The sequence below is a fragment of the Odontesthes bonariensis genome, chromosome 19, assembly GCF_027942865.1.
Source record: "Odontesthes bonariensis isolate fOdoBon6 chromosome 19, fOdoBon6.hap1, whole genome shotgun sequence".
NCBI lineage: Eukaryota > Metazoa > Chordata > Actinopteri > Atheriniformes > Atherinopsidae > Odontesthes > Odontesthes bonariensis.
The window spans coordinates 8,638,624-8,926,981 of NC_134524.1; the positions used below are offsets into that span (position 1 = coordinate 8,638,624).

The 288,358-nt window shown below is 42.5% G+C and overlaps 4 protein-coding genes across 8 annotated transcripts; 3 read left to right on the forward strand and 1 right to left on the reverse strand.

The window, feature by feature from the left end:
- Positions 1-18,870: 18,870 nt before the first annotated feature.
- rbpjb (recombination signal binding protein for immunoglobulin kappa J region b) lies at positions 18,871-67,308 on the forward strand. The gene is made up of 11 exons (XM_075451900.1): positions 18,871-19,079; positions 42,440-42,478; positions 51,447-51,542; positions 56,589-56,754; positions 57,534-57,708; positions 59,910-60,047; positions 60,172-60,284; positions 60,488-60,628; positions 60,734-60,889; positions 60,980-61,083; positions 64,213-67,308. The coding sequence occupies exons 1-11, from the start codon at positions 19,060-19,062 to the stop codon at positions 64,541-64,543; spliced, it is 1,479 nt and encodes a 492-aa protein (XP_075308015.1). The 5' UTR covers positions 18,871-19,059; the 3' UTR covers positions 64,544-67,308.
- A 1,232-nt stretch (positions 67,309-68,540) lies between these two features.
- On the reverse strand, positions 68,541-85,002 carry cckar (cholecystokinin A receptor). The gene is made up of 5 exons (XM_075451901.1): positions 84,399-85,002; positions 83,575-83,826; positions 73,755-74,016; positions 73,352-73,479; positions 68,541-71,437 (listed from the first exon to the last, which is right to left on the reverse strand). The coding sequence occupies exons 1-5, from the start codon at positions 84,523-84,525 to the stop codon at positions 70,830-70,832; spliced, it is 1,377 nt and encodes a 458-aa protein (XP_075308016.1). The 5' UTR covers positions 84,526-85,002; the 3' UTR covers positions 68,541-70,829.
- Positions 85,003-86,115: 1,113 nt separating this feature from the next.
- On the forward strand, positions 86,116-112,167 carry tbc1d19 (TBC1 domain family, member 19). Of its 2 annotated transcripts, none has more exons than XM_075451131.1 (21): positions 86,116-86,302; positions 86,408-86,480; positions 86,581-86,626; positions 91,331-91,406; positions 91,560-91,634; positions 91,924-91,987; positions 94,381-94,427; positions 94,519-94,629; positions 96,294-96,365; positions 96,692-96,743; positions 100,717-100,829; positions 103,463-103,537; positions 103,710-103,772; positions 106,171-106,255; positions 106,383-106,427; positions 106,512-106,544; positions 106,628-106,737; positions 106,821-106,912; positions 109,008-109,123; positions 109,249-109,319; positions 110,070-112,167. In XM_075451131.1, exons 1-21 carry the CDS (start codon positions 86,207-86,209, stop codon positions 110,142-110,144), a joined length of 1,590 nt encoding a protein of 529 aa, XP_075307246.1. In that variant the 5' UTR covers positions 86,116-86,206; the 3' UTR covers positions 110,145-112,167. The 2 variants fall into 2 exon arrangements, with proteins under 2 accessions (XP_075307246.1, XP_075307247.1); XM_075451132.1 differs by having other exon boundaries at positions 96,294-96,366; positions 96,705-96,743; positions 110,070-112,166.
- Positions 112,168-113,421: 1,254 nt separating this feature from the next.
- Positions 113,422-165,006, forward strand: stim2b (stromal interaction molecule 2b). 4 transcript variants are annotated; one of them, XM_075451019.1, is made up of 13 exons: positions 113,422-114,559; positions 114,734-114,889; positions 136,754-136,884; positions 151,886-151,997; positions 153,456-153,567; positions 154,332-154,447; positions 154,534-154,711; positions 154,803-154,980; positions 155,871-156,032; positions 158,142-158,242; positions 159,159-159,397; positions 159,484-159,673; positions 162,840-165,006. In XM_075451019.1, exons 2-13 carry the CDS (start codon positions 114,763-114,765, stop codon positions 163,426-163,428), a joined length of 2,235 nt encoding a protein of 744 aa, XP_075307134.1. In that variant the 5' UTR covers positions 113,422-114,559; positions 114,734-114,762; the 3' UTR covers positions 163,429-165,006. The 4 variants fall into 4 exon arrangements, with proteins under 4 accessions (XP_075307134.1, XP_075307135.1, XP_075307133.1 ...); XM_075451020.1 differs by having other exon boundaries at positions 113,422-114,091; XM_075451018.1 differs by having other exon boundaries at positions 113,422-114,889.
- The last annotated feature ends 123,352 nt before the right edge of the window (positions 165,007-288,358 follow it).

Below are 288,358 nucleotides of genomic sequence, written 5' to 3' on the forward strand. Positions count from 1 at the left end.
CTTGTTGAAGAAAACCTTCTTTCACCAAACCTCTCCAGAACTAAATTTGAAGTATAGTCACTTGACATCTTTTGAAGTGATGTTTTCAGAGTAAAACAGGATTTTCAGGGCACCGTACCATGTAAATTTACCGTACAAATCGTTTTAATGGCTTTAAAATGAAGCTCTTTTCCCCTCACAGCTAACGAACAGCAATGTGTTCAAGCTGGAGTGGCGGTTTGTGTTTTTATCAGTCCTCTGGCACATCTTGCACAGCCGTGTCACTCTTTCCATGTCATGGTCAGCTAGCGTGAGGCCGCTGGCCTCCACTCTGCCATATCTGCTGAGCTCCTCGAGCCAGACTCTGAAATGCACAAAGGAGTGTTTTTAATTCTTCACGTCAGATGCGATTACGATGTTGCCTTTTGGTCTTTGTTTGACTTTTTCCTTATGTCTCAGTCTTTCACTTGCTTTCTCCTATTAACTGCCAGTTCATATCCTTGAGTTCACGTGTGGAATGATGGACGAACTAACACAACTTTTCCCCAGATATTTTCCCCAGATGCACGGCGACCGTTGGGCCGCCGGCATCCACTCGAGCCCTGACACTTGGATGTGAGCTTCTCTGTGGTTTCAGCAAAATGAGCTCACTCCTTTTTGAAAATGACAACAGTGACATCACCATTTTGGCCCATCGCATCTCCCACCCAGTGAGGAGACGGAGGTAGCCCGCTGAAAATGAGCGGAAAGAATAGGGAAAAGACGGGATAATGTTTTTTATTTGAAGGTAATAAGGTCTGTTTAAAGGCGGAGGAAGGAAAAGGAGTTCAGACACTTAAATAGCCACACATTTTTATTCTGGCCTAAAAGGATTTTTTGGCACACTTTTTGAGCGGTTTTGCATCTACATGAGGCTTTATATCGCCCTTCTTCTTTTTTTTTCTCCAGAGGTCGTCAGCTGACGTAGCAGCTGTTCTTGTTGCCAGCGGCTGAAGTTGATCTTTTGACCTCTGCTGCACCAAACCTCATCTGCACCACCTGACACGCAATCTCAAGGACGTAGAACGCTTGTGCACCAAAAAAAAGGGGGTTGAACAAGCCTCATTTCTCTTCTGCATGGGTACCCTGTGCATAGTTACAGTAGATAATACAAACATTTCAAAGATCAGGATAAAATGGGGGAAAAAGAAGCTTTGAAATATCCAGAAACACGATTGGCCAGTATGATAAAGTCAAATGGGGGGGGTTCATTTTATTCCATTTAAATGTAGCAAAACAAAATCTCTGATCTGAATTTGCCACCATTTACAGCCCTGTTTCCAAACAGATCAGAATACTGTGTAAATATGTGTAAAAATAACTGCATGCAGTGATTTTTCTTATCATCCCAACCCTTTACTAAATTGGAAATGGTGCAAACACAACATATCAGATGTGAAAGCCACAACATTTTGATTGTATTTTGGAAAATATGTTCTCATTTTGACTTTTATGCCTTATCTTTCCTTTCCCCACATTTATAATGTGATATAACACTAGTAACAAACTAGTAATAAGAATCTCTGGGTGTAAATTGTGAAATGTGTCCGTATGCTGTTGTTTTCTGTTCTGAATCGTGACCTAGTTGAGTAACACATATGGTCGAATGCACATTCATCCTGTTAGAACAGGTATGGAGATGTAGAACATCTAGAACATGTAGAACATAGACGTGTTGGCAAATCCAAACTTAAGCTGCGTCTGTGTTGGGAACAGAGTGAAGAAAACATTAAAACTTGTTCTATATTTTGAGTCTGCAGCATTTTGCACCCCTAGGAGTCGTGGGCGTCGTACATTTTATTGATTTATTAGCAACTGAATCACGCACAGAAATCCTTTTTACATCAATTTACATTGTTTCTTTGTGTAAAAGACGTCTGTCGTGTATGCGGTGGGTTTTGAGATTTACCGAGCTTGTTATTGGTCTGTAAAAGTTTGCACCAGCTTCCCAGACCGATCAGTGGTGAGAGTATTCTGCACATGGGGTATTAGTTTATATGAAACATGATTATAAGCAGATACAGCAAGAGGGGACATTTATATTACAGACTCCTAAGGGTTAATGCAGCTATTTCACTTTCTGTCATGAGTTGCAATGCTACAAACCAAAAACTCCTTCCAGCTGCCAGTTTATCCGTCTTAACTAGTGTTTTAGTTGGTAAACGTGTAAAAATGTTTTACATATTGATGTAGATAAGTGGTAAGAAAAGGCTCTGCTGTCAGGATGTTCAGGAGAAAGAGACATAATGCTTCCTGTTTAGGGTTGGGCGAGTTAACTCGTTATTATCACGTTAACTCATTAATTATTTAACGCGCATTAACGCATGTTTGTTTTTTTAAAATTTAAAAAAAAAAGATTTAAAAAAAATTGGGGGGGCTTTTGTGCCTTTAATGGATAGGACAGTTCAGAGACACAGGAAGCAGGGGGCAGAGAGAGGGGGAACAACACGCAGCACAGGGCCATCTGATGTGGGACTCAAACCGGGGCCAGCTTCAGCGAGGACTATAGCCTCTTGTTCATGGGGCGCCTGCTCAACCCACTACGCCACGGACCACCCCTGTTTTATTATTTATTTTATTATGTAAAAGTCTGTTGCTCACAGGCTTTTATTTTGTAAAGGTCTGTTGCTCACAGGCTTTTATTTTGTAAAAGTCTGTTGCTGTCTGCTGCGGAACCGGAAAAGAAAGTAATCGGCGGATCCCCCAAACATGGAGAAGGGTACGGAACTTTTACTCGGCCATTTTCATTTTAAAGTTCTTCCAGACGGCAGAGTCGACAGAACCAAAGTCATCTGTAAACACAGCCAAGTTGAATTGTCTTCTCAGCGTAGTAGTTCCAGTCTAAAATATCACTTAAAGGCAAAACACACAACTGATAGCAGCAAGTCATTCAAGGAAACAGACAGTGGAGCGAGGCTTCTACATAAAAACTACAGAAAGATGCTGATGTTAAAAGTGTGTTTGCACAACAAATGTTATGGCACTTTCATTCATATGGCAGCACATTTAAAATAAAACTAAATGCTAAAAGCTATACACTACTTTTGGATTCATTTTTGGATTTTGCGTACAAATGCGATTAAGCGCGATTAATCAGGGAAATCATGTGATTAATTAGATTAAACATTTTAATCGTTGCCCAGCCCTAGTCCTGTTTAACTAACCTGAACTACAAAAAAATGCAAAAGAAAGAGGGTAAAGGCGAATATCACTGCATCAGATTAAAAAAAAAAAAATCCTTGTATCCTTTCTCGTTTGGCACCTGAACTACAGCCGCTGCTGGGTAGAAACTAAAACCAAACCAAATTACAATATTTCAACGTGTTTGGCAAAGCTTTGCAGAACTGTTTGATCGTGTTGAGGAGACGATGAAGGAGAGACAGAAGGAGCGTGTTCGATCTCTGTAAAACCTTGAGCATTTCTCCAAGATGTCAGGCATGGTGATTTGAATCGGCAGCTCCACTGTCACGACCACACCTCATTAACCTTGAGAGGGTTAACGTCACCCTCTCCTCCCTGGGATGTCATGTTTGGTGATGTGGCCTTGAGATGGGGGGGGGATCTGTGTGTGTGTGTGTGTGTTAGAAAAGGGGAGTAGGAGGGGGATCCTATTTGTTTGTTTTGCCCTCCAGACGTGTCCTAGAGCAGATTAAAGGATTTAGCTCAGCGGGAGGGGGGGGGGGGGTCGGCCAGGAGGGACTTCTTCACCCATCTACATGCATATCTGATCAACACACACACTGAGGAGGTCAAAGCAATCAAGAAGTTTTCTTTTAAGGTGAGCGCTGCAGATGGGGATACATGGACGGTTCGGTTTGAAGGAAGAAAAAAGGAGACAGGAAGTCATACGTTGACGAGGGGATACCTCTCCTGAGCTGTCTGATCTCTTATCTCGGTGTTAATCCCAACAGAGTTAAGAGCCCAGAGGCTCGTGGCTGTGCCAGATCTCACCAGCAATAGCTCGGATAGAGATCAGAACATTTTCTGATGGCAAGTGAAAAAGCCTTGACTCGTCTCGTGAATAATATGTGAAGAAATGACTCTCCTCCTCCCAAAAGTGACCCCAGGGGTTTTTATTTAAAGAATAGGTGACCTCTATTGGTCATGAGACCAACTGCATCCGAAGTCAGAACATGGCGTCCATTAACAAGATGATTGGAAAGTAAAAAGAATGTATTTTAGTCCAAACTCTGATGTTTTCTAACCCTAACCAATTCATTTCGTTGATGTTATTACCTAAACTAACAGGAAGTGATGCAGTTTGGTCCCAATGTCTTGTTGTGTTTACTTGTAGCCGAGGCAACCAGCAAAATAGCATCCATGAGGTTAACGATGATTGATTTCTAACTCATGATAATACCTAAATCCAAATCCTAGATTTAACAACTGACTGTGTGAAATGGAAAAAATCATCTGTATGGATAATGAAGAGGAAAAGTTTTCCTCATGAGGATGAGGAAAAGTTTCTTTCCCCAGGCCATCCGTCTGCTGAACAGTGAGCGTTAAACTGGACTCCACTTCTATCCGTTAATACTGTTAATTCTGTACATTTCAGATACCTTATACATTTTCTTTTATTCTTATTTAATTTTTTTTGTTCATTTTTATTCATATTTCATATTTAATTTTAATTATCTTTTTATTGGTAGCAGGACAAGGAAGAATTTCACTGCACATTGTACTGTGTATGATTGTGTATGTGACAAATAAAACTATCTTGTATGACAGAAAACACTTCAGAATTACTGGGTTCTTCATGTAAAGTGCCTTCAGAATGCTTTTACTGAGAAGTGATGCTATTAAGATTAAATGGACTGAAATGATCTATTTCACATCATTTGCATCAAGTACTTTTAGTTCTGATTTAAGTACATTTTTGTCTTTATATAAATCCTTATCACCCTCATGTATTCTCACTGTTCTTTGTATAGTTTTACCTGAATTAAAGCTCAAAGTACTTTTTCAAGCTCAAAGTACTTTTTCAAATGTAGTGTGTATGTTTTTGATGTAGCATTTCAGAGAATGGACCAAGTATTAAAACTATTCTAATCACATTTTCCCAAAGCTCCGTCCGTGTCAGGCCGTGGTTTTCAGTGTTTTTGCTTGAAATGTGATGAGCGGACACCACTAACTCTGTCATTTGTGCTGCAGCTGTGTCGTCTTTACTGTATTTGACGATGGATGCAGCGGCAGCAGCAGCCTGCCGTGTGTAATTTTGTTGGGGTTAAGAGGAAGGAGGTGGATTTGGGAGAGGCGTGGGTGAGGGTGATGCACAAACTGCAAAACCGACCAATCAACGCCAAGCTCAAATCCAACCGCAGGTCGGCGAGAATGAGCCGTGGTGTGGCTCTTTTGTAATGTATATCAAGTTCACCCGGGGCCTTTTCTTCTGACAGGCCATTGTTAAGGAAAGCTCGCCGGCGTTCCACTCCCCTCTTAACCCCACCCAGCCGACACGGGAGCAGGTTGGCTCGCAATTGTTTTATGGAAATGCACGCGGGCCTGGCCGGGTGTCTGTCAGGCGAGGACGGAAGGGAGGTGGGGAGGTGGGGTGGGGGGTGGGGGGGGTACTCTGTGTTTGTGTGTGTGTGTGCGTAGGTGGGTGAGTTGGTGGGGGTGGATGTGACGCCGACCCCAGCAAACGCCCCTGACCCTGAGCAGATGGCGAGGCAGGGTCTCTCCACTGAGCCAGAATTAATAGCGTGTGCCATGTCACATTGTCTGAAACAGGCCTGACTTAAAACCCCCCCACAACACCCCGAACCCTCCACTCTTATCCTGATTTTTGCACCCACCTTCCCTCCATTTCTGCTTCACAACTTCTTTCCGCTCGCCCCCATTTTTTTAAGCTTCTCCTTCTCTTCTTCTGGGTCTTTCTTTCTTTAATTCATCACATCACGCGCTGCCCCCCCCCCCCCCCCCCCCCCCCTATATATATCCAGCTTCCCCACAGAGTGCTCACTCTTCCACGCACTCGTTTGCTCATTCATTCACTCATTCATGTATTCACGTGCACCTCATTCATCCCTCCTTTTAACAGCCACTCATTCACAGGTTTGCCCACTCGCCGAGGCTTTATCGGAGGACAATTAAGGCACCTGCGTTTCTAAACCTCCCCCACTGAATGCCTGCCACCCCGTTTCCTCACCCGTCATTTCACACCCCTGCTACTGTTCACCCGCTCACTTGTCCGAACATCCGGCCCTCGCTCGCCGCGCATGTACGGCGGCGCTGGCTCAGTCCAATCACTCGCTGTCATTCAGTCACGCCACATTAACGCACTGAAAGATGTTCCCCCGAAGTGAATGTGTGGGGAATTTTTCCTAAGCAGTATTTCATGACTGAATGAATGCAAAATACATTAAAAACTCTTTTTTTTTTTTTAAAGATCCAGGAGCTGGCTCAAGTGGCCAAAAAGTGGATTTACAGGAAAACAAGCTTAAATCACAGCTTCTGACATGTAAAACCAAACAGTCTGTTATACCAACTCAAAAGCTTATTTTCAAATCTCATGTTCTCAAGATGATTTTTATGGTGATACGCTGCAAACATGCATAACAAAACCCCCCAAATCCTTCCTTGTTGGACAAAAATAAATAAAAACTACTGACACTCATTAACATTGCGATGGCTGCATCAGAGTTTCCTGCATAAATGGACTCTGCAGTAATAGTTGGTATTTATTGGATCCGATTCCCAGTTGTTAGTAATGTGAGCTGCGACCCAGGGTGGAGTATGCTTAAAGGGCTGCAAGGATGGAAACAGCTCACTTATTCATTTATAAACACACTTTTACAAATCGTAATGTCTCACATGGAGGCCCCAAAGCTGTCAGCTCCACACTGCAGGTTAAAAGAGAAGCAATGGATCAAAGCTGCCTGTCTGCCTGGTGGCTGTCGGCTGTCAGCCGTCCACCAAGAAACATTGATAACAACAAATAACCCATCCTTAAAGAGTAATTCTAGGGAGTATAAAACAGACCAAATGGACCACATTGATCACAATTCTGACAAAAACCCTCAAGCACCACCACGTGTCAAAGATCTGTAATGTTACATGTGTTAGATTACCCATTTTTGGTAAATTTTAGGGCTGGGCAACGATTCAAATTTTTAATCTAATTAATCACATGATTTCCCTGATTAATCACGATTAATCGCATTTGTACGCAAAATCCAAAAATGAATCCAAAAGTAGTGTATAGCTTTTAGCATTTAGCTTTATTTTAAATGTGCTGCCATATGAATGAAAGTGCCATAACATTTGTTGTGCAAACACACTTTTAACATCAGCATCTTTCTGTAGTTTTTATGTAGAAGCCCCGCTCCACTGTCTGTTTCCTTGAATGACTTGCTGCTATCAGTTGTGTGTTTTGCCTTTAAGTGATATTTTAGACTGGAACTACTACGCTGAGAAGACAATTCAACTTGGCAGTGTTTACAGATGACTTTGGTTCTGTCGACTCCGCCGCCTGGAAGAACTTTAAAATGAAAATGGCCGAGTAAAAGTTCCGTACCCTTCTCCGTGTTTGGTGGATCCGCCGATTACTTTCTTTTCCGGTTCCACAGCAGACAGCAACAGACTTTTACAATAATAAAATAAATAATAAAAAAGGGGTGGTATGTGGCGTAGTGGGTTGAGTAGGAACCTCATGTACAGAGGCTACAGTCCTCGCTGCAGCTGGCCCCGGTTCAAGTCCCACATCAGACAGACCTGTGCTGCGTGTCGTTCCCCCTCTCTCTACTTCCTGTCTCTCTGAACTTTCCTAGCCATTAAAGGCACAAAAGCCCCCCCCCATTTAAAAAAAAATTTAAATAAATAAAAGCTGTGATAATGCGCGATAAAATATTTAGCGACGTTAAATAGTTAACGAGTTAACGCGATAATAACGAGTTAACTCACCCAGCCCTAGGAAATTTATCTTAGTTTCAGTCATTTGTTACATTTGTGGTACCGTGGGTCCTTTTTTTTCCCCAGAAAGTTAGACTTATTAGAAGTGGAAGTGGAACTAAATGCAAACTCGCAGGTAGGAGACAGATGGATAAGAACCAAACAGACCTTTATTTCATACCAACAGACCAAAACTTAAAGGAAAACCAAAACGGAAATAAAAAAAACATGACCCACGGAGAGAATAAGACGGAAGGAAATGATAGGAATGTAACCAAAGAAAACCTGGTGGTAGATATACTGAGGGAAGTGAAGACTAACACAATGCAGGCGAGCAACAACTGAACTCGAGTGTGAAACTAGAACAGGAAGCAAAGCTGAACAGGCCCAATAACAGCAGGTTCTCATTGCCCAGTGGTTGTCTGGGGTGGCCGGTATGATTTCAAACTGTGGGCAGCAGAAAGTTCAACGGGAACTTTTTACTGTATATGGAAGGCTCCAGCCCCCCCACGGACCTAAATTGGATTAAGCGGGAATAAAAAATGGATGGATGGATCTTTCAGCCTTCGCGCCTTGAGTCCACAGTCCCAAAATGAGCCACTTCACATTCATTTCTCTCTCTTTTTTTACGAGCTCCTCTGAGTTATCCTCTTCACACGGTGTCAGTGCTATGAAGCACTGAGCAGATACGTGAACACTTCTGTATTTATCTGTTTTATTAATAACCATCAAGGCACTCAGAATCAAATGAGGATTATTTTTAAAAAGAAAATAAAACCCACTGATTTGAGCCAACTTTATTTGATCATTTTTGATGAAGGCAAACTTCAAAACTTCAAAAAACAACCAGCTAAATGTCATACACCTAAAATAAATTAAGAAAACAGACCAGCAGCTGTGTGACAAAACCTGGTGTGGTGAGTACAACAGCGGATAAAATCATACTCACTGACAATGCATGACACAGCAGAGCCATCTGCTCCAAGGCCAAAACAGCAGTTAAACTTACATTACAGGTGCTCTCCTCTGACATTTTTCAGATTCAGCTGGCAGGCCTCACTCTTCTTTCACTCCATTGCAGCTAAACAATAGCTGCGCTCGCTTGGTCAGGTCAAAATTCAAAATATGAACGCTCATTTTGGAGGCTTTCACGCACAACACTGCTCTTGTCACATTAGTTATCATCATTGATGTGATTTAAGATGCTTAGAGGTTACTTCAACATGAAAACATTCTCACATATCTCAAGAAATTTAACTATTGTTGACATTTTAGCTAGCCTTTTAGCAAGCTAAGTCAATGCTACGCCTAAAATGTAACATTTTGCTAACGTTTTGCTGCAGCAGCAGTTAGTATCTCAGATGATTGGGTGAACAGTGTGACGTATTCTGAATAGCGGAATTGTGTTAATGGGAAAGATTTCAGCGCTCTGTATTAGCAGTTTCTAAAAAAACTCACGTTTACAAGCTAATTTGGTGTTAAAATGGTAGCAAAGATCCCAGGAGCTTTGACAAAAGGGATCATTTGAGAATTTTCCCTTTTATTTTGCACTTTGGACGTGCCTACAGTTGTGGGATTTGACACCACTGTCATAAGAACAAAACTTTGTGTGAACCCTGCACATGCACAGCCATACAGCCGAGGCAAAAAGGCCACAAAGAGGGCGAATTCTTCTGGAAACATTGAAGTCAATTTACTTCAAATGAATCAGAAGCATGTAGTTTTAAGATTCACAGACGTCTCTAGTTGGTTTAATGTTCTGTGAATAAGCATGAGCTGTGTAAGTATTGTAAAAACATGCCGCTTTCTGACCTGGTGGTTGGCTTAGGCCTCTCTCGCTGTGCCTTTTCTCCAGCTGTTCTGCCTTTTTTTCCTACAGTGCAAAAACATGTGTGTTGACTTAATTGATGGTTGTCTCTTTGTGTGGACTGGGGATCGGAGGTAATAACTAGGAGCTTTGAGTTAAACACTAATGTCAGCAGGCTCACAGAGAAAATGCAAACAGCCACTTTGGTTGAACATGCTAGCATCCTAAAATTTGCCAAGCAGCACTTGACCACAAAGGACAAGTGTTTAGTAAGTTTGTAAGATTTTGTTTCAAAAGCAAACCTTCGTTTATCCGTCTTTTCTTTTATTTCAGAGCAGAACTACAACCCAAATCACAGGTCATCTGGCTGACATCCACACAGCCGAACCTTTGCTAAAAATCCCATCATGCCGTGCAGTGAGTCTGAGTGCGGATGTCCACTATCTGGTCTGTGGGTGTGGAAACATCACAAACACATGCAGGGCCTCCTTTACTTCTCTCTTGAAGCAGCAGGGCGGCTGCCAGGAATGGGACAGAGGGTCAGGGGTATGTTCACCCCTCCTGTCATGCCCCCACCTCCCAAATCCTAATCACCAGTGCTTTCCTGCCCCTGGCTAAACCCCCCCCCCCGCCTCCCTTGTCTCTATCAGCCCACAGACAGATAGCCGGTGAGGAGGAGTGGGGAGTAGGGTGCAGAGGGTCACGGCCTCAGCGGTGCAGCCACTTGGTCAGAGAGCGTTTGAATTAGTGTTTGCGTGCTCCATGTGTGGGCGTGTGTGAGCGTATCTCGCACTATCAGCTCTTCTCTTTTTGTGTGTCAAGAGAAACTTTTCTTAGATTTTGGAGAACAAGGCAGGCGCTGCAAAAAACGCAGTTTGGTGTGTTTGGATACGTTCGTGTGCGTGTGTGCGTTCTTTGTTGAGACACAGAGAGAAAGAGTGTGTGGGCGTCAAAGAGGCAAAGGTCAAGGTTTGAGAGGTTCACTTGGCTGAGGCTTCTTCCCTCCAAACCCCCAGCAGTCAAATATGCTGTGGTTACCAAAGTAAGGCCGTCTATCTAAACACCATCCTCTAAACAACTGCAACAGCAGCCTAAATTTTTTAAAAAGTCATAAATATACAATGCATAGTGTTTTACGAGTTCAGGAGTGCAGGAGGAAGATGAAAACTTTAGAGCAAAGCACGAATATTAGTTTAATAATCACTGGAACAGTTTTCATATTTCATTTTACCAAAGCGATTTATCAGAGAAACAAAAATGCCTTTCTTTGAGGTTTGGCTTGCGTGTGCCCACAAACATCTGTCCATCAATCTTTTTGTCATGATATAATACAGCCTGTCGCTCACTCTTTAAAAAAAAAAAAAACAGACTCTCTGCATTGTAATCTTATCATGCCGCTTGTGTTATGAGCCTTCACCACGCTTTGGGTTTAGAAATCTTAACTGACAAGGAAGGCAGGCCAAGCTAAACGAGTTATGCTCTTAGTTTACTGAATGTGAATATCCCATGAGCGTTTGTACAAAGTGTACAAAGAGCTTTACTTTTGTTGGACGGTCCGATTGTTATGACATTTTTGACCCTGTTCCTGATTAGTCTCTTAAGGATTTGAATTTTGGAAATGCTGCTGCTCTTTTTCTTGTACAAAAAACGTCTCTGAAAACACTGGTTTTCATCCCGGCAGACCGCTATGCCGAATCGTTAAGGCTCCGAAGATGATGTTTCAGCCACATCATAACAACAAACAATGTAAATTGTGTTGAGGTTGGAGGATTCTTGCAGGGTGCAATCCGTATAGCCTCCATAAATCCTGCACTGGACTTATTACACATGCAAAACGGGTCAAGAGGGGACTGGTTTTGGTGCTGCACCCATTGACTCATATTTTCTAAGTTTGAACATATACGGAAGTGTTACTAAAGTACAAGTGATGCATCACAGCTGAGTCACAAATAAAGTGCAGATGAGGATAAAAATATAACTATCTGCAACATCTTACTGACAAATGACATGAATTTTGATCATGTGAGAAATGTGACTGTCATTATTGGAAGTGATTAATCCAGGGAGGGTCTCATAATTACAAAACACACCAAAAAAAAGAACACTTGAGATACTATTCAGCAGTGTCTGTGGTAGTTATGAAAGACACTGGAAGGGCATAGCAACATCCTCCAAACCTCAAAGAAGCCTGATCAGCTGCTCTCATGGTTTCCCTGTTCTGAAGTTTGATAAGGACTGAATTATCAGACTTTACTACACATTTGGTAATAACTTACCTCTTGTTTTCTTTTCAAGAGTGAGATGATAAGAGGACTGATCTCGTGTCAGTGTGTTCAGTAGCTGGAAATGAGATGTGGTTATCACAGACTTTTTGGCATTTTTTGACAGATTGTTTAGTTTGTCAAGATTTTCTAGCTAGTGAATGATGCCGGGAAAAGAAAATATAAGGATTTATACCTTCTTTGTATGTTTTGCATGGAAAAATCTTGATTTGTGAAATAACTAGTAACTAAAGCTAAATGTAGTAAACTAATGAATAGAAAATATTTCCCCAGAGTTCAAGCAGAAAATGACGTATGAAAGTGCCTCAAACTAAGTGTAAAACCAAGTATAAGAGCCTGAAACTAAGTGTAAAACCAAGTATAAGAGCCTCAAACTAAGTGTAAAACCAAATATAAGAGCCTCAAACTAAGTGTAAACCAAGTATAAGTACCTCAAACTAAGTATGAAACCAAGTATGTGCCTCAAACTAAGTGTAAAACCAAATATAAAAGCCTCAAACTAAGTGTAAAACCAAGTATAAGTGCCTCAAACTAAGTGTAAAACCAAGTATAAGTGCCTCAAACTAAGTGTAAACCAAGTATAAGAGCCTCAAACTAAGTGTAAAACCAAGTATAAGAGCCTTAAACTCAGTGTAAAACCAAGTATAAGAGCCTCAAACTAAGTGTAAAACCAAGTATAAGAACCTCAAAATAAGTGTAAAAGCAAGTATAAGAGCCTCAAACTAAGTGTAAACCAAGTATAAGAGCCTCAAACTAAGTGTAAAACCAAGTATAAGAGCCTTAAACTCAGTGTAAAACCAAGTATAAGAGCCTCAAACTAAGTGTAAAACCAAGTATAAGAACCTCAAAATAAGTGTAAAAGCAAGTATAAGAGCCTCAAACTAAGTGTAAACCAAGTATAAGAGCCTCAAACTAAGTGTAAAACCAAGTATAAGAGCCTCAACCTAAGTGTAAAACCAAGTATAAGAAACTCAAAATAAGTGTAAAACCAAGTATAAGAGCCTCAACATAAGTGTAAAACCAAGTATAAGAACCTCAAAATAAGTGTAAAAGCAAGTATAAGAGCCTCAAACTAAGTGTAAACCAAGTATAAGTGCCTCATATATATAAACTGTTTGTAGAAGATGCTCGTAGCCTATGTTGAGCCACAATGAATGAGATGGATCTACAGGATGCTGTGAACACCTGTACAGTAAAGACTGGTCAAGCATGAGGTATCCACAACCTAAAGCATGTCCTACATTAATGCCTGTTTTACTCTAAATGAGACCTAAAAGAACATTACACTGTATTGAAGAAAACATGAAACTGTAGTGAATGGGACCATAAATTCAAGAAGAAAATGTTGCTATGGTCACATATAAAGTGGATAATGTTTTTTTAAGGCATTCTTCCATTGGATGGATGGTACAGTAGCCTACGACTAGTTTTGCTTAATTGTAGAAAATGCCCCATCTTGGTGCTACCACAGTGGTGTTTCCAAATAAACCCCTCATGCGTCTGAACTAATAAATGGCATCAATTTTTAAAACAAAAGCAAAGCTGCAAGCATCAGCTATTTCTATGTTCTATGGAGGCATCTTTCAAGACCAACGGAAGCTCGTTTATCCGCTCTGTTGGCAGTCCAAGAGGTAAATACTTTTCTCAGATTGGTTGCGGAGAAAGGCAATCGAATTCGACAAAATATCCTGCTTACTTGATACAAAATACGCCAATAGAGGTCTATCTTTTTGCAACCAGAAGACGCGCCCCCTGGTGTCCGTTATTAATAATGCAGGCTTAGGGCTCAATGGCTTCACTGTTCAGACCCGAAGGCAAAGTCCATTTGTTCTCACTGCCTCTTATGTCAGCCATGATATAGAATGGTGTAACTCCTTGTAAGATCACAGAATATTGTCTCTTACCCCAAAGGTTTTATTTGCTCTGACGAATTGCGATTTAATAAGTGTTAACAAGTGAAATTTACAAGTTCTGATGAGTGGATTTGTTACCGCTGGACAGAGTCAGGATAGCTGTTTCCTCTTGCTTGCTGGGCTAAGTTAATCAGCTGATACATATTTCACCTAATCCAAGAGTGGTTACAATTTTATCTTCTTACTTTTGGCAGGAAATGGAATAAGTGTATTTCTCAAAGTTGTTTAAATTGTTCCTATAATGAGGTCTTTGGTCCTTTAGTCTTGCTTCCAGGAAAGAAACAAAGAAGTCTTTCTTCCCCCCAAATGCACAACTCTATTTAATTCATACTCAGAACATCTTCAGATCTTGTTATGCCCGAGGTGAGTACAAGAGTAAACTAATGTCTTTGCCTTGTAAATATGACAATAATAAGAGTACTACAGTACAGAGTCAACTTCCAAAGTCTCCATTATGTCTTTTCCAGGCTGCCATAGGGCTCCATCGATGTATTTTTAGTCGCAGTAACATGTTATTATAAAATGTGTTTCACATAAAGAAACGCTAAATATGTGGTTGATGCCCACAACTATGGGATTCTACTTGTCACGTCACATGTTTTCCAGAGGAAAGGCATCCATTTGCTTTTTTTGTTCTCCATAAAATAATGCATTCAACATATTTTCAGAGCTATGCTTTTTGAATCAAAGCACAATACTCCGAAGCAAAGGCTGATTTATAAAGATGGCGACAAGAAACAAAGCCAAGTCGGCCCAGACCGGCACTCGTATAACTTTTTATGAAAACGCTTCCCTCTAGTGAAAACAAGAATGTAATCTCCTGAGCTCAATCCCCACCAGGGTGATTTAAAAAAAAAAAAAGTGTGATTGCTGCAGAGGAGACGGTCTGTCTTTTGCTTATTAAATTCATCTGTGCTTGTTTTTATCTGCTGATAACCATCACGCTAATGGATTTATGGGTCCCTGTGATTGTGTCACGCTTGTGAAAGCAAATAATTCAGCTCCATTTCATCGATATGAAAGAGGCCGTAAAAGAAAAAAAAACACACAAACTGAGGATTGATTGCGCTTCAATACAACTTCGATCAGTAATCAGACAAAAACAGCAGATTTTTTCAGGCTTTTATTAAAACCACAAGCTATCGATTGTGTTTCTAAATGCAGATGCTTCAGAGCCACCGCGGCACAAGTCTGTCATTGCGATGCTTTCACCCTCTAATGTCATATACAGGATATGTCAAAGCTGCCAAACAGCGTGCATGTGCATTTCTCACCCCGCATGCGTTTGGCAGCTTGAACTCGCCGTGAACCGTTAAAGTGCAGGAAGGGGGAAACGTCTCTTTCCTCATGCCTCTGATTCGCGTCTCTTTCAAAAGAGCACGCTTGCAAAACAGGCGGCTTTAGCTCCCCTGACGGTCTGCAAACTTATCACCCTGTCGTTTTTCCCTTTTTCTTTTTCTTTTTTTTTTGAAGAGAAAGCAGTCAAGCTCTGTGATTTCTTTGGGACCTAATTGTAATGACAGTCATGTGATGAAAGCAGGAGGCTTTGGATGCTGGAGGGAAAAGGGGAGGGAGGGCGTGTCCCCCTCAGACTCATCGTCCTTTCCATTTGTCAAACCGTCTGCTCTTGTCCACCCCTGGGTTTTCCCTTGTGGCCGGGGAGCAAGACAGATGCCGGGCGGGTGGACAGACAGGGACGCCCTTCTCTGCTGTGCACTCAGACTCACGCCAGCCATTGATTTGTTTTAGGTTTTTACTTTTCTTACACTGAGGGAATAGGATATTATATCAAGCGCTCGACTTGAAAGGATGAGTTTTACTTCCGTAGACGGATGACAGGCCAAAATTCTGACTTCCTTTTACTGGCCCATGCAGTCATTTGCATGTCTGTCCTCTCACAAGTGTCACACTTTGACCCAGTGTCTTTAGACCCACCTGTCTGTCACGGCTTCTCGCTTTGACTGTGCGTCTGCGTGTCTGCTCATTTCAGGAAGTTTCACCATCCCTCTGGCTGCGTCAAATGACTTCTGAGTCAAGAGAGCTGCTAATCACGAAACTCGAGCTGCACTTCCTTAATTGGTTCGCCCGCTCCCTCGTTTTTGTTTTCGCTCATCAGATCTACAGATGGGGAGTTACTTTGCATCTGTTCCATCTCCTGCATTTATAAGACGTTCTAGCGGTGCCTCGGCTTAGCGGATAAGTTGGATGTGAAAACTGCCTGGACCGCAAACGATAAAGCTTTAACAGTTTCATTTTAAAAGAAAAGGAACTGTGAGACTTTTCTGCTAATTGGTTAACCAAATAGGCCAAATCCATACCGAGACAATACAGAAGGGATGATGTACTCGTGAATAGCGTTTCCACATGGGGATGAGGATTTTTCTTTCTGTCTGTCTCAATCTTTCTTTCATTTTGAGCCACGAGCTTAAGCAGTCAAGTGAGTGGATTTATAGACCTGAGGCTTATGGCTTAGCCATGATTGCTTGCATTGGCTCTGCCTCTGTGAAAATAAATGGTTTTTACTCCTAATGAGAGAACAAGACATGGGGGAAGATTGAGATGATGAAGAAAAATCAGAGGCGAGGCAAAGAAAAGAGACAAAAAAAAGCCTTGAGGATGATTTAAATCAGGCCTTTTAAATGTGTTGTAGTTGTTGAATTAGCAGTATATGTTTTCTCTAATGTAAAAGTGAACCAGAGAGTTCTGCTTTTCTATTTTCCCCTCGCAGTTTCTCTGAAAAGAAGTTGCATTTGATGAGGACCTGCTCCTTTTTTTTTTTCTCTCTACTGTGTTCAGCTGTAAAACATTTGAGGAAATTTTATGCTTCCCTATTCAACTCTGAGAGTAACTGGAGGTTCTCCGGCGGGCTATAAAAAAAAAAAAAAGAGGGGAAAGGAAAAATGGTTGAGGGCAGGATGAGGTCCTCGTCTCTGCATCTTCGTATCGTGGGCTGCAGGCCAGGCACGCTCTCTGTGGCTCTTTTGCTTTCTCCCCCTTTCCTCTCGTCTTCTGGCAGGACAGTGGAGCTCGGTAAAAATGAGTTATGCATCTGAAAAATATAAAATGTGCAGATTTATACGGCGAACACCAGGGGATATCGCATCTGCTACTTTGTAGGAAGAAACCAGCGGTGTGGTTGCACACTGACAGTGACCATCCGTCACAGAGGTGGGGCAAAGGTGTTATTTCGTGCACTTGAATCTTATGATTTGCTCTTGATGCTCCTGTTAGCTGGAAGGAAACCACTTTTAAATGCTTCTTTTAGCGAAACATGTAGCACAAACACTGGAAAGAGCAAATCAAAGGTGGCTTTTATAGGGCAAAAAAGAGCCAAATTGCCTGTTTCTCTATATGTTCTTTGAGAATTTGTTTATCCTGCTGAAAAACCCCAAGTTTAAGGAACCTTTACGAGAACATATGTCCCAAAATGTTGAGCTGTTTCTCAAATCTCAAGCCCACATAACCAACTGAGCTTGTATTTCAAAAAAATATTCAGCGAATTTAAACATGGCAGCAATTGCAAATCTGCCAGCTATTCCATTTGTTTTTTATTCTGAGTCTTGTTTTTTTTTTCAGTCAACCAAAAGCCACTCTTTCCCATACAAAACAGCCACAGGCAGAGCACACACGCAACATCTAACAAGCCCGAGCACTTACTTTGCCGTCAGTGTGGTCTCTGAGGCCTTCGCTTTGTCTTTGAAGTCAGAAAAACTCCCACCAGAAGTCACTTGTTAGGTGAACAAAGATGCCAAACACATTTAAATGAAGGCCGTGGACCTACATGACAGTTTACGGCTCTCTGGCCCCTCCCAGATAAACAAGAATGGTCTGACTTGTTTGTTGTGGGGATGATATAACGCACACACACTTTAGGAATGCACTCAGGCTGGGGGAGAAACCCAGACACGCACACACAGAAAGACTAATAACGCTTATGCCAAATTTTCTGGTGTGATCTTTCTAAATAATAGGCTCCCTTGTACTTTAGACAGAGGTTCGGTTTGGAGGGTGGTCATGGGACTCCCCAATGTGATGGCAAATGCACTAATCTGCCCTGTATGGCCCATTCACATGTGTTCACACCATTGTTTCCACATTCTAAATGGGGAGTGCAATGTTACCCAAGGGAATTGTAAATTTGGTGTGTAGACTCCCTCCATTAATTCCTGTACTTTATTTAAAGTCAGCGTGTCCTTGTAGGCTCATCACCTCTCATGCTTGTTGTGTGTGTGTGTGTTTTACTTTATCTTGTTTTTTTGTACTGATGTGCAAAACGCAGAAACATCGAACAAAAGAGAAGCACAAAGCCAACAAAGCGACAAAATTGAGAAAAATAAAACAGCATTTCAGCCTTAAAGAACATAAAAATGGCCTGTGACGAAACCAAACACATGACATTTCTTCTTCTTAAAACATAACAACAGAGAGAAGGCAACAAGGTCACAGGAAAAAGTCAAAAACAACATTTCAGAAACATGTATCTTGTGAAATGGTGCTCTGTTTTTTGTTTTTGTGAGACACGTTTCCTGTTTTGGTCTCGTCCTTTCTGAAATGTTGTTGGTTTTTTTTTTTCGGTTTTGCTGTGGTGTTTTGCACCTCGGGGGCACTACAGTGTATAAGAATATTATTTTGCCTTTAATTGCGTGCAGCTGTTCGTGCTGAAAACCCGCATGAGAAGAGAGGATACATGCAACATGATGTGTGCGAGCCTGGGAAAACCGAGGGTTCCCTCGCCACCAGCGGTTTTCCCCCTTAAACCAATCGGTGCTGTAATTTATTACCCGGTAAACACGTGGGAATAGTATTTCAGCGCTACAAGATAAACAACTGCTCTACTTCACGCACATCTCGCGATAAGGGACGCTCCCTCTGTGCTCGCCTATTGTGAGAGTTTTCCAACTCTCGCGTTATCTTCGAAGTTTCCCACGCCTGTTGTTGTGGCGTCTGCCCTTTTCGCTCACTTTCCGTGTGTTGCTGCTGCGTGCCGCCTCCCCCTTTCTCTCTTGTCTTCCTCAACCACCCCCTTTCTCTCCGTCTCCCTCGTCCCTGCACCTCCAGTCTGCTTTCTGTTGTCTCGGCGGATTGTTGGGCTTGTGGGAGAGGAAAAGGATATCGCGAGTATTGGAGTTTTGGTGAGAGTTTGTGGAAGATGGCGCCTGTTGTGACAGGGTGAGTCTGAGATTCGGGGCTTTGCGGTGGGGGAACGGAGTTGAAGAGAAAATAAGTTATTGACATGAAATGTCTCAATTTTACTCCACGTAACCCCGCCTGTGTACAGTTAAGACTTTTGTCCACCGGTTTAGCGGTCAGAAGTCGTTTCTTTGTGTCAATGTGTTTGTATTTTTCCCCTCTTTGACCAGTTCTCGTTACTTGCCCGAGCTGACTGTTGCTGCAGTGTTTGGTGAGCTAGCCCCAGCTAAAGCGTTACTTCACCCCCGGTGGTCTTTTCCTCCGAACTGTTAGCTTGGCTGGCTAACATGTGAGCTAAACACAGCCACTGAGGCAGTTTTTTTTTAAAAGAATAACTTGACAGCGGTGTGCCTAACTCACATGGAGGGCAGGAGCTGGATTCCGTGCTCACCAGCTAGCCGGGCAGCACGTTTACGAGTCGGATTCGGGACTGCGTTAGCTGTCCGATAATGGACGCAAGCTAGCGATGTTGCACTGAAACACGTTGCTGCTGCTTTGTGACCCAGTGGCAATGTTTGTAAAAAAAACCTTGCCCGTACATTCTCCACTCCTCAACGTGGTCTCATTTTACGTGGCGTGCTTAGCTGTAAATATTTAACCTCGGAGCCACAACACACGTTGAGTAACGTGTACTTTTATTATTACTTCGGCTCTCTGCAAGTTCTTGCTCGGAAGTGGTATTTACGACACGAATAGCGATCCAGATCTCACGAAAAACTCTTTATTTTGATGCTGGTTTCATCGATGTCGGGAGCATCAAAGGATAAAATTCGCATATAAACACGTACAGCCTTGTGTTCTTAACCGTGTCGCCGCCAAAGGGTTAATTTGTGACTAAAGTCACGAACCCCTTTTTGTGTGCGAGTCAAGGTTATCAGCGCATATTTACAGTTTGAAAGCGATTATCATGAGAGGCATTTGCCACTAGAGTCTTCATTTTCTACACACTGAACCAGTGTTTACTTTTAATGTAATTTCTGGTGTTACATTTTAAAATAACACAATGATTTGGGATAGCCTGATGATAGTATTTTTCAACATATTTAGGTCATTTTCTGAACCTGGTGCCAAGTTTAAATTGACTTTTTTTCCTTGCCTTGTAAACCATGCTAAAATTCATTTGTCCTGACATTAGCTAGACACAACCCAGTTTTTTTTTTTTTTTTGCACTGTGAAGGCAGTAATCCCCACAGACAGCTCAGTGGGTGACAGACATTTGCAGGGCTTGTTGAAGGTGTGTGTGTGTGGTAGATGAGAAGGGGGGGGGGGTTGCTGTGTATGTTCATTTGAGGCTTTCCAGCAGACCTGAACTGATTGCAGTAGCAGGCGTGTGTAGAGGGCGGAGGCAGAGAGGGGCCGTGGGGGCAAGCAAAAGGGCACGAGGGTCAGGTCTGGGTGGCTGGCCACCTGTCCAGATGATATCTCCAGATTCATGTGTGTTTTCCTGTGAGTGGGGGGGTCAGTGTGGTAGTACGAGGGCGGTTTAACAGAACACAGGGTGCCATAAGGGTCTTATTTAACTAGCGACGGGCCTTGTTCACAGTAACGGTTGAAGGCATCAGAGAGGGCCGGCCAGTTTGCCCCCACATACTGTGCGAGTGTTTCTGGCCTTACACGAGGAGGGGCTGCGTAACCACAGGGTGGTTAATGGTATTATGACTCTGCTGTGCTATTGCAGGAAGCCTGCCGATGAATCTTTGTCTTTCAGCTTAAAGTTGTTGCTCGCCCAGGGTTGTATATCATATTGGCACTTATATGTTACATTCCAGCCTAATTTTCTTTACTGCTTTGACTAATAACACTTCGAGGTGGAGTTTGGTTTCTACTGGTGGCGGGTGCTGTTTGATTTGGCAGTGCTGTGGAAACACGTCACGTCAGCTGGGATATACTGTACGCTGCTTATGTTTTTGTGTGTCGAACACTCGCTCGCTGTGGGCTTGATAGATGGTTAACGAGGGTTTGTAGTTCCTCTACAAAGAAAACGAGCTGCACTTTAGCTGGATAAGCTGTGAGTTATAGCCGCGCCACCGACCGTAACACGCACTGCAGAGTAGATCTTTGGTGTGTTGAGAACCGTCTTAGATGCTTTATTTGGGGTTAAAATGAGCTAATTTCTTAAAACGATAAAGAAGATGACACCATGGTTACAACTACTTTAATTGTTGACCGATTAAGAAGCTGCAGATATTTGGAATAATTACTGAATCATCCAAATAGGGGCTTTTTTTTTTAAGTCTGTTGCATGACTGACAGTTTTAGTTCCAGCTTTGCGTGTGTGCTCTTTGATTCAGTCATAACATGAAAGCGAAATCCCCCGTCATCTGCCAAAGTGCACAGATCTCCTCCCCGAGTTCGCCGCCGTCTCATTCTGAGCATTTAGGTGGCTACAAAGGAGAGAAAAAAACAAAAAAAAAACCTCCCGGATTTCCATCATCTGTCTTTATGAGGGGCAGAAGATGGAAATAAACTATTTTGACTCAGTATTTTTTCCTCCCGATAGAGAAGGTGATTGTGTAGCTGAAAGAGCATCAATGTTTACCTGAGATGATAAAAGCATGAATCACTTATTTCAACACTGCTCTGCCTTTGCTGTGCCCCTGGGAGATGCGATTCCATTTAGCTCAACCCCCCATCTCTCTTTCCCCCCCTGCCTTTTCAGGCCAAAAGCCAAGCATTTCAGTGCTGGTGTAGTGATACTACTGAGCCTTTCTTTGAGTCCCAACTTGTGATCAAATCAAATTTATTTGTACAGCACATTTCATGTACAAAACAATTCAAAGTGCTTTAAATAAAATAAAAGCATTGCAGCAGGGAGTGGTAGAAGCATTAAAAATACATAAAAGAATATAAAGAGAAACAAATAAAATCATTTAAATGAATTTAAAAACAAGTAACAGTCCAGATAAGTTCAAAGATATCGTGCAGATTTCATGCATAGACACATGAGAACAGAAATGTCTTTAACCTGGATTTAAAAATGTCTCCATTTGGTGAAAGTTTAATCTCCACTGGTAGTTTGTTCCACTTGTTTGCAGCATAACAGCTAAATGCTGCTTCTCCATGTTTAGTCTGGACTCTGGACTGGACCAGCTGACCTGAGTCCTTGGATCTAAGAGCTCTGCTGGCTTTATATTCTCTGAACAGATCACAGATGTATTTTGGGCCTAAACCGTTCTGGGATTTGTAAACCATCATTTGTGTTCTTGTATCTGTTAGCATGTTAGCCGTGTAGTTCAGGCTCTGGGGCTGTGTTGATCTGACCAGATTAGTTTGTATGTGTTGTGTGTGAAACATAAAAGTCGTGCGCTCGTATCTGTGTGTGTGTGTGTGTGCACGTGCAACCATTCCCCAGGGTCCTCTCCTCTTCCCTGCTTCCTTTTATAAAAGGAGAGATTCAGAGAGAGCAGCAGATGTCGAAGCGCTGACCTTTATGGTGGCAAAGGCTCAGACGGGAGTTAAAAGACATGCAGAGTCACCCTCCCTCTCCTCACCCCTCAAAGCAAGCAGCCCCACCAGTCTCCACCCGTGCACACACACACCCTCAGCTGATGGTGGGTTAGGTTAGGCTTAGGTTAACCACGGAGACGACACCAGCTACCTGATCTGTGTCACCTCAGGATCCCGCCGCCTCCAAAAGCTGCATTTAACCAACCAAGCTTGTAACTTTGGGGGCTGTTAAAGCAAATACGTTGTTATTCCTATGCGTACAGTAGCCTTTTGTTTTGGAAGTTCGTACATATCCTTTACTTCACATGATTGAAGTCCCCCCGAAGCGTCTAGTTTCGCTCAGATTTCAGACACGACTTGTTTGGTCAGGTGAGGATGGTTCCTGTTAAAGCACCTCACGCCCAGGTTTACTCAGCGTCTTGGTTCTCTTGTTTCCAGTTGAAGGCTGTTTGTGTCCGTCTGTCGCAGGGGAAACCACTGCAGGAGGCACCCCGGGGGGATAGAAACGCACATTTTTTTGCGTAATTTGGCTTGGATCACCGCCAGCTCTTGGCACTCCTCATTCTTGGTCCTCGGCCACCTGTGCACACACCAGATATATACGCAGTACAGCATGTACCTGCACTTTTACTTCCCCTCTTGTTTACTCATAGCACTGCGAAAATCGTCTCATAATGTTTTAATAACAATAAGACACAGACAAACATGCCAAAATATTGCCATTGCGACACGGAAAAATATGGGCTCAACTTGAATTTGATTGCAGCAACACTTCCCATAAAAAGTTGGGACAAAGGCCATGTTTACCCCTCTTTTAAAAACACTTTTGGAGAGGAACATTGTACCATTGTTGCCTGATTTAGCTTTCCAGTTATGGAGTTTCCAGATCATGGGCCTCCATTTTTGTTGTTAAAGTCTTTGAAGATGCTGAAGCCTTGCTTCTGAGAGACTCTGCCTCTCTAAAGTGCTCCTTTTCACCACCGAGCTGTTGCCAGTTTTACCTAATGAGTTGCAACCTGCTGTAGCTAATATTTCAGCGTCTGAGCAGCTCTCTTTTTAACTGAAAACATTGGTTTATAGGACTGTCGGATCACTGCGTTTTTATTTTGTTGTTTTTATTGGGGTTGTATTGGTAAAATGCATCGTTTCTGAGCTTTATAGATTTTTTTGACTCCAGAAAGTCTCGCTGATCTCCAGTGAGGATGGGGCGAAGCATTCGAAAGGACACACATCTGAGCCGACCCTTTGTCTTTCTCACATTCGGTCTCCTCTTCCAAGATGATTTCCTCACAGTTGCCCCAGAGTTTGTTGTGTCCCTGTCCCTTTTCCTCTGCCGCTTGTTGCAGGGAGCGAAGGTTTCTGCGCTGTCAGCAGTTTTGTGTCCCCGCTGTCAGGATGTTTCATTCAGAAAACACGAGTCTGACTCCAGTTTGCTTTCATTCCGCTTCGGCGAGCAAACTCTTCTTTAACTTACTTCCTCTGTCGGCGGCGGCGGCGGCTGACATTTGTTTGTCACTCGATGAGGAGGATGTAAATGTAAATGTGTTTTATTTATACAGCCCTTTACAAACAATCCTTACGATGTACCAAAGGGCTTTACAGCAGGTAATAAATAAAGAGAAGAATAAGTAAAAACAAATACAAACGATAAAAGAACAGTGAAAGCAATAAAATACAACAAAATCGAATAAGATAAAAGTGTCATCGTCCTACTGGGTATTAGGATAAAAGGATGTGCATTTAAAAGTCACGATGAGTGCTGATTATTCTGCTTAAACGGAGCCACAGTCGGGGTAAAAAAGACTTTATTATCAGAGCTGATAATTACCATTTGATCCTACGAGCTCAAACGTATGGTTCAAAAGCCTCGTTTGTTGTGATAAAGTCCTGCCTGCTCTCATCCAGCCGCTCAGAGGAAGGTTCAGAATATACACAGGATCTCCCGTGATGGGAAAACCCCTCATGACACCACCTCCTAGAGCTGTAAGCAACTGCCACTATTACTGTATTAGATAAGAGAGGAGTGGCGAGCAGGCAGACAGCCCTTAATAAAACCATCCACAAACAAATGTTTCAGCTTTGGGGCTTTTTGTGGCATCATATAAGGCCTGCTGATGACCTCAGAGCCCCAAAGAGATCATTGTTAGGGGTGGGCGAAAAAAATCGGTTCGATTTATTTTAATTTTTTTTTTAATGGGATGATTCTAAAAATCGTTTTTTTTTCTCTCCTGAAACGATTATATTACATCATATCCAGAAAAACTTCATCAATTCATCACATTAAGTTATGCTAAAACTAGCCCACATTTGTGCTGTGTGGACATTTCAATTCATTTTGTAACTGTATATGGGAACGACGTTCATTCTAGAAGTGTACGATTCAACTCGTTTGTTTTTTAAGGAGGAAGAAAATTGCAATTACTGATTATATCGAATCGTGATACAAATCGAATCGTAATATGCAGAATTGACAGTAAACTTGAATTGAATTGAATCGTGACCAAAGCTTATGGTCCCACCCCTAATAATTGTATTGTTTAGAAAAAAATAATTGACTTCCTTTTTAGTTTTTGGTCAATTCTTGCTTATTTTGGGGGTACTGTTCAGCCTCTTTTTCATAGCCGTACGCACAAATACTGCAGTGTGTCATCCTTTGAACACATACGCTGTGTTTCTGCGAGCCGGCCTCCGGGGAGAGAGCGCTGCGTTAGCCCCAGACGAGTGATGGCAGCGCCGGGGAGACCAGCCACCAGTCTGCCAGAGGGGAAAAAGAAAGGCGTTATCAAGTGTCCGGAACAGAGGGAGAGGGGTTGAGATTCCAGGAAAGGCGAACTGTTATCTCCGAATGTTTCTTTGCATTGTCTGGTTGTTTAACTAAGACTGGTGGAGGCCGTTTTTTTACTCAGAAGAATCCGCCTGGTGGCATTCCTGTGGCTGTTGACGTCAAGAGGTTTTGGCCTTTGCTTGGAATCACAATGAAGTAATGGACGTGTGTGTCGTTTTCTAGACATGTCTGTTGACTGTGGTTTAGGAAACAATGCTTTTCCCTTTTGCTTTTTCTCCCTCTCGATGAGGGGGCTTGTTTGTGTTGTGGTTGATCATCTCGCGCTTGTGGCCGGAGTTTGATGTCCTCTAAGGTTTTCCATCATTTTGGAAAGCGCTGCTGCGAGAATGTGAGGGTTTTCACATGAGCTCATGGAAGGAAACTCGACTGTTTTATTCGAGTAAGTCACCAGCAAAGTTTGAAGAGTTTTCTGCTGACTTTGACCCCCCCGACTCCTGCAGCATCTTATCAACTTTCCCCTCGTTTCTCGATAAGAATCTGTGTGTGCGCACGCCTCAAATCTTCTTGGTGACAGCTGCCGTATTCTTTTTGAAAGCTCGGATGCTTTGAAGAGGAACAGGTTGCAGGAACAACGCCCCCCCCCGCTGCTTCCCCATCATGACAACACTGAAACCAGACGGCCGTCCTGAGCTGACAGACTCATTGCTGAACTGCACGTACATACAAAAGTGTGCTGCGGTCTCCACATTTGGTTTGGCTTGCTGGGGATCATCTCTCAGCTTGTGGGCTAAAGGTCATGTCTTACTCTCCGTCTCTCCGTTTCTGCCAGGAATTCAGTTTTTTTTTTATTGTTCTCTCTGCTTTGGGTGGTTTTGAGGCACGATCGTGGGCAAGGCGGTGGTTAGTTTGCCTCTGCTGATGAATCCCAAGAGACCGGGCTTAATTTTGGACCCTGGAATAATGCGTTCAGTGCTAAAATGGTCACATCTGTTATAGTTAAATCCATCTGGGTTGCAATCTGTTTTGATTAAAAACTCACATTTTATTACCAATTGTCATGTATCCTCTCCAGTGTAACCATTTTCCACTTTTATCTGTTTTTCTTGTTATAAATGCTAATCTTTGGATCAAACAAACCCCTCTTGGATCTATAAAAGAGAGACCAGATGATTTTCAGCTGATTTGTTGCCTTAATACTTTGTGATTAGCGTCGTTAAAATGTGACATCCTGAGAGCTGTTGCTGTGCAAGTGCACCACGGTTCAGGTCGAGTTTGTGGGATACAATCACTTCCATTTAATTGTAAATGTTTTTTTAATTTCCTCGTCACCTTTTAGGAGTATCAAAGAAAGGCTTTAGCACTTTACAAAGGATTATTTAACAAAAAGGGGGGCATCTTTTGTCTGATTTAAAGGGTCAAAACCCAGACAGAAATCTTCTATTTACTGTCACAAACTGGAAATGTTATCAACCTATGAATTATAAGCAGGAAAGAGTTTAAGGTTGAAGCTGTTTAACTCATTTTTAGCATCTTTTAAACACGAGATAAGGAGCAGTGGTGGGTTTTGCTAGCGTGGTTGACGTCTCCTTTAGCCGAACCGCTACCTGCTCCCTCGCCGAAGACCGTTTAGCACCAGAGCGCGAGCTGCTGCGGCGCTGCTGCGGTCGACGTGGACTCCACACAACGTTTCCCCCCTGGGTTCTCTCTGCTTCCAACACTGAGTCATCAGCTCGGCGGAGTGAGAAGGGGGAGTGGGGAACGGGAAAGGACGGTTCACTCAGGGTTCAAATCTTTCTTTGCATCCTCCTCTCTCTCTCGTCCCTTTTCCTCACGGCCTCTGGAAGTACGTGAGCTCTCTCTCTCGGGTCATAACGGTGCTTTGCTCTCTTTGCAGAGCAGCTCACCTGCGTCTAAAAGGAAAAACAATTCGCATAAAATAAAAGCATTGCAGCAGGGAGTGTAAGAAGCATTAAAAATATATAAAGTAATATAAAGAGAAACAAATGAAATAATTTAAATGCATTTAAAAACGGGCAACAGTCCTGATAAATTAAAAGATATCGTGCAGATTTCATGCATAGACACATGAGAAAAGAACTATCATCACTATCACAAAGGTTCTCCTGATACCGGCGAAACATCTGCTTTTGTTGGTGCTTTACAGTCATCCCATCTGAAACTTGAGAAAGTCTCATGTTTAAAAGGCAAATTTGATTACAAAAGACCAAAAAATCAATGCTGTTTTGACTGCTGTAATTGAATAGGTTGGTTTGTTGTTGCATATGCAGGCAAAGATGGTCACATTTAAGTGGCAGATGTCGCCCACACGTTAATCACACGCTTCCCGTGTGTAAGCTACCTGCACAGACACGATGCACGTGCCTCTTCGCTCGATCTGACCTTTGTCAGCTGCACAGTTTCCATCAGGACCCAGATTTAGCTTTGTTTTACGCTGTTGAATTCGGTTTAAATGGGGGGCAGATTAGTCTGGATCCTCTCAGGCTGGACAGGGGTGTTGGTCTCAGTTTAGTTCACGTGTTGTTTGAGGACAGGTGGTACACAGCAGAGATGGGACCAAGTCACACATGTGCAAGTCTCAAATAAGTCCCAAGTAATTTTTTCTTGGGCAAGTCCAGTCACCTTATTATTTCACTTTTACCTGCAAAATCTGATCTTAATAAAGTGAAAAGACAAGTTATAAGTAACCGTCAGTAAACATCATTGGCCAATGTGTCCAACCTGTCCACCCCGTATCATATCAAGCTAACGTTAGCTAACTACCGTCTAGGCTAACAGGATAATATTAGCTAATTTGACAAGCACTTACTGGTCAGAATAGATCTTCAAATGACGAACAAAGTTGGAAGTTGTCGTCTGGCTGTCCGAGATGTTGATGCCGCATGTCTTGCACTGTGCTTTTCGTCTTTTGCCGTCAAAATGGTGATTATGAAAGCCGAAGGCAATGGCTGTATTCGAAACCTATACTACATACTTCCATACTGCATACTCATCGATCAGACAGTATGCAGAGTGTTTACCCACAATGCATTTCGCTCCTGCCCGAGCGAAAATCAGCCGGCCTGAAGCTGGTTTTGCTTAAGCTCTAAACTCTGTAAACTTTAGCAACATTAGAAACATTTTCAGGCGAGAAAGTAGTCGTTTAGATCCACAACGTGTTGAAAACCTGACAAAATACCGGCTATTTACCATTTTGTTCCCACGAATTAGGCGCTACTAAAGCTAGCCGCAGTGAGCAACGCGCCTTATTTTCACAGAATAAAACACCCGTTGCCTTTTATCATAGGGAAAGCCATTACGATACAATTGGTGCTTTTTTTTTGAAAACAGGAAGTGAACCTACCCTCGTTTTAGCTAGCTTGAAACTGCCGTTTTGACAGGAAATGACGATTGGCGACGTTACGTTACATCTTGGGTAGTTTGAGTATGAGTAGTAACCTCATGATGCATACCCAACATTTCAGAGAATCTAGTATGCATCTGGGAAAAAAAGTCAGTAGGAGAAGTATGCGGTTTCGAACACAGCCAATGAGTCTCGGTCCCCCTCCCGCTGACATGTTGATGCATATCTGATATGAGTTTATTCTCTCCAATAAACCCGTAAGGTATGTAGAGAGGGCATGGCTGATTGACAGGGTAGTGATCCAATCATGACGCCATTCTCAGCTTGCGATATGTTTTTTAAAATTAATTTATTAATTTTATATTCAAACTGAAAACATGAGCTGAATAACACTCAAGTCATTCAAGTCATCGTGTCTCAAGTCAAGTGCCGAGTCTTTAACTTCCAAGTCCGAGTCGAGTCTCAAGTCTTTTATTTTTTTGTCAAGTCACAAGTCATCAAAACAAACTTAAACTTACAAACTTTCTAATGCCTTGTTTTGTGAGTTAAGAGCCCATGTGTACTACGGCAGAAGTTTGGAAACACTCAATGCATTATTAGTGGGATAATTTACGAGATAAAATCTATTTAGCATTAGCGGCTGTAATAAGCCATTCGGCGGAAATGACGTCACAATGACGTCATTTCCGCTTGCAGGCCTGGCGGGGAAATCGTGATTCGAAGTGCTTTATGTCCCTCTTGGCACTTCGTCGTTTTTCATAGACCGGAAGGACATGGCAGCCTCCATAGAGCTTACCCGCTCTATGTAGATACAGACAAGTTATTCTTCACTCAGGAGGATAAGTGAGATTTTTGACAGAGATCGTTTTACACCAATGAGGACTAACTTATGAATGAATATGTTGATTTGAGCTAATAAATGACTTAATATATTACATAGTGTACCTTTAAAGATAAAACGAGTGTCAGGAGACTGCCCGTGTGTGTGCGTGCACGTGCTGGCTACTACACAGCACGCACTGGAAATTTGATTACTTTGTTTTCAGGACATATTATATGTGCACAAGTAATGGAGTATGTTCTTGCTCAGTATGTTCCAGCCTCTGCGCCAGATTACACTCATTAAAGTGTACAGTTGGTGTGCGAGTAAGAATGCGTCTAGAGGTCTTATTGATTGTGTGCCAGGCCGAGAAGAGTTTTTAAAAAAAGTCTGTCCTGAGTGCTCCATATGGAGGAGCATTGATGTTGGAGAAGTGCGGTCAAGAGAGGGAGAGAGGTGGAGGAAGAGGAAAATGAATGAAGGGAGGGAGACGGGACGGGACGGGGACGAGGACTCTTTTTTTTCTTCTTCTTTTGGCTTCTCTGCCTCTGTCATTAAGCTCTCCCATGTCAAAGACAGATGGAGCTGGTGCCGTTTGTGTATATGTGCATGCCATATTCTGCAAGTGCAAGGCTGATGTGACCCGCCCAAACACACACACACACACACACACACCCTGCTCTGCAGTCTGCCCCCAGCAGGGTGTCTCAGGGCAGCTACCAGACCTCTGCCATCTGCAGCCACTCAGCCTCCAGGGACGGACGGCCCATCAGCAGCTACTTTCGGCTCGCATCTGCACACGCAACTTGAGCAACCGGGGCCACTCCGATTCTGATTAAACACCCATTTTCTCTCATCACATCCTGACACGAGGGGGGTCACTTATGGCTAATTTCTTTGTCGGTAGTTTGCCGCTCCATCTCCGATTGAAGTAATTTGAATCTCATTTTGGGGCTAAATATGGTCATTTACTGTTGATATTTTCCTACTTACAGATGCATTAGTGTCAGCTTAGCTTAAAAAATGTCAAGTTTGACACTTTTTACAGGGTGTTTATGGGGGTGTTTTGGAGTTAAATTTCAACTATTTATATATAATTATATTGAAATTACAATCATATGTGATCTGGTGAAATGTCTCGTTAAACCAGACGACAACCCGATAAAAGACACAAATATTGGAGAGTTTTCCACCACAACTTGGCAGAATTATTGGTAACGACTTGAGGTGCGATTGAGTGGGACTGCCGTACGTATATTAGAGGTGTGGTAAACGTCTTTTAAAGTGGAAAAGAGCCATTACATACATTTTTATTCCGTGACATGAAGGAGCAAACGTGCTGTGATTCCCAGGTCTTTGATTAAATATCAAATTATCTGATTATTTGCTACATATATAGAAAATGACCTCTTGTTTACGGAAATGTTAAGCACGGTACCAGACTGAATGGACTTTAGTTTAGTAAATTAATCGTCTTGTATGGGAGAGATCCCGTATGTTCAGCCAGTGGCACAGTTGGGATTCCTTATTGACAAAATGCATTTCCTGGCTCCTTACCCAGACTTTAACCATCACAGCTACCTAAATTTAACCATAATAACCCTACGACTCTAACCCTAACCGTAGAGGCAAGTCTACACCCTCAAAAATCTCTTTGTACCTCTGGAGACCGCAATTTGGTCCCCACGCCTACAGAAAATCTTAAAAATGGCGTGCTGTCTGGCTTAGTTTCCCCATCACGATATAAAACACACACACACACAGACTTTGGTCCCCACAAGTGTATCGGGATCCTCGTTTTCTGACCATACACAAGTAGACATCAACAAAAAGCACGTCAGCAGTAAAGCGTCTTCGCTGCGGAGGACGACAAGAATCTGGAGACGGATGTTCGAAGTAAACCGGTTAATTTCCCGCTGTGAATATATTTAAATCGCTGACTAGATGTGCACAACTCTTACTTTCCTCCCATAAATAGAACGACTACAAAAACAGGCCTGGCTCCTACTCCGAATTGTAAATTAGCAAGTAGTGTTGGATTGTAAGTCGGAGGCTTATCATAGAGATGGAGACTGTTGGAAAGGTGAGCAAAACCCTTCCTTTTTACAGCATAACTTTAACACGTACAGGTGACTTTGTAGTGGTTGTGCATCCTCTGTGGCAGGCGGGCGATGTGGGTATGTTTGTGGTGGCTCTGCGCTCGCCACTCCCAGCTGGCTGCCGCAGGCTGCCGGCGTGCGTGGCAGCACATGCCGGGCCGAGCCTCCAACCCGAGCAGCGTCTCAGTTTCTGTCTGGGGAACTCTCTCCGTCCACTCCTCCCCTCGTCTTTAGGCGTATCTCTTTGTCCTCGCCTCCACCCCCCTCTTTCAAACACTCATTCAGGGTCGACTTGGACTACACTTTTAGTGCCCAGACTTGGCAGCCTTCCGTGTGTCCTCGTTTCTTCTTAATGATTAAATATGTGCTTGAGAGATGTGTGTTTAATGCGCACGCTGCTGGCCACACACAAGAAACCCACAGTGCTGCTGAGGAAGTGAGTGTGTATTAAAGGAAAGGCCTTGTGTTTATGCTCGCTGCGTGTTGGGGCTGTGACATCAGTATGCAGGTATTTTTCACTCCGCTGCCAGGACTAATGCAGCCGGTGGGCTTGGATTTCCAAATTTCTTTCACTGACACGCACATTCACTTGCTTGGTGAGACTTGTTATTTCCACCCATCTCTCTCTGTCGGGTCTTGACGTTTAAAACGCGTAACTGCAACAAGGAGCACAGTGTCTGAACCTCAGCCCGTTCTTGTCTTTCAGACGGTGTGCGTTTTTTGGGCCTCGGGGCATGTTTGAACTCCTGAGAGGTTTCTCGTAAGCCGCAGAGAAAGCTCGTAATTGTGGGATCATGCCTGGCGATGTCGATACGTTTCTTGGCAGGTGTCCTCTGTCCTCTCACCTGAGGATGAGGCCCTCTTTTACTCCCTGGACTCTTTAGGAGCAGTGACCAAGTCACACATGTGCAAGTCCCAAGTAACTTTTTCTTAGGCAAGCCAAGTCAAAGTCAAGTCACCTTAGTATTGCACTTTTACCTGCAGAATCTGATCTTAATAAAGTGAAAAGACAAGATATAAGTCACTGTCCCCACCCCGTATTATATCAAGCTAACGTTAGCTAACTACCGACTAGGCTAACAGGATAATATTAGCTAATTTGACGAGCACTTACTGGTCAGAATGGATCTTCAAATGATGAACAAAGTTCAAAATTGTCGTCTGGCTGTCTGAGATGTTGATGCCGCACGTCATGCACTGTGCTGTTCGTCTTTTGCCGTCAAAATGGTAATTACGAAAGCCGAGGACAATGGCTGTGTTCGAAACCGCATACTTCTCCTACTACTCGTACTGACTTTTTTCCCAGATGCATACTAGATTCTCTGAAATGTTGAGTATGCATCATGAGGTTACTACTCATACTCAAACTACCCAAGATGCAACGTAACATGACGTCACAGATCATCATTTCCTGTCAAGACGGCAGTTTCAAGCTAGCTACAACCCTAACCCTAACCCTTCACTTCCTGTTTTCAAAACAAAAGCACCAATTGTATCCTAATGGCTTTCCCTGTGATAAAAGGCAACGGGTATTTTATTTTGTGAAAATAACCGGAAGTGCGTTGATCACTGCGGCTAGCTTTAGTAGCGCCGAATTCGTGGGAACAGAATGGTAAACAGCCGGTATTTTGTCAGATTTTCAACACGTTGGGGATCTAAACGACTACTTTCTCGCCTGAAAATGTTTCAAATGTTGCTAAAGTTTACAGAGTTTAGAGCTTAAGGGAAATCAGCTTCAGGCCGGCTGATTTCGGCTCGGCTAGGAGCAAAATGCATTGTGGGTAAACACTCTGCATACTGTCTGATCGATCAGTATGCAGTATGGAAGTATGTAGTATGCAGTATGTAGAATGCGGTTGTTGATCCTGCGCTCCTACTCGTTAATCGATATTATTTTTTTAATTATTAATTTTATATTCAAACTGAAACATGAACTGAATAACTCTCAAGTCATTCAAGTCATCGTGTCTCAAGTCAAGTGCCAAGTCTTCAACTTCCAGGTCCGAATCGAGTCTCAAGTCTTTTATTTTTTTGTCAAGTCACAAGTCATCAAAACAGCGACTCGAGTCCCCATCTCTGTTTAGGAGTGGCGCTCCGGTGATGTTTTTAAAGCAGCTACAGACACATCTGTCAGAAGTTAATTAGCTCCGTTCACCTTTCTTTGTTCTGATTTTTTTTTTTTTTTTTTTTTTTTTTTACACAACTGATTATGAGTGGAGGTTGCCTTTGGAAATGGGTTATCCTTGCTTATTCTGTCCAAGTACCCTTATTTTCAGCTACGATTAGAGCAGAGTTCATATATGTGGTGTCACGGAGATGGCTCCCGGGCTGTGGAGTCCAGTGGAGGCTGCGAGGAAGGCTGGTGTTGATAATGAGGTGTACCGTCACTCCGAGGAGTTGTGATATCTGCTATCGGCCCTCAGGCAGGGAAACCAGACACCTTAATCCCACACCCCATCCCTCATCTATCCCTCTGTGTGTGTGTGTGTGTGAATGCAAATTCATACACACAGTTAGATATGTGGTTTCATATTCACGAATGGCCTGTATCGGAGTCAACTCGATCCACCCTGGTGTGCAGGACTGACACTTGTGTGAAAACATCTGAATTATGCGGAGCCTGAAACTGTAGCCGCTGGCCGAAAAATGTAAAAGTACATTTAGAAAACTGGCTTATTGGTGGTGTAACAATTAAGAATCGTCCGTGTAACGTTTCGCAGACACATTTAAGGGTCGAATTATTTATTTAGAATTATTTATGTCTAAGTCTAGTATTAGAAATCAAATGTTTCCTGTTGATAAACGGGGTGGTGTGGATCTGCTTATGGGGATAAGTTGGGGTAGAGGGAGGTTAAAGGTCAGACTGGACAAAGCCACATCAGCGGTTGCACCCCCAACCCCTGACCTGCCTCGAGGAATGATGGCGTCTGGCCTCGCCGTGTGTTGTGTTTTGGTCCTCTGGGAAGCGCAAACATCTACAAAAAAAACCCAGATGTGTTTGTGGGTTTGTTTGTGCTCGTCTTTTCCCAAATCTAGCAAACTGCAAAGTTTCTGGGCGCTCATCAGAGCGAGATTGATTTATGATGGAAGTTATTCAGCAGACTTCTATGAGCTCTGTGGAGTCGGGTTTTTCTTGTGCAAAGATTATCGTTGGATCTCAGAGTTTTGTGTTACTGGTGGTCAGTAGAAGTTGCATAATAATAACAAATGACTTGATCGATGATCTGTTTGTCTCTGTTCATGTTTCTGCTGCTATTAGCTGTACCACAGCCTGCTAGTATTTAAATATCAGCTCACCTTTATAGAGAATAATAAGGATTAATGGACATTAATACAGATTTACAGCGGGGTGACATCATTAAAAGGGAGGCAACTCTATAGATGGAGTAAAACTACTTATTTACTTATTTTTCTTTGATAGTTTATGCCTGAAACAAAAGGATCTCCTTTTGTTTTTACTAGAATATCGTTAAAAAAATGCTGGAAATTACCTTTTTTTTTTTTTTTTTTCAAACCGAATCTCGAATAGTTGCACTTATGTGATGGATCGTTTCATGTGATTATTGTTCAGGCGCCTGGGTTACAGCAGATTGTCTCCGTCTGAATGTGGCACAGTCTCATCTTTAGTCATTTTGACCCACTTCACACGTCTCGCACTCGCACAGCTTTACGCAAGAGCGCCCAACAACATGTCCTCTGACACGCAAACTTATGCGGAGTGTCGGCTTTACTCAGAACACGCCAACAATTTGCCTGCGTTTCAATGAAGTTGGCGGCGTTACGGTGTCTTGGTTCCTGTTAGGGGAGAAATGGTTTCATTTTGCGGTGCTTTGAAGTGTTTGGTGACGGTATCTGAGCTCTTTGATCTGCGTGTGACACCACCAGTGACGAGGCGGCCCTGCAGCTTTGTTATAGATGCACACTTACGTATATATGATGCGCACCCTCTCAAAAAGTGTTTGGTGTAGCGGGTGGATGTTGTTTTGGACACATGCTCCTCACGGTTTACCCCCCATATTTATTTGCAAACCCTCCATTTATTTTCTGGGAAGTTGCACGCAGATAAAACAAAGTGGCCTTTCGTCGCCGTGCGTGTGCATTGGAGACGTTTGCGGGGGACAAACACTCGATTTCGCTCCCATCGGACTTATTAAAGCTGCATCACATGCCAGCAGAAGAGATAATGCGTCTTTTCAGTGTAGCGAACACACTGAGAACATGTCACGGTGGGTATTTTGGTCCCTGCTGAGCCTTCGGGTGTTGATGTGCGTTTGCCCCTCAGTGCCGTTTGCATGTGCACGTGGTGACGTGCGCTCATACACGTTTGTGTGTTATCATAAGGAAGTGGGTGGTCGGGCATTTATTCATAGCAACTGCCACCTCTCTCTGTCACCAATACCTCGTATGTCATGCTACCTGTCAGAGAACGATGACAGAACCGTCCCTGTTTACCCCGCTGAGCTCCATCCCAGAGGGTCATTTTACTCCATTACCAGTGTGTCACAGACACACTTCTGTAGTGTGTGAAACTCGGGAAGATATCTGAGAAGTGACCAGTGAAAGCTGCAGTTAGAAACCACGTTTTAAAGCTACTTTTTCTTTTAACGACTTAAAGGGATAGTTCGCCTCTTTTGACATGAAGCTGTATGACATCCCATGGTAGCAATATTATTTATGAACATTTTCTTACCCCCTGCTGCGTCCTGTGAGCCGAGTTCCAGCTGAGTTTTGGTGTTCAAGCTTCATGTCAAAAGAGGCGAACTATCCCTTTAAACCGTTAAAGACATGTTTCATGATTTCTGACTCATTAAGATGGCGCACAAGTCTCCATTTTTTTTTTTTTTGTGTTTTCGCTCACGTTGTTGATATCTTGGAACGTCCAGCGCAGTTTTATGTTATGATCATGCAAAGAAATACTTGAAAACTGAACATTTATGAGCCGCAAACGCCAACAATCAGTCAGTCATCGTCACAGATGAGACTTTAAAATGAATAAAACAGTATTTTTCCTGTCAGTTGGTGATTTCTTCTCTCGTTTGGTAACGTGAACGCGTTTCATTTTGCTTTTCATGGTTAACAAAACCTGGAAAAAATGTACCAAAAATGATTGTTTCTGTTTCTTGATTTACATTCGTTTAGCGGTCGACGCAGTAACTGGATATCTTTTCCACTAAAACATGCCAAGACGAATGTAATCAAAGCATTTTTAAAGAGGAAGACGTTTGTTAACCCTGATAAATAGCAGTTAAACTCTGTAACAGTAAAAACTCCCTTCTTATTTCTGTAGATGTGTCATACTGTCGGCCAACTCGGGCCTAATCTGGACAAATGTGTTCTTCTCTGTTGTAGAAGGTGCTCGCAGTGACTTGTGGTTTCATTTGTAAGGTCTGTAGGGTGATTATCATCTTCTCTGGTTATGATTCATCAATTTAGTGGTTAAAAACAACGAGGGAAATCCCGATTAATCAGCTCAGATCAACCTGACACACATTTACGAGTGAGACGACATACTTGGCTGTCACAGGAGTGTCTTAAGTTACAAATCTGCATTAATCAGATTGTTCAGAGTAGTTTTTCTGCATGAAAAAAATCCGACACCTAAAAGCATGACTCGCCCTTTAAATGCCTGCCTTCAGGCTGTGTAAGTGCAGAATGACACACAGCGGGATCGACTCAAACCAAACGTGTTTGCTGCCGTCCTGGAAGACAAACGCCACAGTTTGTGCACCTCAGGACGCCATCTTTTCAAGGTTTACCTGTTCACTGCCCTGCCAGGTCGCTGCCCCCACCTACTGTAACCTCACAGCAACCATGCCGGGGTGAACTAACCCGGCAGATGGTCTCAGTAGCCTATTGGGCTCCTTTTATTGCAAAAAAAAAAGGCCCAATATGCAGTGTTGATTTAGACTGAAGATGGTTCCACCTGTTTTGGGTTTATTTTAGGCACGTACTGGACTCTCGACAGAAGAAGTAGGCCACCGAACGCTGGGATGAAACATCGCTGTTACAAGAACCGTCATCAAACTACTTTAAAAATATATATATATATATATATATATGTATTGGTTTTTCATGTTAATATAACAACCAACAGTTTAAACATCCAAAAAATATGGCAGAAAAGAAAATAATAGTTAAATGATTAAAAAAGATACAATAAACCACAGCAAATTACTGAGCAATGAATATGAAATAATGAAAATAATAAAAACTAAATAAGTAAATAAACACAAATAAATAATAATAATAAATAAAAAATAAGTTAAAAAAAGGATTCAAAATGTAGGTTATTGCTTGCACTCCCAACAACCAATCAATTAAATTAAAAATCATTTTCATTTTCTCATTCTCCCTCCCTCAACAGTTCCAGAAATATCCTCCAAAAGTCATACAATTCAGAAGCCCTCTTTCTAACAATATACGTCAGTTTCTCAAGAGCCAAACTTGATGTTAAGTTATTTAACCAGTGGGTAAAAGAGGGGCAACCAACATTCTTCCAGCATAGTGCAATACAGCGTTTGTCATCAAACTGCTTTTAATCAGCACCTCCATGCGTTTTTGAGTCTTTTTCTCCTTCAGCCCAACTATTTGATTACTGTATCAAGGAGAGGAAAGGAGGATCAAACACAGTGTCTCTTCTCGTTATAGGACATCATGTGCAAAAAGAAGCAGATCAGAAAACATTTTGTGCCGGCTTGATGATTAAGATGCATCACAAAGTTGCAAAGCATTTCATAAGAAAAGTTTATTTATTTATTTATTTTTTTTATTGAGGCTTTGGGTGATTATGAAACCGAGTGATCGCTGGTAGATTCATCCTGATGAAATCCACCACATTCGTTTTGGCTGAATTCCGAGCAAAGCCCCGAAGGTTTTTTCCGAGCCTGAATTTCGACGAACTCTGCAGCGAACTTGCGGCTCGTCGCCGGCATCGAACCGACCCGAGAAGCTGCAGTTGCAACAGTCTTGCAGGCTTTTTCCTCTGCAGCTCTCTTACCTTTTTGTGGTTTCCTGTGCTTGGTTTTCTTCTCTTCTTGGTGTTTGTGTCACGAGCGCGTTTTGCTGAAGTGAGTCTGTGTAGGTGAGCAGAAATATGGACAGTGGTTTTTCACAGAACCGGTAAAACCCAAACTATGTAACATGTGACCGACTTCTTTGTGCTGCAGCACGCTATCCACGACATTCTCATATTCTCAGTCTGTTAATTGTGATGAATGCATTCTGTGTCCATCTTAAAGGATATTACCATCATTTGATATAATAAATTGGCATTTTTAAGAAGTTCTTTCTTGGTTGAAAAGGCGTCTCCTCCTCCGTGCATCCGCCTTTAACCCAGCCCTACACCTTCCCTGCAGTGTCGCCTCCTCCCTGTGTGCAGTTGTTGGGGTGAAGTTTAAAAAAAAACAAAAAAAACGAGCGGAACAGAGAACTGAGAGCCATCTGGAATCCATTAGCCAGTGAAGGCATCAGTGTTTCACTGTGGGAACCTTATTGATTGCCCTCCTTTATAATTATTCCACCTCCATTCCCTTCTTCTGGTTCTGGCACCGATCATCCTTTCGGTTTTTCTCTTCCCTCCTGCCCTGTATCTCTCCCCTTTTTTACTTCTTTCCCCTACATATATATTTAGTTATTTGCTATTTACGTCCCTCTTTGCGGTTTTAGTTCAAACCGCGCGCCGCACATCTTAACCAGCTGAATATCAACTATCTCTGCGTTTGAGGGGCATGCAAGACGTAAGGAGGACATCTAAATTGACACAAAATTCACTTTTATTTGTGATTTTTATCAATATGTTATAAAACTCTCTTGGAGGAGTATGTTCCAATTGAAATATGTGTTTTTAAGGAACCTTTTTGTCCTCTCGGACGTGGAAATACATAAAAAAAATACATATTAAAGAAAATACTTTGGTGGATTAGGCAGCGTTGGTCCGTTTTAAGGAAACATTCGGGAGGTTTAGGGTTGCTCTGTGGGAATAAGTCACGGCCTCGGGTCTGGATATTATTGTTTTTGCATCCTGATTGAGGCAGGAATGAAATTCTGATTCAATAAATAGACATCTGACTCATGTTTTCTAGCTCTTTCAGTCCAACGTCTTTGTACTAAACATGGATGTTGCCAAAACCACAGAATTACAATATCTAACATGACTGACAGTGAGGCTAACTGGTCTCGATGATGCAGCTTAGTAAATGGAAAAATAGGTTTTTGTGCAGCTCTTGTCATAAGAAAGCGTGGCTCACTCAGACCTGATGCAACACACGCACGCTTTTACCTTTCAAGCCTGATGTGACGTCAGCGTTGCATCATTATTTATGATTTTTGGGGGGGAATTATGACGTTTAAACCTCTCGAAGGCTGAGAAATAAAAATCTTAAGCAGATAAACGTCAAGATAAACTTAAACAGCTGCGACTGCACGGCTTGTTTTAATGTCTTATTGAACCGTCTTATGTACGTCTTAATGGACGTTTATCTTATTTTGTCTTGACAACCAAATTACGTCCAGCGATGCACCGTGAACACGATAAGTGTCGTTTTATTTTCTCTGTTGAGCCTCCAAGAACTGATCTGTGGCCCAAAAAGCTCGTAAAAAGTCACTTTAACACCCTCTACGTCTTGATTTTGTCGCACAGTTTCCGTCCGATCCTTATCTGGGACTCGGTAACGCTCTCAGACTGGGAATCTAAAACTTTTAAGAGTGCTCGCTTCTCTTTGTCGTCCCTGTGAGGATAAGATCTCTCGAGTGCGACGCTTACCGTAGTCCGAAATGACGCAACGCACATTTTTTGAGAGTGACCTCCTCGAGTGGCGTGACACCGGCTCTTAATTTAACAGAGAGAGACGAATAACACTTGTTTTTTCAGTTCATAGGCCAAGAGCTGCGTGATTGATGCCAAACACATGAACTCTTGCTCAGCCTGGGGAGACGAAAAGGCAAAAAATTCTGCTTCTGATTCCCACCATTTTCTTTTTTTATTTCGCATCAGATGTCGAGCTTTTTGGGATCCTCTGGTTTTCCACTGTGGATTTGATTAAAGATTATATAATCCACCGGTTTAGGTTTTTAGTTTTTGGGCATGTTCTGCTGCAAATACTCACCTGATGGGGAAATGAATCATTTGCAGTTCGCAGAGGTATTTCTTTGCTCATTTGTCGGCTTGACTTTGCAGAAACTCCTCAGGCAACATTTCGTGAAAGCAGAGCAACACGCTTTTATCACAGGAAGATGCTAAAATAGCTCTGGCCAGATGGTGTTGCTTACGACACCCTGAACCCATCGGCGCTGCCTTCACCAACAAATGACCTAAAGATAAGAATGAATTTGCTGTGAAATGTCGGAAGACTTACTGTCCGTTCCTGTGATTCACGCAAACTTTTAATTCAGTTTGGTCATTTATCAGATGGCCAGCAGGTAGTTAGCTTTCCACTTTTCAAGTTAGAGGTGTATGATGGTGCCAAAAGTGCTGCATAAATGATGAATTGAAGGCAGTAAATGTCACGAAGACACAGCTGAAAATGCCACAACGTTAGGCTGAAGAGAGGAGACAGAATGGAGAGTCTTTAAAGTGAAATGAGCCTCGACGCATGTGTCACCCCTCCAGCTTTGAGTTGGAGCTCTGCAGTTTCCTGTGCGTTGATTTCGAAAGCATACGGATCAGTAGTCTCTTCAAATGTCGTCAAAAGTTTGTATTTCTGACTTGATGTGGTTTTATACTGACTGGAGTTATTAAGTTATGTTGGTGTGATGTGACTCTTACAGGATACTAACCTCTTTTCCTCTTAAAGGGACAGTCTTGTTGGTATATTCTCATGTGGGAGCCAAGCTAACGGCTACTTGCCCTCGCTTGCGTTGTCACCGCGGCCGCCTGGCGTATCCTACCGCTGATCAGCTGGGTCCACCGGAACAGTGTATCAGTCTTGTTGGGTATCTTCCTCCTTGGCTCCGTCTCTGTTCCGCATCTCTTATCAGCAGCTCTTCCTCTGGCTCATGCAGATATCCTCTTATCGGCCCCGAGAAGTTGCATGTCATCGTCTTTGGCTTTCGCAATCGCTCATTTTTCACTGTTTCTGATCAAACCGGCGGAAATGCGAGTCGCAGCAGATCTGCTGCAGGATACGACACGGAAAAGTGGAGCGATGCTTTTTTTAAGGATTGATGGTGAAAATTCACCGTAGGTGTTCGCTGTAAGAACTCCTCCCTGCTTCTCCCAACAGCTAAGGCACACAAGCCCACTTTAAAAAGCCCAAACTGTCCCTTTAAGTGAAAGTTACACCACTTACACCCATCCTGCTTTATTAAGTGAGAGTGCAGTGGTGAAATACTCTTGCATCCCGTGGCATCTCACCCAAATGTTGCATTTTTGCCTCCGTTTTTGTGAAATTGACCCCCCGTTTGATGCAACCTCCCACTGGAAGCTCCGTCGGATGCACTTTGCAGACGTGAGGCTTCGAAAACAGTCGAGTGTTTGATTCTAGGGGCTCTGCTTTTCATGCTGTTGGTGTCATATAGTCAAACAATAAGTCTAACAGAGATAAGAAACTTGGAAGTTGGGTCTAATCTCAAATCGTCCACACGTCACGGCTGACTTTTTGTGTACGTGTTGGTGCTTTTGGGTTGGTTTGGGCGAAGTTCAGCCGGTGTTTCTGCTGACATGAAAACAAACACGCAGGCACATTTTGCCTCTGTGCGCACACTCTGTCAAGGCCACAGTGTGTGTGTGTGTTTACGCGCACAGTTTTGTAATGCAGTGTTTACCCTGCGTGTGTTTGTGGTCGATAACCGGCCCACTCATGCTTTCTTCTCGCTTTTGTGTCTCTGCAGGAAGTTCGGGGAGCGCCCTCAGCCACAGCGCCTAACAAGGTGAGTGCGCGCACACGTGTTCCATGAAAGCCGTGCGTTGGGATCGGAGAAGACGATATATCACTTCTATATTAATTTAACATCCTCGTCTTATTTATTGGTATTAAGTTGATACCGATTAAGTTTAAAAAAAAAAAAGCATCTTCTTTTTTTTTTTCTGCTGTTACTGATCATGAGTCTGATCTGAGGCCCTTTTGGATGCCTTTTTTAAAATCGCTTGTTTAAAAAAAGCCTCGCAGAGCTGCTACTGGCTGCAGACTCTGAAGGCGAATTCTGGTTTCCGCAAAGGTGTTTGTGACTTTTTCATGTCAGTCAGCAAAACTCCATAAAATCAAATCAAATTTATTTGTACAGCACATTTCATGTACAAAACAAATAAAATAAAAGCATTGCAGCAGGGAGTGGAAGAAGCATTAAAAATACATAAAAGAATATAAAGAGAAACAAATAAAATAATTTAAATGAATTTAAAAACAAGCAACTGTCCAGATAAGTTCAAAGATATCATGCAGATTTCATGCATAGACACATTAACCTGGATTTAAAAATGTCTCCATTTGGTGAAAGTTTAATCTCCACTGGCAGTTTGTTCCACTTGTTTGCAGCATAACAGCTAAATGCTGCTTCTCCATGTTTAGTCTGGACTCTGGATTCAGTTAAAAATGCATCTTCTTCCTTTTTTTTCTGCTGTTATTGATCATCAGTCTGATCTGAGGCCCTTTTTTTAAAAAAAAAAAAAGCTTGTGTTGAGTCGAGCCTGAGAAATAATTCATCTTATCCAAGGACTTGTGACGCGAACGTGAACTCCGTGCGCCGCATTCGGCACGGCTTTGACTAGCCGCGCTGCAAAGTTTTTGATTACTGTGTACCTCTAAAGTTTATTCCAAGTCATGTGAGTGAGCGCAGAGCGGTGATGGATGTTGTGGCTTGTTGAGGGAGGTTTTTGTGTTTTGGAGGCCAGATGGGTGTGTGTGCACTTGTTCGCTGACTGGTTCTTGCCTTTGTTATTAGGACGGCCATGGGTTTGCCTGTGTGTGTGTGTGCGTGCTCGGGCCTTTGCACGTGGCGCTCGGTAGGGAAATTGAGGGGTTGCATATTGCCTGGAACAGCCGAGCAATGGTTTTGGAAAAAAGGGGCCCCAGCCCTTTTTGATGTGTCCCCCTCTTCATTCATGTGCTGCCAGTTCACTGGCTCTTGGACTCATTGGATGGTTTTTTTGAAGGCCAGATATATGGTGGACGTGGAGTTCTGTTTCTCCAGGCAGCTAAGAGGCATAAAAACAAGACTCCTTTGGTGTGCATATGTGTGGTTGCACCGCTGTGTATCAGGATTTGCTGCTCTTTCTGTTTTCCCTGACAAACTGCCTCAGTCTCCTCGTGTCTGCTGGTTTATTCGCACCCATTTGCCACCCTTTGAGTCGATCGTGCTGCACGGCTCTGTGTCGGGCAGCAGCACAGACCACAAAGATGCTGCAGCATTTCTGCAGGAGCCTTTTTAGGGCAACTAAAGTCAGGGCACCTCTTAGCCAGCAGCGGAGATGGATGCTGATTGTATTTAGAGCAGGGCGGCGGATGCCAATGAGCGAGACAAAAAAAAAAAACCTGATTAACTTGGATGAACATTCAGACAACAGCATTGTCTTCATTGCACTCTGTCCCCGTTTGTAATAAGAAGCATTGCTTCACAGAAGCCACACCGACGAGCTGCCTGCATACAGATGTTTCTGCATTTGTTTTTGTGTTCATTGGCCTCATGGGACGGAGGCGATTATGTGTCCTATCTGATAATTGGTCCATTACCAGTGTGAGCAAACACAATCGAGCGGTGACACAATAACACGGGGGTCCGTTTAGTCCATTTATGGTGCAATCTTAGTGTAAAAAGTCTCTCACCACCCCTTCAGTTTGAACCTTCCAGACCCCTCAGCTCATCTGGATCCGGTCTTCTATCAGTTCCCAGAGTCAGAACCAGACATGGAGGAGCTGCATTCAGCTTCTATGCTCCACATGTCTGGAGCAAACTCCCAGAAAGCCTCAGATCAGCTGAAACACTCAGTGTGTTTAAGTCCAGGCTGAAGACACACCTATTTTCAGCTGAATAAAGCTCCAAATCTGAAGCTTGAGTTTCAAAACTTAATCACATTCTAACTTCTGATTTTATCTGATTTATCTTATTTCTTTCTTTTTTGTTTAAAATTGAAATCGTGCTTTTTATTTCTACTGTTTTAATGTATCTCTAAAGCACTTTGAATCACCTTGTAGTTGAATTGTGCTGTACAGATAAACTCTGGAGCCGCATGCATCTGATTGGTTACCGACTGCATTTGCTGGCTGTAGCAGCCCGCAGCTGTATTTCCAGGACTACGGTTTTATAAAAAGTTGTAATAAACTGTGGTTGTTGTTTTTTTTTATTTATTTGCCACAAATGTAGTTATCGGTTTCATTAGTGTCATATGTCTTTTAAAGCCTGGACGGATGCGCCTTTGTTTTGTGTCCTGTCGTATGAAAATAGAGGCGGATCGGCTGGTTGTAGCACATCCCATACACCTCTGAGGCAGTGAGGGTGGCGGTCAGGGCTGGGTGACATGGACCACAAATCAAAGCTCGATGTTTTTTGGCTAAGTTTCGATATATGACAAATATCTTGATTTAGTTTTTTCTGGAAAGGACAAATCGGCAATACTTGTCTTCCAAAGTAATTCAGATTCTGTAGCTCTGTATATCTTGGGTGACGGGTTTTTAGCATGAATAAATCCGTGACCGTGTCCTTAGCGATTATGGTCGGCATCACTCTGCTGCTCATCTGAAGCGATGGGTTGTGGTGCGAAGTTGTGGGATAGGCTGGGAGAGGAGAAATGGGCGACATCGAGACCCTCTTAGTACAATTCTAACGCAACATGAACTCTATCTGTATAAACAAAATTGTCTAATCCTATATCTCGTATGAAATTATATTGTTATTAGGGCTGGGCGAGTTAACTCGAGTTATTATCGCGTTAACTTGTTAATTATTCAACGCCGATAAATATTTTATCGCGCATTAACGCAGGTTTTATTATTGTAAAAGTCTGTTGAATGCATCACATTCACACAGTTACAGCAAACACCCCAAAGCATGGAGTAATAAAATAAAAACAAACTAGCAGGTAACATGTTACAGGTGCTCCTCGGTCTCTGTGTGAAGCTCACGGAGCTAACCGGCGCCACTTCCTGTTTTACTTGTTTCAACATAAAAGCACGTATTTCAAAGTAAATTTAAAAAAAAAACTCCTGCATTTACAGTTGAATTGTCTTCTCAGCGTAGTAGTTCCAGTCTAAAATATCACTTAAAGGCAAAACACACAACTGATAGCAGCAAGTCATTCAAGGAAACAGACAGTGGAGCGAGGCTTCTACATAAAAACTACAGAAAGATGCTGATGTTAAAAGTGTGTTTGCACAACAAATGTTATGGCACTTTCATTCATATGGCAGCACATTTAAAATAAAGCTAAATGCTAAAAGCTGTACACTATTTTTGAATTAATTTTTGGATTTCGTGTACAAATGCGATTAATCGTGATTAATCAGGGAAATCATGTGATTAATTAGATTAAAAATTGTAATCGTTGCCCAGCCCTACTTGTTATCAATTAAAAAAAATCAAGATATCACCAGCTCCACAGGTCTGAGATTGCAGATCTCGCCATTCAAACCAACGGCGCCGTGGTCACTCGGCTTATTCCACGATGCCGCCTTGATGTATGTAAGCACACATTTGACGTGTGAATTACAGGAAGGAACAGCGGCAGCTTAACGAAGAGATAAACTGATATAATTGACCGGTCTTTGCACAGATTTCTCAGTGACGTGCACGTGCTTACCTACACGTGCTGGTCAGAAACTGGGAACTTGATTTCATCACTTGTGCAACGTTACTGGCGCCGACTCACGCATATTCACAGCCGCATTTCTGTTGTCGTTTTTGATTTCTGCTTAGACGTGAATGAGAAAAGGCAAATGGAAACCATTTTTGAACAATGCCTGCTTCGGATAACACTTGATGAGCAGAAGGGGGGGCGTTGAAACATTTTTGGGAATCACACATCTGACCTGGCAAAGAGTTAAAATGACATGACTCACCAGCTGTTTCCGGCCTTCGCCAGCACACAATAAATGTTTTATAATTTCCCCGAGATGAAAGTATTTCCTGAAGGAGAGCTGACTTGATTTTCCTCTGATTTATGTTGTTGTTGTTGTTTCTTTTTTACGACAACGACTACTTTTACTCGCTTACAACCACTGAGGATGTAGCGTGCACCTCCACCCTCTGCCGGCTCCACACAGCCTCGTTTACCCATGTTTTATTCAGTTTACGCCACATGGAAAAATGCTTTTAACCACCACTTTCTTTGTTGACGCTAACGCCTGTCGATGACTAGATTAACCCGTCACAAGCTGTTGGTGTTCAGAGGCTCGCACGAGTCCCCCGGAGGTCAGGCTCATCAAACGCTGAGGCATTTGTTTGAAGGTCACTTCTCCTCGATCTTCAAATAGAGTGAATGTTTGACAGGAAGCTCCACAGCCCAGAGTGGCTGATTGCTAATGTTTTAACCCAAGCATGGCCTATAGATGTGTCTGTTTTTGATGCATAAGGGCGCACGTAATTGCATGATTGAGCTATTTCGCGGCTCGCGCATGTATTAGCATGCCGCTTCAGTCTTTTTATGCGCGTGTTCGAGCATGTGTGTTCACATGGGGGTCTTGTGACATTCCCACTCTGCTGTAGACGCTGTGACAGATGTACGGGCAGATGCTCTGCTGTGCGGCATCTGCAGCCTGCCTGAACCAAGCCCCTCTTTGTACACTCATGCACACACACGTGCACACAAACGGTGCCTGCTGTTGAGTATTTCTTTTCTTTCTGAATGCGTTTGACACATTTTTGTCTCGCTTCTCAAGTATTTCCTTTTTATTTTATCTGTGTCCCTCATTGACCTTTGGCGCCTCTCTCTGCTTCCACTCATACATGCAGAGGGGGCCCTTTAGCACCTCTTAACCAAAGCGAAGCCCGACTAAAATTAAACCGACTGCTTTGATGAAGTTCCTCTGTCATGTTGTTCTTGCTCATGAGTTTCACACTTCCTGCGGTGGTTTTGTTTCTCTGCATTCTCATTGCTTATCGCTGATAACTGGTTGTTCCACATGTGCTTTTGATCGACCCTCTATTTAATTGTTGATGAGCATGTTTCTACTCTTGAATGCATGATTTATTGCACAACAAAATGCGTGTCTTTTGTGCTACTTTTTGCACAGAAACTTGAGCTGTGCACCGGTCACCGTCTCACTTCTCCTTCTGTCGTCGGAGATCACGAAGGGAGTGAATCTGCATCCTGAGTTTATATTTATACGTAATATCTCCTCAGGTTTAGCTCAACACGTTCCTCTTTATTCGTGTGACTTTTACAGTCTTGTCTTTACACCAATTTGTGAAACATAATCTTTCATAAAGACTTTTTTTTCCCCTGAAGTGACGTGAGAAGATTTTGGATGTCGTTGCATGCTGCAACGACGATCTGAATTCTTGTTTTGCATCAGTACATGCGTATTAATTCAGACGTTTGGGTAAGATATGGTTCAGGCGCAATACATGTTCAGACTAAGTCATATTTTGGGTGTTTTCTCCTCTTTTGTTGCGAGATCTGAGCGGGAATTCACTGCCCAGCTGGCTGATGAGTTGTTTAAATTGTGTGCAGACTCTGCTCACTCAACGTGCCGCTGGCGTGCACAGATGTTGAGATGGTTTGGACCAACTCTGACATTTAGGCAGAACTCTCACATCAACACTGGCAGAAAGACCTTGAGCCAGGTTCAGGACCAAAAGTTGTCTGGCGTTGATGGATTGTTGGAGTGTGTTCACACTGCACTGCTGATCTGTGACGGCGGGGTCACACGCTACGTCAGGTTTAGTAGCTCCCGACTCGTATGACTGATCTCCATCGGGCAGATTTAGACGTTGGTTAGAAAGCTAAATATCTCTTTGGTCTGTCGAATGTTCATTTTCCTTTTACAGGATTCACGCCGATGAGTCACCTGACTCTCACTGGCTGTGGCTCCTCCCAGATATTCTGTCTGGGACTGAGATGTGTCGGAGCCTCTTAAAATGCGTCTTTGTGGCGTTGACACTATCGATAACTGCTGATTGGACTGTAGAAATACCTCAGATCTGCTCCGTTTTGTCTATAAAGTCAAACTGTAGCTTTAAGTGTAGAATCAGGCCATTTATCAGTTTATGGTAGACTTAATTTGATTGCAATTGAATCCTAAAATGGGTTCATGTTTGTATCTGTTCATCTTTAAGCCTCTAATTCAAACCCCAGAAGCCAGACTTTCCATAGTTGCAGATTTACATAAGATATCTCATTTAGTTTACCTAAATTCAACCGGACATATTTGGTGTCTATTTAAGCCTTAGATTCCCCTCGAAAATTGGGGATAGTTTTGTAGGTTTGAACGATGCTTTGCTACATAACACAAGTTTATTTTTTGTTATTCATTTGATAAGAGGCTCTACATGTTATCCATCCTTATCTACTGAGGTTATTCTCCTGACTGCAGTAGTTCTCAAACTTTTTACATCACAAATGGCCTCAGAAAACTGGCCCATCCTTCAGTCCTGCATGTTTGGTTGAAAGATGGCATCATGCATTTGTTGCTCAGAACTTTAACGCACACTGTGGCCTTGGCTCTTCCTCTTGTAACATAAAAAGCTGAATCAAAATTTGAGTTAACTTGAATCATAGTTCCTCACTTACGTGCCATTTCACTCTTGTTCTCTTCAGTTTGGCTGCTTGAAACGCACCTTTAGAGTGGAAATAAGGTTGCCGTAACTACATGTTTATCACGGCTGCCTCGCGTATCCTGCGTCTGTTTGGTAGTTTATAAGCTGCAGTATATAAGTGACCGGTAGGGGACGTATAAGCCTACTGTTGATGTTTTTTGTCGTCAATTTCTTGCACTGTGCTTGGTTTAGGTGACCAGGTGTTCCCCCTTGTAGAATCCCATGCTAACAAGCTTAGTACACAGTTCTGTGAGCAGTTACGCTGAGAATGGAGACGGTTGCTTATTATCAGCCTTTTTCCAAGTGATTCCCATTTGGAGCCAAGATCATAGAGCGTGTTTGAGCCACTCCTCTTTTTTTTAGCAACCTCAGCTTAAGAGCTTTCCATTGCGGTTTAACTTATGATAGACAGTTAGCTTGTTTAACTTTGAAATTGGTTGATATAGAAATGTCTTCCTTGTACCTCTAGGGTATATGAATAGCTTAGATGAGCGAAAGCTTCTTCTTGAGCCAAAACATTTCTTGATTGGGAATGGTGTCTTGTGGGTAGTCTGAAATGGTCTGATGAGCAGTGAAAGAGCAAACCAGCGAACTCTAGTGTCATGAAACAGCTACGTGATCAGATGATTGGTCTATTATTGGTTTGTTAGAGAATTATTAGAGTTGGTAGTCAGTCAGTGGGGTTACATGGCACTGAAAGGATCAGATAATTGGCTAAATTACAATAAGACTGAATTATTAAATTCATGTAGACACCTTAATCGGACAAGAAATTGAATAGAATCAAGTTACTCGCAATCGGATTAAGACAGACTTCAACAGGAAGTGGCTCTATTAGCAATAGTTGAAATGGGTACAGCGCCACCTATCATATCGGAGTATGACACGCTTTGTGCCTCTGATCCGATACATTTACCGCCATTTATCCAAGGAGAATTACCTTTGCTCAACTCATTCTTACTGTAATTTAGCCAATAATCTGATCCTTTCAGTGCCATGTAACCCCACTGAATGATGAGTTGGCAGCAAGATTTTGTAAAACCAGGTGAAAGATGCTTCTGAGCTGGAGATCATATTTCACCTCATTTCACCTCATTTCACTTCATGGGAAAAAAAAACAAGAGTGATAGAGGGATGATGGAAAATCTGATGTGACTGATACTGATACAGTCTCTGAATAAGAAGGTGCAGAAGTGTGGATCCGCTGTGTGTGTCGCTGTGTGATGTTTTTCCTTCCTGAAAGAGCAGCATGTCAGTGGCACCATCAGAGGTGTGACATGCGCCCTGCAGGCCAGACTTCTGCAGGTCTGGGCGGCCGTGTTGTCGATGTAATCAATCAGCGCAGGAGGGCGCCTGAGTCTCCCTGGAAAGTGTGTGTTGCATGACGTGGGTGAGAGTATTGTCAGCTTCCCAGGAAAGGATTACATCCTTCAACGTGATCACATCTAGAGGAACGTCGGGAGTAAAACTGTTGAACGTTTCTTCTTTTGAAGCAACAAGCGTGATGCAGCTTTGCTCTCCAGTTCGCGGTGTCACTCACATCTGTGCGATTGTGTCCTCATTGTGCATATAAACACGACCTGTCCTCTCAGTCCAGTTTAGGTCCTCGTGGTCTCGTAAAAAATTAAAATAATAAGCTTATGCGTGTGAAGAAGGTGGGGAGGTGGAAGGTTTTGGCAGGAGTAGTCGGAGCTTGGATCTTGCAACATTTCAACACGAAACGAGGAGTCTTTGCTGGTGAGCTCAGCTCTGTCGTTTTTATTTTTTTAGCTCTGGTGTTTCCTTTTTTTCTTCTCCGTGTTCCCGGGTCTTGCTCCTCAATGTCCCTCTGAGCCGGTCGTTAACGGTTCAGCCTACCCTCAGCTGGAGCAGAACATAGCTTTTTGGGAAGCAGATTGTGCAGGCGCTGAGGCGTTCCAGAGGTCGTTCAGAGTACACTACGCGTCCATATGTATGTTTTCATTCCATATTTCACACTCGCACATTCATCTACACTTGGCACGATGATCCTCAGTGGCCCCAACACTAATCCAGGAGTCGTCCCCCGTTTCAGATTTAACCGATCCAGTAGCGCCTCATCTGCTCGATTTGACACGGTGGCCCGTTAACGAGTCTCTGAAACATGTTTTTGCGGCTTTTCTTCTTGCAGAGAAGCGATGAGGAATTACCTGAAGGAGCGAGGTGACCAAACCGTCATGATCCTGCACGCAAAAGTTGCACAGAAATCCTACGGCAATGAGAAAAGGTGAGTTGAGCAGCTTATTCCTCAGCTTTATTCCTCAGCCTTAAGCCTGAAAGCTGGATGTTACGGCAAAAAGGTCCAGAGAATGTCCACATATGGGAAAAGAGCTATTTTTAAGATTCAGGAAACTCGATTTGACGGCTGCTTTTGATACTCAGTTACAATTCTTTTATCGCGTCTTGAGCAATGTGTTGGTTTAAATCATATTTATCTGACAGGGGTATTTAACTGTACAGCTGTACAACTGTATTTTCTTATGGGAGTGCCTCAAGGGTCCATTTTGGGCCCAATTTTGCTTGTTTTGGCTACTAAATTAGCTCTGTTAAGATGAGCTTTTTCCAGCTACGACTGGTGGCCAAAGTGAAGCCACACTTGTCTTATAACCACACAACTGGATTTATTGTAATTCTCTTCGTCGGCTTTAGTTGGTACAAAATGCAGCCGCTCGTCTCTTAACGAGGCCCATAAAACATGAGCATACTTCCCCAGTTTTGGCATCTCTCCGCTGGCTTTCCTGTTGTTTTAAGAATTGATTCTAAGATTTTGTTGCTTGTTTTTAAGGTTTTAAATGGGCTGGCACCATCATATTTGCGTGACGGTCCTTGCAGTCCCCAGATCTCGACTCAGAAATAGAGGTGACCGGACTTGTTTGATGGCCGGCCCTGCTCTATGGAACGACCGTATGTTCAGATAGGAACAACTCAGACTGTTGCTGCTGTAAAACTATTTACAAGACTCCGGATGGGCTTTAGACATCTTGTCATCTTGGCACTTTGGTTCAGCTTCTATTGTTTTTAATTGAGCTATATGAGTAAATTTGACCTTGACATCACAGGCGTTTGTCCACCCGTTTGTTGATATCTCAGATATGCAACCGTTGAATTCAGGACAGAAGCAGATGATAAAGATAATTTCACAGCATCCTCCACCATCCTGGACATGCTGTAAACAAACCAGTGCAGTTTCTACATGTTTTCTACATCCTGCCCTGCCTGTTGGCCCCATTCTTCGGACATTCAGTGGGATTACATGGCACTGTAAAGAATCGGATTAATGGCTAAATTACAATAAGAGTTATTAAGTTCATGTATACATCTTAGTTTGACTAAAAATTGGATCGGATCGGGTTACTCGGAGTTGGATTAAGACCCCGAGATAACTGGGTTGAAAGTCAAATTAAACCTGCTTGTAGACGGTGAAGCACGTGGTGAATCAGACTTTGCGTTCTGCGCATGCTCGAGATTTTTTCCCGGGGTCGTGACCCGGAAGTCAAAGGAGACGATATTCCTGTTGCTGTCGCCGTCAGAAAGAAACAAGCAACGCGATGGAGAATGCTCCGTTGGGCATCGAGTTTGTGCAACAAGCAGCTCATCACAAACCAAATGTAGGGGGACGTAGCTTCATCTTGCTGTTCGTTCGCCATCTTCCTCGAATCCCTGAGTTTGTTGTTGTTGTTGGTGGTGAAGAGGTCAACAGGAAGTGGCTCTATTAGCAACAGCTGGAATGGGTACAGCACCACCTATCATATCGGAGTATGACATGCTTTGTGCCTCTGATCCGATTCATTCACTGCCATATATCCAAGGATAATTACCCTTGCTTAAATAAGGAGCATAATCCAACTATAGCTATAATCTAATTAATCTCATCATGTAGACCCATTCAGTGAGGTTACATGGCACTGAAAGGATCGGATTATTGGCTAAATTACAATAAGAATTAGTTGAGCAAGGGTAATTATCCTTGGATATATGGCAGTGAATGAATCGAATCAGAGGCACAAAGCGTGTCATACCCCGATGCGATGAATGGCGCTGTACCCATTTCAACTATTGCTAATAGAGCCACTTCCTGTTAACCTCTTCACCACCAAACTCAGGCATTGGAGAAAGACGGAGAACGCAGAGCCAGATGAAGCTACGTCCGTCTACATTTGGTCTGTGATGAGCTGCTTGTTGCACAAACTCGATGCCCAACGGAGCATTCTCCATGGCGTTGTTTGTTTCTTTCTGACGGCGACAACAACAGGAATATCGTCTCTTCCAACTTCCGGGTCACGACCCCGGGAAAAATCTCGAGCATGCGCAGAACGCAAAGTCTAATTCACCACGTCCTTCAGCGTCTACAAACAGGTTTAATTTGACTTTCAACCGCGTTATCTCGGGGTCTTAATCCAACTCCGAGTAACCCGATCCGGTCCAATTTTTTGTCAAACTAAGGTGTATACATGAACTTAATAACTCATTGTCATGTTGTAATTTGGCCATTAATCCGATCCTTTCAGTGCCATGTAACCCCACTGACTGTCTGGTCCTAATAAGTGAAAACGACATTAAGTTAGCTTAGCATGAAGACTGCTTGATGTTGTGGTCAAACTATTCCTTTAAAGTAAAATGATGAAACAGGAGGCTGTCCTGGCCTGTTGAACACCGTCATATATCACCTGTTGTGTAACACACTTGTTGTAGCCCTGAGAGGGAGTTATTAGCATTGAGTATAAACACAGAAACGTGGCCTCTAATCATTGTCTGTCTTTGAGAAGTGGAGCTCTCTTTGTTGAGGATTTATGGACAGGTAGTGTACATCACTCAGGGGGCTCCGGCTGAGGAGTGGGTGGAAAACACATTCCTGCCCCAGCCTCTGCGCAGAGCGGGCAGCTTTAACCGCCGGAGGAAGCCAGTTGTAACCCTTTTCGCACGAGGTCTCATTCAGGTGAAGGCTAAAGAGTTCTGCGAGGAAAAGGGAGCATGAAGAGGGGAGTTTGGAGATGAACGTCTCCAGGGGGAATGTTCTGTTGAAACCTCGAAGAATGCAAGAGCAGACAGGTCTCGGAGGTCGGCAGGGTAACTCAACCTGCTGTTGTAATCTTTATGCAACACGCCAGATTCTGCAGTTTGAGATCGCTGCGTGTTGCAACGCTCAGGCTTTCCTTTTTTTAACCTTTTTCTTCCTCAAACCCTTTCCTGAAACTCTGCTCTCACCTTTCCACCCCTCTCTCTGCTACTTTTTATAGCTTTTTTTTTTTAATCCTCCCCCACCCCCCCAGCTCTTGCTCATTTTGCAACTCGCCGTCCTCTCCGCCCCCCCGCCTGTTCTTTTGGCTGAGCCGCAGCGCGGCTTGCGATCTCATCAGGCGGCCCTATCTTTTGGTAAATCGGGACACCTCAGAGAGTTTAGGAAAAAGACGAATTCTTCAGATAGCATTTAGGAGTCCCGTCCAGTTAAAGTGACAGCGGTGAGGACGCCGCTCAGACGGGATCAGCTGTCAGTTCAGATCCTCAAAGCTTCAAACTCTATACTCGGCCGTTACTTTGTGCCTCCGTCTCTGCAACAAGCGAGCCTATGAAACCCCAGAAAGTGGGCGCATGGAGAATGTTAATGCGCCGTCTCCCTCTTTCTCGCTGTCTAGCGCTTTTTATAGGAGGTGAAAGTAGACAAACACCCACAGAGACAGACACTGGTGTTGCGAAACAGGTCGCTCTCCAGTTCCACACTGACGCACACGAATTCATTTGAAGCCGGTTCATTAATGAGCCGATTTCACCTCTCACAAAGCCAGAGCGGCCTCTTATCTTCACAGCTCTTCTCTTGACATCAGATGTGATGTTTCAGAGCAGGAAATGTGGATGTTTGAAACGGAAAAGAGATGAGTTTTACTGTCATTTGCTGGTTTGTCTCTCTCTCTGCGTATCATTCCTGTGCTGGACTGGTTGTGATAACATCTGCTAGACTTAGTTTGACAGCCTTAAGGTAAAGTTTAGAGCACTTGCACAATGATACAGGTTTTTCTACTGTGGGGGGGGGGGAAGTTGGAACAAGTCTGCCCTCTGCTGGTATAACCTGAGATGTGCAATATTTGGTTTTACTTCACCAGGAGTTGTTGTTTTTGTTTTTATTTGCTCTAATTAAGAGTTGTGATTCCATTACAGCAAATTAAATCAAGCAATCAGGCTAGATGATTTAAAAAAAATGAAATAATTGTAAATGTACTTTATTTATACAGCCCTTCACAGACAATCCTTACGATGTACCAAAGTGCTTTACAGCAGGTAATAAATAAAGAGAAGAATAAGTAAAAACAAGTAAAAACAATAAAAAAAACAGTGAAAGCAATAAAATACAACAAAATCGAGTAAGATAAAATAAGATAAAAGTGTCATCATACTCCTTGGTATTAAAGCAATCCTAAATAAGTAGGTTTTTCGCCTATATCTGAAGAGGCCCAGGTCAGAAATAAGACGCAGCTGGACGGGGGGCTTATTCCAGAGCCTGGGGGCAGCTTTGGGAAAAGGCTCGCTCACCCCAGGGTTTGTATTCTGACCTGGGCACTTCCAGCAGAAACTGATCTGTTGACCTCAGAGCTCTACCAGGACTGTTAAAAGCTCAGATAAATATGATGGGGCGAGGCCGTTAAGAGCTTTAAAAACAAACATTAAAAGTTTAAAATCAGTTCTATAAAGGACAGGAAGCCAATGCAGGGAGTTATGAACAGGAGTGATGTGCACACGTCTCTTGGTGTCGGTTAAAAGACGGGCAGCAGCGTTCTGCACCAGCTGAAGGCGGCTGAGAGAAGACTGGGAGACGCCCACATAAAGCGCATCGCAATAGTCTAACCTTGAACTTATTAGGGCATGGATGGCTTTCTCAAGGTCATGACGACTTAAAAATTTTGTCCAGGAGACGCAACTGGGAAAAAACTAGTCCTGACAACATTGTTAATTTGTTTGTCCAACCTCAGATCAAAGGTCAAAGGTCACGCCCAGATTTCTGACAGTTGAACTAAGCTTTGAAGACGAGGTGCCAAAGCCAGCCGTCACAGTATCCCCAAACACAATGCATTCAGTTCTGTCATCATTTAAAGGAAGAAAATTTTGGGCCAACCATTGCTTAATATCAGCAATACAATTAAACAAAGACCATTGTGCACTGTTACTGTTTGGCTTCAATGGTAGATAAATAGTTTTTTTTTTATTCTTCTAAATAGTCCGGATCACCTCTCAACAGCCTCACTGAAGCACCTGAAACACCTGAAACTCTGCTTGTGTCCAGGTTCTTCTGCCCCCCTCCCTGCGTGTACCTGATGGGCAGCGGCTGGAAGAAAAAGAAGGAACAGATGGAGCGAGACGGCTGCTCCGACCAGGAGTCGCAGCCTTGTGCCTTCATCGGCATCGGCAACAGCGACCAAGAAATGCAACAGCTCAACTTAGAGGGAAAGGTGAGTAAATAACGCACGCGCATGCACTATTTCAGACCCTTTTCGGATGCATTCGGCACCCTTTAAGGGTTCATTTGTTCCCCAGAGGGGTGTTGTGGCCATTTATGTTTCGTAAATCATAAGTTCTATCAATTTGGTTTTCTTTGGGTAGTTAGAATATACTTTAGTTCATTTGGAATCAAAATCTGAAATTCATTTTTTTTATATTTGAAATTGTTTAGATTATTTTGATAACTTTTAGACCCTCCCTTTAATTAGACTGATTAAGAAGATTAAGCTCTTTTTGTTTGTCAAATGTCCGGTGTGAAGACGGGAGGTGGTGGTTAAATGATTTTTTTTTTTACCACTTTTTAGAGCTTGTTAAATCAGATTAAGTTCATTTTTAGTTCATATTTTTAGTTGTTTTGTTCATATTTTTTTGTTAGAAATAAACTACATGTATTTTTTTAAACAATCAATTCTGAACTGCGTGCAAGAACAAAACTGTTGCCACCCACGGCCTTTGTTAGAAAATATACTTTGGAAGCTCAAAAGGCCGCAACAAGGGGATAAATGGAGGTGTGAATGTTTTTAACCAGCTGATAATCACTCTCACGTATATATATATCTGATATCTTTGCACTTCATGGTAGATTTTCTCATGTTAAGATGATACAAATCTGCCATTTTTACCAGTTTACACCTCCGAACTTTGAATGCAACCTTTGTCTTCACTCTGGAGCCGCTTGTTATCGCAGAAATACTGAATTATTTTGTCTCTTCTTCTGCCTCGCCGCCAGAATTATTGCACAGCCAAAACCTTGTACATATCCGACTCAGACAAGAGAAAGCACTTCATGTTATCTGTCAAGATGTTCTACGGCAACAGCGCAGACATCGGCGTCTTCCTCAGCAAGAGGATCAAAGTCATCTCCAAGCCATCCAAAAAGAAGCAGTCCCTGAAAAACGCTGACTGTGAGTTGTGCTCGCATGTGTGTGAGTGTGTCTTCATGTCAAATCTCGCCCACTGTTGCAGTTAAATGTGTTGTTGTTGCGTTGAACACTTCATACGGTGCAGAAACATCCGTCCTTTTGACTGTCTGAGCCTCACAGCAGCCGTTACAGCCACGATGCTGTGAGGACAGGCCAGAAACCGCCTCCTCTCAGACTGCAAATGAATCCATTTCCGAGGTGTCTGCGAGGTTCTCCGTACTTGTGGATCTCATTTTGCTCGCTTCTGATAGTTTTTGGTTGTGTGAGGACTGACTTGAACTGAAACTTTCTTGCAGTTTCTGTTCTGCTTTACGTTAAAGTTTACAAGAGGAACCATCTATCTCTTATTTTCAATTTAATATTTTACACCAAAGCGTTCGCATTCATTGTTGTGTCGCTTCCTCTGTGTTTGATATGTTTCTAAATCAGCTAATTTCCATTGATTTTTGTCTCATTTGTGGATATTTGTAGGTTCTCTTTGGGCGTTTTAGAGAGATTTTGAAGAAGAAATCCTTCTTCTTCTGCTTCCAAAAAGCTTTTTTTCAGCAGAGCTGAGCTCATGTTGCATTTCATCTTAGAAAAACCAACCAGAACCTTTTTCAGGTGGTAAATTTTATTGTTTGGTAATGATGGAATGGAAATTTCAAACAAATCCAGGCTCAAATGAGCCAAACTTTGAGTGGAGTAAAACCTTCTCTGAGGTATTAAGAGCTTCATGGACGTTTTCATCAGGGTTGTTTTATCGTTTTAAGTTAAAACTAGGGCTGGGCAACGATTAAAATTTTAAATCTAATTAATCACATGATTTCCCTGATTAATCACGATTAATCGCATTTGTACGTAAAATCCAAAAATGAATCCAAAAGTAGTGTATAGCTTTTAGCATTTAGCTTTATTTTAAATGTGCTGCCATATGAATGAAAGTGCCATAACATTTGTTGTGCAAACTAGAGATGCGCGGATGACGTATTTTCCCATCCGCAACCGCTGCAAAAAATATATATCCGCCCGCTATCCATTTGCACAAACATTTTTTCACCGATTTTCAAAACCGAACCCGCCCGCCATCCGCCGATAGGTGTCTGTTGAAGGTGCCTTGGCTATTTGTATCGGCTTTTTCAAACAGCGTAGTTCATTATATCTTGCCAATAAGTCCGCCTACTACTATGTAGTGGATAACATATACGCATTCACAAGTTTTGCAAATCACATACTGGTGTCATCCGAATTGATCATCTCGTGGAATTTTTCCCAAACGGCACTTATAGCACCTTCTTTAGGTTTCGTTTTAAGATCACCCGTTTTAAGCCTCTCTCGCACTAACTTTGCTGCCGCTGCCATCTTTGATCTTTGTCATACTGTTTGTAATGTATGTTTTCGTTCGTTACCTTTGGAAAATTATGTGTTTTTTTTGTTTGTTTTTTTTCAGTGCTTCAACCGCAACCTGACTTGCTGCTATCAGTTGTGTGTTTTGCCTTTAAGTGATATTTTAGACTGGAACTACTACGCTGAGAAGACAATTCAACTTGGCAGTGTTTACAGATGACTTTGGTTCTGTCGACTCCGCCGTCTGGAAGAACTTTAAAATGAAAATGGCCGAGTAAAAGTTCCATACCCTTCTCCATGTTTGGTGGATCCGCCGATTACTTTCTTTTCCGGTTCCGCAGCAGACAGCAACAGACTTTTACAAAATAAAAGCCTGTGAGCAACAGACTTTTACAATAATAAAATAAATAGTAAAACAGGGGTGGTCCGTGGCGTAGTGGGTTGAGCAGGCGCCCCATGAGGCTATAGTCCTCGCTGCAGCTGGCCCCGGTTCGAGTCCCGCATTGGACAGACCTGTGCTGCGTGTTGTTCCCCCTCTCTCTGCCCCCTGCTTCCTGTCTCTCTGTACTTTCATATCCATTACAGGCACAAAATCCCAAATTAATTTAAAAAAAACCTACGTTAAGGCGCGATAAAATATTTATCGGCGTTAAATAATTAAAGAGTTAACGCGATAATAAGGAGTTAACTCGCCCAGCCCTAATTAAAAATGAGCTCTGTGAAGCTGTAACTACGACATAACTGTCCAGTGACCCAGTTATATCACATGTAGCGGGCCCCCTCTGTCTCAGACCGGCTGTTTTTATCACATGGTGTCCTACATCTCTGGATCTGTCTGTTCTCGCCTCTGTCCACAGTGTGCATTGCATCGGGGACCAAGGTGGCGCTGTTCAACCGGCTGCGCTCCCAAACGGTCAGCACGCGCTACCTACACGTGGAGGGCGGCAACTTCCACGCCAGCTCCCAGCAGTGGGGCGCTTTTTACATCCACCTGCGTGAGTCTCTAAGTGTTCAGAAAAGCTTCCGATCATGCAGGGTTTGACGGCTGGTTCGGTGTTTATTGGCTGAAGAGAATGACCAACTTTTTTTTTTTTTTTTTTTTTTTTTTGTCCCACCCAGTGGATGACGAGGAGTCGGAAGGAGAAGAGTTCACTGTGAGAGACGGTTACATCCACTACGGCCAGACGGTCAAGCTGGTTTGCTCCGTCACCGGCATGGCCCTGCCCAGACTGGTAACAAGTCAAACTGATCACAGCTAAACACAAAGAACACAAATCTGCTCGAAATTTAAGAATTTAAAGCAACAAATCGAACGAAAATGTGATGTTTTGTTCCTTTTCCAGCCAGAAACATTAAACCTTTCCTTTCATGTTCGTGTCTTTTTTTTTCCCCCCAACATTTCCAACTCTAACGTGTCCCCTCTTCTCTCTGCCAGATCATCCGAAAGGTTGACAAGCAGACGGCGCTGCTGGACGCCGACGACCCCGTCTCCCAGCTCCACAAGTGTGCCTTCTACCTGAAGGACACGGAGCGCATGTACCTGTGCCTTTCCCAAGAAAGGATCATCCAGTTTCAAGTCAGTGTGGTTTATACATCTACAAACCGTGTCAGCCGGGTCAGCGGCGCCCGGTGCTTATAGGTCAGGAGGCCTCACGTCTGCCCTTTCTGTCCCCTCTGCCAGGCCACTCCATGCCCAAAGGAACCAAACAAGGAGATGATCAACGACGGCGCCTCCTGGACAATCATCAGCACAGACAAGGCCGAATACACTTTCTACGAGGGCATGGGCCCCGTCCACTCGCCTGTCACCCCCGTGCCTGTGGTAGAAAGCTTACAGGTATGTTAAAGCCGCCGCAGCGTTGGCTCGGTGCATCCGTTTTTTTACCGAGGTTTCTCAATTATTTCTTATTATGTACTTATCTTGCAGCTAAACGGTGGAGGTGACGTCGCCATGCTGGAGCTGACGGGGCAGAACTTCACTCCAAATCTGCGAGTTTGGTTCGGGGATGTTGAGGCTGAGACCATGTACAGGTTTGTCTAAAGCTTCATTTTGAGTCTATCAAAGGGATAGTTCGCCTCTTTTGACATGATTGTTGGCGTTTTCTGCTCATAAATGTTCAGTTTTCAAGTATTTCTTTGCATGATCATAACGTAAAACTGCGCTGGACGTTCCAAGATATCAACGACATGAGCGAAAACACAAAAAATGGAGACTTGTGCGCCATCTTAATGAGTCAGAAATCATGAAACATGTCTTTAACAGTTTAAAGGGATAGTTCGCCTCTTTTGACATGAAGCTATATGACATCCCATATTAGCAACATCATTTATGAACGTTTTCTTACCCCCTGTTGGGTCCTGTGAGCCGAGTTCCAGCCGAGTTTTGGCGTTGATGAAAGTAGTCCGGCTAGTTGGCTGGGGCCACAAAAATAAAGTGTTTTGCTTCTCAAAACAATATGTGTTCAAGAGAGTAAAACATTTGCATCACAAAATTGTTCTCCAGGAAAAAGTCAGACCTCACAATCGCTTGGTGCTATTTTCTCTCCCTTCGTATCACTGCATGCTGTGCAGACCGAAGTGCAGACCGAGCAGTAAACACCGTAACAGGCGCGGCTGTCGGCAGGCGGCAGCAGGCAGTGATACGAAGGGAGAGAAAATAGGGCCAAGCGATTGTGAGGTCTGACTTTTTCCTGGAGAATGATTTTGTGATGCAAATGTATTACTCTGTTGAACGCATATTGTTTTGAGAAGCAAAACGATTTATTTTTCAAACCCCAGCCAACTAGCCGGACTACCTTCATCAACACCAAAACGAGGCTGGAACTCTGCTCACAGGACGCAGCAGGGGGTAAGAAGATGTTCAGAAATGATATTGCTAAAATGGGATGTCATACAGCTTCATGTCAAAAGAGGCGAACTGTCCCTTTAAGTAGAATGTGTTTGATTAATATGATAAAGACGTCAATAAATTGGTGAATAAAAGTGTGAATGCATGTTTTTATATGTCGAGTGACCTTTTATCTACTTTTATAATATATTAATAATGTGGTTTGAATGGATTTAAATGTGACCACTGTTACCTGTGGTGTCGGCTGCTCGGAGACTGGAAACACAATCACTGAAACAAACTGAAGGCAGATGTTTCAAAGGTTTAATGCTCATGATGGAGCTGTAGCTGCGGCATCAAATCCCTTTTCAGACTGAGGATGAACTGAAAGTCGACTCTGGAAGAACCTGTTTTTAAGTACCGTTACACAAAAAGGCCACAAGGGGGCAGTGATGAGTCACATTAAGCTGCTTGGATCCCAGCTCAGAATGATGACCCGAACTCTTCTTCACTTCACTTGAATCATGTCGAGGACTTTAGAAAACTTCTAAAAGATTTACAGGAAAAGAGTGCGTCACATCTCTGTGGACAGCATTCAGACGGCTTTAGAGAAAAGCTGATAATGAACGTGGAAGGAGGGCCGAAGCTGTCATCAAAACTTTAGGATGATCAAAATGAAGGTCATGAAGAACACAGAAGGCTTCGGTGAGCTCTGTAGTCACAAAGGGACTGATAGGCCCAAGAAGAATAGCCGCATTCCCACTGTAGGAACCTTCTGCAGTTCCTTTAACCTTTTCAGGAACGTTTTTTCCCACATTCGCACATACAGGAACTCAGGACCACGGCCCTCAGTTCCTGTAACATTTCAGCTCCTTCTCCTCAGCTGGGTCTGTTCTGGTTTCCATAGGAACACATCTGACAGAGGTGTTTGGTGGTCGGTAGCTCCGCCCCTTGTCATGTTGTCAGGCTGAAATGTTTCCTCATACGACACGCGTGTTTAATAAGTTAAACCTCCCCGTGGTCTCCTTTGTCTGCAGCGCTCTGCTCTCCTTCCTTCATGAAACCAAGAAGTATGGCCTGCGCTCCATCCTTCGTCTCCTGATTCTCTCTCTCCCCGCTCTCCATGTTAGCTTCTTTGTGGTGTTTTTTTCTTCTCCTTACTTTTCGCGGGTTTTGTTTTGTTCTGTTTTGTTGTTGAATATGGCACTAAGGTAACACGTCGCTGTCGCAGACGGCTGCGTCGCATCAGTCCCTATCAGGTCCCGACTCATGTGCGAATGCAAACTGAAACAGTTCCCCTGAGGAAGGGCAGCTATCATAACGACATTCGAGATGGACCTTTCTTAGAACGGCTCTGTCCGAATGCGGCTAATGTGGAAATAACTGCTAAGTTCCAGTAAAAGCCTCCAAACTCATCCTGCAACAAGATGCTGATCCCAAACAACACCAGAGTTTCTCAGAGCTAAGACATGGAAAATCCCTGAATGTCCGAGCCAGTCGGCTGATTTAAATCCAGCTGAGGGTGTCTCAACTTAAAGGGACAGTTCGCCTCTTTTGACATGAAGCTGTATGACATCTCATATTAGCAATATCATTTATGAACATCTTCTTACCCCCTGCTGCGTCCTGTGAGCCGAGTTCCAGCCTCGTTTTGGTGTTGAAGGTAGTCCGGCTAGTTGGCTGGGGTTTAAAAAATAAAGCGTCTTCCTTCTTAAAACAATACGCGTTCAAAAGAGTAATACATTTGCATCACAAAATCGTTCTCCAGGAAAAAGTCAGACCTCACAATCGCTTGGCGCTATTTTCTCTACCTTCGTATCACTGCGTGCTGCCGCCTGCCGACAGCCGCGCCTGTTACGGTGTTTACTGCTCGGTTTACACAGCACACAGTGATACGAAGGGAGAGAAAATAGGACCAAGCGATTGTGAGGTCTGACTTTTTCCTGGAGAACGATTTTGTGATGCAAATGTATTACTCTTTTGAACGCGTATTGTTTTAAGAAGGAAGACGCTTTATTTTTTAAACCCCAGCCAACTAGCCGGACTACCTTCATCAACGCCAAAACGAGGCTGGAACTCTGCTCACAGGACGCAGCAGGGGGTAAGAAAATGTTCATAAATGATGTTGCTAATATTGGATGTCATACAGCTTCATGTCAAAAGAGGCGAACTATCCCTTTAAAGAGACGATCAGCTGGAACATGCAGCAGCTGAAGGCGGCGTCTCTCACCTGCTAAGTGATTGAAAGCGTCTAATAGCAGCAGTAATGAGGTTTCTTCTTCTGCTCGGGTGTAAATGTTGGCTGCCAGCTTAACGCTTTCCCTCTCACGCAGGTGTGCGGAGAGCATGCTGTGCGTGGTGCCCGACATCTCCGCCTTCCGCGAGGGCTGGCGCTGGGTGCGGCAGCCGGTCCAGGTGCCCGTCACGCTGGTGAGGAACGACGGCATCATCTACTCCACCACACTGACCTTCACCTACACGCCGGAGCCCGGGCCGCGGCCGCACTGCAGCGCCGCCGGCGCCATCCTGCGCGCCGGAAACTCCAGCCTGCTGAGCGGCGGCGGCCAGGAGGCCGGCGGCCCCGGCGGCGTCTACGGCCCCAACAGCACCTCCAGCGCGGGAGTCACGTCCTCGTCCTCCACCGCCGCCGCCGTGGTGTCCTAACGCACGCAGGGTCGCCCCCCTCGTTACAGAATGCCTTCAGAGCAAATATACGCCGCCAGGTGTATAAAGACTATAGGAAATAAACCGAAAAACTGACTCCACTCTAAAGTGCTGCGTATTACTTTTGGATACAAAGAAGCTGAGAAGAAAAGAAGCGGCAGGACAAAAAGGAGCAGGGGACACCTGAAGGGGGTGACCCCCCCACACACCTTCTGTCCTGTGGTTACTTTAAGAGGACCTGCCTTTCTGGTCCTGGTGTTTGGAGTGAGTGAAGTTCCTGCAGGCTCAGAGCACCAGCACCTTCCTTCAGCTGTGAGGAACCACAACAACAATACATCCGCCGTGTACAAAACAAAAAAAAAAGGAATATATATTTTTTTTGCCCTTCATCCTCTTGTTTTTTTTTTGTTTTTTTTATAATGATTCCTCTTCTTTTCTTTGTTCCTGCGTTCATCGGCGGATTCCTAAAAGGGGGGCCGGATGTATTGTTGTTGAAGGGAGCGTCCGGACGCAGAGGGACACACATAAAACGGGACGATAACATAGTTTTTATGGACCAAGGATCTTGTATAAGCTTTAGTAAAGGTACATTTTTCTCCATACCTTTTTTGTATTAAACATATAGTACACTTTTGTTACCAAATAGTTTCTATTCTTCCTCTGAGCTTGGGCTTTGTTTTCCCCCCCCCCCCCTGTTTTGAGGTCCAAAATCCCCCCCCGACCTGTATGTTGTGACCTTACAAAACGCCTGCTTTTCAGTCTCTGGATTGATTTGTTTGTTTTGATACTTCTGCATCTTCTTTTTGGGGATAATCTGAAGTCTGGGGTTTGTTTGTTTGGGTGGGTGGGTGGTTTTAGGGTTAACAACCTCAGAGGGCCTATTTTTTATCATTGGTTTTTATGAAGTCTTTAAAAAGAAAAGCTTTAAGCAACGCCTCTGCCTTGCCTGCAATACTCTTACGTGCGCTATGTCTCCTGGAAAGTATACACATCAGTACCATCTCACACGGAGCTGTAGCAACATTTTGCAGAAAAAAAAAAAACGTGACCGAAACAAAAAGAAAATAAGACTTTCGTGGTCACAAAAACAAGCTGGTTTTGCCATTTTCAAACTTGTAATAAGCGTAGTCATGACTTTAAAGGATAGCCTTAGTACTGTATATTCTTACTGTGTACACAGTTAGACCAGTCACATATCTAATATCCTCTATCTGTTGCTCACTGCTAGCGTATCAAAACAATGTCGTGAAACTTGTCTCGAATACCGCACCCGGCGAGGTGTCTTCCAGTGTTTTGCTCTAGTTCTGGTGGCATTAATATCCGGTGGGTTTTTTTGTTTTTTGTTTAAAGGAAAAACAAACAAAAAAAATTTAGAAAAAAAAAAAAAAAAAAGATGTGGCCTTATTGAAAACTTCAATTCCATCAAAAAAAAACAAAAAAAACACTTTTTCTTATCTGCTGTTTACTCACGTTGGAAGAACCTGTGCATAGCACAAAAAGCAAAGCTGATGCCTGGCTTCTTATCACAGGAGCTCCGCCGTCTCTAGAAACGCATTTTCATGCAAAGCAGCCTTCGGAAGGGACCTCTCGAGCCTTCGTTCTTGGTGTACAAGTACAAAAAAAAGAAGAAAAAACCCGTTTATTTTGATTCTCACTGGTTGGTACAATGTGTCCCGAGCGCTTGTTGAGCTCCTCTCGGCCTTCTTTTCTTTCCTGGGATGTCTCGTCTCTGCAGAATCGTCTCCTCGCTCGTCCGACTCGTTGCACTCACGCATATTCACGGCGACTGCATCTCCCGCGGGGAGCATAAAAGGCCTTCTAAGTGTGTGTTATTGATTGAAAATGTGCGTTTTTTTCTTCTTCCAAACAATAACAGCAATATTGTACAGGTCATTAAGTCGTTTTTTTTTTTATTTTAATTTTTCTTTTCTATACTTGTCCGCCTGAGCACTAGTTCACCAGCCAGCAGAATGCGTATGTGCGTGAGTGTTTTGTCTTTCATATGTTGTCGCTGTTATGGATATTTGAGTCAGACTCTTTCCATTTCTTTTTTTAAAAAAAAAAAAGTGTTCCAACTCCTCCAAGAAGAAGAAAGTTTTGGGTTTTTTCTGTCTTCCACCAGGATCCAAATGTCAGCAAACATTCATTCAAAGGCAATACTTGTGATCTCACAGTTCAACTGTAGACGCTTTGGGGGAAAAAAGAACAACTATACTGTAACTTGAATGTCTGCTTAATGAAGTATTTCACAGTTTTGTTACACCTTGAAATAGGAACAGAAAAGGATTCGCTTGCACCCCCCTTCGATGTATGAAAAAAAAAAAGAGAAAAAAAGAGGAAAGAATTAACTTATGCCCCCGTTTCGCCCTTCTTTTGCCCACCTGTTTGTCATTAATGTTAAATGTTTTATATTGTAATATTGATATTTTTAAATTATTGGTACAGAGTCTCCCCTTGTCTTATGTCGGAAAACGGAAAAAGAAAAAAAAAAAAAAGAAGAAGAAGTGCATTATTGCCCGTGCTGCCTCGGTTTGGTTTGGGACGCCACTTCCTGTTCTGTCCTGGAGCGGCGGAGGACTTAAAGGACCCCGAGCGGTGGCGCTTCTTCACATCGAGCTCCTGTGACGAGCCAAGGTCAGCCTGAACCCTTTACTCTGCAGGACGAAGGTCACACAAAACTCAACTGTGGATTTTTAACATGAACCTATTTCTACGCGTCTTCTTAAAAATTGTTTTTAACAGAGCCTCTGCATTACCCCCCCCCCCCCCCCCCCCCCCCCCCCTTTCACCTCACCTCACCTGCCAGTCAAGCTTGGATACTTTTGGGGGTTTTGTTTACATGTCGCCTCTTTAAGCTCCTCGTCATCTCTTCTTGCGAGTCTAAAACGGAGCAGCTTTTTTGTCACATTCGCTCAAACTAATAAAAAGCGGTGATGCATGCGTCCCACAAATATGTCGCCTTGACAATCGGAGCCGGTTTACAGTTTGGTTTTTGTTTTTGTTTTTTTACCCCCTCTTTGGACGCGCAGACTTTTAAGGGATCGCTGCGCGACGACGTGGAGGGGACGAACTGTCAAAAGGGGTCAAAAAAATGTTACAAACCTTCTCACAGTCCACGTTGTATTGATGTTAACCCGGCGACGAAGCTGTCGGAGAGAGAACGGCGTCTCATCAGCGTATCTTAACAGTTTTTTTCCTCTCTTACTCGTCCGGTCATGTTTGTTTTTACACCTCCAAAAAGCAGCTGTTCTTGTGTATGTGTTTTTATGAGCTCTGAACAATGTATGTATCCTCTAATATGCCAAATGTCTTTTATAATGTAGTTTTCATGCACTGCTATACAAAACGGGGCAGAGTGAGAGGCAGCTTTAAACGATTACATTAAAAAAAAAAAAAAAAAAAGGAGTGTGGAGCTCTTCTCTGTCGCACTCAGCCTTACTTCTACTTAAGACTATTTGGCTGTTTGCACTACAGAGCGCTAACCTTTCTATTTCTCTCACACATTTCATCCTCACTCTTTACGGCTCATGTTTTTCGTATGAACATTTAGAGAGTGCTCACCTTTTTTTTTTGTTTTAACAGCCTGTTTATGCTTAGCTTTGCTACAGTTTGATCACTTTTTTTGGTTGTCGGCTCCTCCCTCTTCGTCTTCTTCCCATCCTTCCACTATCTTTAACTTCTCTCACTCTTATCTGTGTATTATTCTCGTAAATGGTAAGCAGAGGTGTCATTGTGGTAGAAAACTCAGTGCTCAAAGGGTTGCTGATGGTAGAAACCTGTGCCGTTTGTAACATTTAGCAATAACGTCAAAACAAAGGGGACGTTTTTTTTTTTGTTTTTGTTTTTTTTGTTTTTTTTTATAACATGTTAGTTTGTTTTTGTACATATTGCAGCTCCAGATCATGCTCAAATCTGTATGTCATTAAAAGAAGAAAAAAAAACAAGAAAAAACTTGCAATATTGGCATAAAAACGAGAATTAAAAAAGTGATATAAAATCTTGTTTTGTGTGTTTTTAATTGAAGCTTTAAGCAAGTACATTTATTTTGTTTACTCTTAATTACGGTTGATGGACCCAGACATGTCCTTTTTGGTATTCAAATTATATTCCTTTATGCTCCGGTGGCTGCCTTCGAGTTGGGCCGTGCATCAACAAAGAAGCCCCACGACAATCCCTCAGTCCTTTTAACACTTTCATTAAAGCTGTTAAAAGCATTGAATTATTCTTCTCTCTGCACACCCAGCCAGTCAAAGTCGGTTATGAGTTTATGGGTCACAGAGAACATGATTTGTCTCGCAGATCCACACTTGGATAAGGTTACAAGTGAGTAAAATCACTGGGATTGTGTTTATACATTCAGCTATGTGCCTAAAATTGTCATATGTCATGCAACTGAACAAAATGCTTAAAGTTACAACATTTTCCTCCAAAAAACGACAAATTACAGAGCAACATTGCCGTTATCAACATTAGACCTTACATCGAGATACAAAGAAAACGGGAATAAATTGCTACATCGACGCTGCTATATTTAATAGCAAGAAAGTGTGGAAATCACTCGGGTGATGGCAGGAATTTACTCCTGTAAGAGAAGTTGCAGGTGTTAAAAATCCCACAAACTGATAAGGCCTCTCCAGCTTCAAAGTGCCTTATGTACACAGATACAAAGGGTCAAGGACAGGAACTATTTGTACAGTGGGGGATTTTGTTGTGGAGCTACTGGGTGCAATAGCATCTCAGTGTGAAGATGAACAAATAAGTCGGTTTACAAATATCAGAATACCTGCAGCTGCGTGTTCAAAAGTGATAAATAGTTTTACTGCTTTTGTTTCTCCGAATGGGTTCTCTCAAATTTCAGATATTCTCAGTATGCGGTTATTTCAGAAATATAAGTGGCCTCTTTTAAGTTTTTCATTCCATTACTGGCTGCTAAGTGAATAGTCAAGGTAAACTTGGGTTTGTCTGGCAGTTAGCTTAGATAGCTTAGCATAGATAGCACTGATTCGCATACAAAAACGCTTTTATGTTTGACCACAGATTAAAACATTTTTAAAAAAAGGATTGGTATTAAAGTGTTAGCCATCTCTAAAAACAGGAAAAGCACTATTAACTAGTCCTTTTTGAGTATTTGACAAGCTAGCTCTTTCCCGCTATTTTGCTTGTCATGCTAGTCTCTAAGCTAACCACACGCAAGCTTGTAACTTCAGTAAACCTCCACTATTGCTGAGAGTTTGCTTCAAACTGTATTATCATGCAACAGTTGGAGTAATAGGCTATAGCTAATTACACAAACATTGAAAGTTTCTGAAGCAGCGTAACATATTGTAAAACAGTATATGAATGGAAATAAATGGCTGCCTCGATAGACGGGCACGCCAAGCCTTCGAGGTCTAGTTAGCAGCTGTTGGAGACTATTGGTTAAATTCCACTGCATGAAACAAATATGTGAAATGTTTTTTGGGGGTTTTGTTTATTTTTTTTCCACAACACTTGGACAATAAGAGGGGATATTTTAATTATTTGATATATTAGAAAGAAAGTTCAGGCGATGCTAATCAGCTAGCTGTAGCCCCTTCCCTCCTGCATTTCCCTTATTTCAGGCTTTCTTTTTTTTCTAGCCTTATTTTAAAAGATGTTTGACAGGAACGGGGTCTGAGGGCCACAGGCCGGGAATCTTAACCAGCCCAGCTGTGTCAAGGAGCTTCAGCCTCGGTTGTATTGGTTGCCAGATGTGAGACAGCTCAACTGGTTGAGCAGGTGCCCCAGGCTCTAACTTTCTGGCAGACGGCCGTGAAAGCTAATTTAACACAGTGACTTGAGATCTGTAACTGTTAGCGTGAGAATATTAGGGGAAGCCAAGTAGGGCAGGTCATGAAGAATTTCATTTGGTCGTAAGTAAGAAAAATGAAGACCTTTTATAGCCAATTGTCGTTTTAAAAATGCAAAAGGAACACGTGGAGAATGAGATATTGGCTGTTTTCCTGCTGCATCAGACCACTTCATGTTAGACTCGTGGTTCCTGACGCTAAGGAGCATCTGGCGTCAGTCGGTCAGTAAGTACTCTTGGACGATGAAAGTTTTGAGTAAACATTTTCACTGTGTTGTGTGCTGAATGCACAACAGTGCTGCTCCGCAGTGGCTAACCCATACAACCCACGCCACGTCACACTGAGCGAAAGCAACAGAACTGCTCATAAACTAGTCCAGAAAACCCTGCGAAGGCTTTACGACACCCCACCGGTTCCCCTCGTGTGTTTGCACTCCTGCGCAGACGTACCGGTCCAGGTTACGTCAGCTCACTCCAGGCAGATGCACGGATGCCGGTGTAAGTGAACCGTGTGCTGGCTCCACTTGGAGGAGTGTGACCATTCTGCTCAGGGGTCCTTGGCTCCGATCTCGATCCGCCCGCTTCCCCTTTGGAGATCCGGCTTCCGGCTGACCTCCCTAAGCTGCTGTTCCTGCTGATGCCCCTCCGGAGGCAGCTGCAGCAGGTGAAGGTGGACAGCATGCCCTGGCGGAAGCGCTTGTTCATGAAGCAGTAAATGATGGGGTTGACGCAGGCCGAGGTGTAGGACAGCAGGTGGATGAAGGAGATGGGAGCGCCGGTGAGTCGGTAGGCGGAGCGGCGGTCGAAGGCCTGCCACGCGTTGACCACGAAGATGGGAGTCCAGCACAGGAAGAAGAGAAAGACGATGACCAGGAGCATGCGGATGACGCGCTTCTTGGCCATGAGGTTGGATGTGGAGCTGTTGCTGAACACTCGCCCCGGCGTGGCGTTGCTGCTGGGGTTGGCGCCGCTGCTGGAACTCACTGTTAAGCTCTTCTTTTTAGAGGCTTGCAAATAACAGCCATCACTGTCCCCCGGCTTGATGCTGCTGGTGCTGGATGGCCTGTCTGTCAGGGAAGAGAGAATATTAAAAGATAATAATAATAATAATAATAATAATAATAATAATAATACATTTATTTGTATAGCACCTTTCACAGAAAATAAAATTCACAAAGGGCTTCACAATACGATGCAAGTCAACATTTCATATACACATCATATACACACATAAGAAAACACAGTAATTGCAGAAAAGCATGAGGCTACAGAGCAGATGGGCACTTTAAGAACAGATAAAAGCTATTTTAAATAGTTAGGACTTCAGATTCTTTTTGAAAATGTCTAAAGAAGCTGCAGACCGTAGACAGAGAGGAAGAGAGTTCCAAAGAGTTGGAGCCACTACCTCAAAGGCACGATCACCCTTTGTCTTTAGACAAGAGCGGGGGACAGTCAATAAGCTCTGGTCTGAGGACCTAAGAGGCCTGGTTGTGTTATAGGGGTGGATCAGGTCACAGATGTAACCGGGTGCCTGATGATTAAGGGCTTTGCATGTGATGAGAAGAATTTTAAACTGGATCCTGAACCTTATAGGCAGCCAGTGTAAGGAAAGTAGAATGGGTGTGATGTGAGTCATCCTGTTGGATCTAGTCAGTAACCTGGCTGCAGGGTTTTGAATAATTTGTAGACGGTTCAGAGATGATATGGTGAGACATGTGAAAAGTGAATTACAATAATCTAACCGGGAGGACACAAATGCATGAATAATCATCTCCAGCTCAGGCCGGGACACAATGGACCGGAGTTTTGCTATATTTCTGAGCTGGAAGGAACAATTTCGTGCTACTCCTCAAAGCGCATGCTTCGGTCGAAGGTAACCCCAAGGTTTTTTAGCTTTGACTGAGCAGCTGATGAAACAAACCCAATACTCTGGGCAATTTTGGGGGCTGAGTTCTCAGCTGCAATAATTAGAACCTCTGTTTTTTCAGTGTTCAGCTGGAGGAAGTTATTTGCCAACCACTCACTAATGGCACCCAAACAGTCTTGTGAAACAGCAAAGTTGGATTGGTTTTCTGGTTTGCAGGAGATATATAACTGAATGTCATCAGCATAGCAATGATAAGATACACCACTGAATTTATTAATAATGTGCCCTAATGGAAGCATGTATAGAGCAAATAACAATGGACCCAAGACAGACCCCTGGGGTACGCCACAGGAAAGATGAGATCAGCCATGTCCACCAACGCGGGTGATGGTGCTTCGGTGAGTGAGTTTACTTTATTTGCCATTTGTGTTAGTAAAATTGAGTAATAGATATTACTAATATCTATTGAGCTGATCTGTCCAATGGAGCATAACTTGATTGGCTGCCGTTGGATGAATTGAGACAGGGATCGATTGCTTCTCCCTGTTTACCCGGATGTTGAGTCTGGTTCTTTTTCCAATGAATTTTTAGATGTTGAATTTTTTTACACTCAATTTTTTTTTAGATGTTGAATTCTTTTTACACTGTTGGTTTTTCAAATTCAAAGTCTGATTTTGATGCTGTAAAAATTCAATATTAGAAATTCGTATTCAAACTCTGGCGCAGAAAAACTTCCATATTTATCATCAAACAATAACACAAACCAAGACTGCTTCAGTCTCATAATGTCATTTATGTGCAACCAGACGTGAGTAACTTATTCATTCTTGATCAACCATGCAAAGTGATTAAAATGGGCACCTCCGTTATATTTTAAATCAGTTCCAGAGACGTCGGCGTGTTAGAAATGCATCAAATGTGTGCTACTCCACAGCATAAAAAGCACATGTTTGGGAAGTATTTGGTTAGAACTTTTTTGTCCTATTGTTCACAATTGTGTTTTGATGGTAAATGTAAATATACTTTATTTATACAGCCCTTTACAGACAATCCTTACAATGCTCCAAAGTGCTTTACAGCAGGTAATAAATAAAGAGAAGAATAGTGTTCATACCTCTGAGGGATTTCCTGCTGGACAGCTCAAACCTGATTCCCTGGTAGAGTTCCAAGGAGATCAGCCCATAAGCTGTCATCATGACGATGCCAGGAATCAGAAAGAGCAACAACAGCAGAGACACATACCTGCAACATTTAAGACCTGTTAAGAGTAATGAGTGGATGGAAATGAGCATTTGTTTTTATCTTACTGAGAGGAAGGCGACGGCCAAAACGGCTCTGTGAAAAGTTGTGTTTTTTTAAATGTCGTCTGTAAACGTGCTGACTTGACAAATCAGCAGCAACTGAGGTGTTTGCTTGAACTTTTTTAAGGGTCAGAAGTGTGTGGCACACCTGCAGCACCAGGGTGAGAAAATCAATAAAGTTGCCATCTGAACCAAACTCTTTTTAAGTTAACTCACCAGGACTGTTGGATGGTGTCATTTGGCCACACCAGGCGGCACATGTGTCCGGTGCTGTTGTCGAGGCGGGTGAACGGCTTGAGCGTGCTGGAGATGGGGTACGGCAGCATCAGTACGAAGGACACCACCCACGTGGCAGTGATGACCTTGGCGGCGTGGGATTTTGTCTGCCACGTCCTGGAAGTCAGCGGGTTGCAAATGGCACTGTAGCGCTCCAGGGAGATGGCCACCAGGTTAAAAGTCGAAACACTTACCGAGACCCCTGCACGGAGAACAAAACCCAAAACTGGAATTCAGCGTTGGGCTCTGATTGGCTGACACCAAGAAGCCACCCATGCTGCATTCATTATAATGGATGTCTATGATCTGTAATCTGCCATTGCAGAAAAACTAAAAAGCTGATAAAACTGATGTTGTTGCTCATCAATGACATATCCCAGACCTAATAATCCCCCATAGAATATTTCACTTTGCATTGCATACATTGAAAATGTAGCAGTTTTTGTGTGTGTTTTTTAACAGAAATTGGTGTTAACCTCATATACACTAGTATTTAAAGGGTGATTTTTTTTTTAAATAGTTGAAAAGGTGGTGGTTATGATCAGAACTGAAGTGGAAGAAAAGATTTCTGAAAAAAAAGTGGAAAAAAATATTAACATATGGGATTTTGGGGATCATTTTAGAAGGGGACAAAAATGTCCCTTTTCAGAAATTAAGGAGTTTTTTTTTTTTTTTAAATCAGGCATAACAAAAAAATTTAAAATCAACGTTGTTGCTAATCATTGACATATCCCAGACCATAATGACCCCTACTCAATAATTCCACTTTGCATTCCATATTTTGAAAATACTGGCACCTAAAGGCTTAAAATTTGGGCTAAAAAGTTCAAATTGGCATCTAAAGGGTTAAATTTTTTGAAAATAATTGAAAACTTGGTAGTTATGATCAGAACTGAAGTGGAATAAAAGATTTATGAAAAAAAAGTGGAAAAAAATATTAATATATGATGTTTTTAGGTCAAAAAATTTCCCTTTTCAGAAATTAAGGAGTTTTTTTTCTACACAATGCTGAAAAATTGCATTGTAAATGATGTGTGTTTGAAATTCGAAAAAATAGTCAAAAATGCACAACTGGACCAAATATGATGAGTATCACTATCTACAGTGTGAAATTAGAGGAGAAAGCACAGCCCAAGTGGACGAAAAATGTCCCCTATCAGGGATTAGGGTTAAATGGCCCAGATGTGGTATCCTGGGTGCCAGCCGAATTTAGCCCCGCCCATAAAAATTTTGGTCAGGAAGTTCGGTGTGGCTCTGCTCAGTTGGGAAATCTCTATGCTCGACATCGCGACAGTCGACCCAATCAGATTGCCAGGGCGGGCTTTATACGATGATGGGCAGATGATCAACAGGGACATTATCGACTACGTCACTAAAGAGCGCTTAGTTTGAATTCGTTTGAAACAAACATGGCTGCCGCTGGAGAGCTAGGGTGTGTAGATTCTGCCATCGGCTTTTATCGATAGAAAATATGTTTTTGCCGTCCTTCCTACAGGATTTGGGATGGACGCTTAATCTTCGTCACATACTACGTTGCTCCGATTGGTTGTAGGTCTATCCAATTGAGCGAAGAGGCATTTTTTCTCCTGGTTCGGTTGAAACATACTCAAAACTCTATCCAGCGGTATCAGACTCACATTCTGACTAGAATCATGAGTATGACGTAGTCAGGCTACAGATGTGGCCGAAATGTCATAAACCAGCTTTTTATGGCCAATGAGGACCAGGCGAGGCCCAAAGAAAATGCCCATTTGGGCAATTTCTGGTGGATATGTGACTGCTTTGTGCAACCAAAGTCTGCGTTGGCACCAGCTAAATGTGGGCCAAAGAAAACTGCAGATGTCGGCTAATTTGTAGGCTAAACACTGTTTGGTATCTGATGATTAGCTTAGCATGAAGAGGGTAAATGGTGGGAAATTGGTAAAAAGCTAGCATGTCTAACTATTCCCTCGTTTACATTTTACATCTTGTTTATACAATAGTTAACTTCACTAAGTAGACTGGCAACAGTTAGATGTTAAGTTCACAAAATATGAATAAAATTGCAATCGGAGTTTTTAACACTGTTTTTGTACAAATTTCACAAATAGCATATCGTATGTTAAGCTAGCTCAAGCATTTGTTGGCTAACTTTTAAGCCACGCTAAGTTAACCGGCTCCATTTCTGTAGCTTTATTTCAAACGTAAAAGACAAAACAGAGGTATTAATCTTATTTTGTTGATCATTAATCTTTTGTGACTCGCAGACATCCTCAAAACATGTCCACTGTAATGTTTTTGATAATTTGGCACATTAATGTTTTGTCACAATAAGTTTAACTACTGAGCAACAACAGAGCACATCCTGGGTTGTCTGATCAGCGTTAACACACTCCATAACAATAACAAGAAGATCTATAAATACACACAAATTACTGCTGTCTACAATCCAAGAGAGCGACACATAAACAGATAAACACAAGGAAAAATTATTTAGTAATCCCAAAGGACAGCACGCTGATCTCTGCGAACGGCCAAATGAGGCAGCAGGAAGTGAAGAAAGAAATTAAAATCACATTTCCTTGTTGGGCAGTAATTGGATGAAAATGAAAAATAATTACGCAGAGCATCATCTGCAATGATTCCACCTCGCTGCAAAGATCCCTGCGGAGGCTTTCTGAGAGGCAGGAGAAGAAGTAAGCCGGTATTTACCAGAATAAAAGGCTAATTAAATCGACTGAAGACCTAATTCACGTCCCTGAATGCTCTGACTCTTCTTCCTAGAAGCTGTCTGTACAGAAGATTTCAAATGCTTGAATGAAAATACCTGGAAACATTGAAATAAAATGCAGCACGATACAGATATGAAGACGTAGTGTTTCTTAATGAAGAGAAAAACATGTAAAAAGTTGAGATATTTGCCATCTTGTCTAGTAAAGGATCAATTTTTCTTATTGTGACATTACTGTTGATCTACTGTCGAAGGAACATAATAGAATTTGGCAGTACTGTGAAACTTTGTTTGGTTTATAGATGAATAAGGAATCATATCTGTGGTTTAAAGGGGGAAAAAGCAAGTGTTTACTCTTGCTTCACAGCTTATAAACTCAATATGGACATTCGTCATATACTGTGACTGTTGGATTGTCCCTCTGCCACCATCTTAAATTAAACTAAAATGAGAGCTTATTTTTAAAAAAGACTTCGAAGAGGTTTGTTGTTATCGACAGAACATCTTTGTAATTTGTCTTTTAAAGCGTGTAAATATAATTAAATGTGTTTATAACAACAGCAGATAACAAAATATCTGCTGTCAGAGGTGTCCACTTTGTTTATATTCTATCTGTACACCCAACCCCCGGCACCAACCAAGTTTAGTTGGTGTGTTTAATTTTATTAAATTTTTTTTAATTAATTACATTTTTTTATGAAATAATTTTTTTTATGAAATTTTTTTTTTTTAATTAAATTATTTTAAATTAGATTAATTTAAATTTTTTAAATTCAATTTTTTTTTTATTAAATTTTTATAAATTTATTTTCTGTGGTCTAAAACAACAGATGTGACATGTTCTGTTTACGACTGCGATGGTGTGAAATCAGATTCTTGTCAGCCTTCGTGTCTTATTCAAAGCATCAAACTACATATAAATTTGGAGACCTTAAAAGTACCAGAGCTCCAGAGTCAGCAGCTAAACCAGAGGAACGCTCAGCGTTCGACTCGACAACCTGTCTGACTGACGCTTGTGAGTACGAGCAGGCATGTCTGATAATTCGATTTCTTTTGATGTGTTTTCTTGCTGGACGCCAGGTCAGACATCCGTCTGTAGGCCGAGGTTTCCTGCTGTGGCCGCCGGGTCGACTCCTCTCTTCACCAGCTAAACTTATCATGAAGACTGAAGCTATTCCAACCACTTATCTGGGAGACACTGCAAGTATGAGAGGGCATGTCGGCAAGTTAATAGTCTCTAACGTGTCTCCTCTGTCTCAATTGTTTGCCACGAGCAGCCCGGCCATAACTGGCTTCATTTCCGGGTCTTTTCCAACCTTTCCCAGAAAAACACTCTGTACCTGTGGTACACGGCTTAAAGGGATAATCCGGCGTAAAATGCACTTTAGATCAATTTACGGGATGTTGGGAGTACATACGTTGAGTTGACATCAAAATCATGTCATTCGGATGTGTTTTGAGAATTTCGATTTGACCGTTTTTAGCCAAAAGTCGTTAGCCTGGAAGTGATGAGGGCATCGAGTATCGCCGCTACAAAACGCTATTTTTATACCTCTTCTATAGCTCCAAACAACATAACACTTACGTGGTAGTGAGTAGAGGGTCCCTAAAGCCAAACCGAAGTGTCCCAAGGTCTTCATGTGGTCGGATAGAGAGTCCAGAATGAATTTCATCAAGCCAGTACCTTTCCGGAAATGTGTCTACTGCAGCTGCCGCTACAGACCGTGGTGAAGTTGGTTTGATTTTGGATATTCGACAGATATTCACAATAAGGAAATAAGGTGTCTTTTTTTTCAAACCAATATCAAACCAACTTCACCACGGTCTTAGCGGCAGGTGCAGCAGCAACATTTACGGAAAGATACTGGCTTGATGAAATTCATTCTGGACTCTATATCCGACCACATGAAGACCTCGGGACACTTCGGTTTGGCTTTAGGGACCCTCTACTCACTACCACGTAAGTGTTATGTTGTTTGGAGCTGTAGAAGAGGTATAAAAATAGCGTTTTGTAGCGGCGATACGATATGCCCTCATCACTTCCAGGCTAACGACTTTTGGCTAAAAACGGTCAAATCGAAATTCTCAAAACACATCCGAATGACATGATTTTGATGTCAGCTCAACGTATGCACTCCCAACATCCCGTAAATTGATCTAAAGTGCATTTTACGCTGGATTATCCCTTTAAAAAGCCTACTGGGAAGCAGGTTTTTCCCAGAGTCACACCGATATGTCGCTGAACATGAACTTGGCTCAAGCGGTTGCTGCAACTTATGTGAAAAGCCCATGATTCTGGCACTCAGCGAATGAGAATTAGTAGCCCTGATTATTCTTTTACTGCTGTTTGCTGTTTACAATATGATGGTGGCAAAGTTGGAAGACAGGGAAAGTGAGGGGTGGAGATGTGGGTGGAGCTTATTTGCTCATTCAATTATCCCCACAACAGTTTTCAGGAAAATAGACTTTTTCGGGGGTCAGGCCAGCGGCGTCGAACAGGGGGGAAAAGTCAGACTGATTCACAGGGTCCAGCCTACAGGGGGGGCCCTAAGGGAAATCAATTTTTAAATAATGTCAATATATGTTTAGCCTGGCTGACGCGTCCACAATCTCGATGAGATGGTGGTCTGGGAACTAGGTGTGCGTTTTCTCGTATTTGAGGCGTGGTTTACGAATGCCTAGAGCCGTTTATTGGGCGCTACGAATGTCTATCAAATGACGTCAGGTTCTTCCCATGCTGCTTTGCGCGCGATTCATAGCCAATTGTATCACTTATACCAGATGACGACAGAAATTCGACGAGGAAGAAGAAAAAAAATGGAAAATAAAAGTAAACTTGCGCTCTAAGCTACTTAAATTGACAACAAAGTAGGCCTATATGCTATATTCTACATGAATTTTTATGTTGTAGAGTTGTGAATTTATTTTAATAATGGAGAAATTGAGCAGCCTTGCTTTGTTGTCTACAGTAGTAGATCAACCCTCATCTTACTTTGAAGCTCCCAGCTCCCAGAAGTGACGTCAACGCAGCTTTAGCAGCAGAGAAGCTATCGGGCTTGTGTTGATGATAATAATAAACTCCTGGACTATGTACAAACTTCAAAATGCATCGTTTGGTGAGTACAGACCATATTTGTACTACTGTAGAAGTTTGGTGTCATGGCATGTGATTTTAGTGTGGTAATTTTGGAGATACTGCCAGGGTCCGTTAGCGCTTGTACTAAGCTATTCGGGATAACTCAGTAATTCAGCTGATGTTCAGCCAATATCGGAAAAACTTCGGGTGGGCTACTTGGCTGGATGTCACGGTTCAAATGACCCTAGGGTGAATCTACTCCGAAACACTTTCTAAGGCTGCATTGAACGGTAACGTTGTGCCCGCTGTCATGTTGGATTAACACTCTACAAGCTTCGGTGTCGCGCATAGACGTCGTCATCGTCTTGCTGCCCCCCCCGTTCTGTGATTGGTTCCCAAACTCTGGCAAAAATAAGGGCGGTGGTTTCCAGGCTGACTTTGCAGTGAGAATGAAATCGAGCGCAAAGCAGCATGGGAATTCCCAGGCTAATATATGTTGGTAATTTATGCAAATCCAATGTTCTCTGGAAATACATCTGTTGAAATGTATATCCCAGCCTGCAAATAGGCTACAATCTAGATCAGACACCCCCATTATCAGTGCGCATTGGTTTAGTCCGCCTTCTGGTGGACTTTTGATTGTACATGCGCAATAAATTTCACTCACTTCATTATTAGGCATTAAACGCAGCAGCTGCCACATGAAAGATGTCATTAAAAATTAAAATAAAATCAGGCTTTCAGGAAAGAAAAGAAAGGCAAGAGAGACAGAGGAAACAAAATGAAGGAAAGCAACTGCTGACTGATTTCTTTCCCGAGAAAGGTGAGCCCAAATGTCAAAATTACAGCCTACAGTAACTGATTATCCCATTCCCATTCCGTTGCATACCACTGTGATAGCAGCCGAAGTCAAATAATTAAAATATAATCTCTCATTTTGTTGGCTACCACATAATTGTGATATAGAAGCCATATTTGTCTTAAATGTATTTATTTTCATAATAACTATTAGCCTATACAAGTGTCCCAAAAGCCTAAGGTCGATGTTGGTTCAAATATGCATGGTAGTGGTTGTTCCTGGGGCCCCAAATTTGGTGCTACGCACCTGGGTCAGGCACTGCTGGAGCGGGACTTTAAAGAAACGTTGTAGGAAAAAAAGAGTTGTCATATGTTGCTCTTGAACACGCCTCACGAATGCCTGAATGATTGATAGCACTGCATGTTGCTGCGCCATCCAACCTTGTTCCTGTTCGTTCTCCTGATGGGGATTTTGTGGAAAAAACTTGAGAATGACGTCTAGTCTGACGTGGAAATGCTCATACGAGTCGCATTTCCCTCCTGCTGGTTGTAGGTTTGGTGCTTTACAGGAAGTAAAGCTGTGGCTCATATTTAAAGGGATTCACAAACGACCTATATTTTCAATACAATTTAATCGATAACCTATAGATTACCTATTGATTCGGGTTCTTGAACGTGACTTATTTATTTGTGCGAAGATGGACATGAAAACCAAGAAAAAAATCACGTATATCGAAGTGTTTCCACATCTAAGAAGCAACTAAATCCATATTAAAAGGTTGTTTGGGCGACTGTGGAACTCAGGTCTAGGAATGTTTTGATGCTCGACTTTCACCCTATATTTGGTCAGGTTTAAGCAGTAACACCACTCGGTTAGGTTTAGGAACTTCAGGCTTAAAATAGACTAAATTCACAACTTCTACCACGTTGTAGAAAGCTCCGTTTATTTAGGTTGATGAGTTGCGCTCAGTCAACAAAGCGGTGAAGGTGTAAACGAAGCTTCCAGCTGAGGATACATTCGTTTGAAAGTTGTGCTCGAACTTGCTAAAAAAACAGAAGGCGATAGAAAATGTTACATAAGATCTGCTGTCTTGGAGGTTTATTTACTTCTTCACAAATCATTAACACAGAGTCTTCCTCCCTCACTGGAATCTATTCAATTTCTGGGAAGTTGCTTGGTTTCCAAATCCTGCTCATACGTACTTGAACCCGGACTGATGGTGCATTAAGAGAAACATCTGAGTGAAACTGTCAGGGACCCAGACTTCCAACAGGTTCTGTTTACCATCGCGAGTGACATTCATCCGTTTTTCTCGAGGCATGAACATCACTTTTATGTTTATGTTTATGTTTATGTTTATGTTTATGTTTATGCATTTGGCAGGCGTTTTTTATCCAAAGCAACTTAGAAGGAAAATCCCTAGTCGGGTTCTGTCAGTGTAGAAATAGAGAGCAGGCATAGAGGGAAGTACAGAGGTGGAGATGCTGTGTGGGACTTCATAGATAGGCAGCCTATTCTGGTAATAAAGCTCGACTCGGCCATCTCTTCCACTTCTGCTCCCTCAGGAAAGCAGAACGTTGAAAAGAAACTGAAAAAATAAGTTGGAGAAAAACTAAACTTGCACCAAAATGTTCTGATTTTTCTCTCACATCAAGTCTCCCTCGACCAGGACTGTTTTTAGCTCAAGGTCGTTAAACCTCGTGGAGCATTTGAACCTCGAGGGAAACGAACATAGGGCAGGATGGCCTCAGATGATTTTAATTTCCATTTTGAAGTGACAAAAACTGTAATAATTCACCATATGTGATAGAGATGGAGCGTTAAATCATTTTGAGTGCAGCTATAAACACTGACAGAAATATGTAACCATCAGATGACACAAAACTATGTTATTAAACTGTTCTGTTCTTAATTTAGAAGAGGAAAAATGATGGAAACACAAACCAAACAATTCCCAAGTTTGTACTTCGTTGCCTCTCTTTTGGTTTTCATAACAGCTTGAATTCTTTGAGGACTTCACTTAATTAAAAACATTTATGGGGCGGTCGGTGGCGTAGTGGGTTAAGCAGCCGCCCCATGTACAGAGGCTACAGTCCTCACTGCAGCTGGCCCCGATTCGAGTCCCGCACCGGGCGGCCCTTTGCTGCATGGCGCCCCCCTCTCTCTCCAAATGTCCTATCATTAAAGGCATAAAAAGCCCAAAAAACATTTATCAATCAGATTCCAACTGTCTTGTACAGCAGCTGACAGCTCAGCTTTGTGCCAATTTTCTTCAATTTCCACCAAAAATGTTCCAACAGATTGAGTTAGTAAATCTGGAAAGATGAATTATCACCCTGAAAACGGTCGTGAACATCACCAAAACTCCCGAGAAAAGAGTCCAACATGTCAGTGTCTACCTGAGCTTTAACTGTAGCGGTAAAGACGGCCATCTGCCACATATCATCTTCATATGTTTCTTTAGACCTGCACCAAACTAAAGTGATTCATCACTGAATATCACTTTTCATCCGATCATCCACAGTCCATGACTTCCTCTCTTTAGCCCGCTGTGACCTTATTTTCTTTATCCGTCCGTGAGGGTTAGTTAACATTTGGCTTTTCTGGATGGAAATCCCATTTCCTTCAGCTGGTTTGTTCCAGCTGAATCACTAACATCGACTCCTGTTTCTGCTCATCTGTCTTTCATTTCTTTGGTTGTACATTTTCTATTTTCAGACATATTGCTTTGAGGTTCCTGTCCTGATGCTTTGACGTCTTCCTTGGTTGACATGTATGTTTTTCTTTTTTTCCAACCTTCCCATTTTTGTTGTTCTCCAAACACTCCAAGTTCAATTACCTTGTTGAAAGAGTATTTTATTCCCTTCCACTGTTTCCACTGACAGCTCTCTTATTATTGGGGCCGTGTTTCCTGTCTAAAACAGTCCATTAACCTCTGCAATCACTCTCTTTTAGCTTCAGATTCATTAGCATAATCAGACTTTTGCCGGTTTATGTCTTAGAAATCCGAATGAAAGGTGATTATATATTTATTTGGCTTACTTAATATGAAAATCAATTAAGCACAACGTTTATGTTTAATTTATAAGGTGTGTTTTATGCAGCTTGAATGTTCAGTTGTTGAATGAAAGACTTTTGTTCTTTTAAAACATTCACATAAAGCATATCCACATACCCATGAAATACATGACCAGCTTGCATATGCCGATGCCGAATATGAAGTCCCTCATGAGGTTCGGGATGAGGGTGAAGGGGATGCACACCAGGGAGACCATGAGGTCGCTGACGGCCAGGGACAGCAGGAAAAGGTTGGTGACGGTTCTCATGCGCCGGTTCCTCACCAGGACGACGATGATGAGGCTGTTGCCCAGGACACTGAGGAGGAAGATGAGGCTATAGAGGGCGATCCGGACTGTCTGGTTGATATCTGAGAGAAACACACGCGTAATGGTTATTATTATTCTTCAGTTTGGGCCTGCGACCAGTCTTTACGCAGCCTCGCCATCTCTTCTCCTCTCATGCAGCGAATGTTTATACTTTCAAATTAATTTAAGACCTCTGAGCAAACATCGCTCTATTTATTCCCAAAATACTGACTCATGTACAACACACTGAGGATGCTCTGTATGCGCATTTTCATCTCTTGCTGCATGACTCCGGGCTATAAGTGCGTGTTTTTTCCCCCTCTAAAATACATAATAAACTGATTATTCTGTGCTCTCTGTTTGTTTGTCCACAAAGTGCACAGATGTACTTCGGTTCACTTGACCAAGCAGAAACCAACGTGCGCTGAAAAAACAGCTCGCGGAGGACCTGAGCCAAACGCGCAGTGCGCGCACTGACTCAAGAACAAAAAAAAAAAAAAAGCAAAAAAACGAGTTCAGATTATGTTGTTCGATTTAGACTAATCTTTATCAGACATTTTAATAGACTCGTTGGCTGTTTCATGAGCTCTTCTGTTGCATTTAACTGTAATAAAACCCCATAAAGTCACTTTACCTTGAGGCTCGGGAGGCAAGTTCTTCTCGCTCTCGCACTCCGAAATATTCTTGATCCCAAAACTGCACAAAATCCTGTTGAGATCAGTGGAATTAATGAGCATGTCTTGTATGGTGAACGTCTCCATGTCGCTTTCTTTGCGTGAGCTCAAGTCAAGTTTGTCACGAGAACGGCAGCAGTCATGCTCATCCAAGAAAAAAAAGAGAAAAGCTCGTAAGTGTGAGACGAGGCGCAGTTTTAAATATCCCTTTGAAAATGAAACTATTAGATAGGACAAGAGTGGTTCTCTCCAAGTTATCGTGCGCTCTCGGCGTGCCGCGCTGCGCACCACTGGTGCTCAGCTGTTCCAGCTTCTGGTAACATGTGGAAGGGTTACATTCAGTGGAGCTCAGCCCGCCTTTCGGACCCACAACCCCTCCCCTAATAAAAGATCATTAAAAACAACAAACATAGCGAAAAACAACCACCGACTAACTGAGAGATTTTCTGGGAAGCTTTGAGCACTCCCAAATACTCCTGGAGGAAAATTGGTGGCAAGTTCAAAGCGGTTCCAGACTGTAAGCGTGTTTCTGTCAAATCTCAGTCATGTTGTTACACGCTCTGGTATTTCACGGACCTCACTGCGTCAGACTGCCATTGTTTTGATGGGAAGAAGAGAAGAGAAGGAGAGACGGCCTGTCAAACAGCCCCCGTGACGCCCTATCAAGTCACGCGCTCACACTCCAGATTTTTGACTGTCGTCTGAGAGAAAGAAAATAAAGAAAGAAAGAAAGAAAGAAGAGTAAGAAAGAAAGAGAGTAAGAAAGAAAGAAAGAAAGAAAGAAAGAAAGAAAGAAAGAAAGAAGCCTGAGGGCATAAAGCTATTCTCAAGTGAGACTCACAGCTGGTGATATTTTAAGCCCTTTAGTTACTATTCAAGGCTGATCAAACACAAGACAAATGAATCCAAAATGCCGCATCATAAACTAAGTTCCGCGTGGAGCCGCTGAAGCAAACAAAAACAGCAAATTAACTTAAATTATATATATTAAATATCTTAGACTTAAGGAAGAAATAACTGACAAATGGAGTTATCTCAGGAAGCCGGCTGAATCAGGCTGATTCCGTCTTAGTGTTGGCGCATGAAACACCTTTTTTTCCCCCCATTTTTACCTCTTATGCTATATCATCATTTTACTACTGATTAACCATCTCATCCACAAAGACATGAACAGATCCATAACCCAGTGATCAGGACCTCTGCCTCTTTGGATGAGCTATAAGGACCAGAACACTTGGTAAGGAACTGTATGCTCAACTTGTATAGGATTTGAAAATACAGTGTCGAAAAAATCCTGCCAATATGGGACAGGACCAGAACTGGCGGTACTGGGGGATTCTTTAATTGTTGGAGCAAAGCATCCATAAATAAATCTTGGAGAGTAACCTGAGCTCTGCCCTCCTCAGATAGGCTAAGTCACCTCTCATTTATTTCATTCATCGATCTTTGCTATGAGGATCCATCTAATTATTCAGGTGAGGGTTTAAGGTTATTATGTTTTTAAACCTATGAGAAAATCAAATTAAAATGATATGGGGGATCTAAACGAGATGTGTATATTTATCAGCTCTGATTTTGATCTGAAACAGCGATCTTTCTGAGGTCGGAACCAAAGCATCTGGCCGTTGTTTCCGCTGCTCGTTCGCCGAACCGACCTCAGTTGCTAAGTAACCTCTGCGGGGCAGCAGGTGCGTTGATGGATGCTGAAAGTGTCGCAAAGAAGGAGTGAAGCCGCCGCCTCGTCAGACGTTTCAACCGAACCGGGAGGATGGAGGAAGACACCGAGCTGTCTGTGAGCATCGCTCAGGTGGTCCAGCGGCTCAGCGGAAGCCATTTACACTCTCAGATAGAGAGGCAAGCCAAAGTGAGTCGGTTAGCATGTTGCTAACGCTGCGGAGCGGCTATCAGGTGCACTCACCGTTCAAACGTCTTCTCGAAGTGTAACACAAGCTGCATACCTTCTCTTTAGGACTGTTTACATCGACCTGAGATAAAACTGGAGTCTTTAAAAGAGGACGTGCGCAGTTTCCTCAAAACATCAGGTGCCACATCAATAAATTACCCACTTTTTATTTATTCATTTTTCTCTGCAGTGCTTTTTTAAATTTGTATTTTTTTACATTATTTCTCACTGTTTTTCAGGCTGGGAGAAGAAGCTACAGAATGCAGTGTACAGAGAACTGCATATGTAAGTGTTCCTGTGAAATGTTGTGTGATGAATTGTTTTTATCCTTTAAACACACAATCAAACACTCGTCAGGGTCAGAAGTTGCCTTCCAGAGATGTCTTTAGGTATTCCCCTCTCTTTAGAATAGAATAGAATAGAAAAATACTTTATTTATCCCCCAATTGGGGAAATTCAAATTCTTTACCCACAACACCTGACTTTTAGACCTGTAGCTTTTATATATTTATTATATTTATTATTTATTATTACCTGCCGAGGGGTTATGATGGCACGCCTCAGCCAAAGAATGAGCATCTTTTGGTCGTGCCGCTGTAGTTGACCAACGAGCGAACAGTCGGAGCAGAGCCACGGCTCCATGCTGCTTTGGAAAAATACAAACAGATATGTATCATCTGGCTTTTGGAAAAATACAAACAGATATGTATCATCTGGCTTTTGGAAAAATACAAACAGATATGCATCATCTGGCTTTTGGAAAAATACAAACAGATATGCATCATCTGGCTTTTGGAAAAATACAAACAGATATGTATCATCTGGCTTTTTGGTGCAGGAGGGAAGCGTTTGATGGGCATTCTGCTCTCGTATAGAGTATTTATCTGCTCCGGCTCTGATCGGCAACACCCGGAGGGATGCGCACACTCATTTTCTGTTGGAGTTGCAGGGCTCGGATCTACAAAAGGAGGCACGGCTGATTTATTTCTGTACAGAAACCGTGTTACGTGTCGTTCAAAACTAAGAGCAACAGCTTCCGGACAAGAGGAGATGAGTTGGGGGAGGGGGGGGGGGGTTTATATGGGCTCATTTTCAGTCCTGCTGTTTGGGGATGATCAGAAATAATAAACGAGCCTTATCGTCTCCAAAAGCGGTCCAACACAGCCTGTAGGCGACAGCGTGATCAGCAGAGAGAGAGAGAGAGAGAGAATCCAGCGGTTTCACCTGGCAAACTGTCGAGAGGACGGCCTTAAAGAGACAAACTGAGAAAGAAGGGGACGGAGTCGGTGATGGAGCCGTGTTCAACGCAAGAAAAATGTTCTTTCTGAACATTAGATCATCGTAATTGTCCTCTTATGCCCCTTTTCCACCGAACATTTTTGTACCAACACAGCTCTACACGGTCCCATTCTACCCTGATTGGGAGCTTTTCCACCGCGGGTTGAAGGTGGGACCAGTGGTGTAGTCTACCTTTTTGAGGTGGGTATACTGTATAGTTGGCCAGTCATAGGCCCGTGGTACCAAACTAGGGCTCGGGACTCGGGACCTCTCGGGACCAATAGTAGCCCCTTAATGCACGCCGTACCTCCAGTGGCGCGCTGTAATAGTCATTGAAAAGTTAAGTACCATAGTACTACAATACTATAACATAACACAGGGCTTTTAATAATGCACTACGACTTGGTCATTACCATTCTGGTAACAGCACATTTGTAATGCTGTCTTAACGTGTTAAGGGACAAACATGTTTGTGGGGTCGCAGCTTTGCACTTACCTGCCCCTTGCATGCATAAGGGACAGGATGAGGGACATCATAAACTCACTTTGATTGTGTGGACTGTATGCTGTGTATCTCAGTGGCAATGGGACTCCCTGTGGCACTTAATCTTTGTACTCATCCCTCATAGAGCGAGGCCTAACAGAGTGATTGTTTTAAAGCAGCAGAACACCATCACATCTTGAGACAGGTTGTTTTATATATTAATATATACACAAGGGCTGTCAGAATTAATTAATTGTAATATATATATGTGTGTATTACATTCGTTTATATATGTAATATACATTAAAAAAATATATATATATATATACACACACATCCATTTTAGTTTTCCACCTTCCACTCCTATAGGGGGCGCTGTTGTGCGTTAGAGAATCACCGCTTTCAACTAATACAAAGAAGAAGAGTTTCTATGGGACGTTATTGTCAAAACACTGATAGTGAATCCCTGGGAGATTGATTGACTGCCGCAATTTCCGAATGAATGCTATTCTGAAGTGTTGTCGTTGTATTGTTAAATTATAACAAGGCTTTCATGAGAAGTGGTAGTTGATGAAACGTGGCTGTGCTATTCTAAATATTGAAAAATGAATTTTAAGTGGGTATACGGAGCATTTTAGGTGGGTATACGGAAATCCCCCAAAAAAAGAGGTGGGTATACGCCGTATACCTGCGTTCAACGTAGACTACACCACTGGGTGGGACCCGTTACAATTTTTATCCCCGGCAAGTACCTGCTTCAGAGGTGGGTCTAGTAGGTACTAGTCGGTGCTAAAACGTCACGTGATCAGTGCTGTCCACTGATTGGTCAGGTGAAATTACGTCATACATGCAACGAAGCTCAGGGAGCTTTAAATAATCACCCGCCATGTATGAAAACACACCTGCGAGAGCAACAGAGAATAAACAGAATTGCGAAGATGGAAGACCAGAGAAGGAAAGCCAACCCATGGACAGTGAGCGAGGTGCAGACCTTTCTGTGTGGTGGCCGAGGACCGCATACAGAAGGAACTGGACGGAGCAACACGAAATGAGAAGGTGTTCCAGGATATAGCCAAGCTGATGGCTAGGCATGGCTATCACTGGAATTCTCAGCAGTGCCGAGACAAGCTGAAGAGTGATTACCGGCAGGTAAAGGACCACAACAGCTGGAGTGGGTCAAACCGAAAGACATGGAAGTGGTTCGACCAAATAGACGGCATTTACGGTCACCGAACGGCGTGGATACGGCGACGTCTTTGTTGGAGGCGATAGTAAATAGTAAGTGTTGTTCTTATCCCCTTGGTGAAACGCTTATATCTTAACAAATGCATGTTTTATATCGTAACAAATACATGTTCAGTCTTTAACTTGTGTAAAAAGTTACACAGACGTCTCATAAGTTGTTCTGAGTGAGCTAGCAAACAACGCTGTTTTGGAAGGCTAGCACAGTGTCTCACCTATGCGGTTACGTGTATGCGTTTCGTATGTTCACACTTTTTATTTTTTTCCCCTCAAGACTCGGTTTGTTCAACCGCTGAGTGTTCGGTTGCTGAGGTCAGCGAAGATCCTCCAATCCCGCAGGCTTCAGAACCGACACTGGCATCGCAATCTGCAGCTGAGGCAACAGCTGCTATCTGCATTCCACCGGCACCAACACAGACGCCTGTATCTGAGACAACTCCTGCTGTTTACTTTTCTACTGTCTTTTTTAATAAAGAGCTTGGTTTAACTAAACAATATGAACTGTCAACTGCATTACACATTACACTCCATATTGTGTTTATTTTTGACTAACCGCGGCGTGACACTTTGTAGTCACCTGAAACCGACGTCACGTTAGTGGTGAACGGGCTGACTCCGCCCACTTCCAGGCCACAGTTTGGGTGGAAAAGGAAATGTTACTGGTGCCGTGTCGTGTGGTGTAGTGTCGGGCTATATCGAATCGAGTAGAGTAGGGCTAGCTTGGCGGTGGAAAAGGGGCATAAGAGACCCCAAAAGTAAAACTTATGACCCTGCAGTTGAGCTCAATTAGGGGCTCTTTAATGTCACAGGATACTTGCAAAACCCTAAAACTCTCCAAAACACGAATTAATCTTTTAGAGGTTTGTTTGCTTCTTTTTTTAACCTCACTTAGTGCTCATTTTTCAGTGGATCGGGTTTAAATTTAATAAACCACGAAGGACAGTTTTTAATTGATATCGGGAGCCGTTTCAGGGTGTTACACAGAGATCCAGTCGATGTTAATCACTCATTTTCTAACTTTTACAACCAGATAACTCAAACGTAAAAGTTATTTGGTCCTGTCTGCCACACATCTCACTTTTCACAGCTGTTAAATGCAGATGTATTGAAATAGTTTTCTTCTACTTCCAAGTTTTTCTCCTATCGTCCAACCTTATTAGGTGCACAGGTTCCTACTCGTATTAGCTAATGGGGTCGACATCTCTGATGAGCACCAGACAGAATTATCATCTGTTCATCTGTTGTTATTGATGTGATGACGGGTGTTCATGTTTATATTTCATGGATTAATGAGGTGGATAAATGAAGACATTTGGACCCTTTTTTTATTCAAAAGACTAAAATAAATCTTCATGAGAACATTGGCTCCGAAGAACCAACATCAAAAAGTGAACTTCATTGTTTTTAAAGGTTCTGGGAACCCGTATTCTTTTCAAGAGTTTTCCAGCTCACCGCCGTTGGATCTCTGTGTTTGCCAATAAAAGGCCTTGAAAAATGTGCTGCTCTCACTCGTCTTTAAGGGCGACTTGCCCTCTTTGCTCTCTGGTGGCTCATATAGCAACATTGGATGCTTAATGACCGATTCCTTCTTTCTCTGGCCCGCAGTCAGCCCTATACGCTCTTATACGTGTTTATGTTCGGTCGAAGGCTGTTTAATGCACTCAGACCCTGAGTCATACAACATGCCGCGAGCAGCCTGAGCGAGACACTTGGAGCATCTGGTGGAGATTTGTTCTGACTCATCTGAGCTCTATGCAAAGGGAACTAATGATGACAGACTGTCTGTTTTTGAAGGAAAATGCTAATAAATGTTCTTTTTTTGGTTGACAAATTCCTCCTTTTGAGCACTTTTCTTTCTTAGATGCTTTTATTGGTGCCTTTTGGGCGAAAACAACGCGCCGCTTTAACGTATTGTCTTGATCAACCCTCAAACATCTTCACAGTAACATCCTTTGCCCCCCAACTCTTGTATTTGCTGATCCCAGTCGGCTGCCTCTGAGCCATCCCACGGCCCCTCCAGAGCATCTCAAAGAGCCGCTGGCCTACATGCGCAAGGCTCAGGTCAGTCTGTCTCCTCTTATCTCCATCACTCCCCACTCGCGCTTCCTCTGTCTCGTATCGTTTTCGCCTGCTAAATTCGGAGACGTAGCCTTCATTTCGTATAACTTGCATGGTATCTGAAGGCAAATGGATGTGTGCGCTGTCTCCTTGCAGGCCAGCTGGGAGAAGCGTGTTCTCAAAAGCCTGAACAGCATGAGTACAGAGCTCGGAGTGCCTCTGGCTCGCATGGTAGGTAAAACACAGTCAGTCACATCGAATTTGGCTCCATTTCAATCTCGGATTCTGTTTAATTGGAAAAAGCCTTAGTTATATTGGATTTGTCCAAACAACCTGGTAATGTTGTTGTATTTTCGCCTGGAGTTTCGGATGATGACAACCAGACTGCGTTGTTTGGGAACTGTGTATGCTTTTGTATCCACAGCTAAACAAAACCGCCGTTCTGATGTGACATTTTGTGGATCCGCTTTCTCCTGGCAGCGCCGCTTCTGTTTACTCGGCTTCTTCTCTTGCTCCGCAGAGGCCGGCGGCAGAGCAGAAGGAGCTCACCAACAAATGGAACGAGATGGGCACAGACGAACCAGGTCTGCAGACATTACCCAGGGGCCGGGCCCCCCGAGCAAATCTGCCCCCTGTAATAGATTAGTGTTGACTCGTGTACGTGCGCTGGTGCATTCAACAAACTGTGTCTGTAAACCAGATCTACGGCTTTTATGTTTGCTCTGCAAGCCTTATTTCTCAGGCCACAGTTTCTGATCTCATTTTATTGCATTTAGGTTGTCTTTAAAGGCGTCGGTCATGAGGAAAGAAGTGTACGATTTATCAGCTCACATGCGTTCAATAGGAAACACCAGAAGTTGTTAAATTGGGGATTTATACGCTCATACCTGCCTTGTTTTCAAGTGAAGCCAGACAACACGCTAATCTGGCGTCCTAACAGTGCTATCACGGCTCAGGGGCGTATCATAACATTTAGGATGTGCCGTCCTCTGGCTGTAAACACTTTGGACTGTGAATATAGAAGCTGTCCAGACCCTGTTGCACGGAGCTGCGATAACGACCAGCAACCCCTCCTTTCGCCCCGTTGTTGGGGATGACGCGGCGCCTGAATTTACAGCCATGCCATGAAGACGGTTGGGTGGAAGTCCCTCTCAGAGCCGGCCTCAGCTCCTCCTTTAGCTTGTGTGAACGCAGCCAGCTGTTGGAAGTTTACAAAATGACCTTTATGACTCGATACGTGTGCGTGGTTTCGATTTAAATGACCGTAAATGCGTATTTCAAACACTGCGCTCGTCATCAGGTGGGCACTTTTGACTGTTTGGGCTCACAGCTGGGCTGTAGTTTGAGATGGAGGGATCATCTGTCGGTGCTCCTACTGTTAAAATCAACAAAGGCCTCTGAAAGAGATGGAAATAAAAGATTATCTCTCCCGTCTGACTATTTATGAAGGTTCTGTGCTCAGACTCGTAGGGTGGGGCAATTTTATCGATACTGCGATATATATCGATATTTCGTTTCCCGACAAAGTATCGATTTTTAAGTCGCGATTATCGTTTTTTTTTATTTTTTTATTTTATTTTATCTTTTTTTTAAAAGCAAACTTTATTGAAAAGTCAGACGTTATAATTAGTGAAAACACAGAACATTAAGGTAATACGATACAATGCCAGAGGGTCACATTATACAAAACAGTGATAAATTAGTTCATAAAAATGTTGTATAAAGTGCACAGCTCTCACGTTTGTGACATGTTTGTTTGTTTCTGTTTGTCTGGCTGTGTTGTCCTTCCGGTTCAAAGGTCGGACCACCAGTCCAATCAGTGACGATTCATGTCAAATCACAGGCTGTGTTCGAAACTGCATACTACATACTACATACTACATACTTCCATACTGCATACTCATCGATCAGACAGTATGCAGAGTGTTTACCCACAATGCATTTCGCTCCTGCCCGAGCCGAAATCAGCCGGCCTGAAGCTGATTTCTCTTAAGCTCTAAACTCTGTAAACTTTAGCAACATTTGAAACATTTTCAGGCGAGAAAGTAGTCGTTTAGATCCCCAACGTGTTGAAAACCTGACAAAATACCGGCTATTTACAATTTTGTTCCCACGAATTAGGAGCTACTAAAGCTAGCCGCAGTGAGCAACGCACTTCCGGTTATTTTCACAAAAATAAAACACCCGTTGCCTTTTTTCATAGGGAAAGCCATTACCATACAATTGGTGCTTTTGTTTTGAAAACAGGAAGTGAACCTAACTTCGTAGCTAGCTTGAAACTGGCGTTTTGACAGGAAATGACGATCGTCGACGTCACGTTACGTTGCATCTTGGGTAGTTTGAGTGTGAGTAGTAACCTCATGATGCATACCCAACATTTCGGAGAATGCATCCTGGAACTTCTTGCTTACTCAAACTCGCATACTAACTCAAAAAGTTAGTATAAGTAGTAGGAGAAGTATGCTGTTTCGAACACAGCCACACTGTCCCTTTTTTTCCACCCAGAAAATAATGTAAGTGTATCGAATCGGATCGTATCGTATCGTGAGATTAGTGTATCGCTACAGCCCTACAGACTAGCTGGGTTAGGGTGAGGACTATCTGCCCAGCTCAAGGTTAAACAATGTCATGTGCCCAAAAAATTAGGTCAGCATCACACCTTTTTTTTTATCCAGAGTCCAGACCAGAACCCCACTGAGAATCTTTCTGATGTGTCGGCGTTTCTCTGGATGGAAATAAATGTTGTTATGTTGCGGGGAGTTGCTTTTTAGGCCACAATCAGAAGTAAAGGTGTTCCTTTTTTAGCCAGGCAGTGTCTAATTGCTGGTGCTCTGTTGCTCGCTGACTGTCACTGGCCCAAGAAAGAATTACCCCACAGGGACCACTTGATTGTATTGATTAGAAGTGCCAGATGGGGTTATTTTTAGGTGGTGCTGTTTAGTGATGCATTACAAAGGTTGTTAATGTCTTGCTGCAGATTTAAGTCGCTTCCGGCCTGTTTACGCCCCGAAAGACTTTCTGGAGGTAAGCGTCGGTCCACGCCGCTCAGCCTTCTTCTGCGTAGCTTTCTGCTGGATTTAAACTCCGTGACGTTGCTTTGTTGCTGTCTAAACAGGTTTTAATCAGTTTGAGGAACCCCAACCATGACAGCAGCGAGGACATCAGCGCCAAGAGCCACTGGGGTCTCATCCAGGTTCCCCTCAACGTCGGGGACATCCCACAGCTGGTAGGCATCTGTGTGCAATTACTCACTCATACAGCTCTGGGAGACAATGATGAGACCACTGCAAAATGACCAGTTTGTCTGCTCTTACTGTGTGTTTTAGTAAAATGAACATTTATGTTTTATTCTACAAACTGCTCACAACATTTCTCCCAAATTTCAAATGGAAATATTGTCATTTGGAGCGACTATTGGCAGAAAATAACAAATATTCAAAATTACTTTAGAGATGTAGTGTTTTCAGGCCTCAAATAACTCAAAGTAAACTAGTTGAAACAGCACAATGACCCTGATTTTCAATCGCAGCTCTTATGCAGCTCTCCTGGCGTCTTTCACACTGCTGTTGGGTGACTTCAGGCCACTGTTGGTGCAAAAATTCAAGCAGCTCAGCCATGTTTGACGGCTGGTTACCATCAATCTTCCTCTCGATCACATTCCAGAAAGGGGCTCGCAGGCCTCTCCAGGTCTCCGTCTAACCATTATATGACCAGATGTTGGGCGGAGCCTACTTACTCCAGTCCTCTATGGTCCAATCCTGCAAACTTCACCCTGGTTCTTCTTTGCTCCTCGTTGAGGAAGAGATTTTTTTCCTAGCTTCACACGACCTGCTCTAGGAGCCTCTAACCCCAGCGGCCATTTGATGTCATCCTACAGTTGCTGAGTAACATTTGAATGAGTTGACGGTCATCCCGGTCAGTGGAAAGTCGTTTTCGCCCTCTAGCTTTGACATCCCCAATGTCTGTTGCCTCAAAACCTTTCTTTTTAACTCTTTTGACATAGTCAGTGGTTACTACTAGTTAGGGCTGAGCAATTTCATCGATACTGCGATATATATCGATATTTAATTTCCCGATGAAGTATAGATTTTTCAGCTTCCACGAGTATCGATTTATTTATTTTTTATATTTTCTTTTAGCTATTTATTTCTTTAAAAAATATATATATATATCATAGTTTAAAAAAAAATTTTTTTTTAAATGTTATAAAAATTTAATTTAATTATTATTATTTTTTTTAAAGCAAACTTTATTGAAAAATAAGACGTTACAATTAGTGAAAACACAGAACATTAAGTTAATACAATACAATGCCAGGGGGTCACATTATACAAAACAGCTCTCACGTTTGTGACATGTTCGTTTGTTTCTGTTTGTCTGGCGGTGTTGTTCTTCCGCTTCAAAGGACGGACCACCAGTCCAATCAGCGACGATTCATGTCAAATCACACTGTCCCTTTATCCCCCCCAGAAAATTATGTAAGTGTATCAAATCGAAACGTATCGTTGGCTGAATATCGTGTATCGTATCGTGAGATTAGTGTATCGCTACAGCCCTACTACTAGCACCAGCTGGTCCTTTTGGAAGAGGATAGCGATGACCACAGTAGCTGTTTTTATGCTTTTCTTGGCTGAATAAGATTTGGTTCAGGGCATCAGCTAATCAGTACCTCATTAAGTACACTGAGGTGGAAATCAACAGACATTGGAACGGCTGTCATATATGTAGAGATGCTAATTGCAGAATTTTTCCAGAGCTGTCTGCTGGTGTTTCGCCCATTAGCCACCTCATGAGCCGATCCCACACAGAAATACTGAATATTCTGTCATTCTGGCTCATAAAATAGCACCCTGAAGTGGAAACCTGTGGCTGTGTGTTGCTCCTTTGCAGAGGCAGGCCTACGCAGAGCTGAACCTGAACACCGGCCAGTTGGGGATTGACGACTACGCACACATCCATCCAGGTACCCACAGAAACATTCGTCCTCACAAACACTGAAGTCAGAAGTGAAGCCAGAACATTCCTCTTTTTGTAAAACCAGACACAAACATATTCAAGTCTCGATTAATCAGAAAACCTTCAGAATGAATGTTTGTTTATTGACAAAAATGGTTCAACTGTCTGCATATCAGCTCGTGTTCCTCTTTGGTGCCTCGTCTGGTATTTCTCAAACAGTAATCTCTTTGAAGTCAAGATATCGACATTGTTAGTTTGGTGTTTGTGCTTTAAATAGAATCGTCTCTGTGTTTGAAAATCACTCCGATAACTTTTGCTGTTTCTTTCTTTCTGGTCTCTCTGCAGATTTGTTTGAAAACGAGTACGTTCAAATCGGGAAAAAAGGTCAGTGTTTTCGGCTCTGCAGCGCTGTTTCCCAAAAGGTTGGAAAGATGTTTAGAATAGAGATGAAAAATAGAATGTAGGCATATTATTTTTGGGTTATTGGGTTAACTTTCAACGAGTCAGTTCCAGTCACAGACGCTGTGTAAAATGTGAATAAAAAAAAAAAATCCAGTGATTTTATTAGTCTCATAAACCAATATTTTATTCTAGGGCTCGGCAAGTTAATTCGTTATTATCGCGTTAACGCATTAATTATTTAACGCCGTTAAATATTTTGTCGCGCATTAACGCAGGTTTTATGTTTTACAAATCATCTTTTTTTTTTTTTTATTAAAAATAGATAGGAAAGTTCAAAGAGACAGGAAGCAGGGGTCCGAAAGAGAGGGAACTAAATGCAGCACAGGGCCGTCCGATGCAGGACTCGAACCGGGGCCAGCTGCAGTGAGGACTATAGCCTCTTGTACACGGACCCCCCCTGTTTTATTATTTATTTTATTATTGTAAAAGTCTGTTGCTCACAGGCTTTTATTTTGTAAAAGTCTGTTGCCGTCTGCTGTGGAACCAGAAAAGAAAGTAATCGGCGGATCCACCAAACATGGAGAAGGGTACGGAACTTTTACTCGGCCATTTTCATTTTAAAGTTCTTCCAGACGGCGGAGTCGACAGAACCAAAGTCATCTGTAAACTCTGCCAAGTTGAATTGTCTTCTCAGCGTAGTAGTTCCAGTCTAAAATATCACTTAAAGGCAAAACACACAACTGATAGCAGCAAGTCATTCAAGGAAACAGACAGTGGAGCGAGGCTTCTACATAAAAACTACAGAAAGATGCTGATGTTAAAAGTGTGTTTGCACAACAAATGTTATGGCACTTTCATTCATATGGCAGCACATTTAAAATAAAACTAAATGCTAAAAGCTATACACCACTTTTGAATTCATTTTTGGATTTTGCGTACAAATGCGATTAATCGTGATTAATCAGGGAAATCGTGTGATTAATTAGATTAAACGTTTTAATCATTGCCCAGCCCTATTTAATTCACAAAAGAACATAGAAGAAATATCTAGTGTTGAAAGTGAGAAATTTTACCATTTATCAATGATATTAACTCTTAACATTAAAAGATTTAATTTGATGGCAGCAGCACGTATCGATAAAGTTGGGACACGTCCATGTTTCCCACTCTGTAGCATCCCCAGTCTGTAAACATCTGGATACTCGCTGCTCAGCTGTCCTGGCTCTTCTTCGTTGTGTTTTACATGTTTTCAGGAGGTCATCCAGCACCTGGACTCTTCTGTGAATTCACGCAGTTGGAATAGATGCAGTATGTGGTATTTTAACATGGTTTTGCTGAAGCATGAGACCACATCTGGGCGGGAGCAGATGTTGCTCTAAAACCTGCATATACCTCTCAGCATTGACGGAGGCTTTCCAGATGTGCGAGTTGCCAGTTCCACAGGCTCTATTCTTCCCCCCCCCCACACACACACACCATCAGAGATGATAAACAGCTGGACGGCCCCTCTCGTCTGCCTGAATCTGTTTAAAACAGCTTTGACCCACACAGTCGCGTCCCCTGTTCATAGAGACGTCTCCAGATTCATCCTTTGATCCTTTGGTTGGTAAAATACTCCTCAGATTTACATAAAACTGCTTCACAGACCATCTTACTTCTGGTGCCCTTTTTTTTTTTTTTTTTTTACCCAATCGTGTTACCGACTCGTTGCCAATCAGCCTGTTTAGATGCTGCCTGTTTCCAGCTGTTTCTTTTTGGCACCACTTACATTTTTAAGCCTTTTGTTGTCTTTTTTCCAGCTTTGTTTTGATCGTGCGGCTGCCAACAGATTCAAGATGAGCTGAAATATTAAAATGTTTCAGCTTTTGATGTTTGTTTTCTTAATCTAATCATTTTTACAAGCAAATTGGTTATAAAACAAGAGCATCGTGGTGAGGTCGAGTTTATTTGGAGTGAGGATGGTGAGAGGGTCACCACACTGTCAGCAAATAGTTTAGCTATTTAAGAAATTTACGATGTTAATATAAAGGTTTGAATTGTCATAATAGACGCTTTATAATACCATTAAAAGACAAATAAATCCAGAGAAGTGTCTTCTGTGTACACAGGACCAGACTGAAAACCAGACAGTTAAATGTAGGCTTTAAATGATTTACAAATCATCCTTTTTTAAATTTAATTATTTTTTTTTTATGCAGATGTTTCTAATTTCTTTCAGAAAAAAAAAAAAACATTCAGGCCCAAAGTTTTGTTTTAAAAACTCAACGTTTTATTTCTCATTCTGTGAAAAAAAACCAAAACAGAAACATGAAATAAAGAAACTACTTGAGAGATAAACCTTCAGCTTTTATTGTAGATTTTCGACTACGCTGATGTTTATCAATAGATTTTATTGGAAAACGATGATGTGATGCTCATGTTTAATCTACAAATTGGTCCTGATGAGGAGCAACAACTAAACCTGCAGGTTGGGTCCAGAATCAGAGGCAACTCGGAATATAATAACTATATCGTTGGAATTATTCAGCCCTGATTGTGACTCCAGTTGAATCTGATTTTGGTCTCATATGTTAGCTTATTTCAGACCTTTAGACTCTTTGGTTCTACTTATCTTTAATGAGGCTTTTCCCTTAATAATCACTAATAAAAACATCACATTATGTCCACTGCGACCCATCTGTAAAAACTGGTATAGCAGGAATTACAAGAAAATACTGTAAAGGTTCCTTCTTGTGATTCACACATCTCCCATCACTGATAAATGATCTTCTTCACTCTCTCTGGTGCTGTCATCAGACACTTTAATCATTAAACAACCCTATTATGGACACCAATCGGGCATCAATAGTCTTAGAAACACAAGCTGTGTTTTGTATACACAGCCACATGCCCCTATTTCACCCGCGTTTGGCTGTGTTTTGGCTGCTGGGCTGCAATTTATGTTCCAGGCCAAGTGTTAAGTGCAGTCGAACAGGAAATTTAGGGGGCGAGGAATGCGATAGTTTATGTTATAACTGGCCAGCCCCTTAAGCCGAGGGTCTGTGTGTTTTTGGCTACTGTCACATTCGAGATTTAGGGTAGAACGGGTAAGCTGGAGAGTTGGTTTGGGAAACTTAATGATCACAATCATAAGAAGGTCTGTGCTATAATTTGTTATGTTTATACTTTTTCAGAAAGAAAACCATGAAATTCTACTGTGGAGTTATTTTTTTTCTGTTTGCAAAGCTCTCAGCAGCTTCAGAGATTAACCGCTTGCTTGTTGTGGTGCGAGTGTCCGTTTTCCCTTCATGCCCTTCTGGACGACTGTATTTGTGCACACTGTGACACGAAGAAGGGGCCTTCTTCTCATCAGGCCTCCTTTTGTTGACTTAAAACTGAGAGTGTGGTGTTTAATTGACCGCAGTCACAAGTGAATCAAATCAAATCAAATTTATTTGTACAGCACATTTCATGTACAAAACAATTCAAAGTGCTTCACATAAAATAAAAGCATTGCAGCGGGGAGTGGAAGAAGCATTAAAAATACATAAAATAATATAAAGAGAACCAAATAAAATCATTTAAATGAATTTAAAAACAGGCAACAGTCTAGATAAGTTAAAAGATATTTCATGCATAGACACATGAGAAAAGAAATGTCTTAACCTGGATTTAAAAATGTCTCCATTTGGTGAAAGTTTAATCTCCACTGGCAGTTTGTTCCACTTGTTTACAGCATAACAGCTAAATGCTGCTTCTCCATGTTTAGTCTGGACTCTGGACTGGACCAGCTGACCTGAGTCCTTGGATCTAAGAGCTCTGCTGGGTTTATATTCTCTGAACAGATCACAGATGTATTCTGGGCCTAAACCGTTCTGGGATTTGTAAACCAGAACCAGTGAAGAGGAAGATTTTCTGATTTTTGCTTTGAAGGTGAGGTGGATGTCTCACACTGCTTTGTCTCCGTCCTGTCCAGTGGTCGTGGAGCAGGACAGCGCCGCGGCGCAGCAGTACAGCAGGCAGGGCTGCCCCACCGGGCTGCGGGCGGACCTGTGGGCCCTCATCCTGAACTCCACCAACCAGCCGCAGGTACGGCAGCAGATGCACAGCCCTCTGGAAGCTGTTGTCAGCTGCATTGATTCCCAAACTATTACCCACCACATGAATTCTTCAGCTGCACTGGAAAAAATGCCCCTCCAAAAATAAGTTTAAAAAAAACAACAAATAAAGACATTTTTGCTTGAAATAAGCAAAAAAAATCCGCCAATGGAACTAGTGAAAATCGGCTTGTCAAGATTTCTTGAAATAAAATGTGATATTTGGGACTTTTGAGATAGAAGTGATCTTGAAATTAACTTAAAAACCTCTTCAAATGAAAAAAAAAGCTTGTTTCATGTGAAATCCGACTCAAAACGATTTGTTTTCAAGACTTTTTCACTTAACAAGATATTCAAGATGTATTGTCTTCAAACAAGTCCCTATATCTGGCTGAAATGGTACTTGTAACACTGACTGACCTATAATTTCTACATAATCTGTGTATTTGCAGCGGTGCTGTTTATCTTATCTGGCCTTGGCTTGTCCTGTGTGTACGAATGTTAAGATAATCGAATGCTTTAACTCGGTTAGCCCAAACATCGCGGCCGCCTGCCTGTGTGGCAAAGGCCTGTGTAAACGCTGCAGTCTGCAGTCTTCTGTCGGGGCCAAGTCAGGAAAACACTGCTCCTGTTTGGAGGATCGATCTGTGAAGGAGACATGGTGAGGTCTGGACACTGTTAGGGAGGCTCTGGACATCTCTAGGGCAAACACATTAAACTGAGTTGGCCAGCGTCACACAGTGTGGGTTATAAGTAATGCAAAATTGACTACATCTTGTACACTGTGTCAAGCATGAGCAGCGGTGGCTATAGTTTCATCACACTCCTTTAATTCTGAGGTTTTATGTGCAATGATATAAAGAAAAAACATCTGGTTCTTACCAGATCTTAAAGGGAGGAAAATACCGCTTCAGATGAACAAGAACACATGACATATAACATTGTGTCATCACTTATTCAACCAAAAACTAAGCCAACATACAGGAGGAGGCTGTGAAAAGCTAACTGCACTCTTACTGCTTCCATATAAGGTTAGAAGGCCGTTTCCAAACGCTGTGGAGTCCATCGTTCTGCAGAGAGAAAGATGATTCACACGTGGAAAACATTCAGGATGGCTGTTAATCTGCCCAGGGGTGGACGTCCAAAGAGCTACATCTCAGACTCTCTGGGCCTCAGTTAGCATGTTAAAGGTTAAAGTTCATGACAGCACAGTTAGAAACAGGCTGAACAGGTATGGCTTGTTTGGAAGGCTGCAGGAGAAAGCCTCTTCTCTCTAAAAAGAACATGGCAGCACAGCTTAGGTTTGCAAAGCTGCATCTGAACAAACCACAAGACTTCTGGAACAATGTCCTTTGGACAGAGCAGACCAAAGTGGAGATGTTTGCTCATAATGCACAGCAGCACGTTTGGAGGAAACCAAACACAGCACATCAGCACAAACACCTCACACCAGCTGCCAAGCACGGTGGTGGAGGGCTGATGCTCTGGGCTTGTTCTGCAGCCACAGGACCTCGCAGTCATTGAGTCCACCATGAATACCAAAGTATTCCAGAGTCAGATGTGAGGCCATCTGTCCGACAGCTAAAGCTGAAACTGGCTCATCAACAGGACAAAGATCCCAAACACAGCAGCAGATCTACAGCAGAATGTGTGAAGAAGAGAAGAATCAAAGTGTTGTTTGGTCCAGTCAGAGTCCAGACCTCAGCCTGACTGAGATGCTGTGGTGGCACCTTCAGAGAGCTGTGCAGAAACCAGAGCTGCAGACCTCAATGAGCTGAAGCAGCGTCCTAAAGCAGATTGGGCCATAGTTAATTTACAACGATGTGACAGAAAATATTTACTCCAAGTTATTGCAGCTTGAGTTGTTTAACGCTGTTGAATTCTTCTGCATTTCGGCTGCGTTTTTCTTTGATAAGTAACGACATGATATGCCGTGTTGTTGTTCTTCTGAGGCTGCATTTACATCGTTTTAGGATCTGATAAGGACCAGATGACTCTTATTTCATCAAACTTTCAGATCTGTGTTATTCTCTGGAAATATATCCTGGAACATTAACTGTCGTGACTCACGTTTTGACTTGATAGCTGCAAGATATACGATCACCTTCAAGAGTTTTCGCAGGTCTTATTTTAACCCCGTTGAGGCGGTGCGATCGCCTCACCGCGGTGGTTCCAGCGTCCTCTCGGCTGTCAGAATGACCATCTCTGTTTCTGCTCTGACATCCGCAGCTCTGATCATTGTCAAGATGCCTCGCGACTGTCACAGAGGACATTTTTATTGCTCTGTTTGGCTCATTCTTGATAACCTGTCTCAAACCGGAGGCGCTTTTGAGTACAACCATGTGGCCGGAAACCTGATCCTCCTCCGTTAGGCCTGGTTTAACCTTGCTGTCATCACAGTCCGTGAGGGGACATAAAGTTAATTTAGCAGCATCTCTGCAGAGAGCTCCGAAGACATTTGTCCTCACGGATAGCTGTTAAAAAGAAGAACATTTCTGAATAGAAACAACACTTTGTGAACAAATATTTTGCGAGCTGCTTAGTACCCCACATGCTGACTTTCAGATGTGATCTTTACACAAGTTATTGCCCACTTAGACGCATGTTTTGTCTCTGTCCCTGCAGGATGTGATGTATTACGAGCAGCTGAAGGCCGGAGTCGTACAGCATGACCTGCTGGTGGATAACCTTATCGTTAAGGTGAGCTTGTTTGCTCGACACGAGAGGTTTTTCAGGGCAGATTTTGGACTCTCACCACTTACTTTAGACACTAAGATACTCTCACATATAAGTATACATTAACAAAGCTTCAGTTTAAGCTATATTTGCTCAATTTTCTGTAGATTCTAAGTTGGTTTTTTCCCCCCAACAGGATGTGAAGCTCACCGCCAGCAATGACGACTACTACTTTGTGTTTGAAGACTTTCTGTACCAGGTGAGCTTCTCCCATCGTTTCCAGTATTTCCGCTTTAAATAAACGACTCGGTTGATGTCAGTGTCTCATTTAGATCTTTAATTGTTTCAATAACCTGCATGATGTTTCTAGGGGTGGGTATTGGCAAAGAAGTCACGATGCGATTCTATCACGATGCATCACGATACGTGAATTATTGCGATGCATCGCGATGCATTGCGATATTTTCACAGAACATACTTAAAAAAAAATACAGCCGTTACCAGTGGCTGACTGGCTGTGTATGATCTGGATAGTGTCTTCAATTGATACATAACTCAAAGCAAATCAATTCATGACTGTATTTATTGAAACAACTTTTGGAGGTATTGCCATTAAAACAAATATTACTGGACACAAATATTACTATTACTGGACACACTCATCACAAAAAGTGCATAAGATTTATAAAACTTAAAATAACAAAATAGGGATGATCAGTACAGACAAAAAAAAGTGCATAGGCTTTATAAAACCATAAAAAATATATACATATATTGCAAACATCCCTTGAAGCGAAATGCTATCATTAAAAGCATAAAAAAAATAATAATAATTTTTTTTATTATTATTTTTTTAAATGATCGATACTTAGCGTCCAGAATCGATGCAGTAGATCGCGAAAATTAGAATCGCGATGCATCGTCATGACGATTATTTTGCACACCCCTAGATGTTTCTGACAGTTGGTCATAATTAAACGGTGTTATTTCTGTTCCTTTGACTACATAACAGTTCAATCATCTCCCTGTTTTCACTGCCTACGTGTTTTCATCTTTATCTGTTGTTATACACTCAGCCCCAGATGATCACATGAACTGGTAATGATCACTGCTCCATTTGCCTTTAACGCTCAGGTGATAAACTGGTTCTAATACTTGGCAACAGCTTTATGTGGCAGCTATTTGTCTGCCCCGCTCCTTGGTGTCAAACCAATGTTTACACAGATGTATCGCGAACAAAGCGCCAATTGTCCTGTCAATATTGACTGATGGTGAACTCACCAGGCAGTCAAAGGTGTTGCTCAAGAGCTCATACAAGGAACTATTTAAAGTTCCCTAGAAAACGTGAAGTGTTTTTCTTCAGAAATGTCTCAGGAGGGATCTTTATCCTCTCGTGGTTACTGTTTGCAAACGTAGAATTCAAACCCCGCCCATCGCTGTGCGTCCAGGTGTTGAAAGACTCTGCAGCCAGCTGCAGGTTAAAGCAGTAAATGGGAGATAGAAAATGTAATTTACCTTGTTTTTGAGCAGTTAAGGTTTAAAACACTGTGGGCGGGACATGAGTCCCTGCTCTGCCCACTGAGCCCGAATCTGTGTGTAACGCATGTTGTTATATTCCTTAAATCCAAAGGTGCAGCCCATAAACACCCTGAATGCACCAAAATATGAAAAAAAAAAAGAAAACCAGCATAGGAGAGTGTTTCTGCAGAGAAACGCGCCGCAGAAGTTTATTGTTTGTTATCACTTTAATATAACATTACAAACAAGAGTATATCACATAAAAGAAAGAAATAGAATAAAATGAATAAATAAATATATATATACAATAGATAATTAATGATAAGCTGCAATGAATCAGTGCTGGAGAGGTTAGAAACCCCGGGAGGGCTTATCGAGAACCTCACCATTAAGATAAATAAACAAAATTAAATGTATCTTATCAGGATAAAACAACAAATGGATTAATGAGAGAGAAAAAAAAACATCACAAAAATCAATAATCAAGCAACGAATCAAGAAATAAATTTACAATAAATCAAAAGACTAAATTTCAATGGCAACTATAAACAAAAAAGTGAAGAAAAAGTCTTCCAGTGAGTCATATCACATGACTTTTAAAACATGCTGCCTGAGCGGAGGTATCAAGTCAAAGTTGCTGCTACTTTCTTATCATTTTCATAGTTTATGTAAACACAAACTTAAATTCCAGGGATAGGCCACCCAGGTTTGTACGCAGCAAAGAATCTTTAAAGACATCTTAAACGCTCGCTTCACTGTAGTCTGAATGGCTGGTTTGACTTTTTCAGGACTTTTTCCCCTGGTGGAAATTAAATCCACGCTTGAAATTGGACTTTTCTGCGCAGAGCTCCCACTTACGTGGTTATTTAGTAAAATGAGCTGCCACCTGAGGCTCCGTTCTGTGTGCTTAAATCCCTGAATCAAGGTGCGCTGCTTTATTAGAACTCGAGAGGAAGCAACGCCGACCATCAGCAGCGAATAAAAAGAGCATTAGTCACATTATTCCCTGTTGAGGGGCAGAGACGGGTGCGTTTTAGTGAGAGCCAGAAAGAGGAAATGAGAGAGGAAGGCGACACATGCTTTCACTCGTCTCAGAGGATGTTTTATGTGCGTTCAAGACCAAACTTGTGTGTCCCCAGGTGTTGCTGTGCTTCTCCCGGGACACAGCCGTCCTGGAGCACTTCAAATACAACAGCGCCACTCCTCCCAAGTCCTACGTCCACGGTGAGGCGATGCGTCCCTCATTACGCACCCGTATAACTATAACTATATATATATATACGTACACCCCTGCATGTGCCAGCTGTTAATCTTGGTTATCGTTGCCTGTGTGTGTGTGTGTGTCTTGCAGGGAGAGTAGGAGATGAGGAGTGTGCCGTTGTTTATCCTCCCAACGGTGAGTTTGCAGTGAGATGTTCACATCATACTGACCATCTTCATGTTGAGGTAAAGCGCTCACTTGAGCATCTCGTTTGAACAGGTGTAATCCCCTTTCATGGCTTCTCGATGTACGGTGAGTGTCTTTTCCACCAGAGGGAGCTCACAGTGGGGGGGATACACCTGGTAGTGTGTGTGTAAATGTGTTTTTCCCCTCAGTGGCGCCTTTATGTTTCTTGTACAACGAGCCATCCAAACTGTACAGCGTCTTCAGGGAAATGTACATCCGCTACTTCTTCAGATTGCACTCCATCTCCTCATCTCCCTCGGTAAGAGTCGCCGCACGCTGAACGCTTGCCTCTCCCAGCCTCCGTGTATGCGCTTCTTATGGTTTGCACGTGTGTTCCCGCAGGGCATCGTGTCTTTGTGCCTGCAGTTCGAGCGGCTGGTCCAGACCCACCTCCCTCAGCTCTTCTACCACCTCCGACAGATCGGGGCGCAGCCGTGAGTTACCGCAAATGAGTCTCTAAGAAATGCATTTAGAGCGTAGAAGCCAACAGCATGGCTGTGTTCGAAACCGCATACTTCTCCTACTATTCATACTAACTTTTTGAGTTAGTATGCGAGTTTGAGTAAGCGAGAAGTTCCCGGATGCGTACTAGATTCACCGAAATGTTGGGTATGCATCATGAGGTTACTACTCATACTCAAACTATCCAAGATGCAACGTAACGTGACGTCGCTGATCGTCATTTCCTGTCAAAACGGCAGCTTCAAGCTAGCTACAGCGAGGGCGGGTTCACTTCCTGTTTTCAAAACAAAAGCACCAATTGTATCGTAATGGCGTTCCCTATGATAAAAATTTTATTTTGTGAAAATAACCGGAAGTGCGTTGCTCACTGCGGCTAGCTTTAGTAGCGCTGAATTCGTCGGAACAAAATTGTAAATAGCCGGTATTTTGGCAGGTTTTCAACACGTTGGCTTTGTTCGAAACCGCATACTACATACGGCATACTCATCGATCAGACAGTATGCAGAGCGTTTACCCACAATGCATTTCGCTCCTGCCCGAGCCGAAATCAGCCGGCCTGAAGCTGATTTCGCTTAAGCTCTAAACTCTGTAAACTTTAGCAACATTTGAAACATTTTCAGGTGAGAAAGTAGTCGTTTAGATCCCCAACGTGTTGAAAACCTGACAAAATACCAGCTATTTACAATTTTGTTCCGACGAATTCGGCGCTACTAAAGCCTGGTTTATAGTCGGTAACGCAAGACGCAAGAAGAAACGCAAGCCCTTGCGCGGTTGCAAGCCCCCCATTGCGAGCTTGCGTGTGTCACCTCAATTTTCTAAACTTCACGCAAGAAAAGACGCAAGCCTACTACTTGAAAACGACATACTCATCGATCTGACAGTATGCAGAGCGTTTACACACAGTGCACTTCACTCCTGCCCGAGCCGAAATCAGCCAGCCTGAAAAGCTGATTTCCCTTAAGCTATAAACTCTGTAAATATATAACTTTAGCAACATTTGAAACATTTTCAGGCGAGAAAGTAGTCGTTTAGACCCCCAAGGTGTTGAAAATCTGACAAAATACCGGCTGTTTACAAGAAGAAGAAGCATGAATCACTCGAAGAGGTCCTGGCGGTGAATTTGCTTTCATCATAGTAGGCTTGTCATTTAAAAAACCCGCTACTCCACCTACTCTCCTGGCAGTGAATCGCCACGCAGCACACGCAAGCGCCGACAAAGCTAAATGAAGTATAAACGTCTCGAGCCATTAACATACGCGCAAGAAGAAAGCGCAAGGGCAGTTAAAAGAAGTATAACTCAGCCTTAAAGCTAGCCGCAGTGAGCAACGCACTTTCGGTTATTTTTACAAAAGAAAACACCCGTTGCCTTTTATCATAGGGAAAGCCATTACGATACAATCGGTGCTTTTGTTTTGAAAACAGGAAGTGAACCTACCCTCGTTGTAGCTAGCTTGAAACTGCCGTTTTGACAGGAAATGACGATCGGCGACGTGACGTTACGTTGCATCTTGGGTAGTTTGAGTAGGAGTAGTAACCTCATGATGCATACCCAACATTTCGGAGAATCTAGTATGCATCCGGGGAAAAAAAGTCAGTATGAGTAGAAGGAGAAGTATGCGGTTTCAAACACAGCCATTGTGGATCTAAAAGACTACTTTCTCGCCTGAAAATGTTTCAAATGTTGCTAAAGTTGACAGAGTTTAGAGCTTAAGCGAAATCAGCTTCAGGCCGGCTGATTTCGGTTCGGGCAGGAGCGAAGTGCAGTATGCAGTCATATGCGAAAGTATGCAGTTTGCAAGTATGTAGTATGTAGTATGCGGTTTCGAACACAGCCCATGTGTCATGTATTTTGCTCATACTCATTTCCCTCCTGCACAGTTGCAGTCTCATGCCTATCAGACACTGCCATCTAGTGTCGGCTTGCTTGAATCACAACTTCATCTCAGTCGTGGAGCGAATGGGGAGCGAGTTTGACCTGATCAGCCGCTGTTGGTTCACAGATGATGAGGATTAATTGTGCTGATTGCTGATGTGTTTTCCAGGCAGATGTGATGTTTCTGCCCACAGGTTGCGTATGGCCTTTAAGTGGATGGTGCGCGGCTTCTCCGGTTACCTCTCCACCGATCAGCTGCTTCTTCTTTGGGATCGAATCCTCGGTTATGATTCATTAGAGGTAGTTGCAGGTAGGCAAAAGCTATAGGTTTCTAATGTTTCACCCTCGTAAACGCGCTTCTCTTTTCCTTTTCTATCGCTCCTTCTTTTGGTTGTCTCATCATTTCCTCCTTTCTTGTCCCCCCGTCTCCTCAAGTTCTCGCAGCTGCCGTCTTTGCCTTCCGCGCCGAGAACCTGATGGAGGTGACGTCACTGGCCTCGGCCGAGGTATGTCTGTCCCACAGTAGACTTAAGTGTGTGTGCAGATGTCCCCCAGCATGCTTATGTAGAGCTGCAAATAGACACTAATAACCAGCAAGTACCAGTAACCCAGTCTTCTGAATGCACATGTCTTGAGAGCCCACACCCTCTTACCCCAGCATTCGTACCTTCCCACCAACACTCGACATGGCCTCCGCCTCCATGTCCCAACACCACCTTGAAAGGAACAGCTTTGATCTGACGCCATCTGATGCGGGACACACCGTGATAATGAGCTGCTGTGTTTTTGTCAAATTTTAGAGATAAAATGTGTCTGATTGAGTTTATGCGACTCCTCACCCTTTGCCTTCCACCCCCCGCTGAGCATATGATGGGTGGGGTTAAACTACGACATGGCGCAGAGGGCAAAGATGCAAGCCGGCACTATTTGCTTGCTCATTTTCCACCTGCCCCGGTTGACAGAAGATATCATAACACACTCGCTCCTCATCTTATATTTAGAACCTCAGGCCCAGCGCTGAAATTTTAGACCCTGGCTCTAAACCCGATAGGGTCCCTAATTTTAATCTCCCAGTGATCCCATAAGGACAGGGTGGGAAGCACGGGTGCTCTAAAGCATGGATTGTCACTTCCCAAGAATCCCGCATCATCACCATCCCCATCCCGCATGTCTCTCTGTGTGGGTTCTTTTTTTAAATCGAGCCTCTGGGCTCAGCTCTGCTCTGATCTGTGTTTTCTCTGACAAACGCACCGCAGGCCGTCCTCGCCGACCTCTCAACTCTTAAGGTTATGCCACTCATCCAGATCTTCCTGTTTGCCACCGCCATCTGAAGACAGCTCGAGAACGACAGCCCCCGGGGTCGGGGGGGCTCCCGCCACTTTGCTTTGCCATAACCGCACCGAACACCAAACACGACCATCGCCAGAGAATGGAAAACCTGCATCGGCGTGACACTCAAAAAGCCAAACCCACCCTTAGCATTCACGAATTGTAAATACCCTTTATGATGTTATCAGATACCATACAGTATGTAACTATATCCTACAGACCTGTAAGGCCAAGCCAGCCTCCTTAAGCCATGAGGGAAGATGATCCGCACGGCCGTGCTGGGATCAGCTGAGGAGCTCGGCAGGAGATGAGCTGCACGCAGCAGTAATTGTGTTGCGATAACGGCGTGCGAGGGGGAACAACGGTGATGTCTCCAAGCTTGGCTAATGAAGTGTTAATTAGTTCCTGCAATTTATTCAGCGCCGTGGCTCCTGCTTGTTATTACGCCATTAGCTCACGCTGTTACTGATAAATGAGGAGATCGGACGTGCCCGTCTGCTCCAGCATGCTGAAGAGGAACACACCGTTACTCATTTAATCAGAAAGCTGCGTTTCCGTGCTGTTTATTGTGTTGGTGAAGGGACTCGTAGGGACATTCAGCATCTTCAGTGCCAACATTTTATGTGACTGTGAGTTATGTATTTAAACGATGCGTTTTTACTGCGTCATTGTGTCCCTTAAAGTATTCATTGTCACTTGTTAACGCTCTCCTGCTGCCTAAAGGGACCCTTTTTTGGAAAATAGAATAAAGCGTGTGGGGTTATTTATGGCTTCGAGCCTTGTATTGGTTCGGTATGTTGCTGTGTGATCTTTCCTGCCTCCCAGGTCCTGTGACAGGGTAAATATTTGGACGGGCCTCCTTGTATTCAGAAGCTGACTGTAGTGAGAAAGGGGACATGAAGCCTCATGTAGCATCTGCACTATTCCTCCTTCGTTGTTGGCTGCCTCCCTCCTCCCCCCTCTGCGGGCTCATATCGAATTATGCTGTTCTTCTCTTTCGTCCGACAACCCCCCCCTCCCTTCCCTTCTTGGTTTCTGCTACATCTGCCACCTGTTTACTCCGACTCCCACGGCCGACTCTTTTATCAGTCATGCTCCTCCTTTGGCCCCCACAAGTCTGTTTTCTCTTGAGAGGCGTACCTGCTGCGGTGCTATGCTCGTACTACCGCCCCCCCCCACCCCCCTGGTGGCTGATGCTGCATTGCAAGGCGCTATGCTCTCTGTCCATCAACGCTCTGGGGTCGGCCATCGCTGGAAGGTCACAGTTAGTGTTTGGACATCAGCTCCACGCTCCCCATCCAGTGCTCACTGTAACGATGATTGGATAAAAAGTACAGAAAATTAAAGCTCTGTTTTCATGTAAATGTAAGTTTTATAAAGTAATGTTTATTAATTTGCATGTTAAGAAACTTTCTCCCTGCAGTGAACTCCAGTTTGCATGGGATGCAGGGAAAATAGTATTTTAGGAAACTGGAAAATGCTACAGGCTGTTTCCAAAGAGGATCCCACTCCAGAAAGCTCCTCACACGAGTAACGTAACATACAAACAGGTAAAGATGGAAACAGGAAAGCCTGATGCTCTTATCCGTGCTTTTGCTAGTTTACCAGTGAAAACATCCCTGTGAATAGTCCCTGTTTTAATCAGCTTATATGTGACGTATACCCGTCTCTAAACAGCTGAGAGTGCACAGAAAAGACAAATAAGGAGCCAGGACTGCCTTTCAAAGTTGATTAAATGGTCAAATCAAAACTTCAGGAGAGGTTTGGACTGTTTCTTTCAGAATGACTGTACCAACGCAAAGCTAACAAATATTCTTTGATCTGATAAACCAAGAATATTTGGCTGTCTTTGGGTTTGTGGGAAGCTATATCACTCAGGGGAGCTTACCTCGTGTATCAGAGCTCCTTAATACTTTGATTATGACCTGGGCTGTTTTCTTTGCTGCTAAAGACCAAAACACTCCAATATATGTGTTAAAAATATTCCCTCTTAGAGGATAAGAACGCAGAAGTGAAGGATTAATGGATGCGACTGCTCCTTTTACTATTTCTACATTCTTATTGCTGAAATTTTCATTAAAAAAAATCTCAAAGGGGTCTTAATATTTGTTTACTCAATGTGTAGCTAAGAGTTACAACTATTTTTCATTGATTTAGATCACTGAAATTGAGACAAAGCAGTTTACCCTCAGAAATCAGCATCAGGTTCTGATTATTTTCAATTATTAAAGTTTTTAAGCTGCAATTTCCAAAACAAATGCCAGGAAACAGACTTTTATGTTAGTGGAGAAGTACATCCACTAAAGCACTGTACTTCCCTTCAAGTCTGAGGTAATTGTACCACACTTATTTATTTTCTGCAACATTATATCATTCACCAATATATCACAGGAAAACAGCGTACCTTTTATTCCACTTGATTTGTTTCATAGATGTAATCATTTGTTGGTTTTCAGCGGACATTTTTCTCTACTATGTTAAAATAGAGAAAGCCATCCTATTCTTTATTTGAATAAACAAACCTATCCTTTGCTTTAATATGATTAACTTATTGGATACTCAATTAGATTGACTAACCAACAGTACGTCAAAGTGGTTAAAATGAGCTCAGTCTACAGCAGTAAAATGCAACATACATATTAATGCAGCAGTTATATCAAATCAAAGTTAATTTATTGGCTTCATGTTGGGCTCTCACATAGAAGACACACAAGAATATTAACAAAATACATAATTTATAACAGTAAAATACTGTTAAGGAACGTTTTTTTTGCACGTTTCTAACTGCATATTTAAAATTTTTGGTTGTGAATGCATTCCAAGATTCAAGATAGTTTTATTTGTCACATACACAATCATACACAGTACAATGTGCAGTGAAATTCTTCCTTGTCCTGCTACCAATAAAAAGATAATTAATATAATAAAAATGAATAAAAAATGTAAAATAAGAATAAAAGAAAATTTATAAGGTATCTGATATATACAGTATTAACAGATAGAAGTGGAATCTTATATTTTAATCTTAATCTACACATTTCCAATGTGAAACATAAGTATTTTAACTAAAGGAATTATTTATTCTACTTTTTTTTTATGTAAAGGCCGGTGTTTATTCAGGAATGTTGGCATAAAATTAAAAAAAAAAACACCGGCATTGCCCTTTAACGTCCCTTTATTTTCCGCGCGGAGCATCTTTAAAAGAGACAAGAGGAAAAAAAGTGCCGCATGAGGCAGCCAATCAGATTCTGCCATGTTGGGACAGTCCAGCCAATGAGAGCGCTCAGTCGAGAGCCGGCGGAGGACCAGGGAAGCGACGAACGACGAAGTGTGTGCATCCCGCTCATCCTCCGCCGCTTCGCCGTGGAGGAAAACCAGACGTTGATGTGGTTCTGCCGCGGTTGGGCTGAAAACAGCCGCCATCATTGAGTTCTCAAGCGCACAATCTCTCCATTAACTCCCGGATTATGTGAAATTGAAGCAATTGATTTCCTTAAATGCATGTAAAAGGGCCAAATTCACATCAACTGGTGCCCTGCGCGCGGCGGCGGTTGAGGCCAAATTAAAGTCCCCCCCCCTCCTCCTCCTCCGCCTCCTCTTCAACACGTCAAACCGTTTTTGCATACTGACTTCCGCCCCGCTCGGCTCTCCTTCCACTGGTCCGCATCAGCCGGCGAGCAGCTGATACGACAGGAGGATACAGTATCACGTCGAGCCATGAAAAAGCTGACTTAAAAACTTCATTTGGAAAGTAGGCGGATGTCGTGTGCGGCCGATACAGGTCGAAGACGGACCGGACGAAACGGAGGAAGAGGAGGAATGTGTATGTTTTTGATGCAATGGGATTAGCTACTTTCCTGTGAGGAGACGGAATATGCCGAAGCAGTCCCCGGTGTTTGTACACTGTACGTGGAATTACAGACTATTCCCCCCAACTCTCAGCCTCTGCGTAAGGATCCAACCCCGCACCTGATATTATCAGTAGCTGTCGGGATATCCACGGGTGAAAAGCTACGTGTTTTTGGGGTGTTTTTTCGGTTTGTTTTGGAAGGGGATTCCTCCAGACACGCTTGCATGTGCTCACCTCAAACTCGTCTTCTTTTTTTTTTTCCTAAGCTACTATTCGTTTTTTAAAACTCATAAAACCAGATATGGGGTGCTCGCCTGTTATAACTGGAACCAGTCGCCCCTCTGCAACAGCTAGTAAAACCATTAGAGGCTAATAGAAACTGCTAGTTTCCCCCCTCTCGCTGCACTTTTGTCTCGCCTTTGACCCACGATGAACTATCATTTCAACGCTTATTTCAACGCTCCTGTCCGCTTTCACGCCAGCAGTGATCGCTCCTCTTTCAGCTAGTGTTTTTCAATTTTTTTTTTTCATTTTTTTATTCCTCTTTTAAGTTGGTGCGTTTCGCAGGTACTACCTTTGATTTTTTTTTTTTTTTTCTTCCGTGACACCACACTTCTCAATAAGACAGCATTCTTCCTGGTAATCAATAGCTCTGTGTAAACCCTGACATATTTCCGTGTCTTCTTCTTTCCGGGATTCCCCACCTCCCCTTGATTTTAAACCCTCCATCCCCACTCGCAGGATACTAGATTCCTCCCCTCATATGCACCATGAGGTACATGGTCGTGAATGTATTGCTACGTGGACTCGTCATCTATGCGGTACTGGGCTTGGAGTGCACTTACTCGAGTGATCTACCCGGCCACTCGTCTGATGCTGCAAATGTAGCCACCACAGGTAAGCGCAGTCCAATGTCTGATAGGTGTTTACAGTTTTATTTACATATGTGCAGTCTCACCCTCCTCCCCTCCTCCCCTCCACCCCTCTCCCGGGTCCCCGATGGGTTTTCTCGGGGAAAGCCGAGGAATGCCCTGCGCAGTGATGGAGAGGACGCATTTTTACCCCTCTGCCATGCTCCCCCTGTAGGAATTCATGACATGACAGGAATCCAACCTCCATCCTCACTGAAAGCAGAAGTATTCACTTCAACGTTGCATGTCATACATCATCAATAATGCTGTTAAAAGGCGTGTTTATTTTTTGTGCCTCATATTGATGAATCTGTAAAAAAAATCCATAAATGGGAATACACGGATGCAGTGAATCCACCCAAATTGCTGCCTGTTTACACGTGCTCACAGCACATCCTGATCATTCGTCTCTCTTTAATGGTACTATTGGCTTGTTCTAACGAGGGCAGGGTTTTCCCCATCCATTTGCATCTGTTTTTAACCAGGCAATATCGATCGTTTTGTGCATTTAACAACCTTCAGCACACGGTGGCTGCCTTATCTGGCTGTACTTTCCCTTCATTTCTCCATGTAACAGTTACAATACAAATATAGCTCCTCGCATCAACTGCAGCAGATGTCGCAGCTAATTTACAGACCCTTTTCCTTGATATGGTTTCTACCGCAGCTGACGGCCAGTTTGATGTCTAAAAGACACTGAATAAGTTTGTTTTAGTTGTGTCGTTTTAGGCCAAACATCAGATTCTGCAAAACTCAGCCTTCTAGTGGTGGTCCGTGTCATTTTGGATGTGGACTACGCAGCTTTTACTTTCCAGAAAACACTCGCTTTTAACCCCTACAGACTTCCTCTGTAAGGTTAAACAGCACAGAAGGTATCTGAAATAACTTGTGACTGTGTCAGTATGTATATCGACAGCTGGGATAATATTGTTTATAGCCGTGCAGCGAGCCTGCTTCTGCTCTCTGTTAACTAAGCTTAGCACATAGACTGCCAGGCAACCAGTGAAGAATTCAGGAAGTTGTTATTCCTGACATGAAATCCTCTCTCACTTAGCACAAATACCGGTAACTAGAATAAAATAACTGAGTTGCTGTGTTGGCTGGATCAAAAACCAAACTGTTAAAATGCATCTAAACATGTCAGCCGGACCAAAAATCGAGCTTCTCAAAAAACCAGATTAACACAACCGGATGAGGCCTGGATACACTCAGCCTGACTCGTATTTAGGTTGCTTTCATTCCCATATTTTTCTGTGTCTTTTTGTTTTTGTTTCAGACATCTTAAACGTGTCGTAAATCGCGTCGACTGAAATTCTTGGCCGCTACCGAGGGATAATAATGTGGGGATAATAATGTGGTGGACGCATTAGACTGAGAGAGTATATGTATCTGAAGAGTTTTAAAGTATTTTAGCACAATCTTTGAGCTGTGCACCCCTCTGTCTATGAGAAAGGGATCCATAACGTTGAGGTCTGGTACGAGAGGCATCGTCTCATCCTTAATACTCACAAAACCAAGATGTTTTACCCCAGAGATATGGGAGTTCATGCTCCTTTGTAGGCTTAAGTTGTTTGGAGTTAGCACTCCAATCATGCAGTGCTGGAAAGCCTCATAATGGAAATGGAAAGGCAGCCTGGTTCGGCTCTCTTTCTGTTCAGTGTAAACATGAGATTGAGAAACCGATGAAAATAGCCATGAAAGTTGATTGGCAACGACATGTTACAGAAGATCCTGGCGGACCCTTTCTGATAATGAATTATTACCCCATTTTGTGGCCATCGAATTTAAGTTTTAAACTGTTGTTTCTTCCAACTTGCAACAACCTGCACTTAAATAGGTCACAGTTATGGTTGTTTCATTATTCCTTTTGGTGTTTTAATTTGTATCAATGGTTTCAGTTTGTGTTGTTGTGGTTTTAATTAATTTAGCTCGTCCATTTTAACCACCAGCGATCTCATATTTTCCATGACGATCCATGGAAGAAATTATGTATACTTCCTCCTCCTTCTTCTCCATTTTGTCCACGCTCTGCTACCAAGACGTCTCCTCTTCAACTCAACTTAAGCTGGATTTACAGTTGACGCGTCGCTCACGGCGCAGCCCACCCGTGGCATCAAAATGACGTTTCAGGCCTGGCGCTTGCCCTGAACAGACGGCGCAGCGCGTTGTCGTGCACCAGTCGATTTTTATTTATTTATTTTTTTTTTTTTGTAACTTGGCTGCACCAAGAACGACAAACCGGATGGACCAATTTGAGACCAGGCTCAGTCAGGAGGTGCGTTTGTACAGGCAGCTGTACGAAACTGCAGTGAAACAGCACAGGGACCACGTAAACTCCCAAAACTCGTGGACAGAGATTGGCAGAACTTTGGGCAGCGACACCTCTGAGACGGAGAAAATTGCAACTACTGGCGATCGACTTGCGTCACCATATATAGCCGGCACGAAATCGTGACATCATCAACACCGCTCGCGCTTGCCCGACGCGGCAACCATGCTAGAGGCTTTATTCCTGTCATTACTTTGGGCTCAGAAAGCTCTATCAGCTGCCCGTACATGCAAACGACTTCCCCGTTGCCGTGGTTACACATAACGCAAAGACAAAAAAAAAAAAAACGTTACCAGCAGCACGACATCCGAACCAGCGCAGAAAAAATGTTCTTGCAGAAATAAAAGTTTATTAGATGCAAAGAAAGATGCAATATGTCCTCCACAGCTTTCACGTGATGGTTTGACACGGTGACTGAACTCAAACTCAAACCATGTCCCAGTTTTCACGTTTACAGACGTAATTTCTGGCAGATATTCTGACAATATCTCACCGATTCGAATGCTTGCTATCATCTTAAGTTCCCGCTTCGAGTGCAATCCCTTCAAGGCAAATTGAAAGTCTCAATTTCAAGTGTTTGTTTTTTGACGGCTTTTAAATATGGCTGGGCGAGTTAACTCGTTATTATCACGCTAACTCGTTAATTATTTATCACGATAAATATTTTGTCGCGCATTAACGCAGGTTTTTTTAATTTATTTATTATTTTTTAAATTTTTGGGGGCTTTTGTGCCTTTAATGGACAGGAAAGTTCAGAGAGACAGGAAGCAGGTGGCAGAGAGAGGGGGAACGACACGCAGCACAGTCCGATGCGGGACTCGAACCACCCCTGTTTTATCATTTGTTTTATTATTGTAAAAGTCTGTTGCTCACAGGCTTTTATTTTGTAAAAGTCTGTTGCTGTCTGCTGCAGAACCAGAAAAGAAAGTAATCGGCGGATCCACCAAACATGGAGAAGGGTACGGAACTTTTACTCGGCCATTTTCATTTTAAAGTTCTTCCAGACGGCGGAGTCGACAGAACCAAAGTCATCTGTAAACACTGCCAAGTTGAATTGTCTTCTCAGCGTAGTAGTTCCAGTCTAAAATATCACTTAAAGGCAAAACACACAACTGATAGCAGCAAGTCATTCAAGGAAACAGACAGTGGAGCGAGGCTTCTACATAAAAACTACAGAAAGATGCTGATGTTAAAAGTGTGTTTGCACAACAAATGTTATGGCACTTTCATTCATATGGCAGCACATTTAAAATAAAACTAAATGCTAAAAGCTATACGCTACTTTTGAATTCATTTTTGGATTTTGCGTACAAATGTGATTAATCGTGATTAATCAGGGAAATCATGTGATTAATTAGATTAAAAACTTTAATCGTTGAACAGCCCTACTTTTAAATACAGGCCTGCAGACTCGTTTTAGTTACAAAAAAACTGTACGCTGAAGCTGCTCGAGAAGGTAATAAAGCTCATCCGAGGCAGCTGTTGAGCATTCACAACTGTTTACAAGTATGAAGTGGCTCCTGAAAATAAACCGAGGATATACGGTATATTGATGAATGAGGCCAAAGCACACTTGGCCTTTTCCATAATAGCAGCATGACGGCGTAAGAGCGATCCAAGAGGCCGACGTCAGCCCGTACTCCCCGCGTACAATGAAGTGCAGTGGATGTCGAGATAGTGGTGACTTAATACAATGTCAGTAAACATGACCGCAGTGTTGCCCGTTTCCCACACGGCTCCCTGGAAAGGTCAGCTCCCTTCTCAGTGGTCCTGGCGTCAGGCGAGGAAAACACAAGTCTGTGTGTGTGTGTGTGTTCATGCAGAGTTTCCCTCAGTCTTACACAGGGTTTGTGTTGCTATCAAATATCCCTGTAACTTCAGCTTTAAAGCAAGACTTTGCAATCGTAAAATCTTACTAATTCAGAGTCTTTGCTGCTGCCTAACACGTAAGACTCCCAATATTTCATTCTTTTTGTTGCTTTTAACAAATATTTCTGCTTCATCCTGTCCTTGTGGTCGAGCTTAGAGATGGAGGCGGCGGACATTAAGGCAGTTGAGTGCTGAAACTGTGGGGTTTAGGTTTTACATTTGGAGGGTTAATGGATCTTCAAAGGCCAGGAAGTTCAACCCTGTTTACCTGTACGTCTGTATGTAGTTTGTCTTGATTTGTGCCGGAGTTGATCGGAGGTTTTCATGTGTGAATAGCAGCAGATCGGGTTAAATTATGATGAATTTAGTCTTTTGGAAAGGCAGAAATGGTCCGAACGGTCCTGAAGTAGACATGACAGCGTGTGATGTGAGCTGAAGTTTAAGATGTGGAGCACTTTCTCCTCTTTGTGGCTCCTTTCAACTCCACGTTTCCTCCTTTGTTGTGAATCCACCTGCACGCGCAGCGGCGTTTTCTGAACTCCCGCCAATTCCACATCCAGCTTAAACAAAAAGAACCATAAATCACAACCTCCAGGAAGCAAGCGGAGTCACGATTTTGTTTTTTTTGTTTTTTACGACACTCCGCAGAAGATGAAAGAGGGTAGAACTCGGCCGAGGCAGCGACTGCGCGGCGGTTTGAAATGTGAACGTGGTCTTCTCCTGTTTTAATGGCAGTGTTTGGCGTTTCAACAAACAAAGCTCTTCCTTCTGCCTGCAAAGAACACGGAGCCGTGATGTAATGCGTCTGCTCCGTGATAGTTGTCCGGGATACAGGCAGAATCTTTATGTAACCCAAATATGCACCAAAACAGCCGCTCGCACGCCCTGCCTGCACTCCTCCGTGATCTATAGGCAAGGCAAGGCATCTTTATTTATATAGCTCAGTGATACTCACTATTTTTTTCACAAGAGCCACATTGGCAGCAAAATCAAGGGAAGAGCCACTTTTACGACAACATACTAAAGTCCCCTTTTTGCAAATATGCATTTCTACATATAAAACATCCCACAAAAAAAGAAACAACACAGCCAATACATTTTCAATTAAGACCACATTTACCTTAATACTGGGATTAGCGGAAGCTGGCGTGCATGTCCTTGACTTTCTTCATGTTGTATTTGTAGTTTGTTGTTGTGATCATAGTGAGACATTCAAGATGAGCATGGTTTTTGTGCTGGTTTTTGCCCTTTTTTTAAATTAAAAACCGATCCATTGTGCCTGCATCTCACGGTACACCCGACGGTTGCCTGCTCGTCCCCTCTCTGGGATCTTTAGGCTGATTTTCGTTTGGTTTTTGCCTTTTTTTAATTAAAAACCGATCCATTGTGCCTGCATCATCACGCTAAAGGAGCTAGCGTGCACTGTGGTCAAGTGTGACGGTGGTTTAAGCGGGCTGCGTTGCCAGGTTTAACAGTTCCCCCTTTAGGAAACAACATTAAGCCTTAATTAATACTTAATAAAAATCCTTAATACTGTGCAGTATTCGCTGTATGTTATTTGAAAAAATGTATTGTTATTGTTACCATATTGTTATAAGTTACTATGCAAGTGCGAGCCACCGATTAAAGCTTGAGGAGCCGCGCAGAGTATCTCTGATGTAGCACATTTCATACCACAGGCAACTTTACATAAAGAGTAAAGTTTAACAGCATAAAGCAGCATAAAAACAAGCAATTTAAAGAGAAAAAAAATAGAATAAAAATTAAAACGCAGTTAAAAGCAATCAAAGAAGAGGGGAAAAAGGAAAATATAAACTCAACCATAAGCACACGGAAAGAGAAATGTTTTTAACCCGGATTTAAAAGTGCTTACAGTTGGGGCTGATTTCAGTTCTGCTGGTAGTTTGTTCCAGTTGTTCTACCAGCATGTCATTCATGTATTCTGGACCCAAACCATTCCCTGATTTGTAGACGAGCAGCAGAACTTTAAAATCTATTCTGTATCATTACTCCCTATAAGGTTGGAACAACCTTCGTGGAGCTCAATCAGAGGTGACTCTTGTTTATCTTGGAGCTCAGTGATTGCGTTGATAAAGTGGCTGATTTGGAAAGGATGCTCCACATTTGTCTATCTCAGCCACCGCTTGCTTAAGTTCTGCAGCGAGGACGGGAATTTGCATTTTGCGACGCTTCAGTCGCCGCCGGCTGGCTCGGGCTCCACCAATCTGACAGACGTGCAACACTTTGAGAAAAGACAGGAAGGAGTAGGAGCCTCAGAGGGAGGTTGGGGCTTAGCTCTGGCGGCTTATCGTGACAGTGTCAGTGTGAACGTGTCATAATGTCCTGGTTCTGTGGAGCAGCGGCTCAACAGGCTTCTTTTTCTTTTCTGATGAGAACAGACTGTTCTGAAGGGTACATAATGGGCCGCAAAAAACACAACCCCCGCCCCCCAAAAGACACACATTACTCCCTCAGGAGCAAGTAGAAATAATAAAAAGGGCTTAAAAAGAGAGAAAAATATTTACTTTATTCTAATTAGTCGGCCTGAAACGCTTATGTGGCGTCACGTGACACGTGTCCTTTGGAGGTGTAAGTGGTCCAAATGACCTGTTTGACCGTCAGAATCGTCTTTATTTACCTGGATGAAAAAGGAAACTAACAAAAATGGACTTTACTTTTTAGTGGTATAATAAATGAGCAAACACAAGTCATTTATTACCATTTACCATTATCGTTTTTAAATTCATTTAAATTATTTTATTTGTTTCTCTTTATATTCTTTTATGTATTCTTAATGCTTCTTCCACTCCCTGCTGCAATGCTTTTATTTTACGTGAAGCACTTTGAATTGTTTTGTACATGAAATGTGCTCTACAAATACATTTTATTTGATTTGATTTGACCATTATGGCAGTTATTATTATTTTTTTATTTGTTTTTACTTGGTAACATACACATATGTGCCAGTTGGGCACAAAAACATGACATGACGAAGGGAGGATTGTGCACTAAGTAAAACGGCAGAATCAACATAAGCACATCGTACGTAGAAATATAAGGATGCTGCTCGAAAATGGGGAAAAAAATTTAAAATAAAATCTTAATGGAGGGTTTGAGCTAGATCTATATCGATCTATATGAAATCAGGTCTTACAATTGACACATAGCTGAGCCATTTTGACCAGTTCTCTTCAAAAATATCAGTTTGGTTTCTTAATTTCAATGTAATTCTCTCCATAACATATATATATTATATATGACATCAACCCACTCATTTATTGTTGGTTTTTCTTTCTGGTCAGAGCCTTTTTACACCCCACTAACAACACTCTCAAAAGGTATTTGTCCAGGAATCTCTCTCCAAAATGGAGCCACAGAGGGTCAGCCCCCAAAAAATGTGAAAATGATTTATGGCAGTTAGTCTTAACCAGATTTGTCAGCTCGCAGTGAGTATTTTTACTTATTTAGAAATGGAAAACCTTTCAGTGATGAATCCAGAGAGAAATGACGTCAGTTTATCACGTGTTGCTTCATGTTTTTGGTCTTGCTTGCTTATTTTTGTAGGTTTTCAGCGTGAAATCCTTTAGTTAAATGAGTTTTTAGATGATGGATAACTTCAAACAAAGAGGCTGCGTAGTTTAACAGCTGCCGCGCGTCTCAATCTGGGGCTTTAAGGTTGTGATCCGTGGTAACGCACTGACCCCTCCGGATGTGTTCAGACAGCCGCTGGAGAAGTTTTCCATGTTTGTTTTTCCACACTGTTCCCCTTTTGAACTGGTGGCTCATATTAAAGACGGTGGTCCGGATGTTTTGTTTTGTTTTGTTGTGAATTTATCGACTCGGACGCTGTTTCCATGTCCTCGTTGTACCTGCTAGAAGCTGGGATGCAGGAAATGTAGGTCAGTGTACTCGGTTGTGCTTCCTGCTGCGAGTGGCGTACAGTAGCTGAGGGTGCCCTCGCCCTTCCATCAGGGGGCTATTGTTGTCCCTCTGCAGCTCGTTTTAAGGTGCTGATCCCCCAGCTGGCAGCGCACGGGCTTGTTGGCTTACCGGGTCCTTCATGACGGTGACAAGTCGATGCCAACAAGGGGGAAAAATGACACAGAAACATGCAAAAACGTGGGTAGAAATAGTTCCTTTTTTTACGTCTCACTTCCTCTCTTTTTGGCTGTCACAGCTTGTTCATTAGAAACTTTTCTCTCTTTTTTTTCTCTTTAATTTGACAACAACAATCCCAGCTGATAGCCTCGCTGACGCTGGGGGGGGGGGGGGGGGGGGGGCATCCTGTTCTGAGAGTTTGATCCTGCTGCGATGATACTCGTCACCTTAACACCGGAAGAAGCCACCGGCGTGCCCTTCACCGAGGTCGGAAACTGTCACCGTGCCCGTCGTTTTCTCCCGGTTAATCACATCTGCTGCGCTTACTTGAGATTTTGGGGTGTCTCGTGTGCGAATCTAACGTTGTGTTTGATGTAAATCTCTCTTTTGAGTGGAATTGGAAGCGGGGTTTTGGATGTGAGACGCAGCCCCCTCTGATTTCAGGGACTTTCCCTCGGCAGGGGGCACGTGACGCGGTGGCCTGGGCAAGAAGGGCAAAGGAGAGGTGTGGATTTCTTTGGTATGCTGTCCCTTCTCGAGCCGGCGTTCATGCTCCGGCCTTACGGGACGAGGCCAAGCAGGCAGCAGACAACTTCATTTGCAAAATCCTGTCAATGCTGGAAAAAAGACTGCATATCTATCAGCCACAACATTAAAACCACCTGCCACCTCCGTCCTGTCTACGCATGGACGGCCGGCTTTGGATCTGGGCAGTTTTGTGGCTTTTTCCTTCACTTTCACCCATTGTATTAATGTTTTCCTGCTTTTAATGTAAATACTGCTTGAGAACAAAAGTCCCCAAAAAGCTTTTTCCTCATCGTCTTCAGTGTGATTAGACTTCAAAGCATCTGATAAACATTTACTCTCTTCCTCTGACCTAACGGGTCAAAGTTTAGGTTGTTTCTGCGTGGTTTCAGCTTGTGTCACCTTCAGTTGCCTGTAAAATTGCCTGTAAAATGCTGCATTTTTTGGTTTCTCTCAGCGTGGGAGAGCTCGACTTCTTTGTTTTCCTTTGATCAGGTAGCTGTCGGTATGTGTCGCTTCTTCTAAGCGTCCATATTTCGAAGCACAGAGAAAGATAAATCAATAAAAAACGAATAAGACGGAGTCCTGTCAAGCGGGAAGGTAAAAGGCAGCTGCTGAAATCTGAGTTTAAAGTTTAGAGACACTGCTAAAGTCCTGAGCCACTCCTTATTTATTTGCATATTGTCAAGAAAAACAGGGAAATAGGTGCAGGGATTCATTGAAACATGCGTAAAACAGAGTCTGCAACTCAGCCTGAACCCTCTGAGAGGAGCTTCCTGTCCTTTCTTTAAGGAGTCTTCAGGAATAGTTCTCCAGGCTTCTTGAAGGACATCCCAAAGCTCTTCTTTGGATGTGGGCTGCCTTTTGTTCCGTTCTCTGCCAACATGATCCCACACTGCTTCAGTAATGTTGAGCTCCGGGCTCTGGGGAGGATTCATCCCTCCATCAGACCTGCTGCCACTGATTTTCAGTCCATTCTTGTGTCCTTTGGCACAGCTCAGCCTTTTCTCCCTGTTTCCCTTCCTTAAGAACGGCTTCCTGACAGCCACCCTTCCATGGAGCCCATTTCTGATGAGGCTTGGGCCAACAGCAGATGGATCAGCTGAAGGTCCAGATGCATCTCTCAGCTCCTGTCTCAGGGCTTTGCTGGGCTATTCTCTTCCATTTTTTTTAGGCCTGCCTCCACTTGTTTAAGGACACACTGCACACCATGCTGAGATATCCCACGTTTTCAGCTAACAGCTCTTTAGGAATCACCGTGTTGCTGCAGAAATCCTATTTTCTGTCTGTCAAACTGTGTTATCTTTGCTGTTTTTGGCAGATGCATCCAAAGAAAAAGAAACAAATGTGCCTTTGTGACAGACTTTTTGTAAAAACTTGCCTAAAGAAACTATTTAAAATGGGTTCTTTGCCATCCCTTGAGCTAGAAGCCCCCTTTAAAAAAAAAAACAACAACACAATTTATGTGGCCTGAATGTTACTGCACTAAGATTTCATCTTTAAATACTCAGTGCTGTCTGAGCTTTGCTTTTGGTTGCTATTAATAGCTTCCTCAAACATCTGGAGACTGATTTATTTATTTATTTTTGCTTTTATATCGTTTAATTTTTTCAGCTTTTTCAAAACGAAGCACTTCCCTGAAGTCCAGCGGGGAAAGACTTAATCCTTGGTTTTCCACGCCTGAGGCCATGTAACAGATGAGGAACGCTTAATCCCTGCCGGAGTTATCCAGGATGTGTTTTCCTCTGTGGATGACTTTGACTTTGGATGAGCTATTTTGGTTCAACGCTCAGTCACTGTGCAACAAAGTAAACCTTGAATACTCACTGAATTGTTATCGTGCTGTTCATTATGAGCTCTTGAGTCTAAAACTCTGCGGCCGTCTGCTCTGATTGCGGCGCTCTCTGCAGACACTCAGCCCATTAACCTTCCATCCAGCGGAGCGCGTCGGAGCCGCCTAATTAAACGAGCGCTCGCCCTCGTCGTGTTCGGGGCTGCTGTGTCTGAAACATTCCAGGGAATTTGTAGCGAGCGTCTCCTTTTCTGGAAGTTTTCATGTCAGACTTGGTGAGTTTTGACACGTTTTGCTCGAGTTGAACTCCCCCCCTCCTCTTTTTTTTTTTTTTTTTTTAAGCTGTGGCACTAAGCAGAGGATTACTGATGCCCATTATGGTGGTTTGGATGTGTAAGGTTATCTCAGTTTCACTGGAAAACACTCGCCTCTGTATCTCTTTTACGAGAGATGTTTGCTTTATTCTAGGGCTGGGCGATACGGACCAAAAGTCATATCCCGATATATTTAGGTTGAATATCGATATACGATATATATCCCGATATTTTTTCCGCAAAGTGAGAGCTGTGAAATGAAATGCTCAGTCAAAGTCAAAGCCAAATACGAGTAGATTTATTGAAAACTCACAATAAAATGTAAACATAAACACTGTATAACAAAGCTCCGTAAGGTGCACATTTAAATAAAAAAAATATCTTAAATAAAATTGGCCTATAAAATAAAATAGGTAAATCTTTTTCTGAGGGCAGCATTTATATATAAAGAGATAACATAATAAAGTGCTCAGTTTAAGAAAAACGTTTTTAAACATCAGCTTGAGATTACCTGTTTCCGATATTTGAACTACATCGATATATGCGATATGCTCTAATTCCATATCTTATTTAAAAATATATCGATATATCTTAAATATCGATATATCGCCCAGCCCTACTTTATTCCATTCAAGTTTCTTTTATTTAATTTTTTTATTGATGTTTTTTTCAGACAGATGCCAAAAAACATTATTACAGTTACATGGTAAGAATAGCAAACAATGTATTCTTTTTCAGTATCTGCCCAGTCTTTTTTTTCTTTCTTTTTTTTTTCAGATAAATAAAACAAAAAAACAAAACTACAGTCCAACAACAACATACACATCAAGCCAGGCTTACAACACAAAACCTAGATCAACACAACAAAAAAAAAAACACAACACCCTAGGAAGTCTATATAGCATACATATCCTGTACCTGAAAAAATATATATATATATATATGCAGAGGTAGGTAGTGTCATCCTTCCATATCCAGCAGTTGGGCAGGAATGGGCCCCATACTTCATTAAACAGATCTTCCCTCCCAGCCACTCTATAGGTGACCCGCTCATAGCTTGCCATTGAGCTTAGAACCTCTATCCACTCCTTAAAAGTGGACAAGATGGGAGATTTCCAGTGGCGTAAAGTTATCCTGCACCCTGTTATCATAGCTAAACGACACCGTGATTTTCGGCGTTTTGACATTTGAATATTATTTGGAAGCCGTCCCAAAAGACACAATGAAGGGTTGAAGTTTATTTTAAATAAAACCTACTGGTCCACGATTAAGAAAAACAAACAAAAAAACCAATGCTCCCCTATCTGTGGGACCTTATTGCTGTCACTTCAGACCTCAGAGAGCCACGCCTGTTTGCCTCTGTAACCGCGGATACATGAGCCGCTCCACCTCCACCTGTTTTATTTGCACAATCTGTTGTTTCATTGCATCCCACTTTAAGCAAATCGCAATCCAGTTCAGGGTGGATCGGGTGTAGCTTAGCCTTCTGGATTACTTTGTTTCTGTGTAGGCGGCTCTCAAGAAACCTTAATCATGAATGGAAGATGTTTCCGTGTCGTCTCGGGGCCGCAGTAACCGTGCCTTTGTGTGGGCCTCGGCGTTGTTGTTCCTGCCGACGGACGGTTTTGTTGCGACACGTCGTGTCTTGAGTGCACCAGGAGTTTAAAGGCTTGGCTTTTATTTTTGCAAGGGCACAGAATACTGGCTTATGAGTTTCTGGCTGATTCATCCTCCAGTAGCGACCAGTTTTAATCCCAAACCCCCAAGCGTCACGAATGAGGCCCGATTTTACCATCTCGTGAAACCGACGCTTTCTGTATCTTGTTTCTTTAACCGCCGCTGCTCCTCTCTGCTTCGGCCTCCACACAAGCTGGTGGTCCATGATATTTGTGTCATACTAATGGCTGCTGATGCGCTGAAATGGTAGACTCTCCAGAAGCTTCATTTACTCACCTTTAATACTGACCCGTCAACTTGACTTATGATACTGCCACATGGACACCACTAACACCGGACCCGTCTGGTACACCCTGACATCGCATTCCTTCACCCGGCTTCACACAGCGTGGGACGTCTTTTTGTTTATCGGCAGTTTATTCATTCAAAACCCAGAGTCGCTGATAAGAGATGCCCCGCGTTGTTGTTTTTATAGTGAATTATGAGAGCGCAACAAACGGGTTCAAGAGTCCCCGCAAGGCCGAGGTGTCCGCAGCGGCTGGTTTTCACCTGCCGGCTTGTCTGGACGAGTCAAAGATCTTTTCTTTTCTCTTCTCCCTGCAGCCTGTGTGGCATCCTTTGTGTCGCAGTAACAGAAACAGCAGCCAGCCCTGCTCATTTTGACAAGGAGCTTATCTATAGTACCCTACAGCAGCGGCAGTAAATGCTATCTAGATTTTGATTTAATGACCTCGAGCTGCACCCTCGCAATTCCTCGCAAACAAACTAGCCCCATGTTTACATTCGGTATTTCCCACCAAACATAGTTTGCATTCCCGAGGCTCGACTATCAGGCTGAATGATTTTTCTCCCTCCTCAACATATTCGCAGTGCAGGAAGAAGGTTATTCGAGTCCTGCATTGTTTACATCCATGTTTGCAAGGTGGTGACATCCATAATATCTCTCTGAATGTACTTTTTTTTATACCAATCCCGAGTGTATTTTCTACTTAGATGTGGAATAATCCCTATAAAGATCTTGGCATTCAATTAAAATGTCACCGTTTGGTGCATTTTAGAGAAAGGAGATTACTTATTTCTAGGGCTGGGCAAGTTAACTAATTATTATCGCGTTAACGCATTGATTATTTAATGCGATAAATATTTTATCGCGCATTAACGCAGGTTTTTTAAAATTAATTAATTAATTTATTTTATTTATATTATTATTTTTTTGTAACAAATTAACAAAAAAAAAAAAACATTTTGGGTGGCTTTTGTACCTTTTAATGGATAGGAAAGTTCAGAGACAGGAAGCAGGGGGCAGAGAGAGGGGGAACGACACGCAGCACAGTCCGATGCGGGACTCGAACCACCCCTGTTTTATTATCTATTTTATTATTGTAAAAGTCTGTTGCTCACAGGCTTTTATTTTGTAAAAGTCTGTTGCTCACAGGCTTTTATTTTGTAAAAGTCTGTTGCTGTCTGCTGCAGAACCGGAAAAGAAAGTAATCGGCGGATCCACCAAACATGGAGAAGGGTACGGAACTTTTACTCAGCCATTTTCATTTTAAAGTTCTTCCAGACGGCGGAGTCGACAGAACCAAAGTCATCTGTAAACACTGCTGAGTTGAATTGTCTTCTCAGCGTAGTAGTTCCAGTCTAAAATATCACTTAAAGGCAAAACACACAACTGATAGCAGCAAGTCATTCAAGGAAACAGACAGTGGAGCGAGGCTTCTACATAAAAACTACAGAAAGATGCTGATGTTAAAAGTGTGTTTGCACAACAAATGTTATGGCACTTTCATTCATATGGCAGCACATTTAAAATAAAGCTAAATGCTAAAAGCTATACGCTACTTTTGAATTCATTTTTGGATTTTGCGTACAAATGCGATTAATCGCGATTAATCAGAGAAATCACGTGATGAACTTAGAGACGTGTAAAAAAACGGCCTCTTCCTGAAGCACTTCTCGAGGGAAACATTGACTGCACGGAGCCTAATAAGGTTTTCACAAGAGAAACTCTTTGAACTGAAACGTAAAGAGGGAGGTCACCCTCGACTGGTTTTCTTCCTCCTTCCGCCAACACTCGTGATGCCGCTCGGTCCCGTTCACACACCTCTCGCTCTGTATGGATAGGTGTCGTATCAGAGTGCAAAATGTGGGTTTGTTTCATGCGTCTGCTCTGCCTGCAGCGTAAAGAGGAGTTTGTGTGTGAAAGTAGGACTCTGAGAAATCTCAAGCAGTGTGAGACGCCCCCCTCCTTTCTCCCTCGGCTCCCCACAGTCACACATCAAACCCATCATATCCTACTGTCTTAATTCCACACGCAGCCACCTCCCGGATACACTTACGCTTAATCTGGATCCTCTTCCAGGATCGGGTTTTAGGGGAGACTATCTCCCAGGTGGAGGTCTCACTCTGCGGGTCTACGAGGTGCTGACGTGAAGCCTCTGCTGGTGGACCGAACCAAACCGTTCTGCTGAGACAGAAAGAGTTTTATCTGTGCAATCGGGTAAAACTCGGCTCGAGAATCATCGGTTTCTCACCTTAGTAGCCAAAAATTGTACTCAAGTAAAAGTAAAAAGTATAGAGATTTAAAACTACTCCGAGAAGTATAATTTTTTCAAAAACTTACTCAAGTAAATGTAACTCGTTACTACCCACCTCTGCTTATCAGAAGCTCCTCTTCACGAAGTCGGACTGCGGCTTTTCTTTTAGTTTAAAACATAAAACCAGCCATCTTTCTAACACTGTGTTTGTTTGGTTTGATTTAAGTGCTTTTGTGCAGCTGCAGGACGGTTTAAGTGGAGCCGACTCGATCCAAACTGCAGCAGTGTCGATTGTAACAAAGGAGGAAGTCAGCTCAGTGCATACTTGTGTTGGACACCGGTAAAGGTTTCCGGTACGAGTCCCCAACAATTCATCGGGATGATGTCTGCTGAATCAATTCATTTGTTTAAACAAAACGTCTGTCACAGCGATCAGGTTCAGGAAGTCCTCAGAGGTCACAGTAAACACATCAGACACCACCGCTGTCCTTTTCACCTCTTGTTACCGACTTAACTGCTTTTTGTGGAGAGGGAAAAACAAAAGAAAAAGCGGAGGAACCTCTTAATGACATGCATAACGCACAGAGAAACTGGTTTCTAGTGCAGGGATTCACTTTCAAGAAGCGGCTGACAGCTAAATGCTTTTATTGTCAGATTCCTCAGAAGCCAACCCGCTGCCCTCTGTGACAGCTCGCACGCATCTGTGAGTTAAAGCGAAGTGTTTTACTTCACAACCGCTTTCCTGCCTGCGTTTGTGTGTGGGCGCACTCAACATCCGTGCGTTCGTGCAAAGGGAGACCTCTGCCATTGTTACTCTTTTAGCATGCTGACAACTGCGAGTCTGACGGGCTAAAAATAACCCATCGCTTTCCAAATTTGTCATCTTCCAGGCCGGGCTGTTTTGATTTTTTCTTTTTTTTTAGCGTGCGTCCCCCTGGAATGCTCGGGGTCACCGACGGTCGCTTCCTGTCACATGTTTTCCTCTTTGACGTGCGAACAAAGTCTTTAAATGTGCTCAGACATGCTTAAAAAAACGAGGACACCTGGGAAGGAAAGGCCTGCGCTGTCACATCTGAGCTGCACAGCAGGTGCCGCGCTCTAAACGCAGCCGATAAATGCCATCTTTTACTGTTTTATCTTCGAATTATATATTCCTTTAAGCTTCAGAGGGTTGGCACATACCATAAAGCAAGAAGGGACCAGGAAAGGATCAACATAGGATATCGTGTGTGCTTGTAAAAACCAAAGTAGTTTTTTTTCTTTTTTTGTCTCTTTAAATATCCAAACAAATAGATATGCATGCTGCTATGCAAACAGCAGACTATGTAAACTTCCCCGCCAAGCTAAGCAAATGCAACTTGTATGTAACTTGTGTCCAAGCATCGGGTGCTTAAATAAGACCAGATCTGAAAGAGCCTTACTGTGTACATGTCGGCTTTTAGCTGAAGACATGAGGAGTGTTATGTAGTTTCTTTGTTCCCGTTTAACTCGTTTACAGCGTTTACAGCGATTACACCTCAGATTGCAACGTTAATCAGACCGGCTACTGATTGGTGAATGCCACCGTTTTTTTGTTTTAATTTTTTATTTTAAATTTCCACCATATAGTCGAAACAAAAGCCAGCTTTCATAGTCTGTGACGTCACTGCGTCATGTCAGGAGATTTTCTGTTTACACAAGAACAAGTAAACCACAGTGTTATCTGAGCTCTCTCTGAGTCCAGTTGCAGCCCTTTGCCAGTGCTGGTTCCTTAGTTTTGACACATTCATCCCTCCTCGGTGTCCTCTGGTCCAAACTTAGCCCGGGCAGGCGTCCAGTCAGATGCCTCCTTCGGCGTCTTCTTCATATTGCCAAGTGGCGAGTCTATAACTGACATGCCGAGTCTTCAGCAAGCGGATCCTGCGTCAGAAACCCACAGAAAATGAGCTTTGATTCAACATCAGATCAGCGCCGAGCCTACAGGGGAGCTTAACTGAATTATCTTTGCATTTAGCTTCTGCAACGTCTCTGCGTCGGTTCATAATTTAAAGGAGGGGGTTTGTACAAGCTTTTACGGAGCTTTTAAAATGAGAAAATGCATTACTCTTTCTTTTTTAGAAAGATGCTTTAATCCAAAGCGACCTACAACATGTTGGGGTTCAGTATTTTGCCCAAGGATGGAAGTTGGGGACTGAAGCAGCAACTATCCGATTGAAAGATGAGCATTTGACTTCCTGACCCAATATAGACGGAGTACTGGTTTCTGAGTATGCATTATCAGCAAAAATGATTAACCTACAGGCCTGTTATATTTTAAATTTGTGCTCCTTAGACACATAATATAGGCACAAAAGAAGAATACCAGTCACAGTTTTCAGAGTTTACATTCAGTACAGCTCAATTTCTGGGGAAATTGAGCCAGGAAGTTACAGCGCTTAAATGTTTGATTAAAAAACATTAAAAGTTGCAGGTTTATCCATCTATTCATTTCCATTAGTTATTCTTTGGGTTGATATAGAATGACCAAATAACATGGCTCATACATTGGCGCTTTACTCATTCTATTTTATGAGTCTATTGTATTCTATTCTATTGTCTCCTCTTCCTTAATAAATCCAATTTAATACTCCTAAATTATCCTGCAGTCAGAGCCTTCTTACATCAGCTGAAGATCTCTTTCTCCCTGTCCTCTGTCTTAGTCTATATATAGATGACAAGAGGATTGGAGCCATAATTATTAAACTTATTATTTTATTATTGATGATAATACCAGCCAGTGGACAAACAGAGAGAGCTTCTATTTTCAGAGCGAACACAACAGTAACAGAGCTCAACAATTTGACTTAACATGGCTAGCGAAGGTTTTATTTGTCCAAAACAGGGAGCGTATAAATTATCAATAATTAGTGCCTCTTTGTTGTTAATTATTTTTTATAATTTATAATTTATTCTTGTATTTTATTCGTTTAATTTTTTGTTTTTATTTTTCTGTACAGCACTTTGGTCAACTGAGGCTGTTGTAAAGTGCTTTATAAATAAAATTGGATTTGAATTGGATAATTAGCTGGAGCGTTAGCTCATTACTTCTACCAGCAGGGATGAAGACTTTACTTTCTTCTTCAAAAATCTCCGTACATTCCCCTCAGTCACAAACTCGCAGTGTTACGTTCAGGAGCAGCTGCAGTCGGTGTAAAAGATGAAAACGAATACTTGGAAAGTTCAATGGATTTGGATAGCGGGCCAAACCGTTCACCAACACAGCGATCATTAAAGCCAATAGTAACATCAATAAAATGTGTTTTAAAGGGGTTTTAAGGACATTTTTAGGGTGCTACAGCACCCCCTAAAATCAGCCTAATGCCACATATGAGTTAAAAGTCATGGTCAGGATAGTCATAAATAAATTAGCTTAGTTTTTGACCGCCTTCGTTAACGTTAAAACTGCTCACAGTCATTTATCACATGTAGAAGTAATAAAGAATGGGACTAAACTACTTACTGTATTTCCTCCAATAAAAACTGTGACTTAATAAAAGTCAGGCCTCTCAGAATGGGCGGGGGTGTAGTTGTATGAACACCGGAATGAAGAAAATAAAATCTCTCGTACCAACCCGCTGCAAAAGTTAAACTTATTTAAATGTACTTGAGGCAAATGGAGAAATGAATAGGAATGAATTGATTTCCAGTTGACTTGTGAACACACCGGTATTTATGTGAAAACTTCCCCCGAACCTAAGTTAACTTAATTCTTACCGTTGTAGTTAAAGCTAGCGAAATACAGAGGCCGTTGTCACTGCAGGACCCAGAATTGGTCTTTATACTGTCCAAATCTTTGGATAAATCGGCTAATCAGAGCTAATATTGAATCTTAGAGGTTGTTAGAGTTATGTAGATTGTTACTTTGTTTTATTTAAAGATTTTTATACAAATTCAACAACCAAAAACCTGTTTATTAGTGCGTTTCATGGGTGCCGGTGGAAGACTTTTGACACATGGAACGATTCCAGACTTGACGCTAAGTTTAAATTAGTCAACTTCTGCTTCAACATCATGAATAATTTATACGTTTATTTATACGCAGTTTTCTTTTAGGCCGAACCAAAGCTTTTCAGTCTTTGAACATTCAACATTTCTTATAATGAATCAGCATGATTGATAGATTGTTGTTGGGTTATTTCACCGATGGCACATTATCAGAATCAAGCCTCTATCGCCTGGAATAAGTTTAGCCTTCGTACAGCTACAACCTGCAACGCTAACAAGTTCTAACATAAGGTTACCAACTGTGGCTAAGCTGTCAAAGCTTTGAGTATTCTTGAATATTTATGACATTTTACGTCTTTTCAGTCATTCAGAAAGTGTGAAGCAGCTTTGAGTGTTTTCAGCTTCATTTTGTGCTACGTGTGCTCGGATGAGTGTGTTGTTTATTGTTGTTGTGTTGGCCTTGGCTGCTGAGCGCTTGTTTGTTTAGTCAGCTGCCAGCAGGGAGCGTCTTTATTTGTCTGGCTTGGACAAAGACCGTGACATGACTTCTATTGACAGTGTTCACTACAAAAAACCTCCAAAAACGTTCATGATCTCGTCTTTAAGAACGTCAGGTGTGCTGTTGGGGTTATGTGTGTGTTTGAACATGAGCTCCTGTGGTTGTTTTGCGGCTCCAGGGAGACATTTTGGCTCCCGTCCAGCTCAAACTGTCCATCGCTTGGAAGGTTGGTTTTAATGGGCTCATTTCCCCGGTGGTGATGAAAGGGGGGGGGGGGGGGGGGGGGGGGGGGGGGCTGAATGAAAACAGGGCCAGGAGACACTGCAGGAATGACAACAGCACATTAGGGGAGTCCAGCAGGAGCTCCAGTTATTCTGCCTGTTGCTGTTTAAAGACTGACCTGCTTTATACTGTACATGGAAGAGGACTTAAAGGGAAAAAATTTCAATAGATAATCAATTGATAGATAGATATACTTTAATAATCCCGCCAGGGAAATTTGTGGGTCAATATACAGGGATTTGACATACATTTTGGAGATGTTATCGTCTTTTTTCTGCTAAATATATGATCGTATTAGTTTCAGATGAAAGGTATTGGCACGTTTGACATCCACCTGCCTGACAAATAACCTCCTCCAGGTTACTGGGCTCTTCTCGGACGTTTGGCTGATGGTCCGAATGGTTTGCTACTCAAAATGCGGGTCATCGAACGTGACAAATTGAGACAATTTGAGGAAGGGGAAGGAGGGAGGAAACACTGGAAATATCGATGGAAACCTGTTCCATCCAGCTGTTTTTAGTCACAAAGCAGATCCTTCAAATTCGGGATATGCCGAGTAGAAGCCATCTTAAAAAGGTCACATGCCTGTTGAGTTTTTCACCTTCCTTAAGCATTTGGGGTGACGGTGGCTCAGCTGGAGGGGTCTTCCCCCAAACTACATCGGCCCGATATGTTCACTGGTGTGTGATTGTAGAGGATACAGGGTTTATCTGTGTTAAAAAGACATTACTAGAAACTGCAAGCAGCTGTGAGCGGGACCGAGATGGCGTACGTTGGGATGTGCGTACGTTGGGGCATGCGCTGGACGCTGGAGCTGCAGCTCTGCCCACACGCACGATACCCTCTGCGTATGTACGAGCACATAATAACCCCAATTCAGAGGGGTTTTTGAACATTTCTAGGGGGCGCCACTGAGCCATTTATCTCCGCCCACACACGATACCCTTTACATACGTACGAGGTCATCAGGGTGGACGTGTGTGCCAAGTTTCATGACTTTGCGATGACGATAAGGCTTTCATATCGCAAACGCCATCACACAATTTTCACTGCCTGGCCACGCCCACACCGTTCAGAGTTTGGAAAGGTTTTTCAATAAACTTTTCCCCCCGTGTCTTAAGAGTAACCTGGCCAAGTTTGAAGGTTTTTGTATTAAATATGTAGGAGGAGTTCGATCAAATGCGAGATGTGGAAAAAAAAGAGACTTTTCCAACCACCAGCAGGTGGCGCTATAGGTGGATGTCACTATTTTACATGTGCGCGTTCAGGCTGGGTCCAGCAATCACCGTATGAAGTTTGGGACAGATTGGATAATGTATGTGGGAGTTATAAGCGACTTAATTTTTTGTGGCGAGTGACTGTGAGTCATCAAATTTTGAAGCGTCGCCACGGCCACGCCCTTTAAGTTTTGAAAAAGTTTCCCCATGAGTTTTTTCCCCCATGTCTTAAGTGTAACCTGGCCAAGTATGAAGTCTGTAGCGTTAAATCTGTAGGACAAGTTCGATCTTATACAAGGCGTGGAATCGGGCAAAAATGGCACGAAAACTCACTTTCCATCCAAAATGGCCGCCTTCCTGTGGACGTGGGACCATGCCAACATGAGACTTTTTTGTGCGTCTGGGCATGATGAATGAGTGTACCGAATTTCGTCGTCCCACGCGAAACTAATCCTATTGCGGGCACCATTTTTAAGTATCATTGAGCTTCTCAATGGTTTTTTCGTGCATGGAAGAGGTCCACAGCATAGGGAAGTGTGAGAAGCTGCCTCTGAACGACCTGAACTCCCCTGTTTGTCATCCAAGAGTTTCTTCCTTTTCATAATGTCATCACCGTGTGGTTTATTTGCATGGTGGCTGCCTGGCAGCTAAATGGGATTCCTCACAGGAAAAATAATGAGCTGATTTTTGTGATCCCGGCACACAGGAACCGAACATGTGATCTGACCTAAGTTTCTCTTCCCTATAGACCCCTGTCTTATAGTGATGCCGCCATGCATGGGCGAGGCCGACCGCTTCAGTCTGGAGGCGCTGCGGATCATCCACAAACAGCTGGACGACGACAACGATGGGGGGATAGAGGTCAACGAGAGCGTGGAGGTGAGTTTTGTGGTTCAACATCTATGCTTTTGGTTATTCAGCGCTGACACTGGCACAGGATGCTACACCCGAGTTAAAACAACACCACAGGCTGAACCTGTGGCGTTTAGCCTGGGGTCAACACATCATCAGAGGGACCTTTCTTTAAACTCGAGCTCCTCAGAATCTTTCAGATGGTAAGACGAGGGTAAAAAGAAGCTCACTGTAACTGGTTCCAAGTAAAAAAAATGTGGAAGCATTTTAGCGTATAATGCCCCGTCGATGCCTTCTTCGGTCGATTGAACATGTTGAAACGGCGTGGGGTCTGTCTGTGAGAGAGAGAGCGCTCTGATTGGCTGTTCAGTAACATGAATTAGCTCTGTATTGTCTTACTTTTTGATCCATGTAGCTTAAATCCATAATAACAGCTTACATGTACAAAACACGCCAAACTAAGCTACAGCATACTGTATTTGTTATTATTCTGCGGCAGCTTGGAGGATGCTTGTGATTGGGAGATGCAGGTAGATTTAGGAAATAAGCTTGTTGTTCCCCAGGAAATAGCCTCTACAAACTTAAGGCCTGATATAGTCTTGTGGTCTAGGAGTAGAATGAGAGTCTATTTCATAGAGCTGACTGTTCCTTGGGAGGAATTGGTAGAGGAAGCATATGAAAGGAAAAAGCTTAGATATGTGGAGTTGGGGGCAGAAGCAGAGCAGCGAGGATGGAAGGTTAGAATTTGTCCAGTGGAAGTAGGATGTAGAGGATTTGTTGCAAAGTCTGTTGTCTCATTGTTGAGGGAGCTGGGTGTAACTGGACAGAGTGTGAGAAAAATAGTGCAGGAGGTTTCAGATAAAGCATTACAATCCAGTCAGTGGATTTGGATTAGAAGAAGCAATAGCAGCTGGGGGCCCAGCAGGGGCAGCACTTAGGGTAAACAGACTTTTGAAAAAGCAAAGAAGAAGTTCAAGCTATTTAAGTGGAGGGTTTGGCACATGTGATCCTTTTGAAACCAGGCGGCCATTTTGGGTGAGTTGGCTTTGAGTGAGTTGTATGGCTTTGTTTTTGCTGGTATTTTAGTGATTATAGGACTATTTAGGTGAGTTTGTCTGCTGAATCTGCTAGTGTGTCTTGTCCTTCCTCCACCTCTGGCACCCTCTATATTTTCATTACCCCCTACCCGAACCAGGGTTTGAATCCCATTCCTACTTATCTTTACCTCTTTTATTTCTTCCCCCTACCCGAACCAGGGTTTGCATCCCATTCCTACTTATCTTTACCTCTTTTATTTCTCCCCCTACCCGAACCAGGGTTTGCATCCCATTCCTACTTATCTTTACCTCTTTTATTTCTCCCCCTACCCGAACCAGGGTTTGCATCCCCACCCCGCTGTGACTGGTGTGCAGTTGGTGAGAGGCTGAGGTAGATTATGGTGGTTGTGGTGTGAGGGGCAGTGTTGGCTGGCATTAGGGGGGTGACTCTGGGACGCCAGTGGTCATTGTCTAGCCTCCTGGAGGTGTCGTGGGCCCAACTAGACGAAACACTGATGAAAGGAGGTTCCCACCTGATGACCCCAATGACATGTTGGTCAGCACTGCTCATTGATCTATATAATACGGAGTGTAGGGAATTATTCACTGAGTCTGGTCCTTTATTTTATTTTATTTTATTTTTTATTTTCTTTAGCACAAGTTTCTTGTGTTTATATTGAATCTCATACACATCCCTATTTACCACCCATACCCAATTCCATTCTTACTGTTCTGTATTTCTAATTTTTATTCTTTTATGTTATTGTTGAGTGTTGTACTTTGCGAGTGAGTCAAATTCCTTGTTTGTTTAGTCAAACCTGGCCAATAAAGCTGATTCTGATTCTGATTCTGAACTATGTTGGATGCTAAAAACTGAATTCTTAGTAAGCCGGATTGAATGATTTATAGACTCGCGCTCCGTGCTGCTCCACAAAGTGATGCCCTCTTGGGCGGGCTTGGATCGGATGCCATGTTTGGCTCTTGGCGGTTGTCTTTGCGGTGCGTTTACGTGTGAGATGCTGGTGACGTGTGGAGACACAGCAGGAAGTTCTGCCATTAGACCTTAATGAGTCTAATGCCAGAGGTGTCGTTTTAAAGTAGATTGACTTTATGCACATTCATGCACCCGGGGGCTAAGATACGACTTTGGTTTCCAGCCTTACGGTCACTTGACGCTTTTGTGGGCTTTCGGTGGTGTCTTCAACATGACTACAAGCTCATGTGTACGGCTGTACATGTGCAGGGCTCACACAGAGATTTATGGCGTTAAATCCCACAACAAAAGCGCAAAAAAATTAAACAAATTCTCTCGTGTTACTTTGAAAACTTCTAGAAATAACCTACTTTTACAGGAATTAAATGTGTATGAATATTGCTTTTTAAAAACTATTATCTGACAACGTGTCTGGTTTTTAAGATGTGGTTTTCCACCTTGTGAGTATTTGCCCGTTCCTGGAGGTTTTCCTTTGGCAGAAATGCTGTATTTTATGGATTATTACATAAATGTTTCAAGTTGACCCAAGGACACCTGCCTGTTGCCTCCGTAAGTGGATCAGCACACACACACAGCACAAGTAAATATTTAGTTTACAAAGCCGGCAGGGAATTCGAGGCAATGGGTCGGGCTAAAAGTCAAATCATTTTAATATTTCGCTGCCAAGTCGGCATTCCTAACATAGTGACCCAGGAAAATACAGTGGAAGTGGTGTTTGTAGAGCTGGTTCTGCAGTGTGTGTGTGTGTGTGTGCAGGTTTCTGTGAGGGACCAAAGGGAGGGTACGACTGACATCTGAGAGCACTCTGACCCGCCGTGACCCGCGCGTCTCTCGGTGATAAACGACTCGAGCCCGCGGTCACATTTTCTGGTTGTGTGTGTGTGTGTGTGTGTGTGTGTTGGCGCTGAGGTGCTGGTGTGAGGGACGGTTATACCCTGCAGCCCTGCGGTGGCGCCTCAGCGAGGAGCTGGACGCCCACATCAAAGACACGTGTGCACGGATCCCCGGTGCCTGTGTGTGCGGTACAGCAGCGCGCTACAAATTGCCCCACTTGCTTGTTTTCACCCGTCGTCTTTATAAGGGCAGAAAGTGGCGTCCGTGTCTTTCCAGCAGGAAGCCGGAGTTGTTTTTGGCTGATGTTCGTTATCCGGGATTTTGAGCTTCTTTGGTGTTCACGTCACCAAATTGGGAGATTGTGATTAAAAATAAGGTCTGTGATTCTAACCGTGGCTCAAAGGAACCCATAACCTGTGAAAAAACACGAAGCAGCGGTGCTTTAATGCTAGTTTGATTAAAAAATATAGATTTTTTTTTATTTTCTTTTACTAATAACTAAACAGAAACTGATCCAAATCAAATCAAATTTATTTGTATAGCACATTTAATGTACAAAACGATTCAAAGTGCTTTACATAAAATAAAAGCGTTGCAGCAGGGAGTGTAAGAAGCATTAAAAATACATAAAAGAATATAAAGAGACGGATCAGATGGAAGAAAAAGGTGGAGAACGCCTGAAAGCAGCTTCACAGCAGGCGGTCAGATTTAGCCGAAAGCTGATCAACTGATCTAATGAAACGTAATAAAGTAATCACTCAGGAATTGATTTAATCACTGGGAATACCTGGAGTATGATATCGAATCAGGGAAGATCCCTCCAGTCACGTGAGTTTATGTTTGGCAGCTCAGACCGTAAACAGCTGGAGAGTCACGCCATTTTAATCTTTGACAAGTCGGCAATGTTTCGCAAAAGTTGTTCCCATTCCTCGCAATTCGTAAGACGCTTTTTACACATTCTTTGCTGTTTCTATTCACCGTTTTCTTTTTCTCATCTTCTGAAGGAAACCAACCAGCAATGGAAACCCGTCTCCTGTCATCTCTCCGGCTGTATTTAGGCACATAAGACACCAAACAAGAAGGGGAAGCGTTAAAAACAGGCTTATATTTAATAAATTAATCAGAGGGAGAATTTCCTGATGTGAACCAAGCACAACGAACAACATACATGCGTATGTATTGGCCCGTCGGGTTCCCAGTGATTAACCAGCCCCAAAAATCCTGAGTGATTTCATCTTGGCCTCGTGTAAATACTGTCACGATCTTGGACACTTCCTGGCAGCGATGAGTCAAAGAGTTGCACGGTTATGAGGTGTCAGACCCCATCTGGCCTCCGGTTGACAGACCTCGTCACCCCTGGAGCCGCGTTGCCACCTGGCTGGAACGTTACACCGACGGCACATGTGCAGGATGTGTGGTATCGATGACACGCATTTTTGTGCTGTTAGTAATAAACTGTTGATGTTAAGTAAGAACCAATCATTGGTTTAAAGCGTTGATGAGAAGTAAAGTGAAACTGCTGCACTGTGGGGATCATTGGCAGCTGAGCAGGCTTGAAAAACCCCCTAATGTTCCTCAGATCTGGTCCTCAGGGGCCCTCTGCCCGGCATGTTTTAGCCGTTTCTCTGCTTCAACACGCCCGCCTCATTTGTAGATCAATAACAGGGTTGGGCTGAACCTCATCGAGGACACGCTGTTGAGGAAAGCCGCCTCATTTGAATCAGGTGGGTTGGAGCAGGGAAACATTTAAAACGTGCCGGGCCAAAAGGAGGAAGGGAAAGCACAGAAAAGCATTACAAACAGGTGTGCTGGAGGTGTACTCCTGCTCCTGAACTCCAGCCAGGAAGATATCATCTTAATTACACGGTGACTTTGACAAATAGCTTTTCACAAAACATAAAGGGTGAAAAGGACTATATTCAAAGCTTTTTTGAAGGCTTTCAAGGTTTTTTTTTTTTTTTTTTTTGGTGGAAAAGATGTTTTCGTTCTTCCTTCGTGAAGATTTTAATTCACCAGCTGGCTCCGCTGACAGTTCTTTGTCATCTGATTTGTTCAAGTTCACCCTTATAAGACAGTAAAAGAGAAAATCCTTCATCCATCTGTTTTCTTTTCCCCCCACAAAATGCTTTCCAAGGACAATTTCCCCACTGATTCTGTGTAACATTTAGTTTAGCTTGTGTTATTTTACATAACAAACGTAGCCAGTGACCATGTGAAAGGAGTCTTTCTTAGAGGAGAATCTAAGGAGTTTCAGGTGACTGTTTTAATGTATAGGATTGGTTAAATCATCTCCTGTCTTTTAGCATCTTTTCTACCTAAACGCAGACAGTTTCAGTTGCATTTATCAGCTAAAAAGCTGAATACTTCCAGAAAGAGAAGGTAAACCAAAGTCTGTAGTGGTAGAAAAAAGTGACATCTTTCTCTGCTTTCAGAGGCGGATGCTTAAGTGCTTTAATATGGAATACGAACCTCCAGCTTCTAGGTGCTGGTTCCAAAGCCCCCCGGGCTTCAGACGATTTAAAAAAAAACGTCCCCTTCTCTCACGAAATATGAAGTTTCTTCCCACGACATCATGGTGTCACTGTTTAAATTTACCCTTTCTGATCAGTGTGCTTGTAGTTCCTCTACAACCTCATTTCCAAATATGGTCTCTTTGCCGTTCTGACGACCAAATGCCAAACAAACCAGTACGACTGTAAATGAACCAAAGTCCTGAGCAAATAAACAACAGAACGTTCAGGTTCTATATATGAACCAAATAAAAAATGTTAATGTTAACTCATTTAAAACCATAATAACCACAGTAGAGATACACTGGGAGATATACACATTCTTAAATATGACTAGCTAGTTATTATAGTCCTTTTATTTAGTCCGTTATATATTTATAAGTAAGGATTTGTTTTGTTTTTTTTGACTGTTGGTTGCTCAAAACAAGCAGTACGCAAGCTCTGGGAAATGGAAGAAGAGGAACCGAGAGAATAAATGCCAAATAAAAGCATTAAGAACTGTCCTTATAGTCATGTTTACATGCTAAAGCAAGAAAAAAAACAAGTATTTCTGCTGTCTTACATACATGTGACCTTCCTTTGTCTCTATTTGACCTTTAACTACGCCAAGAATGATCAGACCAGTTATTTTAAAACTCCCCCTTAACTTTTTCTAAATGACTATAATCCTGTTGCTTCATCCAGTTTTCACTCAACATTTGTGCTTAAACATGTTGGCAGCTGCTTTGGAGCAGTGTCGGTCCGGTAAGGAAGTGGAATATCTCTGTTATCCTTCAGGACGTTGAGGAGCAAAGGCTTTGGCTGCTTTTGGAGTTCATTTTCACCGTGAAGAGTAGCGGATGAACACAAATGGCTCTGGGGAAGCAAACAGAAACATTTTCCCAAGGATGGGGCGTAACACGTGTTTGTATGACATTAAAAAGTACGTGAAATCACATGTATTTATGATTTTTTTTTTGTTTTTGCTCAGAGAGAGGGAGCGTTTGTCTGCTCTTAGATGAAACAGTCAAAGCTTTCTCCGCTCCCCGTCTCTTCAGCTTGAATGCATTCACATCAAAAACTTGGCGTCTTTAAGATGTTCACAGATAGTTTCAAAGCAGTCGCTGTTTTTAATCTTCTTCAACGAGCGTCTGAAGTCGTTTTTGGAACTTCACCCACTCGAGCCTAATCCTGCACCAAATGTCTCTGATGCTGGGCGCTCTCAGGGGTTTTGAATGACGTTTGCCGGGGGTCTGTTGCTGAGCGCGGTCGCTGGGGACGGCAGGTGCACGTCCTCGTCTCGGGGTGCAGAGCTGCCCGACTGCCAAGAAGACGTTCGACTGGATCGTGTTGCATCACTTGAATTGCATGAACTCGAACGGCATCGGAGCAGGGACGACGGTTCTGCTTCTGCTGTGTGCTGCTTTATTAGTTCCTGACAAGTTAATAACATCTGAGTGGGGAAAAACGAGGCTACATCCACGTACTGTATTTACAGTATGTCTTACTTATGTGTTGACCTCTGTAAACAGAGGAAACTAGAGAAGGCTCACAGAGCATCGGGGGTGTGGAATATCTATAAAAAGAAGGTTCTCGAAGGTGTTTGTGGACTTGTCTGGGAATGTTCCAGAGGGAACTTGCAAGGGGATATTTTATTTACAACATAAATTCTGAATGAATGCAGGCTTTTTTATCTTGAAACACTTAAAAAAGAGAAAAGCCCCAGAAGTCAGGCTACACCAAAAGGCAGTCGGCAAGGAAAAGAGGTAAGGAATGGGTGGAAACCAGATCCCAAAGTAGTAGAAATACACACAAGGAAACGTTTAACTAATCAGGGAAACACCTGGAACAAAGATCTAGACTAAAAGGGAATTGAGATGAAAATCCAAAGCCCCAAAATATGAGTGAAATAAACCACAAGGAGCCGAGTTTTAGCTAAGATACAAAATTGTGGAACGCTTTGAATAGTCAGGAGGGTGAGTGTAAAACCGTTTTAATGTTAGAATATTACACTTTATATTTTGACTTTTTACTGTTGTTTAGTATGCTTTTAGTTCTCCATCCAGATGGTTGTTGCACAGCAGACCCACATTGCTGCAGAGTGCACGTGCAGTTGGATTCTCTTAATTTCTTTACATGTGCAGTTATAGACATGTGAAACACCAGGAGTGGAGGTGTCAGAAGACAGATAAGGAGTGAAGCCGGACAGCTGAATCTGAAGGATGTAATAAAACAGCATTAAGTGGAGGGAGAGCGGCTGTAATGTAAATTAGATTTTTGTTTTGGCCTTGATGCGGAGCGCTGTGCACCGACTCTGTCTTCACCTGTGTCGGGCATTGCTGCTAATTATGATTTAATCTGCTGGTCTGTCGTCTTAGTTTATTTTAGGTGTGTGACGTTTAGCAGTGAATCTGTTTAAATCGTGTTAATTTGATGTTGTTGGACTTCTGCTACTTTAAAAACACGTTAACGGCGTGTGAAAATGTTCAAACAAAGTGGGCTACGCACTGAAAATATGTGTGTTTTATTTTATATCGAGTGTCCTGACTGTATAAGATCAGTGCACAGATGTGCATGTTTCTGCTCAGTTTCCATGGGACCCATGTTCAAGTACTTCAAAGTACTTCATCACACTTAAATATGTCTTAAAAAAGAGAGAAATGAACTTGAACTCGTTCATTTTATGATTGCGATTTCATATTTTAAAGCGTGACATGAACATGAACTTTGAATTTATTCTTGGGAAGTTGTACAACACTGTCTTTATTAGTGTCTTGCTGTATGTTTAGCGCTTTGGGACATGTTCCTCCCCTGTGAAGGGTTTCATTTGTCTGCTTGGAGCTACAGACGGGAGGCAGCGAACTCAGATGCTGCGTTAAACTGCTGGCCCTCTTACCAAAGTGGACAGAATACACTCACATCAACTCTCCTGATTACATGTGGTGATTGTACATGGACCAACAACAGAGAAATTTCCATAGATGTTACTGTGATCCAATCCATCCATATATTTAAATAGGATAATCAGGTGTCCCTCGACCTGCAAATCGAGACGATTGTTTACATTTTGATGAGTTATTTTAACACTACAGGGTGTTTTTTAGGCCTGAAACCCAAAGATGATTGACAGAAACTTGACTGATATTTTATTGAGTGTGGTAATTATTAAAAGTTAGACTATTTTAGTTATTTTAGAAGTTACCCCTCATGTAGCCACATTTTGCTGGTAGGGATGTGGTCACCCTTACATAAACAAGCAAGGGAACAGCACTCCCCCAAAAAAATCAGCCAGAAGGAAAATTACTCGGGAACAAAACAACGAAGGGTTTCACCTGGTCTTTGTTTTCCTCAGACCTTCTTTTGAAGGTCACTGTGTAGACACCTACACAGTGTGGGGCTCGTGGTGTTAATCTTGTGGCTCATTTGCACCACATGGTTATTCTTCTTGCACCATAAGTGGCAGCAGTTGACCCCAGGTCACCAAGAAATGATTCTAGGTTTTAACTCCCCTTTAAACCACATCGTGTCATTTCTCTTTGAGGGTGGAATAAACAAATGAGATGGAGCATACGTAGATACGTGGGTAGGTAGATGGGTAGCTAGGTAGGTAGATACGTTGTTAGGTAGATACGTGGGTAGATTGGTAGGTTGATGGAGCATGCGATTTACTAAACTTAGTGTTTTAGCGGTACCAGTTACAGCTGGTTTTTAACTTCATACGTAATCGACAGACCCTAGATGGGTAACAGACTTATCAATGAACTCTCAGATTGCTCTGTGTGAGGTGTGTTTTACAGACAAATATTTAACTTTATGTATTTATTTATTTTTACTGGCGTGCTATAAAGACCAGTCTTTATCTTTTAGGTTTTAACAGAACGAGGAGCAGAGAGCTGTACCCACTCTGTCTGAGTGAATATGGGGCGGGGGTTGGAAGTAAAGGAAAGACGTGGATGCTCCTCTTGGTACCATTGAAGCGAGGCAGGGAGGACTGTCTGACTCCCACTGAAGGCGATTTGCAGAAATGGAGACGTTGGGCGATGAAACAGAGGTTTTCTTATTTTGGCCCATGTTAAACCATGTGTACTGATAAATTCAAGATATCGTGTCACATGGTCTTTAACAACCGAGCACATTGTAATGCAAGAAAGTAACAAGCTTCAGTGAACCCGATCAGAACAAGGTGAATGGTGGTTTTACAGGTGGGACTGCTCAGATAAATCATCTGTGCTCTCAGGTGCTCCCGAATCCAGGACATATTGGTAACAATTACTCAAAGTCATTGTCCTAACCGCCATGATTAATGTCGCTGAGTGGAGGTGTCATCACTCAGGTGTGCGGTGAAAGATAAGCGGTGGGGGTTCTAATATTCAGCACATTAAATGTGCACAGATTGACTGATAAAGTCGATGTCCGAGGTGAACGGAGTCACAAGAGCAGATGCTCATGGGAGGGATCTCAAAGCCAGCCAGCTCCCCCTGAGACTGGAATCTTATATGAACAAATATGTCTTTGTTTGCTTCTGTGTAAGTGTGAGTCTGTCCCAGTCTGCGTCACACTCTGCTGTGCTCGGCCTCTGTGTGCATGTGTGAAACATGTGGACGTATTATTGTCTTCTCAGGACTGACGGTCAATCCTCGGGGAAAGTTGAGGCCCTCTGTGTTTCAGCAGGCTGTATAACGTGGCTGTGATGGCCAGATAGCGACCTATCTGTGCATTTGCGGCTCCCTGCTTCCTTTATATGGCTCCATAAAGCATCCCGATGGCTTCTTTCACCACATGCAAATCAGCTCTGACGGGCTGCCCACAGGTGGTTTCATGATGCAGCACTTCAACGAGTTGGTGACCTTTTTAAATAGACGATTCAGTATTTTTTTTTTTAACCTTTTTTAGCTGATTAGTGCAAACCCCTTACTCATCCGTCGTCCATTTGGTCGTAATTAAATGCTTAGGTGTTGGATTTTAAATATTAAGTTCTGTAATGAAGAAATAAAAATGTCTGCATTCCAGATTAACTCGATTTAACTTGAGATTAGATTAAAACATATCTGCTTACTAACCATCCAAACCTCTCAGGCCCTAAAATCAAGTTACCAGAGAGAATAGCAGCCAATTCATCTGCCTTTTTTTCCTCTTCTTGCCCGTGTGTTTTGGTAAATATCCTTGGACGTTTTTCCCTTTCTTTTTAAAGGCCTCACCAGACATTTGTTTGGGCTGGAGCTGCATGCAATGTGAGCTCCAGCACTGACTCAGTGAGCACTTTGTTCCTTTAGATGGCTGCCTGGTGTTACATCAGTGAGAAAACACATTTGCATTTGCATTCTGAAAGAAAAGAAAAGCACCTTGCAAAGCTTTTCGTTAATCTAGGGCTCTCTCTCCGTCTCTCAGATCCAAATGGGAGTCATAAAATATCTTCTGATATGTGTGAATAATTCGCTCTTTTTCGATTGCAATGATGATTAATACAACTATACTTTGTGAGAAGGTATCAGTTCTAAAGTGTTTCTCTCTTTCTTGCTTTTTATCGACCACCATCATCAAAACTAAATGTATTTTGGACGTTGAGTTACGACCTAAACTCATTAAATTCTTGGCTTGAATTCCCAAATTTTAGCACTTTAACTCGCTTAACAACTGGGTCACCGCTACACAACACATAAGCCTCAACGGAAGCGAGCAGCGTTCAGCCTTCATCCTTCCGGGCCACCGTACTTAACCAGGGTGTTAACAACACTAGAGCTGCGACAGATATCTTTTTGTAAAGATACAAAATCTGTTAGCACCATCGGGTATAGAAAGGAAATAGAAGGAAATAAATAGATCATGAAAGGGGAAATAACACAATAACAAATTAAATTAATTAATTCCAATTAAAATAACATAAAATTTAAATTAAGTAGCAGTGTTAACATGAGCTTAATTAATACAGTTTGAAATCAAAGCAGAAAAATGAGTTTATTTTACATAATATTAATTTATTTAAGCTTAAATTATTTTGGTATTTATTTAAGCAACATTTCTAATCATTTTAACTTGTTTATTTTTCTATATATTTCGGATTATGGCGGTTTCAGTCCTCCATACTCCCCACATCTCTCGAACGTCTGATTAGAAAACGCATACACATGATTAGATGTTCCAGACTGGACTCTCAGGGGGAATTCGTACAGTTCTTGACAGTAAAATCATTTCTTTTCATCTGTGACAGAAGGAAACATTTTCTAGCCGACAGCCTCTCAACACCAGACAGCTGTTATGTACTCGATGTCAAACTCACGGCACTCTTTAGCTCCGGCTTTCTGAGCAGCCACCAGAGACGTGAGGCTTCTGATGCCGACTTCCACGTCGACATATCTGTGTCATGAGTAATATTGTTGCTCAAGATGGGTCTTAAAATGCTATTTCAAAGGAACTTTGTGCAATCAAAAATTGGTGGCAACATCTGTCTGAAATTTCCAGAGCTTTCAAGAGAATCTGAGTTTGCTGTTTTATCCTCATCAAGTCAAATATGAAACTCACTGATCTGTAACTTGGATTTTTGTCCATATTGAAAGCCAAAAAGCCTTCAGAGGCAGCTACAGCACATAGTTGCTGATTAGGTTTTTCCTATTTTGTGTTTTCTGCCTCGGAGTCAAAAGAGGAATTTTTTAGCACCTTTTATTTGCTGCTGACGTGCAGACATGACATGCTAGCACAAGAAACAATACCTTGACCTTCTTACTTGTTAAAAAAAAGGGGAAACTTTCAATTCCTCAGTGAATTTACTTGCTAAACTTTTCTTTATTTGTTTCTGAATTACCGGTAGTTGCAGACCTGCTTGTTTCTGTTAGCGTACAAGATTAGCCTTTAAACTTCCAAAGGTATGTTATATGTTAAAGTAAATAGATTTCGATTTTTTTTTAATCCCACTTTTTAGAAACAAGCTTTTTCTCTTAGAACTAATGGGAATTTAGTGGCCTAGCTTAGCATGAAGAGGGGCGGGTAACAGCTGGTCTTGCTCACTTACAAAAAAGAAAGAAGGCACATCTTGATGTTTCTAACTAACATGTTATCTTATCTTTTGTTTATTTGATGTGTTCATAAACAGAAAAGCAAAAAAGGAAATCTTGTATCTGTAGTTCTGGTGACTCCAGTGACTGGTGTACTTTGCTCTCACATAGGTAGGTAGATGGGTAAGTAGGTAGATACGTGGGTAGGCAGGAAGATAGAAGGGGTAGGTAGGTAGATAGAAGGGTAGGTAGATATGTGTGTAGGTAGGTATATAGACGGGTAGGGAGATAGAAGGGGTGGGTAGTTAGGAAGATACGTGGGTAGGTAGGTAGAAAGATGGGTAGGTAGATACGTGGGAAGGTAGGAATATACGTGGGTAGGTAGGTAAATAGAAGAGGTAGGTAGGAAGATACGTGGGTAGGTAGGTAGTTATGTGGGTAGATAGGTAGGTAGATACGTGGGTAGGTAGGTAGTTATGTGGGTAGGTAGGTAGATACGTGGGTAGGTAGGTATATAGATGGGTAGATAGGTAGGTAGATACGTGGGAAGGTAGGAAGATACGTGGGTAGGTAGGTATATAGACGGGTAGGTAGATGGGTAGATAGGTAGGTAGATACGTGGGTAGGTAGGTATATAGACGGATAGGTAGATGGGTAGATAGGTAGGTAGATACATGGGAAGGTAGGAAGATACGTGGGTAGGTAGGTATATAGACGGGTAGGTAGATGGGTAGATAGGTAGGTAGATACATGGGAAGGTAGGAAGATACGTGGGTAGGTAGGTATATAGACGGGTAGGTAGATGGGTAGATAGGTAGGTAGATACGTGGGAAGGTAGGAAGATACGTGGGTAGGTAGGTAGAAAGATGGGTAGGTAGATACGTGGGTAGGTAGGTAAATAGAAGAGGTAGGTAGGAAGATACGTGGGTAGGTAGGTAGTTATGTGGGTAGATAGGAAGATAGACGGGTAGGTAGGTATATAGATGGGTAGGTAGATGGGTAGATAGGTAGGTAGATATGTGGGAAGGTAGGAAGATACGTGGGTAGGTAGGTATATAGATGGGTAGGTAGATGGGTAGATAGGTAGGTAGATACGTGGGTAGGTAGGTATATAGACGGGTAGGTAGATGGGTAGATAGGTAGGTAGATACGTGGGAAGGTAGGAAGATACGTGGGTAGGTAGGTAGTTATGTGGGTAGGTAGGAAGATACGTGGGTAGGTAGGTATATAGACGGGTAGGAAGATACGTGGGTAGGTAGGTATATAGACGGGTAGGTAGATGGGTAGATAGGTAGGTAGATACGTGGGAAGGTAGGTAGATACGTGGGAAGGTAGGAAGATACGTGGGTAGGTAGGTAGAAAGATGGGTAGGTAGATACGTGGGTAGGTAGGTAAATAGAAGAGGTAGGTAGGAAGATACGTGGGTAGGTAGGTAGTTATGTGGGTAGATAGGAAGATAGACGGGTAGGTAGGTATATAGATGGGTAGGTAGATGGGTAGATAGGTAGGTAGATATGTGGGAAGGTAGGAAGATACGTGGGTAGGTAGGTATATAGATGGGTAGGTAGATGGGTAGATAGGTAGGTAGATACGTGGGTAGGTAGGTATATAGACGGGTAGGTAGATAGGTAGATACGTGGGAAGGTAGGAAGATACGTGGGTAGGTATATAGACAGGTAGGTAGATGGGTAGATAGGTAGGTAGATACGTGGGAAGGTAGGAAGATACGTGGGTAGGTAGGTAGTTATGTGGGTAGGTAGGAAGATACGTGGGTAGGTAGGTATATAGACGGGTAGGTAGATGGGTAGATAGGTAGGTAGATACATGGGAAGGTAGGAAGATACGTGGGTAGGTAGGTATATAGACGGGTAGGTAGATGGGTAGATACGTGGGTAGATAAATCAACAGGTCCCGCAAGGGAAATTGTTTAGGACCACAGCTTTCTAGGTTAGCTACTATATTTAAAGCTACATGAATAGGAACATGTGATACACGAATTTAAAAACTAAATATAAACCCTTCAAAACACGGCACAATATGGTGCTTATCGAAGTGGTTGCTGTTTAAATCTACACGTGAAGTCAGTGATAAGCCAATTAAAATATTTTCGCGAGTGGAGGCGTTAAAATAGCACTCTGATGCAGTACTGTCAAAGGCTAATTGGTAATCAAGAACAGGTTGGATGTATGAATTAAACGGATGTTCTTTGGTTTTATTCATGCCTAGGCCACACACACACACACACACACACACACACTCGCGGTGCTCCAGGATGAATGCTTTGAGGTGTTTGGTAGTCAGCCATGATCCTTGTTAATGCTGCTGGTATTCTGGCAGTGCTTTAGTGGGTCTGTTTGCTGTGGCTTTCTCTGCAGGAGCTTTCAGTTCTAAGCAACCAAAGGAGAGCAGCCGGAAGTTAAAAACACATACACATGCACACACAGGTGGAAGCAGTGCCTCTGCCACGGGTCTCTTTCTCCTTTTGAAGCCCCTAAAAGGAGGAGGCAAGTGTGTGCATGTGTGATCCAAAGCAAGACTTTTTAGGCCAAGCCAACTCTCTCCAGCGCTCTGCGTCAGAGCCACACAAGCGCAGCCATCTGTACCTCCTCCAGATTTCTATATATTGTGATGTTTGCTGAAAAGTTTTGGCAGCTCAGCCGTGTCTCTCCTCTTTTACCGCTGCAGTTCATCATAGAAGACATGAAGCAGCAGCAAACCAACAAACACAGCAACCTGCACCGCGAAGACCAGCACATCACCGTGGAGGAGCTGTGGAGGGGCTGGAAGACCTCTGAAGGTGAAGCACAGTCACTGTCTCTGCCTTTGATTCTCATGCATTCTATATAATATACTATTCACATTAGTAATACAAATAAATTCATATTTAAGTAATAAACTGTGATATCTATTGCTTAGACATTTAATCTAAATAGGCTGTAGTGTCTTTTTGTGAGTAAACAGACTTGTTTGTCAGTATCAATTGTAAAATTAGGATGCTTCAGGGCAAATTTAAATAACAGAATAAAGACTTCCCCTTCCAAACGGCAAATACAGGTTTATAGATCCAATGCTATAATTAGATCTTCACAAAGCTGTCGTTATTCTCTCTCCTCTGCTTTTAAGTCATCCTCAGAAGACACGCACTCCAACGTGGTGCATCTTCAAACACGTACCCCCAATCTGTCATTTTCATGCTGTAAATGCCAGTTTGCTCCTCACTCTGGCGTATCTGTGGCGGTGAGACGTTTAAAAACAAGATCTCGTGCTTTCTTACCACCCAACACAAGACAGCCACGGTCATCAGCTCGTCACATATTGATGCTTTTTGGTCTTAAACCGCCCACTCAGGTCGTCTTAAACGAAACTGGATCAGTAAAATCAAAAACTTTCGTCTCCGAAACACGTAAAAATGGAAATTATTGGCACTCACACGAGTCCAAACCTTTCGTTTTAACCTCACATTAGAAAGGACGTGGAAGACGATTGTTGAATCGACCAAAATCTGTTTTTAATTAAAATTTAAATTGAACTGAGATACATTGATAGAGTAAAACACTCATAAAACATAAAATAATGATATTAATTCTAAAGTTTAGACTTAAAACGGTCACAACAGACTTCTCAGTGTATGTAACACACATGTTTCTCTATTTCCTAGATCCTGGGCTGGATCAGAGACATTTTTGGCCACTTTTACGTTGAATTATTCACACCCCGTATTCACAATTGTTCCGTTCCTTCTACCCACCCCGTCCCTTCTTTTATCCTGACGTCAGCTGTTGATTAACAGCCTGAGAAATGGCTTAAACAAACACCTCCAGTGCCACTGAAGCAATAAAAAAAAAAAAAAAAACGACTCTTTCATTAGAAATGTAAATACCGCTTCCTGATTCGTGTTTCTGTGGTACTTCTGCTCGTCTGAACTCTTTTCGCTTTATCAGATCTAACTGAAACACTCAGCGACATGTCACACCACACAAAGATAACACATAAGTGTTTGCTGAGAAAATACACCCAACTGTATCCTGCTATCAAACCGCAGTTTCTCTTTTTCTGCGCTGTAGCTAATTTGGTGTTTAATAGCAGATCATCATCTCTGCCTGATGTAACGGTTAAATGCTGCTCGTACGACACTAAATAATGAGAATCATTTTCTTTGATGCTTATCAGACAGCACCTCTGTGCTTTTGCTTTACATGAAGAATATATTTGAATGTTTTCCAGCCTTTAATCTGTATCTTTGCCCCTTCGGCAGTCCACAACTGGACCACGGAGGACACGGTGCAGTGGCTCAAAGAGTCGGTGGAGCTGCCGCTGTACGAGAAGAACTTCCGGGACTTCCGGGTCACGGGGAACACTTTGCCTCGGTTAGTGCGGCACAGCTCAAACAACCTCCCTGTTCATGTTTTCCGTCCCAGGAGTCGTCCTGCCACCTCTTATTAACACAAACTGTGTGTAATTACGCTCACACGACAGCTCACTCTCTCATGGGACACGTAGCCTCTCATCAAGATGCTTTTGTTGTGTTTTGCCAGCAGGTGAAGTGTGTAAAACAGCAACACTCTTACTCTCTTGCTCTGTTTACTGCTGCCCTCTGCTGGTTGTGGAAGGCAACGCAGGAAGGAAGAAAGAAAAAAAAGTTATAATTCATCGTCTTAAATTAGGAGAGATTCTCAGGATTTATAGGTTTTTCTTTTCATCGCACAGTGTAACATGTAGACTGCCTCCGAATAAGAGTTTATTGTAAGCAGCAATGAATCATAGGCTGATGGGAAGCACTCCCACATGCAGCTCAGTGAAGATGAAGTTGTTATATAAGGGCTGGCGTGACTAAAAAAACTCTGGTGGGACATGTGGAATGTGACACGCTGCAGACTGCATGTACTGAATGATTAGACTGTAACGGGTCGGTGGCGGATTATTGAAGGGTTTCATGTTGCGCCACAGAGCTGATCAGCGCTGACTCATGAAGTGATGTCATGGCCAGAGGCTACAGTTTTCCCCCGCTTGATGGGAGCCATTTTAGATGGCCATTCTAAGGCTGTAGAGTCCCCCCCCCCCCTTTGTTCCCCTTAACAGACCATTTTCTGATCCTTTTTGATGCAAATGTGCTCATTTTTCTCCATTTCAGAATGGCGGCCAATGAACCGTCGTTCATGTCGATGCAGCTGAAGATAATAGACCAGCGGCATAAACAAAAGTTAAACTTAAAGGCGCTAGATGCCGTCCTCTTCGGCCCTCCTCTCCGTAAGTTAAACCCACAACCTCCTGCTTGTTAATGACCCTAAAAAAAACTCTGAAATGTGTAAAGCCTTTCTTTTCTCCACCTGCAGGCCCACAGCATAACTGGATGAAAGACTTCGTCCTGATGGTTTCCATAGTGATCGGGGTCGGCGGCTGCTGGTTTGCTTACATGCAGAACAAGTCCAGCAAGGTGCACATCTCTCAGATGATGAAAGATTTGGACAGCCTGCAAAATGCTGAGCAAAGCCTCTTAGATCTGCAGACCCGGTAGGACGCGCGTGTCAAATGAATTCAAGATGTCAGGCGTTTGAATTGTTTGAAATCTGGTTTTGTGCTCATCTTGCTCTTTCTCCCCCAGACTGGAGAAGGCTCAGGAGGAGAACCGGACGGTGGCCGTGGAGAAGGAAAACCTCGAGCAGAAGATGAGAGACGAGATAAACGGGGCCAAAAAGGAGGCTCACAGGCTCCGAGAGCTGCGGGAGGGCGCCGAGTGTGAGCTCAGCAGGCTCAAATATGCAGAAGAAGAGCTCGTACAGGTAGAACCACAGATTCTATAATAGGACAGATACGCCACTCACGGTGCATTTCCGGTTTCCAACGAGGCGATTTTGGTTGCAGTTCCACCCTTTTTCCACGTGGGGCGCTCAATTTTGGAGACCAGAATGAATGGAGTCCTACGGAGCTATATGCCCTAGCGTGCCCTTATCTCAAGATATAATTTTTTCTCTAGTAATTCAAATGTTGTGTTCGAAAGAGGATGTTTAGAAAATACCCATGGCTGAGTTTTAGATTTTTAGAGCCACTCATTTGCTTAAAAAAAGGATTTGAAGTGTATATGACGTCATACATAGCTTACGACCGGAGATGCCGCTTTACGGCAACAATCCCGCTTGTTGTTGGTCTCAAAGGCAGCAGCGTTTTCAAGGAAGAGCTGTAGTAAGAGAGAATGTGTGGTAACATCACAGGTTCTTAGGCTGTGGTAACATAAGCGGAAAAAGTCCATCTTAATTCTGTTGTCGCTTGGTATGGAGCCAGCCGTCAAGCGGTGCCTCTGCTCGTAATTCTGGTCGACCAGCTGTCATTAGCACAATGCTAGCGCGTGGTGGACAACAAGAAGCACACCTGTAAGAAATCAAAGGGATACATGTACTCGTTCAGTAGATTTTTGACTTGAAACCCATGTTGAGCTCTCAGAAACTACATTCAAATCTGAGCGCTCTTGAGGAGACTTAGGTGAAACTGACCATTTGTAGCATCTAGCTCCATTGGGCCCCATTCATTCTGGTCTCCACCGACGCCCCCAGTGGAATTCTGGTGGAACTGCAGCCAAAAAGCCGGTACAATGGGGCTTAATAGAGGCTTAACATTTTTACTTGACAAACTTCCCGCACCTGGATCGTGATGCCTCCCCCTTCCTCCCGTTTAGGTGCGGAAGGCGCTCAAGCGAGCTGAGAAGGAGATTCAGTCGGAGCGCTCGGTGCCCGAAGCTCTGCAGATGTGGCTCCAGCTCACACATGAGGTGGAAGTTCAGTACTACAACATCAAGAAACAGAGCGCCGAGTTTCAGCTGTGCGTCGCCAAAGATGAGGTAACGCCACGGAGACGAGTCAGCTGGACTCATTCTGGTTCATTTTTGTATTGATGTATCAGTTTGATGTCATTAATACTACCATTAAAGGTTTAAAAGAACCTTTCAGTTCCAGGATTTTACAAATAATTTGGTCCTCAACAGGTAAATACAGTCACACGAACAAAAGCTTAAAAAACTGAACGTATCTCATGATTCAACAGCTTGTAGAACCACAAGTAAATATTTTCTGAATGGCATTAGAAGTTGTTATGGAGGTATCTTGGCCCACTCTTCTTTCCAGCGCTGCTTCAGCTCATTGAGGTTTGCAGCTTTAGTTTCTGCACAGCTCTCTGAAGGTGCCACCACAGCATCTCAGTCAGGCTGAGGGCTGGACTCTGACTGGACCGTTGCAACACCTTGATTCTTTTCCTTTTTCACACATTCTAGTTCAAGTTTAAGTCTTTTATTGTCAGATACACAGAACAACAGAGTCGGACTGGGCACTGAAATTCTAAGGACAGCACACCGTACAGCAACTACCATTACAAGACATAACATGCCGTAACATGACATAAGTACTCTAACAATAAATAGGCAATATGGATGCTACAAAATATACATTTAACGCTAATTACTAGAGCTACACTGAACATGTAATACACATAATAGCCTATGCTAATCTAAGACCTATACTAACCTAGAAACATACGATAAAATACAATATTGTGCAATATTTCATGCTGTAGTGGGACAATCTTTGGTTGGTCTTTTCTATACAACTCCCCTCTTTTTCTACATTTTTCACACCGGGGAACTGTTTCACTCTTACATATATTGTTTTAATTTTTCAAGATTTTCTATTCTTGTATATATTTTTTATATTATGATATACCGAGACTGTTCTCGAAAAAGAACAAAAACATTCTGCTACAGATCTGCTGCTGTGTTTGGGATCTTTGTCCTGCTGATGAGCCAGTTTCAGCTTTAGCTGTCGGACAGACGGCCTCACATCTGAGGCTCTAGAACACTTTGGTATCCAGAGGAGTTCATGGTGGACTCAGTGGCTGCGAGGTGCCCAGGTCCTGTGGCTGCAGAACCAGCCCAAATCATCAGCCCTCCACCACCGTGCTTGACAGCTGGTGTGAGGTGTTTGTGCTGATGTGCTGTGTTTGGTTTCCTCCAAACGTGCTGCTGTGCATTATGAGCAAACATCTCCACTTTGCTCTGCTCTGTCCAAAGGACATTGTTCCAGAAGTCTTGTGGTTTGTTCAGATGCAGCTTTGCAAACCTAAGCTGTGCCGCCATGTTCTTTTTAGAGAGAAGAGGCTTTCTCCTGCAGCCCTTCCACACAAGCCATACTTGTACAGTCTTTTTCTAACTGTGCTGTCATGAACTTTAACCTTTAACATGCTAACTGAGGCCCAGAGAGTCTGAGATGTAGCTCTTTGGGTTTTTGACCTTGGGGTGACCTTTCTGGGACGTCCACTCCTGACAACCGTCTGTGGAATATATAATAATGCTCTCTAAACTTGTTTGGGAGTGACCCAACAACCCTGAAGAAGGAATAATGACATAGTGAAAGGTTGTATTTACTGTCCATGGCTCATTTTTCTTTGTAATGAGCCTAAAGCTTGAGATCCTCACCATGACGTGCACGTTCGCATCAAACCTAGATACATTAGTTCTTCCTGTTCTGCCTCATGCTGCTTAGCACCTGAACTTAAATGTAGGTTACAAATGACGGTTTTATTCCAACAATGACAGCCTGGTAGCTGTGGGAGGTCGTGACATACCAGCGTTCAACAGAACCAAGATGTTAGGATAATAAAATAATAATAATAAAGATCCACGTATACTGATGATGTTTGACAGTGTTTTCTGTGTTTACAGACCATCTCTTGACCCACGCTTATGATTTAGAAATAAAAATACGGCGAACAAAGTTACTCTTTACTAATTTGACAGAAATTGTTAATTGTTTTAGTAACTTCAACGTAATTATCTGATTAACTCTGATCAGTGAAGGACGACACATTCAGGTCCTACGGAGCACTCTGCAGGATGTGAGGTGCAGTTTATTCGTCCGGCCAGTGTAACCTTTTATTTTTTTTTTAATTTCTTTTCCAGGCAGAGAAAATAAAAAAGAAGAGAGGCTCTGTGTTTGGAACCCTTCACGTTGCCCACAGCTCATCTCTAGATGAGGTGGACCACAAGATACTAGAAGCAAAGTAAGAAAACACACCAATGAGCACACAAATCATGAGCTTTGGTGGCTTTAAGTGTCTTAAAATAACTGTTTTGTTTAACGAGTCAGTTTAGAGGGCTACTGTCTGTGTTGTTAAGCCGAAACTTATAGCACAACTCAAACATTTCACACTTTACTAAGAATATGACTTTGTAGATACCAGTTTATGCCACTAGGTGGCAGCATAGTTCAGTGTGTCGGCATTTAAAGTGAATTAAAAGTTTGCCAAGTGAACGCTTTCAGTAACATCTGAAAATAAGTTTAAACTCCATCTGTGGATACAAACCACTTAAAGGTTAAATTATAATAAATGCCTTTGCAGTGAGCTTTACACTCACTTTACAAACAGAAAACTACTCAAGCACCATAGAAGAAGAGCTGCTACAGGATAGGAGCCAGGGTGGAGTTGCATGGAGCGGGTATGATTTTAAAAAATGTGTGTTTTATGGGAGCAGCGATGCTAGGACGGAGATAAACCCTCAATAGTTAATATAAAGAGTTTTAGTTAGTTTCTGCTTATGAACCCAAACACGTGAAGAAGAAGTTTTTCATGAAAGGAGGATTTATTATCAGGCGACTGGAGGTGTGAATACGAATCAGGATGAGTCTTTATGGGCCATTTTTAACTCAAATTATGACTTAAACTACAGTTCTTCTTTGTTTAAAGCTCAGAGATTTCACTAAAGTAATCAAAGATATAACTCGAGCACATAAAAGCCGAAACAAAGTAACATTTTTAGTTTGCAGTGCCGAACCAGGTGGCCAAAAGATGGTGTAAACCCGGACTAATCAAAGTAAAGAGGACTTTTACGGAGTTTTAAACAATATCGGAGTCATTTAGATGCAAAGCCGCCACTCCTCGCTCAGCCGTGTCTTTTTTTTTTTTTTTTTATTCGTAGGAAATCCCTGTCAGAAGTAACGGCGTGCCTGAGAGAGCGGCTCCACCGCTGGCAGCAGATCGAGAAGCTCTGCGGCTTCCCTGTCGTCAATAATTCAGGTCTGCCGAGCCTCACGGCGAGCCTCTACTCAGACCACAGCTGGGTGGTCATGCCGCGGGTCTCGGTCCCTCCCTACCCCATCGCGGGCGGCGTGGACGACCTGGACGAGGACACACCTCCCATCATTCCACAGTTCACCAGTGAGTTTCAGAGGACTTTTAAACTTTGTGTTTAGAGGTGCCGCGTGTCTTGAAACATACTCCAATTTCCTCGTCTTTTCACCCAGCAGCTACGTTGATCCGGCCACCGCTGACGCGCAACAGCAGCCTGTGTCGTTCCCGCCGGAGCCTGCTGAGCTCCCAACAGTCCTCGCTAATGTCTCCGGACCCGGACCTGCTCTCCATGGCCGGCTCGTGCCTCTCCTATCGCCCAGAGGCAGACGACGAACATATCTTGTTCAGCCCGGATAGGAGGGGGTATGTAGCCGAGGCCGGAACGCCGCGGAATGGTTTTACGCTTTGGACCTACAGGTGTTTTATCCAGACATTCACACTGATGGATTAAGCTCGGGCTTAAATGGCAACGTCTATTAATCAGTGTCTCAGGCTTTGTTCACGCTGCAGGAATCTTAAGGACAAACTATGGGTCCAAAAATCACCAATCGGTCAAAATCTCCACCAATATGCCCCAAAGCCACATTTAGCATACATTAATGACAACGTTAACGCAGCTGTAGGTAATCTACGCTCAAAAAGAGGCCATTATCTTAACCGAATGTTTGATAAATGGGGAGTGGTGGTCAATAAAACACAGATTAACCAGCTGACACTTTAATATTCAGCTCTGCACTCTGATTAGATCAGAAGTAAACGGATAAAACTGTTTTAACGTTTAAAATACCACATGAATCGCTTATATTTTTCATGCATAACAACACGAGGCTGCTTATCAGCGTGGTGCATCAACGTGTAAAACGGGTGGAGCTGCCATCAGTTGCCCAATCACGAGCTTTAATCTTATTGGACCGAAAAGCAGAGAAGATTCTGCTGCCAAAGCAGGAAGAAATGACTAAGAGCGAAAGAAAAACGCTGTGAGAGCACGAGTGGGTCTTATCCATTTGTGTTTTTTATTAAATGAATATCACACAGGAAATGACACGTAATGACATAAGAAAGGAAGTCTTTTATGTTTCTGTGATGACTTTGACGGATGAAGTCATAAATGTTTGTTTTAAATCTTCTAAATACAGCAGGAACAAGCTTCAGTTCCTGTTTTAGGATCCATAAACATTCCCGTTGGCACGCGTGTCGAGGTGGGAGTATCAGTATTAGCATGAGTGCTAATTCTCACACCGTCACATAACTATAAAACACTAAAGAAAAGGTTTTACCAAGGCAGAACATGACAGAAAACTCAACAACTTTTAAGGTTTTCTTGTGCTTTCGGAGGCGTTTTTTTATTTTGGGCCATTGTTGTTGTTTAAGAAGCGTTTAGTTCTGTGAGCTGTTTTTTCTTTTGTTTTGGAGGTTTTGTTGATGTGTTCCCTCCTGTGGACCCGCCGGGCAGGGCAGGGCTTACTCGTTGTCCCTCAAATGTTTGAGTTTTCCCAGGTGGACGAGACGATGGCTTCTCGCTCCCTCTGGTGTCTGAGCTCATGCACCCAGCGACAGTTCAGAGTAGCCGACTTCAACGCCCGCGGGGGGGTTTGTCCATAACAAACGCCGTATTCCAAGTCCTGAGGTGTTCAGAAGCGGCTGATGAGCTGTCATCTGACACTAGAGCGGCGTCGGGGCTGTCAGCTTCCGGGACTCTAAACTAAACTCTGGTGTGGGAGGTGGTCAGGGGAGAGTTGCTGCCCCAGTTGTGGTGGTTCGGCCATCTGGTCAGGACGCCTCCCAGGGGAGGTGCTTAGAACAGGAGGCCGCCGCGGGACAGATCCAGGACTCTCTGGAGGGGTTATATCCCACAGTTTGCTTGGGAATTTGTTTTTACACTAATAATGACAGTAATAGTGTAATAACACTGTAATTACACTATTATTAAACTATTACTGCAGTATAAGTACACTATTTCTTTAGTATTAGTTATTACACTATTACTGTAGTTATTAGTGTAATTACAGTGTTATTACACTTTTACTTTAATATAAGTACATCATTACTGTAGTTACACTTTTAATACACTTTTACAGTAGTATAAGTACATCATTTCTTTAGTATTAGTTATTACACTATTACTGTAGTTATTAGTGTAATTACAGTGTTATTACACTATTACCATAGTATAAGTACATCATTTCTTTAGTATTAATTGTTAGTGATAGTGACTATTTTAACCCGACTGTTTTATCCCAAATGACATGGTTAAAGTGAATAACTTTAATCGAGAATTTAGAGCAAAAATGTATCAAAACTCTGAAATTCTGCTGTCGTGTTTCCAGGTTAAAGGACTTATGAAACGAATTTTAATTGTTGGAATTTCACAGTTTTTGCTGCTGATTCTAAAGGTTCCAAGCCTTGCGATTAAAATTAGATATTGTCTGGATAATAATTTATCCGGGAAGTCGTGTTAAAACGGGCTCAAAAGGAGCCACATTTTGTCTTTTTGTGCGAATTCATTTTTTTTATGCGTGACGTCATAGGGTTGACACAGAAGTTCTCGTAGTCTAACTGTAATGGCGGCGTCTATGGCTAAGACATCAAAGCACGGCAGAAAATATTGTGTTGCTGGAGGGCCAAATGGTGTTGGCTGCAAAAATAGCAGCTTCACTGAAGGCATCTCTCTGCACATGTTTCCCAAACTAAAAAATACTGGAACTGAGGCTGACAAGGAGAAGGCAAAGACAAGAGCACGGTGGATCCGCACTGGGGCCGCGCACTGGAGGATCTCCGACCCGTTAATCCACGCCATTGTTTATTAAGCTTACATTAAAACCATGTTATTATCACATACGTTTTTTTTAAGTAGCTGGATTTCAAAGTGCCCCTTCGTTAGGTTTCAACGTGTCAAAGACAGCGCAGCAGAATGCCATATCTGCCAAACCGGCATGTTCAAATCTTTTCCAGTTTACCACAGCAAACACACACTATTGTGTCATTTGATTGATAACATCTTAATAATAATCAGCGTGTAGTAGGAGCGATGGCTGTTTTGTGCCGCCGATCCTGTGCCGAAAACTTTCTTTCATTTCCATTACCCACACGGGAGGTGCAGAGAGCCTCTACAATATAGATACTAAATCGATTTGTGTGGCTTAAATTCAACAAAAGTTTTTCCACATAATGTTAGAGGTGTGTTCTTTCGACCTGCTGATGTTTGTATCAGAATTTTGGTTCCTTTATGAGATATAAGTCCATCAAATGTATGTTGTTTTCGCAGCCAGCCATACTAGCAAAAAAGGGAGTCAACCCTATGACGTCACGTTCACGTGGCCACATAATTCACACTTTTAAATGGCCGTTTTAACAAGTTATGCCCAGAAAATTTTGTTCAAGTTGGATTGATGGTTTTAGAAAAAGACAAAAATTTCATTTGAATGATAGATGAACATTTGTTTCAGTTCATCTTTAAAGAAATTGATGCTCACGCCTCCCGGGTGTTTCTTCTCTGTCTAACGGGGGCTTTTGTTCTCTTCTTCATCAGAGACTCGGTCCAGGAGGGCGGCTCGGACACAGACTCTCTCAACTCGTCCCTGGGCCGCAAGCAGCTGCACTCCCCCTGCACGCCGGGCCCGGAGACCCCCTACCGGAAGATTTCCCGCGAGGAGCTGCTGCTGTTCAGCCAGAGCCAGGAGCTGCCCGCCTCCACCCACACCCCCAGCAGCAGCAGCAGCGGCAGTCTCAGAGACTCCACGCCCCCTCCTCTGCCTCCCACGCCCTCCGGCCCGCCCTCCACCTCGCCCTCCCCCGCCTTGGAGCACCACCAGTTTGCACAGAAAGGCTCGCCCGACATCACCCGCATCATGCCCGAACCCCAAAGCGTGGCCTCTCAGACGGGGAAGAGCCTGTACAACGGCATCCTGGAGAAGTCCTACAGCTACGGCCAGCTGCCGGCGAGCATGCTGCCCAACGTGGGGCGCCACCCGTCCCTCACCTCGCTGGACTCAGAGGGCCGGAGTCTGGGAAGGGATTACAAGCTCCAGAGCACCTCCTCCCAGGACTCCAGCGACAATGGCGAGAAAGTCAAGCGGTCCTCCTCTAAAATCAAAAGCTTATTTAAGAAGAAGAAATAAAACCCGCAGAGTGAGATATATAGTGTGTTTTTGAGTGACAGAAAGAGAGAAAACTAAAATAAGTTTTTTTTTTTTTTTTTAAATCACTAATATGGATAAAAAGACGTCACTGTAAGATAAAAACCTTTAATTTTCTCTCTTTTTATCCTCAGAAATGGAATGTAGCTCAGTCCCGGGAGCTTTTAAACGCTCCTCAGACTGCTAGCCTTATTTTTCAATAATGCCTTTTTATTTAGTTCTCATTTGCCTCACAGGGAAACCTGCACAGGTCAAGGAAGTGTCAAGGAAAGCTCAAAGCTCATGGCCGCTCACTCTTCTCTTCACACGTCGCTTTAAAGCCTCTGTTAAAAGCTCAAAAGGTGAAGTTTAAAGCACACGGCGTGCAGCGTCGTGACAGAAAGCTAACGAATGAACGCCCAGAGAAGAGTTCAGACTTTCTCCAAGTTTTTCTTTCCTGTGAAGAGTTCTTGCCTCCTGCACTTGAGTAATTTCCTTCAGAGACCGAGACAGAGAGAGAAAAATCTGCTAAAAAGTTTGTTGCACTACTGCTTTTCTGGTGTTTTTGAGGGAAAGAGTACTCGTTGAATAAAGATGTAGACGCGAGGAATGCATGAGCAGCTGCGACGAAGATGCAGCAATAGAGCCAAAAATGACCTGATGCATCTTCGGTGGCACTGTTTATGGATTTTATATATCACATTATAATGTTCTTATAGATGTTTTTAAATAGGTTCTTTAACGGTGGGATTTCCCTGCAGACTGAACCCACGTCGGTCACTTTATCTGTTTTCTAGCTGCCCTTTAAAACTTGATTAACTGCATCCTGAGTATCGTTTTAAACATCCCGCCCCCTTCTTTTGACTCAGAATCGGCTACTTTTCCTCGTGGAGTCCTATGTTCACGGATGCAGGAATGTTTATTTTAATTTCAGCTGCGGCAGCCTTTTCAAAGACGAACACTACAGAATATTTGCCCCCCCCCCCCCCCCACACTAAGCTCGAAGCCGACCCACGCAATACAGCCCCGCTCCTCACCTCTGGGCCCGCACCGAGCGCACTGATGTCAAGAGCTTCACACTGTGACTTCTGGCCGCTTCCCCCCCTCATCCTGGACCTGGCTGTCACCGCAGCAGCTTAAACACGTGTGAGGCGCCGCCGCCGCCTGCAGGGAGGACGTGTCGGGAAGACCCGAGCATCGAGCGGCCTGTTTTTAAAACAAACAAAAGAAGAAGAACGGAGGGTCGTGGACGCTGCAGCACACAATGAAGGAAGCGCAGGACAGACCTGAAAGGCGAGGAGGAAGCGAATGTTTACGAAACCATTAGGGGGGTTTTTGAGAACATTTTGTGTGTGAATATTTGTATACTGTAGAAGAATTAATTAAAAAAAAAAAAATGGAAGCTTCTGGGACGTTTCAGAGTCTTGTTTTCCGTGGCGTTTTGAGTCGTTTCCTCCTTTCATCCCGGCAGCTGTCAGACTTTTACATGATAATCCACCACTCATGTAGGGATTTTTCTTTATATTTCATTTATTTCAACTTCACTATGTGCAATATTATTTATACTAGGTCACTTAACTTTTTCTCTTTTTTTTAATTTCTTGTTCATGCCTGTTGCTGCTGTGACAAGTGAATTTCCCCGTTGCGGGATGAATAAATTACAATCTAACCTAAAACGTGGAGTGCTATTTCCTCTTTAAATCACAATATCCCAGATCCTAAGATAATGTCTTCAAGACGATTAAATGTCATAAGATATTCAAGCTAATTAAAGCTGCAAATGTCCCTTTTTTTAAACTGACCGTCATCCAGCTGAGCTCAAGATGCCACTCGTTGCCCCGCAGAGAAACAGCCCCGACCCTCCCGCCAGCACAAGGGTGGGGGAAAAATACCACATCCGACACCCCATTTGTCTTCCGAGTGGGGAAGCCGTGAAACGCAGAAGAAGAGCATGCATGATCGCTTTGTCAATACAAAGTGAACGTGACGAAACTCGTGCTGATGGTTCATCAATTGTGGCTCACCAGGAGAGGAGCGGGGACGTCTGCCGGTGATGAATGTTGCTTTGGGCGCTGTTGTACACAACAGCGCCTCCCCAAGCAGAGAGGCGCAGTTACCGGGGTCGGCCACATGGTGTCAGCAGAGCATCAGCAGCTGCACTCTGCCACTCCCTGACTGGCAGAATCAGACTTATCTCCTCTGTAAAACACAGAATGCACAAAAACAATTAAAAACTGAGAGCTGAACAGATGTATTTCCTACCTGCTGATCTGATCCGTAGCCTGATTTGGTAGTTCGGTACATCTACGTACTGCTCAGATTTCAGCATTTGAAGCAAAATTGCATCTACTGTGATTTATATATCGGTGACTTGCTGTTTTAAAGTCCTCCAGCCAGTGAAAACCTGGATTTTAATCTCGTTAACATGCTCTTAAAGTGAATTTTATGTGAAATTATGAGCCAGCGCTGATTTTAATGATAATAATTTGGCATAAATAGATGGTTTTGGTCATTTGTTTCCCCCTTTGATGCAGGGGAAACAATGAAATATGCATTATAAGATGCTTATTAAACCTTTCACCAGACTATGCATTTAAATGTATCAAAAACCTCTCATATTAGAGGATCATTTGTGTAAAACAAAGACTATTCAGCCTTTTAAACCATGACCAACAATGACTTTTCAGTGCTTACGTGGCCCTACAAAAGTAAGCCAGGACACACCAGACGGATAAATAGAGGTTGTGGTTATATGCTGTAGGAACTGATGAATTTAAGCGTTAGCACATAATGTTCCTCCGTTGTCAGCCTGTTCACGCTCTTGCCTGTTACCACTAGGGGGCCGAGCAGATGGCACAGGCCCGAAAAGATCTCCCCATTGGCGCAACCCCTGCATCGTTTCTCCAACATTTTCATCACCAAACGTTTTCACAAGCATATTCGTCTCCTTACAACTGCAAAAATATGCCGTAAAAAATGCGTGTTATTGCGTACTTTCCCTGCAAACTTGTCTTCGAAACTTCCCGCCCTATGAGCCCACATAAAAACAAAGGAAAAAAGGAACTTTTTAGGCCCCTGAGAAGCACATATTTTCCCATCGAAGATCTTTCCAATCCTCAGAAACACATCACATGTTTTGAGCGTGCACAGAAAGAAAAACAATCAGATAAAGTGTGGACAGGGTTACGTTTTCCTGATCAGATTATGAAAAGATTCTCTTTTCTGATTGAGCCAGATGGGACTGGCCCAATCCGACTGAGGCCCTTTTTATTCCAAATGGGCTGTATGATGTAAAATATGAAGCATCGGAGCAAAACTGGTTGATTTGGAACAAGATACTCGAAAGTCAAAGCCCTACTGGATCATTTTGAATGGATAGTTGTGTCCAAACGTTTTACTGGTACCGGATAAAATCCTGTATTTCCTCACCCATAGTTTCCGCCGGACTGTAGAACAGAAGAAGCACCAGTTTCTTTAAAACTTAGTTGGTTTTTAAAGGGGCTGAAGGGTAAACTGGGCCAGGTTTGAGGCTTGATGAATCTAAGGAAGGAGGAGTCATTTTTATTTCACTAAACCTTGATGGATGAAGTGTTTAACAGCCAAAGCTGTGGCTGATGGTCTGTGAGTTCAAAAAGCAGTGGGTTTTGATTTAGTTTCAGACTTGTTCCTCGATTAAAACAACATTTATTAATTCATTCTACTTCCTACTAAACTCTAAGTTTTTTATGTTTTCTTTAAGGAAATTTGTAAAACAAAATTAAATGAGTTTTTAAAGATTCAGATTCAGTTAAGATGGTCGGCTTTCACCTTGATCAACTCCCCCTGACCTTGGGCAAACTGGTTAGAGCTTAATAGGAAACCTCATTTTAAGAAGTCTTTGTCATAGATTAATTCAGATTATTATTTACACTGATAAAACGCACCCTGACATTTGTTTAGAGGCTTTCAATTTGTTATCTTTAGGACCACAGATGGAAAACAACGGCTCCTCTCCCCCAACACAGCAAAGATCACATCTTGTAAACACTTTTCCACGTCAAGCCCCGATGATTTATGGTATTATTCTATTTATGTCACTCTGGAGTGAGTAGACGGTGTATTTTGAGGTGATGTTTTCACTGGGAGTTTCAGTTGAATCCGTGGTTGAGGAGCTCGATGCTCCTCTGCATCGGATATCTGTTCAGGATCCTCCTCGTCGCCTCTCTTTGGAGGTTTTTTGGTCCCGTTGTGCAGAATGCCAAGCAGCACATAAACAACTGAACCGGCATGCCAATAAAAGAGGTCAAATCAAGATACTAAAGTCAAAAAAACATGACTGACAGGACTCAGACAGACAGACACAAACAAAACTGACCTAATGAAATGACACATAAGGGCCCTTAAATACTGTTTAACTAAACCGTTCACACACAATAGGGGAAAACAAAAAGGCTGCCACATAACTACTAACACAACCCACTGGGATACATCTAAACACCCCCTTCAGTTCCCCCCACTTGACATGAAGCATTGGTTCAGTCCAATCAGGCCCTCAGCAGTACGTCTCCTTACAACTGAAAAATATGCCGTAAAAAATGCGTGTTATTGCGTACTTTCCCTGCAAACTTGTCTTCGAAACTTCCCGCCCTATGAGCCCACATAAAAACAAAGGAAAAAAGGAACTTTTTAGGCCCCTGAGAAGCACATATTTTCCCATCGAAGATCTTTCCAATCCTCAGAAACACATCACATGTTTTGAGCGTGCACAGAAAGAAAAACAATCAGATAAAGTGTGGACAGGGTTACGTTTTCCCGATCAGATTATGAAAAGATTCTCTTTTCTGATTGAGCCAGATGGGACTGGCCCAATCCGACTGAGGCCCTTTTTATTCCGAATGGGCTGTATGATGTAAAATATGAAGCATCGGAGCAAAACTGGTTGATTTGGAACAAGATACTCGAAAGTCAAAGCCCTACTGGATCATTTTGAATGGATAGTTGTGTCCAAACGTTTTACTGGTACCGGATAAAATCCTGTATTTCTTCACCCATAGTTTCCGCCAGACTGTAGAACAGAAGAAGCACCAGTTTCTTTAAAACTTAGTTGGTTTTTAAAGGGGCTGAAGGGTAAACTGGGCCAGGTTTGAGGCTTGATGAATCTAAGGAAGGAGGAGTCATTTTTATTTCACTAAACCTTGATGGATGAAGTGTTTAACAGCCAAAGCTGTGGCTGATGGTCTGTGAGTTCAAAAAGCAGTGGGTTTTGATTTAGTTTCAGACTTGTTCCTCGACTAAAACAACATTTATTAATTCATTCTACTTCCTACTAAACTCTAAGTTTTTTATGTTTTCTTTAAGGAAATTTGTAAAACAAAATTAAATTAGTTTTTAAAGATGATTCAGATTCAGTTAAGATGGTCGGCTCCCCCTGACCTTGGGCAAACTGTGGTTAGAGCTTAATAGGAAACCTCATTTTAAGAAGTCTTTGTCATAGATTAATTCAGATTATTATTTACACTGATAAAACGCACCCTGACATTTGTTTAGAGGCTTTCAATTTGTTATCTTTAGGACCACAGATGGAAAACAACGGCTCCTCTCCCCCAACACAGCAAAGATCACATCTTGTAAACACTTTTCCACGTCAAGCCCCGATGATTTATGGTATTATTCTATTTATGTCACTCTGGAGTGAGTAGACGGTGTATTTTGAGGTGATGTTTTCACTGGGAGTTTCAGTTGAATCCGTGGTTGAGGAGCTCGATGCTCCTCTGCATCGGATATCTGTTCAGGATCCTCCTCGTCGCCTCTCTTTGGAGGTTTTTTGGTCCCGTTGTGCAGAATGCCAAGCAGCACATAAACAACTGAACCGGCATGCCAATAAAAGAGGTCAAATCAAGATACTAAAGTCAAAAAACATGACTGACAGGACTCAGACAGACAGACACAAACAAAACTGACCTAATGAAATGACACATAAGGGCCCTTAAATACTGTTTAACTAAACCGTTCACACACAATAGGGGAAAACAAAAAGGCTGCCACATAACTACTAACACAACCCACTGGGATACATCTAAACACCCCCTTCAGTTCCCCCCACTTGACATGAAGCATTGGTTCAGTCCAATCAGGCCCTCAGCAGTACGTCTCCTTACAACTGAAAAATATGCCGTAAAAAATGCGTGTTATTGCGTACTTTCCCTGCAAACTTGTCTTCGAAACTTCCCGTCCTATGGGCCCACATAAAAACAAAGGAAAAAAGGAACTTTTTAGGCCCCTGAGAAGCACATATTTTCCCATCGAAGATCTTTCCAATCCTCAGAAACACATCACATGTTTTGAGCGTGCACAGAAAGAAAAACAATCAGATAAAGTGTGGACAGGGTTACGTTTTCCTGATCAGATTATGAAAAGATTCTCTTTTCTGATTGAGCCAGATGGGACTGGCCCAATCCGACTGAGGCCCTTTTTATTCCGAATGGGCTGTATGATGTAAAATATGAAGCATCGGAGCAAAACTGGTTGATTTGGAACAAGATACTCGAAAGTCAAAGCCCTACTGGATCATTTTGAATGGATAGTTGTGTCCAAACGTTTTACTGGTACCGGATAAAATCCTGTATTTCTTCACCCATAGTTTCCGCCGGACTGTAGAACAGAAGAAGCACCAGTTTCTTTAAAACTTAGTTGGTTTTTAAAGGGGCTGAAGGGTAAACTGGGCCAGGTTTGAGGCTGGATGAATCTAAGGAAGGAGGAGTCATTTTTATTTCACTAAACCTTGATGGATGAAGTGTTTAACAGCCAAAGCTGTGGCTGATGGTCTGTGAGTTCAAAAAGCAGTGGGTTTTGATTTAGTTTCAGACTTGTTCCTCGATTAAAACAACATTTATTAATTCATTCTACTTCCTACTAAACTCTAAGTTTTTTATGTTTTCTTTAAGAAATTTGTAAAACAAAATTAAATGAGTTTTTAAAGATTCAGATTCAGTTAAGATGGTCGGCTTTCACCTTGATCAACTCCCCCTGACCTTGGGCAAACTGTGGTTAGAGCTTAATAGGAAACCTCATTTTAAGAAGTCTTTGTCATAGATTAATTCAGATTATTATTTACACTGATAAAACGCACCCTGACATTTGTTTAGAGGCTTTCAATTTGTTATCTTTAGGACCACAGATGGAAAACAACGGCTCCTCTCCCCCAACACAGCAAAGATCACATCTTGTAAACACTTTTCCACGTCAAGCCCCGATGATTTATGGTATTATTCTATTTATGTCACTCTGGAGTGAGTAGACGGTGTATTTTGAGGTGATGTTTTCACTGGGAGTTTCAGTTGAATCTGTGGTTGAGGAGCTCGATGCTCCTCTGCATCGGATATCTGTTCAGGATCCTCCTCGTCGCCTCTCTTTGGAGGTTTTTTGGTCCCGTTGTGCAGAATGCCAAGCAGCACATAAACAACTGAACCGGCATGCCAATAAAAGAGGTCAAATCAAGATACTAAAGTCAAAAAAACATCACTGACAGGACTCAGACAGACAGACACAAACAAAACTGACCTAATGAAATGACACATAAGGGCCCTTAAATACTGTTTAACTAAACCGTTCACACACAATAGGGGAAAACAAAAAGGCTGCCACATAACTACTAACACAACCCACTGGGATACATCTAAACACCCCCTTCAGTTCCCCCCACTTGACATGAAGCATTGGTTCAGTCCAATCAGGCCCTCAGCAGTACGTCTCCTTACAACTGCAAAAATATGCCGTAAAAAATGTGTGTTATTGCGTACTTTCCCTGCAAACTTGTCTTCGAAACTTCCCGCCCTATGGGCCAACATAAAAACAAAGGAAAAAAGGAACTTTTTAGGCCCCTGAGAAGCACATATTTTCCCATCGAAGATCTTTCCAATCCTCAGAAACACATCACATGTTTTGAGCGTGCACAGAAAGAAAAACAATCAGATAAAGTGTGGACAGGGTTACGTTTTCCTGATCAGATTATGAAAAGATTCTCTTTTCTGATTGAGCCAGATGGGACTGGCCCAATCCGACTGAGGCCCTTTTTATTCCGAATGGGCTGTATGATGTAAAATATGAAGCATCGGAGCAAAACTGGTTGATTTGGAACAAGATACTCGAAAGTCAAAGCCCTACTGGATCATTTTGAATGGATAGTTGTGTCCAAACTTTTTACTGGTACCGGATAAAATCCTGTATTTCTTCACCCATAGTTTCCGCCGGACTGTAGAACAGAAGAAGCACCAGTTTCTTTAAAACTTAGTTGGTTTTTAAAGGGGCTGAAGGGTAAACTGGGCCAGGTTTGAGGCTTGATGAATCTAAGGAAGGAGGAGTCATTTTTATTTCACTAAACCTTGATGGATGAAGTGTTTAACAGCCAAAGCTGTGGCTGATGGTCTGTTAGTGAGTTCAAAAAGCAGTGGGTTTTGATTTAGTTTCAGACTTGTTCCTCGACTAAAACAACATTTATTAATTCATTCTACTTCCTACTAAACTCTAAGTTTTTTATGTTTTCTTTAAGGAAATTTGTAAAACAAAATTAAATTAGTTTTTAAAGATGATTCAGATTCAGTTAAGATGGTCGGCTCCCCCTGACCTTGGGCAAACTGTGGTTAGAGCTTAATAAGAAACCTCATTTTAAGAAGTCTTTGTCATAGATTAATTCAGATTATTATTTACACTGATAAAACGCACCCTGACATTTGTTTAGAGGCTTTCAATTTGTTATCTTTAGGACCACAGATGGAAAACAACGGCTCTTCTCCCCCAACACAGCAAAGATCACATCTTGTAAACACTTTTCCACGTCAAGCCCCGATGATTTATGGTATTATTCTATTTATGTCACTCTGGAGTGAGTAGACGGTGTATTTTGAGGTGATGTTTTCACTGGGAGTTTCAGTTGAATCCGTGGTTGAGGAGCTCGATGCTCCTCTGCATCGGATATCTGTTCAGGATCCTCCTCGTCGCCTCTCTTTGGAGGTTTTTTGGTCCCGTTGTGCAGAATGCCAAGCAGCACATAAACAACTGAACCGGCATGCCAATAAAAGAGGTCAAATCAAGATACTAAAGTCAAAAAAACATGACTGACAGGACTCAGACAGGCAGACACAAACAAAACTGACCTAATGAAATGACACATAAGGGCCCTTAAATACTGTTTAACTAAACCGTTCACACACAATAGGGGAAAACAAAAAGGCTGCCACATAACTACTAACACAACCCACTGGGATACATCTAAACACCCCCTTCAGTTCCCCCCACTTGACATGAAGCATTGGTTCAGTCCAATCAGGCCCTCAGCAGTACTTCATGCAAGGAAATAAAGTAACAAACTACAACACATTATATAATTAAAGAATATTCAAAGTAATAATTACAAAGTAAATTAAAGAAACCAGATTATGGTAGGGTGTGGCTTGCCATCACACCGTCCACCTGGGAAGAGGCCCAGAACTCACTGAAGGGATTACACATCCCTGAGTTTCTCTCCTTAAAGGAGAATTTCGGCCATTTTACAAGCATATCCCATCTGTTGGAGACCCAGGGAAGTTGGCCAAAGGGAAAACCGCGAGAAATGTTCATGCCCGCTGCGCAAAGTTGTCCAATTGCGCTGATTTCCATGAAAGCGGGCTCTATCGGGCAAGCTTTTAACCTTTCCTGAGGCTCTTAACGTGTATCAAAATACTTTTGACCGATGTGGCCAACATCAGAATCTTACGAACTATCCATCTCGAAATTGCTTCCAATAAAATCCCGAGGGTTCTCATCTCCCGCAGCTGAATAATAGGCGAAGGTGCGCTCCTTCAAGCTGTCATGTGACACGTCATGACATCACGGCGAATATGGGTGTTGAAACGAGTCAGCTGTTCGATAGGAAACAATAACAAACATGGCAATGTGTGGTTCGGTTCCCGAGGGTCGTTTTTGGTGGACAAAAAGACAATTTTGGAATACTATAGTGTATGACTTCGGCGATCGATTTGTGCGCACTCCTGTGGAACACGGAAGCTGAGAAAGGTAAGAGCGCTGTTTTTGAAATCTCAAAATGTATCATGTCTGTGCTAGCTAATGGTATGGTTAGCCCCTGGGTTGAATTGTATTGCTACTGACACCACGGCCAATTCGGTCAAAAGTATTTTGATACACGTTAAGAGCCTCAGGAAAGGTTAAAAGCTTGCCCGATAGAGCCCGCTTTCATGGAAATCAGCGCAATTGGACAACTTTGCGCAGCGGGCATGAAAATTTCTCGCGGTTTTCCCTTTGGCAAACTTTCCTTGGTCTCCAACAGATGGGATATGTTTGTAAAATGGCTGGAATTTTCCTTTAACCTGCTACCTAATGGATTGTGGCCAAAAGGTTCCATCTTAACCCTAAACTAGGGCCCCTTAAAATTCATTGGGGTGTTAGTTTAGGCGTCAATCTGAAGCTTCTGAAAGCTGAAAACTGTGGTGAGGACGCAGGAATTTTTTCCATGAAGCTCCCTGCTAAATGTCCCTGAAGGTTAGCTGTTAAAAATGGGTTTGGATTTGCATTTCTAGCAATCTTATTGCCAATTCTCTGCCAAAGTTTGCTTGGTGTTCCAGACCTGAACTCGATCGCTGCTGCTCCTGTCAGCTGCCATTTCTTCATTACATTACAGACTAAGGAAACAGTCTAATGTAATATAAAGTGTCTTTTGCTTTGTTGGTATCAGCCAATATAATATGAAGATTGCTCGGAAGCTTCTCAGGGGAGCCCGTGTTGTTGGACCAGCATTTTATGGATCAATGTATTCAAAGCTTTGGCCTTTCCTGATGGCCACAGTGAACAAGCATAGTCTTTATCTATGGGTGTACTGTTCATTCCTTTTTCATTAACCGGTGCTACAGAACTGTTCTTGGCTTATAAACTGTGACGTTTCAGTGTTTAAATCCTGCAAATGTTCCCTCTGCAACAAACACTTTCACAGGGAAATGATTCTAGAAAAGTAGTTTAAAACTGCTTTCAGCTGCAACTTTGTCCCGTTCTCTCCTCCTACGTTTCTCGTCTTGCTTCCTCTCTAACCTCTCAGGAGCTCTGCAGGTTGGGGACACATTGCAGATATTTATGGCCCCTGAACGACACCGCGGTGTGGTAATTGGCCCCACAATGACGCTAATGCTCAGTAAAAGAAACTGTGTATGGGAGCAGAAAGTGATGCAATGGCAGAAGATGGCAGATCCTCCCCTTAATGAATGCTGGTAGAAAAAGGTAATGAACAGACATAGCTGGGCTTAAAGGCACACATACATAAAGTGAATGTGTAATGGCGAGGTTTTACCCACCCTGCCACAAAAAAAGCCTCTCCTTTCTTTATCCCCATCACTCAAGCCTCTCCCCTCTCTCGTTTGGATCCCATTCCATCGCAGTGTAATGGGTTTATTAGTGTGGTTAATGCACTGTGACCTACTGGGGCTTGCCGTCTACCTTTTTTCAGCCCCCACCAAAAAAAAAAGAAAAGAAAAGATGGAAGGTTTTTTAAAGGGAAGCAGCAAAGGAATAAGGTGTAAAAGGGCTGCAATAAAGAAAGAGGGAAAGACCATTAGAGAAGCACAATTAGAACTAAATGATGACGTAAATTAGGACGCAAGTTATTCAATTCACTTTGCCAAATTTGGAGAGAGAAAAACAAGAGTCTGCGAATGCTGAAATTCAACACGTTCAACATAATAAACAGCCTGGGATAGTCGAGAGTTCATAGCTGCCATGTTTACCCAGATTGGGAAAGAAAAAGTCAAATTTGGAACCAGACGCACTTGGTGCAAATGAATGTTTTTGCTCCAAAAATGTGCCAGTGAGACCTGCAACCAGTTTGCTGAAGTTATTTCAGACGGGACTGTGGTGTTCTTCCGCCGGCAGGAGCTGAGCCAAAAAGGAGATTTAGGAGGTGGAAGCTTCACCTGAGAGGGAGTTTGGGTTTGAACAGTGAAAAAGCGCCTTCTGTGTCTTGTACTGTGTTGAGGACAAACAGTCTTATCTGTTTAACTTTAAAGTTGTTGCTGGAAATGAATATAAATTACAGAAAATAATCTCTTGGAGCTCAGTTTTCCCATTAAGTTTTATGCTCATTTTAGTTGTTTTTTAAATTTTTTGACACCATTATAGTAGAAACTGTAGATGGACAGGGCTTTTCCAAATATGTTTCCACCATCTAAATGTATTTGCTTCTGGAAACACATTAAATTGGCAAAACATGAGACAAAACTCCAGCAGGCCTGTTTAAAAAAAAGGGGTGTATCCCCACCTTCTGAAAGTGCAACCGCTTTTTACAGATAATGGAAACATGCTGTTAAAATCTTCTGTTTCACATGATTAAAGAAAGGTTAGCTTAAACTTAACGCTACAAGAAAACACAGTTAGCGTTAGCGAAACACTTACCGCTAAAAATAAATGTTGAATTAAGTATTTGTAAGAATGTGAGTTTATTCATATTAATTACTTTTTTGGGGTCAATGTTTGAACAGATTTCAGCACAAGTTCCTCAATCCTTCTCTTCTGCTCCCCGTTAGCTAGTGTTGCTAACTGTGATGCTAGCGTAGCACAACAGAGAATCACAACAAATAAAGTTTACATAAGCAAAACAAAATGTAAAAATAGTGAAAAAGTTGAGTTAGTCATACAGTTATATGATCAACGCTGAAGGAAAACGAGGGTCTACATCTGCCACATACTGGATTTACAGATAGAGACCTTAACTTGGTTCTAAAATAGGCCCAAACGTAGATGATAATCAAACTAAGTAACATTTTTGTTGCTCCAGTCTCCACGCGAACTTGAATTCCATTAAATGGATGTAGGAAATGTTTGGATGGATCTTTTGGTCCAAAGTGTTCTCATGACAATGAGTATGAATAGCACGCTGCTTTTTGGCACTTTTATGTGACCCAGATATCTAGTTAAAGGATAATAAACTACTTACTAAAGTGAGACTGGGCTTGAGTTTGTACCAAAACAGGGAAAAATAGTTACTATGATCTCAGAAAAAATATCTTAAATGAATCTAAACTTTGTTCAGTTTTTCTGATTAAATTTAAAGGACCACCACGACTGTGTTTTAGAGAAAACCTTCAACAGGTGTTTATTTACACAGAAAAATAAATTAAATGGTTGTTAACTCTCAGTAAGGGAAATATAAAATAAAATTAAACATTAATAAATTCACATTTATCACATGAGTACCCACATCAAAAGGACAAACTCAAAATAAAAGTATGTGCATTGTCATGTTAGTTCAATACTCACGGATCCAAACAAGGGGCAAAAGTGGACAACAGGGGGGAATAAGGCAATGGCAGTCAGATGGGGGGTGATGGCAGTCACAAGTCCACACACAGCAACACACAACGAAATCCGGGGTAGAATAAACAGCAGAGTCCATCCACCAGCAACCGTCTCCATCTCTCTCTCTTCACAGCGTCCGTCTCCTTTAATAACACGAACACTGTTGAGCCATAATATCGTCACGCTATATAGTATAGACTTTACGTTAGCCCACTTTAGCATTTAGAAATCAGCAACATGCTAAAGCTATGCTGTCAAATCACGGGATGCTACGCTAGCTAGCGCGTTGCTAAATGCGTCACACTCCGGTATTTTCCACTAAAACATTAAGTTACAGCACAAATCATGGCCCACACATTATATTCACCTTCTGCAGACCACATCGATTACTCCTGCATGTTTCTCACTCTGAACTTCTGACGATAGCGTCTCTCCCATTCGTGCTCACTGACCTGCACCAATAGTCCCGCCCCTTACACAGCGAATACATTCTGATTGGCTCTTGAGCTCGATAACCATTTTTTAACACCTCAAACTGTATTTATCATGAACTTTTTCCTCTTTACATCATGAATTATTTGTAAAACAACAAATCGTATTATTTTTTACTAATTTTTTTTACACTGTAACCTATATGAATTTTATACAGGGCTACATTTATCTGCATTTTGGCGCGCCATTCTACGCCACGTCATTCAAATAACATGTCACATGGTTAGGGTTAGGGTAAAGTACGGTGGACGATCTATCACACTACCTGCCGTCAAAATTACTGTACACTCGGTGAAATGGTCAGGGTTAGGGAAAAATACAGGGCAGGACGTCATTTCATTGAAATACGTAGTGTAAGATACCACACAAATATGGGCGTCAGTTTGATTTCAGAAGTGCTGGGGACAATTACCATAAACCTGAGTAAGGTTTGAAAAGTGCTGGGTACAAGCTAGGCCCATTACTTCCGAATTGAGCTTTCATGATAAATAATAGGCATTGCATTAGATGATGCGTATTGACGCGATATTGTCCCCATATTAAAAGTTAAAAGCCAACTGCGCGGTCTTGTTTAGGCCGTCGGAAACATCCTGGGTTGGGACAAACTTAAGAGTAGGCCCTATTCGTATTTCAAAATCCGCATTTTACTACAAGACACGATTTCGGTTAGCCAGTAGTTTGCTGAGCCAGAAGGCTGAAGAACTGTCACAAATAAGATATTTAATAATAAAGAAAATGCAAAAAATAAAGAAATTTTATGTCGATCTATTAATAACAATGAGGCAAGAAACTTGTGACTTCTAACTGGGTTACACATTCAACATCCACTATGAAACGGCAGATTCTGTCCACGCACTCACAGAATGGGATCTCATGAAATAAAATACTCAGTTTTGAACTTCATCTCCAATTTCTAGCAAAGGTAGATCTGAATAAAACTAAAAATAATGTGCTGACACTTCGCTGCGTGCATCTTTTTATGAAGCGGTGATGAGTTTCATTTGTTTGGCCTAAAGCAGCTAAAAGAGATCAAGGAACCCATTAATAGAAATGAACAAACTGTAGAGATGTTTATTGGGAGTGGAGTCGTCTAAATGTATTTTGACACGAATGGCTCGGCTCGGATTGATTTGGTGTGCTGAAACGGAGCTTAATCAGATTTGCACAGATTATCACAGGAATGAAATCAGCTACACCCATAAACTGATAGGAATAGGCAACGTTATAACCCTCCAAGGCCCAATGCTCTCGCTCTACTTTTATGTCTAATTTAACTAATGCAGACTGCTATTACACATTAGCTGTGGAGCGGTCTGATTTATGCAGTGTTGAAGTTCCTGAAACACTTGTGAGGACAAAGGTGGGGCGGTTTTTTTTAATCAAAGACACTTTTCAGGGTCATGAATGTGTCTTAATGTGAATTAGTCTTCCGCCCCCGCGCTCTGGCTGTCCCGCTGACAACAAAATATACTTTTTTAGACACTTTCTATGTGCATGCCTATAAATTGATGCCCCAAGTGTGCCTACAAAAAGATTAAATATTGAAGGAGGAGGGCAAAACATAAACATAAACCCATTTATTACTTGATGAAAAACTTGCAACTCCCATCTGTAGGAGGGTAAAACAATGCAAGGCAATGTAAAGGGTATTATAACTGGATATAAAATCAAAAGGCAGTATGAAACAGTACAAATGAAGAGTGTAATGTAATTGAATTATGGTAAAATTACAGGTGGAAATAAGAGGCTGACCACGACGAGTCCGACTCCCTTTTCTCCCCAACAGAAACACGCCCCGGAGTAAAATCACAGCCAAGTGTTAATCATTTTAAATCCCCGCCGGGCTCGGCTCGCCTTTGTGGTGAGACGAGGCCTTTCTGGCAGCTTCGGCGTCGCTGAGAAACTTTTTAAACAAATTCCAAATTTTTTTTGCAAAAATTCTCTTTTGACCTCGGCGTGCGCTGCTCAAGAGAAACTTGAATTTTCTTTTGACAGCAGGAGATCAGAGCGGGATGGAAAATGGAATCTGAGAGGAGAGCGTTGTGGGAGCGAAACACACAGGATGAAAGAGCTGAAACAAAAAACAAGCGAATCAGCGGGGTGCCAAGGTCACCGGAGTATGAGAGCAGCTGACTTATCGGGAGACAACCGCGCAGGGAGAAAGTGAACCAGAGATGAAATAAACTCAACGTTGGGGTGTAAATGCTTTCACTGGGATTCATTAATTCACAGAAAAGCACCGAGCTATTAGGCAAACTAACATTATTAAAAGCACATCTGTTTTCGGTAACCTCCCTCAAACATCAGCCTCCTCTCCCACGCTCGCAACTTTCTGCTCTCCTTTTGTGATTTGATTTGATTTTTTTATACCTCTAAGAAATCCAATCATTTCTATACGTGTCAAACCTCAAGCTTGATCTCTCAAACAAAGGCGGGCGAATTTGATTTGAGCGAATTCAGGAGCTTTGCGCCGATGAATAAAACATCTCTTCTCCTTGATGTTACCCGGACTTATCAAGTCACAGATTCCCCCTTTGAGCTCAGCGGTGACACAGTATAGGAGCCCCCTGTGCAGGATGAAACAGAAAAGATGAAGTTTCTGCTGCGTATCTCCAGCTCCGGCTACGAGGCGAGATAACTGCACAAACGCAAAGATATACAGGTAGGTAGCAACACATGGACGCCGTGAAGGAGACTCACTTTGGATCAGCTCTTTGATGAATGATGCATTGCACACAGGAGAAAGAAAAACACACAGAAAAAGGGAAAAGTCGATCTTTGATGTCATCTGCAGTGTACAACTTGTGCAAATACCTTCAATTGTGCCAAAATGGGCTTCGAGGGGATTAAGAGGCCTCTGTGGGAGTTATAGAAGATATACATTACTCCTTAATCCACGGTTTCACTCGCAGGTTAACGCTCAGAAGTGACCGCATCAGGGCCATTTAAGTTGGCTGTGGGGTGTTTTATTAGTAACTGATGTCCTATTTGCCTTGATCCTGCTCATAATTAGTCATCCGTGTACTGTGTAACTGTGGGTGGTCACCGAAGCAGAGGGGTGGAAAGGTAACCCTTTACCACTTGGGCTGGATTGGGCTGGCGGGGGGAGGGGAGACGATAAATCAGACACACCTGGGAGCCGCGTGAGAGGGAAACAATCACCAAAGAAACATTGAGGGGGAAATGGAGGAGAGAAATGATCCAGTCGATATGAGAACAGTCCAATTTCTGCACTGTGTTTGCTCCACAGAGGAAAGCGGTGACATATATGAAAGTCGGATGGATCTGATGAACTCTCTTGTCCAGCACGCTCTGCTGGAAATGAGCTGATCCCCGGAGCAAATCTGGATGAAGCCGACTCGACTAATTCTTCGACCTGCTGGGATACAGAGGTGGGCTCCTGTTGTCTTGGTCGGACCAAAGCTTACTCACACTTCCCTTTATCTGCTTCGGCTGTTCTCAGTCATTAAATGGAATCACGCACGTGCACGCTATAATCTGAAATGAACAGGTTGGTTTATTTCTTTTAGTTTAGGCTTTTGTTTTCGAGACTCTGCAGCTGAATGAAGGTTTTTTAAAGTAGAAAATGTGTTTTTGATGAACTGGGCTGAACAATAAAGATGTAAACGATGAAACTGTGTTTAATACTTCTTCATCTCGTTCTGGGTTTTTTGTAGTTTCGGTATTTCTGTTGTCATGTTTCCCCTCTCTGAAGCTCAACCACAACACAAACTCAAATCAAAATCATATTCTTACTCGCTCTCCATCCATCCACATCCTCAACACTTGAAAATCCTTTAAAATTGACTAAACTATTTGGCACTGAGCCTTATAAATATAATTCCTTCTAATTGTAACGCCTCTCCAGCTGTATGGCTATAATGAGAGGTGGCTCTTTTAACTATTTATATAAATAACTACGGGTTTCTCAGATTAACATCTTAACTCACCTTAAATGATCTTAAACCATGAATTATTACACTCACTCTTTTTAAACACCTTTTTAACCTTTTAAACTATTAAGCTTCAGATGACCATCAACATGTATCACGCATCAATTTATCAAATTTACTTAAATCACAAGTACTCAATAAACACACTTGATTATGTAAAAATATGAAACATTTACCAATAGAATAGAATGAATTATTTACAGTTTTTTTTTCCCTTTTCAAAATGTTCTAAATGATAAATGCAATCAAAATATCAGTGAAACTCAAATGATGGGCCCAGATAACCTAAAGCCGGCAGTATTCATCAAGACCACATGACGTCACGGTATTTTCGCGCCGCCATATTTGTGTTTTATTCCATCCCAAAGGACGTAGACCGGCGGAATAAACGGTTGGCTGCAATAAGAAGAGCTCGCCTCACTTGACCTGCAAAACAGTCCTCTTTCAGGCTTTTAGCTCATTTAAACTTTCATGGGCAACTTTGTGTAAAAATGTGTAAATATGGTTTTTATGTGTACATTTTTTTTAGGATTTCTCTATCATCTATCTGTCTGTCGTCATTTTTTTCTGATATATATAGATTTTCATTTATTTCAGAGAGAGTAATTGAATAATAATTAATGTAAATAATTACATGTGATTGTATTAAAATTGAATTGTATTTCGGTATGATCACATCAGATCATATGTTCAAGTCCTGTGAGAGCTGCTTAAAGAGGTTAAATGTCCCCAGATTTTAGAGGCCAAAGTAAAGAGTGAAAAATCTGAGTAACTGAGTAATTGAGGGAATTGAACCCATGATGATTCCAACCCCAGGCAGCATCCCATCATCCTGAGCTACTCTTTCTGAGCAACTTTGTTGAACTTTAAAAGTCCTGTGATCATAGTTTCCACGTACTCGGAGGCTGAAAGCTTTCAGCCAACAGCCTGAGCTGTTCAACTACACACTGAGACTTTTTACCTGAGACTGATGACGATAGATCTTTTAGTCTTCCAACATGTTTCCTGTAAAGCAGCTTTGCTCATCGTATCGTTTCAGTCATGGGGCGCTGGTCAGCACTCTTCTGTTTTCCCTGCATTGTTTTTAAAAGTGACAAATATGAGTTAACGTGAACACAGTCAGGACAAACCGACTTGAAGCACCTCTCCGAACGCATCAAGAAACACGAACAATCAAGAGTTCATACGGAAAACTGCGTCAAGCTAGCTGTGCTCGGAAACATTAGCAGCGCAGCTGGATGACGGACACAGCGTTGTAATGTGAGTTGACCAGAAAAAAAAAACTAAGTGAGAGATGATTTGCTACTTATTAATTTACCCATTGAACGGGTCACTTTAATCATCATTGCTGCTGTTGCCCTTGGATCTTGTCAAGGAAAATTTTTATTACAAATAAGGTACGAGAAGTTACATTTAAATTGCTCCACAGATGTTATCCAGTCAAGACCCTTCTTGTAAAATACAAGATCAATATTGACACATACTGTTCCTTTTGTGGCAATGTAGATGAAACAATATGTCATTTATTTTGGGATTGCACCTACTCGCATATCTTTTGGATTGACCTAAATTATTTTCTAAACAACAAAATTGACTTCTATTACAAACTAAACATCCAGAAGGTTTTATTTGGTCTGACACAAAATGAGGAAAGAAATCCAGGAAAATGATATATTATCAACCTTCTTTTAATATTTGCTAAATTTCATATTCATTGTACTAAATTTACACACCAGCATCCAAACATTATTGTATTTAAAGCAATCTTTTTATCCTATTTAGGATCTTTGGAAAATTGTATAAATTCTAAAGCCAGCAAAACAAGAAGATTATGTGAAGAATATCATTTAATTTAAATCATATACCTCGAGCTCTTTTATTTTACTTATTTTGTTTATGGATCTCTAATTTAAAATGGTGAAATATATTTTATTTTTGTAACTACCTTTTGTCCCATTGTGATGTAATATTTTCCCGTGTATATGTTATGTTAAATATGCAATAAAAATGAATAAATAAATAAATAAATAAATAAAACGGTACCTTTACTGATGTCACGGCTCGGCAGGAGGAGAGGAGAAGGTTCGCATAATGGAGCGATGATTCCCGCAGCCGACAACACAGCTACAGCCCCTCACACAGCAACGCTAGCATAGCATCCATGGAAAAGCACATTAGCTAGTGACTTAGCACAGCAGCTAACTCTGCTAACTTTGTCGTCGAGTAGTCCACTCACATTGACGCACTTCAAAACCATTCCAGTTTCCCAAAAGAGTCCTGGTCGAACTCTTTCACCAGAAATGATGCAAAACAATAAAGATGCAAAACAATAAAGAGTTAAAACTTAACTTTCGATAGGTTTCTCTCCCGCATCGATCGTCTCCGTCCTTCTCGAACTATCTCGCTGACCACACTCACTTCCTGTTACCTTGACCTCAAATGTGATTGGCTACTTCACAATGATCATAAAAATAAAGTAAATTCACAATACTTCCGTATGATTTTTCTCCCTTTTTTTTTTTTTACAGATATATAAAACTACTTTTAACCCATACATCAAAACAACAAAAAATAAACGCTTTCAATGACATTAAATAAACATCATCAGCATTCTCACTGAGCATCATTGCTGGTTAATGAATTTGAACTTTTTAACCTAAATGTTATTTATTAAAGCAATACAATGTAACTTCTCAAAAAGCCCACTATGGAGTATTGCTTTAAACTATGAACTTATCTATTCAACATATATTCTCATGAATGTACGTCAACTGGGTTACTTAATCAAGTTTGTTTGTTTGTTTTGATTAGTTTAGTTCGGTTGTGCACATTAACTGTAACTTTAAATGTATGCAGGGTGTAATATGGAGGTGACCAGTAGAGGCAGTATCGGGCCAATGTGACCAGCTCCTTGATTAAAGGGCTGCTGCTGTTGCTTTTTAAACGTAAACCAAATACTAACGTCCTTTACTGTCCACAAGTTTATTATGAACATCCTGCAAATCTGGAAATTCTGTACAGTCTGGGTTTTGCTATTGTGCCCCCTAGTGGAGTCCTGTGGATAATCAGGTGTAGTAGCATGTAAGTATGTAAATAAAACTGGTTAAAAAGCAAGTATAACTTAATCTTAGCTGCATTTTGTAACATTCAATTAGATCCAATTTATTTTGTTTATTTAGTTTATTTAGTCAGGGACCATGTGCAAAGTACATTAATTACAAAGTAAAGAGATGACCTGCACCAGATTGTAGCTTAGAAGCTAATTTCCATCTGCAGTTCACCTAAGTTTATCAACTTAGGTGAACAGAACACATGACAGATGAACTGGAACTTTGAAAGTGTCTTTTGTCAGTTTTAACTCTTTTTTTCTAAATACTAAAGTAAAACCAAAGGAGTTCATCTCAACAGTTCCCAGTGAATGAATTTTTGGATGATTTAATAGCTGAATTTCCACCTAGTTGTGACATGAATTAGAAAAGAACTTCATACCAAATGCATATTGGGTTAGTTTCCATGGCTTGCTTTGGTTGGGCTGCGTTCCACCTGACAACCTGTAACACGCGCCCCCGTAGTCGCTAACAAATCTGCTATCAAATCTTTAACGAAGAGGACACAAACTAAACTTGTGGCCTTGCCTATATGTGAGAGAAAAACTGGGAGCTTTTTCTTCAATCATTTCTTCTTTTACATGACCGGAGAGTACAGGTCATGTTTATTCTCTAGAAGAAGAGACAGAAGATCACTTGAGTGCCATATTCACCGGGTCAGAATCGATTGTGCAATAAGCGTTTCGGTTTATGTGCATCAACAAAAAAATAAGGCTGGGCAACGATTAAAATGTTTAATCTAATTAATCACATGATTTCCCTGATTAATCGCATTTGTACGCAAAATCCAAAAATGAAAATTCAAAAGTAGTGTATAGCTTTTAGCATTTAGTTTTATTTTAAATGTGCTGCCATATGAATGAAAGTGCCATAACATTTGTTGTGCAAACACACTTTTAACATCAGCATCTTTCTGTAGTTTTTATGTAGAAGCCTCGCTCCACTGTCTGTTTCCTTGAATGACTTGCTGCTATCAGTTGTGTGTTTTGCCTTTAAGTGATATTTTAGACTGGAACTACTACGCTGAGAATACAATTCAACTTGGCAGAGTTTACAGATGACTTTGGTTCTGTCGACTCCGCCGTCTGGAAGAACTTTAAAATGAAAATGGCCGAGTAAAAGTTCCGTACCCTTCTCCATGTTTGGTGGATCCACCGATTACTTTCTTTTCCTGTTCCGCAGCAGACAGCAACAGACTTTTACAAAATAAAAGCCTGTGAGCAACAGACTTTTACAATAATAAAATAAATAATATAAAAATAAAAGAATAAAACCTGCGCTAATGCGCGATAAAATATTTACCGACGTTAAATAATTAACGAGTTAACTCGCCGAGCCCTACAAAAAACTAGTGCCAGTTGAGGTAATTTCTCATTTTTAATTAGTACATAGTTAATTTTGTACTATATGTACTATTGGCTCCACAAATATGTGATGGCAGTGGAAATATCTGTGGAGGCATACAGATGTGTGACGACGCCATGTCGCATTAATATCAAATAAATCCTATTGAGGTTCTTTACAATATTATTATTCAACATCCATGGAAGTAGAATAAGAGTCTTTACATGCAAGACAGCCATTTTTTGAGCTGATAAACTGTAAAAGGTGTGCTGCTGTACTGTATGTAAAGCTATATGTGACATAACATTAGTGGAAGCATGCCAGATAACGGCTGTGAGGATGAATACCTGCATCATTATCATCTAGAAAATGCAGAGGCTGACTTGTTAAAGATGTCTTCGCTTCCACAGTAGATGGCAGACTTGCTCTGTGTAGGCTTTTGGGCTCAGATGAGCAGCTCCACCCTCGCACCATTAACACAGCCGGCATGCACCGACCACTGAGTCCAGACCACTGGATGTCAGAAAGAGCAGAGAAAGAGGTGAACTTGGCTGCCTAGTGGGTTTGATTTATTTATTCTTGAGGTCAGACATACATGAAAGCAGTTCCTGTACTCAATCCTCCGCTCTCCCCCCAAAAAGAGAAAGTAAGTGTGTTTTGTTTTCCTGTATTTTTACTCCACACACTGTACGAGACGTTGATTTAATCTGGATATCCGATGTATACCGACTGCTGAATGAGCAGACATCACAGTGACTGTGCAGTTCAGTCTTTCTGATTAAGACATCAAATAAAGTAAAGGTTGACACTTGGCACAAATCGAGTCATCCCAGAGATTATCAGATCGAACTAAGAATCAGAGGTGCATTAAGTAGTGTACAAATGAGCCTTGGGTGGTTCTGAGGTATATTTTCATTGAAATACAACCCAAAACACAACTATTTTAGTCATCTTCCCCACTCTATGTACTATACATAATACATGATCTTATGTTAAGTCTTTTTAATGCTAAAACATTGTGATCTGAAGCAATTTCATGTGGTAACCTCAAAGAGCTGGTTCACTAACAAGAGACAACGATCAGAATGATGCTGAATTTCACTCCTATCAGTCATGTTTATTTTTTACTGAATATTCAAACACTGGCGTCTTCTGGATAAGAAAACAATTGCCACACCAAACCAGTTTGTCCGTCAGCAGGAGTGCACAAAAACTACAGAATCAGACTGAAAATAATGAAACTTAAAGTGGTAAACTTTGGGCAGTTTCTTATATTTTGCAGCAGATTCAAATCGCCATCTTTAAAACTGCAAAAATAGAGCTGGTGCTGCTGGTGAAGGACCAAATAGTTTAACTGGTGGAGCCACGATGAGCCCCGTGTACAGAGGCTGGTGTTCCTCATCGCAGCAGATGTTGGTTTGAGCCCAAACCCATGGTCCTTAACTGCTTGTCATCTCCTTCTCTATACCCGTACACAATAAAGACCATCCCTTCATCCATTTTCTATACCCACCTAATCCAGTTCAGGGTTACAGAGGTGCTGGAGCCTATCCTAGCTGCCATTGGGTGGGAGGCAGGATACATCCTGGACAGGTCGCCGGTCCATCACAGGGTCACACCGAGACAAACTACCATGCACAGTCACTCCTAGGGACAACTGAGAGTCACAAATTAACCTAAAATGCATGTTTTTGTACGGTGGGAAGAAGCCACGCATACACAGGCCCCAGCCGGGAATCATGAACCAGGAACCCTCTCGCTGTGAGGCGAATAAAGACCGCTAAAGCCTAAAAGGAACAGATCTTGTCCCATACGATCGTACAGTGCATAGCTCAAAATACTACAGCACCCATGAGCCTCTAGGGTTGTTGCAATGGGAGAGAAAGGTGTGAATTACAGCAGTAGTTTGAGAACCCTGAGAACTTTAGATCGCTTTAGATTGATGCTCTATATCTACAGATGATGCAGTCCTTGTTTGTGGTCATGTTTTACCACCATTTTTCCACAAAATCCCATTACTTACAAAGGCAGTTGGCTCCCAGAAGTCAAATAGAAGTCGCAAACCAGATTCTTGTTTGGTGGAATTGGTGACACATTAGAGAAAAGTAGAGCAGGCGTCTTCAAGGATTCCAGCAAAGTTAAGTCTTCTTCCTTGTGAGTTCGTACTTTCAAAACAGAAAAAGCTAAAATGATACGTATTCGAATGAACCTACAAAGTTTGTGGCCAAATTTGGTCTATTTTTTTTTCCTATTTTAAAGTTTCTATCACGCATTTCTAGTCCATAACTTCACCAACATACCTGATTTATGTATAAGGTCTGGTTTGGAGGGGGTACACTCGATATCTTTTCCCGAATCTCCTGGACCCCCTGATGATAACTTTAGTAATTTATTCAGACTTTAAAGCCATTTCACACGATGGAGTGCTGTGACAAATAAACCAAACCCATGTATAAATATGTATTCAATACCCATGTATTGAATAACCGTGATCATGTCTCATAATGCTACTTCTACAGACTCTATCTCTAGCTTTCACGGTGTTTACTATTTGAAGCTTCCTTCGTGTGTACATGTGCACCTAAGCTAACTGTAGTTTTCACATTGCACAGCCAAAGTTAGCTCCAGTAGCACAGACTGAAGTCTTTACTGTAGGCTGTGAACGTGCCACTCCGGACCAATCGTCATGTTTAGCATTTCCTTTGACTGGGCTGTGATTGGGTGCTGGTTTGCACCAAAAGGCCGAAAACTGGGGAAAAGCTTTACTTTTCAAGAACTCACGAACTAGTGAGCCAGTCAAGGAATTGAGGCTGGCGCTTGGCCCTGTGCTGCAGAATATTTTTGAATAATCTCATGCAAGTGTAACGCTCTCTGTATGGCTCAGTTGGCAAAGCGTGACAGCAGCACGAGGGGGGTTAGTGGTTTGATTCCCTCTGCGGCCGAGCATGACCAAAGTTTACAAGCGAACGGCAGCGAGAGGTGATAAGAGCAGCCAACACATGGTATGTAGAGCGAGTGAGTGCTCATTTTCTCTGAAACGGCTGTAGTGTAAAGGCGGTAGCATGGTTGCCGCGTCTGTCACGGCGGTGGTGGACCGTGACGTCAAAATGATGTTTCAGGCCTGGCGCTTGCCTTGAACAGACGGCGCAGCGCGTTGTCGTGCACCAGTCGATTTTTGTAACTTGGCGGCGCCGAGCACAACGAACCGGATGGACCGATGTAAGACCAGGCTCAGTGAGGAGGTGCGTTTGTACAGGCAGCTGTACGAAACTGCAGTGAAACAGCACAGGGAGCACGTAAACTCCCAAAACTGGTGCACAGAGATGGGCAGAACTTTGGGGAAAGAGGGAGAGTTCTGTAAGAATGTGTGGAAGAAGCTACGGGACAGATACGTGAAGGCAAAGAAGAGGGCAGAGACTCTGTTGATGCCGGGGGCTTCAAACCTTCACTTCTTTTAACTGAATTAAAAAATTAAAATGATCCGAAAACTGCAGCAGCATCATTAATTACAGTATTCTTGCTCTTGACAGCGGCATTATTTTCTTCTCCACTTTCGTGCTTGTAGAGTAGAGGTAACCTTCACGTAGCAGCGCCACCTCTGTGACGGAGAAAATTGCAACTACTGGCGCGCAACGACTTGCGCCACAATATATAGGGTCCTATGGCGGGCACGAACTCGTGACGTCATCAACACCGCTCGCGCGAGCAGACGCAGCAACCATGCTAGAGCCTTTAGGCTTTATCCGTGTCTCTTGACCTGCACAGCAACTGTAGATCAGGGTTGGAATAATGCAGTCTCTGCCCATGTTCAAGGTAAAACATAAGCCTTAAGCCTGTCAAAAATACTGCTACGATTCATTCAAGTACCCTTCAGCGAAGGCAGAAAATGACAAGAGGACAAAAGAAGAGGAGAGCGGTCTTAAAGGCATAAAGGGAAAGGGGAGGAGGATGGCAAATTAAAGCAGCTACGAGGTGGAGCGCCTGTGTTTCTGATGTGTTAAGGGAAGAATTGATGGGGAGGTGGGGGCTTTACTAAGTTTTGTGGTTTAAGAGTGAAGACGGAAAGGTGTGAATGAATGAGACGTAAGATGAAGAATGGTCTTTTGAGAAAGCCAGACATTAATGAAAACCATTGTAATTGTCAAATTACCTTTTTTGAAGTTAAGAAGCCATTTCGAGATTTAAGCCGAAAGAGCGTGAACTATAAAAGGTGAACGGCAGGAAGAATAGGTCTGAGATCGGAGCGACTGCGGGTTAATGGCAGGGAATTGTAGGCGGTACAAAGAAGTTAAGAGCAGCTTCCTCACAAGATATTGCTGCTTCAAAGCTCTATACTTACTCTGCATTTGTAAAGATATCGAGTCTTTCGAGTTGTGCAAATGGGAACGCAAAAAGAACCCCCCCCCCCCTATCTAAACAGATGATATTTTCCTGTTTGTTGTGCTGTTAATCTTCACCAGCCTTTTTGTGTTCTTGTTATGGCAAATAGTAATGAAAGAAAAGTCTTTGGACGTGCCGGTGGACGTGAATTAGGCTATTAGGGTTGTTTGGTTAGGTTCAGGAAAATATAGCAACTTGTTTAGGGTCATGTTTGGTTAAGAATACATTCTTTCACAATGGAGCCAAGGTTCTGAGGAATAATACAAGGAATGATGTCGCACAGTGGCTGGAATACTAAGACTGGTCATGGGAGACGACATTAGTGATGTGTTTTTAATCAATTCTTAAACTGTAAATACTTTAAAGGTTGAAGAGGGTGATTGGATCATAACCTCAGGTTGCATTGGGTTAATCAAGCAGCTTCAGTTTATCAACCGAAAGTTTTTGCGCACATGCCTCACGTGCTTTCCCACATTGCACAAATGCACATTAAAGGGATAGTTCGCCTCTTTTGACATAACATCCCATATGAGCAATATTATTTATGAACATTTGACTGCGTGCTGTGTAGACCGCGCAGACCGAGCAGTCCCCTGCTTCCGAGCAGCAAACACTGTAACAGGTGCGGCTGTCGGCAGGCGGCAACACGCAGTGATACGAAGGGAGAGAAAATGGCGCCAAGCGATTGTGAGGTCTGACTTTTTCCTGGAGAACGATTTTGTGATGAAAATGTATTACTCCTTTGAACGCATATTGTTTTGAGAAGCAAAACGCTTTATTTTTGTAACCCCAGCCAACTAGCCGGACTACCTTCGTCAACGCCAAACGAGGCTGGAACTCGGCTCACAGGACGCAGCAGGGGGTAAGAACATGTTCATAAATGATATTGCTAATATGGGATGTCATCCAGCTTCATGTCAAAAGAGGCGAACTGTCCCTTTAAGAAGCCACAACAGTGTGGAAAGTTTAGCTGTATTGAAAGTGAGTTGGTGTGCTGGTTGTCTTGATGCAGATTACTCACTGAACACGGCACAACACTAGGCGCTGTTGGATGTCATGTGTATCGCACCTCAAAAATGGCTGTCACTGCGTTGTAAAAGGGAGTAAACTCTGCAGCTGTGCATGCACTTCAGGTCACACGAGTGATGGCAATTGGGCACGCCATGATACCACGATAAGCTTTAAATGAAATGCACAACACCATTTATTTGTGCATGAACATCCATTCATGAGATTTAGTGCCTGTACTTTACAGCAATGCATATGAGATGCAGTTAGTTCGGCCTATTGCTGTGGCCTATATGTGGGCATCGTTGAGCAGTTCTGCTATTATGTTTTCCTGCATCTCCGGTTTTTTTTGTTTTGTTTGGAGCTTGTTACCCTTTGCGCACTGTTATATAGCTCTCCATTACTCCCATAAAGCCAGCTCTTAAATCATTCAGCAAGCCTATTCAATTTCAAAAGTGAGCACCATAAAGGTAATTTATCGACCCACTGAGGATTTCTACAATCCCGCCTCTTCCTGTGCTTCACATCTTCGGTGTGATCAGAAACAGATCCGGAGCTTAATCTCCAGAGCAGAGATAAGAACATTAATATCCATCATTGTGTTAAGATGGAAAAAAAAAACAAAAAAACAAGCGGCTTCTTTTAAAGATCACACGCTGTAGTGGCATGTCAAATGTGTGAGCTTTGCAAGTTTTGACATTAAAGTGAAAGCAAAGCATGTGCTAAGAGGGCTTGCATTCAGAGCTGGCCTTGGACTGCATGCTTTGACCTGATGTGGAGGCACCACCCTTGCGATAGCCAGAAGGGAGAAAACATTTGCACACCACTGAACTGATAGAGCCCTGTACACGAGAAGCAAAACATCTGCAACCTTGCAGTCAAGTGGACAGTTCAATTTTCGCCTAAAATTGTGAAGAGCTACACGGTCTGCTGATATCTCACACTGGTTTGATGAAAGACACGGGGAGACATCTTTATAACTCGGGCCTTTTGGTTTATTAGATCTTTTTCTACCTTGAACACTGCAGATAAAACTTATTAAGATGCTACTTAGGTCAGCTAACGAGCTGAGCTGCAGGATCCTCCATCTCCGTGTAGATAATAGATTTCCAAACAACATATTTGATGGTGTTTGTTCCTGTTTCCGTGTGTCTTTATGGATGATGTCCCACTGTAGCCCAGCTCTGACTGAGAGGTAACGCCTCTACAGGAGCTGCATACGAAGCTGTGACAATCACAAGACCGGAGATGACCATCCAACAGTGGTTGGAGCAGTTGTCTTCTTTTCTTTTAGTGTCATCTTCATGTATTCCACTGTGGTGTCATACAGCTGTACCGTATGTCAGATTTCCTAGAATTTTTCATTTAATATCGCGGCTCCAGGTCTTTCGTGACTTCCTGAACCACTCTCCCTAAACTAAACTACAGGCTGCTTAGTTTTTGCATGTAAATACACATGAACACGAGTATTTTTTCAATGCATTTGCGTGTGTTGACCACATGCAAAACACAGTCTGGGCACTGAAACCGAACTTCTTGGAGAAACACCTTGGTACAACAGATTGTGCGCTGCTTTCTCCTTGGTTTTTAATTCAAAATATGCGCCCTTCTCCCCTTTATCTACATTGCAGTGGATGACTCAGCCGAGATAGGCTTATTGCTAAGCTTGCAGTCCGTACTTTTTGCACGTAAAGGGACAGTTACACGTTAAGGATGTTAACGTTTAAAAAAATACCTTTAAAAACACAAATACGCTTGTTTGAGGGGCTGTCAGATGAGGCTAAAGGCGCTGAATGCTCGATGTTGACTCACTTTTATGTCTTTGGTGGTGAGCTGCCTTTATCTAACATACATCCAACAGTGTACAATCCAAAATACTTCCAAACATTATTTGGTATCATGACTGTCCCATTCGGATGGCTTTGCTTGCAAGTTTCCTCCATTTTCAAAGCAACGCAGCAAACACAACATTAACATATCTTACAGATGGCTCACCATGGCATGCATTAGGTTACTTAATACTACAGCGCCCCCTGCTGGATCACAAGGTCAACTATGCATCAGTCTATAACAGCTTATGGTCTGTAACAATAAAGACAGCTGGGGGTAAAATTAGAATATCTTTACCCTTTTCCTAACATGCTCTACAAATGAATGGAAGCCATATTAATTTGAGACGTGTTGTCTGTGTTTCCCGGATGTGAACTCGATGATCTCACCATCAGGGTCACAATCCATGGTTAGAAACTTAGACGGCAGCTTATCCATAGCAAGTTTTGAGCAGGGAAGCCCGACAGGGTGGAAAATCCATACCAACATTGGTAAAATGTCAGACCCTTAACTGTATATCATTTTCTAACCCTAACCCTATGTGACATGTAACCATTTGCAAATGAGAGCAAAGTGAAGGTTGTTTACATCTTTTGTCCAACAGTTGAACTCATTTTAAGGAATACGTCTAGCAAAATCTTAGGGACAAAACTTAAGGGCTATTTGTGCAACTAATTATATTATATATTTTGGAATACTTAACCCTGGTTGTGAGGAAAATCTTATCTTAAGGTGCTTTGTGCAGCTGGTCCCAAAAGAAATCTTAAGAATGGACCAAAATCCAGTTTATTGGGAAGATGCTTAAAATATCTGAACGGTGAAAAGGAAGTCGAACACAAAACATTTAAGCACAAAATTACATTTCAACAAACCCTTTTAGGTGTTAGTAAGTTTTCACAACTTATTTCTTCACATGGAGAAAAATTCAGACTGGAGTTACGTTGGCTTAATTTAAAAAGAAAAGAATGAACAAGTTTTATCAAAAGTGCACGTTTCCATTTCATTATTATCTTAACCTCACAGCACTAAAGGTAAATGTTCTCTTAATGGGAATTTTCTATAATTCATACACAAAATACACAAAAAATAAAGTCATTATGTTAATCACAAAATTACTGACTGGGAATGAGGACGAGGCAGAGGGTACCGTCGTCTAATGGTAAGACACAACGGGAAACATCATGATCTATAGCCCGCTTGTACTTCTTTGGCTTTGAAAAACTTTTATCTGTTTTAAAGCGCAGAGATTAGTCACTGGGCTGTGGGACAAAAAGGGTCTTATGTATTAGACTTAGGATCATCAGTGTCACTAATTTTCAGCGTGAACAGCGGCAGAGACTAATGGTGGAGGCTAAACTGGGCCAACATGATGGAAGCTGGTGGTTTCTGTGGTGGCAGGCGTCTTTTCTCATGGAAAAACAATCCTAAATTCACTTAACTAGCTGCTTGAAGAATGTTAAAACTAGATTCAAGCGTAACACGGCTGGAGCCTGTAGGTATTACTAATACAGCAGAGGATGATGGGAGTATTTTCTGCGCGTTTTCAATTAACTGACGCAGAAGTGGCTGCGATAAAACGTCATCTTTCTGCACAACCTGCATGATAATAAAACGCGACGGCGTGTCTCGTGTGTTTTTCTAAATGAAGTTAGAAAGCAGCTCCTCTGTAGCTGAGCTGTCTGAGCCAATATCTAATGGCTCTAAATACAATTGCTGTGCCGGAGAACATCAATATGGGATTGAATTGGAGAAAAAACGGTAGAGAAGCGCTGAGGAAAAATAAATGGGCGAAAAAAATAAATGAACACGGTTAAGTGGAAGAACCAAGAAGCATGAGGAAAAAGATTAACTGTGTGGCAGATGGAGAGCAATAAAAAGACAAACAATCAGAAGAAACTGAGACCCAGAGCAGGAGTCTGGTGACAAAGAGGGATTGCTGCAGGAGTGGAAGAACAAAGTTTGGTCATGCAGGAGAGATGACAGTATGTGAGTGTGCAAGCACAAGAAATACATCATTCTGATAGAAGAAACAGATGTAGACAGATCTATTTAACCCAGTAGGATGCTGCTTTATGATGAGGAGTGGGTGACATTTATCATGAGCAACACTGAACAGAGCCTGAGGACATCAGCAACTGACCATACTTCATGTTTCACTTAAAGACTGTTTAAGGACATTCAAGATGTTCCCTTGTCTGTGTTTTTATTTGAGTGGCGCTGGCAGCTGCCCGTTGGCTTTGTTGGTTACACCAGCAGGCATCATAACAAAGAACAAGAACACACTTTTTTCTAGTTTCAGGGGAGTTTTTCCACATAATTATGCCATTAAAAATGGGCCGTCTGTGTAGCGGAGAGGTGGAAATGCTGTCATTTAGCAATAAAACGTAGACTATGAGCAGAAAAAAGAGAAAAAGAAGCCCAGTCTCACTTTAATATGTAAAAAGCTGTAAAATTAAAAGATGAGAGACAAAAGACTCATTTACCTGGGCAACATTTTGTCCTAAACCTAACCAATTATCTCTGGGGCCTAAATCTGACCAAACAGCAATTAAAATCTAAAAATGTTACAAAACTAAGTCTAATATAAGCGCACACAAACCCCAGTCAGCTGGGTTAAAGTCCTTCATCTTTCGTGATGGAAAATGAGCTTCGTTAGTCATTTTAGCTTTAATCCAACGACGACATCAAGGCTTTGCGATCTGTTCGTCCATGACGGCTGCACAGACTGCTCTCGATGGTCTGGTGGTTTGACCCTGGTTTCAGTACAGTCTGTTGTCTGCGGCAGAGTTGGAATCAATTCTATTTATTCAACTCTCATTTTTATCATAATGTGTCTGAATATCTGAAGTTGGTCTCCATTGAAGTAACGGTAGCCTAAGCAAGCAGATGTCAATTTCTCCACGTGCCAGCTGGAGGTAAAACAAGTTATGTCTCAGTTTACATTGAATATTTGCATTTCTGGCACTGTGCCAGTTGCTAGGCAACCGGTAGAGACTATTAAGTTATAGTCAAGCACTGGCATACTGGAAAAATGGCAAAGGTTATTTTTGCACCTCCGTCTCCACGCAAACAATATTTAACATGCTAATTAGTGAGATTTCCAGGTCCCGAAAGACAGATTTGATTACCTTCAAGTTAGCCGTCTTCCCCTCGATAATTTATTTTATACTAAGGTACACTAAGTAAGTTAATTGGCTGCTTGTTCCAAAGACATGTTGCCAGCACAGATATGAGAATGGCATCAATTCTGTGATCTACTGATAAACAAGAAGGGGCGAAGTGAGCAAATATTGCACCTTTCTATAAGCATACACCACTATTTTTATATATTTCTCCATAGAAAGGAAAGTTTGAATAACATTTGAAAAGAAAACAAACAGCCAATAACTAAAAATGTCAACTTTTTTTCTTCTTTTTTTTTATCTTGTTTATTTTTCTCGGCGCTTGTTTACAAAATCTCTGATGAAAAATTCAACGTTTTCTGGACGGCTTCTGGAGACCGACCGTACTCAGGTGGCCCACTTTGAAGTTTATTTGGGGCGCACCGGGCAGGAGGCTCGAATCTCCAACTCCTTCTTTCCTCATCCTTCATTTAGAAGAAATTCAATCAGCGTTTTCAACACTGCGTAATTAGGATCGTGCATCAGGGGAGAAAAGAAGGGTCAAGCACATGACCCGTCAGTTATTGGATGGCCTCCGATAAGCGGACCAGGCTTTTTATTAAACTGCGAGACAAATGTCAGCAGGAGATGTTGCTTTCTGTTTTTCTTTGGCTGGTTTCATTGTCTTTTTTATTCCAAACACAAGGCCACAGGGATCTAATTAAGGAACCGCCAGCGCTTCCGTCAAGTTAAATCTGTAACTTTAAAGTAATTGTAACAGATGGGAAAAATGCACGAGCTTTAGCTGAGGGGCTGAACTCACAACCATTTAAAGTATACAGAGTATTCCCTTTGCATTTGTTTCAGGTCTTTTATCTCCCTTTCAATTACCAAAAGAATGGTGGTAATAATGTAAACAAGCAGATTTTTTGCTCTGGATATCTTAGCTTGTGTTAACACAGAGGTGGTCTTATGTTTATTGTAGACTTTGAATGTAAAATGTCACCTCTACTAAGCTATTTATCCTTGTCCAGGGTTCAGGGAGTCCCTCCAAACACAGATCTGAATGATGACGTCAAGATATGAGCTAAAAATGATCAATTTTAATTTATGATTTTAATAAATGAATGAAATTAATTTACATTTAGCTGAAGAAGTTTAGCTACAACTAGCTACTGCTGCCTTCGAACGTTGAATGTCACGACACTGTCGATGTAGAACGAAACTGACTGTCGGCATGTTGCAAATATGATTAAAAGTTTAAAGTTTCCTAATTAGATATATTTATACATAACAAATAAAAGTACACATACATTTACAACGTAAATCAAACAGAAAGTATTTCATCTATTGAAATTAATCGAATGGCATTCGTGAATTTGTCAGAAATATCATAAATTCAACTGTTTGAAAGTACGAAAAAATACGTGAACATGATAATCTCAAAATAAGGAACCATCTGGTTTTACAGAAAATCTCGAAATGACCACGATCTTTTAACATTGCATTAAAGGCACATTTCTAAAAAAAAGTTTTTAAAAATATTTTCTTCTTAAAACTCTGAATTACCGAATACCTGAATTACTGCGTGTCCACGAACTTCCACCGACCAGCGCACCTTCTGATTGGACGGTCGTCTCATCGCTTGAGCCACAGCCACTAATTTCTGCAAACATCAACTCCATTCCTGAAGTGTTTTATTGGTTTTCTCTTTTTTTGACTGCTAGTTTTCTGTCATTACTCTGTTCTTTAACCAAGAAAAGAAGTAAAAAATGATTGATAACAGTTTTGATGCTCCTTCCGTCCACAACTATGAGGCTGCATATCAAACTCCCGTTGGCGTCGTCTCCACAACAGTGGAAGGCGATCTTTTGACTTTCTGGGGTGGACGCAGTCTTAAAGAGGTGGGAGTCATTTTATGTTTTGATGTGAGATCGTGTTTGTGTTGTGAAGTTAAAGGAAGGCGATGGACTGACATTTGAAAGGTATTGTCAAAGGCTAATGCAAATTTCCAGACCGATTACCTTCTATATAGAAAGAAAAATCTATTCTGTGACCTTTGTCGCGCATCTTGTTGCTATTTCTGTCTTGCTGCTGTTTGTTCAGCATCAGAGAGCTTCATATATCCAATAATTCACAGAAAAGTAAATTCAGCTACACCAGCAAATATACTGGGCTAATAAAACCTATTACTGATGGACTCCCATCAGTTGTCAACTGTTAAAAAAGATGCACTGGTTTGAAAATTTATAATTTTTGTGTTCTAACAATGTTTTTAATGTGTTTTCAATCCAGTCGTCTCCATCTGTCATGTTAAGAAATGATCTAAATGGATGTGATCGGGGTTATAATTTCTTCATTACTAATTAATAGTCATGCAAGGATTTGGGACGTTCATTCAAATGCAGCTATTTCAGACTTGTTTTGAACTTTTTAAATTAGCCTCTATATTCCAGATTGCATTCATTTGGGTTGTGAGGGGACCTCTTTTCAAAGAATGGGATGCATCTCTTTGTGCTGATTGAAATTTAATAAATAACAGAAACTTGTAAACAGAAGAGACATACTGACATCCAGACTATTTGTTTGCACAGTTGGCTCAAGGCTTAAATATCCACCCTTTCCATATTTCTGATATGTCCTTTAATCTTCTTCCCTTCATCTCCATCTGTTAATAAAAAGATTAATGGGTTGCATTACAGTATTCCAGGAAATAGACTGTGTAAAATCCAGACCTTGTTTATCACTCGACTCCGCCGCCGAACTGAACATCACATTAGAGCAAAAGCTTTACACAGTTCAAAACAATGCAGCCTATATACCGCGGGATAACATTTAACACTATAAGCACTGAATATGAGTTCATTTCGCCGAGTGACATTTCCAAACTCTCCTTTAGAGAGCCCCAATTTTCACAGCGATAAGTAGACAACTGTAACCCAACATGCGGGCCGAGCCTTCTCGAGCTGTAATGAGTTCAAGTCCCTTTCTGGCCGACTGTGCTGTCTCATTGTTTGATAGCAGTGTTATCCACACTCACTTACCCTTTCTTTTAGGCACTGCTGGGCCTTGGGGACTCGGCTCGTTTTGTGTGTTTACCAATTCCCACAACCGAGCAAAGACTCTTGGGGCTTCTGTTGGAAATTACATTCCATAAGGACCCTGAGACTATTTGGCTGTCCGAGTGGTAGGGTTGTAATTGCAGGGAGGGAAGTACAACTCTCCACACATCAATGCAACGCTGAGGGATGCATAAGGTTGTGTAACAGGTTTTTAAAGAGAACATTACGATGAATTATTCTTTTAAACCTCCAACTGATTTTTCTCATTTATTTTCCACGCTCTCCTCATTTGAAAAAGATCTAAGTTAACTGGATGTGCCTAATTTTTTACTTTTTTCACCTTTCATCTGCAACAATCGGTCTCAAAATCGGATTCTGACAGAGTTTCACACACAGTAAACCAACTGTAAGAAGCCAGTCCACCAAATTCACCATAGTGTGCAGTTGGGAACATGGTTCATCAAACTTAAAATGGTAGAAAAACTTTGAACTAGTTCATTTTAATCTACTCCAACTGAACTATATCGTTGTTGTTATGTGTGCAGTACTGCAGATTTTGGACAATGCAGCTCAAGTGTTCAGATTCCATACGTGTCACAGGGAAAAACACACCAAGAAGAGTTGACCGGAGCTAACAAAAACCAAAGAGTGGAGACGTGCAGTCGAAAAACAGCTAACGGAGATGAGATAGTTCATTGTTGCCCTGTATGAAATAAATATGTGCTCTCCCTCCATCTTGTTTTTCAAGATCTTTTGTTCCCAAGGGATTATTTTCTGTTTACATGTACACCACCAATTGTAACACTAAATTAACGCTATGGCTAACTGGTGGTTGTTAGTCAAAACCACAACATATTTCCTTAATTAGATATAAGTTAAAAATGACTGGTCTCATTAGGTATGCTCCTTTCAATTCTCTTAGAAGTACGAAAAGTTTTTGGCTGTTTCACGACAAAATTCTCTATACACAGGATAGCTACTGTTGATTAATTCTTGTTCCCAAGCTAGTTGTTGAGTCTTCTTTCTGTTGCTAATTTGTAAACGATCGACCAACAGAGCTACCTATGAGCTTCCTTTGTGTTGTTTTTCAGGAGTCTGTGGTGTCCAATCCTGGGGAAATCTCTGGCTTTATATGCCTGTTGCTCTTCTGACTGGCTTAGCTAGCCTAACTCTTTTTCAGGTAGGCAGAGCTTTTTTTGGCCAAAAAAACCCAGCTGCTCTCTGCGGGTTAAACACCCCAGACAGCAAACGGACTCCGGACAGGATCCGTTCCGGATTCAGGGTAGGTTCAGGAACGGATCCGCAAAACGGACCGGGATCTGAGTCCACTTGCACAACGGAACGGATCCGGAACAGATCCAGATCACGGATCCGGGTCGGATCCGCCCCGGACCCTATGCGGATCCACACATTAAGTGCCACATCCGGCCCGGATCCGTTTTGGATCCGTTCATAGAACACATCATCCGCCCCGGAGTCCACTGCTATCTGGGACAGTTACGAGGCAAAAAGAAAGTAAAATGGTTAATAAAAGACACTAAACCACCAAGAACAACTGTAGAGTTGAGTTATACTTTTCTAGTTTCATTACAAGGAACCTTTTCATGTAGAAGTCAAACAGTTCGACCATAAATGCAAACAGACAGAGCATTTGATTTGATACCCTGACTTCTTTTTCCTTCCATCTGCAGACATTTGAATGGTTGACTTACTCCTGCAGATTTCCTCACACGAAATGCCAAACTCTTTTCTTTTCTTCTTTTCTTTTTTTTTTACCCATCTCTCCCCGCTTTGAAGAATACAATGACTGACTGACTGACTGCACGGACCAAAGTTGGAGTGTTGGGGCAGGAAGGAGTGGGGCTGATAGAGTGAGAGGCCATTATTAAACGCATTCTGCATTTTTGGTGGAGAGCGGCTCTGGAAATTGGAATTGTATGACCTGCCAACGACAGATAGGAGCCTTTTCAGTGAATAAATAAACCGAGAATAAATAGATAATGTGGGCTGTTTTAAATTAAAACAATCAATCAAAGGGAGGGCAAGAAAAATAAGAGCTGGCAGCGTGCTGAAACAACCCATTAGGACAGTGTCGGGGGTTATTTCCGCACCTGTGGATGGGCATTGCTCAGGCATGTGAGCGAAGCTGTAAAGGAGTGCAGCGAGGAACGCTGGACGGGAGCCATCATCTACGGCGAGCTCGTGCACAAAGCCCACGCTGCTGGAATTTAATTTCAGTGCTCGCTGTCCTGCTGAGGACAGACCGACTCCATGAATTACCACGACTGTTCGCCCATCACTTACATTCAGCTGTTTCCAAAACACAACAAAACACTCTTACACCTCAGTGGGAAAGATTTGCGAACATGTTTTCTTTTATTTGTGGAGACCAAAGTGTGACCTTATCACCCTGTCACCCTTTGGCCACAACAAGGCGCCTGATTGTCTGTTATTGTGCATATTGTTAGTCCTCTCAGGCTCCCGTCCTCACCACTCAGCACAGGCCTAATTAAGGCTGGATTTAGATGGTGGCATTTGGGTTTGTGTGGGCTGAATGATGCTTTCTGCTAAAGGGCCACACCAACATGATGATTCTCTTCTCTTTCTCACTCTGTCTACTTTCTTGTTTCTATTTCCCACCATTCAGCCAGTGATCCATGCAGATGTGAGCTCCCCCCATGCCGCGGCCCGTCTAATTGTTGTCATATTTTGTCATCTGCGGAGTGTTATTTTAGTCAGCTGTAGGGGAAGCATATAAATGCCCACTGACGTTTATTGAATGTCAAAGGCCGTTGGGCGGCTGATTGATTCTGACCCCTTTTCAGTGATGTCAGAATGTGATTTGTTGCCACATCATGGCAATCTTAAAAAGCTATTTTCTCCGCCAGTGGAAATACTAACTATCACTGAGAGGAAAGCGAGACTCGGATAACTCTGAAATTAAGATTAATGGGCATTTTAGGAAGCCTGGCGGAAACTATGAAGATATTTCTTGGATACGTTTAAAATGGAAAAGGGAATGTCACGGACGGCAGTAATTAATGGATTTTGGGTAAAACTTTAGGCAGAAAGGGCAAGGTCTTTGTATTTTCAAATGGGAGCCGAGGCGTTGAACGGAGAGAGAAGGATATTATAGACGATTTAAAACTAATATTTGCCAAAATCAGTAATCAGAACTTTGTTTACTGCGCACGCTTTGAAATCCATATTACAAATAGTCACATAACCGATAAAATAAGCGGTTTACTGCAGAAGGAAAATCTATGACGAGTGGTATTTGAGATTTAAAGCAAAGTACTTCAATTTAAAAAAAAAAAACATTTAAATTGGCATCAAATCCCTTTGCTGTGAAGGCATTTTTGTTTTTATCAGCATAACATGAATGATTTATATAATCAGAGGGCGACAAATGAGAAGAAAACAGCAGAAACAGCTGTTGTCCATGCTGTTCTGTGAGAGGTTTGAGGGACAAAGATCAATTTATTATGTAGTGCCGGTACAGGTGTGAGTGAAGCCACCTTTATCAAAGAAGCAAAGCAATTAGAGAAGGAGATGGAACACATTTTCACCTCCCAACAGGTAATTGAACCTTCTTATATACTGCAAATGCAATTTCCTCCCACAGCCTAACAACAAGATAATCTCTATCTTGCATCACAGTAATGTTACAGAAAGCTTTTTGCCTGCCATCCTCAGGAAGGGGCAACGTGGCAACGACAACTTGTTGCAGACACGAAGCAGGTATCGCATCTGGGTCTCACTTTTCATCAAGTTCGACTAACATGACAGCTTGCTTCACAAAGTTTTGCAATTTGCACCGGAGGAAAGTTATTCAGCCCTAAGAGAGCAAAGCAGATGTGGGTAAAGTAGATGTTTTTCGTCCTACACGCCAAGAGATGGTTTAGCAGGACTTCAGACACCCTCGTTTCCTCCTCGGTTTCCCTTCAGCTTCTTGACTTTGAAAGTATCATTAAGGCCAATCAATTGTGGCGCTCGCTGCAAAAACACGGGACGCCACACGAGCGACTCGAGCACGCTATTACCTGCTCATCCACCCACGTTATCTCTTCTTCCCGCGGACCAGGTGACATTTTGGAATACAGATTAATGAGCACAAGACTGTCGAAAAGAAGACACGCGACGGAGGTCAAGCATGTAATGACTGACCTGAATTCGCAGTGTCCTAAAAGTAAAGTGCGTGCGCGTCTGTGCGTCAGTGCGCTGCCATTTTTCAGCAGATTTTACGTTTAGTGTTTGGTTCAGTGATTTAAAAAAGAAAAAAAGTCTTCTTTGCTTATTAAGAATAGCACCACTGATCCTTATCTGGATCAGATGGAGGCTTTCACTGATGCACGGTGAAATATGCATTGATCTCCTTGTTAGTTGAAAATGCACAAATCCGTGACTTATTCAGCTCGTAGATCTGCTGTTAGTAATACTGAAAGACGTTTTCTGCCTTGCTGACAACAGTTAAATAAGCAGTGGATGCGCAGCAGGAGCGCAAACTCATTAGGCAGTTTTCAACGCACAGAATTTTAGAGCTTAAGTTTGACACAAAAGTAGAACTAAATAACAATAAATTAACATTTTGGCATTTAAATAAAAAACACTCGGTGACTCATGGAGCTTCCATTCTTTTCAATAACTGCCTTCAGTCTCCCGTCCATGCAGTCTGTTTCTTAATCTCCTCACAATCTGAACATGCTGTTCAAAGGTTTATCCAATTATACAAAGGCCATTAAGTTCTCAACAGGAATGGAGTTTGATCAGAAAGGGGTCCTGGTCTGTTCATTCATCCTTGAGGCGTTTGCTGCCTCGCTAGGCGGTGGAGTACTCGCGTGCATGTTATGAAGCATCGTCCTGGATACAGATCTTCTTCCTGGATTGCTGCTTTGAAATATCCTCCAGAATCTGGCAGCAGGTTTGACAGTTGATCTTTAGTTCCAGGTTAAAACGAGTTAAAAGAATGCTTTTGATTAACGGATTAGCGGTTCTTAATTTTTTACCTGCCATCTGAGCCTGAATATGGAAGTTTGGTGCCATTTAATCAGAGCATTTGTCGGAAATACAGACAGCTGAGCAACAGCGCAAGTGGAGAAAATGCATCTCTTGTTGCTGAAAAATAATAGGCTATTAAAGGAATTGTTGGAATATAAAAATTAAAAGATACCGCCGCTCCGACAATAGGAGGAAAAAAGTGTCGGTATGTAACCGTTGTAGTGGGCATTAAGAGCTGCAGCCCTGAGGTTTAGCTTTGTTTAACCAGGTCTTTTAACTCGTTATTATCGAGTTAACTCGTTAATTATTTAACGCCGATAAATATTTTATCGCGCATTAACGCAGTTGTTTTTTTTAAATTATTATTATTATTTTTATTTATTTTATTATTGTAAAAGTCTGTTGCTCACAGGCTTTTATTTTGTAAAAGTCTGTTGCTGTCTGCTGAGGAACAGGAAAAGAAAGTAATTGGCGGATCCACCAAACATGGAGAAGGGTACGGAACTTTTACTCGGCCATTTTCATTTTAAAGTTCTTCCAGACGGTGGAGTCGACAGAACCAAAGTCATCTGTAAACACTGCCAAGTTGAATTGTCTTCTCAGCGTAGTAGTTCCAGTCTAAAATATCACTTAAAGGCAAAACACACAACTGATAGCAGCAAGTCATTCAAGGAAACAGACAGTGGAGCGAGGCTTCTACATAAAAACTACAGAAAGATGCTGATGTTAAAAGTGTGTTTGCACAACAAATGTTATGGCACTTTCATTCATATGGCAGCACATTTAAAATAAAACTAAATGCTAGAAGCTATACGCTACTTTTGAATTCATTTTTGGATTTTGCGTACAAATGCGATTAATCGTGATTAATCAGGGAAATCATGTGATTAATTAGATTAAAAATTGTAATCGTTGCCCAGCCCTACTTTTAATTCATGTTAACAAATGTTTTCTATATAAAACAGATGTTTTCTGTTCTTTATCCACTCGGTTTAGTTATCTTCTGTACACTCGTGTAGGTGGTAGCTTCTTCCTGGTGTGAAAAAATCCAGGAAATTTGTCATAAATTAGTATTCCTGGACTCTCCACTAATTATACATCCGTTCAGGTCAAGGTTTGGTGGTTATGTCAGGAGTTTAAAGGTGGTTTAGAGTAATATTCAGACTTTAGCACTCTTCTTCAAACGAGTGTGTGAGTCATTATTGTCTCAGTCTGCTCTGGAGGAGAGCGCTGCTTTCATGCTTCCAGAAAAATGGGCTCAGCCTCCACTTCCACTTGGTGTGGGTGTGATGTGAGAAGCCTTCTCTTGGGTGCACAGAAAGAGGAGCAGCAGCCCAGTTGTGCTCCCTCTTTTAACTGTAATAAGACAGAGATTTTCATACTCTGTAGAGCAGGATGAAAATAGACACATGTTAGAGAGGAACACTTTAATCTTTCCCGTACTCCCTCTCCGCTCTCTCATTCTGCCACCGTCACACCGCTGAACAACATCTTGGGATATAGGACTGTGGGATTTGAAAACCTATATCTGCTCTGTGAGACAGAACCGGATCCTGCTTTTTCTCTTCTGTTGTGCTGCAGTCATAAATTTTGCATGCGAGAGCACGGGGAAGCGCTGCTTACCCGGCGAGACCCAGCGGGCGGCGTGCTGCGGCGACGGAGGCGGCCGGGGTGGCTGTTAAACAGCGCCGCGGCGGCTCTCAGGGTGTGCAGGGGGCATTTCTGTGGGAGGCCATTCAAGTGCGGCGTGGAGAGTGGCCGCGTGCAGTCTGGGGATGTGAGCCAGAACCTTGTTTGGGATTCAAAGTGGCGAGCTTTAATGCGTTGATCTGTGAAGGGGCGTGATACATTTACAGTCACACATGTCTATAAATCCACTGTCGGCGAGCATTTAGGTTGTAGTAACAGTGACAAAATACAAAGAACCCCGGCACGTGGGGTTCATTCTAACACGAAAACTGATGCTCACTTCTGACTCTACACACTGAAGAGCCAGGGAAGGAGTGCATATATATACAGTATATATATGTGTATATATTCAAGATTGACGATAAAGACGGGCCTACTTTGCTTTTGCGATGCCCACTAATTTGTGATCACATTAAAGTCAATACGTCTTTATTCTTTGGTCTCTGTTTGGCTTCCCTTTGGCGAAAAGCTGTTTAAAGGGACAGTTCGCCTCTTTTGACATGAAGCTGTATGACATCCCATATTAGCAATGTCATTTATGAACATGTTCTTACCCCCTGCTGCATCCTCACAATCGCTTGGATCTATTTTCTCTCCTTTCAGATCACTGCGTGGTCTGACTTTTTCCTGGAGAAAAATTTTGTGATGCAAATGTATTACTCTTTAGAACGCATATTGTTTTGAGAAGCAAAACGCTTTATTTTTGTGGCCCCAGCCAACTAGCCGGACTACCTTCATCAACGCCAAAACTCAGCTGGAACTCGGCTCACAGGACGCAGCAGGGGGTAAGAACATGTTCATAAATGATGTTGCTAATATGGGATGTCACACAGCTTCATGTCAAAAGAGGCGAACTATCCCTTTAATACCATTATTTCCTCTTCATAATTTTTTCCCTCCGGTGATATGTAGTGTGTATTCTTATTTGTCATTAGTTAGCAGTAAGTGTCAGGGTGTGGTGTAGGGAGGACACGGATGCGGACTTTACAAAGAAAAGGGTGATTTATTTAACAAAAAAACAAAGTGCAAAACAAAAGGCGCGGCAAAGACGGATTCTAAAAAACGTTGCTACGAACAAAACAAAACAAAAGAACATGGCATGGAATAAATACTTAACTTTGACAAAAACGTGGCAATCATGGGAATCGTGGCATGGGTTACAAACTGACATCCGATAGATAAGGAACCAACAAACAGACAGGGGAGACCGGAAACTAAATAGAGGGCTGGGAGTGATTGGAGAGTGAGTGCAGCTGGAGACAATGGACAGGTGAGGGGAATAAACTAATTACCTGGGTGAGGGAAGTAAAGGGAAAACTAAACATGGACTGAAAAACAAACATAACCTAAACATGAAAACCAAAAACGTGAGTCTCTGGGCGTGACAGAGCCCCCCCCTCAAGGGGTGGATCCCAGACATCCCATAAAAGTCCAAGGGTGGGAGGGAGGGGCTCGAAGCCGGTCGGGGAACCAGAAACGGGCGTGGTACCGGCTTCGGGCAGCAGGAGGCAGTGGTCTGGCGGACGCCCAGACAGCAGACAACGTGACAGGCGGAGGTCTGACGGACGGCCAGACATCCCGTGGCGTGGCGGCAGGTGGATGCGGTGGTCTGGCGGGCGGCCAGACATCCCATGGCGTGGCGGCAGCAGGAGGCGGTGGTCTGGCGGGCGGCCAGACATCCCGTGGCGTGGCAGCAGGAGGCGGTGGTCTGGCGGGCGGCCAGACATCCCGTGGCGTGGCAGCAGGAGGCGGTGGTCTGGCGGGCGGCCAGACTTCCCGTGGCGTGGCAGCAGGAGGCGGTGGTCTGGCGGGCGGCCAGACTGCAGACGGCATAGCAGGAGACGGCGGTGGTCTGGCGGACGCCCAGACTTCCGTCGGCGTGGCGGCAGGAGACGGCGGTGGTCTGGCGGACGCCCAGACCGCAGACGGCATAGCAGGAGACGGCGGTGGTCTGGCGGACGCCCAGACTTCCGTCGGCGTGGCGGCAGGAGACGGCGGTGGTCCGGCGGACGCCCAGACTTCCGTCGGCGGTCCGGCGGACGCCCAGACTTCCGTCGGCGTAGCGGCAGGAGACGGCGGTAGTCCGGCAGACGCCCAGACCCCCGATGACGTGGCAGCAGGCGGTGATCCGGCGGACGCCCGGACCCCCGATGACGTGGCAGCAGGCGGTAATCCGGCGGGAGGAGGAGCCGGGGACCGTCCCAAGGTTGGACGGACCTCTGACGGGGGGGGGAGCCCCCCCTTCAAGGGATGGATCCCAGACATCCCCAAAGTCTGGGGGTGGGAGGGAGGGGCTCGAACTAGTGAGTCCATGGGCTTTGAGGCTTTGTGGGGGGCTGCCGCCTCGTGGTCAGGCCCGGAGGCCTCTTGGTCGTGGTCAGGCCCTGTGGCCTCTTGGTCAGGCCCTGTGGCCTCGTGGTCAGGCCCTGTGGCCTCGTGGTCAGGCCCTGTGGCCTCGTGGTCAGGCCCTGTGGCCTCGTGGTCAGGCCCTGTGGCCTCTTGGTCGTGGTCAGGCCCTGTGGCCTCTTGGTCGTGGTCAGGCCCTAAAGCCTTGTGGTCAGGCCCGGAGGCCTCTGGAACGGCTGGGGCCGGGGCCAGCTCTGGAACGGCTGGGGCCGGGGCCAGCTCTGGAACGGCTGGGGCCGGGGCCAGCTCTGGAACGGCTGGGGCCGGGGCCAGCTCTGGAACGGCTGGGGCCGGGGCCAGCTCTGGAACGGCTGGGGCCGGGGCCAGCTCTGGAACGGCTGGGGCCGGCTCTGGAACGGCTGAGTCTCTGGTGACTGTGGCTGAGGAGAAGCTGTACAGCATGGTTACCTGGTGTGGCTCCAAGCCGAAAATATCCTGGGTTGCTGAGCGCTGCACGCTCATGACCTCCGCCCAGATGTCTGCCACATCCGGCAAGTGCTGGAGGACCTGTTTCTTTAAAAAGAAGTCCACCAGGTCATCAGCCACGTTCAGTTGTTGCCAGGCGGTGTCGTCCCGTGCCAAGCAGCCCAAGAACCTCCCGACCAGCTTCCAAAAAGCGTTCTCGTCCGCCGCGTCCATTTTCTGGTTGGTTCCTTCTGTCAGGGTGTGGTGTAGGGAGGACACAGATGCGGACTTTACAAAGAAAAGGGTGATTTATTTAACAAAAAAACAAAGTGCAAAACAAAAGGCGCGGCAAAGCCGGATTCTAAAAAACGTTGCTATGAACAAAACAAAACAAAAGAACATGGCATGGAATAAATACTTAACTTTGACAAAAACGTGGCAATCATGGGAATCGTGGCATGGGTTACAAACTGACATCCGATAGATAAGGAACCAACCAACAGACAGGGGAGACCGGAAACTAAATAGAGGGCTGGGAGTGATTGGAGAGTGAGTGCAGCTGGAGACAATGGACAGGTGAGGGGAATAAACTAATTACCTGGGTGAGGGAAGTGAAGGGAAAACTAAACATGGACTGAAAACAAACATAACCTAAACATGAAAACCAAAAACGTGAGTCTCTGGGCGTGACAGTAAGAAACTGTGGTTTGGAGTTGGGGGGAACTCTTTTTCTCCAAAGTGGGAACTCCACGTCTTTTTGTCTGAGAATTTTCTCCAGTTTTCATTGCACTAAATATTTCCAATTGGGCCAAATACCTTCAGTTGCGAAGCGTTTAACATTTTCTTTCTGCCATGAAGTTTAGAGATTTACTGAAATACTGCGCTGAGGCTGCTGGAAGTTGCTGCTAAGCTGCATCATCCTGTGTTTTTTCCATTGAGAGATTTGTAATTTTAAGGAAGTGAGGTGTAAGTGCGGCTTTGGGATGTCGTGGTCATGTTCCTGTTGTTTCCGAGCTGCAGTATTGACATTTGAATCTATCTGTATGGGGAAAAAAGTGCAGTAGAGACGGTGTGTTTGGGGAGAGGAAGCGTTACATTTGGTATGAAGTGAATGATTTTGATCAATTTTGGCGTCCGTCTGATCTTTTTCTCGTGTTTTCACACACACAAACGCACACGTTTTGTCCCGCCCACCTTTCAGAAGCAAAGAAAGACGAGATAGCAGAGGCGCGAGAATAAGGTCATAATATTCCGTGTGATCCCGTCCACACATCTTTGCCCTTTCTTCCTTGAGCCTCTCACGGGATCATGGGAAATAAATGACGACGCATCCCTCCGCAATAGTTTACACATGATCGAAGGTGATGTCAACCCGTCGGCTGGTGAGGCGAGAGTTTGGTGGTCCATGGATTAGTGTGCCAGGCCGGGCGTCTTGGTTTATGAGCATCTAGGAAAAATGCTCCATTTTTTGGGCCACAAATTACCTCCTGGCTCCCATCTCCTCCCACCCATGTTGGCCTGGCTGGATTTATGACTCCCAGCCAACACCTGACAGTAAGGATTTACTTTTCCCTGTTTGGCTGATGAATGTGTGAGCGTGGAGAAAGAGAGAAAAGCATGGCAGGCACACAGTGAGAAGTTTGAGCTCTTGAGGATTTTCTAAAACACAGTGACTTTCAAATAAGTCCCAAAAAAAGATGGAAGAGAACCCCCAATTAAATGAATCTTAGTTAATTATTTCAGGATGCAGACTCGACAACACTCGAGTTGTACTAGTATATGAACCTTTGGTTTCAGGAACTGGTTCGACTCTCTTTTTTTGTGTTAACGTTGATCAGTTGTACACATCCCTGTAGAGAAATCTTAACACCGCCTTCTGCACTTCCTCTCTGGGATGCTGGTGGATTCACTTCAGGTCCTTTAAAGGTAACCCAAAACATTTACTTTATTCCTCTTTAACCATTTATTGGCCCCGTCTGGTTGCACGATTCAATAACTCTTGAGATTTGACGTTTTTTTTTTCAAATTTAAAGCCATAATTCAGGATTTGTTGTTCCACAAATGAGGGAAATCCTCACGAGACTCACAGTCATTTAACCTCACAGACTTGTGCACATCTTGTTCAAAAATGCACTTTTTTTGTGAGGGTTTTGTGATCTTTTTCCAGCCTGATGAGCATCAACAACTGTACTGAGGTCCTCCCGTATTCATGCCATGACACACTTACGAAGAAGTGTGAAATCTGATGTCATATTTACTTTAAAATGTACAAAATCAGAATTATATGTGGGGACTGGTGAATGAGGAGCCCCATCATGCTCTTTTTGTGTAGTGTTGAAAACATGGTGGGCTGGCATGAACAGACGCATCTAAACTTTTTTCCTTCCATGTAAATGTAAATGTACTTTATTTATACAGCCCTTTACACACAATCCTTATGATGTACCAAAGTGCTTTACAGCAGGTAATAAATACAGAGAAGAATAAGTAAAAACAAATAAAAACAATAAAGAAACATTGAAAGCAATAAGATATAACAAAATCGATTAAGATAAAATAAGAAAATTGTCATCATACTACTGGGTATTAAAAGCTATCCTAAATAAGTAGGTTTTTAGTTAGCTTAGCTACCTAGATTTGAAGAGGCCCAGGTCAGAAATAAGACGTAGCTGGACGGGGAGCTTATTCCAGAGCCTGGGGGCAGCAACAGAAAAGGCTCGGTCACCGCAGTGTTTGTATTCTGACCTCCAGCAAAAATTGATTTGTTGACCTCAGAGCTCTACCAGGACTGTTAAAAGCTCAGATAAATATGATGGGGCGAGGCCGTTAAAGAGCTTTAAAAACAAACATTAAAAGTTTAAAATCTATTCTATAAAGGACAGGAAGCAGAATGTAGGTTAGTTTGTTGCTTCCACTGCACTTCACTGGGGTGTGATGCTTGTTGCTATGGACACTAGTCTCTGCATGTTATAAAAAAAACTCATTTTAGTCACTTTTCACAGATTGATGCAGACTGTTTTTTCCCCATCTTCTGTGGCGGAAGAACAAAGAGCAGGCAGCTGGAGTGAAATCTAATGTTCAAGCTCTTTCACATTAGCCAGAAGGAGGACGATGCTGGGCAGGAATGCCCCTAAAAGCTGTAGCAGTAAGCTGCTGTTCAGAGACGAGCTTCCTGTTTCATCTGGGTAAAAGTTACGTTTTTCAGTGGCTAACCTCCAGAGCAAGATGTCCTTTTGTGTGGGACGGGTCATTGTTTGAAAGCAGATGTGTTTGAATCAATAATGCTCACCACAGAATGCTAACCTGCTAAAGCCTGCTCAGATATGACCGCTCATTACTACTTTGACCTCAAAGAGACTTCAAATAGAAACCAGTTCATGTCCCAAAATCCAACAGCGAGCTAAAAGGCCCCAAATTTGCCAATTCTGGGTTTAACCTAATTCAACTCTTCCCCTACCCGAACCAGGGTTTGCATCCCCACCCCGCTGTGACTGGTGTGCAGTTGGTGAGAGGCTGAGGTATCTGACTTATCGCACTTACTCTAGCACTAGTTTTGCTCTTAGCTGTTTGGCATTGGAAGGAAATGCACTTATGATTTCTTGTGACCTGAAGTTCTTTTGCCTACCGATGTTGAACGCACTTATTGTAAGTCGCTTTGGTTAAAAGCGTCTGCAAAATGAGCGTAATGTAATGTAATGTAACTAGAAATGCACTCAGAGAGTGCAGACCTCCGCCAATGAAGCTTTGTTTTATAAGCGCATTTTTTTTATCCACCTATATATTGTAGTGAATGGTCTGAAACGATTAACGTCGTAATCCACCACGTCCGAGAGAAAGCGATGCGTCTGCTTAAACTTGTGCATAGATTCAGCTGGCTCGTGTTCCGATTGAAAAGGTTTACAAAGTTAAGATGCTATCTTTCAGATGCGACTTCTCAGAAACGGCAAAAGCCTGGTTTATAATCGGTAACGCAAGACGCAAGTGCTTGCGTTTGTCACCTCAATTTTCTAAACTTCACGCAAGAGACGCAAGCCTACTACTTGAAAACGGCATACTCATCGATCAAACAGTATGCAGAGCGTTTACACACAGTGCACTTCACTCCTGCCCGAGCCGAAATCAGCCGGCCTGAAAAGCTGATTTCCTTTAAGCTATAAACTCTGTAAATATATCACTTTAGCAACATTTGAAACATTTTCAGGCGAGAAAGTAGTCGTTTAGACCCCCAACGTGTTGAAAACCTGACAAAATACCGGCTATTTACAAGAAGTAGAAGCATGAATCCACTCGAAGAGGTCCTGGCGGTGAATTTCCTTTCATCATAGTAGGCTTGTCATTGAGAAAACCCGCTACTCCACCTACTGTCCTGGCGGTGAATCGCCACGCAGCACACGCAAGCGCCGGCAAAGCTAAATGAAGCATAAACGTCTCGAGCCATTAACACAAGCGCAAGGGCAGTTAAAAGAAGTATAACTCAGCCTAAAGACGGCTTCCATTTGTGTTTACCTTCCCCCCTGCGCAGTTAGTGTAAGCTTTCCCCCTGCGCACCCCCTCCTATCCCTCCCTCAACGACAACGAAACAACCAAGCCAAGCCACCTTGTGGCAGGTCGCAAGATTGCAGCGAACAGACGAACATCCAGACAAACCAACAGACAAACTCGGGCGATCACATAACCTCCTTGGCGGAGTTAATAAACTGAAAACTGCAGCACTCATTCAGTGTGAATTTCTACCCGGAGCAATGTAATTCACATTAATGCGCATTTTCCTCATCTCTTTATTTTTGTGTAAATTTAGTTAAAGCTGCAAACACACAGGCGTTGATTGGTTACAACAAAGTAGTCCAACTTCCAGCTGACAAATCGCACAAGGTAAGGCACGACTTTCAAACTCTTCTTTCATTTTCCAAGCTATTACAGCATTTTCCAGGACTTAAGCGTGATACATTTGCAATGACCTGAACAGCACTTTGGGCATTAGAACAATCACATATCTGCACACAGATACCACACAGAGAAGTGCTGATCCCACGGGTCTGTGTGCCATCCTCTCTGCTGTCGGCAGGCGTGCGCTGGTCCATTGCTTTTTGTCACACACTCAGCGCTTCTCCACAGTGTAGCTGCATCTCCGTGATCAACAGGTATATCCAAGTGTGCTTATATGTGGAGAGGGGCTGTAGGGGAGAACGACCAGGGTTGACAACGCCACCTGGGGAATTGAACCCCCACAGGCTGGCACTGCAGAGGCAGAGATGTGCTTTCACAATAAAATGAAGACAAAATAAATCAACCTGGGCTAGAGCGGGTCTCAGTCAGTGGGGTCACATGGCACTGAAAGGATCAGATTATTGGCTAAAGTACAATAAGACTGAGTTATTAAGTGCATGTATACACCTTAATCTGACAAGAAATTGGATTGAATCGGATTAAGACTACGAGATAACTCGGTTGAAAGTCAAATTAAACGTGTTTGCAGACGGTGAAGCACATGATGAATTAGACTTTGTGTTCATGCTCGAGATTTTTCCCCGGGGTCGGGAAACGGAAGTGGAAGGAGACGATATTACTGTTGTTGTCGCCGTTGGAAAGAAACAAACAACCTGATGGAGAATGCTCCGTTGTGCATCGAGTTTGTGCAACAAGCAGCTCATCACAGACCAGATGTAGAGGGACGTAGCTTCATCTTGCTCTGCGTTCTCCATCTTTCTCCAATGCCTGAGTTTGTTGTTGTTGTTGGTGGTGAAGAGGTCAACAGGAAGTGACTCTATTAGCAATAGTCTTTAAAAATGATTAATACTGCAGCAATGTAACTTCCCTTTGGGGATTAATAAAGCATTATTGAATTGAAAGAAATATGCTTTAGACATGCTCCTCAAACATATCTGAAGCTTGAAAAAACAGATCCCTGCAGAGGCTGAGGTGCAGATGAATAGTACACCTTTATTATGAAAAGTCTTGGAAGAGCACTCCTGAAATGCACCGCAGTGGGAGCAGAGAAGTTGGTGTGATACCCCCGCAGCAATCTTTAAACTATGCTACCTTTAGTCACAAAAGCAGAGAAATGGTAAAAAGGGTAAAGTCAGAGATGGAAATCCACTCTCCATTCGGCCTGTGGATGTGAGGGGGGGGGTTTACGATTCTCTGCAATCAGCTCATAAGTAGCTGCTCCATTTTTTTTTTTATTATCCATAATCATCTTTCTATCAAGGGTTGGACAATTTATTAAGATTAGATCTAACTTTATTAATCCCTGTCGGGGAAAATGGGTCATTGCACAAGGAAAAAAAATTGTGCGACTCGAGAACACTCCGGATATGAATAGAAATGAGAAACAATGGCTGAAGGTGTGAGTCTTAGAAATGAGCAGCTCTGAATGAGTGATGATACCGATGACATTTCTTTTTTTATTTAAGGCTCACGGTTTAGAAATAGTTTTAATAACGATGAATATCTATTGAACCGACCAAACAACTCAAGCAGGTAATGTTTCAGTACAGAAATGTACGCAACGAGTCACCAAAAGGCTATGAAATACCTTTTTATTTCTAAAGTCAGCTCTCTCTGTTGTAGGATTTGCTTCTGGACACTATTTTATATTTCTAGCAAAGCTCTGTAGTTTGATCTGTTTTTGACACGCCGGCTTTTTCATTTGATCATTTGTATCAGTTTGTATTCAGATCTTTTCTGTACGCCGTCAAGTTTTCCTCACTTTGTTGTTTCAGACCCCTGAAGATGAAAAATGATTTATATAAAAAGAGAATAACCAACACCCTGAGGCAGTCTCAGGTCCTCTTGGTAATGATCGTACCTGCCTTTCTGTTGGAAGCATCTCCAGGATTCCTTTATTCGACTTACTCCAGCCCCTTCCACACTGAAAAAAAACATCCCCACAGGATGATGCTCCCTCCACCGTGCTTCATTGTAGCAATGCTACTAATGAGGTTACTCGTGTGCAGTATGTTTTGTTGATAGGATTGCGAGAAATCTTCCGAGCCGAACGAAAGTCGGAGCACGCAGGCAAAAGGAAAACCTGGTTATCGTTTTTGATCACGATGGCTTTCTTTAAATCTCGGAGTACCTTTTTAACAGTCCATTCGTTTTCTTTTTAGATTCTAGAATATGGCGCCGTTGTGAGTGGCTGGCCGTCTACCTCTGCTACCTTTTTTTTGTGTATTGTCATGTTTTTATCGTTTTCATCACTACTGGCCTTGAGTCTCTTGAAAATCAGAGATTCTTTGGACATAATACCGATCCAGGACAACGGCGTCTGTACTTTGCCTATGGCATCTACCTGGTCGGTTGCCACGCAACAGCCGTCGGAGAAGACGTGGAAAGAGAGGTGGAGTAATATGCCGGCTGAAAGCCCACCTGGCTTCGCCCTCCACGAACAACGCTCGCCATCTGCTGTCTGGTCTCTCCAGCGATTACGCCGGCTATGACATGCGAGGCTCCGTGTATCGCTCCTACCGATGGCTGCTGCCGGTCGTACTGAGGCCGGGTGCCCATCTCCCTGCCGCCGACCCGCGAGGATCCACAGATGGGGCCACGCACTGGAGAATCTCTGACCCGTTAACCGGGCCTCCCAACAGACAGATCTGCGTTTTGTTCGCATGGCTGTCATCAACACCAGATCCGTCGCAAATAAGACTTTTATCCTAATACCCAGTAGCATGATGACACTTTTATCTTATTCTATTTTGTTGTATTTTATTTCTTTCACTGTTTTTTTTTTTATTGTTTTTACTTATTCTTCTTATTATTTATTACCTGCTGTAAAGCACTTTGGTACATCGTAATGATTGTCTGTAAAGGGCTGTATAAATAAAATACATTTACATTCTTACATCTCTTCAGGAAACACTACCCTGATCCGGCCTCTTAGGACATCACCCGTTTCGTCCTAAATCCTTACGCACTTATTTGTTTCCTAAATTGTCTTACCATTTGTCTCGGTACCTGACTTACTGCACTTACTCTAGCACTAGTTTTGCTCTTAGCTGTTTGGTTTTGGAAGGAAATGCACTTATGATTTCTTGTAACCTGAAGTTCTTTTGCCTACCGATGTGGAACACACTTATTGTAAGTCGCTTTGGATAAAAGCGTCTGCAAAATGACCGTAATGTAATGTACAAATGAACAAAGAAAAAAATACAAGCTGAATGTGGAGAAGCCTGAAAAGTTCCTCTCTGCTCTGTAAAATTTGACGGCTTGTGGCCTGTTATTTAAAAGCAAACGCCCCCAAAGTACGGCCCTAAAATCACATCTTTCGATCTGCACCCATCTGTCCTTCCAGCACCGCCCGTCCCTTAGAAACCTCTTCAGTGCCAACTCATCCCTGTCATGGCTCCATCAGACGTCTCCCGCCGCTCCAGAGAGAAACCACGCAGCTATCAAAGTGAACTTAATCAATTCCCCTTTCAGTGGAGCACAATTCCACCGTTACAGCCCCTCACACCGCCATCCATCCACCGTGGCAGCAGCAGCCGTCTGCGCCACACAGATGGGCCTCTGCTCTGCCATGAAATAAGCTCAGTTTGTGCACGTGCATGTGTGGCCTATATGCCGTGTGACACACAGCAGTGGCTGGTGATGGCGATGAGCTTGAGATATACTCTGGTGGGCTTCATATGAGAGTCACCGGGAAACAAACCACTGCGGTTTAATCTTTTCTGCGATCGGAGAGGTCCGCTCTCAGTCTCTCGCATTGACAGTACGGGGTAACGAGGATAATATTGATGCTTTTTCATAGGTTGCCATGGATTCCTGTTTGTCTTCATGCAGTCAGCATCACTGGAGAAATCAGAGCTTGTTTTCTTCCCCTCTTGATGCTATTTCACGCTGTTACTGCCACAGTTTCACACTATTTCCTGAGCTGCGTTATCTGTCACCCTGAGCTTGGTTTTTGTTCAAACTTCCCTTCATTATCTTTGTGAGAAAACGAAATCGTGAACACACGTATGTGAGTGTTTTCACGCACATATCGCACCACCACGCCATCCAGAGAAGGTCCTGTTTGTGCTGGCTTTGCTTGTCCAACTCAAACCAAACTAAAGTGGCTCAGCGCCATCGCAGCGTGCGCTTTCAGACGGCGTGGTGAGATTCTGAAATCAGAGTTACCTGTGACACAGCTGCCGGATTGTCGACTCCATCTCAAAAACACGTCAGCTCTGAATCACGACTGCCTTCCCTGGTTGCATCTGAATGGTTTTCCTTTTCAATGACCTCTCTAAATCTGTAATGATACATAATTTACTCCAGTTTAACAGTTTCCTGTGTCCCCACATGTCTTCTCTCTCGGCCCACGGGTTAGTGACCATGCTCTCCCTCTGATAGATCCCTTCCCGGTTAAACAAGTGTCATAAGCCACCACATACGAGTGGCCATGGGCGTCGCACCCGTGGGGGATGGGGGTGTTTCGACACCCCCACTTTTAGATGATTTTCACCCCCCCCACCCACCCCACATTTTCCAAAGGTTAACCCCCACCCTCGTAGTGCACCAACATACAAAAAGGAGCGCACCTCATCCCCCTTTACGCTGCACGAAAAGGCATTGGTCAAACTGAGCGGACATTCACCCAATCACAGACTGTCATCCACGACCCGGCCGCCAGCCCTAGAAATTAGAAATTACGTCAGAGAGGAACTATATTGTGAGACTTACGAGCTTCTGTAACTCACCGATGGCTGACAGTGACTAAAATTGAGAAGAGAATAGAGAGAAGAAGGAGGGAGAGATGCCAAAAAGGAAGAGGCAGCAGATAATTTACTTCTTTTTCAAGTCAAGTTGTCATGTGTAAGTAAATGCAGAGGAATCCGGCTCTACGACCCCTAAAATCAACACCATCTCTCTGTCGGTGGCCAAATGACCAAATGAAGTTTTCACAAATCATAAAATGTGTTTTAAAGACTCTGCACCCTCTTTGGAATAATTCTATCCAGATTTGAGCAGTGTAACTATTGTAGTTTCCATACAGGACCTAGTTTAGGGTGATGAGAATACAAAAAAACCCCAGTAAAATGGCCCTTTTCTGCATTTTCACAAATCAGAAAAAGGTTTCACAAATCCTAAACAAGGTTATAATGAATCTATAGCCTCTTTGGAATCATTCTATACAGATTTGAGCAGTGTAACTATTGTAGTTTCCATACAGGACCTAGTTTAGGGCGATCAAAATGCAGTGAAATGGCCCTTTATGCCCATCCATTTAATTAGCGAATCGGATGCCAACTTCAGCGTCGTGTCTATGGGCTTGATGTGGTGCTCATGTGCCACCCCTGGAACACCCCCACATTCAAAATCACTGCTCCACCCCTGTGAGTAGCACTGGAAGAGGAAGTGGCTTCACTCCTCAGGGGGGAGGCAATAACACACAGAGGGGATTCCACTCATAATGCAGTGTTGAGGGGGAGAGAAAAATGCAGCATCATGCAGCCATAATTGGCTCTCAGAATCTGGATAATGTGATGCCACACTACGTTTACACAAATCATGGATCAGCCTTTACCCATTATCAGCATCAAAGCCATTAAATAAAACGTACAGAACACACGTGGCACGGAACAAAAATAAGAAGGAATCAGCGGGCGTTGTGGTAAATCAAGGAAGGAGCATGAAATTAATATTTATTTCCGACACCCTGCACGACTAATGTACGAGTAATATGATGCATTTCTTTCATGCTTGCAACGTATTTTGAGTCCTTTTGTAGAGGAGTTAGAAAATGATGATTTCTAACATTGTAGAAATTTGTAGAAAAGTGAGTGGATTTAAGAAAAAATTGGTTTAGGTGCCTTCACCAAACCTGTAAGAGAAGGGAGACTGGAATGTAAAATATAAGCGTAGTCTGTGAGGCCCATCAGGAGACAAACACTGGTGCCTGGAATGATCTTGTGCTTCTCTTATGTGGACTTTTAACTCCTCAGAACTTTGAATACTTACAGGGAATCTCATTATTTTGTGTCTGTGTACATGGAAAACAAGTCATAATCAAGAGATTTTATTTTGAAAGGTTAACAAACTCTTTGGAAGACAAACTAAAAACAAAACAATCACTCAGAGCGTCCAGTTTCAAAGGTGAAAGGAAGGAGGAACACAACTAATGCCGTGCTTCCATTCAGGGGCATGAGTCAGTAAACAGACAGAGAAGTACAACTCCATACCTTTGAAAGATATTATAAAGATACTCTGAATCAGACGCTGCCACGTTAACGCCATTTTCTTATGAATAAGGTCACATTCAAAGGAAGAAATAATCTGTAACGTGTAGATTTTAGTCTGATTATAATGACCTGCATACACCTCGGTCACGCTAGAAATATAGCTTACCAAACCCAACAATAAAGCTTTCATCTAATAAATACTGCGACATTAGACTAAGTATGTTTTTAAAGAAAGCTCATGTCTTTCTGAAGCTCACACTATAACTAACTTATGTCAGAGTGGTGGAGTGCGAGGCGTTGAAGGACTTTCAAAAGTAGAAGCAAACTGTTTTATTATTTTGAAAAACAAAAGGTCGAAACAAGGCTGAGCCGGATGACAAAACTTGACTGTGGAAACAAAACATGAGTATGACTGAGACAAAAAAACAAAAGACTTGGCATGACATAACATGGAGGTACTTAGCTTGACTTGGCGTGGCGTGAAGGCGGTGAAGGTGCAAGGATCTGACGTAGGCTGTGTTCGAAACCGCATACTACATACTCATCGATCAGACAGTATGCAGAGCGTTTACCCACAATGCATTTCGCTCCTACCCGAGCCGATATCAGCCGGCCTGAAGCTGCTTTTGCTTAAGCTCTAAACTCTGTAAACTTTAGCAACATTTGAAACATTTTCAGGCGAGAAAGTAGTCGTTTAGATCCCCAACGTGTTGAATATTTGACAAAATACCGGCTATTTACAATTTTGTTCCCACGAATTCGGCGCTACTAAAGCTAGCCGCAGTGAGCAACGCACTTCCGGTTATTTTCACAAAATAAAATACCCGTTGCCTTTTATCATAGGGAAAGCCATTACGATACAATTGGTGCTTTTGTTTTGAAAACAGGAAGTGAACCTACCCTCGTTGGAGCTAGCTTGAAACTGCCGTTTTGACAGGAAATGAAGATCGGCGACGTCACGTTACGTTGCATCTTGGGTAGTTTGAGTATGAGTAGTAACCTCATGATGCATACTCAACATTTTGGTGAATCTAGTATGCATCCGGGAACACATACTAAAACGCGCATACTAACTCAAAAAGTTAGCATGAGTAGTAGGAGAAGCATGCGGTTTCGAACACAGCCCAAGACTGTGAGAAACCAGAGAGTCTAAATACTGAGGGAACTGATGAGTGACTGGATGCAGCTGAGAGAATCGACAGGTGAAGTGAATGAACTAATAACCTGAACATGAGGACTGAGGAAACAGAAACTGTGGGGAAAACAATGGCAATACTAAAACATGGCAAAACTTAAGAACTAAACATTAACTTAAAAACTAAGACATGACATAAACTAAAACATGATAAAGCACAAAAGAACTAAAAACATGGGGAAAACCCCATGGACGTGACAACCTACTGATAGTTTAATATGAAGGGATTCTTATGGACATCAAATGTAGCTTAACTTTAACTCTTTGCAAAACAGGACAGATGTTTTTGGGGAGATAAGCCTGAGTGTTTAGAGAGCTTTGGATGTATGTAGTGAAGTGTTTAGATGTGGTCAAACATTGCAGTGAAGTAGGGGGATGAAATTCGTCATGACGTTATTTGTGAGATCTTTGAATTTGGAGCCTTAAAGAATAGACTCTAGTATCTGAGGATTCATACACGGACAATGATCAAACCAAGTGATCCTATGAAACCCTAACGCGTGCATTTAATCTTTTCTGCCAGCTGGTGTGAAAGATGCATTTATTGAAGCGTTGTAGCATCACAACATCATTATGTATACACGTGTGAACACACCCCGAAGGCCCTATTTAGATGTAGTTCAGAAGGCCAGACTGGGACCAGTCCAGAAACGGACATTGTGAGCATCTTCTGTACACCAAGGGGACTGGGCTGCTGTGTAATGTGTAAATGGGATGTATAACAACATCGTCTTTGTTGAGAAAAAGCACCGAAAAGTTTGGACACACCAGCCCTTTAAATTAGGCCTGTTGCAAAGCTTTCCCTCATCTTTATCTCAACTCTTTGTTATTCCTGTTTTGAAGGGTTCAGGTTACCAGAAAACAACCGGTGAGATAATTTAAGTGAAACGTTTTCAAACTAGCATGGATTCTAAATATGATCACTTGCACTGCATCTTTAAGCCCGTCACTTACGCAGCAGACATCCTCTTCAGCTAAATCACTGGTATACTCTCTATTAACTTCCACAAGCTCAGTAGACTCTCCACTCCAGGGAAAAGGGAGCGCTGTCATAGTTTTCTGAGGAACGGCGAGTGCTGTGTAGTTATTTCTCTGCCCAGAAAGCGATACATATAATTACTGTGGAGAAACACGAGGGTGGGGGGTAGCTGACATCTCCGTGTTTACTGTGTACAGCTGCTGTCAGAGAGCAGGGAAACAAGGCGTGGTGTAAATACATACAGTGGAAATTAGTCGCCGGGATGCACTTTGCGGGTGTCTGAGGACAGCAAACAGATTCTCACAAGAACAGGAACAAAAAAGGAACCTGAGACGAATTTAATGAAAGCGAAGAGCTGCAGGGTCCAGAAAGAAATATTTGTGTTTCAAAGCATTTGTTGCAGAGAGGCAGAGCAAAGACGATGATGAGCAGCTGTGGAAAAAATGGGCCGCCGAACACACACAGATCCAGAAAATTCAGCTGAGGAAAAAATACATTTTTATGCATCAACATATTTCGCTTTCTTTCATTTTTCGGTGACCACACAGAGAGAGAACATGATGATGCAAACACATACAGTCCACCAGTTTCCCCAGAAAAAGGAGATTGATCTGTTTTCACTTGCAGACAGAGGAATTTCTACAGTTTCTTCCATCGGAGTTCAGATCACATTAACGTAGAAACCCGCCTGGAGCTCAGGAAGGGCTGCCTCCTGGATCCTGCAGCTCCACGCTGTCACAGAGTGGGTTACCGTGGGCGCGTGTTGGCTCGTTTATCCTTTCTTGGCCTAACGTAATTATACTGGCAGCAGATATAGATGTAACGGTTAGTGACTCCACACCTGCATGCAGACATTTTAAAACTTGCTGGTGTCTTTGTGATCCTTTCTTTTACAGCCTCCTTTATGCTTCAGCGCTGTAGCTTTGTTTTTCCTGACATGATGTCGGCTGTTTTTTGTCCTCTGTTCTGTTTTTGTTTTCTTGCTTTTCACAATGTTTCATAAGCCAGGGCGCTGAATACTTTTATACTCGATTCATTTGATATGGTATGCACCTCTCTCCATAAACATGCACACTGTCGATGGTCTTGGCTTAACTTCCTTATGTAAAAGCAAAATAAAAGAACAGGCAATGATGTAAGTCTGGGGTAAAAACAGTAAAAATATGTATTTATGTTCACAAAGACAGATAATGAGGATATGATGGTTTGGTGATGGTTTACTAACTTAAACCATCTTGTTTTTTTAATATCTTATCTTACAAAGTTAGTTTGCAGCGGGTAAAAATGGTGACGAAACCGCAAGTGAAACCATCAGGAAACGAGCTGATTATCTATTGTAATTTAATTAGTATATGGTATAATTTTATTTATGGGGATAGTTATGAATTTATATATATATATATATATATATTCATATTTACATTTATAATTACAAGGATATGTGTGTAGTAAATGTTTATTTTTGTGATTATATATTTATTTAGATATTTAGGAAGTGTATATATGGCATATATTTATATAGGTGTTAGTTAGGATATTTACAAACTGAAGAGTAGTTAAAAAGGGGTCGGAAACTAAAAAAGTATTGTACTTCTTCCTATTCCTTTTTCGAACAATGTGTGGTGTTTTGTTATGTATTAACACTTTATGTGATTGAATTATTATTATTTTTTTATATTTCTCTTTTTCTTTCTTTTGCATGTACAAATAGTTACATACATTTCCTTTTTATACATGTTCGAAAATAAAAATCAATCAATCAATCTCTGGCCGACGCACGCAAGCGACGGAGAGCGTGTCCATGAGGGCTCTCCGTAGATGACCATAAATCAGCTTTTCCTTGAAGACACTGGTGGACTCGAGCATGACTCTCGCTCCTGCCACTCCACCATCCTCCAACCGCCCCGACATCCAAATGCCTTCAGTTTTTCACCTGTTTATTGGGATGTAACAGTCAAAAAGTGACTATTTCATGAAATGCTGCAATGTGTTACTCTTAATTAATGGATTAAATATATGTGATAGTTAGATTAGGCAAGGCGAGTTTATTTGTACAGCACAATTCAACCACAAGTGCAATTCAATTCAAAGTGCTTTACGGATACATTAAAACAGTAGAAATAAAAAGCGCGATTTAAATTTTAAACAAAAAAGAAAGAAATAAGAACAATAGATAAAATCAGATAAAATCAAATTAATAGATTTAGAGCTGTGGATACGATAATGGAGACCTGCTGTTGTTCGGCCTCTTTAGTCACCTTGAAAAAGCACACGCCGTAGTCGTGGTGTCATGACAACCACAAAGAGAGTAGGTTTCAATGCTAATGTTCACGAATAAGAAACGTGCGCCTGCATACACTGACAAACGTGTACTGGCTGGGAAAGATCCGCTCAGGAAGTGATGGTGCCATCTTTAAAACAAAGATGTCCCGTGAAATGGTGGCAAAGATATAAAAATGTCAAATTAGTCGGTGGATGTGAAATAGGGTTTTAGCTTTTTCACAACAACTACTTCAGACTGTAAATGAGGAGATGTTATATTTTCAGAAGTAACACGGAAATAGGATTTTCAGCATCTCTGTGACCATCATTTTATCTCTGGTTGGTGACTCTTTGAAGGCCTGATGTGGTATCTTTTAAATAAATCGACCCACACAATGTCCATTTTATACTGTCATCAACACAGTACAGCACCTCAAAAGAACAGACCGCTTCCCTGTGTGCCTCTATTAGCATTTTTTTCAGATTAGCAAAATGCACAGTTATAACGGATAAAAGCTGGATGAATTCCTAATGTTGGCTGCCTTTGATTAGCGGGAATCCTTGTGGTCAAATTTAAACCGGTGTCGAGTCGAAGCCATGATAAGGTATAAGGAAGAAATGATTCGTTAGAGACTGCTGCCTGCCATTAATTTCTTCCAACCCTTATGTGCTAAAGGTAAGTATTAAAGATAAGTGGCTTAGCCTGATTACCATTTAATAACTAAGAGGTGTCATAATTAAATTTCCATCAATCAGGGTACTCCGCCTCTAACAAATGTCTGAATCATCTGAATCATTATGTAGATTAATAAGTAATATTCTCTGGATAAATTGGGCTATTAACCAGTGGTACATGCTCTATCTGGTGCAGCTCACTGGTGCTGGGCTGTGTGTGGTCTGCATGTTAATGCACTTTGTTTTTTAACCTCAGCTACACTCGGTGGGCTTTAGTCTTTGTCATTGTACAGGTTACTGTAGAAAAAACCCTGGGAAGTGCTTTGGCTTTGCTTTACACCTACAAAGAGCCTTTAAGTTGACATAATGATGTCAGTGATGTATGTTCAGTGGATAACGACGGTTCTTGCAACTGATTGCGTGAATCTGATACTCAGTGCTTAGTTTCAGGAGTTCAATTAAAGTGCAAAGTTGAAGAAATGATCTTTGATCATACATGGGGAGGGGATGGTGCCATATTCCTTTAGGTTGCTTCATGACATAAATCATATTCATATATGCATGAACATAAGCTGAGTGAAGCCCACCAACGTGAAAAATTCAAGCAAACCGATTGGTCGGTTAGTGCTCCATTTGTGCCGTTAAAATTTTCGTTTGTGCTGCTTTGGTTTCTGAAATATTAAAGATTATTTTTTAGGTCATCCAAAAGGTCACCATCCCCCCCATCTTGCTCCAAAACAAAGCAAAGTGGTTTACTTTTTTAGTGCTCCGTTTGTGCCGTTAAAACTGGCGTTTGTGCTGCTTTAATCTCTGAGTTACGTTTTATCAAAAAATACTGACTCCGTAAAATATAACTTCATTATCAGGCTAATGTCACTGTTATTTGCAGAAAGAAAATTTAAAAAACCAACTTACCTTTGTGGGAGAAGGATGTCATGACATGTTCATGACTTCTGGCCTAGTTACATCCTGGGCCTTGTTGACTGGTTCAGAATATTGTTGATAGTTAGAAGGAGCGTGTTTATGATAAACTGCGAAAGCTAGGCGCCTCCGGAGAGGGCCACGTACACTTGTTATGATAAAACGGTATAAAAGGGTGTCACTAGATGAGCTCGTCGGACATTTTGTACATTCTGTATGCACGTTTAGCTGTGACGGTTTGTTCAATAAACTCCCCAATGGACGGCTGACCAACGCGGGATTCGACTCTAATTTCTCCACAACATAATGGTGACCCCGAATTCGTGAGAGTTTGCATCTGGATCCCGGCGGAGCGTGTTCGCTGTGCCCCGACAGCCGACATCGGCTGTTACAAGCCGGCAGGTGGGATTTTGTTCCTACCATTACGCAGTTGATCTCGGTTAGTGGAGCACAGCTGACGGCTTCTTCCGGCTTCCCCAAATTTAAAAGAACACAGGAGAGAGACGGATCCTGCACACGGTAAGCCCTTCCATTGTTTACTTCTGCGCAGAGGGGCTGCTGAAATTGTTTGGGAAACTGTGGGCCGAATAACTGTGGGAAACGAATAATAAATAAGGGAAATTTAGAAAATAGATAAGTAAATAAAAAGAAAAAGTCAAAAGACAATAGAAGGGAACTAACTAGTTGAAACAATGGATATAACACCAACAATAATCATCAGCGCCAAACATCCTGAACATTCCAAAGATATTAAAAAGATATCTCTAAAATGGGAAAAACGAACAAAAAATAACGTCTCACCCTGGCCAAAAGGGGGCACTTTCAATGTAACTACCTGTAAGAGTATGGAACAAAGGATTAAAGCTTACAAACCAAAGGACAAAAGCAAAAAGAGACAGGGAAAAAGAGAGCTTGAATTAAAAGTTTTACATTTCTTTGAAAATGCAGAGCTATTTCCAACACTGCCGGGAGCAGCAAACATACAAGGAGATTCTGAAATAAAAGATCACAAAATATCTCATGAACGTCCAGAACTACAAATAGCTACATCAATCAGTCATGGAGCTCCTGAGCCAGACGCCATCTGTAATTCAGATCAGGCAAGGGGACAGCTCCCACAATACCAAAAATCACCCGAACTGGCACCTCCAGTTCAAAAGGCATCTTCTGAAGAACATAAGAGTCCAACAGCGTCAGCACCGAGTTTGATAGAAATGACGCAGGGACAGTATGTGCCGTGGCAGACGCTCGACCTAGGGGGGCTGGTTGCTCGATTGCCGGACATTCACACAGGTGCAAGTAGATGGATAAGAGCTTTTGAACAAGAGACTGTGGATAAACTGTTGTCTGTGGGACACATTAAGGCAGTGTGGGCACTGTGTTTTGGAACTTCTACCATGGAGGGCATTTTGAGAGACAGTGAGAATGACTGGATGTTAAGCCACCGAGCTGATGGAACTGACTTTAATGCATATCGAGCTGCACTCTGGAGAGCGTTACGAGCTGAGTTTCCTGCGGGAGTGGACCTCGAAGCATTAAAGGGGGAGCCACTGTCAGGAACAGAGAGTCCGGTTGTGTACATTGCACAACAATTGAAGAAATGGAGACAAGAGTCTGAGGGAGAAATCGAGAAGAGCCCAGCTTGGGTGACATTGTTCAGAGTTTCCATCAAAGAGGCTCTGCCTGCCCCAGTTCAGGGGAGGCTGGAGGATGTGGTGGGGCTGAATTCAATGTCACATGGACAATTCCGAGACCACGTGGTGCATGCAGTAAACAAATACAGAAAAGAACTGAAACGGAAGGAGCAGGAGAAGGATATGCAAAGGGAACTTGCACGGTTGCAGTTAGAAGAACTGCAAGCGAAGCAAGAGGTACGAAATGAGGCCATGACAGCGGGGGCCGCTGAACAGCCATCACAGGGGCAAGTCCATCGTCGACCCTGTCAAAGGTCAAGAAGAGGTGCACCTGGAGGACGAAGGTCCTCGGGGGCATGTGGGGCCTGTGGCGAGAGGGGACACTTTGTTTACAGCTGTCCGAGAGCACCGAGAATCCCGAGTGTTCGGCAGGACCGTGGCCAGTCCCTGCGGGGCGGAGCAAGTGGCCCGGCAGGTCCAAGGCGTTCCTCTGGCAGAGGAATCCCAGTATTGGTTTACATTGACATATAGAGGTAAGAAGTACACTTACATCAGACGTACTCAAAAGGGTTTAAAAACCGCCCTCAGGTGTGTCATCATTACAAAACAAAACAAAGTTTTTAAGTTAAATGTATCACGACTACTAAGTTTCTAAAACTTGAATTTAAATAGGTCACTGTTACTAGGACACAACAAAACAAAGTTTCTGAATTTAAAATTTAAATGTGCCACTATTACGAAGTTCTAAAATTTGAACGGAACAAAGTTTCTAATTTAAATTTTAGCATTGATAGTCTGAATTAGAGTATCTATTTAGCCCATAGGGAATTACTGATATCTCTCCATCCCACTTGGAGGGAGTAAGAAAAGCGCCATGTCCAAAATAAATAAATAAATAACTAATGAACAACTAAGTAAAATTAAAATACAACAAGTATGATCTTCTTTTGGGAGGATTATGCAATAAAATGCGCTTCCTCTGAAAGGAATCATGAAAAATCCAAAGATCAAAGGTTGAAAGCACAACGGGGGAGGACAAACGAGGCTAAGTTAGCCTTTGGAAATTTGAAACAGAATTAGCAGGAGTCATCCAAAACGGCCAACACGAGTCTATGAGAAGCCATTTTTCTTATATGTCTCCAATAAAAACCATAAGATTTCAGAACTAATAAATCAGAGTAGGTATGTTGTGACTCGGACAGGATGTTTGCAGGTTGTGCATCTTTTGACACGTCCAGATGTGAATACAGAAGTGTACTACATCGGATCCTGCAGATGTCATTCCACGTGAGTTTGAAGGAGAACCACATGAGCGTGTGGCAGAAGCTGTGAGATACATTAAACTGAGACCTGACATAGGAGCAACTCCACTTGTGCAGGCTGATGTCACTTATGTTGTGCATGGTTCATGTTGTGAGATCATTTGGGTGATCATGCAGGTTTTGCAGTTGTGAAACAGGAAGGTGGAAACTTTGTGACGGTGAAAGCTGAGAAGTGTGAACGGCCATGTTCGGCACAGTTGGCTGAACTGAAGGCACTAACGGAAGCATGTTGACTGGTGAAAGGTAAGGTTACGAATGTGTACACAGTTTCTGCATATGCTCATGATATTTTCTCTTCATTTGGAGCAGTTGTGAAGCAGAGAGGGTTCAGGAGGTCAGACGGAAGTCCAGCGCGACAGGAGGTCCAAATGAAGGAGCGGATTGCGGTCATGAAAATTGTAAATTGGCAGTGATACAATGTCAAATAATCATAGAGGTAACAAAATGGTTGATAAAGGTAATATCGCGGCTGATGAGGCAGCGAAAGTAGCATCAAAGTGCCAGCTTGCTGTTTTGGCACCAATGGTGTTACTGGAGCCAGAGGTCGCGCCATCACAAGGATATTGGTCATACATATTGGATAAATAGTAGTAAATTTTTTTGGTAAGGGAATGGATTCATCTGTTTGTCTTTCCATCAGAGATTAGCTCAAATAATGGTTAAGTGTTTGGTTATAAAAGTGCAAGAGGCATTCTGCAGCAGCTGCGAATCAAGCAGCGCTGTGGGGCCGTTTATCATCCACAAAGTCAAGGGATGCATGAGAGGATCAATGGAACCTGGAAAGTGAAATTGAATTGAATCCGTGCTTCAACTAAACTAACTAGATGCTTTGCCGCTTGCACTAATGAGCTTTCGTATGCAGACTCATAGAGTCACGCACTAACACCGCATAAAATGCTAACGGGTCGACCCAGGCCGCCACCTCAGTTCCCACTTGAGCAGGTGCAAACAGAGTGGACAGCTTACATGAAGCAACTAACTGCAGTCCACAGAACAATCTATCTACAGGAGGAGTTCAGAGACTTGAGTCTCAAACAGCTGGTTGAGAGGCCAGTGGTGCCGGGCGACCAGGTGCACATCGAAGTGTTCCGGAGGAAGTGGCTTGTGCCAAGACGGAAAGGACCGTACACAATGGTGCGAGCAACATCAACAGCAGTTCAAGTGGAAGGTAGCAACACATGGTACCATTTGAATCACTGCACTAAGGTTCGGACTAAAGACACAGACGGAGTTGAGTCCGAGGGAAAGGATTAACAAAAGGAAGAGGTTAAGATTTCTGACACTGTGAGCATCCAGGTGTGGGTGTTGGCCGACAGCATGGGCTCAGGAGAACGAAGCCTGGAGATGTTGGACGGGATCCCGCGGACAGGAGAGGCTGGAAGGGTCCCGTGATGAAGCCACCCCGCAGGGAAGTAGCCAGCCTGGGTCAGATGAGTATAATGCAACAATACACACCCACTCAGACCATGCCACGCCACAAACTTTGCCAGCAATACACACGAGAGCTAGTCGTGAAGAGGTATCTGCTAAGCTTGAATTTAAGTTCATGGAATAAACGATTTGAGGAAGTGTGGATCATGGGTCCGGTGGAGGAGACGACCAAATCACCGCCTTTGGACGCCACGACAAAGGGGCAATCTGGTAAGATCATGTCAGATTGGGTCAGAAGGAGTTGTTCACAATGGGTGTAAGAATAGAAAGATTTTTCGGGGAAGACTAGGGGGACTTGATACCATTAGCACTACAGGACAGAATAATCATGTTAATCCAAGAACAGTTGGAGTGTACATGCACAGGTGGAGTCGGGAAAACAGGGTAACTGTGGAAGATGGGTTAAGGCAGCACAGGATATGTGGTATAGATGGGCATGGTACACTACGAGAGAACTGACAGCGACGGAGTGTCTCATATGCGCAGACGCCCCGGGGGCATTGCCTGTTGTTGTTCCAGAGCCACACACCTTCAGGGACTGTGCAGTGGTCCAGCAACGGGAATGCAGAGAAGGTAGGTTCACAGCGGAGGAGGATAAACGGTTATTGTTTCCTATGTGTGGTATTAAGTGCAGATTGATGTTCGGGCCAAATAAATTACATAGTTATTTTCAAAATAAGGGAGGGCCACAAATTTGAGTCTGTTGTGCGGAATTTAATCTGAATACATCACAGGATGGGCCTCCCACTGATTATAGAGTAGATTACGATGGTGAGTTTGGATGCTTTTGGAACTCGCGTAGGTAGTACTACTGTTAAATGAAAACAAGATTTATTGGGATTTATTTATTTGGATCAAAAATGTGAAAATATAGAAATGATCATTTTAACTCTATATTTTTTTGGGGATCAGACACACCCAGTGGCTGAGAGTTACTGGATGTGTGGAGATCATGTTTTGTTAAATGTGCTACCCAACAGGGAGATAGGTTTTTGGGCACTGGTGAGGAGGAACACATCAGTTGTGGTAGTGTATGACAAGGTAAACGAGATGCTAGGATTGGATGTGGAAGAAGGGAGAGTTAAAAGATCGAGTGATGGCTACATCAGGGATAAGCACGTTTACTTGGATGCAATAGGGCAGCCGAGAGGGATTCCTTTGAGCTCAAAGCACGCAGGGAGATTGCAGCTGGATTTGAGGCTGGTTTGCAGGGAATCATATTTAACAAAATGGGGAGTGGACTAATTACATATAATACAACCAACAGGGAATTCTTAGCTACACGAGTGAAGGGTTTGCAGGCTTTGGAGAACAACTACATGAGACGAGTATGATGGCTTGGTAGAACAGACAAGTTTTAGAACGGTTTGGAACGGTTACAACAGCCGTGAAGAAGTTCAGAGAACGGAGAGAGGAGCTGACGTGTGATGCTGGTGGAGGTGAACGGTGGTGGACTGGTCTGTTTGGGATTTTGGGAGAAGGGGGAGCGATGACAGTTAAGGCGGGAATAGCAATATTGTTGATAGTGAGAATGGTTCCCCTATTGGTGTGTTGCATTATACCCATTCTGAGAAGGTGTTTGCTGCAAGTGATGTTCAAACAAACAGTGGAAGGAATCAGGAGGCAGATGACCATGCGAGACCAGGCCTGAGGACCAACGCATGGGAAGAGCGGGTCAACGAATGAAGGTTATCAACGGGCGGTTCACAAGTTTCTTTCCTCGAGGGTGGAACCAAGTTTAGTCTGACAGGGAGAAGAGATGCTGAAGATCTCTTTGATTGGGAGTGACGTACTGGCGACCTCTCCTCCCAGAGTTAGCTTAGCAGTTCCAGACCCAGCCGGACGGATGTTCGGCCAGAAGCAGACGACACCAGAGCACAGGAGATGGGACGGGACTGGAGGGGCTGCATTACATTGCATTTTATTACTATTGTTGTGTGATAATCCATAATTTTATGTATTGTACTTGATACAAAACGGTGATTAACTGATTTGAAGGTGGTGTATTCAGTCTATGTGTATTATCAATCAAAACTGATCACTGATATGTCCATTGCCAATTGTGTCAGTCAACTGTTCGGAGTGCGACCTTGGTAAAGGGGTCGGTCGCCAGTGGGGGGGGCCGTAGGTGAGTTTTCCCAAGATAAGAACATGAGTTACGAAAGTAGCAGCCGGTGGGTTTTTCGCACCTATGCACTGCGAACAGTGGACAAGTGTGATGGCAATGTAAAACTTGTAGTGTTGTTGAAATCAATATCGTGTAATTTAAGTTAATCATTGAATATGATTCGAGTAGACACATATATATATTCCTTTTCATGTATTCAAAATGGTCCCGTTGATTGATATTGTAGAATTATTAGAATAATTTAGTGTTTATTATGGTAATTAATTCTTAATTAACTATGTGGGATGATTTTCTTTTATTTTAGATTATTTCTTTATTAAATCACTGATAAGTGATTTCAGGGGGGACTATGTGGGAGAAGGATGTCATGACATGTTCATGACTTCTGGCCTAGTTACATCCTGGGCCTTGTTGACTGGTTCAGAATATTGTTGATAGTTAGAAGGAGCGTGTTTATGATAAACTGCGAAAGCTAGGCGCCTCCGGAGAGGGCCACGTACACTTGTTATGATAAAACGGTATAAAAGGGTGTCACTAGATGAGCTCGTCGGACATTTTGTACATTCTGTATGCACGTTTAGCTGTGACGGTTTGTTCAATAAACTCCCCAATGGACGGCTGACCAACGCGGGATTCGACTCTAATTTCTCCACAACACCTTATGTTCTTTCCTGCGTTAGCAACATATCCGACAACTTCCCACTTACTGAATTGGCGAAAAGAACTTACTGGAACAAAACAGAATGACTACAACCTGCAGCAATGAAATTCATTGCCCCCTGATCAATATAGTGAAGTCATGTGATCACCTGAAAGTAAAACGTTGCTTTGGTTTCTGAGTCTTGGGCGGAGTCTAGATTGCTCCTGCTGGGACACCTTATTGGGAGCTGCAGGAGCAACCAGTCTTCGCCAGATCGTCTCACAACCCTTGAGGTGGTTAGGCCGACTCCGGTGTTTTCCCAAACTCTTACCCTGCCTCGTTTCTCCAGCGCTCGTCTCCCGCGTCCATTCTCCGTGTTCTGGCTTCCTCACGCCTGTATTGCCGTCCATGGTTGGTTTCCTCTCATCAGCCTGTTCCACCTTCCTGCCTGCTCGCCCCAGCGCCGACTCAGATCCTTGCACCACAGCCGGCACCCTCCACTCCATCTTGGATTCGCGCTGGAAAATAAGCAAGGACAGTCACCTCGCCGTGACAACTATGGGAAGTGCAATGGCGAAAAGCAGATTTTTTTTACTTTTCTTAATCGATTCATTTTAGAATTTTTGGGTTTTGGGTCACATTCAAATCCTTTAAGAATATAAGATATAGTCGTTGTGTAACTTTTTTTTGTTTTTCTCTTTTTGTGAACATATCTGTTCATCACACGATAAATGTGAAAAATGGCATATAAAAATAATGCATTTGTTGGCTTCTGAAGCTTCTAAAACATGATAACATAGCTGTGCAGATACACGGCTCTTAGAGGATATTCATTTGTTGCACTCCACAACTGTAGGGGGAGCCGACGAGAATCCATCCTATACCCGCTTAATCCAACTCAGCTGTCATTGGGTGAGGGGCAGGGTGCACCCTGGACAGGAGCCAGTCCATTACAGGGCCACATAGAGACAAACAACCATCCACACCTAGGGTCCATTTAAAGTCACCTAATATTAGGGCTGGGCGAGTTAACTCGTTATTATCGGGTCGTTAATTATTTAATGCTGATAAATATTTCATCACGCATTAACACAGGTTTTATTATTCATTTTATTATAGTAAAAGTCTGTTGCTCACAGGCTTTTATTTTGTAAAAGTCTGTTGCCGTCTGCTGCAGAACCGGAAAAGAAAGTAATCGGCGGATCCACCAAACATGGAGAAGGGTACGGAACTTTTACTCGGCCATTTTCATTTTAAAGTTCTTCCAGACGGCGGAGTCGACAGAACCAAAGTCATCTGTAAACACTGCCAAGTTGAATTGTCTTCTCAGCGTAGTAGTTCCAGTCTAAAATATCACTTAAAGGCAAAACACACAACTGATAGCAGCAAGTCATTCAAGGAAACAGACAGTGGAGCGAGGCTTCTACATAAAAACTACAGAAAGATGCTGATGTTAAAAGTGTGTTTGCACAGCAAATGTTATGGCACTTTCATTCATATGGCAGCACATTTAAAATAAAACTAAATGCTAAAAGCTATACACTACTTTTGAATTAATTTTTGGATTTTGAGTACAAATGCGATTAATCGTGATTAATCAGGGAAATCATGTGATTAATTAGATTAAAAATTTTAATTGTTGCTCAGCCCTACCTAATATGCATATTTTTTCCACACATACACGGGGAGAACATGCAAAACATGCAAGACAATTAACCTCTGACAAAGCAGGCCCAAAAAACCTTGAATTAATAAAAATGATCTAAACACATCAGGCTCTACCTGTTGTGGATCCATCAGGATAAGAGTTAAGCTGCTTAAGTTGCTTAAACAAATTTTAAACGTTTAAAGGTGGATATGCTGTGCGTGGACCTCAGGTCGAGTCTCGCCTGAGAACACGGCCACATGTGGAGGGGCTCACGTTGTTATATTTAACATGCACAGTTTGATAGTTTGCCTTTCGGAAACACACCGTCGTACTTCAGGGCGCCTGCACGACTCAGGTGAGAGAGTGAAACGCCAGGAAAAAGAAACGAAGGCAAAGAGAATGACGGTGAGCAACGTGGCCCTCTGCAACCTTTTCATTAGTCGTTTTGTTTAGTTATTTCTTTACCCTTTACTTTTTTTCCTCTTACTGAGCCAAACGCCTGCAGTCATTACCTGGAAAGTTGGAAGACAGTTGTTCGAAGCAGAGAAACTTTTCACTCTGCTGGCTGAGTCTTCAGGAACATGAAGGAAGGAAGAGCAGAGCGGAGAAGGGGGGGGGGGGTAAAAATAGGGGTGAGAAAATATCAATATGAGAAATGAACGATGGTGGGTGCGCCCTCCCTTTAAAACGCTGGTGGCGGGAGCCACTCAATATTCATCGATTAGAGGCGATGTGTCGGCGGGGGAGAGAGCTGATGTGCGGGGCCAACGCTACTCTTGTTTTTCTAACCCCACGAATCACTTGTTTTGTCTACAAGGCAATTTATTTCAGAGATAAAAGAGCCTGGCAGCACCTTTCGCCTTTGTTTTCGTGTTGATTTTTTGTCGCTACTTATGCACAGGGTGTAGATTAAACTTGCACTGACCCTGATTGGTTCCACTCCAGAGCTGAGCTGTGGGACAAATTAGAGAGGTGGATGTTTGTCTCATGACACACTTTCTGTGCGTGCGTCTCGTGTCTTTTGTCTTTCTCTGTCATTGGCCTCTATTCTGTGTTTAAAGTGCTCCTTCAGGCCACTCAAATGAATGCGTAAAGTAGCCATGCTCCACACAACCACATCTGAAGTCTGCATCTACAGCTCAGAGAAACGGCGAGCGTGAAGCAAGGCCCAGCAGGTGGCCTCTGCAAGCGAGACAGAATGGAGCTTCATCTTCCTTTGATTATCGCTGGATGTTAGTTTTCTCTCCGCGGCCGCCAGCTACGCTTCATTCTTTCTTTTTTTTATAGAAATCTGCTGCTTTGCTTCATGATACACTCTCAATTAGCAGCGCTGTATCATAAAGAAGCGCTCGGGAATATGTATGCACAAAAGAAAAACACACATTGCTCATAACTGTCTATTTCGCGTTTCCTTCTGTCTTATCAGGTGCTGCATTTCAAAGCAAAGAATCTCAGCTTTCACATGAAAGGAGGAACTTTCACACCTTCCACCTGCTTCTCTCCTCTCCTGCTCACTCGTTCAGCATTATCTCTGCCGACTGTGCTCGTGCCATCTGCTAGATTAATTGATCAAGAAGCCTCAGAATGTTCCTCGACGTTTGCTTGATTGAATTTGGGACAGCCGGAGCCTTCATATTTTTCACCCCGGCTTCCCGCACCACTTTCACACATTCCTTGTCTGTCTTCTCCTTTGCTCTCGGTCTGCCTTTTTCATTGTCACTCCTCTCTTTTATATTCCTCTCCATTTCAACACCTTACCCGCTTGGTAATAACCCAGATAGTATATCACACGAGGAAAAACGACATTTATGTGCTGTGAAGGCGGGTGGGGGGGAACCAATCGTATTGCTGCTGAGCTACCAGTGTAAAGGGAAAAAAAAAAAGTCAGGTGAATGAAGTGTAGGAAAAGTTGAAGATCCTCAGCTTGAGTCCTCTGGGAGCTGACATTATTTTGTTTTTCTTTTTTAAAGACGACGTTCTGCCACTTCACAAACCTCTTCTTCTTTCCCACGGTGCATTGAGTAAACACAGGGTGTCCCTCCGGCCAATCGAAATGCCAACAGAAGACCACAAACGAAGCCAGAAGCTGGGACACCCTTGTGCTCGTCTATTGGCATGTGCATTTGAGCATACAGGGCTGTTTTTCTTTCATACAGTGAACCGTCGCAAATGAGTCTTGTGTGTGTTTTTATAATGGTCAAACTTTGTTAAACTATTGTTTTCAGCCAGACAGCCCTGCTGCGATCATCCAAGTAACACAAGCCTCCGCTATCAACTGGATCCGAGTGTGAGCACCATGCTGGGCTGGCTGAGTGTCAGAGTGAGCTCCACAACACAGCAAGACGTGTGCAACTGATTTAAATCGCATCATCCGAAGGGTTCAAACAAGACTCAAGACACCCAAGGCTCCCTCATCCTGATCCTAATTCCTGCTGATTGTTGTCAACTTTTTCACTAAATGTTAACTTTAGGAGTGCGCCACTCCGCTCGGCTGGCAGCTGGAAACTTTGGTTTGGACGTTTTTCAATAAAAGCCAAAGTTCACAATTTGTAATATCTTTTTGTATTAATTTGTAGTATTATTTTGGGCTTTTTGTGCCATTATTGGATAGGACAGTGGAGAGAGACAGGAAGCAGGGGGCGGAGAGAGGGGTCCCGATGCGGGACTCGAACCGGGGCCAGCTGCAACGAGGACTGTAGCCTCTTGTACATGGGTGCCTGCTCAACCCACTACGCCACCCCACAATTTGTAATACCTGAGCCGTGGAGAAACAACCACCGAAATGTTTGGGACAAACAAGTGTAATCCGTAACAGGAAAAGCTTCCTGGAGACAGTTCCGGTGGTTTGGATGTCCACAGGTTGTGTTTTAGTTTGACTGTTTGTGTGCTCGTCAGCCGGTCTGGGCCAGATCTGGCACCAAGCCGGCACTTCTGGCGTAGTGCTGGCATGGCAAGTGGTAAGTGAACCGGATGTGGGCCAGCTCTGGCATCGTTTTTTGGTGGCACGGTTTATGTGTGGCATGCCAGATGTGGGCCACATGTGGCAATGGTGGCCCGCAGAGCTGGTCCCATGTGCGGACCAGCTCTGGTAAACTGGATCTGGGCCAGTACAGGGCCATTATTCTTTGCGATATGTGGGTCAGATATAATGCATCATGTGGGCCACAGCTAGGCCAGAGCAATTTTGCTATCCCACATAGCTGCAGGCCACCATTGCCAGATCTGGCCCACATCCGGTTCACTTACTTTCCATGCCAGCAGTAAGCCATAAGTGCTGGTTTGATGCCAGAGCTGGCCCAGACCGGTCTGCTATGTGGGATGTGGGTAACAGCAAACGTTTTTTGTGTGCATTGATTTTGGGGCGGCTTCTGAGGTCCTGAGGGGCGGGCCGCCACCATGAATCACAGAACAGAGATCCTGCTCCCGGCTTCTACAAGCATCCTTGAGAAAAAGAAAATGAATGCCATCACTGAAAACATGAAGGTACGTACAGCAGTGTCTCCTCATCCAGACACTACAGCGAAAGCTAAAACGAAATCCCCCCATTTCCCTGCCTTTGCCCAACCGATGTTCCAGAATTGTTCATGTCAGCGCCATTACAGGCATTAATAAATGAGCCATTTACACTGAAGCATATATTTATACACACAGCCTTGCATACAGTGCCTTAAGCACACACTCATGTAAGTGGCCACAGTGTGAAAACACCCTTGAGTGCTGCTAATCAGAGATATTAGTTTGTCACAGTTGGGAAGCACATAAGCAGCTGTGGCACAAGTACTTTGTTCAACTTGACAATAATTGAGGAGGGAGACACGTTTTGGCCTTCAGTAAACAGGAACTTTAAGTGTGTTTTAGTAACGTGACTCTAAAGATGAGCGTCTTGGCTTTTCGGTTGACCCACCATTCTGGCCAAGACCAATATGTCTCAACGTTTTGGGGGATTATCTTGATATTTATGAACTGTAATTAGTTAGATATTCCCTAAATCTTCTGGCCAGCAGGTTGATATTATGGCTTTTTCATAAAGTGTCTTTTTTTTTGTAAATGGAGACTTAAAGGTGAAAAATAAACATTTATAAGACTGATTTGAAGAAAACTTGGTGCCGATGTTTCTAGTTTCAGCATCAAATGTTGCGACACTGTTTATAACGGTGATGTGCAACTTAAGTCTCATAAACCAACATTGTGCTCACAGGACACCACAGAGGACGTATCAGATGCTGAAACTGAGACACTTTACTGTTTCCTGAAAGATATTCACTCACTCTGAATTTCAACAAATCGGCTGTTTATCGTCACAGCGTGCGTGAAGCTGCGTAAACCTTCCTACGTGTGTTTATTACGTGACATTGATTTAGCTGACGCTGTCACAGAAAAACAACATACAAGCAGGAGGTTTAGAGTGAGGACTGAAGCATTTCTACAGGCTTCTACTACATAAGCGTTTGAATATCTTTTCCCCAGAGCCAAATCAAATCTATAAATCGATGCTTGCGGTTAATAAACATGTTTGTGAACTGACTAGTAATGCAGACAATGTGTGATCCATACGAACAAATTAGATGTTTATGTTATAAACTGTGTGCCAGACTTTCAAATGTATTCTCTATGCCTGCAGTTGACAACCCTCTCTGACCAATCTGACCAATCAGTAGGTTTGAGCTCACCTGAACCCAGTGGCAGCTGTTTTTTGCAGGTGGGGCTGTGATATTTCCACTTAAAAGGTTATACGTTCAACAATTACTTTATTCCATCATGAAATAACACTGTAGCACTGACCAATACCAGAACATCTTAATTTAGTAACTCAATAAGGAAAAATCTGATGCATTAGCATGGCAGCATCCAGCTAGCCAAGCCTTTCTGGTGCATGGATGTATTATATTATCTGGATACCGGACCACAAAATGGCCGCCGTTGATTTCAGTGGAGTTGCTCGCCTGGCACATATGCCGAAAAAGTTTCTGACTTCCGGGTTTACTTCCGCATTATGCGGCCCATAGAGCATGTGCAGTAGAGTCACCCCCCATGATGCTTTGGGGCCTCCCATCATGCCCCGGGGCGATGAGGACGTGCACGTACATAGACATCACAGCTGTGACGTCACGCTGGGAAAAGATGCTTTTCTGGGGCTTTTCTGGCCGTTAGAAAACTTTTTTGACAGATAAAAAGTCCATGACTTAAAAATATATAATATATACAAAGATTAAATAACAGCGGTTACAGCTGGAGGCGTCATGTGAACAGTTTTACAGGCATCTCTTTTACTATTGCGGTCTATGGGAAAAATGCTTTTTGGGCCACAGTGGATTTTATGTTGCAATACCACGAGTGGCCACTGGGAAAAATCGGCGTGCCGGCTGAGAGGCGGCGGCGTATCCACTTATAATACATCCATGTTCTGGTGTACCAGTTAGGAAAGAAGCTCTCACGTACCGCTTTCCCTTCTCGCTTGCCGGCTGTTTCATAGCGAGGTCCAGTTGATCCGGTTCCAAAGCTTCTCCATCAAAGCTCTGCTCTCAAATGGCTCTTGAAGGAGAGATCTTACGGAGTTAGGACTCGGTCTCATCGGCGTTGTCATTTTGCTTGCTGTCATGTAGAAAAATGGCGCCTGTGTTCGAAACCGCATACTTGCATACTCATCGATCAGACAGTATGAGGAGCGTTTACCCACAATGCATTTCGCTCCTGCCCGAGCCGAAATCAGCCGGCCTGAAGCTGATTTCGCTTAAGCTCTAAACTCTGTAAACTTTAGCAACATTTGAAACATTTTCAGGCGAGAAAGTAGTCGTTTAGATCCCCAACGTGTTGAAAACCTGACAAAATACCGGCTATTTACAATTTTGTTCCGACGAATTCGGCGCTACTAAAGCTAGCCGCAGTGAGCAACGCACTTCCGGTTATTTTCACAAAATAAAATACCCGTTGCCTTTTATCATAGGGAAAGCCATTACGATACAATTCGGTGCTTTTGTTTTGAAAACAGGAAGTGAACCTACCCTCGTTGTAGCTAGCTTGAAACTGCCGTTTTGACAGGAAATGACGATCGGCGACGTCACGTTACGTTGCATCTTGGGTAGTTTGAGTATGAGTAGTAACCTCATGATGCATACTCAACATTTCGGAGAATCTAGTATGCATCTGGGAACTTCTTGCTTACTCAAACTCGCATACTAACTCAAAAAGTTAGTTATGAGTAGTAGGAGAAGTATGCGGTTTCGAACACAGCCTCCCTGTGGAATTATTTTGACAGCGCTGATTGGATAAATCTGTATCATACGTTTGTCCATGTTATTATGCTATTGGCTAATCTGCTACAAAGCCCCGCCTCCTCCTCGCCTCAGAGCTGAATTTGAAACATATGGTGGACGTGCAGGAAAAACAGATTTTACACAGTAGTTTGTATTTGTTTTAAATTATATTTTATACATGCTACTGGGTATATCGATATTTTAAACGCAAACTTTTGAAATTTTGACATTTTTGTAAAATTCTTATGAACGATGCTTTCTGTTGGGAGGAGCGCCATCTATTGGCCAGCTGCTGCTGCTGCCTAAAATTGTACCAAGAAGAAGCATCAGTGTTACTTACATGGTGGTAACTGCAGTGGACGACGTCGGCTACTCATTCTTTGTCACTGGAGCACATTTGTCTTAACTTTTGGAAGTTTCTCCCAAACTTGCTTGTTCTTGCACTCAAAACAAGGCTGTCTGAAATCAAGTGAATAATGTATGCAAATTTAGATTTAGGTTGCCATTTCCTTTCAAGTCTTGCCAATAAAAGTGCCACGTTCCTGACAGAACAAAAGCAAAATATGGGGAGTATCAAAGAGAGCAAAAAAAAACGTATGTAGTCAGGGTGTCAATTTGCAAGAGACAGACAGTCAATGTGCTGTTTTCATGACTCATTTGTCGACACGGTTGTGAAGAAATTCTCCATCAGGCAGCTTTGACGTCGCTGCTGAAGAGGGGAAAAATGCGGCCTTATCTTCCCGAACATGCCAACCCAGCTCGACTGTGATCAGGAGAAACAAAGATGGTGGAGAGTGACGGAAAACAGTCCTGAAATAAGCTACTAGCACTGAGATGGCAAATAGACACACACAGCGTAGATAGCATAGATTTTAAGAGAGGAGGCTAACGCTCAGATCAATAAGAGGTGTGTATTTGTGTATGTCGCTTTGCATGAAAAGGAGAGACAGACAAGAGGCAGAAAAATGCAATCAGAGTACGTATGACTGAGGATTTGGGTCATTTGAAAGAATACGGCTGAATCAGCAACACTCCCGCCACCGCCGAACTTAATCTATTGAATAGTCCTGCAGGCGGAGACTGGGTGAGAAAGAGAGGAAAAGAGGAAGTGAGTGAAGGAGAGAGGATGTCAAATGGGAAGAGAGAGAAGAAGATGAAACAGGAGGAGAGGGAGAAGGCGAGAGGAGGAAGAGGGGGGGGGGGGGGGGGGGGGGGTGAGGCAATAGATACAGTCATGACGGGAGCGGCCAGGAGGGAAAGAAGAGAGATGGGGAGAGACAGAGGAAGCGAAAAGCGGTGGGTGAGAGATTTATCAGAGGAGACGGCAGGAGCGGGAGAGGAGATGGAAAGAGGAGTGGGGCGAAGCTAAAGGAGATAGAGGGAGAAGGGGCAGAAGTGGAGAGAGGAGAAGGGAGGGTTGGAGGGAAGAGATATGGGAGCCAAATAAGAGGGAGATAGAGAAAGCTCACCCACTGTCTGCTGGCTGCTCACTGGTGAATTGTTCTCCCCATCAGATTAACAAGAAAAGATGTTGAAGTCTGCTACCCCCCCCCTTCTTCCTCCCCTTCCTCCCCTCCACACCACTCATCTTCTGAGGGCTGCTGTGCTGCTTCTTTCTTTATCTTCTGACATTAACACCGATTTTCTCTGTTTCACTCGTGTGGCTTTTCGTTCTGGATTTAACACGCGCAGAAACATTAATTGTTGTGATTTGAATGAGACAGCAGGGAGGAGGACTGGAGAGGTAACTCGCTGATCCTCCCGCTTTGTTCTCTACATATTCAGGAATAAATGGAACGTTTCTGACACGCAATCTCCGAATGATTCAGCCGCTGAGCGCCGACTCTGCTCCACGAGCGCCGACGCGTTAAAAGCCTAAAATAATAACAGAAACGACGGCACGTGTGTGTGAGCCGCTGAACATATTTACACTTCTGTTTTAATCACAGCGGTCAACACATTCCTATTCCTTCACCTCAGTTTCTGAGCCATTTTGTGGCCGTGATCCAGCTTAATCCCCGGTTCGCTTCCCAGTTGTTGCAGGTATCCAATCCCAGTCTGCTTAACTTATTTTCGATAGATATTGTGTTTTCTCCTCGAGCTGGAGACGCTAATGCTAATCTCTCATCAACAGCTCTAATGTACATTTATTTCAGGACTCACTAGGCCAAAATAAGTCTTTCAGTTTATCGACTTTCTTCTTCAGACTTTCTAAAGAACAGAACAAAGACCATTTCGTGGTCAAGTTCTAGCGTGCGCGGTTGAGCTCCTTCACCCTTCCCACGCACAGCGCTAGGACCCGCGGTCATTATGCTAAGCTAACCCGTAGAAGGCTCGCAAATCTAAAAATTTGTTTTTTTTTAAGGCAGCTGGAGACATTTTTTCTCATATCTTATGGATTTGCATTAAAAACATATTTTCCTGAGCACTTTGTGACTTTTGCCTGTAAAAAGCTTTGATTGTATAAAACATTTTTCACTCTCTGAATCCAGCTTTAAGCTACAGCTTCCATCCTGTTACTGTCCACAATAATCAATATTTTTCTGTAAATAAGTAAAACGTTTCTCTGTCTTACAAAGCAACTGGAATCTTGTGAGGTTCCCAAGATCATTAAGATTTCATCTTCCAAGCCATCCATTTATGAAACCAGTTCCCATCCTTAAACTGGTAAATACTGATGCGTTTTTACTATTTTTTACATTAATATTGGATTTGATTGGCTGCCTTTGACTCTTTAATCTAAAAGAAAGATGCTTCATCCTATCACCGGCTACGTTTTGCTCAGATTGGGCTGGAATATGTAGCATTTACAGCCTTTAAAGCTGCAGTCTGCAAGATTTGTTGTTGTCATACGTAAAGTTCTAATTTTTGACATTTTAAGAGTTTACATGATCTATCAGAACGCTTGAAGTTGAAAACGGTGACCTCCGTAGTCGCAAAATGCAAGAAATGCTTATTTTTTAACCGAAAAATAAAAAGTTATTCAACTTCCTGTCCCGCCCCTTCAAAACACATGAGAACGCGTGCACGTAGACGTGCACGCCAGATGCACCTACACGACTCCTCATTCATCAACTCACCTGTCATTTGCGATCATGGAAGACACAGTAAGTAGACTAGCCCGTAATGAAGTTCAATAGTCCAGATAAATAAGCGTGGGGACGAGCCTACCTTGTATCGCGCGTGCACAATCGGTGATTGATAGGCAGCAGAGCCCAGCTCGTAACCTGATTGGTTACCTTTTACCGGTCCGGTCTGCAATTTTGTAAACAAACCTGCTGGCTTTGGAGGGACCTAGCGGGACATATAGGGGACCTAGAGAACTCTTTTTTTTTTGTATTGGGGTATTTAATGTACTACTTTCAGAATCCCCGGACAGTTCCAGGCATTATGCTTGAAAAAGAGTTGCAGACTGCAGCTTTAATGCAGCAGCAGCTGTGCTGTGGATGGACTTTAGATCTTTTTTTCACAGCAGACGTATTAACTTGTCGCAGTGAAGGAAGCACAGGTGGATTAAATTCAGGCTGCACTCCATGTTGTGGAGCTCCTGCTTTCGTGCATGCTGGCTCACTTGTCACGGCTTACCTGAACATTTAAAGGAAGTCGGCCATCGGAGACGAGCCAAAATGTGTCAGTTTGTTCTATAAGTATATTCCAAAAATAGTTAGTGATACAATGACTTCAATTATTACCAAAGAAGTAAAACTCCACTGAGCGCCTCTGCCACATATAGCTCATAAGTAGACTGTTTTTGCATTTTTGAATAGAAACTGGTCTCATTAGCTTTCAGAACCAAAACATTTGATGTCTACCCTGCATCAACAGGACGTTTTTTATGAAAACTGTGCGTCTTTCTTCCTATAGCTTTGACTAATGCTAAATGAGCCACCCATTGTGCATCTGGGGAGGCACTGCTCAGCAGGAAAATGCAGTAATTGATCGGTTTATTCAGTTTAAATACGGTTTACAGCTGCGACAAACAGCTGACAGAAGGTTGGAAACCAAGAAATCTCATTTCACTGCAAAAATAATCATTGAGTCAATATTATTGATCATCACCTGCCACCTCGCTGTGAGCAGCTTTTCATACCTTTCAAGGAAATTGCTGTTAATCAACCGTAGGACCTTATGAAACAACTGTTTGGAAATCTCCACGGTGCCTTTAATGACATTAAAATGTCAGTGTCGAGAATTAATGCACGCCATCTACTTGGGTGTGTTTTTCATTTCGGGGGCGCAGCAATAAACCACATCTAAAAAAAAACAGTTTTCAAAGGATTATTGGATCTGTACTCCACTGAATAATATGAGACTATGTTGCACTGTCATGTTTCTGAATGGAATCTGAAATGAAAACAGCAAAGATGGAGGCTCCAGCCAGTCTGATTTGTTCAGCTAGTGAATAACAAACCAAAAAAAAAACCTTAAAATCTATGTTTTCTATTCCACTTTCAACAAATTGGATGAAAATTTGCCATCGACAACCCAGCTGAGAACCTCCTTTTGTCTGTTGCATTCAGTTCCGTCTCCCCGCCACTAGATGGCAGGCACGATGTGCACCAGCGCCGCCACTGAACGCTCATCTCCCTCGGCTGAGCCTAATGGCATGTGGCGGCTGGTGCCTGTGAGTAATGCCGCAGGAAAATGCGTTCCATAACCTATTGTTCCTATTGGAAAAGAGGAGGAAGAGAGGAGAGGGACACAAACAAAACAAACAAGAGAAGTGAGAGTGATAAAGGGAAGGAAAGGGAAAAGTGACACAAGAGAAGAGCTGTGGGTGAAGCTTGTGGGGTCCAATCGTCTGACGAGATGGTGGGGAGGGTTACACAGAGGCACAGAGGCAAAAAGAAAAATGAATAAAGGACTGTACTTGGGTGTATTTAACACTTGCCAAGAAACAGACGGATGGAGTGCACGTGAGCTCGTGCAGTATACTTAGGACCGTTTCCCAGTTTCCAACTGAGTTGTGAGCACTTCATAAATCAGTAGTTTATTTACGGTGGATCATTTTATTACGGATGTTAGCTCATTTTAAATTTTATTCCAGCAGCACGGATCAGAATTGTTGGGACAGGGCATCTCTTCTTTTAACTGGGGGCTGCAAACATCTGGAAGCTGAGGGGAGCGGCTGTTGCTCAACAGTCCCTGGTCCTCTTGGTCATGTTTTGTTGTTTTCTATTGGTGAAAGACGTCGTCTGGCTGAAACGTACAAGGCCTGTCCCGGAAAAAGACGTCCTCTGGAGTGGAGCATCTTTAAAGAAGGGCCTCTCCTTCAGTCCAGTGGATGCCATCGTCCATGCTTTATCCAAATTTAGATCGATTGAGCCACAGAACGGTTTTCCACATTTTAAATGAGCTTTGGAGTCGTTCCTGGATGTTCATGTTCACATCTGGCTTCTTCTTTGCATGACAGTGATTTCTGGAAGTGTTACTGAGCCCACGCAGTGGCTTCCAGGACAGAATAATATCTGTTTTTATAGCACTGCTGCCTGAGGATCACAGGCATCCGATGTTCAGCAGCGGTCCCTTACAGACGCAGATGTTTTCATATTTGCTCATTTCAGGCACTGCAGGTGATAGAATATCCAAAGTCTTCATAAATATGCACTGAGAAGCATCATTCTGGAGTTGCTTCACAATTTGTGGAGGCCAGCTTTACTTGTGAGAGACTCTCCCTCTCTAAGGTGCTCTTTTCATTCTCAATCATGTTAATGACCTTGTTGCCAATTAAACCTGATTAATTGCATCATGACCATTTTACATAGGATCTGAACTTTTTTGGACTTGCTTTGATGCACAAATGTACAGGGTAGTTATTTTTGTATGTTTGCTACATGCTACATGCTAATGTTTACACTTTGCTAAATACACTAACAGGACTTCTACCGCCAGAGCTACTCTAAAAACCCTTATAACCCTAATTGACTTTGTGTTTCTTTGACATTTTGGAGAAAAGTTTGGGCTGTTGAGCGTTACATTTTCAGAAAATCGCCTCCCTAGCTTTTCAAAATGAGACCGGTCTCCTGTGACGCTAATGGACTGCAATTACCCCGAGTTAATGACAGAGCCGCCACTATACTTCACACATCCCGGCAAATAATCTTATCAAGTACAAATGGACACAAAAGGGCTGGGCTGCAAAAAAACAAACAAATAAAGCAGAATTTGCAATAATTAGATTCCCGCTGATGAATTCTTCCCATTGTGCTGTATTGGACGAAGGCCTACAGGAAGCAACCGGTTCAATTAACACGAAGGCTGTGCAGTGCATCGGAAATCTCTGGCTGGAGGAATCGCACACGCTCAGCAGGAGTGGAGGCATGCACTTCATGGGAGTGTGCAGCACACTGTGATGATACAGTGAGGGATCTGTGCAATGCAAACACAGAATAGGCAAGACGAGATATGAAGACCACCAGCAGCCGAACACTGAAGTCAGTCTGATGTTTGCCCTGTTATCTTAATCCAAACGTGGCTGCAATAAAGCCCAGTGCTGCTCTGATCTTGCATAAATATGCAGCCATCAACTTGACACCCACCCACGTACTGTAAACACCGTCAGCCCGACCGACGGATGAGAAGAAAGAGGGCTATTCTCTCTCTGTATCTACCCTATGCCCCCCCTCTTCCCTTACTCTCCATCTTTATTCCCTAAAGTCGACGGAGATGAAAAGCAAAACGCCTTTTGTTTGTTTAAAAAAAAAAAAAGTGGGACAATAAATAAAGGGGGTGACAGGCTGGGGGTAAGGCAGGGACTCATGCAAGGCTTGATTTCTACATCATTACATCTCCCAGATTAGCTCCCAGCTCTCAGGGAAGAGGAAAAGGCAGGGAGCCGACTCGCTGGAGTTTACTTTCCCTCGTATCCCCGCTGCTGGTTGAATGCAGGTTCCCCATTGAAGTGCTGGTGACCTTTGGAAGAGAGGGGCAGGGGTTTGATGGGGCTTTTTTTTTTTTGTCAAATTGGGCACACATCGAGCAGAAGCACAGCGAGGGCTCATTTACTGGCTGAAACCGCTGCATGTGAGGGACAGAGCTGTGGCAGCTTTCTTTTTTTTGATGCAACTTATCAACTGCATATCTGGGCAATTTATATTTGAACCATTATTTCTTTGGTAAGAAGCTGTTTTCTGTTCAGTTAAACCAAAGAAAAACAGTGTTATGGCATGTTTGTACGGCGCATACACACGGTCAACAAGGATGATCGGGTCATTAGAGACTTTATTATGAATTTTATTGCTATTGGATGTATTTAAGTGTAATGTTGAAGGATATAAGTACCCTGTTGACTTAAGGTTTTCTATTAAAAATAGAAAACATTCTAAGTATAGACTACAGTAACACTCAGTGTTTTTTGATCCAAGAACTCGTACCCTCGTACACCGCTGTGCGGTCTTGGTAAATGACACTTCCGATCAGCTTATTGTCCCGATTTATTTAGTATAAGAGTTTATGGGGAAATGAAAAATTGTTTAACCTCCATTTTTTCCTAAAGATATCACCTTACACTTGGATTTGTGGTCTCTCCCACTCTGCTTTATATCCATTTATGTGGATGGCCTTGTCAGTGTCTTCTTTCTCTTTTTATCTTTCAATAAGAAGACACGTCATGCTGAAATCCACTTAAAGCAGTTTCATGTCACAGCAATCGGTGAAAGTCACGTATATAAGAGTATTTATTCAAAAAGCATCCATCTGCTTTCTACTTCTTTTGTACCATTATCTTTCCTGACCATTATTTTTATTGCTTTACATCCTTGGTAGAATGCAGCTGCCCTATCCAGATGTGGAATCCTAACAGTTCTTGTCTCCACATCTGTGTATGGATAGATGTGCTCTTCACTTTCACTCAGTTTCTGAGCCTCGAGGCAAGGCAAGGCAATTTTATTTATAGAGCACAATTCGTACACAAGGCAATTCAAAGTGCTTCACAGCTACATACAATCACAAAAAGGCAATTAAATCATTAAAAAAATAAATAAAAAGACAATAATAATAATAAATAATAATAATAATAATAATAATAATAATAATAAATAAATAAATAAATAACATTAAAAATAATCATTAATGAATTAGATTAAAAGCGAAGAGTGCAGATAAAATACTTTCAGGTGTCATATGCACAGCTAAATAGAACTGTTTTCAGCCTGGATTTAAACATTGTCAGAGTTGAGGCCTGTCTCACATCTTCTGGAAGACTGTTCCAGATGTTAGGAGCATAAAACTGAAACGCAGCCTCACCTTGTGTAGTCCTGACTCTGGGCACCAGCAGGAGACCCCTCGCTGAGGTTCTCAGAGCCCGAGTTGGTTCATATGGCTCTAACATGTCAGAGATGTACTTTGGCGCTTGACCATGAAGAGACTTGTACACAAGCAGAGCTGTTTTAAAGTCTATTCTCTGAGCGACAGGAAGCCAGTGCAGAGACCTGAGCACTGGACTCTACATGTGGCTCGGGTAGATTTGTGCGTTTATGTATATGTGTGAAAGATGGAGCTGCGCTGAATGTGATCATTTTTAGAAGGAGGGAGAATATCTCTAAAAAGTATTTGCCAGATTCAAGTTAGATGTATTGGGAATAGCCTGAAATAAGGGGTGTGATGGCATGAAAAGTACAAAGTAATATATCTGAAGACATCGGCTGAGAAAATCTGAGATGAAAGAAAGTGTCAGGCTTCATATTTACAGCAACTTGGAATTTAGACACGGTGGGAAAAGGAAACTAAATGGAGGGAAGTTGAGTAAGCAAAAGTGGAAGGCTAACTTAAAGCAGCATTTCTTTCATCTACCCTTTCAGCTTCTCCATCTCTCAGTATAGGTGTGTTTAGTGCATTGAGACTGAAACTGGGTCAGAAAAGGATGAATAAAGATAAGTTTCACAACCCACCCACCACCTAAAAAGATGGTCCTGTTGTTTCTGCACACACATAAGTGGAACCTTGGCTACACAGTGACTGTTCAACCCTCATTGCATCATTTGAATGTAAAAGTGCACGGGCACACACACAGACTAATTTTAACTAGGGCTGGGCAACGATTAAAACTTTAAATCTAATTAATCACATGATTTCCCTGATTAATCACGATTAATCGCATTTGTACGCAGAATCCAAAACTGAATCCAAAAGTAGTGTATAGCTTTTAGCATTTAGCTTTATTTTAAATGTGCTGCCATATGAATGAAAGTGCCATAACATTTGTTGTGCAAACACACTTTTAACATCAGCATCTTTCTGTAGTTTTTATGTAGAAGCCTCGCTCCACTGTCTGTTTCCTTGAATGACTTGCTGCTATCAGTTGTGTGTTTTGCCTTTAAGTGATATTTTAGACTGGAACAACTACGCTGAGAAGACAATTCAACTTGGCAGTGTTTACAGATGACTTTGGTTCTGTCGACTCCGCCGTCTGGAAGAACTTTAAAATGAAAATGGCCGAGTAAAAGTTCCGTACCCTTCTCCATGTTTGGTGGATCCGCCGATTACTTTCTTTTCCTGTTCCACAACAGACAGCAACAGACTTTTACAATAATAAAATAAATGATAACACAGGGGTGGTCCGTGGCGTAGTGGGTTGAGCAGGCGCCCCATGTACAAGAGGTATAGTCCTCGCTGCAGCTGGCCAGTCCCGCATCGGACGGCCCTGTGCTGCGTGTCGTTCCCCCTCTCTCTGCCTCCTGCTTCCTGTCTCTCTGAACTTTCCTATCCATTAAGCACAAAATTAGGCACAAAAGCCCCAAAAAGTTCTATATAAAAAATAAAAAAAACCTGCGTTAATGTGCAATAAAATACTTATCAGCGTTAAATAACTAACGAGTTAACTCACCCAGCCCTAATGTTAACGTGAAGCGAGCCCCAAGCGTGGTTCAACACTGGTGACCATCCACCACCTCCACGTCTGGCTCCATGTTCAGGTTAGTACACAGTAAGAGTTGAGAGATAATCCTGGTTTATTTGAATGAATGAGTTTGACAGATATTTGGTGTCACATTACCATGGAAATGTGGGCAGAATTGGCGATGTTGGTAATGTTTGAAGCAAAAGAAGTCACATGATGAACCTAAGCAGAACATTTATTTTGGCGCTCACACAGCATTTTTCCTCTTATTGTTACATCATGAAGACCCGTGACCTTTCTGCCTCTGATTGGCCCCGACTTCTAACCATCTCATAGTGAACCAAACCAGGCAACAAACACGAAAAAGTCAGCAGGGGGGAAGAGGAGCAGGACCTCATGGACTGTGACAAGGCAAGAGGTCGAAGTCATTGTCATTTTATGAATATATCTTTTAAGATCACTTCAGATTTGTGTTTAACTTTCTGTGTTACTGAAAAAAATCCTTTTTAATGGACAACATTCCTGGCCAGTGGACCAGAAAAGTGGACTTGGACCATCCAGGAAGTATTTCATTATGTTACTGTAGAAGCCACGCCCACTAACGCTGCCCGCTAACCAGTTGAATTTGATGTGGGCGGAGTTGAACAATCCAACGAGAGGTTGCAGCCAGATATATTTGGGTTGGTTAGCATGAAAAAAGTCAGCTTCAGACCAAAAATAACACATTTCTGTATTCCTGTAACTATTTTGAATTGTTTTTTTGTACTCTGCACCTTACAAATAGAATTAATTTCAAACTTGGCAGCCATGTTTATACAAGCTTATACTCAAGATTTACCATTTTAGTTTTATTAATTGTATATTTTGCTGTGTGTTTGTGCATTTTCACAGGGTTAGTAATGTCCTCTCTTGAGAATTTTAATCTATTCTTTATGCATAAAATTTCCATTAGCGGCAAGATTGCAGTCATAAGGATAAATGCTGAGACCCTGAAGCACAGTGACATTAACAGAAATCTCTCAAGGCAAAGAGGAGAAGTGGTGAGGCTATCAAACACGGTGGTGATTGCCAAATTTACAACTTGAGATTAACAACTTATGCCATCTTCTCTTCAGGCATTTGATGAGGTCTTGAGTTATAAATGTCTCTTCTTTAGAGTCCTACATAGCTTTTTGTTGCATGTAAAAGCTCTGGTGAAGTAAACAACCAAAAGCCCACATCAAAGGGACTTATTGTCATGCACAGAAGACGCCACTGACTGAAATGCCTCCTTTTGTAGTCCCGGTTCTTCTTCCTTTACTTAACAACAGCACCATGAAATCCATTTTACATGTGCGGAACACCTGCAGAGCGGCTATTTTACCACATCTCAAACAAATAGTCAACCCGCGTCTTTGTGTAATTTGCCGTCTTTGGCTGATCTGTTGACCCAGCAGCATGTTGGGCTTTTCAGGAGGCAGATCTTAAAGAGACAGGAGCTTAAACGGTGTTTCTTGAACATGAAAGCATGTAAACTTATTCTTATTCAGCAAAAATAAAATCAGATGCCTGCAAATTTGCACAGCATCTTTAACTGATTAAAAGAGGTGCTACTATGACTTACATCTATGAGAACAGTTGATCGATTAAACTGGACACTGAAAGTATTTGTGTTGAAGAAGTTCTCACAAATGTCTGTTTTTTGGAGATGAAAACAAAGGCGACAAAGCAATTTTTGTTGTGGTTGTTTGCATCGACATGATTCTTGTTTCCCTCTCGAAGGTCTTGCTGTTCACTCCTTTACGCCCTCAGACTCGTTGTCAGGGCCCGGGGGGGGGGGGTAGACTGATCCCAAGCCACACAACACAAACTGCTTCCAATCCAAATAAACTGTATTTCATTCCTAAAATGAACATAGACCCATATACCTTCATGTAATTGACTGGGTTATGTGAAAAATGTAAAAAATAAATAATCTGTGCAGTCATCCACGTGAATTTGTTTACGTCACGTAACTTCGGTTGATTGACGGGTGAACGGACGGTGTTAAAGCAAAGGTAATAATGTGGAGTCATCGTGGATCATCATCATGGTGAAAGACCAAAGAAGCCATCAGGTGCCCAGTTTAGAAAGAGAAGAAGAAGAGGAGAAACGGGCAAAAGATGAAGGTATGCAGATTTCTATAAGTGACGTAGGCTATAGGCTATTTATTAGCCTCTTGCTAATATGTTGCTATTAGCCACGACTGTAACTAGAATTAGAATTGAGGCATCATGTCATGAAACCAATTTCACCCAAAGGCAACCTGGTCTACTTTGTGTTTGCAACACAACAAGAAGTCCTGACTGTGGATTTCTTTTTTTTTTTTTTTACATGTGTTATCTTTTTGTATTTAAGATTATATAAAATAAAATAATACAAATAATATAATATGTTGTTGTGATGGTGGCGGAGTAAGTCTTTTTTTTTGGGAGGGGGGGGGGGCAAGGGATGGTTCGCCCATGGCGTAAATCTAGCCAGGTCCGCCTCTGCTCGTTGTATAGATCTCGGTGTTAACTTTTGTGAGAGCAATGTCGTCACAATTGACACCAAAACTGCAGAAACGAGATCAGATCAGGATCAGTCTCATCTGTAGGACAACATATAAGCAGCTGTATATGATGCACGTACATAAATGCACCAGCCCTGAGGCTGATTTTGCCACATCTCTCTGGTGGTTTGTCGTTGCCCCCGTTTTATCCGCTCAACTCTTAAAAACCTTAAAGTTGCCATTCATGGGGGACTCACCGCCAGTCAATGAGGAACAAATCCAGACTTGAAAGGGGGAGAGGGAACAATCTGGGGCCTTTTTGTACACATATACTCTAATAACCTGTTTCTGATCATCCCCCTAATCAGCATCATGTCTTGTTTACTTTCAAAGCATGTCTGAAAATTAAGTGAGCAGATTAGTTACCAGATTCTGCCCTGTTCCCTTCACCGAGGCTGCTAATGAGGCATTAGGTATGACGACACCTTATTCCGATGGTTCCCTAAAAAAGGAAATATTCGTAAACGGCACAATAAATTCACATATCTCCACTGTAGACAACAGATTACCTTCATCGTGTCATTAGCGAGCGGAGAGAGATTTCATAGACATATTCCATACACTTATCAGCTCCGAAATGAGACAACGCTGGTCCCGGGGGGGGACTTAAATATTAATTCCCAGCCCAGTGAATATAAAAATAAATCCTTTTGCTAATCGTGCCGGGAGATGCTTGCCGGCAGTAAAAAGGTTTTGTTTAAATTACTAAAAGATTAGTCCTTTCGCTGGTTTATCTACAGGTCCAAACCACCGAGGTGCTTTCTCAGGCACCCAAACTTCCACTCAGAAATAGAAGGATTTGCTGCGAGCGTGCACGTTGGTGTGCACGCTCACCGGAAACGTTCTAGCGGCTTCTTTGAAATCCCGCAATTGTCTCTGGTGAAACAAGATAGTGGTGGTGGTACTTTGAAGGCGTAAAGCTGCGCCGGGACGGTATTACCTGCGCGACATACGACCAGGCAGGGAATTTCTGGACAGCTGGACGTTTGTCGTGTGTGATGAGGAGACGGGTTTCCTCAGGAGATTAGAGCGTATTAGCCAAGGTGGATGCCAGTCATAACACACACAGCTGCATTTGCTTTTGTGTTTTTTTTTAATCTTTTGACAGGATATAAACATTTAGAGCTCAAAGAGATTAGGCTTCTCTTGCTGCCAGGCACTTAGAGACTTATAACAGGTTCATGTAGTGGACATTTTGCTCTGAACATGCTTCGGAAAGGTAAAGGCATATTTTCGTGTCACACACTCAGCAGAAATGTTGAAGCCCCTTAGCAAATTACCCGCCCACCTAAGGCCTTCCTTGGATATAACATCGCTTAAGGGCTACTGAACAATGTAATTACTGATGAAAAGGCCCATTTGCTTCGATGAAACCGGTATATTACACCCATTTATTTTTAAAAAAAAGGACTTTAATCCCAACACCTGCACAACTGGGCAGCGTCAGCACTGTTCTGGGTAAAGATGTGAAATCTCATGAGACGATTCGCTTCTTGTTGATCATAAAAGTTTACGAATAGCCTTTATGCTTGTTGCACTTGACTGTACAGGTATCTGGCCCCTCGTGTGCTTTATGTAAAAACTTCAGACTATGGCTTCTTGTATGAGTCAGAGTGGATCAATTAAAAGCTTATTGATCTGTTAAGGCGGTGGGACGGCGCCACAGAATGTGGAAATTACTTGGCCACATTAAGCCTTTTGAATACACACATTCGGAATGAATAGATTATAAAAGGAAGAAGGCCAGCTCTGTAAAGCAGAGCATGTGCCGTGTTCCTCTGACATGTGATAGCTCAGCTATGAAAGAATAGCCTTGGCTAAAACACATCTCCCTATCAAAGTATTTTATCCTGTAAAATCTCCATGTTGTGTCCTTAGAATTCAGCATCAAAGTGTGATACATCTTCAATACCTCAGAGATTTTTGCACGGACATGCAAGTGTGTATACTCCTGAAAGATCTTTCAGATACGGATAAAGAGCTTAAGCCTACACACACACCTTTCTTTCAACCTCTTCATGCCTTGATTTTTCTTTTTCCTCCTTCTCGCCCCTCTCAAGCAGAGTTGTACACACATGCTCACACACACACTCACTCACCCCTGGAGCTTAATTTGCAATAGAGGACTACTTCATTTGAATGTCTTTGATGTGAGCGTGGCTTTGCTCAAATGAAGTATCTGATCCCAATCCCCTGGACAGATCCATGTAGGCGTATTGGTGTAACCAACCACCGTTCCCATCCTGCTGCCAGCTCCTTTTCCGTTGTGTTCCTCAACTATAAAACACCGTCACTCATCACGCTCATCTACCATCAATCCCCTCCCAGTTTAATTCGTTTACAGTTTTAACAGCCGTACTTATGCGCCCCATCATCCGGTTAATTTATGTAGATGGGGTCTCACACTAAGTCCCTCAGAGGCCACATGGCCTTGACATGTTGGTAAATCCGTCTTTTGTCTTGGTGAGGACTGAAGTGAAAGAAGGAGACTGTATTTCTACCTGGACCACACTTGTGTGTATATATATATATATATAACCTTCTCTGGGTTTCAAAACACGCTTTTCATATGTTTCTCATCCACACCTTTATATATAAGCACCATATGAGCTTCCAAATCATACAGCGATGAACATTTTAGGGACAATGTGGGATTCAATGTCTCATCCAAGGACTCGTGGCTGCACTGGGGATTGTACCACCAACCTTTTTATCAGGACTGGGCGAGTTAACTCGTTATTATCACGTTGATTATTTAACGCAGAAAAATATTTAATCGCGCATTAACTCATGTTTTTTTTTTAATTTGGTGGGGGCTTTTGTGCCTTTAATGGATAGGAAAGTTCAGAGACAGGAAGCAGGGGGCAGAGAGAGGGGGAATGACACGCAGCACAGGGCCGTCTGATGTGGGACTCGAACCGGGGCCAGCTGCAGCGAGGACTATAGCCTCTGTACATGGGGCGCCTGCTCAACCCACTACACCACGGAGTGGGTTGAGCAATCATTTATCATTTGTTTTATTTTGTAAAAGTCTGTTGCTCACAGGCTTTTATTTTGTAAAAGTCTGTTGCTGTCTGCTGCGGAACCGGAAAAGAAAGTAATCGGCGGATCCACCAAACATGGAGAAGGGTACGGAACTTTTACTCGGCCATTTTCATTTTAAAGTTCTTCCAGACGGCGGAGTGGACAGAACCAAAGTCATCTGTAAACACTGCCAAGTTGAATTGTCTTCTCAGCGTAGTAGTTCCAGTCTAAAATATCACTTAAAGGCGAAACACACAACTGATAGCAGCAAGTCATTCAAGGAAACAGACAGTGGAGCGAGGCTTCTACATAAAAACTACAGAAAGATGCTGATGTTAAAAGTGTGTTTGCACAACAAATGTTATGGCACATATGGCAGCACATTTAAAATAAAGCTAAATGCTATACACTACTTTTTCATTCATGTTTGGATTTTGCATACAAATGCGATTAATCGTGATTAATCAGAGAAATCATGTGATTAATTAGATTAAAAGTTTTAATCGTTGCCCAGCCCTACTTTTCATACCAAATTATACATTTTCTGGACAGCCTTTTATGGTCTAGATATTTTTATTCTTTTAGATTTCAATAATAAGATGGAACTGTCTACTTTTTATTGTAAAGCTTGAAGAAAATGAACGGAAAAGATATTAATGGAAAATTCAAAATCCATCATCTTTTGTAAATTGTGTTGCAATAATATTAACTAGAACCTTCAGTAACTTTTGCCAATTAGTTACCTAATGTTGCGAACCTGCTCATCGCTCTGTTTATGATCTCCATCTAATCATAGGGAAAAGTCTGTCGTTGTCCTGAGCTTTATTTGCCATTTGGCTCTGCTGAGCAGGTACTGAGTTTACACTGGTTTCAGAGTGCTTGTTTACCGATGCTGCTAGAGACACCAAAACAAACTCTCAAACGCACTATAAAGCTACTCGGAAGCTACAGATTTAGTTTAGAATCCAACCCACCATCCAGCATTATGAGTGTGTCATTGTTGAAAAAAAATATACAATATAGCAACTTTAAAATCATGGATTTATACAATCTGCACGTCCAAATCTTTGAAAGAAAGCAATGTGTATTCTGGAAACGTAGGCAGGTTATTCAGTGGGTGACAAAGCATCAGTAGCAAACACCCAAAAAATACGATGGTAGCCTTTTTTAGGGAATAAAGCATCCCAATAGGCCCTGTTTGTTCCCGACTGTGAACAAAATGCAGAATAGAAAATGGGAAATAAAAATGAATGTGCAGATTAAGAGTCCAGAGCAAGAAAATGCAGCAAAAAGTGTTTAAATTACCAACATGTGCAATCAAGCTAGCAGCCTGAGAAGTACTAATCAGGATGATTAGGGAGTGAGCATTAGCTGCTGCTAGATCTTTTATTAGTTTTGCACACATACAAATCATAGTAGTCTAACTAAAGAAGATGAGGCTGTGACTGTAGCCAAAAAAAATGTGAAACACTCACAAGGAAGCCCTTAAAATATTACAAGTTACGATTAATTATTTTCAATAGATATTCAGTCAGGATCGCTTTACCAATGTTTTTGATTTATCTATCAATTTATTCATGTTGATGAAAAGTTATTGGCAGGAAGGCTTAGCTTATATAAGGCTTACCTGGTCGGTGTCATGTCACGTTGTCACTTATTTTCAAAGCGCAGTTTTAACAGACGGTGTTTTAGTGTTATGAAGGTCTAGTTCCTAAACTTAACCAAGTTGTTTGGGGCTTAAACCTAACCAGAAATGTATGTTGCCTACCACTAACACAGCAGGAATTAACCAGAAAGTGAGACTAAAAAGAAAGAATACATACATTACAAAAAGGAAAAGGAAAACTGGTAGAACACGGTATCAAACTTTTATTTAAGTCTTTGTCTCTCCCGTTCCAACCCCCCCCGAGTTATTTGTAAAGTAAACATTTCGTAATGACTTTATTTGTCATTCTCATATTGCAGTGTCTCATGTTTGCGCTCTGAAATGGACACTTTGTGTCTTTTCGCAGAAGGGCTAAAGCAGTCTAAATTCTGTAGTTTTAGGACATTTTGAAAAGTGCCATCAGTTTGCTGCTAGCTTAGAACAAAGACTGACAGCGTGGGGAAACTGCTAACCTTGCTCAGTGAAAAACAAAGAAAAAACAAAAAAAAAGACTCACTTACAAAAAAATCTACAGGTCACGACTGTAACTTGGATCTAGTAGTTTAATCTGTACAAAAAAACTAGTTGATTTTTAGGTTATGTTGACTACAAACGATGAGAGCTAGCAACAGAGTTAACATACAGCTTTCTTAGCTGTATGCTAACCCTTAGCAAGAAAGTAGGCAGTATTCTCAAGTGGCACCTATTGTTTAAATCCGTTGGATCTCTATTTCAACAAACCTAAATTCCTACAGTTAATGAAGTCTCTCACAGATCAATCTAAAAATGGGTTTAAATGAAAGATATGGTGTTTTACAAAAAAAAAAAGACATAAAAAAGCCTATAAGGAGGGAGTTGATGCAAAAGGTGCATGGATGAAAACGAAGGATTTTGTCCTTGAGACATCTCAACTATTACTTGTAAATGACAAAATCTTCTTGACTTAAAAGAGAATATACAAGGTGCACGATCTGAAGTATTCAGTGGGTTTTGTTATTATAGTGTGGAGGGTGACATTCATTGAAGTTAAAGTGATTAAAAGACGGTCAGTAGGTGTTGAGCTTAAGTATCTTGTCGTAAATACTCCATTTATGTCTTCATTATTTATCATAGCCGCTGATGTTGAACCCTTACGGTTAAATACTGTTAACCTTTGTCCGATTTCCTTTTTCAGTTTGGTGAAATTTTGTCTCCATTATGGAGCTCCTGTGTGGAACTTTTATATATTTTTCAGACGGCATTACGTCTGTGTAAAAGCAGTGAATTCAAACAGAAAGCAAGCGTAAGCCATTTCAACAACTTAAATTTGTTGTTTGCTTCTGAATGACCCTGTTTGCATACCTGATGGGGGGGAACGTGCCCTCTGGCTCTCCATTCGTTAGAGGTAAGGATTTGTGGAGTTTAGATTTGATGTTGTCTGGCCTTAGCTTGCTTGTTTACCTCTGAGGACAGAGGCAAGGCTGATAATGTGGCAGCAGAGTCATGGCCGCTGGCCCTGTTTGATGAGGAGAAAGGTCTGTTTGACTAATTACCCTGGTGGTCGCACCACTTGTTTTTCCAATGCCATATCTTCAGTTCTTCTCTCTCTCTGACTCGGGTTATTTTTCTCCTCAGTTCCTGAGCACATGCACTGAGCCATGACATCTGACGTGGATATTTGCATTTGAATTAGCACTCCAAATCACTAGGTATTGATTGGTTCTCTTTTCTTCCAAACTTTTGTTTAAGGGCATTGTTCTTCGTTTTCTCACCTTTCCCACTTTCAGCCGTTCGCTTTTCCGTCTTCCATTCCAAACTGCTGCTAGCATTAATTACGGGTCATATGTGTGTGCCTGTGTGTGTGTGTTGGGGGGGATAAATGCACGAAATATTGTTTGACAAGAAATCCATAATTTCTAAAGTGTATTAAAGAACTCATAAATGCGTGACTTGCCAGAGAATTATGGATGACTATAGCATTGATCTGCAGGGGAGGGAGAGTAAGAAGGATTCTGTTAACATGGGAGTTGTGAGACAATTCATTTAAAGTTAAGGGGTTTGGCCATTTTTACTGTATGCAGCCCCACGTGTTGCATTGTTAGGGGAAAATCAGACATTTAATCACACAAAACCGTTAGACAACCTCTTGAAAAACACCAGGGATGTGTTCAGATTATCCACCAGTTCACTCCTCTTGTCACCTACTCTTTAGGTCTTGCTATACAGAAGACTTACGACAGCATGTTAGTAGCATATTAACACAGCGATTCTGTATCAAAAGGTAATAAACAAATGATAAACAAGCAGCCGCAGAAACAAGCCATATGATCACGAGATCATAATCAAACATCTCCAAAAGAAATGGAAACATTCAAAGGTAAACACCAGCTGATTGAGCAATATTCATTTCCCTCAAACGTATTTATTGGATATGCATGGTTGCATAAACACATTCCACACTGAAAATCAACTTTGTATCCTAAACTAGATCAAGTTTAAATGGCATGGAGATTTCACAATAAAGAATATGTGAGGAATGAAAGTGTCAGTGTCTCTCTATAATGTTTAACAGTATATTGCTGTTTTTCTATTCTCATATGTGTATAAAATTTTATTACTTAGTGGTAAAACGCATTCTTTTTACAACTGGAACGGTGCCGTCATGGACACGCTGTAACACGCTGTTGCTCCCACAGGCTGCACCTTCTTCAAATGTAATTATAGATAGATTTTACCTGCATTAACATTCAACTTATGGACTGGGATGTACTCTGTAACTGACATCACTCCACAACAAAAGGATGCACGTGTTGTTGTCACCAGACACACGACTGTACTCGGGTTGTTTACTCGGGGGGAGGGCAGTTTGGGATCCATCTCGTCTCCTGATGAGGAGCGAGTTTGGACCACCTGCGCTCAGGGTCCCGACTAGGAAAAGTCTGATTGTACGGGAAGCGGCACCCTCCCGAGACAAAGAGGCGCTTCAACACGCGGCGTTTCTTTAAGGTCTGGCCATCCGCTGAGACTGCGGGCGCAGCCATGATGAAAGAGATTGCTTTGTTGAAGGACACAGAGAAGCAAACATGGGACTAAAGCGCAGGATGGCAACCAGAAAAGAGACAAACATGCTTTCTAATAATGATACAAGAGAGATTTTTTGGGGAGATTTAGTTTCTGAGTGAAGCAATCATTGTGAATTTGTATGTAGTAGTGTGGACAGATGGAGTCTGTGGGGCTCCTTAATAAAAAAAAAAGAAAAAAAATCTAAATCAAATTTATTTGTATAGCACATTTCATGTACAAACAATTCAAAGTGCTTTACATAAAATAAAAGCATTGCAGCAGGGAGTGGAAGAAGCATTCAAATACATAAAATAATATAAAGAGAAACAAATAAAATAATTTAAATTAATTTAAAAACAAGCAACAGTCCAGATAAGTTCAAAGATATCGTGCAGATTTCATGCATAGACACATGAGAACAGAAATGTTTTTAACCTGGATTTAAAAATGTCTCCATTTGGTGAAAGTTTAATCTCCACTGGCAGTTTGTTCCACTTGTTTGCAGCATAACAGCTAAATGCTGCTTCTCCATGTTTAGTCTGGACTCTGGACTGGACCAGCTGACCTGAGTCCTTGGACCTAAGAGCTCTGCTGGCTTTATATTCTCTGAACATATCACAGATGTATTTTGGGCCTAAACCGTTCTGGGATTTGTAAACCATCAGCAGGCTTTTAAAATCTATTCTGTGACTGACTGGAAGCCAGAGTAAAGATTTTAAAACTGGTGTGATGTGTTCAGATCTCTTAGTCCGGGTTAAAACTCCAGCAGCAGCGTTCTGGATGAGCTGCAGATGTTTAATGCTCTTTTTGGGAAGTCCAGTTGATAAAGTAATGATAAAGTTTCTATCAGGTAACGTTAGTTTTAGCTGATCATCATTTGACTGATTAGGAAGTTTGCAAAGGATAATGAAAAAAGTTAAAAAAAAAAGCTGGCTAACAGAGTGAAAAAGCAGCTTTTTGGGAAGCTTGTCTGCATGTGCCTCAGCTCTCTGGTTTCTGTAAATGAGGCTAATTTCTTAAGCATCGTGCCATCTGGAAGTCTCTGGCCGGATTGTTGCTGCATAAACACTCAGCAGAAGAAAATATACATTTTCATTTAAAAAATAAATGTCAAATGGAGAAACTTACACTTCAAACACCTGCTTGAGGGGATTTTTTGCCTTTATTAAAGAAGACTTGAGGGTCATTAAGGGACGTGGAAGCAACTTTTGCTAATTGGATTTAACATGGGAAAGATTAAAATGACATGACCCATCAGTTGTTTTTTTTGGTTTGAGCTGACAAAAGATAAACTAAAAGTGACCTTTCATGATGGAAGTAATTCTTGAAGAAGAGCTTCCTCCATTGTCACCTGATGGATGTCAAACAAGGCGGTCATTTCCCTCCTGGGGGTCAGTTTTGGGTTAGGACCTCTACTGAACTACAGCCAAAAGCTAGTTAATATGGAGCCTATATCTTCACCCTCTGGCAACGCTATGCAACACAGTTTATTTACTTCAAACCAGTGAGTAAAAAAGGTCTTCTTTGTGACTTTTTAAAAGAACGCTTCAGGTTAGGTTAGAAGGTATGTGATCTGGATTATTTAAAATGTTTTGGACAAAAGATGGCCAAAGATGCTTGGGATCACTTTAAAGCCCTATTCGGACGGGACTAGTTCAATGGGGGGACGTATGGTAATGTTGGTTAACCAGACGACGCCAGGGAGAAGAAATGACCAATTCAGACGGGACAAGAAATCCCTGTAATATTCATTTAACATGGGAGGAGTTGTTGGTTACGCACACCTGTCACATCCTGGATGCTGCACGTCTTCATTTCACTTCCGTAAACCCCATCTGTAAACAGACATGGCGCCGACCAGGTCGAAGCAAGCCAAAGTCCAAAATTGGATGCGTGCTTGCAAGCAGCGCTTCATCCAGAACCTCCATGTTTGCAAACAGACACACCTAATTGTTTCTCTCTTTAAAAGGATGTGACGACATATTCCGTACTTATTACCGAAGGTCGCATTCGAACGGGATTAGTATTACCTATGGTAGATACTCCGGACCGTTTCACAGGAGGTAGAATTCTCGGCAAAGTTTACCGACATACTCCGCTATCTTTACTGACATGGCGCGTTCGGACGGGACTAGATTTCCCGGTTATTATTACTTTACCCCAGGTCCCCCCATTAAACTAGTCCCGTCTGAATAGGGCTTAAGTGTACGAAGTGAATGTCTACACTGAACTAAAACTCAGAATTTAAGCCAACAGAGAAGTCACTGATCGCTTATTCGACTCGGGCCTGTCAATAGCTTTGAAAACCATTGGTTTTTTTCCTGTTTTTTAGGCGACAAATTCAATCGACTCTTTTACATTTTTATCATGAATCAAGAAAGAACATTTCAGTCCAGCAGCTTAACACCTCATCCTGACTGAACGGGGGCGATTGATAAAAGTGATTAGAATGCGTACTTTTCAATCAGCCTGTCCATGGGCGTCAATTGGGTATGGCAAGGTATGGCAGCTGCCACACCTTGGCTCCAGGGAAAAATGTAAATGTTTGTTTTTCTTTTAAATTAATCTATGGAATTACTCTGTGTCAATTTGTATTGATTATTCTATTATCTAATACATATAAATGAACTACAAATGAAATTCTGAACAACACAATCAATTTATCGAAGTATCCTCTTCCCCAACACTTGTATCCCCTTTTGAAATGTGGTATCTCCCAGCCCCCCCCTCCCTCCCACGAGATGACGGAGCCTGGAGGTCAAAGCTGATGTTAATAGCGGGATTTGTTGTTTGCTAATTAATGTAAAATAACGAGGCTGTCGACTTCAGCACCTCTGCCGCTAATGCTAATGCTAACAGGGAGACGGATACGAGTCCATTGTTATGTTAGCGGCTATGTGAGTGAGACTGCATTTGCACACAGATAAGCTACATAGCAGACTTTTATGGTGATTATTTTCTGGGCATGTATATTTATTGATTGATACTGTAGTCATGTGACTATAGTGACATTGCCATACCTTAGCTTTGGCTGAATTGACGCCGCTGAGCCTGTCCTGGCATGCCGCAAGCGATGTCGCTCCGTCCAGCGACGCCGACCCCTTAAAAATAAATAAATAAATAAATAAATAAAAAAAAAAAAATCGCCGCGCTGTCTCTATCTGGACGACATTTCTCGGCGGCGTCCCGCCCCTAAACACTTCTTATTGGTTGAAATGAACACGCTGCTTCCTGTTGACAAGCTAGTTAGCAACAGGTCAGCATCACTCAGGGAATAACGGACGAGGAGAAGCTGATCTTTACCGTGGAACAGCACCCAATGGTTTATGACCACAAAGATCTGAACCGAAGGGAGCCAGAGAACTCGGTGTTTCAAATGAGTACTTTCTGAACCAATAGAATCACCCCCGGCAAAATCGTCACGCTGCATATCAGGACACCCTCGCAAAATTTTTGTCGTCGTATGGCGTCAGTTTCGCTCGCTTTCAGTCAGGATGAGGCGTTAGTCACATTAACGATCTGAAATGTTTTTGGTGAACCGATATCCCCGTCCTGTGTTGGCAGCACAGAACATCAAAGGCAGGTTTTTATTTGGGGCGGATGTAGTAACTTGCTAGATCTTCCTTTTTATGGATGTCGTTGTTTTGACTGGTGAAGCTGAGCTGGTGAGTTAAGAGATATGTATAAAAAGTGATTAAAACTTGCGTTAAATACCATAAATATGTTTATGTATGCAGATTATACAGTGGATGATATGTCCGTGTAATTAATGTTGTGGTTTTTGTTTTATACTTGTGTCATTTTCAGTTGATTACCTGGCGAACGGCACGGTTACTGTATAGGTGCTAGTCAGCATAGCATGTAAAGCATAAATGCTTATACAAAAATAAACCCCGAAAAATACAGTGATCGGAGGTCTGAGCTTGAGTGTGACACTGTTTCATCAGTTCAGAATATCCTCTACGGTGGGAGTTATTAGATTAAAGTAGTTAGTTTAATAAAACCGACTTCTGAAGAAGTCTTTGAGCAGTACAAGCTGTTCTGCACATGCAAGTAGAGACGAGCATAGATACACTTACAGTCAGTTTCTGGTTTTCTAACTGTTGTCTTGTTAAAGAGACTTTAAAGAAGTGAATCTTTACATTACTGCTGTTTGTCTTATTTCTACCTTTAAGCTTAGAAGATTACTTTGTCTTTCATTCCCCACATTTAGTCTCCTCATATGAAACATCCTACATCCGAGAGCTACATGACTATAGCTCAAAGATAATTGCGATCACTGACCGCAGCGAGGTTGACATGGCTGCTGCCCTCGCATGCGTCTACCCTGGATGTTCGTGACTGAATCCAAATGAATTTGCCCTCATACTGTCAGATTCCAGTTGATGGCTTCAGGTGTGCTGTGAAAATTATCTCGTTTATGTAGGCAATTTACTCGAGTAGATGAGTGGGAGTGAATTAAAGACATGCCCGACCAGTATTATAAGGTAGAGAGGAGAGAGACGGAGGATGGAGTGGCCTTTGCACAAAAACAGATGCCCCAGAAAGTAGATGTTGAAAGATACATTTACATAACCCGGGTGGAAAAAACAGGTACAGCAGTGAGGTAGAGGGGGTGGGCTGGAGGGGAGAGGAGCGGGAAGATTAAGTAATTATCCTTTCAAGCCTAATTTGAGGTGCTGTTTGAAATTAACCTATGCAAATGAAGTGGCTAAATCACACTGAGGACCGCAGTGACTCAGACTCTACAGGACTGGTGTGCACGTCGTATCACAAAACCATCAAAGGCAAAGGCACAGCTATAGAACAACTGTCCAAATAAGTCGCTGTGCATGTCGGTGCATTGTTGTGTCTATATGTTCAGAGTACAGTGCAGTTATTTTAATGATGTGAGCACTGAAACGATAGCTGGAGGCACGGAAAACGATGCTAATTGTCATCAATAAACAACAGGTGCTTCTGAAAGTCGAGGAAGGGTACTTGATGTCTCGTCCAAACATTTTGTCGGGGGAATGTTCCGATATCAAGGATCCTTTTTAAAGGACCTCCTTCGTTAAGTGTAAAATGAAGGATGTTTCCGTTCACCTTCTAAAAGATGCAGAAAATGAATTATTGAATTATTTACACGTCGTCACCAAATGGCTGCGATGTAGCTGACGGCTATCGGTAATTTAACTGTCATGTCTGTTTTTCAGCTGTTCTGAGTGTTGGTGTTAAGACGGAGGAACGGTGAATCATACACACTCGTTAAAGGGATAGTTCGCCTCTTTTGACATGAAGCTGTATGACATCCCATATTAGCAACATCATTTATGAACATTTTCTTCCCCCCTGCTGCGTCCTGTGAGCCGAGTTCCAGCCTCGTTTTGGCGTTGACGAAGGTAGTCCGGCTAGTTGGCTGGGGCAACAAGGTCTAAATGTTTCAAGGTGTAGACCGTGCAGACCGAAGTGCAGACCGAGCAGTAAACAATGTGAAACAGCCGCGGCTATCAGCAGCATGCAGTGATACGACGGGAGAGAAAATAGCACCAAGCGATTGTGATGTCTGACTTTTTCCTGGAGAACGACTTTGTGATGCAAATGTATTACTCTTTTGAACGCATTTTGTTTTGAGAAGCAAAACGCTTTATTTTTGTGGCCCCTGCCAACTAGCCGGACTACTTTCGTCAACGCCAAAACGAGGCTGGAACTCGGCTCACAGGACGCAGCAGGGGGTAAGAAGATGTTCATAAATGATATTGCTGATATGGGATGTCAAAATGTCAAAAGAGGCGGACTATCCCTTTAACTTTGAGAAGCATCAATGAGGAACCTCATCCGATCAGAAGTAAACCCTCATGTGGAAGCATGGCAGAAGCGTTATGGACGGTGTCTTTCTTTTTATGGAGGTTCAGTCTCTGAACAATTTGTTCACATCTCATTTTTTTTAGGAGACGATTTTAAAGCCAAAACTAAACTAAAGTTTATTCACTTGATCTTCAAATTGTGTCAATATAGGAAGGCCACAAAATGTAGAAAGACCTGCGCTCATTTGTGTTAGAAACTATGCTTTCAACAGTTTAATATATGCAGCCACTGGCTATTATTGCAGCTGGGGTAAATTTTAAAGAAGTTTTTGATAATTAGTCAGCTTACCTGCCGACTGCTGCTCCTGTTTGTACAGAAAAACTCACCTTAACAAAACTTATCAGTTTCCAGTGGCTTCCAAACGCAAGCATTTCAGATAATCTTCAGCTAATGTCTTGGTTTCTTTTTTGATAGAGCTGGCACAGATCCAGAACTGTGACCTTCTGGAAGGACCCACCTCAGCACCGAATCCCCCCCCGAGAGGACCAGAGGAAGCGAGGCGCATGTGTTTAACTGGCGGAGATGAAATTAAAAGTGGTGATTTCCCCGTTGACTGCTTGCTCTAAGCAGCCACTTGCTTCTCTTTGTGATGAACATGTCATTATTTCTTTCTTTTTTTCTTTCCTTTAATGACATCTCTCTGCACACAGCACCTCTCCCTGTTTATCCCGGCCTCGCGCTCCTCCAGTTTGCTTCTTCTGCGGTTTTGTTACCTCGCGTCGTACATTTTTACATGTTTCACCAAGTTCAGTAAAAGCAGTGGATTTTGTGTTGTGTAGCAGTCACAGTGCCGTGTGGATTAAGAGTTTTTCAAACTTTGACAAAACCAACATTCCTGTGGGGGATGTTTACGTATGTGGATATAAACCAGATCTTCATTTTCTTTCCACAAAGGAAAAAGAGACAGAAACTGCCTAATTTACAACACCCTTAAGAGCTTTTGGGGAGTCGAACTCACTCTTGGAAAAGTGGGAGACTTACTATCTTATCTAGACCATAACTCGAAAGTTGACACTTTAACACCCCTTTTCACCAGGAATCCGACCAGATGGCTACTCATGAACTAAGAAGACTCACTTTTAGTCAAAATCTTAAACTATATTAAATGTGTTTGATAACCATGTACAATTTCTTTCAGGTTTCCAGCTTGATCACAAGACGCATATAGAGACAATTTGTACGATTCTGGCTTAAATATTGACAAAGAACTGATTTTGGTGGAAAATGCCCAACCTGCCTGATGGAACCACATTGCCCCCTAGTGGTCTGCAGTGTTGATTAGTTGAACATATAAATCCCAAAAGGACTCAGTAAAATGGATATAAAATGGACAATTATGCAGCTAGTAACTTCTAACGATGTCCCTTCGGTATCTATTTGGTATTTGTTTAGTGTCCCCATTGTTAACACAGAAATTAGCATTGTGTAATTCAATATTCATATGTCACGATTTCATAGATATTCATCTGAATTTTGAAAGTCATAATTGTCTTTATCATGTGTGTTATTTTGATGTCTTTATATTACAAGTCTATGTTATATCTTTAATCTGCATATCTTAACAAGATGTGGTGTTTTCAGAATCACCGAGACAAATGTTCTATGAGATGGGAGTAATGGAGAAACACAGAGTTCCTTTGTCTAAATCCAGAAATCCCCCTAGCACAGATCACCTTACAGAGACATGCACACAGTTCAAGCATGTCATTGGCTGAAAAAGTAGTGTAAGCCCCGCCTCCGAGAGTCAAAACCCGGAACCGCAAAAAACACAGTCTCTCTTGCTTTCTTGCCCTCTGGCGCTCGGGTGCTCTGGCTCGCTTCAGGCGTCTGCGCTTGCCCTCTTGTGCCCTGGCTCTTGTTCCAGAAGGGTTCCAACCCAGAGTTTCAGAAGAAGATTTGAGCAGAAAACAGCTGCTCATAGACTTTTAGAAATGGTTTAAGCAGAAGAGAAGAGCTCGCCGGAGTTTGGGAGTTTTCCCATAATCTCAGGAGAGAGCGGAAGGACGTGTGGATAACGATGCAGCGGACGACCGGAGGAGACCCTCCAGAACCCAGTGAGACCCCGGAGACGAGAAAGAAAGACCCGAACAAAGAAACAGATTGAAATACTCTGAAGATGCACGTTTTACGTGTTTGTGTTCGTCCCTCGCCATCCACGTCCTAACCTCCGCTGGTTCACGCCATCATCACCTTTTCTTACCAAGAAAGCCAACTCCAAGCAACCTTTTATTAATCTTCTGTGAACTTAAGTTCACTTCATCAGAGAAAGCAGCAACGGACCAACTCTGACACAACGATGGATTTGATCATCCCACAGTAAAGCCCTCGACACCATCGTCCCCGTTTCCCGGTGAAAGAAGCAACTGAGAAGCTAAAAGGGTCAGCCACCACAGCCAGGAAGGCCCAGAGAGCGGAAGAGAAATCCCCTCGGACCCGCGTGGCCGCTACCATGGTCCGAAACGACTGAACAGAACTTCAGCACAGTAAGACCGACCCGTTTTCACCTTAAAGTGGGTTTGATGGATGTCTCGAGGCTTTCACAGAATGATAAATTAATCCGAAATGTCAGTACAGTATTTAGATTCAAATAGTCAGCCAACCCAAACTATTTGAATACATCCGGTATCTCCCCATTCCCCATATTTTATTTTATATTCACTAAGTGTTTTGTATAATCAGCCATATTCCATGCATCTCCTGTTTGTTTAAAGGTTCATGTCTAAGATCATATCATTGTAATAAACAGCTCATATATCTATATATATGTTATAATCACAGATTGTGTCGTATGCTTTCTTTACGTAATGTCTGTCCAACCAAACGAGAACTTCACGAAAGTAGCGAGATATGAGACTGAATATTAATTGAATATTAATTTAACACCAGGATCGTAAGATTCCGAACAGTTTTCCGACCTGACTGTGACTTAAAATTAAGTCAAAACCTAGGTTGGTGGTGCCCCCTAAATTCGAGGTAAGGTTTATTTGAGACTGTAAGAACATCTCATAAATCCTTATATTTAATAGGTATATAAATACCCGGTAACGCTACAGTTGGTTACATTTACACACGGATTTGCCCACCGGCTCTTCATTCTGCGCCAGACTAAACGAGTAATGGACTGTACAAATCAAATGACATATATATATACACTTACTTTTGTGCCACACTTTGGGTCCACACAGCATGAACATTCTGCCTGGCTGCAGCTTTAGAAAAGGTTGAATGGACATTATGAAGAGCTTGCTTGGAATCATCTTGCGATCTAAATGCAAATTTAAGAAGGGTGTTAAAGCACTGAGGAAGTCATTACCTACATGGCTGGCTTTGATGAACCGCTCACGGCGTTTGAGGCAAATACCAAAGTGGAGCATCGCATCCATGTGATTAAGATGATTAATCACTCTTTTGAATGTGTTCCTTTTTTTTTTTTTTTTTTTAAATACCCCCCTTCAACCTCAAGCAATCACAGGAGGTGTGTTCAAAACCCATGGAGCCACTTGTTTCAAAGTATGTAGTGAATTCAAGTGTGGCGATCGGCGCAGGCTCGGGGAGCTCGCCAGATAATCACTACAGATGTTCTGAAAGCAAACTGTGCACTGGAGTGAGGCATGGATGCATCCAGGAACCGGCTGCACGAGGAAAAGTTGACAAGCGACTGCTGAAAAAGGCTTTTCCAGGAACAGCAGCACGGCCGGGTTAGAAACCCTCATTGGAAGAAAACATTTAAAATTGAGCTCGATTCACTCCTCTGAACCCTAACCCCCCAAAAATATTTGCACTAACACTCTCTTACGTTAAAAAAAACCCACATATTTGTGTCCCGACTTTGCTGTGAATCCCAAGGACGTTTCCGTATGCTGATGTGACATCACACGGTGACAAACCCACTCAAAGATAAACTCTTAAAAACACACTCTCAGATATAAAAGTCACCTTTAGAAGAGGGAAATGCTGAAAGGGTTTTTTTTTTCCTTCCGCTTTTGAAATGGAAATTTACTGCGATTTGCTGAGTACCTTTGAAGAAATCGTGTTATTAAGAATCAGGTGTCGCTGTGCAGCCACCATTGATACAGGGTTCATAATCTTAAATGAAATAGTTTTCTCTCCTTTGCAATTTCTTCACTCTTTTCACTCCTTTCTAAGTGGGGAGAGGGCTTTGTGTGAAAAGGTCAGGTGGCTTTCACGGAGCTCACACTCACCTGCTGACAGGTGAATGTCATCCGTTTCCTTTAGACTTAGTAATGATTCTTTTTACAAGCCATTGTGCGCTGAAACATCTGTGTGATGCCTCTTTTCACAACTAATCTTCTTGTAATATTCACATTCGGGGTAAATTGTAGGGCTGGGCAACGATTACAATTCTTAATCTAATTAATCACATGATTTCCCTGATTAATCACGATTAATCGCATTTGTACGCAAACTCCAAAAATGAATTCAAAAGTAGTGTATAGCTTTTAGCATTTAGTTTTATTTTAAATGTGCTGCCATATGAATGAAAGTGCCATTACATTTGTTGTGCAAACACACTTTTAACATCAGCATCTTTCTGTAGTTTTTATGTAGAAGCCTCGCTCCACTGTCTGTTTCCTTGAATGACTTGCTGCTATCAGTTGTGTGTTTTGCCTTTAAGTGATATTTTAGACTGGAACTACTACGCTGAGAAGACAATTCAACTTGGCAGTGTTTACAGATGACTTTGGTTCTGTCGACTCCGCCGTCTGGGAGAACTTTAAAATGAAAATGGCCGAGTAAAAGTTCCGTACCCTTCTCCATGTTTGGTGGATCCGCCGATTACTTTCTTTTCTGGTCTCTCAGCAGACAGCAACAGACTTTTACAAAATAAAAGCCTGTGAGCAACAGACTTTTACAAAATAAAAGCCTGTGAGCAACAGACTTTTACAATAATAAAATAAAATAATAAAATAGGGGTGGTCCATGGCGTAGCCTCTTGTACATGGGGCGCCTGCTCAACCCACTACGCCACGGAAAAACATCCTCAGTTCTCGCTGCAGCTGGCCCCGGTTTGAATCCCGCATCGGATGGCCCTGTGCTGCGTGTTGTTCCCCCTCTCTCTGCCCTCTGATTCCTGTCTCTCTGAACTTTCCTATCCATTAAAGGCACAAAAGCCCCCCAAAACAATAATAATAATAATTTTTAAAAAACTGCGTTAATGCGCGATAAAATTTTTATCAGCGTTAAATAATTAACGAGTTAACGCGATAATAACGAGTTAACTCGCCCAGCCCTAAAAATAATACTAGTTTATCAAAGTTTCAGGTCTCTGGTGATAATTTAAACACATTAACTAACAGCAGACCAAACATTACCTACCACAACCATCTAATATCATCATAAAAAACCTCGATGTAAGCCTAAACATCACACAAATAACATTTCACAGCGCTAACACAGAAGCTACAGCTCAGTCCAACCAAAAACAGGAAAACCTGCCACCAGTTAGGGTGTCATCAAACGCAGCTGTAACAGCTGTGTTTCTGTTCAAATGTCCGCGCTCTCTACTCGATACTGCGGCATCAGGCTGGTTTAAACCTTTCAGAGGTTTAAACATCTGCATCGTTGCTCCAAATGGATGCATTCTGCATACTTCAGCTAATATTCAGAGCTATTTATGCTCTATTGCTGTGGTGTGACACACTGCCATTAAATCAAGCGATGAGTCAGGATGTGTGTACAATTCCTTCTTGCTCTAGACATCGCCTTGCTGATCATTGACAGAAAGCAGTTTACATTCGACGACATGCTTTGTTTCAGCCACTCAAATCGACCAATCAGAGGAGACCGGGCTTTTCACGGAGTCTTTGAAATCAGTGGAAACGTCTCTAAAAAGAGTATAATCAGGGGAATAATAATGATAATGTTGACCTTCTATACGTGATCAAGTTGCTCTTATTCAGCTTTGTTACTATGACACTGGATAGACTTGATTTCTTACAGTATTACTTAATCTTTTATACATCTTTTGTGCTTTTTAAATCTCTTTTGAACCCAATAGATGTATCTTAAGGACTGCTTTTGTCAGTAGAATAAAGACGTTTCTTCTCCACTTCATTTAACTCACGACATTAAGGAAAATCCCAAATCTTGCGCGATGTTAACCAGCGAACGAGATGAAACTCGGCACAACATGACATTTAATCCGTGTTAGATAACAGCAACGAGTCCATTTATGTCTCTGTTTTCTCATTTCTGGTGCTTCTAATTACCAGTGTGATGAGCTTTACTAATGAGAGCAAATTCAAACATTCAGAACCAATTAAAGTCAACGTACATGTTAGTTAAACCAAGATGGCTGAAATTACCAAACATAGAACTCAGACATTATAATGTTGGTCTTGTTGATTTGGAAATGATAAACAAATCTGCAGCAATTAAACCGAATGGCTGCATTGTCACGGTAAGCAGAGCAAACTGGGAAATTATAAAAGCAGCTACATGTGCTCTTTGAAATAAGACGTAAAAAAAATATTCTAAGATAAAAAAGAAGCTACAAGTAACCCGGTAAAAGCAATATCAAATTAAATAAGGTTAAATAAAATAACCCAGTACAACCAACACCAGCAAACACCAATATCGAACAAATTCGAAGCCAACTAGATAACTAAAGTAAAGTTAGGCAGCGCTATGAGCTCCTGCATCCAGCTGCTTCACGAGACAAACTAATATAGTCATAATGACATTAAATGCTGACATTTGCCGTTATAAAATGAAACATATCCATCAGCTCGAGGTGGGATATAAATGTTACACACATCTATTCATTAAAAACAAGTTATTTTGGTGCTAATTTAGTGCCGTTTCCAACTACATGAGATTTATAGACCCATGTTCCATCTGTAATCCGACCATAAATGTCAACCTTACAGCAGCACCCATCAGATTCCGTAAGTTTCCCCCGCTGCGGGAGGATTAATATGTGTGGTAAAATGGGTGGAAGTTAGTCAAATATGGCCAGAAGTGGTTGAGTGATTCTGCCGGCACTGAATATCCAACAAAAAAACCCCAAAAACCTGAACAAATCGACTGTAATCTGGCAGCTGATGTCGAAGATTTCTCTTTACATTTGTCCCAAAAACTGCTGCAATCCCGTTGAGATGAGACTGGAACAGATCGGTTTGACTTATTTTGTCAGCAAAAACAAGATTTCAAAACTCACTTGCATGTGACCCAGGGGTGCTCAGATGTTGTCTTTTTCGCTGGTTGGATGAACGAGGATAACACAGCAGTCGTTTGTTCTTCGACTCTGAAACAGTAAGTGAACTCGTGTGGCATGACAGGCAGTTGTGAGGGCGCTTTGTCGTGTATTCGTCCTGGGATGAGCATGCTGTGCTCGAACACACTCAAATGTTTGTTGTTGGAAAAGTGTAAAATGGATTCATTCATTCATTTTCTATACCTGCTTTATCCTGTTCGGGGCTCAGGGAGGGCTGGAACTAAAGCCGGGCGATATGGCAAAACAAATGATCACGGTATGTTTTTTCATATCGTCCCATCTCGATTTTTAATCACGATTTTTTTTTAAATACTGCCAGTTTTAAAGCATCTGTACTGAAAACTAAAGAAACTAGAGATTAGTTCAACCAGATATATAAACTGATTGCCCCCTCGAGCTTTCCTCGGCGTTCGTCATTTAGCTGCGGTGTTGCAGTTTTCCGTCAGGTCCAGCACTTTGATAAAATGCTTAAATCCATCTTTCTCTACTGTGTTTATAGTTTTGCTCCTCTTTGAATGCTGCTCGTACGGCGCAATGGCCGCAAAAGATGACACGATTGATTGGCGTTTTGGTCGTGTGGCTGCACCGCTAGTGCTGGGTCTACTTTGTGCCAAACTGGCTGGCTGTTCAGACTGTAGCCGCATTCGGACAGAGACGTTCTAAGAACGCCGTTCTAAGAACGGTCCACCTCGAATTTCGTTCTAATAACTGTCCTTCCCCAGGGGAACTGTTTCAGTTTGCATTCGCACATGAGTCGGGACCTGATAGGGACTGATGCGACGCAACCGTCTGCGACGCAACCGTCTGCGACAGCGACGTGTTACTTTAGCGCCACATTCAACAACAAAACAAAACAAAACAAAACCCGGTAAAAGTAAGGAGAGAAGAAAAAACACCACAAGAAGCTAACATGGAGAGCGGGGAGGCCACCGTGTTCATGGTCTGCATGACGGTGATATTAATCATGGACACATCGGGCGTCTAACATGAAGGCTGGCAGAGCTCACAGAGAGAGTCAGGAGACGAAGGATGGAGCGCAGGCCAAACTTCTTGGTTTCATGAAGGAAGGAGAGCAGAGCGCTGCAGACAAAGGAGACCACGTGTGAGTTTAACTTATTAAACACGCGCCGGTTGTGTCTGTGTCTTATGAGGAAACATTTCAGCCTGACAACATGACAAGGGGCGGAGCTACCGACCACCAAACACCTCCGTCAGATGTGTTCCTATGGAAACCAGAACAGACCCAGCTGAGGAGAAGGAGCTGAAATGGTTCCAGGAACTGAGGGCCGTGGTCCTGAGTTCCTGTATGTGCGAATGTGGGAGAAAATGGCCCCGTTCCTGAAAAGGTTATAGGAACTGCCAAAGGTTCCTACAGTGGGAATGAGCCTTCTGCTCGCATTTCCATGCTTTCCATATCATCTCTTGGGTGGTATTTTCTTCATATGATGAAACAGATTCATTGTGTTGCCGGTTTTTGAGGGAACATACCTCGCATATCGGCTTAATTTGCTCCACGTCACTTTGGAGAAACCCAAAACCATGAACTTTTCTTCTCAACATCTGCCTCATCTTCAGCAGATAACTCAGCTCCACGGTCGGTCATTCTGCTCGCCTAACTTCAACTTCTCCCGCAGCTTACAAACGGAAGTGGAGCAGGAAAAGGTAGACTCTGATTGGCTGTTGTTGCGCACATTTCCGCCATGTTTGAGCGAGTAAATAGGCTCACAGCTGATCTTTGAACCTTAAAGCATGTAAAGCTGTTGTAGACTCCCAAAGTGTTTACATGACATTAGAAAAGTTTGAATTATTGTGTTTGTCTGACCAACTGTTTTGAAAAATACACATTTGTCCGACTGAAATCGACCTGATAAGGTGGTTGAGAGTCGAATTACTCTCGAGTGTATATATTTAACTCGTGCTTAAATGGCCTTGAGCACTGTGTACATGCTTCAAAGCTCCTCTCCAGAATACAGAAGAAGAAGAAAAAGAAGAGCAGTAATAGATAGCATCCAGTAAAGTGTCAGAGTATAGTAACATAGCCGATTCCCCATAAAGCTGCCATCATTCACACGTTTTTGTTTTCTAGAAATTGTGACCGAAGAGCAGCTCGTGATCAGAGAAATTCTCCAATCAGGTGACTTAAAGACGTCTGTGCAGTGAAGTCAGCCACAGTTAGCTCGACTTCACTGACAATAAGTAGCTATATATCAAATCTGTAGTGAGAAATCAATATGTGATGCCACAGTATCTACAGTTTCTGACTGCTGACTGCAGTGTAAAGTCACACTTTCTTTCTTTACTGTTCACACCCACCCTTTTAATCATTAAAATTCATTCATAGAACACCATATTCAGCCCTGAAATCTCTGACACCTCCCACATGTACGCTCACGCCTGCTCATCCTGGTAAACCCTTAAATATGAGTTTAAATTCAAGATATTCTTCACACCTTTCTGACGCTCGGTGTAATAAGTGTTGTTTCTACAACTCCAACGTGCAGTTTGGTGTTGCTTCTACAGAAGTCGTGTAGAGAGGAGCTCGTTGCTTTACTGTGACCTCCTTTTCCCACTCCTCTATCCAAAGCTCCCACAGTTTATTGGTTTCTCTATGCAGGCTCTGTATTGTTTCAGGATTTCAGTTTTTTTAAAAAGAAGCGTGCAGGTAAAAGTAGTGTTAGGGTTTATTGATTTGTGCCTCTAGTTTTTGTTTCCTTTCTGTTGAGTCTCTGGTTTAAATCAGGTTTTATCCTGTTAACATTATGTTGAGTCTTTACTTGTCTTTCAGTTACTCTCGTGGTTTATCTTTGTTATTGCTTTTGTCTGTTGGTCTTGTCTTGCTTCAGCTCAGTTTAGTGTCCAGCTTCACATTCGCCCTCATAGTTTCCTCAGCGTCCACGTTCAGGTCATCAGCTCCACTGTCTCAGCTGCAATCGTTCACTCATCGGTTCCCACAGTATTTAAGCTCTCTTCCTCGCGGTTGTTGCCTCGTGTTTCTCTGTTCAGTCCTCGTTCATGTACTTAAGTTACAGTTTTAGCAATAGGTTTTGTTTTTTTACAAGTTTAGCCGGTGCTCCGGCTTACCTCCTGCCTGAACCATTCCTGCATTTGGGTCCTTCTCCTCTCCCCACCGTCCGTCCTGACATGCAGTCAGAGGTGGGTAGTAATGAGTTACATTTACTTGAGCAAGTTTTTGAAAAAATGATACTTCTAGGAGTAGTTTTAAATCACTGCTTTTTACTTTTACTTGAGTAGATTTGTGCAGCAGAAACTGTCCTCTTACTCCGCTACATTAGGCTACAATGAGCTTGTTACTTTTCTTCTTACCTCTTTGGTATTCTACGCCTCATTATTTTTATCCCCCCGCGTACGCCTCATTTTAATGTTTTATTCTGACAGAGAGAGAGACTTCCGCCAAAGGCTCTACCACCTGACTGTGTTCCACCAATCAGACGCAGCCGTGCAGTCTGGTCACGTGACCATGCTCAATCTCAGCTGCGGGACGGGTTAGCTTTAGCATTAGCAGTCGTAGCAAACAAACAAAGAAACAGATGAAAAATGTCAGAATCAACGGTGGGAAATGAAGACGCAGACGAGGCCTCATACTGAAAGCATGTTTACCTTACAAAGAGTGAGAAACAGCAGCTACATTATGTGTCTTCTGTGTCAACCAAAACAAACGCACATTTCAGCAGAAACTCAACATCTAACTTGAGGAAACATGTAGCGGTATGTTTCCTAAACTCGTTTTTATTTCCCCATGGATAGGTGAATATTTGTTTTTTAGGTTACATATGGGTTACATATGTTTTAAACATTTCCTAAGTCTCTTTAATTTTTTTTATTGAAGTTCTTGAATTTACCTAGATTATTTTTATTTAAGCTATTTTGTAATTAATTAATTAATTTTAATTTAATTTATCAATTGGATGAACTCTAATTTGCCTAAAGATAATTATTTTGTATTTTTGTCTGTCTGATTGAATGCTTGTTAACAAATAAATCAGACGTTACTCAACATTTACTCAGTACTTGAGTAGTTTTTTTCACCAAGCACTTTTTTTACTCCTACTCAAGTAATTATTTGGATGACTACTTTTTACTTTTACTTGGGTCATATTATTCTGAAGTAACAGTACTTTTACTTGAGTACAATTTTTGGCTACTCTACCCACCTCTGCATGCATTGCATGCTGCGGCCTGCTGAGTCCAGGCATGTGCTTTGGTACAGCGTGTGCTGGTACACATCTGGCCTGGATGGCAGTTAATACCACCAACGGACAACTTGGTTCGGAGAGTCTCTGCAAACTCAACTAACTGCATATAATTGATTTAAAGATTTAAAAGCAGTGTGTCGGATGTGTATTGAGGCGTTCTTTTAGTTGTTTGGATCAAATTTAAGATGATGAAAAACTTCCCTGCAGCAGTGTAATGCACCTCGCTAGCCTGCAACCTTATGAACAGTCATGAAGTTTGTTCCCATGGTTGCCACAGAGGGAGGCGACGAAATAAAAGCATTTCAGCATGTAAAAATCAAACACATGGGCTTTCTACCTGCGATTGAACATCAAGCTGAAAGGTATAAGGGAGCGTCTGCTTGCCTTTATCACTAATGGGCCCCAAACTGCAGCGCTTAGACGGAATATGAATGTACCTCCGGTGAATTATTAATGTAGTGGTGCGCTTCGTATTCTGCCTGGCACTTCCAGAGGTGATCCACCTCCCACGCGGGTTGGAAGCTGTCACCCGTAATTGGAGAAATCACGACAGCATGGAGTTAAATGCTCCACAGTCCCTAGGTGAAGAATCTGATGCGGCACCAAGAAGTGGGAACACTTTTCTTTATGTGTTTCTCAAGCTGTTTTTTTTCCCCCCCTCCATATCTCTTAATATATTTTTATTCAAATTTTCCCTCGATTTGTATCATCTCAAGTGAACTTAAATCAACCAGAAAATCGTTTGTTAAGCGTTTCCATCCTCAACGGGGAACGAAGAAGACGTCCAAGTCGATGCAAAGTGGTCAGATGACCGTTAGAGATACGCTGCGGCGACTTTTATCTCAACCTTTAACCCGGACAGCGACCCGAGCTTCTATCAAACATATTTCACAAGCTGTGTGAGGTGAAGCGCGTCCGATGGAAAACATGGCCGCTCCGCACGGGGCTCCGTTCCTGAAGTGGATTTTCCTGACAGAGTGACAACTCTGTGCGAAGCGTGCGGATCTCTGGTCTCCCCGAGGGCCCGGGGGCCCCATCAAAGCGACAGCTTGTATCACGCACGGACCCCCATGCCACGAGGAAAGTGGCAACAGTGTTGGTACAGTGAGGAGGTCTTGTAGTCCTATTGGCCCGTCAGTTTTCCTTGACAGGGCAGAGATGGCCGTGTTTCATCCCACACCAGCCGTAGTGCGTATGATCCATGGTCAGATTGTGGCAGATTAATCTCAGCAGTGGCCCCGGGTGATGGCGAGAGATGACGCTTGTGTGCATCTTCGGCGATCCAGTGACGGGGTCAAAAGATCGAATCCACCGAGGTCTTCTCTGTCGCGTCGCGCTTTGATAAGTGAAGCTAAATGCTGCGATGGTTGACTAAATTTGGTGAGAATCCAAAACTGGGGCAGGGATTTTGCTCTGCCTCACAGGAGCACACACTTTTGTCAAGAGGAATCATAAGCAGTCTGTTTTTAGCTCCACAATTGGAACTTAATCACTATAATCCACTCCTTTGGATTATGATGCCGCTGCTTCGTGACGTGCCATCTGTTTGAGAAGGTGCCTTTTGTGGTAAATTTAAAGTTGACCTGTCATTGCTTCAAGATTCTTTTTACTTATGATCGTATTTAACTCATTATCCATTTATGAATCTCACTTTTAACTGGATATTTGGCTTTAGCTTAGTTTAAATCAATGCTATCTTCACTTGCATTTACAATGTACGCTTGTATATTTATACTGTGTCATGATCCCAACACATTAATGCAAAAGACAAAAAAATCTCTCCATTTCCTTTAGGAGACTGATGTCTGATTAGTATGTCCTGCATGGCTGATAGCCGTAAGGTATGCAGTCGAAATGTTTTGTGTTGTTTTGGCCATTCTTATTTACACACACGGACATCACTGCCATGTTTATGTAACCAGCGACTAAGCAAAAAAGACCAGGAGCAGTTTGCAGCCTTAAACTTTCTGAAATATCTGAAAAAAGTCATGGGAATTTTTGGATTTTACTCCATAACATTAACTACAGATATGCATCGCTCAGCTCAGCTTTACTCATTTGTCTTTTTATGCATGAAATTTTATCATATTTTCGTGTTTTTTTAAAACATTTTTTATTGTGAGTTGTGCCTGGTGTCTAATTTAAGTCTGTTTACTTTTTCCATGAAGGGTTTATCTGTTTAGTTTCTCTCTATTGTAGCCTCTTTAAGGGATTACTTAGTCATTTTATTTAGTTTATTGTCACGGTCTGATAGAAGCTTTTTCATTAGTGTTTCCTCATTGCAAATCCACAGGATTTTTTTTTTTTTACTGATTTTTTTTATTTTTTAAACTGTTTTGTTTTTATTTAGATTCTTAAACAATTTCTGCTCCATATAGTTTGTATGTAAAGTGCTAAAAATGTGGTCTTATTGATTGATAAAAAAATGTATTCACCATAAGGACAACTTAATGATGGTCATTAATGATAGTCTCTGTGGTTTAAATATTTACTGACTCTTTTATGCATGAATACAGCAGAGCTAACATAAAGTTAGGAGTAAATGATTAAATCAGATTCATTGAAACATTAACAGCATTATGACTGTAAAAACATTTTTAAACCATAATCTGAACCATATTGACTGCGGTCAGTTTTACGGTTACATCGCAGCTCGCTCGCAATCCTAAAACTTTATCACCTAATTTTGGAGCAGATGCTCTCGTACGCTCCGTTGTATATGATTTAGAGCACGAGCAGAGAGTCGAGGGCTGGTTAGTGGGCCACATTACGGCCGGTTATTCCACAGGATCCATGAAACATAACAGTACACAACAAAAAAAGGCATATATCACAGATATGAAGTGTTTTAGAGATCCATTAAAGATTCACAAAATGCAGTCTTGTGTCAATTTCTTGTCTAAGCATCATCTGACATTTTAGTGTCTTTCAGTGGGTTGCTATCCTTGACGGTTGCCAGCTGAAACACGGTAACTACCGCAGTGGGTCGGTCAGTTAAACACATGGTTAATCACCTTCTTATTCTTATTACTACCTATAATCTTTCAATTACTGGCACAAGCTTATCGCTGACCAGGTCCAATGCTGGAGTGGCTAATCGGGAGGTTTGGGAGGATTCCTGGTTGGCTGCTTACAAGTTGACCCCGCATTTACCGTTCATCAGGGCGCTTCCGCCACACCCTGTAAATCTGCCAGCAGCTTCCGGTCTGAGTGAGCGGGTGCGCCCCCTTGGGGAATCCTCCGGTAACGAGCGAACTGCACAGGCGAGCACGTGAGAAGTTACTCTGGGAATGAAGACGGTTGCCTACGTGAACGCGAGGGAAAATTGCAGCTGTTTTTTCAGCCTTAAAGGGATAGTTCGCCTCTTTTGACATTAAGTTGTATGACATCCCATATTAGCAATATTATTAATGAACATTTTCTTACCCCCTGCTGCGTCCTGTGAGCCGAGTTCCAGCCTCGTTTTGGCGTTGACGAAAGTAGTCCGGCTAGTTGGCTAGGGTCCTGAAAATAAAGCATTTTGCTTCTCAAAACATTATGCGTTCAAAAGAGTAATACATTTGCATCACAAAATCGTTAGCCAGAAAAAGTCAGACCTCACAATCGCTTGGCGCTATTTTTGCCTCCCTAACCGAGAGAACCTTTTAAACTTTCCTCCACACTTTCCTTGTCCGACTGTCACAGCTCTCTTTGGCTCTCCGGTCCGTTTGAAGCTCACCTGAGTGGGTTTCATTTGTGGATTTGGCTCCTGGAGCTGTTCTCTGATTCCGCTGCTCCCACTAACCCTGCATCTCGGTGTCTCTCTGTCCTCTGTGGTGATATCTGTTCTTTATAGTCGGTGATCACATCCTGTCGATGTACTCTAACCTCTGGTTAAATGTCTCCAGGCAGGTACAGCATGTTCTCCCTTTAAGGGCTCCGACTTATTTTTGTTTAATTATTTTTGTGAGGTAGACATTATCTCTCTATGTTGTTGTTAGGGTTTTCAGTATTTCTCCGGCAGAGGTGGGTAGTAACGAGTTACATTTACTCGAGTATGGTTTTTGAAAAATTTTTAGTTACTTGAGTAGAATTGTGCAGCAGAAACTGTCCTCTTACTCCGCTACATTAGGCTACAATGAGCTCGTTACTCTTCTTCTTACCTCTTTGGTATTCTACGCCTCATTATTTTTATCCCCCAGCGTACGCCTCATTTTAATGTTTTATTCTGACAGAGAGAGAGACTTCCGCCAAAGGCTCTACCACCTGACTGTGTTCCACCAATCAGACGTAGCCGTGCAGTCTGGTCACGTGACCATACTCAATCTCAGCGGCGGGACGGGTTAGCTTTAGCATTAGCAGTCGTAGCAAACAAACAAAGAAACAGATGAAAAATGTCAGAATCAACGGTGGGAAATGAAGACACAGACGAGGCCTCATACTGAAAGCATGTTTACCTTACAAAGAGTGAGAAACAGCAGCTGCATTATGTGTCTTCTGTGTCAACCAAAACAAACGCACATTTCAGCAGAAACTCAACATCTAACCTGAGGAAACATGTAGCGCTAAGTTTCTAAAATTAGTTTTTTTTTTCCTCATGTATAGGTGAATGTTTGTTTTTTAGGTTACATATGGGTTACATATGTTTTAAACATTCCCTAAGTCTATTGTATTTTTTATTGAAGTACTTGAATTTACCTGGATTATTTTTATTTAAGCTATTTTGTAGTTAATTCATTCATTTTAATTTATTTTATCAATTGGATGAACTCTAATTGGCCTAAAGATGATTATTTAGTATTTTTGTCTGTCTGATTGAATGCTTGTGTTAACAAATAAATCAGACGTTACTCAACAGTTACTCAGTACTTGAGTAGTTTTTTCAACTAGCACTTTTTTACTCTTACTCAAGTAATTATTTGGATAATAATGAGTCAAGTAACAGTATTTTTACTTGAGTACAATTTTTTGCTACTCTACCCACCTCTGTTCTTCAGCACAAAAAACAATTTTTTCCCCCTTCTTCAATTTTTTTGGTCTGTCAAACTGACCAAAATGTAGGTTTAGCAATACAGTCTTTCATTGGTAATGAATGACTTGGTAAGATTAAAGTTGTCTTAATAATAGTATTCAGATTATTGATAATTAAGTTTGAAGGCAAGAGTATTAGAGGTGTACCACACACAGGACAGCGCCCTGACATTTTCTTCACATTGGAGGTGTTGGTAGGGAGGTGATATTCACCACCAAAGGCACCCGAACACACACGAAGCTGCTTTTACATTAACTACACACGGCGACAGTAAGTAGAGAATACGGTGAGAACTGGAGGGCGATGTGATGCATTACCCTAGGCTAGCTAGATGATGAGATTCAGAATTATTCATGCTGATGCTGAATTTTTAATGAAAATACGAGGCGGTGTGTCAAATGCCTGTTTAAAAAAGAAACTATAGCATAACGTGTGCTCATATTTTGAGGCTTTTGGGTTGAGGAGTGTGGTGTGAAAACCTCGTAATCTCAATTTATTTTTATTTTTTACGGAGAATTCTCTGTGTGTGTTAATTTAAAGACAAAAGTAGAAATTTTCCAGATACAAGGTTTTGGTTTTTTTTTAGCTGCGATCTGTTTGGCAGCCTCTGGTTAGAAAATAAGACTTGATGGCATTGCTATGCACGCATAACAACCTGTAACGTAAAAAATGGCCAAAATAAATCCAACCTTCAGAGGTTGGACCTCGTCATTAATCTATATGATTAACAAAAATGCATGATCTGATCATTTCTGATGTGGTAATAATGAGAGAATTTGAGACAATCTTCCACTTGTTATGCTTAGTACCATTAGATAACTGTATAAATGCTATAAAAGGACTAATTGTATGAGTGTAGTAATAGATTTACATTATTTCAGCATCGCTACGAGCAACTGACAGAGTTCAGTTATTTGTCCAGGGCCTTCCGCCCCGTCTCACCTATCTCTATACAAATTACATTTAAATTTGAAAAGCAGACTCGCTGTTGTTGCACGTTTTGTCACAACATCAACAGCAGCGTGAATGCTCCAACGGGGGAGGTTTTGGCATGTGTCGTCAGAGGCCGTTTCCCTGAAGAAACATCAGATCAGGCATTGTGACCGTCTCCCACACACACACCACGGCTTCAGAGCAGAGTATTAATTCTTTCAAACTGTAGTAACAACAGAGGCTGGCAACAATAGCCCGAATCTATATTCAGGCCATTGTCGTTTCCTGTACAGTAGGCGTGGATTTTCCCTCTTTTTTTCTCCCTTTCTTAGCCAAGTGACAGTCGATTCTCTACACCCCGTCCTCCTAATGAATCACCAGACTTCATTTGTATTCTTACAGGACAAAAAAAAAAAATAAAAAAAGCGGGAACATATAATAATACATATATAATAGGTGTAACAATAAAGATGCGGCGCAGGCGGAGCATAAACTGTTAAAATGCACTGAAGTGATACAATGGCAGCAGGCGATGTTTAATGCAGTGGGCTCACCGTGTAGGAGGACGGGTTGTAAATGGAAAAGTTTGAAGGTGAGACTCTGATAAAGCAGGAAATTATTCCACGCCACAGTGTGTGGAAGAGAAAGTGTTTAAGGGTTTCTGGAGGTTGCATCTCTTCTCTTCTTCTTTTTCTTTTTCTTGGACCAAATGGAAATAAAGATGCAGGGACCGCCTAAACAGCTTTTTGTCAGCAACTTTTTGGCTTTCTGGCAACATCAGATGAAGAAAGACTTAACAGAGAAGAAGCCACTGAATACATAAGAGGGATACTGAGGAGTGAAACATCAGCAGTGGTTTTGATTCACTTATTGATCTTGGCAGACTGACACTCCCTCTCATCCTTGACAGTCTCCTTCTCCCTCTCAACAGAAATCTATTTTTTGCTCTCGTCAGCAAAAAGGCGAGGAAAACATGGCTTTGGGTGGATGATGAGCTCAACCCTGGGTCACGTGATTTCGTCCGTTGGTCCGGGATGAAGCAGCATGTGTGCGAGGTTGGATAAATAACGCAGTGAGGTGCTAAGCTTTATTGTTCGTTCACTTTTTACATAGAATTCGGTAAAAGTTCTGTTTTCCAAACTTTTCCTTCCAGAAACGATGAGACCCTCATGTCAACCCACGTAATATTTTTCATCAGCCATCAAAAAGGATAGAAGTAATATTCAATGGCATCAAGTACGATTTGATTGGTTTAAAAGGCTTTAAACGAAGACGAACCGCTGTTTTTTCTTGCTTTATTTTGGTTTTTTGAGCGAGTCTGGCTGCTGTTCCCAGTCCCGGTTCTGGGAACTCCATTCCCTGCATGTTTGGATTTTGGGGGTGTCATGATATACCAGTATTGAAATGTTGAGAATGTGTTGATGATGCACATTTGCTAGTGTGGTTGGATTCAACATTATTCTCACGCCTCATTCATTCACTCCATCTTCAATCTTCTCTACCGATGTTGGATCTGATATAACTCAGATTTATAAGACTATTGGTACTGATCACAGAAAATAAACCGTTTAATCAATAGAGTGGATATAACGTTGATTTGAAGTTATGTCTGTGTCCTTCAGAAGTTTATCCTTCATCCAGTTTAAAGGTTTGAAATGTCATGTTGGACGTACACGCCAACATACGCAGGTGTAAACTGTGCCTAAATAGACCAGATTCTATGTATTCAAACACTTTTCAATTTGAACTTTGGAGACTTTTTGTTGCAACATGCTAGTTTTTTTGTGATCTCAACCAACCAGGGTTGTAGGATTGTTGGTCAAACACAAATTTTCCATTCAAATGTTGGACGTTTATGGCCACAAATGGCAAAAAAAAACCCACCAAAATCAATCCGCATGATAAAGAAAACAAGCGAACATCGAATTGAACATGAACATTTTGGGTCTTGTTACACACAGCAGCCGTGTTCTGTGAGTGAGCTCACAACAGCGGCCGATCTTGTGGGGATACTTTGCTAAAGCAGAGATTTCATGTCATTTACTGAGAATCCTGGACTAGAGCATTTTCGTTAAATCATAATGACACAATACCTCCACAATCTACTGCTCTCCTGGTGATGTTGGTCAAAAATTGAAAGACCCAAAAGTATGACCTCGTTTTTTTACTCTCGTATCTTCAACATGGCCGCAGAGCTCATTTGGAAAATGTCCCAAAGGATTTCTTATTGTTCTAATCTGCCAAAAACACTTATGGGAACCCCAAAACACTTAAAACTCCCAAGATTAGAAGCACACCATCTTTCTCTTATTGTCCTTCCTGTGAATTTGGCAAACGTGGCCTAAAAATAACGACACCTCGCAGGATAATCATTTGATTGCCGCTTCTCCCACTCGGCAGTTATTCTATAAAAGACATATTTGGAAAAGACTGTTCAAACGAGCAGTGGGCACTTTGCCCTCTGGTGCTTCTGCAAAGTAGTGATCAATAAGGTGTTTCACTGATTATCTTTTTATGTCCGAGATTAAAGATGGGAGCTCTGAGGTCGGCAAACAAACTTTATCTGGATTGCCTAAATGCAGGCTAAAAACGAAAGGCGATCAAGCTTTTGGAGTGGTTGCCCCTAAACTTTGGAATGGGTTACCGCTGCATATTCGATCATCAGAAACTCTCTAAATTTTCAAAACATCTCTTAAAACCCACCTTTTCTCCCAGGCTTTCAGACCTGGGTGAAACAAATGTTGTCTGTGTGTGTAAATTGTTTTTACCTCTTGCTGAATTTCTTTGTTAAATGTATCTGTTGAATTTTATTGTTATTTATTTATGTAAAGCACTTTGGTCAACCCAGGTATTTGTAAGGTGCTATATAAATAAACGTGACCTTAACCTTGAGAACAGATGAAACCTACAATTTTGATAATATTTTGATCCTGAAATTCAAACTGAAGTTGTATTTGAGAGCACCACAGTCACCACTGTGTATAATATGTTATAGCAGCAATGCAGTGATGCCTTTTGAACTAGACTAAAAGAGTTTCTGGTGGTTTTCCACAGAAAGCCGACGTGGGAAAGATTCCTAAACATGTGTATGAAGGGCCAATAAATGCTGACTATGCAAAAGGTTTTGAGTTAGAAGAACGATCTTGCTGAAAGACGATGAAAGCTTGTAATGGACATAAATGACTCAAAAAGAGTACATTTCTGAGTTTACACGGATCATATCGAACTGGATGCGCTTGAAAGTCATATCAAATCATATTTTCATTTGTTACTTGGTGTCTCTTTGATTACAACAAGACATTTAAACGATGACTTGTCATAAAAAAGGCAGAAGATGGTGCCTAAAAACTCCTCAGAATGCACTAAAGACGTGATGGTTGAATCAAAGGCACCTTCAGCCACATAACTGTAGCACTTTTACTTGGGTAAAACCAAACCTGACCGTATAAACCCGGCCGTCCTTAGTCTTAATATTGGATTCGTAATCTCCTTAAACCTCCAACTCTCCTCAGAGTTTTCTTACCGGAGTGACCTACCTGGAGAACAAATGTCCAGACGAGCACAGAATTAGCTGTTTACACTCACCCCTCTTTTACACAGCCACCTATTGATTATGGCAACCCAGTCTCCTTTTCTCTGGTGCCATCATTAAGCAGCTTTAGCTTCCCTACAAAACGGTGCTTACAGTCAGGCCAACGCAGCATTTGTTGTGCTCCCGAGTAACTGAGAAAAAAAATATTGATTCCTTGTTGTTTTTTTTACTCAAAATCTTACCGCCATGCCACACTCCAAAATATTCTCTCTGTGCAGCTGTGCTCCAGAAAAGGAGAAACCAGTTTGATGCTACAGACCCGATGCTCTTTAGTCTTCAGCCATGATCAAAACAGACTCCCGACATGTTGAGTAATGAATGTTCAGGATTTTGCGCCCTTTGACACCGTGTCTGTTTCCACATCTACCTAGTGCAATGAAGTGTGTGAAAATAATGGCTAACAGTGGACACTAGTAGTTGTTTGCGGTCCTGAGAGTTTAGACAGTTGTAAGAGCAAAACTTATCATAAACAGAATTAGATGGTCCATCTACTGTCATGAACTGTCATTGCGCCATGTTTTTAGTTCTTAGTTTTGTGTTTTATCACACCACGCCACGTCAAGCCAAGCCAAATCGAGCTAAGTCAAGTCTTTTGTTTTTTCATGATCATGTTTTGTTTTCATAGTTTCGTTCTTGTCATCCGGCTC

Excerpts from the sequence above, each read along its gene's own strand:
- rbpjb (XM_075451900.1), top strand. The coding sequence starts at position 19,060 with ATGGCGCCTGTTGTGACAGG. Across the intron at positions 19,080-42,439 it reads ATGGCGCCTGTTGTGACAGG|GAAGTTCGGGGAGCGCCCTC; the intron begins GTGAGTCTGAGA and ends GTGTCTCTGCAG. Across the intron at positions 60,629-60,733 it reads AAAGGATCATCCAGTTTCAA|GCCACTCCATGCCCAAAGGA; the intron begins GTCAGTGTGGTT and ends CCCCTCTGCCAG.
- cckar (XM_075451901.1), bottom strand. The coding sequence starts at position 84,525 with ATGGAGACGTTCACCATACAAGACATGCTCATTAATTCCACTGATCTC. Across the intron at positions 74,017-83,574 it reads GCTGGTCATGTATTTCATGG|GGGTCTCGGTAAGTGTTTCG; the intron begins GTATGTGGATAT and ends TTCTCCGTGCAG. Across the intron at positions 73,480-73,754 it reads GACACCATCCAACAGTCCTG|GTATGTGTCTCTGCTGTTGT; the intron begins GTGAGTTAACTT and ends TAAATGTTGCAG.
- tbc1d19 (XM_075451131.1), top strand. The coding sequence starts at position 86,207 with ATGGAGGAAGACACCGAGCTGTCTGTGAGCATCGCTCAGGTGGTCCAG. Across the intron at positions 96,744-100,716 it reads CGTTCAAATCGGGAAAAAAG|TGGTCGTGGAGCAGGACAGC; the intron begins GTCAGTGTTTTC and ends CGTCCTGTCCAG. Across the intron at positions 103,773-106,170 it reads TTGAAGACTTTCTGTACCAG|GTGTTGCTGTGCTTCTCCCG; the intron begins GTGAGCTTCTCC and ends GTGTGTCCCCAG.
- stim2b (XM_075451018.1), top strand. The coding sequence starts at position 114,763 with ATGAGGTACATGGTCGTGAATGTATTGCTACGTGGACTCGTCATCTAT. Across the intron at positions 158,243-159,158 it reads CACAAGATACTAGAAGCAAA|GAAATCCCTGTCAGAAGTAA; the intron begins GTAAGAAAACAC and ends TTTTATTCGTAG. Across the intron at positions 159,398-159,483 it reads CATCATTCCACAGTTCACCA|CAGCTACGTTGATCCGGCCA; the intron begins GTGAGTTTCAGA and ends CTTTTCACCCAG.